General features: G+C 45.4%; 13 protein-coding genes and 1 long non-coding RNA gene across 36 annotated transcripts; 5 read left to right on the forward strand and 9 right to left on the reverse strand.

Moving 5' to 3' along the window:
* Positions 1-6,022: 6,022 nt before the first annotated feature.
* On the reverse strand, positions 6,023-10,430 carry LOC119718509 (carbonic anhydrase 15-like). Its single transcript, XM_038187315.2, has 8 exons — positions 10,214-10,430; positions 8,868-8,903; positions 8,082-8,252; positions 7,821-7,981; positions 7,401-7,493; positions 7,070-7,136; positions 6,746-6,912; positions 6,023-6,466 (listed from the first exon to the last, which is right to left on the reverse strand). The coding sequence occupies exons 1-8, from the start codon at positions 10,278-10,280 to the stop codon at positions 6,260-6,262; spliced, it is 969 nt and encodes a 322-aa protein (XP_038043243.2). The 5' UTR covers positions 10,281-10,430; the 3' UTR covers positions 6,023-6,259.
* Positions 10,431-14,002: 3,572 nt separating this feature from the next.
* On the reverse strand, positions 14,003-62,949 carry DGCR2 (DiGeorge syndrome critical region gene 2). 2 transcript variants are annotated; one of them, XM_027470252.3, is made up of 10 exons: positions 62,555-62,949; positions 43,236-43,358; positions 33,363-33,488; positions 30,977-31,187; positions 29,920-29,996; positions 27,127-27,303; positions 25,000-25,203; positions 20,849-21,001; positions 19,945-20,181; positions 14,003-19,179 (listed from the first exon to the last, which is right to left on the reverse strand). In XM_027470252.3, exons 1-10 carry the CDS (start codon positions 62,631-62,633, stop codon positions 18,938-18,940), a joined length of 1,629 nt encoding a protein of 542 aa, XP_027326053.1. In that variant the 5' UTR covers positions 62,634-62,949; the 3' UTR covers positions 14,003-18,937. The 2 variants fall into 2 exon arrangements, with proteins under 2 accessions (XP_027326053.1, XP_071880628.1); XM_072024527.1 differs by having other exon boundaries at positions 30,977-31,194; positions 33,361-33,488.
* A 1,402-nt stretch (positions 62,950-64,351) lies between these two features.
* On the reverse strand, positions 64,352-77,704 carry ESS2 (ess-2 splicing factor homolog). Of its 2 annotated transcripts, XM_027470253.3 has the most exons (10): positions 77,540-77,704; positions 77,195-77,363; positions 75,979-76,074; positions 75,222-75,388; positions 73,191-73,308; positions 72,441-72,574; positions 72,193-72,295; positions 70,736-70,845; positions 69,705-69,820; positions 64,352-69,162 (listed from the first exon to the last, which is right to left on the reverse strand). In XM_027470253.3, exons 1-10 carry the CDS (start codon positions 77,657-77,659, stop codon positions 68,877-68,879), a joined length of 1,419 nt encoding a protein of 472 aa, XP_027326054.1. In that variant the 5' UTR covers positions 77,660-77,704; the 3' UTR covers positions 64,352-68,876. The 2 variants fall into 2 exon arrangements, with proteins under 2 accessions (XP_027326054.1, XP_021129165.1); XM_021273490.4 differs by lacking the exon at positions 77,540-77,704 and having other exon boundaries at positions 75,222-75,410; positions 77,195-77,336.
* Positions 66,948-68,046, forward strand: TSSK2 (testis specific serine kinase 2). Its single transcript, XM_021273502.4, has one exon. It carries the CDS (start codon positions 66,948-66,950, stop codon positions 67,914-67,916), a length of 969 nt encoding a protein of 322 aa, XP_021129177.2. The 3' UTR covers positions 67,917-68,046.
* Positions 77,705-77,769: 65 nt separating the features above from the next.
* On the reverse strand, positions 77,770-84,479 carry GSC2 (goosecoid homeobox 2). Of its 3 annotated transcripts, XM_072024267.1 has the most exons (5): positions 84,306-84,444; positions 82,904-83,544; positions 79,452-82,818; positions 78,380-78,627; positions 77,770-77,964 (listed from the first exon to the last, which is right to left on the reverse strand). In XM_072024267.1, the coding sequence occupies exons 3-5, from the start codon at positions 79,747-79,749 to the stop codon at positions 77,770-77,772; spliced, it is 741 nt and encodes a 246-aa protein (XP_071880368.1). In that variant the 5' UTR covers positions 79,750-82,818; positions 82,904-83,544; positions 84,306-84,444. The 3 variants fall into 3 exon arrangements, with proteins under 3 accessions (XP_071880368.1, XP_071880367.1, XP_027326056.1); XM_072024266.1 differs by having other exon boundaries at positions 79,452-83,544; positions 84,345-84,479; XM_027470255.3 differs by having other exon boundaries at positions 79,452-83,544.
* On the forward strand, positions 83,840-95,411 carry LOC106017603 (tRNA (32-2'-O)-methyltransferase regulator THADA). Its single transcript, XM_038187685.2, has 31 exons — positions 83,840-83,978; positions 84,314-84,491; positions 84,606-84,692; positions 84,996-85,023; positions 85,104-85,252; positions 85,323-85,445; positions 85,644-85,764; positions 86,025-86,176; positions 86,448-86,532; positions 86,729-86,865; positions 87,185-87,382; positions 87,501-88,182; positions 88,265-88,417; positions 88,520-88,629; positions 88,707-88,867; positions 89,068-89,228; positions 89,375-89,551; positions 89,675-89,820; positions 90,375-90,518; positions 90,654-90,758; positions 90,915-91,115; positions 91,395-91,545; positions 91,818-92,043; positions 92,145-92,381; positions 92,463-92,688; positions 92,835-93,041; positions 93,272-93,507; positions 93,693-93,875; positions 93,994-94,260; positions 94,399-94,604; positions 94,730-95,411. The coding sequence occupies exons 1-31, from the start codon at positions 83,866-83,868 to the stop codon at positions 94,999-95,001; spliced, it is 5,622 nt and encodes a 1,873-aa protein (XP_038043613.2). The 5' UTR covers positions 83,840-83,865; the 3' UTR covers positions 95,002-95,411.
* A 281-nt stretch (positions 95,412-95,692) lies between these two features.
* Positions 95,693-97,847, forward strand: LOC113845326 (uncharacterized). The gene is made up of 2 exons (XM_027469929.3): positions 95,693-96,759; positions 97,377-97,847. Exons 1-2 carry the CDS (start codon positions 95,940-95,942, stop codon positions 97,583-97,585), a joined length of 1,029 nt encoding a protein of 342 aa, XP_027325730.3. The 5' UTR covers positions 95,693-95,939; the 3' UTR covers positions 97,586-97,847.
* A 316-nt stretch (positions 97,848-98,163) lies between these two features.
* LOC101801461 (somatomedin-B and thrombospondin type-1 domain-containing protein-like) lies at positions 98,164-100,478 on the reverse strand. Its single transcript, XM_072024265.1, has 6 exons — positions 100,280-100,478; positions 99,394-99,576; positions 99,206-99,296; positions 98,680-98,853; positions 98,445-98,564; positions 98,164-98,363 (listed from the first exon to the last, which is right to left on the reverse strand). The coding sequence occupies exons 1-5, from the start codon at positions 100,476-100,478 to the stop codon at positions 98,459-98,461; spliced, it is 753 nt and encodes a 250-aa protein (XP_071880366.1). The 3' UTR covers positions 98,164-98,363; positions 98,445-98,458.
* Positions 100,479-101,161: 683 nt separating this feature from the next.
* On the reverse strand, positions 101,162-117,431 carry SLC25A1 (solute carrier family 25 member 1). 2 transcript variants are annotated; one of them, XM_072024264.1, is made up of 9 exons: positions 117,313-117,431; positions 104,187-104,294; positions 103,973-104,072; positions 103,680-103,818; positions 103,498-103,582; positions 103,194-103,298; positions 102,867-102,982; positions 102,658-102,731; positions 101,162-102,467 (listed from the first exon to the last, which is right to left on the reverse strand). In XM_072024264.1, the coding sequence occupies exons 1-9, from the start codon at positions 117,338-117,340 to the stop codon at positions 102,353-102,355; spliced, it is 870 nt and encodes a 289-aa protein (XP_071880365.1). In that variant the 5' UTR covers positions 117,341-117,431; the 3' UTR covers positions 101,162-102,352. The 2 variants fall into 2 exon arrangements, with proteins under 2 accessions (XP_071880365.1, XP_038043617.2); XM_038187689.2 differs by lacking the exon at positions 117,313-117,431 and adding an exon at positions 112,298-112,456.
* A 1,893-nt stretch (positions 117,432-119,324) lies between these two features.
* CLTCL1 (clathrin heavy chain like 1) lies at positions 119,325-156,353 on the reverse strand. Of its 6 annotated transcripts, XM_027469928.3 has the most exons (34): positions 156,051-156,353; positions 147,866-148,073; positions 143,339-143,607; positions 142,929-143,090; positions 142,026-142,139; positions 140,466-140,639; positions 139,879-140,076; positions 139,282-139,482; positions 139,006-139,158; positions 138,237-138,359; positions 137,681-137,818; positions 137,280-137,444; positions 136,648-136,828; positions 136,114-136,277; positions 135,242-135,367; positions 134,781-134,923; positions 133,933-134,167; positions 131,940-132,062; positions 131,369-131,514; positions 130,792-130,975; positions 130,026-130,218; positions 129,376-129,533; positions 129,119-129,283; positions 128,614-128,721; positions 128,074-128,241; positions 127,843-127,992; positions 126,927-127,058; positions 126,436-126,546; positions 125,676-125,846; positions 124,652-124,873; positions 123,919-123,939; positions 121,687-121,762; positions 121,187-121,273; positions 119,325-120,656 (listed from the first exon to the last, which is right to left on the reverse strand). In XM_027469928.3, exons 1-34 carry the CDS (start codon positions 156,090-156,092, stop codon positions 120,541-120,543), a joined length of 5,127 nt encoding a protein of 1,708 aa, XP_027325729.1. In that variant the 5' UTR covers positions 156,093-156,353; the 3' UTR covers positions 119,325-120,540. The 6 variants fall into 6 exon arrangements, with proteins under 6 accessions (XP_027325729.1, XP_027325725.1, XP_027325727.1 ...); XM_027469924.3 differs by lacking the exon at positions 121,187-121,273; XM_072024255.1 differs by lacking the exon at positions 119,325-120,656 and having other exon boundaries at positions 120,696-121,319.
* LOC106017607 (uncharacterized) lies at positions 156,353-168,687 on the forward strand. 11 transcript variants are annotated; one of them, XR_011803733.1, is made up of 6 exons: positions 156,353-156,603; positions 157,036-160,276; positions 160,715-161,003; positions 161,425-161,495; positions 162,315-162,614; positions 163,513-168,687. It is a non-coding gene; the product is annotated as an uncharacterized lncRNA (long non-coding RNA). The 11 variants fall into 11 exon arrangements; XR_011803736.1 differs by having other exon boundaries at positions 157,036-161,495; positions 163,513-164,598; positions 164,892-168,687; XR_005269754.2 differs by having other exon boundaries at positions 157,036-161,003.
* An 880-nt stretch (positions 168,688-169,567) lies between these two features.
* SNAP29 (synaptosome associated protein 29) lies at positions 169,568-179,721 on the reverse strand. Its single transcript, XM_005021166.6, has 5 exons — positions 179,426-179,721; positions 178,155-178,351; positions 177,116-177,201; positions 175,940-176,044; positions 169,568-173,937 (listed from the first exon to the last, which is right to left on the reverse strand). The coding sequence occupies exons 1-5, from the start codon at positions 179,624-179,626 to the stop codon at positions 173,780-173,782; spliced, it is 747 nt and encodes a 248-aa protein (XP_005021223.2). The 5' UTR covers positions 179,627-179,721; the 3' UTR covers positions 169,568-173,779.
* Positions 179,722-179,907: 186 nt separating this feature from the next.
* PI4KA (phosphatidylinositol 4-kinase alpha) lies at positions 179,908-239,935 on the forward strand. 2 transcript variants are annotated; one of them, XM_027469922.3, is made up of 55 exons: positions 179,908-180,153; positions 181,731-181,847; positions 183,372-183,465; positions 184,112-184,200; positions 184,700-184,772; positions 185,122-185,381; positions 186,097-186,163; positions 187,946-188,094; positions 188,665-188,730; positions 189,576-189,672; positions 189,970-190,161; positions 190,938-191,038; positions 191,730-191,859; positions 193,333-193,465; positions 194,144-194,239; positions 194,702-194,885; positions 195,569-195,672; positions 196,375-196,543; positions 199,289-199,339; positions 212,100-212,208; positions 212,661-212,797; positions 213,391-213,524; positions 214,634-214,716; positions 214,984-215,054; positions 215,154-215,278; positions 215,720-215,801; positions 216,502-216,585; positions 217,009-217,098; positions 218,248-218,367; positions 219,254-219,346; positions 219,696-219,852; positions 220,097-220,224; positions 221,381-221,539; positions 221,790-221,941; positions 222,465-222,572; positions 223,318-223,445; positions 223,526-223,645; positions 224,267-224,346; positions 224,493-224,686; positions 225,422-225,512; positions 226,298-226,465; positions 227,012-227,065; positions 228,302-228,422; positions 228,731-228,860; positions 230,451-230,521; positions 231,317-231,389; positions 231,502-231,572; positions 232,147-232,256; positions 232,893-232,997; positions 233,438-233,563; positions 233,867-233,987; positions 234,632-234,791; positions 236,105-236,194; positions 237,036-237,119; positions 239,222-239,935. In XM_027469922.3, exons 1-55 carry the CDS (start codon positions 179,935-179,937, stop codon positions 239,271-239,273), a joined length of 6,372 nt encoding a protein of 2,123 aa, XP_027325723.1. In that variant the 5' UTR covers positions 179,908-179,934; the 3' UTR covers positions 239,274-239,935. The 2 variants fall into 2 exon arrangements, with proteins under 2 accessions (XP_027325723.1, XP_071880355.1); XM_072024254.1 differs by having other exon boundaries at positions 193,336-193,465.
* On the reverse strand, positions 201,094-210,627 carry SERPIND1 (serpin family D member 1). 2 transcript variants are annotated; one of them, XM_005021164.6, is made up of 5 exons: positions 210,470-210,627; positions 207,697-208,584; positions 204,092-204,365; positions 203,053-203,197; positions 201,094-202,657 (listed from the first exon to the last, which is right to left on the reverse strand). In XM_005021164.6, exons 2-5 carry the CDS (start codon positions 208,550-208,552, stop codon positions 202,466-202,468), a joined length of 1,467 nt encoding a protein of 488 aa, XP_005021221.1. In that variant the 5' UTR covers positions 208,553-208,584; positions 210,470-210,627; the 3' UTR covers positions 201,094-202,465. The 2 variants fall into 2 exon arrangements, with proteins under 2 accessions (XP_005021221.1, XP_005021222.1); XM_005021165.6 differs by having other exon boundaries at positions 207,697-208,568; positions 210,470-210,618.
* Positions 239,936-281,041: the final 41,106 nt, after the last annotated feature.

The following is a 281,041-nucleotide window of genomic DNA, read 5'->3' on the forward strand; positions in this document are numbered from 1 at the left end:
GGCTGTCGGCCCTGCGTGCTCCCACCAAGTCTGTCTTGATTGCCTCAATGTCTCCATCCATCCAGCCCACCCCAGCACATCTGCCCATCCACCCCATTTACACCACCATCTCCACCCCATTTACACTCCATCTCCAGTCCATGCAAACACCTCCATCTATCACGTCCACCACAACACCTCCACACATTCATCCGTTCATCCCTCTAGCCCATCTACACCAACACCTCCCTCTACTCACCCACCCACACCAACACCTCCATCTGTCCCACCACCCTGCCCTCCGCCCACCCCATGTCTCCATCCAGCTGGTGGTGGGTGCAGGAGCAGGGGCCGGCCACGCTCTCAGGACAGAGATTTTTGTATGGCCTTAAACCGATGCTGGAGGAGGGACACAGACACCTGCACTTGGTGCAGCACTGAAGCCATGTCTGGCTGTTTTCTTCACTGTGGAGTTGTGACATTTCAGTGATGTGGGGGAACTTTTCTCCAGTTTGGGAAGGGGCTGGGGTCTCCCAGCCCCATTGATGTGCACTCAATGGCACTGAGGACAGTGTTCGATGGATGGGATTGGGCTGAATTTCATTTTCTTCCTCCAGCAATTGAGTTTTGTCAGTGGAAGGTGAAATCCTGCTTTGTGCCCCGTGCCTCTTTGTTGGGATTTCCCCAGGGACCAGCAGTTCTCCCCCAGCATGTGCCGGACTTGTGGCCTGCAGTCACCGTGTCCCTGAGCTGAGAGCTGGGACCCGCCGAGGGGGTGCAGAGCTCCTACGTGAGGATTTCTCAGGAGATTAAGCCAAAACTACAGTACAAATACCCTGCCAAATACAAACTCTTACAAGATCCGAGGGGGAAATGCTTCTGCCCACTGCCCTGCTCCTTGCCTGGCCAAACCTCCAAGGGGTCAGTGCCTGCTGGAGCAGCAACCCCAGACGTGCCAGGAAAGGAAGGGCCTCAGACAGCCCCTCCGTGGCACCGGGGCTCTCTTGGGCAGCAGCTCCCGGCCACGCAGGTCCCTGCCAGCCCCATGTCCCTGCCCAAATCACTGCCCCCATGGTCACAAAGCCAAGCCCCAGGGGCAAACTGCTGCAGGCTGCCCTGCTGCAGTGGCACAAGTGCCAAGATGGGCTGAGGGAGGGTGGCTTTTCTTTTCCTTCCCCTCTCGGGAAGCTGGAGGCTCAGCGCTCCTGACAGATCTGGCAAATGGTGCCCTGAGGCTCTGGCTGGAAAATACCGTGCAGGGGCTCCCAGCTGTGAGCTGGGCTCTGGCTTCGGAATTCAGACTTTGGAGGGGGGAACTCACTAATTATTGATTAAAAGATTTTGCTAAACCATTTCCGTAAGCATCAGCCCACTGAGGAAAGCGTGCTGAATTATACATCACAGCGCCGTGCTGCCCTGCCTCCCGCAACAGGGCCGCTTTGCACCCAAAACAGGGCCTTGGCATGGGGTGAGGCAGTGCCACCCGTGGGGGCACGGCAGCGCCCTGGCTGACCCCCCCACGTTGACCCCCCTGCTGTGGTGGGACTTGCTAACGAGCAAACGTGCTGATGGAAAACAACCCCGGGGCTCCGCGCCCAGCTGCAGCTCTCGCTCTCGATCTGCGGTGTCCTTTGGTGAAATTTTAAACAGTCGCCTTTTTTTTCTTTTTCTTTTTTTTCCCCAGCTTGCCATTAATTTCAAATCGAGGGGGACCTAATTTAGTAAATGACATGCTTCAGGAAGGCTTTAATTAGCTGCAGACGGAGGCAGCTGGTGCTCCCACGGGGTCCGGATCGCACAGGGGGCTGCGCGCCCAGGCTGGGGGTCGTGGTGCTGGCTCAGCGAGGGCTGTGGGTGGGGGGGCTGATAAATGGGGGTAGTTTCTCTCTACCAAAAGGCCAAATCCCCTCCACATCTGTGCCCCCAACCAGCCGGGGCGTGCTCTCATTTCCCACCCATCACCCCAAATCTCACTGCCGGTGAGCCTGGGCATCCCCGCCAGCTCGTGGGAGCTCGGCGGGTCGGGGCGACGTGGCAGCAGCTCCTGCCATGCAGCAGCAGCGGGGCTGGGGCACAGCAGGGCGGGGGCGTCCCCGGCCCTGTCGGCAGCTGTGAGCCACGCAAATAGCCGAGTTTCCTGGAGGCAACAGGGCTGAAACTCGAAAGCAAGAGCCGGGCGCTCAGAATAGCCTCAGCTGGCCGGTGGGAGCAGGCAGAGGGGCAGCTCGGCTTGGGGTACAGGGTGAGTGTGAGGCCCTGGGGGCTGCCCGGCCCTCCCAGCTTTTCCAGGAAGGTGTGGGGCAGCATCTCCAGCTGCGGGGGGTCTCCAGCTGCGGGGACGCACAGTGCTGAGAGCCCCTGGCCCCACCAGCCCCACTGTGCAGCTGTGTGGGGTCGGGGCGTCCCCGAGCTAAATTTACTCCCCAGTCTCCAATCAAAACTTGCGCTGGGGGGCCCGAGCTGGCAGAAAAAAGGAACTGAAACGGTCTCCAGCAAGCGCTGACGTGTGAAGCAGAGCGAGCGCCGCGCCAAGCGAGCGCCGTGCCGCGCGCCTCGGGCTGGGCCGAGCTGGCCTGGGCTGGGTCGAGCTTGGCTTCTGCTTGGGGATGGCAGCACCATGCCAGGGTGGGTGCCCAGCCTGGGCGACCCAGCAGATGCACACACACACGTGCACACACAAACACGCACACACACACATGCACACACACACACACGCACACCCTGCCTCACCAAGCGCACAGGGCCCCCAGGATGTGGCACCGCCAACCCCACACACCCGGGGCTGGGCGCGCTGCTCTGCCCATGGCCCTGTCCCTGTGTCCCACCCCCTGCCCAAGCTGGGCCCCCTGTTCCCACTCCACCACTGGGTCACCCCGAATCCTTGCTGACAGACGGAATTACTCCAGTAATTCCTGCCTGCCTCCAGGCAGCGCCATGGCTGAGCTTGTCCACGACACTGCGACCTGCCATGAAATGCATGAGGCAGACTCAAGAATCCCAAAATACAGAGCAGATTTCCCAGAATGTGTGAAATAAAATACATTAGGAATGTTCCCCCTGCAGCAGAGCCCTGGCTGCAGGCAGCTCAGAGAGCGCAGCTTCCATTGCACCATGATTAAAGGTGAATTAAATGAAATTAATAAATGCTTCAGGCGGGCTCAGCTGCAAGTACCACCTGACCGAAATCGCCCGCTCACAGAGAAGAGAAAATTTGCATGGCAGTGGCAAAACAGCAACCGCCCGCTGTACAGCTGGGCAGCCCGAGCAGCCCTGCCACTGGGATGTTTTTTTCTGGAGCCACGCACTCAGCCCGCGCGGAGGTAAATAGCAACAAATAGAAACTGCATGGCTTGTCCAGGTCATAAACAAGCTGAGCCAACTCAAAAATAAACACCTCTGAGATGCTTAAAAATATTTGTCATTTCAAGTTTAGCGTGTTAATAAAGTAAAACTCCCAACAGAGCTATGCACCTGTTCTGGAAAGGAAGCAAACACTTGTTTTCTGCCGGCGTTTACTGTAAAAAGCCGCGTTTCCTGATGCAGGTGCGCCAACAAAGCCATCTCTTGATGTCCTGAAAACAGCTTGTCTGAAAAATGAACGTGAGTTGAGCTTCATCGCTGTTTAAGACTCCCATGAGCGGGTTTGTAGCTTTCTGTTGGGACACATCGGGAGCAGGCACGGTGCTGGGGTTGGGGAGGTGGCGGCGGGGAGGCAGGAGCGGGGCCGGGCCCAGCGGGTGTGCGATGTGTGCGGCGATGTGCTCCGCCAGCCACCACGTCCCTGCCCCAGGCCCCCGGGCATGAGCAAGGTGCTTGTTTCACTGAGCCGTTTGGGGAAGTTTTTAAGCCAAATGCTGATTTTTCTCCCCACTTTGACAGCCTGACAGGGCCAGAGCTGTGGCATGGGGGGGAACTCACGGGAGGTGATGGGGACACTGTATGCATCCCAGGGCTGGATCCTGCACCCCACAAAGTGCTGCCCCTGCCAGCACACCCCATCCCCGGACAGACAGACGGCCTTTCCCCAGCCCCCTGCAGCCTCCCTGGGCCAAGTGTTGTTTTTTAAGTGTTTCTGCCATGTTTTTCAGCATTTTTAGAAGGGCACCTCGGGCTGGCCATCGCATGTACGTGCAGCTGCACTTCACCAGCCCCACAGCTGGGCCCGCGCTCCCCCCTGGCCAGATGTGCTGACCGCAGCCACGGGGCTCAGGGGCAGCACTTTATCTTGCTAAAAATTGCATCCTGGCCGAAAACAAGTGGCCACTTTGGCCAAACACCAGCTGGCGGCCAGGAATAGCCGTGGCCACGGCACGCTCGGCTTCCTCGGAACAAACTTTCCAGCACGTGGCACCGCGAGCGCCGCTGCCTGGCATGGCAGCCAGCAGGGCCAGGAGCAGGAGAAGCTCATTTTGGGCTCCATTTTGGCAATGGCTCAGAGAGGGGGTTTGCAGGCAGCTCCCCAGTGATGGTGACTGGGGTTTGGGAAAATGGGGGGTGAAGAGTTTTTGCCCCCCGACTCCAGAGCAGGCTCTGGTCTCATTTCGCTGCAGGGCACTGGGGGCATGTCAGTGCAGCAGTTTGTAGAAACACCTCCAACACTGCAAATGCTGCAAAGTGCAGTGGTAAGACAAGGAGTAATGGCCTTAAATTAAAAGAGAGTAGGTTTAGGTTAGATACCAGGAAGGAATTGTTCACTCAGTGGCGGTGAGGCTCTGCACCAGGCTGCCCAGAGAAGCTGTGGCTGCCCCTTCCCTGAAGAGCCCAAGGCCAGGCTGGACGGGCCTTTGGGACACCCGGTGTGGTGGGAGGCGGTGTGCCCATGGCAGGGGGCTGGGGCCAGATGAGCGTTAAGGTCCCTTCCCACCCAAACCATGAGGTGATTCTAAAACTGGGCCATGAAAGTGCCCATCCTGCAGCCATGTTGAACACAGGCTGAACCATGGATGCAGTGAAATTGTGTGTGTGTGTCTGTGTGTGTGTGTGTGTGTCTGTGTGTGTGTGTGTGTGTGTGTGTGTCTGAGGGGGGCTCACATGGCCAGAGGGCTTTGTGCCGCACTCCCCAGAGCCACCCGGTGCCACTGTGGCCACAGAGGCTGGTCCCCTCCAGCCACAGGCCAGCAGTGCTCCTGCTGGGCCCAGGGCCGCTCTGTGCCACGCTGCTGCACAGTGCCCCACAGTTTCCTGGGGCCTCTGCTGTGCCCAGCCACACACAATGGGCTTCCTGCACTGCTCCTGGCCCTGTCCCCCTCCCCAGGCTCACCCACGGGCATGTTCAAAGCCCCTTAGTGTGGGGACACCACAGGGCACAGGGGACGCTGCCCTAGGGCAAGGTGGCAGGGACCAGCCTGCAGCCCCCACACCGGCCGTGGCTCGCCAAGGTCAGGCACACAGGGACGAGCGTGGCCCCACACATGCCGGCTGGCCCCGGCCCCAGCCGCCCTCTCACCCCCTGCACAGGGGTCTGTGGCTGCCAGGGGTCCCCTGGGCTCCCTGGATCTGCAGCGCACCCACACCCCAGCCCTGGCTGGCTCCGCGCAGGCCTGCAGCACCGTTTTCCCCCCAGAAATGAAGAAAAGCCCAGGCAGCCCCCCTCTGCTGCTAGCAGGGCCTGTGCTCTTACTCCCATAACTTCAAATGAGGCTGGAAGGGCCTGGAGCATCAGCAGGGTAAGGATGGGTCACCGCTCTGTGTGGCTCTGCCCCGAGGCGCAGGCAGGGCAGAGCAGGCACAGCTGCAGCAGTTTCTGCTGGCCTAAAATTAGCTTCTGGGAAAGGGCCACAAATTCCCCGTGCTGCACCCCGTGGGGCTGAGATGTGCCACGTCCCCATGACAGGGCCCGGGGGAAGGCAACGTGGCCACGTCTGCACATACAGCGACCACAGGGACACGTGCTGGGCCAGGATTCGGCCCCTGGGGCTCACGGTAGAGCCGTGCACCATCACAGAGCCAGCCTGGCCCCATCCTGCTGCCCCCAGCTCCCTGCAGCCCCCCGTGCCACGTACCCATCACCATCACCACTGAAGGGACACGGAGCCGGAGGCAGTGACGGGGCCGGGAGCTCGCCTTTATTCCAGCCCCAACAGGCCCCATAGCCCCGCAACAGGGTGGCTGAGCCCCACGTCCACACCAGCCAGGGCCGCAGCACCCTGGCCCAGCTGCTGCCCCGAAGTGCTTTTTTTTTTTTTTTTTCTTTTTTCCCCATTTCCTATGAATCAGATGTTGCCTTGCTTCTTTGCAAAGGTTTTGGGGGCCAGGAGGCGACGGGCGGGGGTGCCGGACCCTATGGGGATGGAGAGAGGGGGCTGAGCAGGGCCAGCAGGAGCAGCGGGGACAGGAGGTGGCCGGGGCAGCCGCGGCTGGAGGTGGCGTCCCTGGAGGCGAAGACCTTGCGGCTGTGGAGCGGCTGCGGCGGGCGGTAGTTGTTGGTCATCTTCAGGGGCACGGCGCCCGAGACTGGGAAGTAGACGGTGTTCACAAACGCCCGCAGCTGCCGGGGGGAGAGGCGTGGGGTTGGGAGCCGTGCCACTGCGTGTCCCAACCCTGGGGCACGCGTGGCTCAAACACGGGGCCAAGTGAATTCATCCACCCACCCCGCTCAGCTCCCCCAGCCCCACAGCCCAGCCCAGTGCCCCAGGAGCAGACACCCCCTTTACCTCCCCCATGCTATTGTTCAGGTGTAAGGAAACGCACAAGGAGCAGGTTGCTCACGGCACGGCTTTTGGCCACCTGAGGCTCTCCAGCCCCACGGCAGGGCCGCCCACGCTACCTGCGCCCAGCCGATGTCCACAGGCTCCTCGAACACGGTCCAGACGACGGCCTCGCTGCAGTCGGGGGTGGTGAGGGAGCCCTGGTAGCGGTAGTACCGGGAGAGCCGGCTGACGCGTGGCAGCAGCGTGCTCAGGCGGAAGGTGGAGGCCAGGTCCACAGATTGCCCTGCGTGGTGAGACGCGGGCACTCAGCCCACACCAGGACAGGGGACAGCAGGGCCACCCCCATCCGCTGCCCCACAACCCCCCCATTGCCACCAGCCCACCCCCAGGCCTCTCCCCTCCTGCTTGTGCCCCGGGGCAGGAGCACGAGGGTGCCTCACCAGCATGGGAGATGTTCCTCAGGCCGCTGACGATGGTGTTGTAGTTGGGGTTTGGGGCTTCAGAGACCTGCAATGCAAGAGCAAGCAGCTCAGGTGGGCAGAGCCCATCCCGCAGCCTGGCAGTGGGGTGGAGGAGTTTGCAGCGAGGCCCCTGCTTTATACGATGTCGGGGGGCTCTCAGGCAGGGATCGCCCAGAGCCGGCATTTCCCAAGGAGCCTTTGGGAACATATACGGGTCCTCTGGGGACATTTGCCCCCTGGTCGCAGCAGTGCTCTGCTTGAACCCACGGGTGCTGGAGGGCACCAACCCCATGAGCCACCACCAGCCTACCTGGAAGAAGCAGCCCAGGACGGCCAGCCCGCTCGGGTGCCCCTTGGCCTCCCCCAGGGTGCGGTACTTGGCGTTGATGTGGACGATGTGCAGCTGGGGAAAGACAGAGGGGCTGAGCGTGGGCACCCAGCCGAGCCCCTACCTCACCCTGACCTCGCCAGGCACTGGGTTGGGAGAGCAACATGCCAGGGGCAGAGGAGGGAAAGGGGATGCACAGCCCGTGTGCCCGAGCATCTGCTCCAGCCGCAGTGAGTCAGTTTTGCTCTACTCTGACAGACCATAAATACCTTACAGGCACAGAGGCTCGTTTGTCCAGGAGCATCCCAAGGTGTTTGGTGGAGCCGCGCTCACACCCGCCCTCCCTCCCTTCCCCGACTTGAGACACGATCCCTTCGGGCACCGGGGCTGCTCCCCGCCTACCTCCATGGGGAGCTGGTGCCCGTCCAGGGTGTGCTCGGAGCCGTTCCCGGCCGGGCTGCCCCAGTGGAAGTGGAGCTGCAGCGCGCGGTACCGGCCGGGGAGGCCCCCGCCGCTGATGGCGATGTGCTCGGAGGCCGGCTCACCCTCCAGGCTCAGCATCACTGCAAGGGACGGGATAGGGACAGGGCTGGCCCCGCGGGGACACCGGAGAGCTGCAGCACCAGCAGGGGGCTGAGCCCATCGCGGGGGCAGAGCACCCACCCGTGTGCCCGTTGTTCACCAGCCTCCACTTGCCCGGGGGGGCCTGGTCGTAGCCCTCGAAGACGATGTCCCCAAGGCCGCTGTCCCTCTGCAGCCGGCGCCTGTCGATGTTCACCGGGGACTGCTTGCTGCCGCCGCACGTGGCCTTCAGCTCCTTCCAGTGGCTGGGGCCTGCGGGGGGGCACGGCCGTGTGAGCCACCTCCACCCCCAGGGGGACACAAGGATGAGGGTGGCCAGGCCCCCAGCTGGCCCCGCAGTCTCCATCCCTTCTCTCATTACCCTGAGGAGGTTTTTGGCTGGAAATCTTGGGAGCTGCAGCCCCCCCGTGCTGCCCACCCCGCAGGTTCCCCATTACCCGCTGCCACCATTAAGGAGCAGTCCCCGCAGCCCTGCCGGGACATGTGGCCGGCTTTGTGCAGCCCTGGCTGCCCCCTGCCAGCCCCGCTCCTCAGCCAAAACCAGCCCTGGCCGCTGCCCGCCTTGGTTGAATTGTTGTGAAGTCAAATCTCTGCGGGGCAGCAACAAGCAGAGCCCGGCCGCTCGCACTCCTGGACACGGCTGACCTGCTGCGGTGGCCGGGCATGGTGCACGTGCACCCGAGGGCTATAAAGCAGCTGGGCTGTAACAGCTGATTAAATGCTCCTTGAGCCTTAATTAACCTTTTACAAGCTATTTGTGTGCTTCCAAACAATGTGCCCCCAGGCGTACCGAGGGCAGGTGCCTCTCAAGGCAGGGAGGGCACCAAAACAGAGCCGTGCCCTTGTGCCCGGGCTGTCCCCACTCACCACATTTGGGGTCCTGCGAGTCGTAGCACCACTGCCCTGCGGGAGAGAGCACGGGTCAGGGGGGCCACAGGGGCACCCCAAAACCCCTCTTGTTGCAGAGAAACCCCCCTCAGCCACCTGAGCCCCACCATTACTGCACGCTCACCCCCTCTCTGCCTTCCCAGGCAGCTCTGTGCGATTTGGGTCACCCCCTGGGGGTGGCCGGGCCCCATCTCCGCAGCCCCAGCCCGAGGGGGGAGGCAGTCACAGGGGGCTGCAGCACCCTCGGTGCCCCCGTGGCTGGTCAGGCAGCAGGAGGTGGCTGCAGCACGCAGGGGTGGCCGTGGGCAGGTCTGCACCCACGCCGCGGGGACAACGCTCGCCCCATCGCCTGGAGCATCCTCATCCAGAGCCGCTTCCCTCCCACCAGCGCTGCTGTCAGCGCTCGGAGGCAGGCGGCATGGGGACTCGCTCCACGCTGGGCTTCGGTGCGGCAGGGAAGCGGGAACACCGTGGAGCTGGAGCTCCCAGGGCTGCAGGCTCTGCTCCCATCACAGTCCCACCCACCGGCCCCAAATCCCTGCGTGACAGAACAGCCCCCCCGGCACCGCACGTCCCCGAGGGACTGGCTGCAGGGTGCGGATGCTGTGCCGGGGGAGCAGTGGCACAGCGCAGCCCCCGGCCTCGGCCCTTCGCAGCCACCCGTGGGGATGGGCCAGGCAAGCAGCCCCCGCTGAGCCCTTCCTGCACCACCTGTACTGCTGACAGCCCGGCCTGCGGCTCCGCGTCCACATCCCTGCTGCACAGCAGCCTCAGAGGGTTGGGAGCGGGATGGTGCCAGACTCGGACTGTCCCCAGGACAGGGATTTGGGGCTTTCCTCCCCATGCAGTGGGAGCTGAGCTCCTCGGGATCCCTCAGAGCCGCAGCATGCTGCCCTTGCCCCACCACAAGCATCCCCTGGCAGAAGCCAGATGAGCGCCTGCTGCTGCCGGTGTCATCCCAAAGCAGGGTGCCCGCATGCCCTAGCCCAGCACAGAAGCCCCAGGCTACTTGGAGGTTTCACCCACGGTGACATTCCCTGGGTTGCATCCCAAATCCCGAGTTCCTGAATGCCCACCCGACCCGATCAGCACCCACCCAGCCACCTCCTGCCAGGGCCAACACCTCCCCAACCCGGTGGCACAGCGGGGACAGGGATATCCTGCAGGGATGGGGCAGGACCAGGTCCCCCAGTCCCGAGCTTTCTGGACCCGTATCCACTCCCTGACAGGTGGAAGGGGAACAAACCGCTGGCACCCGCGCCCCACGCCCGTCCCTCCAGCCACCCCAGGCACCAGCAGCGCAGCGGGCAGGCAGCGCATCTCACCTCCCGCGGCTGCTCGGATGACAAGAGGCAAAGTCACAAAAGTTATCCCCAGCCCCTGCGGCCCCATGCCAGCAGCAGGGCCGTGCCGGCCACCCCGCCGTGATGCCCCGTCCTCCTCCGCAGTGCGCCCGGGCGGGCGGCAGGGCTGGGGCGGGATGCAGCGCTGCCAGCCCCGGAGAAATCCTCAGCTCCAGCCTGAGCACTGCTGTTAAATATTCATCACAAGGGCTGAGTTTTTAACTCCTCGCCTGCTAGGAGGGAGCAGGGAGCGCCCGGCCCCCAGCCAGCCCCTGCGCGCAGTGCCAGGCCCCTGCCCAGGCTGGCACGCGTGGGCAGCCAGGAGCAGCAGGGCAGCGGCAGCCTCCCAAAGCCCTGGGGCTGCACTGAGCTGCCCGGCCTGCTGCCCTCCTGGGGGCCAAGAGGGTGGCAGGGGTGTCACAGGCATCCCATCCCCTTAGGGATGCTCTCCATCCCTAAAGTGGGGGCTTGCAGCATCCCCACTGCACCCCCAGCCCTGTGCAGGGCCACAGACAGGCTCCTGCAGGACCATCGGTATTCAGGGAGGGTTGGGGCTGCCCCATCCTCTCCCCACTCCTTGCATGCACACACACACTTGTGCAAAGGAGCTTGTGACAGCCTCTACCCCCAGCATGGCTCTGGAACCCACCAGGAGCTGCCTGCGGTGCTGCCCCCCTGCTAGGGGGCTCACGGTAGGAGCTGGGGCCAGGCAGGGCCGTGGGAACCCACGGGCCAAACCCAGCTCACCCCTGTGATACCTCAGCCAGGGCTGGTTTGGGAAGTGGCCACTTTCCTGAGTGGGGCCGTAGAGGCAGCACCTCACAGCCTGTGCCCCCAGAGCCCCCATGGGGGGGGAGGTCACGTCCCAGGGGAGCTCTCATCCCAACGAAAGAGTTATTCTCCTGCAGAGGGTAGGTAGGAAGGGGAGTGAACGTGCAGGATTGTGGTGCTGTCACATTATCCTAAAATATCCCAGCTTTCTTCAGACAGCAGTGAAAAAGGAGGCCACAGGGCTCATCCCTCATCTCTTGCAGGTACTCACGTCCTGGCTCAGAGCTCGGCGGTGCTGCCAGGATAAATAAACCTCGGCACCGACACAAGGGCCGCAGAAACAAGTGTCCTGCTGGTGGCTTGGCCGGGGACTCACTGCAGCTCAGCTCTGCCACTTGCTGCAGGGACATCAAAGGCTGGGCTCACCTCTATGGGGCTCTTTGGGGCATGCTTGTCCCCCACCCCAGGCAGAGCCACTGCCCCACCATACCCAGTGTCACCCAGTGTCCCTCTTCCCCTGGCCATCACCGTGTCCGCAGCAGGGGGTGGCCGCCCTGCGCACTCCCTCCCCTCCATGCACCCACCCCGCCAATGGGCCTGGGGCTATTCCCCACCCTGGGGCATTCGCCAGGGCACAGTTTCTCTGGTGCTTATTTCTGGCAAGGCAGGCAGAAGCAGAGATGCTACCACAGAGGACACATGGCCAGGAGCACCATGCGGAGATGCCCAGCAGGGACGAGCCCCCTGTCCCATGATGGCCCCACAAGAAGAGGCCGTACCTGCTCCCACCCGTCCCAGTGCCCTCCCGCTGCACCAGGCTGGAGCAGCCTGCAGTTTCTATAGGAACCAGATCAAACCTTCCCGGAGCTGCTCTGTGCTTCCCAGCCTGCTGCTGCTGCTGCGATGGTGGCGGGGGGCTCACAGCTGAACCCTGCAGCTCCGCGCTGTCCTCACGGAGAGACCACGTCCATCTCCCTGCCGCGCAGGAGCCAGCAGGAGGTGAGCTCCCGCTGGCATGCGTGCGCACCAGCATGAAGGGAGAGAGCCATTATAGGAAAAAAAAAAAAAAAGGCTCTGAAAAATAAAAATAGTTTCTGAAGCTGCAGCCATCGATCAGACGTGGGCACGGTGCCACCCTGCTGGGAACCCCCGCCACAGGCATCATCAGCGAGCGTTGCACCAACACGCGGCAGTGCCAAGAGCAGCTCCCGGCGGTGAATCCTGCGCTGAGCCCGGCCCGGGGACGTGGGGTGAGCAGGACAGCGGCAAGACAAGGACTGGAGCAGGCAGAGCGGTGCTGCGTGGGTCAGGCAGCCCAGAGATGGGTGCTCAGAGCGTTGTGTGAGAGCAGCAGGGAGATGGAGCCCGAGCAGAATAAATACCCCGGTGGCTCCTGACTTTGCTCTGCTGTTGGCAGTGAGCTGGCGTGGCCAGAGAGCTGGGGCAGGGAGCGCAGCAGCACCCGGTGCCCGCACAAAGGCGGCAGTGTGGGCAGCAGCTGCGTGTGGCCCCATCGCCCCCCTGCACTGCCTGGCACCCCGGGGCCAAGCGCTGCATCTGCCTGTGGCACCGGCAGCGAATGCCACCTCGCCTCCTGTCACCCCAAAACTCTGCGGGCAGGGGATGGCGAGCGGTGGCACGGTGGCGGCAGTGACACCGTGTGCTGGCCGGTGTTCAGCAATGAGCGCATCCTGCGGCCACCGAGCCACCAGCAGAGCTCGGGCACAGCCCGGAGCATCCCGCAGACCCCTCGGCAGGCACCGAGCCCAGTGACCGAGCGTTTCCATGAGCTCAGCCCCAGCCCGGAGCCACATCACCGTCCCCTCGGCCAGGGCTGGACCATGCGCTAAGGGGCCACAGCTCCTTCCCCAGCCCCGAGAGCAGCTCCCTGGGGCCTTGCTGGGAGTGGGAGCTCCGTTCTTTGGTCACCTCCCCCAGCTAAAGGGGATTTGACCCCACACAGCCCTAGGAATGGAGCCCAGTTTGGGGCTGGGATTTTGTTTCCAGCCCTGAGGAGGCCAGAAGGCCGCAGAGCGCTGCCACAGGGATGGGGGCACGCGGGCACCGGGGGGGCTGCAGGGCTCAGGGGATGGCAGGGGAAATCCGTGCTGCAGCAGCAGGCTCGCATCCCTAAAGGCACACAACAGCTTAAAGGGACTTATTTTTCCACCAAGGCCTCTCGGGCACGGCCCTGCCGCCAGGCGGCCCCGTGAGGGCGGTGAGGGGCCTGCAGGGACAGGGACAGGGCCCGGGCCCTGCGGCTCGCTCCTGCCCCCTGCTGCCCACACGAAGCCCCCTGCCAAAGCCCCGCCGCTGCCCCAAGGCTGCTCCGGGCCCCCCGAGGCTCCCCCTGCACAGGATGAAGGCCGGAGCTCGCCCAGCAGCAGGGCCAGGCCCGGGGCACGGCCCCAACCTTCCCTTTGGAAGCTTCAGGACAAAGGGGCGCTTTAGAATAGCTCGAGGTTGGGACAGGGGAGCTCCCATCTGGCTTTTCTGTCAGTGACACACAACTTGTGACAAGAGATCAGTGCTGACAAGGGGCTCTGGCTGCCCTGGGTATGTAGCTGTGATCCCTGCTGGTTAAACACCAGTCCCCAGGCAGGATCAGGCACCGAATGCTGCCCGAGGGCCCGGCTGCTCCATGCAGGCCATGGCGAGCTGCAGGGCTCAGCTCCCTCCTGTCCCACCCACCGCTGCCTTGTGCCGCTCCTGCCTCGCTTCTGCTCCTTCCACAGGCTCCCAGCAGCTCCATGAGGGCAGCAGGAAGGGGCTGCACCTCACCTTAGAGGTTATCAACACCAGACTTTCTTCAAGTTACATTATTACAGGTAAACATCGCTGGTATTTGTACACAGACATGTCTACAGCCACCTTGTTTGAAACCAAACAAGTCTACTGATCTTCTGGCAAGGTCACGGTCTGGAAGTGCACCTAAGGCTTCCTTCACGCTGCTGAAGAACCACACCAGGGCAAGAAATCAGGAGACAGCGAAACGGACCGTTTGTCTTACAGAACACAATTTATTTGGCATTTGGATGAAATGTTTCTCACAGCATCTTGAGAAAAAGAAAGATTAGTGCCAACCCCAAAGAAAGAAGTTAAAACAAAAAAACAGTGTCACAGGGACTGAATTATCATAGTATCAAATTTAAATTCTACATGGTATTTCACAGAATATCAAAATCTTTTATACACTGCCACAGTTAAATCCAGTCACAAACCAACTACACAGGAGAAGCCTGCAAATGCAGCGTTGGCTAAAATTATTTTCCAAGAGAAGGTAAAAAGCAGTGTCTCATTCTCTCTCTCAGCCTCCCAGGCATACACAAGTCTGACATTCAGATTACAGTGCAGCATGGCCATGCACGCAGGCTGCAAGTGCAGCATCTCTGCTGGCATCAACTCCAACCCACTCAACGTTCAAGGTGCACAATACTGGAAAATTAAAGCTATGTCGTACCGTAGCAGGCAGCTAATGCAGAATATTGTTAGGGGAAGCAGATCCTCACCGCTGAATGCATCTATTCCAAAGAAACACAGATTTCGTTTGGAACTGGGTAACGGTGGAAGCAGAATGTATGAACTTTGATTGATTTGCCTCCTCTACACTGATTTGTTCTAATTTTAGGGTCCAGTTCCCAACTTGCAAGGGATATTTAAAAGAAATTTCTGTATATTTCATGTTCTTTAGCTAAGTAGAGAGGAAAAAATACATTTCAGCAACTGAAAAAAAAAAAAGAGATGTTATGGATCATATGAGAAAACATGAGAACTTCAGGGCTTTATCGCTGAAAAAAATGACTTCTGAAAGATAAAAACAGTTTTTAAAACAGCTTCAAATTCAATTAACAGATGGGAAAAGAACAGTAAGTTACTGGTCACAAAAACAATTTCTTCCCAGGTGAAACTTCAGAGATGCATGAATTGGGCAGCCCTGTGCCACCGGCTCAGGCAGAGCCCAGTGACTTCCAGGAATGCTGCCTGTGCACAGACCGTAAGATTAAGCCTTCAGGAAAAAAATTCACCTGCTTCTTTTTTCTTCTCGACCAGCGCCCTGTCACAAATGGATAAAGGAATCGTCTGAGACTCAGGACTAGACACAACCGAACATTACGCAGACAAGTTCTTTGTACATCTGAATGACAATTTTGATCTTCTAGCACAGAACTAAACCCACTGTCTTTCTAACATTACAATATTCTACAACTCACCTATTAAAAAAAGAGAGGCTGCTGTGAGACTGCGTACATGTATCACTGGTAACACCGATACAAGTGAATATCTATGACTGCCCGTGAAGGAACAGCAGAGACCTCAATATGGCACCACAGTACGTAGTAAGGAAGGGGAAACTGAGGAACGGTTTTGTTAGAGGCCACAATGGGATGCGTGAGCCCTGCACAGGACAGAGTACTGACACCTGACAAGATAGATTGTGGTCAGGAACATTCAAAGAGAAATGCCCTCTTTGCTCATTTGTGCTGCAAGGAACGATAAGGTAATGGAACCTCCCCTGCTGTATCTGCAGGAAGATTGGGGATGCACCAGTAGATAAGAAAAACATCCAGAGAAGTGAATGGTGATGGGGAGAAAAAAAAATAAAAATCAATGCACAAAATAACTCTAAAAGATCTCATCAATCTAATGGCAATCAAAACAGTAAGGTCTTCCTCAGGCAAGCATCAAGCTTCAAACCCCTTTAATTGGCGCTCAGAACAAAGTTACGTACCAGTCACCTTGCCAAGGGCAAGGAAGTTTTGCTGAGGAGTCAACTGCTGTCAGGAAAACTAACCCTTCCCCAGTTGGTCCAGAAGTCTTAGCAGTTGTGACGTTCTCTGCTCCAAGAGAGAATACTCAATGTGAAAAAGCTACGTTAAAATGGGAAATAAATGACATTTTTATTGCCAAATTAGAAGCTCACTGAGAGGTAAACAAGAGCTGTACTTAGTGAGCTGCTCCATTCAAGGCAAGATCTCCCTCGTTTACAGTTAAGATGAAGAAAGATAGGGAAAAAGAGAGAAAGTTGCAGCCTCTGTGCCAACATAGAAGCGGGAAAGGCTCAGAAGCTATAGGAAACATATTACACTGAGGCTTCTACAAAGAAGCCCGCATTTGGAACAACTATAGCCGGGAGCTATCATGAAGTTACGAATCGTAACAGAGCTTATTTTCAATAAATTCACCACAGAACCAAAAGTAAAATAAAAAAAATATATATTGAACAGATTCCTGCAGTGTTATGAGATGTGTGAGGTAAGGTATCTGTTCACCTCAACCACAAAACACAGCTTCAGAGACTAAACCAAGCCAAAAGGCTTTTTGTTATTGCGCTAGGATACTACAGAGAATGAATGTTCCATCTGGCTTCAAAAGGAATTAGAAATTTTCTAATTTGCACTGCTAACAAAATATTTTCAGGAACAGATTGTAGTAGCATAGACTTTGCATCCTACTTAAGTGTACACTATCACATCCTGTCCTACAACAGAGTGTAGCCAGCTTCAGAGAAGTATTAACCCTAAGAGCCTAGTTTATATCCCAGTGCTTAGCTTCACCTAGCTGGACGCAGCACAAAGGGTACCGTCTACAGTGTATATATATTTTTATATATATATCGCCACCCAGAGACACACGCACGCACGCACACGCATTCGTACCTATAAAACTAAAGAAAAATCAGTACATACAATGTATAAAACGTATGAATGTGCTCAAAAATGCACAAAACCCGCTTTATTTTCATACTTCAGAAATGCTCAATTTGTATGCATGGTTCTCACTACTGCTATCCATCCACTTCGTTAGACCAGGACTTGATCTCAGAGGAGGAGATGGCAACAGATCCCCCAGGGTGGAGAATTGCTCCTCTCGTTTCGTGCTGCTCACGTTAGAGCCAGTCAAACCAGAGAACAGGACGCGCCGTGGTGGTACGACTCCAGGCGAGAGGCTTCCTAACAGTGCTTCCTCCTACTCGCGCGGCAGCAGCGCACACGAGAACTGTGATTCACTCTCCAATGGATTCAAGATCGTTAGCAAGTGTCTGAACGTCAAGACTCCAGATATGATCTCAATAATGAAACTCACAGTTTTCTGTGCAAAAGGAGTTGAATTGTCAAGACCAATCCTCAAATACAGTATAAGCCTATAGGCAAGACACAGAATAGAAAGTAGCAGCATATTCAGTAGGGAAAAGTCAGCTGCACTGGGAAACCACAATAGTGGGTTAGGATTTGTCATACAAGTATGATTTCTCATCATTACTAGAAAAATAATTCACATATACACCCCCATGCAGTGTTTTCTTCCTGTCCCTCTAGGCTTGTACCCTTCATAAGGTAATAGGAGAACACTCACAAGGGGCATTCTTTACATATTCCTTATAATTTATCTCATCTGCTGACTGCTACAATAAGTCAAGGAGAAGCAGAGGCAAGAGGAGGTTGGAGGGTAGGGGCAAATTATTTGTTCACTAAAATCCCACTTAAATTTAAAACCACCTGTAAAGATTGTTTTGCACTCATTATCAAAACCAACAGTGCTTGACCTTGGGATTAGTGAGGGAGTGAATTAATCTCTTTTTGCAATGTTTAAATTAGCTTAAAGAATTCAATCTGAGGGAAAAATTGAAGATCACATATCAGAGTGAAGCAGACTGCTTTACTGATTTAAGTACACTAACCTCATTATAACCCCTTGTGGAACCTGGATAAATGTTTTGGGGTGTGGGTGGGGAGAATTCCGAGAATAGGGTTGGCATTTATAGGATTAAGATAAGAAACAAGTGTCCAATTAAACATTATGTACAGTGTGTTGATCAGTGTTTTTAAATGTTATTTGTAGAAACTGTAAAGAAGTGAAATGGAAGGGAGGGAACACACTTACATGCTAAATATAGCATGCAATAAGAAAAGCAAGAACAATGGTCTTTTATCCAGGCCAGTTTTGTGCAACTGTTCATTGTAAAGGAGTTAGACTACAAAGAAAAAACACTTCAACCTTCCTTATGGGATTACAACAAACAGGGGCTTTGTATAGTGAAGTTAGACTGTGTCAAAGTTAACTGCTCCCCGCCTCTTCCCTTAAGTACTACCTGACACACACGAGGATTCTACTGAAGGGATGCCAGCACTGCGCAGACCCCATTTTCTTTATAGCACAGAAGTTTATCTTACAGCATTAAATTTTGCAGCTACCAACAACAAATAACTGTAATTGCAAATCCTGGTTTTCTTGGTACCCACTTCCATCAACAGACAAAGTTGCACATTGCGTAGATCATTTATGCTCCAGTCCCTAGGGTGTTTTGAAACAGCAAGGCAGATCAAAACACAAATGTTTCATCCTGTGTAACTCTTACGTGGTAGCATGTTTTAGCTCCTCAGTGTTTCTGCTCTGTGTAACGGATGCCTAGCCCCTTCCCCTGCAGTTCAGTCTTCTCTGTCTTTTCCAAGTGTAGCACTGAAGCAAGAGAGAAAGCAACTGATTGAACAATGACTGCCCCTACCCTCCTTTTCCATTGTCTGTTCCCTGGGTCCAGTGGTATCCAGCCAAATCCAAGCAGCTTTTTCTGATGTGGATTTTGTTTCCTCTCAGTTAAAAAACAAACAAACAAAACAAAACAAAAAAGCAAAAACAAAAAGAAACACTACCCATACTTTTCCTCTCCTTGAAGTCAAAGGAATTCTCTGCATTCTTTTCCATAGCCAATGGAAAAAAAAAAAAAAGAGCAGTTATACAGTCCATATTTACAGGACAAACTGATTAGTGAACGAGTAACGACAGCCAAAAACAAGAGGCACGATCCTAATCTAGAACATAAAAGCAGTGTTCAAAACAAAGTGGAGATTCCTTCTGAAGTTCAAACCATGGATTAGTGTTTGTCTGTGCAAACAGTTGCTAAAACTATTTCTGACCGGCAGTCGGCTTTTTATTCCTTTATACAATGGTATTGAGAGAACAGTGGCTGTGACGGCTGCCCGTAAGAGTTTCTGCCGGTGTGTTTTCATTTAGCGGTGTGTCGGGAGGGACAAGAAAGGTGCTGCTGTCAGCAGAGTCTTCCAGCTCCACTGGAGAAGGACCAACTGAGGGAGGAAGCGATCCCTCTGTAAGCTGTGGGGATACATCACAGTTTCCTAGAGATGGAGGACTGCTCTGCACAGTCTGAGAAAGAACTCCATCTGGAAAAGATGAAGAAAGGCAGGATCAGGAGGTGAAGTATGTCATTTCACATTCTCAAATAGATTTACTATCTGTGGTTTCTGGAAGCTCTGAGCTTTTCCCGTCTTTGTATTAATGCACATGACACGGCAAAGGAGGAAAATTATGTAGCAAAAATATAACATTGATATATATAAATAAGACTGATTAGTGCAAGCATCTTACTTATCTTGTGAGATATGCTGCTATGAAATCCGAAATTGGAATCAGTTCTACAGTATGCTAATATCGCAGCTGCAAAACTGAAGAGCGCTGGGTGAATCATTAAAAAGTGGTATTTTTGGTCAAATTTTTTGGCTGTGGGTGGGGGGAGTGGGGAGTGGAGAAGAGGCTGGATATGTTTTGTTTAAAATCTCTTGTACTTGGCATTTATTCTACTCTTTAATACCAATTTCTGCAGACCTAGCTCCAAAAGACCAGAAAAGGTACCAGCATGATGGAAACTATGTACCCCACCCAAGGTAAGACTTTAAAATCAGTAAAGACTAAGAGTTAAGCTGCTCGCAGCATGGACTCCACTTTAATTTCAGTGACTTTTCCAGAAGACAAACAAAACCACACCACAACACCCAAGCTGAATGATACTTCTAACAAAAATCTTTTCCATATGGAAATAGATTTGTATTTTCTCACCACAATCACTAAAATACACGACTATAGTTTTTTGTTTGTTTGTTTTAAATAAAAAATAAAAACAAGGAAAAAAGAAGCTACTTCCTGCATACCTGGAGTGGAACAAAGGATGCTGTCAGGATTGACAGAAGCCTCATAAGGAGGAGGTGGGTCATCTGGATGTTGAATGTCTGGATACTTGTAAGCAGTATAGGGTGGAGGTGGATCATGGAAATGAAACGCTCCCCCTTCCCCGTCATCTGAAAGATGCAGTGGAGTAAGGCCAGTTCCAAAACCATCAGGACCATAATCAAAACCAGGCATCCTGCGGCCCAAGTTAAAGTGGTGCACTATGTCGAGATAAGAGAAAGAAAGGAGGAGTTTATACCACATTTTCTTTTTCAGGTTAAGGCAGATCTCAACACCTTCTTCCACTTTTCACAGCCAAGGAACTCACGTCTCCTGAACACCTAGAAAAGCCTAAATAACCTATACAGGTCAACTCGCTGCAGTTACACAACAAAACCCAAGGCCACCTGCTTCTAGCCTCTTTGTCCTGCACCACAGCTAAATTTGTATCTAAGCTCTTCAAACCAAAGACATCATTCACACACAAGATATTTCAGATTTGGACCACATACAAACAAGTATTCTTCCATTATTGGCTAAGAAGTTTGAAGAACATTCAGGTTTGAAGAAACTACACACAAAGAGGCAGAAATGAGCAAGACCATGATACTTCTCACTTCCACACATCAACAATAAGCATTAAGTGCAAGAGAAGTACGCACTTACTATTTTAAATGAGTGCTTCACAGAAAAAAACTTGTAGAAATCGTGACCCATTCAGGCAGCCAGTACATAGCTACATTTGGGTACAGTACTGACTAGAATTTATTACCAGACTTCCACTGATGTTCTCCACATAGATTTGTATCTCTTCTCTTTTCATCCTGGAGCCCATTTACACTACACACATTTACAGATCAAGACTCACTACAAATACAGGCTACTTACAATTTGCTCCGATCAAAGACTCTATGCGCTCTCTCCGTCTCTGGCGTAGCCGGTGGACCATGAAGAGCAGCAAAGAGAGGATGAGGAAGGATGAAATGCAGCTAACTATCAGACGCATTCCACCAGCCATTGAGTCAAACAAGCTGTTCCCATCTGTTACATAAAATATAGGAAAGAAGCCCGTTACTTATGTTCAAGACTCATTTTTCCTCGATGTTCTTTTGTCAGTAATGGAGAAAAATGCAGAGTCGAGATTCATTAGCCTGGTTTAATGGTTCTCCAGACTTCAGAAGTGTAGAAAAAATGAATCATTAGATGATTTATCTATTTACTGCAAGGAGACTTAAATGCTTCTAAATATGTTACTCAGCAAAAGGCACAAAATATTGAAGGCTTCAGGTCTCTGAAAAAGAGAAAAACAAAGGTTAAGAGTATTTTGTGCATCAACTTGTCTCCCTGGCATGGCTGATGGTCTTGTAGTAAAAGAGAACAGCAAGCCTGGAAGCTATGGGAAAGGTCTGAGAACTGGCATATCTACACAGTATTTCTACGTGACTTTGGGGCATCTTAACTTGTCTATTCCAAACAATAAAATTGCTAAACGTTTTCATTATCACCAAGATGCAGTCATCCAAATTCCATGTGTCATAGGTACCATGGTTATCAACGTTAAATGATAGGAAATAAAAATACCTTAATAAGCTGAATCAACATGATAACCATCTCTCAAAAAATTAAGAGAGATTAAGATAAGAGATGAAGATAAACAGGAATTACGTATTTTCCTAAACTCACTGAAAGCAAGTGGTGCGACACGGAACAGACCCAGGAGCTTAGGGCTTCTAGAGCTCTATGTCAGAGCTAACCAGATCCACATTGGAAGGCTGCTGAGAGCAAATTATCACTGTTCTGTCAGTGCCAGGCACAAGAGGTATTTTTCACAATTCAACTAATCGGGCTTAAAGTAGCCTGCAAACAGACAGACACTCCACAGAAAAACAGACAGAAGTGACTGTGCTGTTCTCTTTGCCCGAATTTCCTGTTAAAGAGCTCTGATCAAGAAAGGAACTGAGGTTAGATGTGGCTAAGCAGAAGAAGCAGCTGCACAACCTGGTTGTGACGGTTACACAACGCTAGAGAACACAAGCAGCACCAAGTATGAACCCCGTGCCCAGCCAGTACAGCACCACACCAACACACTTGGCAGAGCAGCCAGCCCCTGGCCCCTCTCCTTCCTTTCCTGCACCCACCACAGCTGCAAGAGCTCTCAGTACCTTCCCTTCCACTGAGCAGCAAAATCTGCACCAACGATTCCTTACAGAACACAAGAAGCCTCACAAAAACTGTAAATACCAATTTGCTACAAATGCTAGGAATAGAAAAAGCCACCTTATTTAGGCATTGCTAGAAGTACACGGCTAACACGGCTGATTTATTACCTAACCCATTCCCGAGTAATTCATTTAATAGTGCACTATGCATAGAACTCCAACGTAACACCCTCTCAAATCTGGCTGTGCAGTACAAAAGCCTCTGTGCTGTCAAATCTTTTAGCAGCTCTCCCTGTCAGAGCTCGAACTGATGCAGTCACACAGCAGCAGTACCCAACCAACACCCCCTCCAACAGCACGGACCTGCCGGCGTTCCTCCTCCATGTTATGGCAACGCTGACTTTGTGGCCACTAGAAATTAGTTCTAAGAGTTGCCTTAAATAAAAGGACTTCAGTAAAACACAGACACAGTGAAGCATGATGTAAACTTGTAGTCGGAATGCCTGGCACTGCCTCTTCCACATATTCTCTTCAGACCAGCTAAAAGTGCAAATTTTGGGCCTGCTGGGGAGGCTGGGCCGCTTTCGTACTGCTCCCAGCCTCTGACAGCTCCTACCACTCAACCTGCTCAGCTGGATAAACTATTGTAAAGCCCTAGATTAAAGTAAAAAGAAAAAAAAGAGACAGAGACCCAGCTTGTACAGAACAAGATGAGCCATCACAGATTTTCAACCTACATAAACAGGAATGGATTATTTCAGAAAGGCAGTTTTACACTCAGGGCAGCAGTAACATCCTGTAACTGTCCCAATTTAGTCACTAGAGAAGCTTCTCTATCACCAGCCCTTTCAAATATTTTATTTCTTTCAACTCCATTTCACAAGTGAGAGTTCCAGATCTGTACAAACAAGAACCCCACGAAACAACAGGAGTCCCACATCCTTGAAGAGGCAATTGACAAATGACTTCAGTTTCAGCATTAGTACACAAAAGATTTTCATGTGCTATTTATCTTCAACTAAATGAGAAGCATCTTTCAAGATAGTACAGCTGGGATTGCTCAGCTTACTCCTACCACTGAAAAATTCCCCTACTACCAAGTCCTTGAGTAATATTCTTTATCCACTTGTAATCGTTGCTCACCCACTCACACAACACGAGCTGATTACCTGCCAACCCAACAGCGGGATTTATTTCCCCCCAGTCTCTCCTTGGGTGATGAATTCACTTACCCTTGATTAGTAAAACAGTTTTCTTTCCTTTGCAACAAAGCTTAGAGGAGATATATGTAAGAATTGGACAAAGATAAATACATGCTGATTAAAGAAAGTAATTCATTAATTTTGTCAGCTGGAATTGTCATTTATCAACACCCAGAACAAAAACTGAAGTGTGTCATCTCAAAATGTCAGTGTTCATCGTTAGCTGAAGTAACTTTATTATGAAGTCAGGCAACTGCTTGATGATTCTGCTCTCAAAAACCAAGTTACTAAAAAACCAGAACACTTCAGACAAGAGTGTAATGAAACAGTCTTATATAGCATCAGTACAGGAAGAAGAGCTTAGGGATCAGAAAGGATGTGATAAAATACAGTCTTCAAATCAGTATTCATGAAATAGTTAAGACCCACAGTATAAGCAAGGATTAAAGAACATTGAGTGAGGTTATCCCAGGTCGTCTTATCCTGTCTGTTGGATGATGCCTTGCTGACACTGTTCCTGAAGATTAAAAAAAAAAAAAAAAAAAAGACAGCGAAAACAGTCTTAACTCTGCTGATAAGAGTAGGAGGAAGACTTCTGCTTTTTCACCCCTGACTCTCCCCAATCAACCTGCAACACCAGTTCCAAACATCTGTTAAGCTTAGCTGTCAGAATGGATGTAAGTGACAGCAAGGAGGGATCGGGGCCTTTAATCATTAACTCATGCAGATAAGACACAAAAAAGAACGATCACAAGTTTGGATGTCAATAAGCACCCCTTTTTTTAATAGGCTGAAATGGAAGCCTCTGATGGGAAGACTTGACCTGTGTTTTCCATATTGGAAGGATCTGAACAATAGTTTCTTGGTGCACTCAGATAAGATCAGTTTTTTTTAAAATATCAGGAAATCACAGAATGGTTGATGTTGGAAGGGACCTCTTGAGACCACCCAGTCCAAACCTTGCTCAAGCAGCATCAGTTTGAGCAGGCTGTTCAGGACTGTGTCCAGTCAGACTTCAAATATCCCCCCAGATGAAGACTCTACAACCTATCTGTTCCAGTATTTGACCACCCTCATGGCAAATGCTAAATAAATTTATTTTTGCAAGTCTCTTTACACAAGAAATAACATCCCCAAAAGGCCACTGACCAAACACTATACAGAAGACCCCTAAGACTTCACTGATCCAAAACAAGAGGCTGCACTAAGATGCCAAATTCAATATCAAGGTTGCATGCCCTGATGATTAAAATTCCATATAATTTGAAGACAGTGCTTTCTATCTGATCCCTGCATGCAAACTTCCACACATAAACGCTCATGTCCAGAAAAAGATACTTAATTAGTGCTCAAGAGAAATGTCTTTTCCTTTCTATGACAGCTAAACATCACAAAGAAACCACGCAAGATGCTCTATTAGAAATCAACGATGCTGTCAGCCTCCACAGAGGAGACAAGTTACTGCTCTTCACTAAGTAGCACCAAGGATGACTAATTATTTCCAGCAACAGACTGAAGTTTTTCATTTCCTGTGATGTGGGATTTTTCCCCAGATGGGGTTAGTACCCAGCAGTGTCAAGGCACTGAAAGGATGCACCACTTCAAACAAAGTTATACCCCAAAACAACCGAGCTTTGCAGTAATTTTGCTGCATAAAACCACAATAGTCAAGTCTTACCTGGGTCTAAACAAGTAAATTTGCAGCACTCCTTCGGATCTTTGCGGTACTGCTGACATCCCTGTGGCCGTTCACACAGAGCAGCCACACACATCTCAGGTTCACCGTTATGACACGTGCAGCTCAGACAGGGATCATCCCCTTTTGGAGTGAAATAGTAGCCTTCATCAACAATGTTGTCTTTGATATCGACGCAAGTCTGGCCTAGAACAGAAATGCACATCAATATCCAAGTGTCTATGAGCCTGCCAGACAAGCCTGGTTTGATCTATTACAAAACATGATTTGAAAACATAAGCAGATGATCAGTTAAAAGTCACGCTTCTACACGAAAATAGCTTTTAGAAGGGATCTCCAAGGAGCGGGGAAGATAAATGGATCGTCTGGAGATGTGCGGGGATGATATACTACTCAAACTTGACAAAGTGAATGTTAAGTATTTAATAGAATTGACGTGCTTCCAGGTGTCCTCTCCAGGACTCAGAGAAAAACAAGCAGTCTGAGGACAGCCTTCAGCATCACGCCTGCTGCACCTCCCCCTCTGCCTCCTGGCACTTAGGAAAAGCCGGGACTTCTCTGAACCAAGCTGCAGGGCACTCTCAACAGGTCAGGCCCAAAAAAGAGAGCCAGGCAATAGCAATACCACTGCCTTAGCTGCACCTTAATCCCTGCACAGTGGATGAAGCTTAGATGTCTTCAGCTCACCATCCTTTCCTCCCACAGACCTGAAAGGGAGGTACCAAACCAGAGAGGGCGCAGACAGCTGGGGGACCTACCAGCCTGCAGCGACTGCTTGGGGAGGGTGGTGAGTCCCCCCCACCCAAAGCAGAGCTCAGCTGCGAGGGTTTACAGGAAAAATCAGACTAGAAGAGACCTTAATAGGTCTCTAGTTCGATGCAGGATCACCTATGAGGGAAGTCCCACTTTGCTGATGAGTATTTTATCCAGTATGATCATTTTCCCTGACATCAGTTCAAGCCTTGTTTTAACTTTTGTTCCTCGTCTCCTGTCACACACCCATAGCCTGACTCTGTCTCCTTGATCACCTCCTTGTAGCTACTGGCTGGCTGCTGTCAGGTCCCCTCGGATCATTCCCTTCTGCAGGCTGGAGGTGCCTCATTTCCTCCACCTCAAAGCACTGGTGCACCAGAGCCCCCAGCACCATCTTGGTGGCCCTCACTGAACTCACCTCAATTTGGCAAGGTCTTGTCAGTGCCCTTCTCGTGCTGGGGGTCCCTGAAACTGTACACAGAATTCTTCTGCTCAACTTCTACATCTTATCTTTTTCCCCCTTACCCTTCAGTTAACGATCTGGCAGAGCTACTGCTTTCCTCACGACACCACTCTGAGGAGATGACCAAAAAGGTCATGTTTTGACTACATAAATGGCCTTCAATTCACATTCCAGAAGTTTATCACATCAAAGTAGACATCGCAATAGCCTGTCTTACTAATTTTCAATATTTCCAGTGAAAAAACAGGCAGAGAAGGGCTGAATTTTCCTCCCTTAACATTTTTGTAAATCTTTATCCTGCTTTCAAGAAAAAGCAAACACAAAACACTTTAAGAACCACAGTAAAAGTTCAACACTACATGTATTAATTTATATATATATATATTTTTTTTATTTTTTATTTTTTTACAAGGAATTATCATTTATATCAGGTATCTTGAATGTTACCTGAAAATACTGCTAAAAAGTATTTCCTTTCTCTTAGTTTAATGCCTTTTGGCATACGGGCATGCATGATACAGAATGGGAGCCATTTTTTCCACTTTAAGTCAGAAGCTACACTTGCTTTTTTCCCCATGCCCCACAGTTCTAAGAATTGGTTGGAGAGAATTTAATGGAAGTTGCTTTATTCAAAATAAACCACCAATAAAAATTTGCTTCATGTAAAATGAAGAAACAACTTGAGTGATATTTACTAATAAGGCTTAACTGTACTGTGGCTGATAACCACCCATTGCGATGCTCCTGTTTAAACAAAGCCAAACTCTCCCTTCTTTTTCCTCCTTTTTTAATTTACTGGGGAAAAGTAGAAAGATAGCCATCAGATTTCCAATATTTGTTATATGCTTATTTAAACTTGCAAGACAGTTAACACCGAACCAAATCCAACTTACTCCTTTTGCAGAGGAATGACGACTTCTCGTAGCAGTTTTCAGCATACCAGCTGTGTAAACCGTGGTGCCGAAGGGTAGGAAAATGGAAACACTGAAGCTGGGCACAAAGAACGTTTTCATTTTCAGACATAGCCGTACCAAAGATAGGGTCAGGGGGTAAAAATACTTCTGAAGAGCCTAGAACAAGATGCATTGGTGTAAGCAGCCTGCGGGTATGCAGAGCTTTAGAAAGGCTCTGTAATGTCACTCATTGCACGCACACCACATCTCCTACAAGGCTACTGTCCTCCAGCTTTAGCTTCCATTAGCAGCACTCCTCTGGGGGAAGGCGAGGAGTGGGGAGGGAAGGGGTGAGTCACAGAGAGGAGAGGCTGCTGTTGTCAGAGAACCGTGTAATTCTGACATTCTGCTACAGTAGGAGCGTGTTCTGCTATCTACAAATGCTTCTTTCCAGCGTCCCATGGGGTTTGCCTGCCAATTCTTATGCACCCCGTCAAACAGTGAAGGGTTTGAACATGCTAAGGAGAAATGAAGCAGTAACCAGTACACCTGAAGGTCTGGCCAAACACTAGTGTAGCAGGAACCTATACACATCTCACACCTGGTACTCCAAGCACCTACCGGTGCTTCCAGTCCCTCATCCACCTGCGCAGCACACTGCAGAGCTGCTCCCCCACAGCCCACATTGCTGGTTTGGAGCGCAGTGCAGAACAGGGCTGTGCTGCAGTGCCCCTCCTGCTGCTGCCGTGGGGATATAGGTACGCTTTGGTCCTCCACGCAACTGGTAACAGATTGCATGGCATGGGTTCCAACGAGTGGGGACTTAGCATCGAGTTATTTTTCCCATTGCAGGGCATGGAAAAAGTATTAAGGGTATTGTATAACTACAAATTTTGCTTCTGACCAGCACCTTAGTGTTAAATTAGTCAGTCTTCAAAATTGCAGAGATTAACAAGAAGCCAAAATACAGCAATTGTGAAAATTAGATTATTTGATACATCTTTAGAAGCCTGCTTTCTAACTCTGTGCTTAAACATTGACTTCAGCAGCTCCTGCAGTTAGCATATTAAGCAGCCTAGTCACACGATGGTCCTTTCAAACACATCAGACAAGTCTGATAATTAACACAATTAAGCTCTCCCATCATTTTCTGAGGGTTTAACTTCCACATCTCCCGATGATAGATTAAAATTTTCAAGCTATAGGACCTTAAATCACTTCTCAAACAGATACTAGGAATTCACAGTCTACCTCACTACAAGTCAGTGGAACTTTTATAAAATCTTTCAGAAGCTACTGAACGCTAATATGTACTTTGCTTCATAGAGGTATGTTTTTATTAAATAGAAGACTTGCAAGCAAAAAAAAGACTTGCAAATACAGTGTTGGAAAGGTTTACATTCATATAATGAATCAAGTTGAAGACAATTTATGATATAAAGACATCACGATTCCCTGTAATTTATGCCTCCCTAGTCATAACACTTGGTCAGCAGATGGCAGTGCAGTCAACCTTCTGAAGAGCAAAGAAAGGTCCTTTTAAGGAGAATTGTTTTTTTTTCCCCTTGGAGTTTATAGGAGAAGCCTACCTGTATAAACAGCTTTGTCCAGATGAGGAATAGCTAACCCTTATGAGACGAAGTTGGAACTTCCTCCCTGCCCTCTTCCTGTTGTCAGAAGGCATCTTTAGGTGCCTTACTTCAAGGAACTAATGGAAATGTTCCTGCCTCCACAAGAAGGAGCAATTTCTTCTGAATACCTAGCCAAATCTGCTTACTTAAATTACAAAATAAATCAATACTTTTGCACATGGCAGAAAGGTAAAACAAGTCCCATCACTGGAAACCTATGCAGGTTCAATCCCTTCTCATGCATCAAAAGTAGTATTTTGCAAGATCTAACTGTTCCACAAAATTCTGCTGTTAATTATCTATCTGGACATAATGGACAGTTATCCTTGTAAATTCTCTGTTACTGAAAATTGTATATGAGAAGAAAACTACTCTGGATTAGCTTTCAAACGCCCCCTGGAATTCACAGTGCTGATGTGTAAAAACCTGTTTGTTTTTTTTTCCCTTGACCTGTATCAGCACAGAATTTAGACATTCAATTCTACACATATGAGTTCGTATGACTGAGACAAATGAATCACTCACCTGAAATAGGTAAAAATAAAAAGAATAAAAACATGTCTTTGCATTTGCAGCAGAGGGAGCTGCTTCTTTTGCCATTGAAAATGTTCAGCCAGAGATGCCTATCAGATTAAAGCTTGATTCTCCATAAAAATAGTTACTAATTTTGGGCTAAGGTAAACTTTCTTATTGTTTTAAGTAAACTGCCTGCATTATTTCGGGGTGCAAAAAACTCTGGGTAATTCTGCAAAATAAGATAACTGAAAAGCATATAAAAACCTATTAAAGTTAAAAAACAAATCCTATACTAGTTTGCGCAAATACTAGAATCAGGAATCAGCAGTTAATCTAGACATTTACCAGAAGGAATGAGAAACTACAGAGTAGTTTCTTTTGCTCAGCTTAATCATGGGGAAAATCCAAACAAACTTAAAAAACACATTCCTTCCACAATAAATCACTGAAAAGTCATGAAATTTCTTACACTTGAAAATTAGGCATGTGTATTAAAATACTCCTGTTTTCATACTGTAAAGCAAAACAGTTCCTCTACAGCATTTCAACACCATCAGTGAAAGAAACGATGTTCTTGCAGATAATATCCATGCTTTAAGATAGTTAAAAGGACCACGGAAACCAAGTAATAATTTGAGAAGCCTACCTTTATAAGCTACTTCCCAGTGGCCTTCTAGGGAGTGATTTCGATTTGTGATCACATACTGATATCCAACCCAGAACCTGCAAAAAAATCTGTTAGATTCTAAAAACACAAACCCGAAAAATACCAAGATATTGAAATACGTTACAAATTAAAATACAAACCTTACAATATCTTGAAAATTAACTTTGAAAACATTCTGATGACCTTTTCCTTAAAATTTTAGCACATATGTTGGGCAAAGTAGAAAGAGAGACTACAGCTGAGGGATAAAGGAAAATACTTGATAGTTTTCTATGTTTACAAATTGCTCACTATGCCTTTTATTTCCATGCATAAGCAGCACCTTGTTCTGTTGTTATAACAGCACTACAGTATCGAACTCAAAAACCACACAAAAGCATCCAGAACTCAAATATTTTATAAACATACACAACTGATGTCAGACACGGTTCAGGATCAAAACATGTAAGTCTCCAGAGACAGAGATACATATTACCGAACCACTGCTGGTGGGTGATCTATCAGCATGGCAGCCCACGAGACTGACGAAAAACCCACAGGCAAAAAAACCCAAGGAATTATGTTTGCTGTGAACTCACAGAATGAAATATCTCAAGTCACCAAAACACAGTTCTTACAATTCATGTTTTTTTTCCACTTCGTTCTTGTCTCAAACTTGCAGTCTTTGTCAAAGCTACTGGTACTTAATGGAAACAAAAACTGTGTTGAAAAATTTAAAGAAATAATATTTCTATACAACGTAGTGCTGCAGTAAGTCAGTGTAAAATTCATCTTCCCTGTTGGAGTTCAAGAATACTACTATGCTGCTGAGACAACCTGAAAATAAAGACTACATTAAATTGTAGCCTGTTAATTTAGTAATGTTAATTAAAACAGAAAATACAGAGATGGCTGCTCTTAAACGCTTTCACAAGGTTATCAGCCTGTAGTCAATTTTACCACTAGATTTTATAGGCAAACTGAACTACCAGCAACTATACTGTGCAGAAACCATTCTCATGTAATGGGGGAGATCTGTCCTTTACTTCCTACTCACCTACGTTGGTCCTTCCTTACAAATGTCTTTTCTTCCAAGTCCCACTCCTGTGCCAGGATAAATCGTAGCTCCTGGTCTGCAGTGAAGGTTGCGAGGGATCCATTCACCCGCTGACATGTCTGCACGGCGTCCCAGTAGTTCTCCCCGTTTAAATACACTCTGTAACAGCTAGCTGTGCCCTCGTAGTGGTGCCACCCTGTTGGGCACTTTCCTAGGAAACATGAAGAATAGAAGGGAAACCATTCCCCCCAAATTAGGATCTTCCAGGTAACACGTCCTAATCAGCTTATGACAATGCAATGTGTAATCACTTGGATGCATGTACACAACACACCACGTGTAATTTACCTCACCAGTAGGAGATGCATGCATTACAGATCACAGGAGACTTCCTTTACTAGTGCTTTTGACAAAGGATTTTCTTTTAATGCACTGAAAAACTCTTAGTGATGTTTCCCTGCACTGTGACAGCCTTTAAATTCTTTAATTAAGACTGATGATCTACAGTGGAAGGTTTTCCCTGAACAGCTTTATAAATCCAATCAGTTGGATCAATGCTAGTCACAACAAGCTGCAAGAAGCAGGAAGGATAAACCAGAGGTGGCCAACATAACGATCACATCTTTCTATTAGGTGGTTAGCAGTATGCCCAACTTACTCTGAGGATTTCAACCTTATTTTACAAACAAGCTCAGTAGTATTCACATGGTGAGTGCATGGTCACTCACTAAAGGTGATGGGATGGGGGTTTTGGGGCAATGGTGGTTTGCTCTAGAAAAATGTCACTGCACAGAACATCCTTAGAAATTAGGCAGGTGATGGTATGAACTGTAGTCTCTGCTTTCTCAATTAACTAAATTGAAGAAATACACAAAAAAAATCCTCGAGGCATTTCTGGATGAAACAGACCCAAGGGCTTTTGATGACTGACATTCTTGGAGGTGATACGTAACTAATAGAAACAGACGTGAAATATGATTTTAACTCCTGCATTTGCAGAATTAATTTTGCATGACACCTAAGAAAGTAACTTTAAATTCATAAACTGTTTTATGTTTGTTGCAAGCATTCAAAGAGATCTTGTTCTCAAGACTAGGAACTCCCTTCAGAAACAGTGATCTTTACCATAAAATAGTGACACATTTACATTTGAATTCCTTTAGATATCTTCCTTAGGTCTACTGGTCACATCACTGGGATGGGACAGAATACAACATGAGTATTATAGATATTGCTGAATCAATTTCTAAGTTGTTTTATTGTCCTCTACAAATTTGTTTAACAAGTTAGCTACTGCAGTAAATACCGGAATCAAAGTACCTATTTTAATAAGCCCCCTCCCCCCTCCCAGAAAAGAGGTAATTTTTTACTTGTGCTAATCACTTGACTTTTTCAGACTCCTGCCATATCTTCTCTGCATGTCCCCTTCCTAGTGTGCCCCATCCCTCCCTCCAAGCATGATCAGTGCTGTCTCATTCCCAAATCACTGGATGATCCAAGGAGCAAAAAAGAAGAAGACCAGAAAGAGGCAGCAAGGGAGACTGATGCATTGGACCTAAAGAAATTCAAAGGCAGCAGTCACTATGAGCTACAATCAGTAAGAAGGACAGTTACGGAACATTTATAAATTTAGATAAGGCTTGTACCAGGATGCAGAAAGCATCGCCAGCAGTGATTCAGGTAAAAGGGCAGGATGATATTGGAGTGGTATTTTTGAAGGTTCCCAACTAACACTCGGAAGTAACAAGGAAAAAAACATTCAGGTCCTACACTCTTCCTTGATAGTTCCTTCATAGACTTTTTCCTTCAGAGAAGCAAGAAGGAAAGAATTTCCCTAAGTTCCCCACTTCCTAAAGAACATTATTCCTTCTTAAAAAGGGTACAAAACTCACAACATCAGATATGTACTTAGTTTACTAAGGATACTGCAACTTCTTCTAAGATCATCTTCTAAATGACTTAAATCAAAAGCAATCAATTTTGTTTTTCCCTACTTTCCAGGGGAAAACTGCAAACTCACATCAAGAGACAGATGACAGATTATCATGCCTGCTGAAGGATGAAACCATCACTTAACTCATCACAATTACAGAAAACCAGGCCCACAGTTCATAAATGAAAAACACAATTTCAGTTGCACAAAAGTAGTGTTACAAAGGAAGCTGGATTCTTCATATGTATCAGCCTGCTATATAAACTGTGCAACACCACAGCACACACATAAAGGAAGTGTGCAAAAACCTTCAGGAGTACTTCATTTAAGCAAAGACTGGTCTAAAAGCCACGCAAGAGAAAATCTATTAATTTCTCCTTAAGAGAACAATTAATCTAAATTGCTAAGCTAATTAGTAGAAAGATAGGCCAGATTTCCCAGGCTGCAACTTACTGCTAAATCGGACAGGCTGTGCCACATTGACAGTGTGAAAGCGGGTCGTCTCTCCTCCCCTCCCTCGATTATGCCTGGCGTCCACATTCTCCTTCCCATGGTAAGTTCGCTGGTCCCCTGTCAAGCCTGAAGAGAAGGAATAGTCAGTACCAGTGAAAAATGCAGGAAAAAGCAGATTTGATTTTACTAAACTGTCTACGGGCTTTAATTCAATACAAATATATGATACATAATACAGGCAGGTAAATTAAGACGGCCAGGCTGTTACTGCCAGGATCTACCATTTTACATGGCTCATAACAAAAATAATTGCAGTTGAAAAGAACCAACAAGCCATTACATGAATCTTGCAAAGTAAGATAAATATTTTGGCAGATTTTCAACAACTGCAGTTGTGCACAGAACCTGATACTTGTCATTTCAGTTGCTGCAGCAAATGCATCATTCCCAGTGCATTTTGTCTGTTCTTGTTTACAGAACTACCCACTCTCCAGCTGCTCAGTTTCTCAGTTGTGTGTTCAAAGATACAAGACAACTTCTCCAATATGTTTTCCAACGCATTCTCTGAGATCTAGGGCAAAATCAAAACCAGGAAAGAAAGTCCATCCTTGGCCAGAAGAATTGGGCTTTTCATTCCTTCTCAGGCTTTCTAAAGGAAACGTTTGCTCATTATTTCTGAAACAAAAAACACACACACCCTAATCTGGGTGTCGGGGCTTCTGAATGGATGCATGAGATAAATGGATTCAAGAGGTTATGAAAACACAATGCAGAATGTAATCCGCAAAAGGGGCACAGGTTAGGTGCAGACACTGCCAGCAAAACTATAAGCAGTAAGGCTAGAAGGATAGTGGGCAGAAACCCTTGAGAAAAGGCAGATGAATACCAGAGTTCCATCTGGAAACAAGGAATTAACCTAAAATCAGAAAAAAAGAACCCAACAATGCAAGCATTAGAAATACCTACTTGTATGTCATGTAATACCGCCAGCTGGTATTTGAGCTAATAGACTTGCACAGCACAAAGAGCTACATAGGCATATATTTCTGTATATAAAAAAAATCAGCTTATTTCCCTTTAAAGCTGATTAGCTCTATTTACACTAGCTAAACCAAATACACCAGCCATGGTCCAAAATAGAGAGCAGCTACATAGACTTCTTCAACAGCTTTAATTACATCTGTTTGAAATATATTCAAAATGATGTGAATCAAGCTTTCTCCACTAACTTGAAAAAAATCAAGACATCCAGAGCAATTTCACGATCATTTAAACCCTCAGCTGGAGGCTGCCTGGGGTGTTACCTGGGGGAAAGGCCTCCAGAAGACCCTCCATCAAACAAGGTGCTCCTTGGGACCAACTGCACCAATGACCAAAACCAAAAAATCTCAAGGAGCAGCCTAGGAACAGCAGAGTAGCTCTGCATTCAAGTGGCTCTAGCATACTGAGTTTGCCCCAAGTTAATGGAATGAGCAAGGATATTTAATTACCAGGTCACCCTAGGAATTACGTGCCTATAGAGATCACCCATTAAAAACTGGCTCTGTGTGATACACTCACATGGCCTCACAGGAACGAGGCAGTAATTCCAATATTCCAAATTAGAATGCGCTACGTATCACAGGAAAGAAGGTAGTGCCAAGAAATTCAGTGAGCGTACATTTCAAAGGACACAAAATGGTAAAATAATTTGACAATGAAGATCATGGATTATTTTCATTCCTTTAAAGGCCAAACTATTTTTAGTTTTAGAATTTGCCTGCAGTTAATCCTAATGTTGCAGTAGCATTATTTACACTATGATCATCAGAGTGATACTAATACATTAAAAAAGCAAATCTTTAATTAGTGTTATTTTTTAAAGTCTTAATATCATTAATGTAGAATACTTTATCAGAGATGAACTGAGTTCAGCACCGGGAAGCCCTATTTTCCCATGGCATTAAATGGTAACATCTAAAGAGAAAGAACCAGTTGGAACCAAACAGAAGAAGAATTAGTTCCCTTGGAGAAGTGAGAGCAGATGCAGCACCATATGGCTGACCCTCCACGGCTAAACAGAACGCCCACGAGTACTTAACAATTTAACTCCCCTGGGAATAAAAGAGAAGTTCGCGGGTTTTAATACGCAAGGGTTAAGAACGGGTTACTCACGCTAACATCAAATTGACAGAATTTATACCAAATGCTTTGAGAAAAAGCTACACGGATCGCACAAAGGCAGCTTGCCCAGTCACCACCCGAAGCAGGACATCCCCTCCTTCCTTCCCCGGCGTCAGCAGCCCTGCCACCAAAACACGCAGGACTCGAGAGGCAAAAAGCAGCCACCGCGAGTTCTCCTTCGAGCCCAATGCTGTCAGTCACTTAATAAATCGGAGCTCTTCAAATAGAAAATTGCTTCTATTTGACCTGAATTTTCTGTCTTTGAGAAAAGCAAAGATGACAAGTTTTTCCAGGGCAATAAAGAAAGAGCATGCTAACGAGCCTGTAAATTACTCGACTGTCATGAAAAGCAGTTGCAGATTCTAGTGGCAAAGGTGTAATTGGGCTGGTTTTCTATTGTGCCATTTCAATACTCTGCAGAAGAATTTTCTTTGTATGCTGCTGTTCTGCTTTATTAACAATATTTATATCTTTAAATACAAATTAATAGTGCCATGGACTGAGCTTAAGGATAACAACTTGAGCCAGAAGACCAAAACCTACGTTTCAGTATTTCAAAAAGGCAAAACAATGATTCTTAGTGCCTACGTGCACATTTAATACTCTGAAAGCTATCCAGTTGGGGAAGATGAGCTATTTCCCACATCCTTTATTTTCTAGATCCTACCACCACAAGAAATAACAGCAACAGCAGCATTCTTACTAGCCAAGACAAACAGCTTTAAATTTTCTTTGGTTCCATACAATTATGCTAGAAATGTGATTTGCTTGTTAGTTGGTGGGCAAAGGGGAAAAACAGGTTCAAGGGAAGATTCATGGGGTGCAATTTCTCTTTTCCCCTTGTAAACTGTAGCACGCCTGACAGGAACATCCTCCAAACTGCTTCCAAATGGATCAAGTCATGATTAGTATTCATGCAGCTCCTTCCAATTTACAAACAGTTGCTAATTCACTCTAGCATGTTTACAGACTGAGTAATAGTAGCACACATCAGGAAAGTCACCCAACACGTCTGATGACATGACTCTCTTCAGTTGTTTAAAACTTCAAGCTACCAATTTAGAATGAGAGTTTGCCAGGCTGGATGGCTCCTACTGCATCTTCTATGGGTAATCTTTTTCAGGTCTGAGTCAATACTGTTCGAAAATTTTTCAGAACAGAAGTGAAGAGTCTGGAAGGGGAAGATGCTTTGCTTCCACTTCTGAATACCTTTTAGTTGAACAAGCGTTGTCACTGCTGATGGTAAAACACAGCCCTGACAGCTCACAGGAAGTTTTCTTGTGCGCACAAGTTTTACTGTTCCTCATGGAGAGAGTGGGAAAAATTGAAGGGGACAAATGCTGTCAGGTTTAGGTCAGAAACAGATAAAACAAAATAATTTGCCCATTATTCATAGAAGCTGGAGATAATTCAGTTAAATTACCCACAGTCTTTACCATACATCCACGGAGACTGCTCTGCAGCATTACCCACAGGATCTCCTGTCAGTGCTTTGCCCGTGGTGCCTCGTTTGCAGAAGGAAGCACACAAGCAGCACAGAAAGCTCCTTTTCCGTACCCCTCGGTGCCTCCATCACTCAGGCCACGTGAAAGGAAGCGAAAAGCCGAGTGGTGCAAATGGCACGGGAGCCGAGGAGCTGAGAGCACACAAAAGCGAGAGCTGGCACCAGCTGAGACAGGAGCAGGCTCGACCATGGGCATGCTGAGCCGCGCTGCATGGGGGAACAAACATGACACCGAGTGGGAAACTGCTCCGAGGGGCTACAGGAGAAGCTGCAATCTGCCACACGGACCAGTCTGCTTTGCATCACAGAAACGGGCAGACGGCACAGGCTGACTGTCAGAGGCTGAAAGAGGCGCTTGCAGGGTCAGGACTCACACAGGGGGCGAACGCTGGGATTTGGGGAGTTGAATGTGTTCCCAGAGTTACCGTGCCACAGCAAACACGTCACTTGAGCCAAACACTTCACAGGGATGGATGCAGTGTGAAGACTGTCTGGTTTGTGGAAGTGCTAAGCTACGACACCTGCAATTAAATTCAACAGGAGCACCTGAAGCACAGGACATGCTACCTGGCACCGAGCACTCAGGAAGTCAGGCTCCTGACATCTCATTTGGGACACTCCAAACACTTGGCCTCAAATCTTTGCATTTCCGTCATAAATGGGGAACCCTCCCACATCTCTCCATTCAAATTATGTCCAAAAGAGATTGTTTATGAGACTACCAGGTCTTGTGATACCTTATTTGTTCTAAGATTTGAGTTACTCCTGTTTAAACACGGACTCTCAAAACATACATATGAATGCTGCCTTGTCCCCTAAGCCTCAAATTTTCTGTCTAGCGTATTACCCACTAAACCTTCAGAAAGCTTTTAATTTAATCTGGTAATTTGAGAGGTGATAGAGTTTCTGGATTAAATCCAACTTCATGTCTAAAGATTTGGAAACATAGTTCAGGCGTCTCCAGGGAGGGGTGATTGTTGTCAGGTCTGGCAGCTCCACGCTTTGCATTACCCCTTGTGTGAGGCTGGGAAATCGATGCTAACCAAGACCAGCATCCTGCTGAGCTGAGCACCAGTCAAACAAACAGATCGCCTGGCAGTGAGGAGCTCAGCACATAAACACCTCAAAGCAGGGTAAAAACAATGCATCTCCTTGGAGTTTGGTAAGGGTTCAGAAAAGATGTGTGCTTGATCACAGGCATTTTGTCATTTAGTTTTAAAAAATGGAAAAAAGGAGACGTACTAAAAAGTACACAAAGGTCAACAGTTTAAAGACTGCAAATCTCTGTACGTAGTAGTTCATGAAGTATGCACAAACAGTCAAATTAAAGGAAATGCAAGACTAATCAACGGAAATGCTTTTCCCAACATATCATTAGGCAAGGAAGAATAGGGTTGAAACCATTTTGAAAGGAATATTTAGCTTCCTGTCACACAAGGCAAAATGACAATTAGGTGATAGTGGAAGATGAACACATTATATCAACCACCTACGCTGAAGCCATCTGCGTTCCTCTAAAACTTTTGGTTGTAGATACTGCCCAGAACTGGAAGAATCTTGTCCTCATCCAGCCTAGAAGCTCTTGAGGGTAAAGTAAAAGAAAATGGTAAATAGGAAGAACAAGACAGAGGGTGAAGGTGGCGTATGGCTGGGGAAGTGATAGTTCAGTCACTTCACACCACTCACAAAATACCCTTGGCAAAATGAAACAGAAAGCTGATAATGATCACTGCCAGAGTGTGCCACAGCTGCTGCTTCTTCAGTTACTGGCCATACCTTCAGCTGGCTCCACAAAGGGGACTTTCCAGATCCAAAAATGATACAGCATGCAAGCACTAGCACAACCAACCTCCAAATCAACACATTCTTCCTAGTAGGGTGTCTGTAGAAGTCCTTCAGAACAGTATGAAAGATGACATTGCTTTACAGTTAAATTTCCTAAAAAGATTGGTTCTGTATGAAATCAGGCTCCCGATCTCAACCCCAAAACATGTAATATCTTACTGGTGAACATGGGACTGCAGAGCAGCTGCTCGTGCTACTTCCTCTAGCAACTACTGCCCCAGCCCCGCAGCCTGTCCAGATGGGTTTGTAGCCTCAGGCTCTGGGGAAAAGAAGAATTCAGCTCATTGAAACTTTGCTGCATTTGGGCCCCTGACCAAGCAGGTCCAGAAAACAGCACCAAGAAATACCTAATAAAGGAAGAATATGGCATGAGGCAAGGCTTTGTGCTACAGAGCTAGCTGAAAGGAAAAGCCTAAGGACAGCTGACAGCACAGTCTTATCACTTATTCCTGGGAACAGTTCTATTTAAAAATATGAAGGAAACAGAACAATCACCAATATAATTGCAAGATAAAAAATTGCTGTGGACGGGATTTGCAAAAAGCATGAGAATTTATGACATCAATTCTCTGTTCATACGCAACAGATACAAGCACCTAGCCTGTAGTATAAAAATAAAGCAGGTGAACAGCCAGAGCTACACTAAACCCTGCTCTACTTGGGCTGCTGACAGTGAGTTTTGTTTAACCAGAAAGCCTACAGAGAGGGCAGGATATTTAGAGAAGTTGGTCTGATATTTTGGCAGAAACAAAACTGGAAATCCAATGAGCAGTAAAAAGGCAAACTGCAGAGCCCTTCCTTCCTGTGGGTTCAAACATGAACTCCTGTAAAGGTAGAAGTTATGTTATTACTTCAATTTCTTGTGTAGAACGGTAAAGAGGAAATGAGTAGGAATAATAAATCCCTATTTGTAAGAAATGCCTGTTTCTACCATTTCACAGAATATACCACCTTGGGATACATTATTTTTAGGAACAATTACAGTTGATATGGAACAGTACACAGATTTCATGAGTCTCCACTGCTCAAGTAGAATAGAGTTACAGACACATGCAGCATAAATCCTCCCAACAATTTTTAGTACACTAACAAGAGTGAGCAGGAAAAAGTTTTAGTCTACCAGACAGATGAATCGAGGGTAATCACTGATGTAGATTCCACTAACAATTACATGCCTCTTGGGAAGGGCAGGGGGGACAGCACTTTACTCTTTGTAAGTTTGGAACTGAAAGGAATTCTGTGTTTAAAGGAAAAGGGTCATTCTGAAAAGAGACTATATGAACAGCTATGGTAACAGTCTTTTGTAAATATGTATATTTTGTATACACGTGGTCTGAAAAAAATATGTATTTGACACGCTTATTCAGACTGGCAATGAATGAATGCCTCACCTAATTGTGTTCTGAAAAAGATGCTAAAAGAAATGATCCTAATAGGAAAGTATTAAGTTTTGTGGGTGTTTCTTGTACTTTGGACAACACAATCACCAAACAATTTTATTACTAAATGATCCTCAACAGGAGTTAGTTCAATAGGAGGTTTGTTATTAACACAAATGAAATCAGGCTGAAAAAAAGGTGAACGGTGCCAAAGAACTTACAATGGCTTTGTATTAAGTCTTTGCAAACAGCAAAATGACAAAGCAGTCATTGAAACACACCTTCATCAACACCACAAAAACCTATTTCACCATCACTGATGTTTTCTGACTTGCTTATGTTACAGGGTGCCAATAGTAGCTCAAAGGCCGAAAAGTACAGGCTGCACAAGCAGACTCATAGCCCTTCCTTACAAGCTTTCTCTTAATGCTTCAGAGAGACTTCATCCCTTGTAATTTGAAGATATTTTAATGATCCAAGTTTCACAAGTCCAGGTGGCTTCACTAGCTAGCTCTTTAAGTGTTGTCTGCCTTTACTGAAATTAAGGACCTTAATTACAAAGTATTTAAAATTTAGCTGAATCATCTTACAATTACTCATCTAAATCTGAAGGTATTTTCTAAATTTAAAGCTGCATCATTTCTTGTTAATTCAGTGGCCAAAGAAGAAAGTTATCACTCTCGATTATGACCGTGTGCTACTATTATTAGTTGCCTTAGTTCCCTAGTCCATGTCTCAGCAGTCAGCCGGTCCTATGACTGCTCCCAGATTTAATACTTTCCCCAGCATAAGAAAACCATGCTCTTCCAAACTTACCATGGCCTCAGCAGAATTACTTTTATTCATGCCATCCCTATTCATACTCCAAGACACCATTCATACGCACACCAGCAGACCAACTCACCCTTATTCTTGGCAGTTCTGAATAAGGCATACCCTTCAACACCCATTTCAGGTCACAATGCTATCCCACCAAATTTTCGTTACAGGTATAATAGAGTTTTATGTCCTACACCAGAAGTTCTCGTTCCTCTGGTTTGCTGGCTACACTCCTTGCATTACTGTGCAAATATCTCAGTCCTTGCCACACCCAGCTTTCTAGCTCTTTTAGCTCCGTACAGCCTTTTCACCAATTACTTATCCGATTAATGTTCTCATCAAGTGGAGCACTTTCCTTCTCTATGCTATCCATCACTTCCCCCTCTAATATTCTCTGTTGTCCTGTTGTTCTCCTCTGCCCATATACAGACATGGGGATGAATCAAGGCTCTCCCACATACTTTTAATTCCTTGAAGTTCTCCTCATCATGTCAGGCCAAGCAGTCCAATGAGACCTATACCCCAAATGCAGGTGCAGAGCCTATCTACTGAGAAATGTTACATTTATAAACATCCTTCTCCTAGCCATATAACAAATATTCTTCAGAAATCCAGTCACTGAGTCGTCATCATCATCCTATTGAATCCTTCATGCAACACCTTAAGATTGCTGACTGGTATTATAGGTAAGAAGATAAAAACCTCGTTTTGCACTAATAGGATATTTCAATATCCCCACAAGTCAAGCCTTTGGGGCATTTTGAATAAATCCAAATATTAATGTGACTGTTTTTACCCACCTATTCACTTTCGTTAACCTCCAGAACTTTACTAGACCCCTCTAGTTCTTCACATTTGGTCAACACTAGCTCAAAAGGAAGAATAACAGCACAACTATAAAAGCAACTTTAAGGACATCCGCATCCCTAATAACAACTTTAAACAGAAGTTGCATCAATGACATGGCTTAATTTTTGGTGTCAGAAGAAACTACCAACAGATTTTTGCCCACCTTTCGAACTGCAAATATACAGTCACAGAAACTACCCAAAAGCCTCCTAAAAAGAGCACCAAACACATTCTTTCACTTGTCTGTGTGCAGCACAGTGGGGAGAGGGTTAACTAAAGCACAGTTTCAAAGTCTGAGTGTTAGATTTACTTTACCATCTCCATTTAAAAATATATTTAGAACAACTTGTTCCTGTAAAATACCGATGCTACTATTTTGTAGCATCTCTAAAATAGCTTAAAACTCAGAATGATGACAGACTTAACGCTGTGATGACAACGCTGCGAAGTTCACATGATTCTCTACAAAGCAAATTACGTGGCTCAATGGCAAAGAGTTTCTTAAAACAGTTTTTGGGCACAGCTTAGTCATGCCATAGAGATAGGAGTTTTGAACTATGCCATAGTTAAATTCTAACTCGTGCTTTCAGATTCTTGCTGCATTGTTGTTAGAAGAAAATACGGGTCCCTTGTCTTTTAAGGTACACAGAAGAAGAATTGCACTGACCAGGTTGTCAAGAACACAAATGTGAATGCTCAAATTGTGATTGTGTTCACAATAAATAAATAAATAAATAAATAAGACAGCTCAGTATCCAGCAGCTTTAGCAGAGAACCACTGCTGGTAGGTAATAGGCCCCCGAAAACATACATGAGCTTGTGAAGAGTAAATACACCAGCTTGCTTGGCAGATCAAAGTTCTCCACGTAAGCACATGCAGCATAATCAGAACAGGTAGCAATAAACCAAGCTCTCTACCTAGTCCAGCAGTGTCACCCAGCACAGTTTGAGTGATACACTCATACAACCAAAACTGTAATTCAGAATTTAACCTCAGGCCTATGTGTCATTTTGACTTAATTGCAACATGATTTTTCCCTGCCATGAAAGTCTCTTAGACGACAAACTCTCCTCACCTCCAGCATACCTACTCAGGATGTTATATTGAAGTGCAACTCTGACAGCTGAAAAAATATTCATAGCATTAGCCCCACAAAATGAAAAAGTTTATTAATAAAGGGGTACAGTTCTATGGAACAATTTCTACTTTCAAATAAAAATAAACAAATGATTTTAGGAAAAAAAAAAAAAAAGGAGTTAAAGTAGTGATGAAAAACAAGGAGACATTGGGATAAGTGGTCTTCTTAGCATTACCTGGACAGTCAACTTCATCACTCTCGTCCTCACAGGTGGGCCATCCATCACACTGCCAATTTGAAGGGATGCACTGGATGGTACCACTCCGACAAGCGAACTGCCCTGGGGTGCAGCGGAGCTCTAGGAAAGAAGAAAGTTGTGTTATTTATTCCTCTGAGTCCAAATACATATAACGTAATGGACAAAAGCTCTGGATAACTCAGCCTGCTAAAAACTGCTGAGCTTCAGATCACTTCCATATTTCAAACTGGACATTTACAGGCTTTAACAGACAGGAGGGCCTGTGTACAGCGTTTGTGAAAGAAGTCTATCAGACGTCTGTAGTAAAAACTTCCTCGTAAAAACACCACGCAAGATCTAGCTGGCAGATTTTTGGTTCACGCAGTCATACGCACTTTAGTTCAGCTTTCTCTATGGCAAATAGGGTTCTGGTCTGACCATGGCAGACTCTGCTCCTACATTATCATCATCTAGAAAGAATAAGGAAATCATTTAGCAGTAGGTTTCCCACTTACGAAATACTAACAGGAATACAGGTTGATAATGTGAGAACAAAACTGTTTTTCAGATTTCTAAATTGGATTTTCAAAACCAATTCCCAAAAAGTGACACCATAGTTTCTCTTAAGTCTGCTCCTTTCACATATCCAAAAATAAGTTGGTATCTTTAAGAGAAGAAGAGGAAGGGAAACCCATGTTTGCACAACGTTCCCAAGCCCAGGTCTAGCTGGAGAAGCTGCAAGCTCAGGGACCCAGTAGCAGCCATCACCACAGTGAGTGCTCCCCTTTTACTTCTTGCCATGCACTTCAGACAACTTGCTCACTTGCCTCAGAAGCAAAGTTTAACAACATGCTCTGGTAGCTTTTACATGCTGGATTATGCAATGAATTCAGAATGCAATTTCCACTGCAAGCAGTAGGTACGCCAGGCCCCACCCAGACTTGCACAACTGTCCAGCCCAACTTCGAGCCAGTTCACGTAACTATTTGTAAAACAATTTCCATATTGATGGACCTGTTTTCACTTTCTAGCTCACACTCTTTTGTAGAATTCCTGTGTATCAGCAAATCCTTCAAAAGAAACTGCCAGTATCTGCAAACTTGCAGTGCCTGCTGCTACAGCACTACTACCTACCTGCCGTCACCACACTGTCAGTCCTAATTAGCATTATAAAAAGTACAATTTTTGTCAATGCTTTTAAAGGTATCAATTCCATCCATCAAATGCCAGAAAGTAATAATTCCGCTTAATTTTGTGTTCCTCACTATATTTTGCAGGGAAAATCTGTCTATACAAGGGATGAACAACTCCAAGCTTGTTTGCAGACGGCAGGTCTGCGAGTGATGAGCATCGACGCGCTCACCTTTACACCAGACCATCACCGTGCAGCTTTCCTCATGACAGTGGTTCTCAGTATTGCACTGCTTTGGGTAACGGCAGTTCGGCTATGACTTGAGAACTAGCACCTCTTATTAAAAATAAAAATCAAACAAGGGTTTAGAAAGTAATGCACACTCAGCCCTGACTTTGAAAGAATGAAGCAGGTCGCTGTTTTTATTGATGGGGGAAAGGAAGCTCTAAGGAATTTACAATATAGATGCCCGTTCTCTCATCCACAGTTCACAGCTTAAGAGAAGAAGCTCTATTGCAATTGCCACCTTCCCAAAATGCATGTCTAAACTAAATCAAGGCAGAGGTTACGTTTAAATTTCTGGACAACACAGCCATGCAAAATAAGATAAGCGATCACCCACTGTCAACCAGAGCCATACCCACATACCTAATAATTAGTACAGGATATTGTTTGATAGGCTTATTGTTTGATCGTAGACTCAAACCCACTTCTTTTGAAGACACCCAGATATTAAAACAGCATTTAACAGCGCCTGTTTCTCTCCAAATCCCAGAGCTGCTCTGCTAGCAGAATGGAAGCGGACACATGCTCCTCGTACACCACCTACTCGGAGCAAACACCCCGGTCACCAAAGCACAAGGAGCTCACGCAGACCTGCCTGACTGCTCCCGGCAGCAGCACGCGACAGCAGGACGAGGAGCGCTCTGACCCAGTTAGAGTTTTATTCGATCCAAACCACTGACAGCAAAGAGCACAGTGGAAATATTACAAACAGGGAAACAAAAATAAAAAAATAAAACCAAGAAACCGCCACCACCCCACACACCTCGTAGCTTAGGTCACACATGATGACTTTTTTCCCCTGAACAAAACCTGAAGAAATTTATTCAGCCCAAAGAAGGGAAGAAAGTTTGTGATTATGGGAATAAAAGGTTAAGCTTCACTTGTCCAATGTAGCAAGAAAAAAAAAGATAAAGCTAAAGCTACAAAAAAATACAACTGAAGTTGAAAATTAAACTCAAATTTCAAGTTCACAGGAAAGCATCAACTCAATAAATCATCGCAGCCTGTTTTACCACGGTTTGCATGAAGCATAAAGTTTCTTAAGAAGTTCAGCCACTGCCTTTCCAAGTACTGAATTTACACCGGAGCCTCTGGAAGATGTTTTCAACACGAGAGGCTGCTTTCAGCCCAGCTACAGGTTTCCATTACAGCTTCCTCCAACAATGGCAAAACGCAATTCAATACTTCAAATGAATCCTTTCAACCTGCTTGTCGCCCGCTTTCAATGGAAGTCGCACACAGCTGAGAAGAGAGCTGCTCTGCAGCCCTGCCTTTCACAGACAGCACCCAGGAGAGCACGTGGGAAAGCCTGCGAAGTGTCCTTCGTGTCTCTCTTCAGTTCCATATGCACTATTTTAGGTACGATTACATACAACAGGTTCAAATAAGCAAACAGCCCCATCCCCACATTTCTGTCATTAAAACCTGCCAGTTACATGCCGTAATGTGGCTGCTCCCTGCATTACAGGCAATCCCCTATGAAGAAGGTGTATACACGAGGGGACACAAAACACATTCATTTAAACACGGCTCGGGTTAACCAGCAGGGCACTTGGTCCCGAGGGAAAGCACACCATGGCAGGTTCACTCGTTATTTCACAGCAAGGAGCAGGAGCTGCTGGGCGATTCTGCTGCAGGGAGAACAGTGACACTAAAGGGCATGGTTGCAAAACCCAGTCTCCAGACGCTGAAAACACCACCAGTAATGCTTCCTGAGCTACCCGAGCCCTGAGCCCACACCTCCCTGCATGACCGAACTGCTTTATTCATTGTGCAGCGTCTGGAAGAGCTTCAGCTTAATTGTTCTGCTTCTGGTTGCTGCCCATCGTGTTTTAGCATGAAAGACAAACAGCACGCAGCCACCTGAGGAAACCTGCCCACCTCTCCCACCTGGACTCCCCAGAGGGGGCTGTGCTCAGCTGGGACATCCCTGGTGACCTGCTTCTGTGCCAGCTCTGATGGTAACTTGCAGCAAGAGGATGAGGAAGAAAAGCATCTCAAACTACCAGCTCCTCTCCTCTCCCCCTGCTCCACAACAGCAGCAAAGCAGCACTGCACACACCTATTTGCTGCCAGCTGTTAAAGCAGAAAGATTTTTGGTACTGTTAGGAAATATGAAATGCAGTAAGTTTGGCACCTGTTGCAGCACAGGTACAAACACATCACGCAGTGGTCAACAACTGGCCACAGGTCAAAAACTGGAAACACAGCCACCTCCTGTACTCACATAGGACACGGAGAGTTAAATCAGCAGAATCAGGATCCACATAGGAGCTTCTAGTGTAAAAGGGTACTTTTTCTTGTAAGAATCAAACAGTCTTTTCTCTGGTGCAGCACAAAATTTAGTATACAAGTCTCACTTTCGAGCAAATGTATCTATTCATTGGGATGAAGGGAAGCAAGCAAACAATGGAAACAGCAACAGTTGTAGCTCTTTACAGGGCATAAATTTACAAACCATTACAAAGTTCAAGGGTGCGAGAATGTGAAAACACTTGAAGCAGCAAGGTGTTGTTATAAGTCGTCTTCAATTCGCCATCTCAAAGCACTTCTAGAATGTTAACCCTCAATCTTGCCAGCTACTGCATCCTTCTGTCAGTGCCTAAAATGAAGCGCAGGAAAATGGCACAGCTGGCCAAAGGCTGCCTCCGAAGAGACGAGCCTGAGAGCAGGGTTCAGCTCTCCTGGATGCAGCTCCCGTGCTCTCCCTCCAACACCCCGCACCTTGCCGGCCCACCAGCACGCTCCTACCTGAACTCATGTTTTCCTTTCAGAAGCATCATCCACTAACATACAGTCTCCAGCGACCTGTTCTCTCTAGCAGCACCTAAGAGCTACAAATTGGCCAACAGGAGCAAGAAACAAAGAACACCTTAGCTTTATAAAAAGAGAAAAAGAAAAATCAGTCAGACTTTGTATCAGTTCTACAAGCTTAACATATAGCACGATATTAAGCTTACTGTCAAGCAAAGGCCAAAAAAACAATATTGATTTCATGGGATGCATCATTAGGTAACATCATCCACCCTCGGGAGTCACTCACCTGAAAGCAGCTTTGCCAAAGCTAGCGGCAGATCTGTAGTTTGAAATTTAAAACAAAACTTACAACGCAGTTGGAAACTTAATCAAACACCAGAAATTCCAAGCGAGATTGTAAATAAATTTAAACAGTGCCATATAAACATAAACAAGTCTCCATCTCCTTCAGCTGCCAAGTATTTTTTTTTTTAAGTTAGGCACTAACAAAATCAACAAGATTTTTGACTAAAATAAGAATCCAGGTTTTATAGGGGGAAAAAAGTTTTCAAAGTGGTTGTTCGCACTGCCACAGAAAGCTTTTGTTCCATTTTCACAATGCCATGTCTAACGCCAGATGTTTCACTGCACCCATCACGTAGTTCAACACAGGGTTCAATGAGCTTCCTCCCCCCTGCTTTTATGGCACACTCATTTCCAGATTTTCTGCTAAGTGCTCAAAATGGTCATTTACACATTATCTTCAACCAGGAAGACCGCGTGACAGATGGATAAAACAGCCACCCGCACGTTTTAACTTCCAGCACAGTTTCGCAGGTTTCATAAAACAAACACCTTGTCTCCATTATAAAACGATGCAGGAAGCCCTCCTAGGTTTAATCATCTCATTTAATCTTTCTGAATAATTGAGGACGCTTCCCTTCTGGGGCCTGTACACGTGCAAGTCGCGGCGCAGTGATCCTGCAGCAGATGCACACGTGTGTTGGTAAGCGTGCTGCCCTGGGTGCTACACTAACTGCAACCTCTATTTCTTAGATATTTCATTATATTTCATTTCAAGCCTTTCAGAGCTGAGTTTGGACAAGGACAACACTTATTTTCTTCAAAACTGGAACTAATTTCCTGCTTATCTTTCCCCGTTTTCATGCAAAGGGCACAGGGATGATTAGTTCCTCAAAAGAAATGTTGTAATCGAAAGCAAGGCTGAGAGGATCCATATCCAGTACCTGTGACCAGTTCTCAGCACAGTAAATCTCATTTGGAGCTTCCAATATCAAATCAAGACTGTAACAGCCACAAGAAACAAAGTGTTGATTCAATACAAGTCCACCTTGCTAGTGCAGTTTTCTGAATTAATTTGATGAGCTCGCTCTGAAAGAGCAAGCTTCTGACCAAGTCAGACGTCTGCCCACGTTAACATAAAGCCAGACCAGCTACGGGTAGCTCCCCTGCAACCAGAAAAAAATAACAACAAAACATGTGCTCCAACAAATGCAGCAGAAATGCAGTGTCCAGCTCTAGCATCAGTTACCGTGGGGGTGTGTGCCCACCAAGCTCGTACACTCCAGTTACTTAGCTCCTGCAGAAGCCTCCTTCTGATCACACTTGGACTGCAGGTGCTTTTTTGGCAGCAGCAGAACTACTTTCAGCCCCGTGCTAGCAGAGGCTGCCCTGCAAACAGGGCCGGGACCCTCACCAGACTGAGGGAAGAAAAGCTTTCACCACCGAGCAGAATCGCAGCTCTGCCCCACCACGAGCTGCACCAGGGCACGGCGCGGAGATATCAGAACAGCAGAGGTGGCAGGACATCTCTGCGAGGGGCAAAGCCCACCAAGCTCTGAAAACTCCTGCCGAGTGACACAAGCCAGCTACCCACGGACCTTTCTGGTCTACAGGCACTATTTACCCATCAAAACACTTCTGAGAAAACAAGCTAGGGTGACAGAGCGTTCAATACTGTCTTACAGGTTTATTTAGTCTGCCTCAATTGAAGACCAAGACATAAAAGGAACTCAGCCCAGTGAAATTCTACATCCAATAAAAGTGCCAGAGGCTCCGTCTCAGGTGTATATATAATAAACATCTCCCATAAAGCACTATGTGAGCACATCAAGGTTCTCAAAATCCACATTTCAACCTTATATTTCCAAACCCCTGATGTTTACCATCTCCAAAATCCAGTGAAAAAAAAAAACAGAACACTTGAAAGCAGAATCTCCCAAGCCAGAAAGGTATCACTGACACATGGCCCTTACTTTTAGGCCACACATTGCTAACCCCGGTACATAAACCTGTGGTGAGACAGCAACCAGCGGTGTCAGTTCACAATTTAAGAAGTCAATATGTGCATGAAGCACACAGCTGGGGAGCTACAGCTCTGAACCAAAGCCTATAAAATACAAGCCCCACTTCAGGAGAGAGCTTTGATAGAGAGATTAAATTCAGGGACTGCAGTCACTGACGATGGAGGTCTGGTTCTTCTAGTCGCAATGACTTAATTTCTCTTTATTAAAAAGATTCATCAGTCAGTAAAGTCTGATACATTAAGATCCTCTTGGTAGCTAACATTACTGATGCGTGTTAGCTTTTAGTGTTTACACAGCTAGCCCTGATTTGAATCTATTTCAGTTTTTAAGACAAGTAAGTGGCACTTTTCATCTCCTATGTTAATTATTTGTTCTTGTCTACTGAGCTTCATTTGTATGGAAATTGAAATTTGATTAAATGCACAAAACCAGCATTTAATGTTATTTCAATTATAAACTATTACTGTAACTGAAATGCATGAAATGGAAAAGAAACTTCCGCGCAAAGCCACGTACTTCCAACTTTTAATGAACACTGCAAGTTGTGTGCGTACCTTGTTTACTTCACTTATTTCGTTCAGATTTCTCAAGACAGGATCTGGTAGATCCTCTGGCACAGCATTTATTTACAGACTGAAGGAAAACAAAAACAATTCCTGCTTTCGCAATGGAAGAGTTGCTCATTGTATCGAACCGGATGAATCAACCTGTAAGAGAATATTCTGATCACATGCAAAGAGGCAATTACTGTTATCAAAAGCTGATTGAGCATTAACAAAAACACCAAGTGCTTAGCCCAGTAACTCTTCTTATGCAGATGGTGTTTTGCCCATCAGGTCGTGCTTGTATTTTATCACAATAAACCTACACACTTAGGTTAAGACCTGTACCTGCACGTTCCACTATGGTTTCAATTCTAACACATTTAAGAATGAATGTATTGAAAGTTAAAAAGGCTTTTTTCTTAAATCACTGATCCTACATATCCTGACCCACGGTACACTGTACGAGCATGATTAGATCCTAGTATCTTCAGCAAAGAGCCTAACCCCCTGAGCCCTGAACCCCTGGCGATTTTACCCAGCACCAGTGCTCAACAAACGCCTGCAAACAAGCATGGGAAACAAACACAAGCACACTCCCTAAGCATCTTCATCACAACAACACACAGAGCCCCAGAGCTAATATTTATGCTCAGGAGGAAGCATAACATAACCCATACTTCTCTAGATTGGTATTTACTGAAGCAAGAGAAATTTAAAATATTCTCGACAATTCCAGCACAATACCACAACGCTTCTCTTCATTTAATCCTCACTGGAGACATGAAGCAAACAAAAAACCCCTCTCCTAAACCAGCCCGCTGCACTTTAAAAGCAGTTTTCTTGACTGAAGCTCCTCTTGGACCCACAGCTGAAGTTCACTGGAGCAGGTACCGAATCTGGTACAGAAGTGCTTGCTGAAAGCGTGCCAGCACGGAGAGAGCGATGGCTCGTGGCGGTGAGAAGTCACTCGCTGAAGGAGAGCTTTTAATGACAGAAGTGAGGCGAACTGCGCTTGAGGATGCTCCAACACACGATCCTTGAACAGGTTTGCTTGTTTTCTTAACCTGTCTTTGAGGTACCAAGCACCCACAATCCCACGCAGACCACTTGCAGAAAATGAAGTTGTACCTAAGTGGTATTTCCTCTCAGCTACAGATCAGATAAATTTTCCCTACCCATTCGTCCCATGGCAGGTTTCTTAATGTCACCTGGCAAATCTTACTGCCATTACTTGTCTTTAAATTCACCCTTACACTAACCCTCAGTGTGGCAGGGTACATACAGGACTTCATAACAAAGCTGCAGTGGGAAAAAACAGAGTATGAGAACAGAGCATGAGAACAGCACCTTATTTTCAGAGAAGAAAATTGTTTGTGAAGCTCACAAGTCACCATCAGACAATTATTCATGCCATAGATGAAATAATAGAACAGTTTCTCAGTTCTGTTGACTGTTTTTCAAATTAAAAACCTCCAGAAGCAGAGTGCTGCTCCTCTGTCAGCTCCACAGAAGACACAATGCTCACCCATGCTGCTGAAATTGTGCCTTGGCACGACCCTCGGGTCACCCAGCTTTGGTTGGTCATGGCCTGCGTGTGGTCAGGAGTACAAACACCCAGCAGGGCTCTGTGCTACACATACAGAGCCAAACACCGCCAGCACCTCCTCCCTGCCCTAGCACCCCAAAATTAGAGACTCTAACCTTATTTGTCCCTACAAAGCGGTATTATAAATTCAGAAATAAGTGTATGTTACAGGCATTTGATTTTTCTGCATGACCTCAGCATGTAGTTTCATGAACTAAAACTGTGACAGCACTCAGCTGAAAACCATAAAACCTAATGAATAACCCTAACGACCATTCTGTGCTACTCAGTGTTCTGTCACAGTAAGTTATGCTGAATGACCCTAAAGATCCATCAAAAGATTTTACATCGCGTTCAGGAACATTAGCAGGCTACTTCCCCTCGCCCCCCCCACTCTCATCGATAACATACCTACACCCTGCAGGAGCTTGGAACTGACCCAGTTTCTCCTTGCTCACAAGTGTCATTCACTCCGATTCATTGTCTGCTCTTTGTCTGCAGGGTAGATTCAATGCCAGAAAGGATTAAAAAAAAAAAAAAAAAAGAAAGAAAAAAGAAAACACACACACACAACACAACCTTAGGCAGTGCGAGAGACCCGGCACTCAGCCAAAGCAACAACGCCAGAGCTTCTTGAATGGGAACCCTGGCTGTGATTTCCTAGGTCTTAGAAAATACAGACTTTGTGTTTCATCACTGCAGCCACTTACTTATTCCTAAGATTGAAAAAGAAAAGGAAAAAAAATCTAGTTCCCAATTCCCCAGTACCGCTAAAACCAAACAGCAAAACCAAATTTGCTATTTGAACTGAGCTAAAAGACTGAACTATGCAATGCAGCACTATAGGCTGAAAAACATTTTATTTTCCTAACAGTGAGGGTAGCAGCTAAGCAACAGCTTGGCTTGCTGTTTTTCCCTAAAAAACTGCAATATTATGGTAATGACTAGATAGGCAGAAGGGAAGAGCAAAACACAGCACTGGCACAAGAAAGCATTCAATACAAAGCCACAGGTACTCAAGAAACCTTTCTCATGGCCCACAATTAAAGCCTACGTTTCCACTACACTAACAACCTTGCTCAGGACTTCTGATGTGCACGTAAAGCCTGAGGTGGGACTTTAGGTTTTAGCACAACAGAGACCTAAACCCGTGCAGCCCCAAATTTTTGCCCCTTCCCACTGCAGTGGCAGGCGAGCTTCCTACAGCAGAGAAAGTTTAGGGACATGGGAAATGAGCCCAATGGAGTCCAGCGTCCTTGAGCCCCCATTACTTAGGAACCATGCCCATGCACATTCAGAAACCAACCTCACACAAAATTTAAACACAGTCACATACGACACATTAACTTGCCCGACAAATGCAGCAACAGACAAAAAATCCATTAGAAAGATACCAGTAGTGAAATGCTCAGCAATTCATCAATTCTGTTGAAGAAAGAAGTACCATAAAAAACGGACTTTGCCCCTTACAGTCCACACCCTCAGGTCAGGACAGATTATCCCACGTACACCACGAATACTTAAACCGACGTGGCTATTTGGGTGCCTCGGCTTAGCTACGTCCTGGTTCCATCCCCAGTCCCCACACCTCAAAGCTTCACCTCCTGAAAACAGCTTTTATGCCAAGATCCTCATATTGCCACGTATCTAAATACTTTAAAATCTTTTATTAATGTACACGGACCCTTCTTGGACATTTTTTTTTTTTTTCCACAAAGCTGGGGCTATTCTGAACAAGGAAAAAGCATCATGTTCTCAGCTGTGCTTCAAAAGCTTGGCAGCATTACCCGCACCTCTTTCCTTGCAGAAGACATGCAGACTGCTCCCCATCCCGTACCACCTCCAGCATGCCCAGAGCCACCTGGGACTGCAAAAATCACCCAGCAGAGCCAGCAACCCCCGAAGGAGCAGGCTGGCCATCAGAGGTACTTGCATACAAGCACCATTCCTCCACAGTCTGTGCAGATGATGCTTGCTGGAATGCTGCTCAAAAGAGATCTAGGAAATCTCCTGCTAAAAACAATCCAGACAGCACTGATAGATCTTATAACCTGGTAGGTGCCTACCTAAAACTACCCCAAAAATTCTGAACATGTCAGAGTAGCTCCTCTCCTCCTCCAAACAATCATATCCTCAGGGTTAGAGAAGCACACGTGCTATCAGGCCAGTAAGAGCTAAGGCACAACATTTGTTCTTACGCAAAGCTTCGTTTCCACTTAAGAAGGATCACCAGGGGAAGAGTATTCCCCGTGACCAAATAAACTGTAGACGTAAAAAAAAAAATAGCAAGAAAACAGTTACTACAGAGACAAGAGAGGAAAACTTAAATCTGAAGTTTTACGTGAACTACACGAGTATTTTCTTTACGTCAGGTTTCAACAAGAAGAGTATTCAGATGAAACACGATAAGAGCAATTCAAGAACTATCAGAGCAATCAAGGCTAATTTGTAGCCACCATTAAACTGAAAGAAGGAATTGCCAGATTTCAGGAGTATTAGGAAGCTGTCCCATTTACTTCCAACAAGACAACACATGTTTCTACTTTGCAGCGAAACAGAAAAGTGAATGTCACAACATCTTTTTTCAGTACAGGATTCAGAAGCTTTTAAACATATCCTTCAACTTTCAATCCAAACAAATTCAATGAAAGTGCACAATTTAAGGTCAAGTGTGTACTAAGAGTACCTTGCTGGGATAGTCTTTAATGCCAAGCAAATAGGTAACAAAATTCTAAAATTCCATAAACTAACCCCATTTCTTAATTTTAAAAACAAATGATCATGGAAGAAGCTCTTCCCAGGGCCCTAAAGGTCACGGTCTTAAACAAGAATTTAAGAATTAAGGGAGATAGGAAACTGCCCAGCAGGGTGAGGGCACCACAGAAGCATTTGGGCAATGCTCTCAGACACACGGTCTGATTGTTGGGTGGTCCTGTATGGAGCCAGGAGTTGGACTCCATGACCCTCGAGGGTCCCTTCCAGCATGGGATATTCGATCATCCTGTGATCTATATGCACGAGCACTATTCAAACGCCACCCACACTAAAAAAGCTTTTGCTTCTGCTTTGTTTTTTCCCTTCACCTTGCACCAGACTTGAGGAGCAAGCGCCCAGAACACTTGAAAGGAAAAATTTGATACACAGAAACATTCTGACCTCGGATGCTGAAAACACATTTTATCCTTTGCAAAGTAGCTGGTGCAGAAGCTGTCATGTACCAGAGCAAATGGCTCGTGCCTTGAATAGCATTCCAGTGCTCCGGCGGAGCCGAACACGACAGGAATGCAGCCAGCGCTAGCCCCTGGTGCGTGTGTCCGCAGCGTGCGAGACCGCGTGCTGCCTTCCTCTGCAGTCAAACGAGTACCTGGAGAGGAGTTTCATATATCAAAACCCTCAGCTTCCACCACAAGTCAGCAAACAGAAGTGCAATGTGTTCACAAAGAGCCACCCGACCCACCCAGAGCAGCGGATCGCTCCCCGTGCTTTCCGCCTGCTCTCGCACTGCCAGCGCCCTGCAGCTCCTCGACCCCCTTCACATTATGTGAGCATGTCAGGTATCACAGCACAGAACTTTGGCTTTGCCATTTTTTAGCTGTCACATCAACAGAAAAATTACTCTCATCCCACCCTGTTGTGCTTAGAAAGCCACAGATGAGCACTTACACAACGCAGCATCCTTGGGCGATTTATCTCCACTCTTCCACCAGAACTGGGGGGTGCTTCTGAATAAGTCTTTGCACTTGGCTGCCACTGCTGCAAGACTCCCAATGTACCCAGCTTTTTTCATCATTCACTCCAAGATCTCAGTAACGCAGCACCTTTGTGTTAGCTGCATTTGTGTTTGTCACATTTTAGCCAATAAAGAGCAATTTAGGAGTAACAATTTTACGAATTCAGAAATAAAACAACCGCAGTTTTGACCATCCCTAGAATAGAAAAGTTGCAATGTATTTTACAAGTGTGGTATACACAAGGCAAAGTGCACAAACTCAAACCAAGCAGCCATCAGAAGATGGATAATTTGTTTTTTTCTGTTGTTTTTAAAGCCTATGGAACAAAACACGTCGCTCTTAAGGCAGAAGAAATCCTTTCTACTCAAATCACTAACAAAAAGTGAGCACAGACAAAGCAAATTCATAAATACAAACACTGCAGGACAACACTCATCCAGAGCAACATAAAATCCCTTCCTGCTGCCCGTGCCAAGGCCGTGCTCAACTCCAGCCCCCAGGCACAGACCCGAGCCCAAACTCAGCCCCGGGGACACTTGGGCACTTCAGTCACAGCACCAGGGCTGCCGCAGGAAAACACAGCTGCAGCCAGCACGGAGGCTGCTTGTCCTTCTGCAAGAAATGCCACCTCGTACCTTTTTTTCCACCAGCTTTGGTCTCCACAAAGCCTCACTGTGCACCCCAAGTAATTCAGCCCAAAGAGCAAGAGGTAAAGGGAAGCACAGCACAGGAAGAACATATAAAGGAGAGGATACAGCACAGGAAATAGAACTAATAAATTGAAGTACAACAAGAAGAAAATCAGTAAGTTAAAGGACAAAACTGAAGCGAAAGCCTAAGAGCAGTCGAAGAGTCACGTAACTCACGCAGCTGAACCCACCTTTCCGTGCTCAGAGCTGGCTGACGGCTGTGCAGCACCAGTCAATAAACAGTGGAACCTAAATTCACAGTTAGATCAACCAACTTTAATTTTAATTAACTAGGAAGCTGAATGTTATGTTGTTTAGCTCCTGTTAATGAGGCAACTATCAATTCCCATTAAGCTTAAGAAAATTTGTATTTCTCAATAATCTAATCAGGAGGCAAACGCTGGCAACCACCTCCCCAGGAGCTCTGTATAGCCACCATTGTTACGATGCTGTTAGCCAACGCAGCATCAGCAGGCTGACCCTATAACACAAGGGTAACACTACAAATTTCGTGGGAAACCACGCCGTGCCAGAGGGTTGGTCAGTTTGGGGAACGCGGATTAAAGGTTAATCCCGAACTCACGTTTTCCAATAACTCAGCCACTGAGCTGTTTGAGAATTCACTCGCCACAGCCCATCAGTGACTTCACCAAATGATGTAGATTTCTCCTCGATTCTCGGCAGGTTGTGTACAAACTGTGCTGCCAGCTGTGTCAGGGTGTGTCTGAGCCGTGAGGGTACCTAAACCCTCTGCAGAGGCAGGCAGCCTGGAGCACGGCCAGGAAGGACTGTCAGCGATTAAACACCGGTGGCCCTGGCACCAGGACGGGCTTGGGAAGCCGGCAAACTGTTCTTCAAAAGTGCCGCGCGTGAGAGATACGTGTGCAGTGCTGTATTTAGACAGGGATAATATGCTGCGACGGCAGGATGAGCAACAGATTGGCAAGTAGCTGTACCAAAGGAATCTGCTGCTCAGACTCTGTCACAGGAAATCATTAAAGACGTGCTAGACGGTGAGCTAGCCTTTGGGAACTGCCTGTGCCGAGGAGATTCGGTGCTGGGACAGGCCGGGGGGCTGCCTCATCCCTCAGCACCCCTCCTGGCCGCGGGGCAGCAGGACACAAAGCCAGGCGTGCGCTTATCGCACCCCCTCCCTTCCCGGCACTACTGCCTGACAGCCGGGAGCAGAACGGGAACTCCTGCGAGTCACAGCACAAGTTATTTCTGGGCACCCCACAGAGCGAAATGAAACCTCATAAAAGTTGCAAGAAATCAAATTTAAAAAAAAAAAACAGCAGAGACTTGAGTATTACCCAAAGAGATTGTAGAGACAGCTACCACTCTTGCATTACAATTCAACACCAAAACCAGCCCTAAATTAATTCCGGGAGATGGAATAGTTCGCTGAAGCCTCAGTGGGTTTTCTGACATTCACCAGGGGATTTCACATCTTTCCTTCTTAGTACCTGAAGCCTTAACTCTTGGATGGAGCTGTGCCGTTCCCCTGGCACTGGAGGCACTCGGGGCACTCTGACAACCCCGTGCTCTGCCACTCCTGTGCTCTGCCCTCATCTTAGTCCACTCCCAAATCCACCAGGGGGACACGGAGGCCGCATCTGTGCAAATTCCCCTTCTGCCCCTGAGAACCCAACCCACACACACAAACCACCTTCTGTCTACAAACTTTTCTCCTCCTTTACTGCAGCCACAGCGAGCAGCAAGCCCACTGGTGCCCCCAAGTTTGCTCGAGCATTAACACCGGGCATCAGCAGCCTCAGAGCATCAGAGCTGCTAACGAGGCCCAGCACTGCCTGCCTTGTGCCTTGCCACACTGGCAGCAGCTGCAAGGAAGAGTTTTCAAATCCATCACCCTCACTTTGCAGCTCGTAGCAACAGCAAACAGCAGAGCCCTGAAACACCAGGGAGAGAGAAGGCTGATATCTAACAGGAGAGGGGAAAAAAGAACTGGCAGGCTGACAAACAGGGGGCTCGGCGAGGGGGCAGGCCGACTTCCAGCAACACTGACTGAGGAGGAATTAAAAAAAAAAAAAAAAAAAAAAAAAAAAAAGCTGTCTGACATCACGGAGCCCTCACCTGGGAATCCGGCTGCACACAGACAGGGACTGCAAGAACCTGGAGCCGAATAAATACCACTCACCACGGCTTTCTCTAGGGTCGAGGCAGTGAACAGAAAGCACAATGAGGGTTCCCATTTGCTTGCTGACGAAACCTCTGCAGAGCACAGGAAGGCTGTGCCCAGGTCACGTTTAATGACTGAGTCCTCTGCCGAATTAACTAATGCAATATAATTAGTAAAAACCAGCCAAATTCCAGCAGAGCATGCCGGTTTTATTACAGGTGTGTCCAGACTTCTGTCCCCAGGAGCCACGCCGTGTTTCAGCCCCACACGGACGGAGCGAGGGGCAGCACCAAGGCACGGGGGTGGTGCCGGCTTCAAGCCGGGGCCGTGGGGCTGTGCCATGCGACGCCTCGCTCCGACAAATTGTTCTGAGCGCTGCCCATCAGATAAGTTGCGCCAAATTTTTTAGAAACAAAACTTAGGTCATGGAATTACTTCCCCTAGCCAGCTTTGAAGTGGAGGAAAAAAAAAAAGCTGCAAGAAGGAGAACTCAATTGGCTTTTAGCTGCCTGGTAAATGCTCTAACAAGAGAGCCCAATGACCTACATTCACAAGCCTCTGTACTAAACCACTATTACAAAATCCAATATAAAGCCTGACCACGTTTAAGTGTTTTCCATTAGCAAGCAGCAGTATCTTGTTAGAGAGACATGAAAACAAGTTATTGTCATTAGTGATGATGATCTTAATTAATCCTCTAAACACTACTCTGAAATGTGCCGTCTGGATCATCTCAGACTGTTTAAGCTCCTAACACTCCATAGAGACCCCCAAACCTTCGCTTTTCAGTTGTGTGATGGGATGTTGACAGGAACTTCTTATACATCCTCAAACCGTACTACAGAACTGAATTCTTAACGATTTCAACCTCTGATGCTTTTCAGACAACTGACAAAAACACACAGGTGTCTAAATCCAGTCTAGCACCAGTACAGGTTACTGCAATTCAGTGAAAACATCACCAAAATACTTCTTTACCTAAAAGCAACAGCTCTCAGTTCAACAACCTGAGGCAGATGTTTTGAGGTCTCCTGGAAAAGATATTAAGCCAAACCCTACCACAGTGAAGAGCTCAAACAAGTGTCTGTACAGCAGATACAGTCAATTTAGTCAGTGTTTAAACGAAACATTACGGCAGTCTTTCCCTGTACACCCATGTAGTTGCAAAGGTCTGACACATTCAGCTCCACATTAGCAGCCTCCAAAGATAATGAGTAACGCCAGCTAAGGAGAAATGCTCTGCTAACAAACAAAAAAGAACTTGCAACAACGCATTATAAAGCAGACCAGTAGCCAAAAGGAACAGTTGGTGGTCAAAACAGAAAGGGAAAGAAAAGGGAAAGAGATGCTGTGGGACAAACATGTCCAAGCTGAGATTCTCAAAGGCACAAAACTGGCATTAAAAGCCCACGAGCTCAGAAAAACGTAACTGCCCATGGTAGCTTTAGGAATCTGCATCTCCACAGCCAGTGCTGATGGATGTACCTGATGTCAGTGATGGCAACAGTGCAAAACTGACTTCTGTTCTGTAACCAAGACAGAAAAATCCACAAAGAAAGGAAATATAAATTAGCTTTTAATAAATGAGGAGAGAAACTATCTCACCCTAAACGCAGAAAAAATAGGTTCCTGTAAACTCACTGCCTTTCAGCTTGCCTGAAAAGATACTACAGTTGAGGAGGCTTAAAAGAAGGTTTTATTTATCTGAAGAGCACAGCAAGAACACGGATACAAAGCTAGTGTCAAATTAACATGGAAGTACAAAGAGGTGCCTGATTCGCCGGGACTGAATTGTGAAGGGACTACACATTCATCTCCGAGTACATAAAACCTCCCATCACTCTGCAGCACTCATTTGATAGCTCCAAGTAGAGATTTAAGTTCAGCAAGCTGCAGGCATCCTTTGTAAACCAGTACGACAGTTGCTACAATACCCAGGTTTAAAGAAGCAGGAAGAAAAACAAACACCACCAGGAAAAATAAATTCCAGGCACTATTCTAACTCTTTGTGAAGACATCCATGCACTTGCCCAGAAGAGACAAGGGAGACCTCACTACCATTACCGTTGTTTAAAATGGGAAATTTGGTTCTGCGCATCCCTGCATGAACCAGATTTTCCCTATTTGCACCTTTTATCTCAGGATAAACCCCAACACCATTTCATCTACTAAAGAGGTGATCTATTTGAGGTGGTATATGAAGCAAGTTGAAAGCAAACCTTGGCAGAGGGACACGAGGGTCACCCCAGAGAGACAACCTGAGCTCACGGTCGTCCCCGGGAGCAGGACAGGCATCACCATGGACAGCTCAAGCAGGGCGCTCCAGTAAACAGGATGGGCGAGGGCATCCCAGAAGGAATTCGGAAATTCCTCCAACAGCGCTGAGTCCCAGATGCCAGGCTGCACGTGGCTGCATGACTTCACGGGAAGGTGAACTGAGGTCCGTACCTGACATATGGTTCCACACACAGCCACGCGATACATATGGGACGACACATATGGCTCGCGCAAGGTTCAAGCGATGCGTATGGAGCTGCTGCGGAGGAATCCTAACGCTACAGGTTTCAAAGCCAGCATTGTACAACCCAAGACGATGACAGTTGGGGTATGTTTACAAGCAGGATGTTTCTGCCAGCGTGGCTACAAGACCACAGATCTCCAAAGCAGATACATTAGAGCAACTGTGAAAAAAAAAGCATTCACCTTAAAGGAGCAAAATTCAACGAAAAACTTGTCTTCTTCCATCAAGCATCAGCTGCTAACTGCCATTTGATACCATACTAGAGCAGCAACCGTTCCGGCACAGCATGGAAAGTACCAGTCCCTAGTTTTTAGGAGGCTACACTGCCGAGTTCCATACCTCAGGGTCAGGGCCAAACCCACCTGTAAAAGGACACAAAACCGTGAATCTCTGCTGAATGTTTCCAGCCAGCATTTCGGCTGCCCATAGCACTTAGTGGCAGCTATAAAGGAATTTGCCTGAAATCAGTTTCACGCAGTATCTTCTCCCACATACAAGCCTCTAGCTGTAACAATACTAGCTAGGTTGGCAACTCTTTTTTTTGGCTACTTAAGCGCACATCATAAGCCCTATATATACACACTGCGCTGCCAACGGTGCCAAAAAAACAAGATAAAACAAAGCAAGTCACACACGCAGCAGTTTCAACATCCAAATTAGTTATTTCAGCGAGGCTGCCTACACTGACCCAATTGTGTTTCAGCCGCACCGAGAACTTGCTGGCGCACACTTCACTAACCCGGTTACGTTTTATTGGTTTGGGTCATAAAAGTTATTTTGAAGAGGAAGGATGAGGGAATTTCGAAGCTGCCAGAGGAACGCTGCCGCTCTTACTTTCCTATTTACCAAGGGTGAGGATCACCCAGGAGCACCCTCCCTTTGCAACGGGAGGACAGCTTCCAAACCTGCGAAGCCGCCCCGTGCTCCGGCTATCGATCCTCTTTGGCAGGAGCAGCCGGAGACGGGCGAGAGCTCTGCCAAGCTCCGAGGGAGCTCAGCACCCAAAGAGAAACCTGAACCGGGCGGTGGAGTTGGAGGAGCGGGAGCCTTCAGCCAGCACGCACCAAGCGCTTGGGGAAAGTTGAAGCCGTAGCGCTCCTAAACCACCGCGCCGGCCGCACGGATTTCGCCATCACACTGCAAGGAGGAAAGAAGTGAGAAGAGCAGCGGGAAGGTGCCAGGAGCAGCGAGAGGCCACGAGGGTTTTCTTCTCGGAGTGGCTGGGGAAGGGGGCGGCGTGGGGGTGCTGCGGGTCCCCCCGGGAGCCTCACCCACCCACGGCGGGGGCTGGGGGCGCAGCACGGCGCCCGCTGAGCGCAGCCCCCGGTAACGAAGCGCGGGGCCACGCAGGGCCCCAGCGGGGCTCCCCGACCCCCAAACTCCCCCCAAATACTCCAGAAGCCGCCTTCAGCCGCCGCCCCCCGGGCATCCCCCCCCGGGCGCTTTTAGGGGCAGGGAGCTCGGCGGGAGCCCCGCTCGGGGCGCGACCCCCCCGGCTGCGGCCGAGCCCCCCGGGGCTGCTCCGGGGGCAGCGGAGGAAGAAGAGGAGGAGGAGGAGGAGGAGGAGGAGGAGGAGGAGGAGGAGGAGGAGGAGGGGGAGGAAGGCCCGGCCCCGCCGCCCCTACCTGGCCGCAGCGGCTCGGTGATGCTCAGCACCAGCAGGAAGAGCAGGAGGAAGGTGCCGCTGTCCGCTTTGGGCACCATTTATCCTCCGTTCATCCTCCCCCGGCGCAGCGCCACAAAGCCGCGGGGCCACGGGAGGCGGGAGGAAGGGCAGCGGCAGCAGGAGGAGGAGGAGGAGGAGGAGGAGGAGGAGCCGCCACCACCGCCGCCACCGCGGGTCCCCCCGGGCCGCACCGGGCTCTTCCCCGCCCCGTCCGCCGCCGCCCCGGGGCTGTGCGGGCGGCCCTGGCTGCGGCGGGGGGGAGCGCGGAGGTCGGGGCGGCGCCGCGCCGCGGGCCCCTCGCCTGGCTCCGGCGACGCACAAGATGGCGGCCGCGCCTCCCCGCCGCCCCCCCGCCTCCCCGCCACGGCCCCGCCGCCGCCACGCCCCCTCCCGGCCAATCGGCGGCGCGGGGAGGGGCGGGGCTGGAGGGAGGCCACGCCCACTGAGGGGCGGGGGGGTGGGGGGGCCAAAAGAGGGGGGTACGGGGGGGTACCTGGGGAGGTACCCGGGGGGGGGCACCTAAAACAAGGGGGGAGGGTGGGGATGGGGGCACCCAAACCTCTGATGGTGCCTGGGGGGGTGCAGCCAAAAGCAGGGCTAGCAGCTGAGGTGCTTTTTTAAAAATTATTTATTTTTTTAATTATTTATTTGTTTTTAATTAATATTTAATTAATATTTAGTTAATGAGGGGTGAGCGGCACCCCGCACACCGCCTGCAGCTTCTCGCCCTGCGCCCCTCAGGCTCCAAGCCCCAGCCCCGTGGGCTCCTTCCCCTTGATGCTGCGGGCAGACGCAGCTCCCAGCCCACCAGGTCGGGGTGTGCTGACCCCAAGGGCAGCCGGACCCCAAGCCCACCTCCCCTGGGGCCTGAGCGTGGGGTGGGAGCAGTGCCCCAAGCCCCAAGCCCCAAGCGGGGGCTGCTCCGCCCTGGCTTCGCACCCAGGGCCCCCCCCGCAGTGTCGCAGCAGGAGCGGGGCCCAGGCCCGATAACCGAAGGATGAGGAGTGCACCGAGGGGGAAGCAGGCACGGCACCATCTCCCCCTCCCCTGCCCGGCTGGATTCGTTTCCCTTATTTTTGCAGAGGAACAGCCCGGTCCTCCAAAATAACCCCAAAATAACCCAGTGTTTCCAACCGCAGCTTCCCATCCGTGCAAAACCTCCAGGGCAGGAGGAAGCAGCACAGGACCCCGAGCACAGCAGAGGCTGCCCGTGGCAGGGGCAGAGCTGCGGGGCCAGGCTGCAGCCCCCGCCAGCCCCCTGCCACCTCTCTGCTGCTTTCAGGCACGGGGCCTGCCTCCTGCCTCCAGCAACTCATCCCGATCCTCGCTGGCTCTTCAGTAACGGTTCTCGTAACTTTCTCTAACAATTACAGCCTGCCCTTGCCAAAACCAACACTGCTGAAGAGCCAGAATGCCCCAGTTTTTCTTCCCACTTACGCAAACAAGAAGCCCTTGTGCAGGGATCCCTCACCATCTCCTTTCCCCCACGGAGCTGAGCCCTGGGCTGCCCCTTCCCGCACAGACCCTGTAACGTGGGCACCGACATTACAACATCGCAGCCCCACCTCGGGCCACGGCCCCAGCTCCACGGGGGCCACCGCGATTCCTTGCAGGCCAGCGCTGGCCCCTTGCAGCGTCGCTCACTGCCGACAGCCTCCGTAGCTCCGCAAGTGCTCTGCCTCTTACTGCGGCCGAGGGAGGAAGCGTGCTTGGGCCTCGCTTGTAAAAAGAAAAATAATGCTCAGAAAGTAAGAAGTCATCAACAACAAGCTGGTTTTTTCGCTTTTGATTTGGCCATGTAAAGCACGTTATCTGCTAGTGCTACAGTACCAAAAAAATCTGGCAACAAAGAGCCCACTGATTCCTTAATTACAGATAACAGGGTGCTCAAGGCTGCAGCAGGAAGCGGAGACAAGGCATCAAAGCAAGTGTTACAGGAATAGCCCATCTGAAGAGCACTCCATAACCTTCAAGAGATCCAGTTTTATAGCATTTCACTGAAAATAAATTATAGTTCCAGCAAATACATGAAGGCCCTTCAATCTGGCAGAATCAAGACTAGGATGTTAGTGAGGTTGTGTAGGTTAATTCACTCCAGGGATGACAGAACCAACACTGTCCCGCAAGATATTTGCTGCAGTCTGCTTTTAAGCATGAATTGCACGATACGAAACCAACACTTCCCAGATTCCCCATTTGTCTACATGTTACTCTGTGAGCTGGCCACATCCTGGTATGAGCACAACTAGCCTGAAATACTAGGAAGCGTTCAGCCAAGGCCCTTCTGAGCAAAGAAATGCTTCTGTGTGTGAGCATCATCTGTTAACTAGGGACACTGATTGTCAGAACACTGTGAAATAAATGAATAGAAATGTTACCTAAAAACTTCATCATTATTTACCCAGTTCGGTCCTCAAGGGCCACTGAAAACATGGACACATTGGTAAACAGACGAACTTTGCGTTCATTTATGAACATCTGAGAATAGTTTTTGTTTGTTTACCTGAAGAACAACTCAGCCCTCAGTTATTTCCAAATTAAAGAAACCCAAAACTCTTCATTTCATGCAGCCACAAACCCAGAAATGCCGGATTGATCAGTTCCTTTTCACAAGGTGCACTATAAGAACTCTATTCACTTGGAAGAGTTTCCTGTTCAGGGACGTGAGTTTTGGAAGCGGCAGCGGAAACCACGCGAGAGGAAGCTCTCCACCAGGACAAGCAAGGCAAACATCCCGGGCCTTACACAGGTCTGCAGGCACCGCTCAAAGAGCTGCCTAAAAATTTCCACGGATGTTCCCTGGGTAAAGCGTCACCCGATTATGGCAAACGTCAAGACTGCCAAGTGTTACACAGGCTGCCCTGTACTCAGGCGTGGTGCAAGAAGGGCACACACGTGGCTACGCCTGCTTCCTGCTCAAAAGGTGCTCAGAGATCAGCTCTTACTGGAACACGCACAGCTCCGAATGGTTAAAACTGCTCTTCATCCTTCTGGTTAATTACAACGATTAGCCAGAAGTTTCAAAGAAAGGGAGGAAAAAGGTTTTAAAAAGCCCCAGTCTGCCTGTTGGAGTCACTGCTCCAGTTCTTCAGAATGCTGTTGGTGTCCATGCTGGGGGACCGCACGATTGTCCCTAGCCCTGTGCTGTTCCCATCGCCATCAAGTCTTTGAAGTCAGACACGTGGAAGCTGAAAAATCAAGTTCGAAAAAGCTGAAACCAACAGAAAACCCCAGAGGCTGATGACAGTGAAGCAATCAGCACGCAAAACAACAGGAATCCTCCGATGAGCTCTGAAGAAGGTGCTGTCCTGAACCTTTCTTGAGAATACCAGAAGCTGGAAGCCAGAACTTCCCAAAGAGTGAGGGTTTAAGAAAAAGCCAGATGCAAAGCCCACAAAAAGCAGCAAATCATGACCTGCGGAATGGAGGAGCTGAACGAAAACTAAGGAAATGAAGTTAAGGGATGGCACATCCCGCCCTTCCAAGCCCCAAGCAAACAAACAAAAACCCACCGCAATTCTTGAACGCAGCCATTGCAGACAAAAACCAATCCATTGTGGAATGAAAGTATTTAAGAAACTTAACAACAAGTCTTTTGTAAACTCAAGATAACCAAAAGAGTTGCTAAGACTAGATTTCACTCTGTTAAGTAAAAAATGAAACGTTCAGCAGTAGAAATATTTTAAAAGAGTTCTACTTCACTAAATTTAGTTACTTAAGACATTTTTCCAATAGCTTTATGCTTTTGGGAAGGAGCTTTTTCCTGAACATCATTATGAAAAATTCCTTCATATTACCCTGTGGAGGAGGGCAGGGAGGAGGAAGCTGGCAGACTCAAGACTGAAGAGGAGGATACCTCCCCCCCTCCCAAAATTCACCCCGTGTGATTACATTCATTTTCCTTCTAACATGCCACAGATAATTCCCCACACCAATCAAATGCGTCTACCAAATTATTTACTGCACAGCTGAGCTCCTGGTTAACACAATGTAAGATATAAAAGATTTAGGCACATTTCAGAAAAAAAAGAAAAACTTTTAAGCTGCTTCCACCCTATCAGCAAAACTAAACACAGTTTTATGAAGAAGGTGGAGCACGACCACCGTCCCTCAGACTTGCCACCACATTGTACCTCGGATGAGGTCACCCAGGGGCTGTGCAGGTCTGGAATTGCTGATCTGACCGCGGGAGCTGTCTGTGACATCACACAGCGCCCGGTGCCGGGCCGGCCGGCTGCTCGCCCGCGGTTCCAGCAGCTCGGGCAGCCACCATGGTGCGTGGCCATACCACCTGCCACCACGCATGATGCTCACCAGCACCAGCTCACACAGCTCCCCAAAGCTCTCCCACCATGGACGATGCTGCGGTGCTTGAAAGGAAAGGTTACAGCCTGAGTGCCACGTTGGGAGAGGGCTCGTACGGCAAGGTGAAGTCAGCCTACTGCAACAAGTTGAAATGCAACGTGGCCGTAAAGATAATCGACAAGAGGAAAACTCCCCAGGACTTCCTGGAGAGATTTCTGCCCAGGGAAATAGCTGCTCTGAAACGCCTGCACCACCCATCGATCATCAAAACCTATGAGATCTTTGAGACATCAAGTGGGAAAGTGTACATCATCATGGAGCTGGGGGTGAAGGGAGACCTCCTGGACTACATCAAGATCACGGGAGCCATGAAGGAGGACTTTGCTCGTTTAAAGTTCCAGCAGCTGGCTTCTGCCATCAAGCACTGCCATGACTCAGACCTTGCTCACAGGGACCTGAAATGTGAGAACATCCTTCTCGACAAAGACCTAAATGTCAAGTTGTCAGACTTCGGCTTTTCCAAACCCTTGTCTCGGGATGAAAATGGGAGAACTATTCTCAGTAAAACCTTCTGCGGGTCTGCTGCATACGCAGCCCCTGAAGTGCTGCAGGGCATTCCTTGCGACCCCAAGATTTCTGACATATGGAGCCTGGGCGTCATCCTCTATACAATGGTCTACGCATTAATGCCCTTTGATGATTCCAATGTTAGAAAAATGATCTATATTCAGAAACAACACAGGATTCCCTTCCCCAAGTCAAAATACCTGACTACAGAGTGCAAGGACCTTATTTACCACTTGCTCCAGCCCGATGTATCTCAGAGGCTGTGTATAGATGAAGTTCTGAAACACTCATGGTTGCAGACTCCAAAATCCCACATCCCAACCCCTCTGTCAGCTGCAGAAACTGGTGAGTGTTCCCAAAACCTGCATGACAAAAAGCCTGAGCACAAACAGGAAGCCAAAACCCACCCTGCAGAACAGGAAGGACAGAAGGAAAACGGGTCCTCTTAAAAATCGGTCCAACTTGTGAACTGCTGGTTTTCAACTTGAGCTTCTCTGAACCCTTTACGAAACACTCCTCGTCTTTTGCTTTACGAAGTATAGAAACACAAAATACAGTGCATCTGCTGAGCTGAACGAACACTGCTGTTTTAAAAGGCCTGTCTGATACGGTTTGCAGGGACCAGAAGTTACGGTCAAAAGCACATCAGAAAACTTTCAGGTCACAGTGCTGCTGACTGACACATTTCTCACACGTTTCTCAAGTTTCTGATTATACCAGCTGCAGAATTCAGTAAGTAACAGTGCAGGTTATTAGGATGTGTGAATTGATGTCTGGAACCGCATGCATACTTTTTTTCACAACATAACAATTCTCTTGACAGGTCCATTGAACACTCAGGAGCATCAGTCTGAACTCCACTTACATTAAACAGAAGCCCTCTAAAATTCTGGGTCATGTCTCAATATATACACGGTTATATCCTCTCTTCTGCAAAGCACAAGACCAAAGAAGTTTGACAAGCAGGAGGAAAGTCCAGTCCAACCTCTTAGGAAGGCTTACCACGTTTTATAAATAGATATATCTGTACAGAAATGTATTTAAACGCATGGCCATCTTAAAAAAAAAAAAAAGAGAAATATATCTTTAAAAAATTATCGCTGTTTTCTAAGAGACCAGACTCTTCTCTGCCACTGCAGGAAGCATCCTTACGATACAGCAGCCCTGTGTAACACATCCGTGCAGTTCAGAGGGAAGTTATACCACAGCAGGAGATATTTTGCCTCCAAAAGCACATCACAAAGCTACTTCAGCCACATAGTCTAGACCTGGTCCCAGATCTAGTAACTGCTGCTTTCTGCTCTGGCAGCTGTACCTAGATACCCCTCACTACTGATGGCTTGTGACATCCAGCTTGCAGCCAGCTAAGCACAGACAGTTCGCTGCTGCCTTGCTGATGACTGGAACATTTAGAAGAAATCAGATGCCTTCCTTCTTTTAGGAAGCTGCAGTAAATTGTCTGTGATCGATGTCGTGTCTTGAGACACTGGTGTCTGAGATACTGTCCTAGACTGTGGGGTGACTGTGGGTGTCTGAGGCCCGCTTGCAGGGGTCTTGTAACCCGGTGTTCCCGTGTGGGCTGGGGAAGGAGTATAGCTGGCTCGCAGGGCTTTGTCAGTGTATTTACTTGCAGTCCTGTTTACGAGTCGCTGCAAGGCTGGTGACATTGCTGGGCTTAGTCCTTTTGGAGTGAGGCTGGAATAGAAAAGACAGTTTTAACAGATTTTACAGTAAAAATTTGCTATTTATCAGGAATACTATTGATGCTTCCATACGAGAGCTTGGTATCCACTCCCTCCACTGACCAGACCCACTGGCTGCAGAGGTCCTTCTGCCTGCAGGTAAATGCAGCCTGTCTCTCTAGAGAGAGAAGTAATGGAGAAACATCCAACACCCCTCCTAAACGTGACCAGCTCAGCCTGCCTTTTTCCTTTGAGCCTGTTCTGTCCCTCCTGTGGCCCAGCCAAACGAACCATATCGCATCTCCTCTTACTGCAGTGAGGCGAGACAGCGGCCAGGTGCGCTGCCTGGGTGGCGTGGGGCAGAACAGGAGCGAGTACCACAAATCACCACCACACACCTTCCCTTGGGAATTGAGTTCCTTCTTAAAGCTGTTGGCTTAACTGTACCTCTTCTGCTCCCAGCACTCTTCTCATCCCTCCCTTTCTGTGTATGTTGATTTATACCTCATCAGAAAATACCCCTTCCCAATTCCGCCATCAGAACAGAAGTCTCACCTGGCCAAGTTTTCTGTGACTTTTCGAAGAGCCTCTTGCTTCTTTGCTCGGTTTTTAGCTGCCACTTCATTGGCCATCTTGAGTCCTAACCTCTCACGACGCCCAGGCTCCAGAATCTATAAATACATCACACAGTTTATTTGTCAAGGCACTAGCATGAGTGCTGCATAGTGAAACAAAGCACCTCCACGGTCGGATTGCAGCTGACAAGGGCCTAAACCGGGGAGGAGCGGGATCAGCCCACTCTTCTCTGCTGCTACATAAAAGCCAGAGAGGACACAGAGACCTTCATCCTGCCTTTGCAAGTAACAAAAATGGTAAAACCAGTTCAGTCAAGGAAGCAGCCATTACCTCTGGCATTTCCTCCCTCCTGCTGTCTCTGGTAGACAAACAATGTCACCTGTGTCTTGCCTAGCCTGGCCCGTAGCCAGCCGGCTCTCAGGCGAACACAGCCATAGCTAAACACAGCAGGAAAACCAGTCAAGGACTTTGACGTCTGACAAAACAGAGGCACACACAGAAAATTACACCTTCCTTAAACTAAGAATCTCAGACAACTCATATTCAATGACACCAGCAGGGGACAGGTGGCATACAGGGTCAGGTTCCTTTAGCAAAGCCAGAGTACCTTCCCTACCCTCAAATGATAGAGCTGCCTCAGACGGTGACAGACAGAAGATCAAGACAGAATAAAAGCTTATGATTTCTGCCTGTTCATACATTAAAATCAGAGAAACCAGGCACCTCCAAAAGCCCCTTCATCTGGGCCCATCATCGAACTCTGAGTCTCACTCTCTTGCCAGCTGTGTGTTCCACCTCAGGTACCTTCACTAACTAGCTTTCACGTGCACCCATGTCCACCTCCACCCTCCAAGCAGAACCTAGGTTATTAGTCTCAAGGACTGGAACGCAGCCCAGAGATGTGTCACACATCCCACAACAATGTTAATCTATTAGTTACTTGCTTGTCTTTCTCTTCTTAGTCCATCCCCACAAAAAAGAAGGACATCTTAACTCCTGACATGAAATACCTTGAAAGCTGGCCCAGGTGTTCGGTCCACATATGGCGTTTCCGACCCATCCAGACGCAAAGGGGTGGTTTCGATTTCACCCCACGTCATGAAAGGAGACTCATTCACACCTAAAAACAAATTTGTAAAGTCATATTCATGCAGGACATTTGACTATTTGGGCAGTACACACACACACGCAAAAAAAAAAACATCCGGAGAGCCAAATTATGAAATGTGGCAGATTTATCAAGACACAAAAGAGCCCTTCTACTGCAGAGGAAATCACAGCCCATTTGAACAGTGACATGTTGTTCCCATTAAGAAGGCATGACCTTAAACTCCCAGGACTGCTTGTGGCTGTGACACCCTCTAGGTTACAACACCCAAGCTGTTCCTTCCATGTGTTTATTTTTCTATCCGGTATGCTTTTGCTTAGTGAAACTTTTTTTTTTTTTATGGTCTGAAAGCTCCTTCAACACGGGGAACTATTTAAAAATAGGGAAATGAGTAATGTATGTAATAAGCCAGATGTACTCGCAATTCACCTTGAGGTTAGCCTGTGCCAACCAGTGACAACATCTTGCCTAACAGAACCTATTCTGTAGTTGTAGCTACGAGCCCAGCTAAGTCACCGGCTAGAAAATCCGGCTGTCCAGCATCTAGGAAAGGCATTTACACTGAGGAAAGGAAGCGCGTTCCACATGCCACCTACAGGCCTCTCAGATGAAAAGCCTCACTGTGCTCACCTTTTAGCACAGTGATAAAAGACAGGGAAACACACACTGGTGAAGAACAGCTCAGAATTTGGATACTGTATCTGAAGTAGAAGAAAACAACCAGTATATTCTAACTAAAAGTATCCCAAAGCTAATACAGCTGAACAAAATTGATCTGTTACACACAAGTGTATAAACAAGAAAAGAAGAAATAGGAAGGAGGAAAATACTATGTTACAGTGTGAAGCCAGTGAGATAAAATATATCCCTATGCGCTGGGCTGAACCATCACAAAACAAGCTACAGGACACATGATCAGGAACGCTCCCCACTTTGTAAAAGGACCAACTGAACTTGTTGGAAGGTTAATGTTTGAATTTCTGTCTTTAAGCACCAGAGAAGCCTCACCCAGAGATTAAAAGAAAATAATAGCAGCCACTGAACGCCAGGTGTAGGTTGCCTAGGATGGCTCACCCCTCTAGAGGATTCCTGTGCAATGGCAGAGCAGCTTGCTCAGAGCCTCTGGTACTGCGTGACTTTTAATCACTGCATCAAACTGGCACACACGGTACACAAGTCACCAGCACATGAGGCACATACAGCCTTGCCTCCTCATCTAAACCATAAACAACACTCCAATGCTGAACAAACAGTACATCAACAAGTGCAGCAGCAATCCTCTTATATCACGGGGAGAAAAAAAATAAATAAATAAAAACCCACCACCACCAAAGACCCAACAACAATAAAAATTCTTACCAGGGGCAGGAGAGGGGGTAGCCACAAATCCGTATCCGTTCACTTTTGGAGACTCCTGGGGTATCAGCTCTTTCCCATCCGGTCCCACTTTGCCCTGTTTGTACTAAAATAATAGAAGACAATGTCATTCATCTGCCTTTAGAGAAAGGTGCCAGTCAGCTGTATCAAGCACACACAGTTCTCCTGGCTGACAAACATCAGAGAGCAGTTTTAAAAGGCTTAGGTCAGAAGCAGTAAAATTATCCAACCTGAGCATTGAGGGCTGCAGCTTGCTGGAGCTGGGATTTGCTCACGGCTTGGCTAAAAGGGTCCTTCACAAAACGAGTGTTTCGATGGACAACTTCCCTGGGCTTCTTGAATGTATCCTCCTCATCAGGTACACCTGGAAAAGCAGAAGTCTTTTATGGAAGGGCTCAGGTACCACCAGGATACGATTTGTAACACAAAAAAAGGTAAGTTAAGATCAGGGTTTTTTTGTTTGTTTGGTTGTGGTGTTTTGTTTGTTTTGTTTTTATTAAAGAAAACAGTCAACTATATTTTCTTTTCTCTACTTCACTTTTTTTGCAGAAATTATCATTTGTTTATTTATAGCCAGAAAGGAAGCTACAAAATGATGTAGTTTTCTATAGTAACCAAGGGACCAAGAAACAAAAGGTGCTTTGAGAAGCAAGGAATGAATAAAGATGACAGAAAAATGCTTATAAATAAGATAAACCAAACTGGAAAGGTCTACGGCTCCTGTAAACAAGCACTTCTGTAATATGTTCAGTGATTGTGTTCAGTGACAGAACATGCTCAGGCTTTGCAATCAGAGGCAATGAAGCAAGATCCCAGGAACGGGGCGGGGTGCAGAAGACTGCACATCTCTGAGCTCCACAGAATAAATAGCGCAGTATCACCAGAAAGAGCTGCTCTGTCACCTACAGAAGTGCTGTAAGCACTGTTTGGAGTCAACCCACCTAAACCAGTGCATCTCCTGAGAGACTTGCATGCCTCACCTGTTGGGTAATACATGAGGGTGTTTCGAGCAGTGTACTCCCAGGTCTCCAGCCCAGCTTTCACATTCTCCAGGGCTTGCTGCTCCGCTGAAGGAAGTGCCAGGTTTTCATTTCGTCGCTGAAAGAATGTAAATAATAATAATAATAATAATAATAATAAATAAAAAACCAGGTATGAAACAGACTCCTGCTATCTTTTAATCAGGCATATACACCACTTGGAGAGCTCCATCACCAGCTCAGCTACGTGCCCCAACGCACTTCACACCCACATAGCATCAGCTCCCTCTCTCTAGCATCTGGCACTTGAGAAAACATCCTGTCCCCCAGGTGAGCTTCGCAAACAAAAACTCCGTATGAAATTCTGGTATAAAATCAAGTGAAGACTAAAGACTTCTCAGAAAGATTATGACAACTACATCTTGCAACAACACTTATAATGGTTCAACCTTTTTCTCTAGTAATCTAGTAATCAAAATTAAAATGAAGCCTTCGTCACTAAAAAAGGGAACAGCAAGACACGCGATGTGTCTGATATCAAGGCAGTCTACAAGACCAAAGAGAGTAACCCTGGGAGAATCTTTGTACCATCCCAGTCTCACGCAAAATGTATTAGCTGACATAAGAAGTAAGAAAAGAGCAGAAACTGCCTGAATACTCAGAGAACTGGCAAGCTTTTCCTTAGGAATACAGCTATGGAAGTACTTGCCATATCGACACCATCACCCGGCATGCCGGTACCAGCATAGTAGCATCACTGATACTTACAAGAAGCTAGCAGAATACAGTCAGCCATTGATAAGTTACTACACTTTTTATTTTTTCCACACTAAAATTCAACAATACTACCAGAACAGATTAACTGATATCATCCAGAGGTATCATCCACATACACTTATAAAGCAGCATCGTTGCTGAACACATCAAATGAGGCCAAGGCATCTGCTCTACAAGCAGGTGTGCTGTGCGAGGAAGAGCAAGGTCTGAACACACAGCACTGCCTGACAGGAAGACACGGAGCATCATTACCAGGCTGGCTCTGACAACCTTTCCTTGACCCAAAACAATCCCTTTGGGGATATTCTGCTGCCTGCCTTTTAATTCTGATTTAAAGCATTCTAGCCAAGAAGATGCACAAGGATACACAGAGGGTACTTTTATTGTAACAGGCTCTGAGGCTTCACATTAGCTGGGATTAAAAAAAAAAACAAAATACAATGGCAAGCTTCACTTATGTATTAGTGCCAAAATTCATTCAAAAGGCATTGCAGCTCAGATCCACACTGACACATCTGGCAACAGTGCGAGCTGCTCACGACTGATCTAGAAAGACTGACATGGCAGCCCCAGAACAGCTCCTGTATCTCCCATAAAGCTAGCTGAGGAAGACAGCACAGCCAGCCACAGTGTGCAGGATTTTACATCAGCAGTTGAACAGATTATTACTGATAATAGACACAGAAAACCGAAATAAGAAAAATGATCCAACTGCAAATTATAAGTGGCTGATGGACAAACACGGGGAACTGTACTTCAGCTGCTCGCTTTGATATTGTTGCCTCTGGAAGAGACTGCCAGGAACACTCACATGTGTACCTGGTGCTGTGCTTCCCAGGCTCAGAGCCCCAGGCAGAGAGAGATCTTCAGTGACTTACATCACTTTTATCACTGAAGACTATCCTTGTATTACAGATGGGAAAAACAGGATTTCAAAATGAAGCATTCAGCTAACACAGAAGCCAAAAAACTCAGGCTTAGCTCAGCTTTAGATGTGATCACTCCATGCACCTTCTATCAAGTTCTTTCTATATTCAATAATTCAATAATTCTATTCTTATTCAATAATTCAAAATTCAATAATTCAACAGCCCCATACTCAAAACCAATGAATTCTCCTCTGGATTTACAGCAGCTTTTGAAAACAGAAGGTAAGATAATATACTACTTAATCAAGCAAGAAACACAGCAAAAAGGTGTTTCTGTGTTGTGTCCTTTTGGAGAAGCAGAGCTACACTTGAGCCATTTCCTTACCTGGGTGTACTCCTCTTCTGCATTGTACAGCCAAGCATGCTTGACTTTCTCCTTCTCTTTGGCCACTTCCATGATCTGCTCAAACGAAGCATTATCTTCGCTCGTGTGTTTTGCTAAGAAGCTGTCCAAATTGGGAAGCGCATCTTTATCATCTTTTTCTGCTTCTCCTAACAAGAGGAGGAAAAAAGCCTGAGAAAGGTTAATACCTCCCTTTCTATAAAAGACCTACACGTAACTCCTTGTCCCTTCTGAGAGCTAGCCTTCTACTGACCCACTAATAATTAAATATAGTCAAAAAAGTACATACATGCAGAGTGGTAGAATATTATTTTTTTAGAAGACAACCAATTTTCACATAAAGGCTTCTACAGCATTTATAGGTACTTGCGTTAAAGGGAAAATGCACAAGCGGACAGCTGCTAGCAGACGTCTATAGTATACCATACAAACATCTCTACCCCTACTACCATTGCTTATTGACCCTAATTTCAGGTGACACAGGAAAAAATTACTGCTTTGAAAGAAATAAGCTGAATTAAGAATTTGCACAGCCCTAACTCATAACTGAGAATTCACACACCCGATATGAAACATTGCATCAAGCCCAACTTCCAAGTGATCATTTTCACTTACTTAGAAGGTTAAAAGAAACTGCTTAAACATTGGCTAAATACCCGAAACCTTCCCAGGAGACAGAGCTCACAAATATATTTTCCTGCTGCTGAAGAATTCAGCTACAGGAACATCATTCTCCTACCTTCCTCTGCAGCTTTGATGCCAGCTTTGGATTTATTTCCCAGTGGAAGACCACCTGGATGAACTTCTGGGGTTTCAAATGTAGCTGGAGTAACATCTGAGACATAAACAAGAAGGTTCACATGGTTACCAAAGCACAGAACAGGCCACTGTCCGTGGTATCTTGCATCGCAGTATGGGTCACGTACCAAATATGAGTCACAGAAGATGTATCACAAGAAGACTAATCTAATTTAAAAGTTGTGAAAAGACTACAAAATAGTCTTTTCAATACTGTGCTAATCACTGAACAAGATCTTGCTCTAAAACATTTTTTTCCTGCTGAGAAAAATACACAGGAGAACCAAGGCCCTGTGTATTTGCCATCCTATGTACAGCTTTAACCAACAGAAGCAGCAGCATGAGCGTGTTAACAATCTAACCCAGGTGAGTGTTAGCACCTATGGTAGGGAAGGAAAGGAAGCCACTTTGGTGTGTTCTTTTGCCATGAGAAGGCTAGTTACCTAAACTGCACAGCTAGAAGTCATCCAGGCACCAGGCTTTAGTGTAAAACACAGCTGAACTCAAAGTGAAAGCAAACATACAGTAAGGCATCAGATGCCTGCTACACAAACCTCTGACAGTCATGAACTTTCAACAACTTCCATCCTAAGTATATGAAAATCTTCTTTATTTACAGTTGCAACAAAACCCCCTGAAACTATAATAATGACTGAGAACATAGCCTAGAGCTTCTGATACTGTAGTATTGCAAGTCAGAACATGCAACTTTCCCTGGAGCACACAAGCTTGACAAAATGTGGCTCTGAGTTATGGTTACTCTGCAGCTGTTTCCGCCTCCACTCCCCCAACAGCACTCCTTCTAAATGGCATTATTAAACGCCATCAGGGAGAAATTCAGCATTAGTCATCAGATATGGCTACTGCTGACTGTGGTATATGAAAGAATCAGGACTGACATTACATTGGACTTAAGATAACCACCGCCAGCACAAAGTTAGGTAAAAGAGCCATAATTTTAAATATAAAACCTTCCACCTTAAATAAAGCTAATTAAAATAAAGTTCCAAACAGTTAAGGCAGCCTTTTTTCTTTCTTGCGTAGCCCACTGTATAAAAAGACAAAGCACAACTGTGTTTTATTTGTGTTTGTTTGTTTGTGGAAGCCACCTACGCTCTCAGCATAAGCACTAGGGCAGCCCGGTGAGCGGTTCTTACACGGCACAGGGGTGTCCCTCGAGGATTTGCCCAGCGAGGAGCCAAACTTAATGGCGATTTGCCTCATCTTCTCCAAGTCACCGTTTTCCTCCGCCTCCAGATACTCCTTCTGCGCTCGCAGCTTCTCCACGTCGGGGAAGAAGTCCCGCTGAATGATCTTCTCTAGACTCTAAACGAGGGGAGAAACAAACAACGCGTGAACGAACCGCGGGGACGCTGAGGGGGAGCTGAGGGGGAGCTGAGGGGGAGCTGAGGGGGAGCTGAGGGGGCCCCGGGGCCGGGCCCAGGCTAGGCCGCGAGCAGCCGTGCAGGCAGAGCGCGGGGCCGGCCGCGCCCGCCGCGCACCTCGATGTACGCGTCCTCGTCCAGGATCTTCTTGGGGCCCGGCCGCGCCGCCGCCGCCTCCCTCCGGGCCGCCACCGGCACCAAGGCCCCGGCGGAGGCCGCGGGAGCCGCCGCCATCATGGCGCCTCCTCAGCCGCCGTAGCCGCCGCGCGGTGACGTCACGGCGCCCCCTGGCGGCCCGTTGCCATGGCAACCGCGCGGCCCGGTCCCGCCCCGCCTCAGCCGCGGCCTTACCCGGGGCGCCCCCCCAGCGCCGTGCCCCGAGCCGGGGCCGGGCCGGGCCGCGCCGCCTCGCCGCCGTCCTCCCGGCTGCCCCGAGCGCAGGGGGCTCCGGCCGGGGGCTCCTTGGTGCCCTGCAGGCCCAGCGCCGCGGCGGACGCCCTCTTCTGGTGGCGCCACTTGGCCCGGCGGTTCTTAAACCAGACCTGGAAGTGCAAAACACGGAGTGAACGCGCGCTGCGATCAGTGCGGCTCCACACAGAGACCTCCCCCCACAATAAATGTAATAAGCACTATGGCACACATAAGGGACACAGGCTCAGGTGCAGGGCAGGAGCAGGACAGGGCACGGCCATGTGTGTACAGGTGGTTCTGTGACCGGCTGGCTCTGTGGCACCAGAAACCAGGACAAATAACCCAGCCAAGCACTTTTACGCTCTTCCATTACTTGCCAAACCTAAATTCAGGTCTTTTGTCAAATACCCGAGAAAGGTTTCACACTGAAGCCTCTGCAGCTCCCAACACAGACAGTGCAACCCCTCCGCCTGTGCTCCCCTGGGGTGACAGCACGCAGAAGGCACAACGCCCCCCCTGCCACCTCACAGGGCTGCAGGACCTCACCTCCACCCTCTCCTCCTTCAGGTGGATGCGGTTCGCCAGGTGCTCCCTGGTGATGACGTCCGGGTACTGGTTCTGGTGGAAAAGCGTTTCCAGGGCCTGCAGCTGGTCCTCGGTGAATATGGTGCGATGGCGGCGCGTGCGGCGCTGGATCTGCTGGAAAGCCTGCAGCTCGCTCGGGCTGCCCTGGGGACTCCTGCAGGCTCTGGCTGCCGAGTGAAGCAGCCGCATGGGCCAGGCGAACCTGGCGTCTGCAAGGAGAGGGACGGTCAGCGCCATGGGGACAAGGGGCTAAGACACAGCCCTGGCTCAAGGCAGGCAGGCACGGACTGCATCCACACCTGTGAGGTGGAAGGAGCACAGCTGGCCAGCTGGCATGGATGAAAAGCTGCATGATCATGATGCAAGTGTGAGAAGGGCTTAGGGCATCGCTCAGGGAAAAGTGTGCATGCAGGGAGCACTGGTGGTGTTTTCCTTGTTTAAGTGCCAGTTACACAGTGGCCAGCTCCAGAAAATGACTGGAAACTTACATAGCGGATAGAGGTTGTGACTCCATCATGACTTGGGGGATTTCTGAACATTCAGAATACTTTTGAACCACATGCTTGAGGTTTTTTACTTTTTTTTTTTTTTTTTTTTTCCCAGGTGCAGCAGTTTACTAGATGTAACCAAGAATATCTTTCCCTTAGAGGACAAGTGAGATTTCTGAGGGTGGTTTGCATCATGAAGCTCAGGCACAGCTCTGTGCACTGGCAGCATGACCATGGGCCCCCACACTCCCTGGAGAACTTCCACCCCTGGAAAGATCAGAGTCTGTGTGTTTTACAATAAAGTAGCCATATGTGGTGATAAATAGCACCTGTCGTTTTTAAAACCCTGGCAGCATTGCAGGTAAGGTGCCTGCTCTCCCCAGCCACACTGAGAACAGATCCAGCAATCTGAGGAAGCCAAGCTGGAGCTGTGGCAGGCCACATAGTGCCACATTGTCACACAATGCCCAGCATTTCCCCTCTACCCAGTGTCAGCACCAGCCCCTCCACAAGCCGCACGCAGTGCATCAACCCCAAGGACTCACCCAGCCAACTCGGAGAGTCCTGCAGGGGCCGGACACTCGTGTGGGAGCAGCAGCAGCAGTTGCAACCTGCACCTTCCAGCTCTTCCTCCTCCTCCTCTTCTTCCTGCAGGTTGCTGACCGTGATGGCCTCCAGCTGGTGCAGTCCCTTGGGCGTGCAGTCCAAGATGCCCCGCAGGCAGAGCGGGACCAGGACCTGGGAGCTCCTCTCCGCTGGGCTGGAGAGGATGTTCTCGATGCTGAACGAGCACTGCAGACCTCTTCTGCCCGAGCCAGTGTCTGGTGCTGGCTCTGCAGACATCCTCGGCCAGGAGCAGCGGCCGTGGGAACAGGAGCTCACGCTGAGTAGGGTCTGCTCTCTGTGCAGACTCTGGAATGGGGTCTTGCAAGGAAAAAAGGGAGCTTACATAGCCTTCAAAGCAGACCAGTGAGGCTATCCAGAATTGCTGCTTTGTCCCGGAGTTTCAAGTGACTGTCATTCTTGCAGCAGAGTTTTTATTTTATACACACGTGCACTTTTTCTCCCTCTAACCTAACTGCTTTATGACTGAAGCCACCCTAAATATATATGGAGAGATATAATCCTTTTGGAAAGAAAACCGTAAACCCCCTTGTGAATAAAATAAATTCTAACTAATCTTGGCGGCTTTGTGAAGGGTTAGTGTGGATCTAAGATTTAGCTAATCCCACAAAAATGACTCCAGAAGGAAATCTGATTTCTCCATCTCGGGTGTAGATTTGAGGCGGTTATGATCTCCATTGTGCCGGAGCCTCCAATTCAGGGCAGGGGGAGGACAGCCGTTCCCAGCCCGGAAATGGACCGGAGGATTAACTCCTTAAAAGAAGCAAATTATCCCTTTCTCTGGCCAAATGAAAGCTTTCCCATCAAAAGAGAGCTGTCATATCATACAATATGAGAGAGAATAGAGTTCAGCTTAATAAAAAGTCATTTTTAATGATAGCATAGCCTTGGCTGCACCAGAACTCTCTGCAAAAGTCGATTTATTTTCTGCTGAGAGCAGTGAAATCGTATTTTCCCTCCTTCTCCTTTCCCCCACCTCCACTGCCCTAATCAGAGTAATAATACAGATGCTTTGCATATATCTAACATGCTCTTTGTCAGGATTCAAATCCCGAAGAAATCAGATACGTGGCAGCTCGTGGCAGCTCAGTGGCATACAGCCACCTGTGAGGAGACAGGGGGGCCATGTCCCCACTCAGCATTTGGAGGGGACAGAAGGGAAGGGCGCTGCCTCTGCACGCATGTAGGCAGCCCTGCTGCAGCTCCTGGGGAAACATGGCTAAATACTTCTAAATCCTGGCAGCCCAGAATTTAACCACTGATTTTATGCCCGTTTTATGGGACAACCAGGCTTCTGCAAGGATTTGTTGGTTCGGTTACCAACTTCTGTCCAGAAACGGGACCTCTGGGGAGGTAATATCCAAGAGCAGTCACTAGTCCAGGACTTGTCTCGGGCACGGATGAGGTTCTCGCACTGGGCCTCATGAGAAAGACCAGGGCTGGTGGGCATGGTCTCTGCAGGAGAAGGGAGACCTTCTGTATCAGCCTAGTCTGAGACACTTCAGCACTAGAAATGCCCTGTTTCTTGCGAGGGCTCAGTCTCAGGCACAGCGTTTTTGTCACAGCCGCCATGGCATACATCACAGGGGAAGGAAGGGGCTTTGTGACCAGGAACAGCACAGGTATCTCCGGTTAAATTGGTGGTGATGACAAAGTGCTTGGGTTCATGACTAAAATAAGGAGCTGGAGCTAAAACAGGGATGTTGTGGTTGAGCTCAGGTTGCTTTGGAAAGTTTAAACCTGAATTTTCTTGCCCTCAGTGCACCTTAAGCTAGCGAGCTAGCAAGGCTTTGGGAACTTACTGGTGGAGCATTCCTGCTTGGTATTTCTTGGCAGGGGAGGTAAGGCACCAGCCACACTCCTGGTGCAATGAGGAGATACATGAGAGCTGTGAAACTCCCGCACAACAACATCCCTGTGGCACCTCGTGGAAATGGGAGCCTGTCCTCAGGGGGTCCCCATCTCTGGTCCTCTTCTTTTTTTTGGTCTTCCACCACCAGGAAGGGATGCCAAATTGCCTTTCTACCCTCAAATCTCTTTAAAATCTCACTTAAAACAGTATTTTTTCTTCCATCCCCCTATTTTGCTTCTCCTTCAGTGGCACAGGGGACGGCATGGGGACGGGTCCTGCTCCCCACACCGTGCCGCTGCGGGGCAGGCAAGCGTGGCGTGGGCAGGTGCAGGATGCGACCCGCCCTGCTCTCAGCTGTGATAATCATACAGCCGAAGCAGATTAATTCTCATTCCCCATCCTGTACAAAGGACGTCTTTCCCTGGCCTCCTCGGCCTGGCCCTGCCTTCCCACCACACATGCACTTAGCCTATTAGTATCTCCGCTGATTGCTTTCTTTCATTTCTCCCGTACCTTTCACTTCAGAAAATGGACTGGTAATACTTCTTTTATCAAAGAATTATGGGATTTAGGACCCAGATCTTACAAAGAGACTTTTGATAGCTGCTGGTAATCAAATCCCAATCGGCAGACACTTCTCTGCACCCTGTTACCGGAGAGGAATAAAGGAAAGGGATTACTGACGTTCTGTTTACTGAGCCTCTGAGAGATAGGATCGCTGGGCTATTTCATATTAGAAAAGGGAAGGAAAATAAAACAAGAAAGAAAAAAAATGCAGACAAGGGAGGACAATATAGATATAGATAAAAAGAAAAGAAACAGGCTCTTATCATTTTCTTATTGGTTAAGGAGATTCCAAAGCCATTATAGAGGATTAGCAAAAAGGTTAATCTGCTTTAGCCGTTTGCTTGTCAAAAGTGAATTTACAGGGGTTGAAAATCCTTCCTATGGCAAAACCTGAAAAATCCTCCTCTTCCTCCCCGACACCTGCCTTCTGCAGGCAGCACAAGGGGAAAGGGAACCACAGCCTCAGAGACCCTGAAATATGGGAGCCCCTTCCCTTGCCTGGGTGCAGGCACCATGGGCACGGGGGCTCTGCTTAGGCAGCGCACTCCCTGATTCCTCACCGCAGTGCTGGAGTGGGGAAGGAGTTGGTCTGCTCGTTCAAGCATCCTCCTGTGCCACCCTGATTTACTGGGTGGAAATCCAGGGATGTTTCCCTGGTTTATAATAGCAGCAGTGAGGGCAAACCTGGCCCCGTGGCTGGCTTTGGACTTCCAGGTTAATGTCTAAAGCAGAGCAGGGCTGGCAAACATTGTTGAAAACCATGGTCTGTTGGTTTCCAGATGCAGTGCTCTCCTGGGAGCCACGTCTTGGCGTCCTCCAAGCCGTGCTCTCCTGGGTGCCTGATGCAGCCATCACTCTCCTTAGTTCCTCTGCAGGAAGCAAAGCAGGAAAAATCACTCCTGCAGGGTCAAAACCAGCAAAGAGCATCCCTGGGAAGCACGCAGATGAGCTCACCCCATTCCCTGTGACAGAAGGTCCCATTGCTGGTGACAAGAGGGCGGCGGGGGGACCAGGTTAAAGCTGGCACGCGTATCTGCTAGTGATTTGGGAACCGTGGTGAGCAGGCAGGAGGCAAAATCTACAGATGATGTTGAATGACACGGTTATGCTCTGAGAACCTGCTGCCACTGACACAATGTCCTGTGTCAATCTGGTGCAGAGTGGTGTGATGGGAGAGGCGGCTGTGCCAAGCAGAAGTGTTGGGCTCGCTGTGCAGGACACCTCAATGTCCCCTCTGCCAGCACCTCAGCCTTGCCCAGCTCCCCTCCAGTCCTTCCAGGGCTCTCTCCTCTGCCGACGATGGAAACCGCTCCAGATGTCGTTGTTTTAAGGCGGAAAACTTGTAGGCAGGTGAAGTGAGATGACACTCACCCTTCTGTCCCACCTCTACTTTTAAAGCAAACACACCACTTTTGGCATGAGGAAGGTGTGGCTGTGGCTAAGGGACAGAGCAGGTGAGAAGGCGGATTTTGGGGGGAATCGCTCCGGGAAAGCCCGGGACTGGCAGCAGGGGTCTGGGAGCAGCTCCAGCACCGGCCCCGCTTGGTGCTCACCCGTGGGACAACCCCAGGGCTTGTGGGCACCAAGCTCCCGACCTGGGGAAAAATAAATAAATAAATAAAGAAAGAAAGAAAGAAACAAACAAACAAAGGGAAAGCCACAAACATCCCAAAGGAAACAAACTGGAAGTGACACCCAACAAAGAACAAACCCAGCAGAGGAGAAGCACGGGGCAAACACCGCACCGAAGCGCCCAACTTGTGCAACCCCAAACCCCCCAACCCCAAATCCCCAACCCCAAACCCCCCAACCCCAAACTCCCCAACCCCAAACCCCAACCCCCCCCCGCAGCCCGGGGAAGCCGCGGGCCCGCAGGCGGGCGCTAGGGGGGGCTGCAGCGGGGCCGGGGCCGCGCCATGGGGGCCGAGCGGGAGGCGCGGGCCTGCGCCGCCTTCTACGGGGCGCTGGGGCCCGGCGGGCCGGGCAGGGCCGCGCTCCGCTGCCTGCACAGCCTGCGGCTCTTCGCAGGGTAAGGGGCTCCGGGGGGACACGGGGGGACACGGGGGGACACGGGGAACCGGGGGCGGTTCGGGCAGCGCGGTTGGGACGCGCAGTGCGGAGCGCGCCGCTCCACATCAAAGCCACCCCCAGCCAAATGGGGCACCCCCACCCCAACCTCCCACAGCATCAGGGCGTCCCCACCCAACCCCCACCACACCAGGGTACCCCCACCACACCCCCCATGCACCAGCCCTGACCCCCATCAAGCCGGGGTGCCCCCCACACTCCCCTCCCATTGCACCCCCAGCCCCAGCTGAGCCCCCCTGGGGCACCCCAATTCATCCCATCCCGGTACCATGGCAGGAGCACCACGAGAAGATGCCGGGAGCAGCACCTGGAGGAGGCCCTGCAGCTGGCACGGGCGCTGAGCGAGGAGCTGCGGGCGCTGGGCGAGGCGGAGGCACGGCCGCTGCTGCGCTGCGTGCTGGCCTTCCAGCTGGAGGCGAGCGGCAGCTCCAGCGCCTTCCACAAACTGCAGCAGGTCTGTAGCACACCACCAGGCAGAGAAACGCAGCCGAAGCTGCCCTAAAAGCACGACACAGCTCGTGTTTCTCGGGGGTCTGCATGGGTGGCTGACCCGGGGGTCTGTCCGCAGATCGTCACCCAGCTGGCGGTGGGCCAGGAGGCTCTGCTGGCCCGGGAGGTGGACGCGCTGCTGGCTGGCCTGGCACTGCACCGAGAGGTGAGAGCACCCGGCACGTGGGGTGGCGACACCCCAGATTTGGGAGCGTCACACGTGGGGACCGGCTACAGGAGGTTTTGGGGTGTGAGGCAGCCGGGCAGGGAGTGCCTGTGGCTGGGGATCAGCCGTGCTGCCTCGGGGTTCAGCGCCAGAGCCCGCTGCTGACCAGTCTCCTGCACGGGAGGGACTGGGAGCTGTGGGGGGGCTTTGCTTGGAGGCTTCTCCCCAAAACACCCACACCGCGTAGCATGGCTGCTGCCATTGTGCTGGGTGTGAAGGGTGCCTGTCCTTCTGCCCCCACAGGTGCTGTCTCCTGAGGACCTTCAGGCAGGTCAGTCTCTGCTCCTCGTCCCCAGGGGCTTCCCTGGGTGCCAGGAGGGACAGGGACCGATGCTGTGCCCTCACCCACAGTGTGCATGTTCATCGAGGAGAGCAGCCTGGGCCGGGACCACTGGCGGCAGAACCTGGCCCCGCTGCTGCAGCGCCTGGCTGCCACCTTGCGCTGGGTGCTGCAGAGCCAGCCGGCAGCGAGCAGCACCTGGGGCCACCTGGCCGTCAAGGTAGGAGCCGTGTCGGGGGGAGAAGGAGCAGTCACACGGGATGCAGACCCTCTCTCTTCTGGTCCTCCAGGCCTGCCTCCAGCTCTTCCAGGCGCTGCCGAAGGACGTGGCCCCTCTGGCATGGAGTGCAGCAGCAAAGAGCGAGACCCTGCAGAGCATCCTGGGGCTGCTGCTGGAGGTGGTGGCAGGGAAGGTGCGTGTGTGCCTGGTGGCACTGGAGGACAGCGCTGTACTCCCGTGGTTCTTTCCCTGTACCTGAGAAGACACTGCAGCATCTGGGGATGCTCTGTAGTTGGCCATAAGTGTCACAGGGGCATGGAGACAGTTTATGCATGTTTTTTTTTTCTTGTGGTGTTTTGAGCTGTGCCTTTCCCTCCCGTTCTGAGCCCAGGCCCCGAGCAAGGACACGCAGCTGCTGGCGGGCACCGCGCTGAGCATGCTGCTGAACACGGCCCCGCAGCCCCAGAGCAGGGCCGGTGCTGCACAGGCCCTCTTCCAACTCACTGACCAAGGTGTGTGCTCCTCCCTGAGCTGGGAACCACCTCATTGGGTGGGCAGCAGGGACAGGCGTGCTGGGCGAGAGGGGATGGAGGGGACAGTGCCACTCACTGGCAGTCAAAGCCAGACTGCTGCTGCGTCCCCCTCCTGCGGTGCAGGAGCCCCATGTGCCACAGTCACTCTGGGACGAGGCAAGCCAGTCTGGGCAGTTTGGTCATGGATAAATAGTTGGGTTTGGGTCTTTCCCCCAGTTAACACAGCCGTTTTCAACCAGGTGTAAGGGAGCTGAGGTTCGGAGAGCTGGTGGTAGAAAACCCCAGAGTCTTGGATCCAGCCGGGCTGGAGAGGCTGGTGCTGAGCAGAGGCCTGCTGACGTGCTGCAAGGGGGACATCCTCAGCTGCCGGCTGGACAGCCCCACGCAACAGGTAGGAGAGTTCATACCCAGGGGTTTGGAGCCCCTCGCCCAGCTCTGCTTTGGCAGCCACCAGTGGGGGTTTGGGATAAACCTCCTGATGTAGCCAGCCCACACCCCCTCACACAGCCTGAACCTGGGGCTGATCTCCCAAAGCAGCACAGAAAGCTCACCCTGAGCTGCTGGAACAGCAGAGCAGTGCTGCGGTCTTCTGTCCTGTGATGGGGTTTTCTTACCCCAAAAGCCTGCACCTCCCCACTCACTGACGGGCTGTGTTCCTGCAGGCCTGCCTGCTGCTGGATGTGCTCTTCCCCGCTGTACGTGCCCTGAACAAGGAGCAGAAGGACTGCCACTACTACTGCTTCCAAGGTAAGGGACAGTGACCCCACCATGGCAGAAGACTGCTGCTAAGGCTGTTAACACCTGCTCCAACCCACCAAATACAAACCTCCCTGGCTGCTGTACATCTGTGTGGGAAGTGCTCCCCTTGTGCCCTGCTCCCCAGCCTGGGTGGGCTTTGCCACACGTGGTGGCTGCATCGCTGTGTCTGCTTTTCTGGTTTCAGTCCTGGCGCTGTGGCTGCAGCGCCTGCAGGAGAACCTGCCTGAGCTCTGGCGCCTGCGGGGGGGCCGCATACTGGCAGAGGACACCGAGCTGCTCCAGCAGCTCACCCAGCTGGTGTGGGACAACGCTGAGACCCCGGTAAGGCTGGAGTGTGCTCCCCCAGCACCACCATGACCAGAAACAGCCCTTACCTTGACCAGCTCAGCTTGTCCTGCTGCACATACACAGCCCTACCCTGTAGGGCAGGGATGGAGGTACCCCCACTGCAGCAGAGCTTTGACCCTGCTCCCCATGCAGCAGGGCAGCCCCAGCTGACCAAAGAGCCCTGGGCCACATCTGCTGGCACATCCTTAGTACTGAAAGTCTGTGGCCACAGGAGAGCAAGGAGTCTTCTAAAGCAGAAAGACAGAAGGTGGGAACCACACTGACCTCTCTTGGTTGCCGTCCTTCCCCCCAGGTGGAGGGGGTGTCCGAGTTCATCCAGAGCTCCTTTCGACTGCTCCTGGAGATCTATGACCTCGAGTGCCAGCACTTCAAGGACCAGGAGAGACCCCTCTACCGACAGATGCTGCAGAGGGCGGTCTCGATGCCGTGGCAGATCAAGGCCAGATACGTGCCCCTGTGTGCCATCGTCCCCTATGTGGGCAGCCAGCAGGTAGGGAAGGTGGAGTCCCTGCTGTACAGAGCCTTTAGGCTGGCAGGGCAGCATGCGGAGGTGGCAGACGGGACATCCCTCAGGTGCTCCTCACAGCCATCGCCGGCCTTTCCCCCAGGTGCTGGACACGTACCCGGAGCTGCCGCAGCACCTCCTGAGCTGCCTGGCCACCAACCACCTGTGCCCTGCAGCCACCGAGCTCTACAGGGTGCTGGTGCGGCAGCAGCGCTCCGAGGGACCAGGGGGCACAGAGGAGGCCCTGGCTGAGCGGTGGGCATGGCGCTGGCTGCCCCTGCTGTGCCAGGCACTGCGCTCGCCCCTGCCCATCCTACAGAGCAACGCCGCCAACCACCTCCTTGTCTGGACACTCCGGCAGCTCCCAGCCACCCACGCACTGCTGGCTGCCCAATTTGATAGCCAGGATGCTGCCGCGCTCCGGGCCTGGGTGTCACTGCTGCGGGCACAAAAAAGCATCGTGGGGACCCTGCCCCTGCAGGGCGAGGCGCTGGCACGGCTCCGCACCTGCCTGCGGGCCCGTGAGGAGGGCGTGCGGCTGGCAGCGCTGGGCCTCCTGTGCTGCAGCCCCAGCAGCGGGCAGGCCCTGTCAGGCACCGAGGAGCAGCTGCTGCGGGAGTTCCTGCCCCTCAACCTCACTGGAGACTCCTCTGCCTTCCGGCAGCTGCTGCAGGCGGCCGTGAGGAAGGCGCTGGTGCGGCTGCGGGACAGCGCGCTGGCCCGGCTGCGAGGGAAGGCACCCGTGGAGCCAGGCGAGGAAGTGGGGCAGCCCGACCAGGCTGTAGGTGAGGAAGCTGCTGCAGCACCTCTCAGTGGCCCCCAGGGCTTTGCAGGTGGCTGCCACAGTGCTGTGCGCTCTCCCTGCAGGCTTTGTGGAGTGGCTGCTGCAGCTCAGCGTCTCCTCACTCACCCCTGGGGCCAACTACCAGAGGAAGAAGACGGCTCTGCTCCTCCTGGCTGCCATTCTGGAGACCTGCACGGACACCTGGAGCCCCGAGAGGAAGAAGGGCCAACCCCCACGTGAGTAGGGGCAGCCTGCCCAGAGCATCTCTGCAGGTCCTGGGGCGCTCCTGGTGGTCCCCATCCTATCCCATCCCATCCCACCACCCGCTGTCCCTGCAGGGACCATGGCTGCGCTGCTGAGCCACGCCAGGCAGAGCGGCTGCTGGGACTTCTTCTCTCGGCCCAACTTGCTGGCGCTGCTGAGCTGCTTGCAGGACAGCACCAATGAGGTGGGTGTCAGCAGCCCCCTCTCCTGCCCTGCGTCTGCCACCTGTGTCCCTACTCCCTTTCTCTTCTGCCTCGGCAGATCAGAGATCTGGCCTCGGAGCTGCTCGTCCGCTACTTCCCCACGGCGTTCCCCTCCTCTCTCACCCCAGCACTGCTCCAGCTGGCCCAGGATGCCCTCAGCAGCCCCCGCGTGCAAGAGGCTGAAGCTGGAGCCGTGCTGATGAAGACAATCCTACAGAAGTATGAGCTCAGGGTGGGCAATGGCATGGCAGCCCCGTGGCAGCACCAGGGTCTCCTTGGTGCTGACCACAGCCAGCAGTGGCTTGGGTTTGAGTTAGCCTTGCAGTGGTGGAGCTGGGGAGGGTTGGGGTCTGCACAGCACAAGTTGGGCAGAAAACTCTTGTACTCACAGCACCAGCAGCACGTGCCTCTTCCTGCAGGTCAGATGGCAGCACCATGAAGATCCTGGAGATTGAAGCAGCCCAGACACCACCAAACCATGGCCTGTGCTTCGCCCAGCACCTCCTGCGGATGCTGCAGGCCCAGCACGCTGTGGCTCAGCAGGACCTGCTGCAGGCAGCAGCCGTGGCACCAATGCATGGTGCGTGCCCGGGCTGCTGGAGGAGAGAGGCCACAGCTCGGTGTGTGCCCTCCATCCACGCGTCCCATTTTGGGGAGATATTTCAGCGGGGGGGTGGGCAGGATGGTGCTGAGCACTGCTGTAACGTGGGTTGGGCATTTGTGCAGGTGTGATCGCAGCCCTGCGCAGGTGCCTGCTGCAGGTGCCAGAGGTGGCTGCCTCCATGCGGGCGGCAGAGTCGGTGCAGAGCTGGCAGGAATTCCTCACCAGCCTTGTGACCACTGCGAGGGAAATCACCTCCCTCCTGCTGAGTGCTCTGCAGAGCCCTGGTGCCAACGAGCAAGGTAAGCAGGTCCCCAGGGGAAGCAGCTCTGGGAGCCACCCACACCTTCACCACAGCAGCCTTGGTCCAGCCGTGAGCTCCAGAGGCTCTCCCTCACACTGCTCGCTGCTTCTCCTCTTCGCAGCGGCCGCCCCATCGTTTGCAGACATGGGGAATGCGATCGGCTCCCTCATCACGCTGGGGAAGGGGCAGCAGGAGGAGGAGGAGGACTCAGTCCTGCTGTCAGAGGAGCACAGCTTGATCCTGACCTGCTGCTGGGTGTCGGTGAAGGTAGGAGCACCTCTGCGTGGCAGCACCCACTGCACGTGGCAGCACTCACTGCACAGCCTGACCCAGGAGCTGGGCACATCCCTCCCTGGGGGCAGGCAGGGCAAGCACTGCCCTTACCTGGGGGCTGCTGCAGCCCCCCAGTCCAAAAGCAGCCTCCTCCCTGCCTGCCCTTATGTAGCCCAGCTGCTTTCCCAGCGCTGATGGACCCCAGCTGTGCTGGAGCTGGGCTGCCCCTGCTCGCAGCTGGGCTGCTCTGACAGCTGCCCATCACAGCTCCTTTCCGACAGCCGCCCGTCACAGCCTCTCCCCCAGAGCCTGCCCGGTGGCTGGCTGCAAAAAGGACATCTCAGCCACGCTGGGCTTGCAGCAGGCTGAGGAAACGCCGTGCTGCAGATGCTGCGTGCTCAAAGTCAGCTCAGGAGTCATGGGCTGAGCTGCTGGCACTGTGTGCTCTGGGGTGACAGCAGCGCTTACCAGGCACAGCGAATGTAGGGCAGGACAGCCGTGCTGGGCAGCACCACTGCCTTTCCTCTAACCTCTCGCCTCTTCCCCAGGAAATTGGGCTGCTGCTGGGAGGCCTGGCTGAGCTGCTGCTGTCGCCGGTGCTGCCTGATGCAGCAGGGCCACTCCTGACACTTGACAACTTACAGACGGCCGCGAGGGTCTTCCAGGAGATCCTGCTGAGGTGCCGGCACTGGGTAAGAGCGTGTCCCACCTGGGGGGGCTCGGCCCCTCTCCTGCCCCTCCAAACCCATCCATCAGCCCCGAGCAGAGGTTTCAGGGGGCTGTGGGAGGGTGGGAGCACAGGGAGCCCTAACACCGCTCTGCCCTAGGGAGCGGTGGAGGGCTGCAGCATGGGCTTCACCAAGTTCTGTGCTGCTCTGCTGAACCACCCCGACACGGAGCTGCAGGCGATCCCACAGACCATGCTGGACCAGGTGCTGTGCTTGTTCTTCCCCGTGTTCCCTCGTCCCCAGGGCTGTGTCTGTGTCCCTGCGGTCCCGGTGTCGGCTGCTGGTCCCCTCCCCTGCGGGGCAGCTGCAGGCTCCAGCTTGCAGGTTTCCAGCGGGGTCTGGATGGGTTTTGTTTCTCAGGGGTTGGAAGCACTGAGCGGGCCCCGGAGCAGCTCGATAACGCGCCGTGCTGCTGGCTTCCCCATGCTCTTCCTCTGCATCGTCAGTGGGGAAAACCCAGCCCAGGCCCGGCCGCTGCTGACCCGCTGCATCCAGACCCTGCTGGCCTTGGCCTCCACGGCCCTGCCCCAGGACTGGGACCAGACCCTCGACCTCCCCCAGGTGAGCACAGCGGGCACCGAGCCTCTTGCAGTTACATCTGGCTTGGGGACAGGGTGATCTGCAGGAGGCTCCCCAAAAGGATCTGCGCTGGGTACCTCAGTGTGAGGCTGCATTAGCACAGAGACCTTGGGGTGAACCACAGCCACAGCCCTGGCTGTGCTGCGCATCCCAGGAGCCCAGGAGCTGCTGGCCCCTTGGCTCCCTGCTCTCTTCCGAGCATCTTTGGTTTGCATCCTGGTGCTCAGTGCAGCACAGCTGAGCTCTGCGTGCTCTCCACAGGTGTGTGCCCTGCACGTGCTGCAGACGCTGGTCCGTGGAGCAGGGCTGGGCAGCGCACTGCTGCGGCACGCCACGCCGATGGTGGCCCTGGCACTGCAGGGCCTGGGTTCGCCTTGCTGGGCCATGAGGAACGCGGCCATCCAGCTCTTCAGTGAGTACCTGAGCCTGTGCTCTGCACCTGCTGTCCCTGCTAACAAAAAGGGCAGCGCCAGCAGCAGGGGTTGATGCCTGCAGCAATGCCCATGGGGGAACAGGGACCAGATTTGCACCCTACAGCGCCGTGGGGACATGCTGGTGCCCAGCGGGTCCCAGAGCTGTAGCTTGGCACTGCCTTTCAGGGATGTTTAATCAGCCCTCGGGGTCCAGTGCCGAGGGCAGGCAGGGGGACGGGGCCTGACTCTGCTTTCTGCCCTGTTCCCGCAGGCGCTCTCACCAGCCGGCTGCTGGGCCAGAAGCGGAGCCGCGCCGAGGGCAGCCCCGTGGAGGGGCTGAGCCTGCCCGCCTTCCTGGGGCAGCACCCGCAGCTGGGCGCCGTGCTGCTGGCCGAGCTGGGGGCAGCCACAACGGGGGGGCCCCGCCTGCGCCCCGCGCTCCACGCTGTCCTCACGCTCCTGGCGCAGCTCCAGCCCGGCCCCGATGGCCCCGACAGGTAGGACAGAGCGGACAGGGGTGGCAGTGGGGATGCTCTGCCCCAAAGCGAGGGCTCGCTGTGAGGGTGCGTCACCACGCTGTGCCCTTTTTGCTCCGCAGCCCCTCCGCTCGCTTCCTGGAGCCGCTGCTGGGGCTGGCAGCGAGCCCCATCTACGCCGTGCGAGCCATGGCTGCCAAGGCACTGGTGCCCGTCGTCCTGCCGCCCCAGCGCCCTGCACTCCTCCTGCGGCTGGCCCGGCAGCTCCCTGCACATGGAGGGGTCCGCTCGCACAACGCCCTGCACGGGCACCTGCTGCAGATGCAGGCGCTGCTGGCCCCAGCCCCAGGATCCGATGGGTGAGTGGCCCTGCACCCTCCCTGCGGCCCCAGCACCTTTTTGGTGTGGCCCTGTGTTGAGGCACGCTCATCCCCCCGCAGGCTGCCGGCCGAGGCGCTGCGCCCCGTGGCTCTGCAGCTGGAGGCCCGGGGCTGGCTGCTCACCCCTGCCCAGCGCTGCCCGCTCGTCCGCGCTGCCTTCCTGCAGGTCCTCGCCCTTCTGCCCGCCTCCCTCAGCCCTGGCTTGGTGCAGAGCATCCGAGAAGCCATCAGCACTGAGCTGGGCAGCTTCACGCTGGGGAAGGAGCCGGGATGTGCTGAGCTGCAGGTACTGCTCCCTGCCGGGGACATCACGGCTGCGCCCTTCTGTGAAGCTGGGGCGTGGGGAGTGGGGACCTGTCCTGCTCACTCCATGCCCACAAACGCACCTCACTCGAGGCTGAGTGCTGGAAGTGGATCCTGGTTTCCCTCCAGGTGGGCTCAGCTGTCCTCCACCAAACCATGGCCCGTTTCACATGCAGCGAGGCTGCACGGCTGGCCGACAGCGAGAGGATCGGTGCTGTTTGCTCGCTTCTCCAGCAGCCAAATCCTGATGTCCAGCTTGCCATCCTCAGCTGGGTGATCGAAGGGGAGGGAGACAAGTGCGAAGAGCTGGAGAAGGCTCTTCGGCTGACGCTGCTGGTAAGATGAGGCTCAGAAGTGGGGCACTGACACACAGCAGCACACAGATGGGTGCTCACTGAGTGGTCCCTGGTGCTCCTGTATCCTGGTGCCATCTCTGGGAAGAGGCACAGGTCCAGAGCATGTTACTCAGGCTGACGTGCAGCCTTTCTGATGGATTTGCTGATGGCTGCATGGTCCCATGCTCCCAGGGGCACTAACCATGTACCTTCTTTCCCGTTGTTGACTAGGAGAACTTACAGTCCGTGCTGCGAGACAAAAGGAACAAAGAGTTCCTGAAATTGTACCTTGAGGCTTTGATGCATCTTTGCAGAAACCCCTCATCTTGGTCCCAGGAAGCTTCCCCTAAGCTCCAGGGCTCCTCAGCATGCGTGGAAATGCTGCTCCTCATGATGGAGACGGAGCATCCTGGCCCAGACCTCCTCTTCCAGGCTCTGTGTGCCACCAGCCTGCTGCTCGCCTTCGGGTACGTCTGTGCCGCATCCGGGGCTGAACCTTTGAGGACGTTTTTCTTAGCCCTTGGTGGAAACAGAGCCACGGCTCATGACTGCTTTGTGCCTGGATCCTACGATCTCGGGGCAGTCAGCAGCCTTTGGTGCCCCCGATGGAGCTGGGAGGTGTGCTTGACCTGGATCTCCTGCCCTTGGACAGGTTTGGGGACGAGGACAGCCCGCTGGTGTGGCGGTGGGTCGCGGTGCTGGAGGCGTGCAGCCGGTCGCTGTCAGCCGAGGTGCTGCGGCTGGCGGCCGCACGCTCCCTGCAGACGGCGGGCATGGAAGTGCTGCGGCAGTCCCTGGGGGCTGCCCACCCCTGGCTCGTCCCCGCGGCGCTGCGGTAGGTCCTGAGCTGCGCTGGGTGGCCAGGCTCACGGGAATGCCACTGCCTGCAGGCGCTGTGCCTTCCCTGCAGCGTGGGCTGGTTGTGCAGGGACATTTATTTCCCTCCCTCCCAGGGTGATAAACGTGGGTGTTCACCTCCTGCAAGATGAGGAGCAGGAAGTCCGGCACGAGGCCGCGGGTTTCGCCAGCCTCGTGGAGCACAGCGTGGGGGAGCCAGGTGGAGGCGGCTGTGTCCTCGTGCAGGGCAACGTGGGGCTGCTGGGCCTCCTGCAGCTCCTCCCACGGGAGTTTGGGCATCACCCGGAGACCTTCAGCTCCCTACTGCAGCACCTGCCTGTCCTCGACCTCAGGGGCATCGTGGAGGAGCTGGAGGCCAACAAGTGAGTGCACAGATGAAGGGCCAAAAGGGTGGTGGGCAGAGCCACCCTGAGGGTCAGGGAGAGGGATCTCAGATGCCTGGGCATCGGGGAGCATTAGGTAGCCCCCAGGGCTTCCCTTGTGCTTCGGTTCCCTCCCAGAGCCCCCAGCCTGTACAAGGAGGACGAACCCAACGTTTTTGCGGAGCCGGCCGTCCTGGCACAGCAGCTGCTCCCCTTCCTGCTGCAGCTCCTGGAGAAGGTGCCCGATGCCAGCCCACTCCATGCCTCAGCCCTGCGCTGGCTGGAGGCCACAGGCCCTGGAGTCCTGCGAGACCTGCGGTACTGCAAGCACCTCTGGAGCCAAGGTACGGTGAGCTGGGGAGCGTTGGGATGCCCTTGGGATAGGAAACCCGGTGTCCTCACCCCTAGGGTCACCCTGCCTGGGGGAGCCCAGCTGTGCTCACCACATCTTTACCCTCTCTCTCCGCAGAGGCCGTCGCACGCTGGTGGATGAAGGCTCTGGGCTGTGCCAAGCTGCGGGTGGCCCTGGCTGTGCTGCTGGTGAGGGCCAGGCTGGCGGCCCACACGCTGCGAGTGCTGGGTGAGAGCCACGGGGCTGTGCCGGGGCTGGGCTGTGGCGTCCAGGAGCTGGAGCAGGAGCTGGTGCTGGTGCAGGGGCTGCTGGCACAGCACGGGCTGGCCCCTGTGCCCAGCCAGGGCGATGCACCGAGGGAACCGGGATCACTGCCTGGGAACGACTGATGGCTCCGGGCGCTGAGTGGTGTCACACTGAGCTTCTGGCTCTTGCTGCTGTGTTCCTGCGTTTTTTTGGGTGCTCGCTGCAGCCTTGCAGCAGGTTCGGCAGTGGAACTCGGGGAACCCCACTCGCCGTGTGGGACGTGCTCACTTTGGATGCAGCAGTGCTGGTGGTGGGAGCGAGCAGCGCTTTGCTCTTCGGTTCACACGGGGTGGTCACTCTGCATCCCAGTGGCACCAGCACAGCATCACCTCCCTGTGCCTGCTCCCTGCAGCACTCCCTGCCCCCGGGTCCAGCTGGGAGGACAGGACACGCAGCCCTGTCCCCTGCTGGGACACCCGCTGACCGTTTTCAACCAGGATTTTGGCTCTTTTTGCGGGAGCCTTTTATCCCAAATAAAGAACCCCGAAACCACCCCGCTGTCAAAGCCTTTCCGTGGCCTTTCTCGGGGGGAGATCAGAGGGGAGCCGGGTGGGGCCGGGGACCACCGGAGGGCAGCAGCCACCGGGGGAACAGCGGCGGGGACCCGGGGGTGCGGCCCGAGGAGGGAGCGGAGGGGCCGGGGCCAGGGCCCAGCCGTGCGCCCCCGGGGGCTGCGCGCAGCGGGGGCGGCCCCGGGCGCTGCGGGGCTCTGCGGGGCTCCCGCTGCCGCCGCTCCGCCCCGGTCCCGGCCCCGCCCCGGCGCGGAACAGGATGCGGCCACATCCGCTTCCCGCAGCGCTCGGCGCGGCCCCGGAGGAAGGTGAGCGGCGGGGGCGGCCGGGGGCGGCCCCGGGCACGGGCACGGCCCCGGGCGCGGCTCCGGCCGGGTGACGGCGCGGCCCCGCTGGGTGCCCCCCGGCGGCTGCCGGCAGCGGGGGGGCCGGGGTCGGGGTCGGAGGGGCCCCCCCGAGCCCCCCGGAGCCCCCCGAGCCGCCCCCTGCTCGGCCGGCGCGGGGGCAGCATGAGCGCGGCCAAGCCCAAGCGCATCAAGTTCTCCGAGGAGGAGAAATTCCTCATCCTGGAGGAGTTCAGCCTGCGCAAGGACATCCTCATCCCCAAGAGCGGCCGCTACAAGAACACACTGGACCGGCAGCGGGCCTGGGAGGAGATCGCGGCCGCCGTCAACTCGCTGAGCCCCCTGGTGCAGCGCACGCCCGACGAGATCCGCAAGAAGTGGCACAACATGGTCATCGACGCCCGCAAGGAGCTGGCCATGGAGAAGCACCCGCTGCTCCGCCAGCGGCCCCAGGAGAAGCTCTTCCACAACATCTTCGCCCTCTTCAACAAGCCCAGCCCGCAGCTGCCCGACCCGCTGCTCTCGGGGTCGTCCTTCAGGGTGACGGCGGCCGGGGTCCCGCCGGGGCCACCCGCGCCCCTCTGCGTGGCCGGGGGGATGCTGGAGGTCGCCCCGGACTTGCTGCTGCACGGCCAGAGCGGTGCCGCTGCCCCGGCCCGCGGGATGCTCTGTGCCACCGGCACCCCCGGCCCCGCTCCCGATGGCTTCCTCGGTGCCCCCGGTGCGGAGCCCGACTCCAAGCAGAGCTTGCTGCCGGCAGGCCCACAGCCCGGCGTGGAGAAGAGACTGCTGCCCCCCGGCACGGCAGCCCCCAGTCCCGCCTCACTGCAGGGCACGGCCCCGGTGCTGCCATCCAGCTCCCCTGAGCCCCCCCGGATCAAGTGCCCGCTGAGCCCGGCGCTGGCGTGGCCGTGCCTCGGTGTGACGGCGAGCCCCACGGCGCAGAGCGGGGACAGCCCTGGCCCCCCGGCGTCCCAGGAGAATGGTGAGGTGCCCGCCTTTCTGCCTAACCTTCTGCCTCTTCCCCCGTGCCCACCCGACCCTACCTGGGGTCAGGCAGCCCCGCACTGAGGCTCCCAGCCCCGTTTCCGAAGTCTCCAGGATGCTCAGCCCCGGCGGGGTGAGCTCCCCAAACCCACGCAGTGCTGCAGCCAGGCTGGCTGCCAGCTCCAGTCCAGGCAGGTCTGTGCTGGTGAGCGATGCTCCAGCTGTTGGGGCATCCTCTGCCACGGCCCATCTGCCCAAAACGTGCCTTTTCCCAAGAGAGGAGCCCGGCCTCTCCCCCTGGCAGTGCCACGTCTGTGCCGCACAGGGGTCGCATCCTGCCCTGCTCCCCCCCCGGACCCATCACTGCAGCATGCGGAGGTAGCTCAGGGGCAGGCTGAATCCTGCAGGTTTGAGCTTTTGGAGGCTCACAGGGGCTGCACACAGCACCCCCAGCCTGTCCCCAGGACACAGCTGTGCCTCCATCCCCATCACAGACAGCCCGGCTCACCTCAGCGATGGCAAGGGCACTGCAGGAGGGAGAGAAAGCACAGGAGGTGGCGATTGCCCTGGCTCTGCCTCCTCTCCTGCTCTAACTCCTTCCTTTGCTCCGTGCAGGCAGCCCGACGGCACCGGCCGAGCCCCTGCTGGGGCCGCGGGGCTGCGGCCACACAGCCCGGGAGGTGTCGGAGAAGCAGAGCCGGCTGCACACGGAGATCCTGGAGCTGCAGAAGGAGACCCTGCAGCTGCAGAAGGAGAAGATCCTGCTGGAGAAGGAGAAGCTCCTCCTGGAAATCATCAAACTCCGCCGGGAGCTGGGCACGTGAGGGTGCTGCAGGCAGCGGGGCGGCGCGGGGCAGCTGCCCCCATGGTGGGAATGGGGACGGGGATGGGGACAGGGACAAGCTGCTCGCCCGGCGATGGGCACCGTGATACCTTCAGCCCCTGCCTGCTACAGGGTGGGGATGGTTCCTCTGGGAGCCCTGTCCCATGGCCACGATCCACCAGCCCGTTCTCCCGGGGGGTACGGGACATTTCAGAGCACCCTGGGCGCTGGCACTTGGCTGAATAAAGGTGAGCTCTGCAGTACCAGCGCCCAGTGTGTAGGGCAGGGACGGGGTGGGGGTCCCGCAGGTACGGGAACGGGACAGGGGGCGGCTGTAGGCTGACACGTGGCAGGCGGTGAGCATGGGCAGCCCCACGGGGACAGCGTCCTGCACAAACAGCATGGCCAGAGCCTCGCCTTGCTTTCCACGCCGAGCTTTAATCTCGCTCCACAAACCACACGCAGCAGCCGAGGTGCCCTTGACGTTTCGCTGCAGTCACGGTAACGACGCCCCAAAACCACGCTGGTCGGGGTGGAAGCACGCTGCCTGCCGCCCTGCGTGCTCCCCAACGCCTGCTCGGGGGCTCGTTGCTGCTGCTGGTGTGGCAGCGGAGCAGGACAGCGCTGCCGTGTCCTCCCACCTCCTGCTGGAGTCAGCCTCCGCTCCTCCCGTGTTAGTCACTGGGCTGCGGGCTGAGCAGTTCCCTCGTTTTTTAGCAGTGGCAATGGCAGAGGAGCTGCCTCCCCTCACCGCAGGCAGGCAGCAAGCGTGCGGAGGGCTGAAATTAAAGCAGGGCGGGGACGTTCCCATTTCATTTCCCCGCTTTTTCAAGTCAGAAGGGAGGGGAGTTTCGGCTCACCTTCCCGGGGGGGGCTACACAAAGACGAGTGCTGGCGAGGGGCAGGTGCAGCTGTCCTGCAGCGCCTCCCGCACCCAGGAGCCCTGACACCCCGACACGGAGGCGGCCACCCAGAATGTCCTGGAAGGGAAATCGGGCACAGGTTGCTGCTGTGAGAATCAAAGCGAGGTGCTGCGGGAGCTGCTCTCGGGTTTTTAGGGGGGGACACCCCTCGGGGAGGCGTAGTGCCACCTACCTGGCTCCTTGCAGCCCGTGCCCATCGCAGCGGGGGTGCCCGTGGTTTGTGTCCCCCCAGCACTGGACGCACACGCGCCGGTCCCGCTGCAGCCGGCGGCTCCAGGGCTGCCCCCGGCAGGCGGCCGCCACCTGCGTCAGGCGGAAAAAGCCGCAGGAGCTGGGGAGGGGGGAGCTGGCGGGGAGGGGGGAGATGGGAGAAATAACGTTGGTTGGATGGCCGGGGGGATGCTGGTGGGGTGTGCTCGTTGGGCAGGTTGGGGGTGTCTAGGGGTCGGGGTTGTGCAGGGGGTGGGAAGGGCAGTGGGGTTTGGGGGGGGCGGTGCAAAGGGGCGATCGGTTTTGGGGGGCTGCAAATGGGTCATGGGGTTTGGGGCTGTGAAGGGGCCAAGTTTTGGGTGCAGGGAGCGTGCACAGAGGCCACAGCTCCCAGCAGGATGCACGGGGTCCATAGCTTTGGAGGGGCTGTGCAAAGGGGCCACAGTTTGGGGTGCCAAGGGGCCACCAGGATGCTGCCCTGCACCTACCTGGGAGCCTCCTCCGGCCTCTGCAGCCCGGCTCTTCTCCAGGGATCCCTGAAGTCCCGGCTGAAGGAGTCGGGGAGCACCTTGGCCACCCCTGGCACAGAAGCAGCGGGGTCACAGCTGCCCCGGTGTGGGCAGTGGGGACAAACAACATGGTGTGTGGGTCCGGAAGGGGGTATGGTACGCCTTACCTTTGGCGGCCCCGCAGGCTGGGTCATCCCCCAGGCACCCGCGGCGCTGCTTGAGGTCGGGGCAGGGCTCCCCACCGTGCCGGGGTGGGACAGTGACCTGGCGGCTGCGGCCCCTGCTGCCGACCCCACATGGGGAGCTGCAGCTGCTCCAGGGCCCCCAGGGTCCCACCACGCAGCCCACCGCTGTGGGGCAGGGTGGAGGAGCAGAGGAGAGGGAAAAGAGGGGAAAAAAGAGCTTAAATAGTGTAAAGGACAAAGGGGAGAAGCTGCAAACGGGAAAGTGGGACCCCCCCGTGGCTCATCCCCCAACCCAGCAGCATTGTGTGCCGCTTCCGGAGGCTTTTATTCTCGTGCTGCTGCATCGAGCTGAGCTGGGACCCCGCTAATCTCCGCGGAGATTAGGGAGGGCTGACGGCTGTGATTGTCCCAGGGCCGTGTCCCTCGGCTCTGTGCATCCCAGCACAGCCCCAGCCCTGGGTCCCGTGTCCCCACGCAGCGGTGGCAGGCGTGCTGCTGGCCCAAAGGATCGCTGCGGGCATTGTGGGGGCAGCATCACCCCGTTATTTTCAGCTGCAGGCTCCATCACTGCACAGGGAGCAGCCAGAATGCCCCAGTGGGGAAAAAGTGGAGAACAGGATGCAAAAACCTGCCAGCACGCACAGCCACCCGGGCCGGGGGCTCCTTGCCGCTGTCCCCACTAGGAGCTACCTGCTGGTAACCACTCTGCTGTCACCCATCGTTACCGGCTGCGCTAACGAGAGGCATCGCCCATCCCCTGCCAGCCTGGGGCCAGCCCGAGCTGCACCCCAGAATCCCGAGGGGTCAGCCCCACAAGCCTGCAGCCGAGGGGCCGAGCCTGACCCCCTCTCCCCATCCCCACACTCACCGGCGCGGCGGCACGAGGCCTGGTAGTCCTGGCAGCAGTCGCCCGTCCTCTCGCAGTAGGAGTCGCAGTAGCAGCGAGCCCGGTGGGTGCCTGGGGCCCAGCAGGCGTTGTTCCTGCCTGGGCAGCAGCGATGCCGGCAGCCGCCCAGCACGTAGCTGGCAGCCAGCAGCCACCCCCCGCACAGCAGCAGCCCTCGCATGCTGCCCCGCAGCGTCCCTGTCCCCGCGGGTCCCGCTGGGGCCGGCTGTCCCCCCGGGGGGGGAGCTGGGCTGCGCCGCCCCTCGGCTGGACGCGGGGATCAAGCACGTCTCGTTCTGCTCCAGCGCCCCGGCTCTGGGCTGCGCGGGTGGGTGTGAGGATGCCACGGCACAAGCCCCAGCCCCAACGGGGGTGATGCAAAGCAGAGGGAAGGAAGGGCTTGCTACGGCCCTGCTCCCCTCCCGCAGCCCCCATCCTGGCACTGATGAAGCCCCCAGCCATGCTGAGGTGGTGGCACAGCCCTGTGACCATCACGCTGCCATCTCGCCAGGCTCCCTGCCACCCCTAGGACCTCGGGCACCTGCACACGATGGGCAAAAGTGGTACTGGCATCCCCAGGCATCGCCCCCACGCTTGCAGAAAGCCCACAGCGGGGTTCAGGGCTCTCCTTGGCTGGGGGAGGCAGAGCAGCGATGCCCTGGGGAATTATCTCAGCCCAGCGCAAGACCCAGGAGATTCGGGGTGCAGCACCCGCTCCACCCAGCGCCCCGGGTACCCCCAGTGAGGCTGGGACCCAAACAACGCCGCAGCAGCAGCAGCCCCCATGACCGCAGCACCACGGGGCGCACCCTGCACTCACCCCGCCAGGGCCACCCTGCACAGCACTGCCCGCACACCACCGCAGCCGCTAAAGCCAGACCGATTTTATTCAAATTGCGAATGTAAAACAGAATAATAATAATAACAATAAAAAAAAAACAAACCTCACTGGCTTCAAAGCAGAAAGCCCCAGGGGAATCGCTCCCAGGCTTTCCTCTTTCCTCCTTGGCCCTCCCGCGCTAGTGTTAAGGCTGTGCTCGGGGCTGACAACACGACGAGGGGAGGGCAGCTCGAGCCCCGCGCCCGCTCCCCCGGGGAAAGTTTTGGCACGAACGCGGAGGGGCCGAGCCCCGGCGCGGGGCAGGGCAAGGCTGCGGCGCGGGTGTTAGTGACGGGTCGGGGTGAAGCTCCGAAAGCTACGGGGTCACCTATGGGGCCGCCTCGGGGAGCGGAACAGGAGGCGGCGGGAGGGCAGGGGGGGGAATGTGGAAGAAGGGTTTTGCATCGGAGGTTGCCCCCGGCCGAGGGGATGTGCCAAGGGGCCAAGTCTCAGACGGGGGCTGCGCCTCCCCGCCCCGTCTCTCGCACGCGTCTCAACTGTAAACCGCAAGTGGAGGGGGCACCCGGCTCACCCCGGTCCTGTCCCCCGGGTAAGGGGGATCAAGGGCCTGGGCGACTCTGGGTGGTGCCTGCTCAGCACCACGGGGTGAGGGGTACCTGGGGTGAGGTGCTGCACCCCAAGCAGCCTGGGAGCCTGGCGCATCCCAAGGGTGGCGCTGGGGCATTGCACCGGCACGGCTCGCAGGTGGCTCTCAGCAGCCCCAAAAAGAGCTGGTCCCAAGCAGCCGGCAGCTTGAGGGGCTGCAGCTGCTGGCTGCTGGGGTGCTGCAGGGTGCAGAACCAGGGGCCACGAGGAGGTGGCACTGGGTTCATCCCAGCCGGGGAATGGGGCTGGCGCATCCCGCTGGGACACAAAGCCACCGTGCTCCGGGCAGGCACAGCCTGGGGCATTGGGGTACAGCTTCCCCCGCCTCCCCGGCCATGTTCACGCACAACCAATAATTTAAACGGCTCCACGGCTTGTTCCTATAAATAAAGGCTGCTGGGTTGGCGGAGGGAGGGGGGACGGGAAGGCCGGGTGGTGATCCCGGCCCGCAGACACGTGCAGGAGACTTGGGCCCTTGGCGGCGGCGGCAGCTCCGGCCTTGGTCATCGCTCTCCAGCTGCGGCCTCGCGGTGGTGGCGGAGGCGTGCGGCCACCCTGGCCCGCGCCGCTCAGTCTGTTTTCCACACCTTGTTGAGGAACTTGACCACCTCGTCGTAGATGACAAAGACGATGGCCACGTCGAGGCAGACGCGGCCCAGGCGAGGCACCGTGCCCTTGTAGAACCTGCCGGGGACAGAGAGGGCGGTGGGTGCGGGTGGGAGCCAAGGGGATGCCCCACAAGTGCCCTCATTGCCCTTGTCCTCCTGCAGCTGGGTCAAACCTCACCCCCCTCAGCCAGGCCTGTCCCCCAGCTCGGGCTGACCCCGCTCCCACCCATCTCCAGCCCCAATCCCACACCCGCAGGAGGGCTTACGCCAGGGGTCCCTCGTATTTCATGATCTGGTAGGCGCAGTCCCAGGTGCTCTTGTACTTGTGCGCTTCTAGCCCCTGCGGGGAGGAAAAAGAAGGGTCAGATACTGGAGTAGGGTACCTGGGAGGGATTTAGGGGCGATGCAGAGCTGGAGTGAGTCAGGAGGAACTGACAGGTGGGAACAGTGAGCACGGGGTATCTTTGTGCCATACCTGCATCCTGGTCTTCACTACGTCCAAGGGGGTGTTGCCGAAGACGCTCGCAGCTCCTGCGAGGGCTCCAAACACCCCTGTGACGAAGGGGTTGATGACTTTGTTGGGATCATCCCCTGGAGAGGAGGAGAGGTTAAGAAGTGGTGACCAAGCTCAGCTCACAGAGAAGGCCACCAGGTTTGGCTGACAGTGGGCAGGTGAGGAGATGCTTCAGCACCAGGGCCCTTCAGCCCCCGACAGCCAGGACGCCCTTCCCCTGGCTTTTATCGTGCCCCATCACAAGGGGCTGAGCCGGGGTGGCACTGGGGGGGCACAGGGACACGGTACCTTTGTACCAGTTCTTGAGGGACGTCATGACGAAGAAGCGGATGGCCTGGTTGGATCCTTGCTTGAGGACGGTCGCGGTTAAGCCCTGGTAGGTCCCCTTCAGCCCTGCGGTGAGGGAAGGTGTTAGAGAGGAGCACCAGCCTCATCCCAAATCCACCCCGAGGGGGCCCCATGCAGCTCCACAGCCTTGGGTACAGACCAGGCCTTGCCGCTGGCCTCCTCCAAGCCACAGGTCCCAGCCTCTGCCCGTCCCCACAGTGCGGGGGTGGCCAGGCCCCCCTGTGACTGCTTCCCCGTGACTCACCCTGTTCCCGAACGATCTCCCTGACGCCGTGGAAGAAGCCGCGGTATTTCGGCTTGGGGGAGCACTGGTCGTGGATAAACTTCACCTGCGGGGAGACGGCGCGTTGGTGCCGGCCGAGGCCAGGAGGCCAGGGGCTCCTCCGGGGAGGAGACAAGAGCCAGGGCCCGCTGCGTGCCCCCCACCTTGACGGTCTCCATGGGGCACACCACCACCACCGCCTCGGCCACGCCGGCGCCCAGCCCGCAGATGAGGCCCCGCGTGCTGTCCAGCCGGCCCTTCTCGTCTCTCATCTGGTTGCTGAGGAACTCGAACATGCCGAACCTGCGGAGAGGCCGCGGTGACAACCCCGGGGGTGCCCCACACACCCCGCCAAGGGACAGGGGGATGCCGAGCCCAAAGCCACCCCCTGCTTTGCTGCTGTGAAAACGCCACTGAGCACAGCCCAGGGACCCCCCGTGGCGCAGGGGACACCTACCTCACGGCGGCCTTGGGGATGGAGCCGTACACCAGCGAGCTGAGGCCCCGGTACAGCCCCCGGATGCCATGGTCACGGACGGTCTGCTTCACACAGTCCCCTGGGGCAGAGCACAGCGGTGTCACCGCCACCCGACGTGCCAAGGGTCCCCGTGCTCATTCTCCCCCCAGACCTGCTCGCTGCCCCCCCCGAGCCTCCAGGCCCGGCCCCTCACCAATGCCCTTGTAGCGGGGCGGGTTGGCCTTCTCGTCCAGCTGCAGCTGCGTCTTCACATACTCGGTGGGGAATGTAATGCAGATCTCGATCCCTCCGGCGAGGCCACCTGGAAGAGAGGAGGGGAAATTTGGGCTGCAGCAGCGCCGTGCCGGCCCCAGACCCCGTGGACATGGTGGCTGTCTGTCCAGGAAGGGCCAAGTTACCAGAAACATGCAGCTAGTGAGCATTTTGCTTTGGAAACCGCCTGTTTTGGTGCTCTGTGAAACCACTGCTCCCTCACCAACCGGCTGCAGCCTGGAGGCGAGGAGGTGCCATTTACAAACCCAACACAGCCAAACGGCACCACGCATGCCCCATCCAAACCCCTGCTCCTATTGCGAGGCACAGAGCTCACCCCACAGCCTCCTCACGTCCCTCTCCAGCAGTTCAGCAGCAGCGGGAGCCCACTCGCAGACGGCGCGGTGCCGGCACAGAGGCACAATTATAATCAACCCCCTCCGGCTGCCCTGCCAGGGCCCATGCGGAGGAAGCTGCCGCGTGCTGATTACAGGGGCTGAGGACGTGCCTGCTGCACAGCGCTGCCCAAGGCCACGCCAGCACCCCGGGCACCATCACCATCCTGTGCACCCAGAGCTTTGGGAGCAGCAGCACCAAGCCTGGGGGATTCGCACCGCCTGAGGGGGTTTAATCGCAGTTTCGGTGCATGCTGGTGCCCGCTCCTGGCAAACAGCTCTTGCATCTCGCCTCCTCCAGCAGCACTTGGGCTCCCCAGCACGCAGCCTCACCAGCATGGCCCTGGTTGGTGCCACAGGGTGTCCCCAGCAGGGACTGGCCCCCCGGGGCAGGAGCAGGGTGAGGCAGGCAGTGGGTTATTCTGGTCTGCAGCAAAACATGCGGCCCCCGTGCTGCACAGCAGAGCACGGCTCGACTTATCAGCACTCCAACGTGCCCAGCAAGGCGACACTGATAGGGGACAGAGGCTGCTCCTTGGCTGCAGCAGCGCCTGGGGGTGCTGGGAAGCCCGAGCTGGCAGGATGGGAGCTCGGCACCAGCACCGGGAGGGTGCCAAAGCGCTGGGTACATGCTGGTCATGCTGTGCCAGCTCCCAGCGTGGGTGCCAAAGCAGAGCACATTTCCAAAAGCAGTGTCTCAATTCCTCTCCCAGCAGACAGGCACTGAAGCCAGCAGCTGCCACCACTGCAGGGCGAAACCTGCGGGGCCCTGGCACCCACAGCCCCCTCTCACCCAGCACAAACCCCACTTGTCAGCCCCTGGCATCCCAGCTGGCAGCACCTGCAGCAGCGCTGCCCTATCTCAGACTCAGCCTTCTGAAAGCAGAGGGCAACGGCCCCACTGGGGGCCATCCCAAAGGACTTTTCAGAGTGATGCAGGGGGCCAAGAGCATCGTCCCTCACAGGGGACACAGGGCCAGCCCCAGCACACTCAGGGGCCTCTTGTTCTCCTCCTGAGCTGCCCCTGGCTCTCTGAGAGCAGCAGCCCCAGCACGCTGAGCACCACGCTGCTCCCCAGCGCTGCCACACTGCGGATGTTTCACGAGCTGTCAATATTTGCTCCTGCTCGTTCCCCCGGTGCCAGCTGCTGCCCTGGCAGCTCCCAGAGCAGGGAAGCACCCGAAACAAACCACAGCCCAGGGAACAGCAGCGCCCGCGGGCAGGGCAGACAAAGCAAGCAGAGGCAGCAGGGAGGGATGCTGCTGGGGGGGCCATGCCCAGGCACCACAGAGCCTCTGCAGCACCCCGGCTGTTTTGGGACAGGACACACAGCTCTGGCGTGCCAGGACAGCGTGGGAACTCTGAGCTTTGGGCAGCTTTTTCCTCCTTTCCTCTGCCTGCAGAGCAACATGAGCCAGCCAGGCAGGCAAGCCAAGCAGAGGTCCTGCCCTGCTGCCTCAGCTTTGTCTCCCCACGCTGTTTTATTCCAGCAGAAACCTTATTCTATGCAAATAAATCACCCCATCCCCTGCAAGCCAGCCCGGCACTGGGTCCTTCCAACACGCCCTCCCTCGCCGGGGGTGCAGAGGGCCCTGCAACCTGTTTACCCGGACTTTAACCGGCCGCTGTAGCTCTTGCAACACTGCGGAGTCAGCACCAGCAGCAGCGACCGCTCAGGAGGTGAAAGAGCAAGCGGGCCAGCGACAGCCAAGGTTCTCATCCATTAGCTAGATGAGATGGAGAGAGGACAAGGACATCCTTCAGGGATGCATCGAGGGGGGCTCTGCCGGTGCCAGGGCTCGCTCCCTGCCTGCACCGAGCCCGCAGGCGCTGCCAGCACACCCAGACCCGGTGGAAAGGCAGAGGAGGGCACCCGCTGTCAAAAACACGCTTGGCATTACTTCCCCAGAATAAATATAATTCACTTTTTGGATGGGTGAGGCCAGTGTTGGGCCACAGCTCTTGGACACTGCCACGGGGACTTGGCAGGAAGGAGAAAAGGGTTTTTGGGGACAGCAGAAGGGCACTGCCCTGTGGCTCGGGCATGAGCACGCACAGCTCATGACAATGCTGGGGTCCCTGTGCACCATGAGCAAGCAGCTCCTCGGGGGCCCTGGGGACACCAGCAGCACTGTCACCAGCCTGTCCCACAGGATGGGTGCTGGGGGCAGGAGGACGCAGCTGGCTGTGTCCTGGGGCCTTGAGGGAAGCCCCCAGCACTGTCAGACCCCACCAAGCCCCAGTTGGCATCCGTCGCCCTCTCCGGGAGCCAGGCAGGCACTGGGGGCTGTGGTGACTTGCTTTGCTCCTTGGTCCTGCAGCACCAGCACCAGCTGCTGCCTGCATGGCTCTGATGAGAAGTAGGCACCTGGAGAGCAATCCCAGCCTCTCCATTTTAAGGGCAGTTTCCCACGAAGACACACAAGCACCTGATTTCCATACAAAAAGCTCCTCCTGCCTTCAGCTTTCACAAGATCCTTTCAGGATGTTACCCCTGAGGGCCTGGCAGCACAGGGCTGACCCACACCTGGTGCAGTGTGTGGGGAACAGAGGGACTTCATGCACAGGCCCTGGTACCCCAGGGGAAGCCGAGCCCCACGTTCCCCCCGTGGGAGGCTCACTCAGGTCTATGCCGCGAGCCGAGGGTCACGGCCCAGGCCGCACGCCTGGTGCATGCCGTGCCCGTGGCTCCTTCCCTCATGAGGGGACTTTGTGCCCTTCCCCTTGAGCCTGGTTAGCCTTCAGAGATGGGGGAAAAAAAAATAAATTCAAAGTCCAGCAGGGCTCCAAGTCAGGAATCACAACCACGGCCTGGCAGCCCGTTGCGGCTCCCCGTAATGGCAGCAGCGAATCCCCCTGCCATGCCCCGCGGCACCGGCCCCTCTGCGCCATCTGATTTACACAACCGGGCTAAACCGGGCGGTGGAGAAACCCTCGGTGTGTGCAGCAGGGAAACTGGTTCAGCGGGCTCCACCCCCTGCTCTGAGCCTCCTTGTGCAACCCGCTTGGGAAAGCTGGGCCCCGAGCACCAGGCCCCAAAACCTGGGCCCCAAAAGCAAGGCCTGGGCCAGCTCCCCCCAAGGAGAGGGCTTCGGCTGGGGTGGCACCAGCACCTTGCGGGCCTCACGGGCCATGCTTGGCCACCTCCTTTGCAGCACACCCCGTTCAGCACACCTCCACATCCTCCCCTTGGGAGCCCCGTCCTCGGGGAAGGCCGAGGCTGGGCTGCTGTGGGTTTCAGCGGCGGCGACAAAAGGCAGGACTGCTCTCAGCACGGCTGCTTCCTCGAAACCAGGTTACCCAAGGACTACCCATGATGTTGTCTGAATGGGGAAAGTGTCCTGCAACAGGTCAGCCCTTCTCAGAAAACATCTCTGCTGCCCCGGGTGCTGGGGCCCTGGAAGGTCTCCCATCTGATATGGGCAAGGCCAGTGGGGCGCGCTGGGTTTCATCATCTGCATTGGTAAACACACACGTGGGCACTTTCGTCACCGTGACAGGCTATGGACAGGCTGGTGAAAGCCTTACAGCCCCGGGGGCACGCACAGCAGCACAAACACGCAGTGCCTCTGTACCCCGTGTGGGCAAACATCCCCGCGCCAACAGCGCTGGAGGCAGTCCTGGGGACGGGGAGGGGGGAACCTGTCCCCAGTCTCACTGGAGCTGTCATGTTTCAACAGGCCGGCCTCTCACAACTTGCTCATTCAACTCAGTTGCTTTGAATGGGCCAATATTGTAATAAAACATTTTATAGTGTATTCTAAATGCCTCGGCTGTGAGCGTAATGGCAGAAGCTGTTTCCCCCTGCTTACAGTCACAGCATTACCTGACTTGGCCCCTGGCTCAACCAGCCCTCACGCCATCCCCCTGTGCAGCCCGAGGTCCCAGCTCCACACTGGTGTCACCAGCTGTGAGCAGAGGGGTGACAGCAGCACAGGGCACATGCTAGCTCCCTGCTCCACCACCTCTCTCCAGACGCTACCTTTAAACATCCAAAATCTTTCTGAAGACAGGCAGCAGGGAGCTGATATCAGAGCTGGGGGCTGTTGGATGCTTCCCCCCACGATCTCCAGCTGGGCACGGATGACGGAGCACTGCTGGGACCTGGGGACAGCCCCTGCTCCCCAGCTGCCAGCACAGAGGAGCTGTGCCATACCAGGCAAGACAACAGACAGCAAAATATCAGCTCCTGCTGACAGGGGGGCAACACAGAGACTCCAGATGCTGAGTACGGGGTCACCGCTCCCTGGCTGGGCAGGAGCAGAGGCCTCCCATTGGCATGCAACGCACGAGGCCGCCAGTGACGGGAGACACTGCAACATCCCCGAGCTGTCAGCTCGCGCTGCTGAGTGCCGCCAGGAAGACGGACGGCTCTTTCCCACCATTTACGTCAGCCCAGAGAAAATGGTGCCCTGCAGAACGGCAAGCAGAGCGTCGGGCAGGCGGACAGCTCGGTGATGCGTGCTCCAAAGACCTAGGCTGACCCCCAGCTCGCACACAGCTCGCTCTGACCACAGCCTCTGAGTACCTTGATGCAGTTTTGCAGCCCGGGGGGCTGTCAGCCTCCTCCCCTGCTCCCTCAGCAGCCACACACGCAAGCAGAGGGGCTGGAACAAGCAGGACCTGGGCAGGATGACTGCTGCCCTCCAGGAGTGCCCTGGTGGACTGGGGACACTCAGGAAGGAGCCTCCTGTAAGGAGCGGCTTTCACACCCAGTCCTGGACTCCTCTTCAGCAGGTATAGCACTTCCTAAGAAAGATTGTATCAAGAGATAAACAAAGAAGAGGAAACTAAAGCTCTGGTTGCTACTTTGCTCTTTACCTGCCCCCGGACTCCCTGCTGAAGGTGCAGCTTCGTGCCCTTCCCTTCCTGCCCACAGGAGCCCCTCTCCCTCCTGCCCCGCTCCAAAGACACATCGCTGCCATTCCCAGCAGCACTCGATGTTCGCAGCAAACAACAGAGCAGCAGCCGCGACCACTGCCAGCTCCTTCCAAATCAAGCGCCGCGTAGGACAGCATCCAGCAGCGCTGCTCCCTGGCGAGGCAGGATTACACGGAGGCAGGGGCGGCGAGCAGAGGCACGGTGCAGGCAGCAGGCGGCTTCTCCGGGGGAGGGAACAGACCCCAGGCTTCAAAGCCAGCTAAAAACGGAGTCAGTCTGTACTTAACTCTGGGCAGGGCAGGCAAAGCCTTTCATCAGGCAGCCGCTGCTAACCAGGAGCAAAGTTCTCACGGGCAGTGCAGGGGTGCGGGGCTTTGCCTGCTACCTGGGGGCTCTGACAAACCCCTGAGGGCTGGCCTCGAGCACTGCGGTACCCAAAAAATGAGCTTGGAGAGCTCTGGGTCTGGCTCCTGCCGGCTCTGCAGCCAGCTCTCAGTGAGAGGAACGGCAGCGCCTGGCGCCACGGGAGGAGCAAGCAGCCCCATGGGCTAAGGCTTTGCTTGGAAGCTGGCAGCGAGGAAAACAAAAGCTTGCTGTGAGGAGGGAGACCCGGCTGCATTCCCTGCTAGCAGTTCACCCAGCAGTACAGCACAAGCTGGCCATCGGACCAGCCACAGCCCATGGGAAAACCATGCCAGCTTCACACCAGATAACAGCCAGCGTGTGAGTTAGAAAGGAACAGATCATGCCCGCTCAGCACAAAGCCTGCGCAGTTACCTACAGTTACCCATCTTTTAACCAAGTTTCAGTGAGACACAGTCACACCAAAGCTGTACGTGACGCTGCTGACCCGGTTCCAGGACCCCAGAACAGCCCTGCAGTATGGGCTCGGGGCCAGGAGGCGAGGCAGCAGCAGGGACCCGCACCCACTTGGCGTGCCCCTCGCTGACTGCACGTGCTGGTGCCCGCAGCACCTCTGAGGCCAGCCCCAGGCAGTGCCTCGCAGGACAGGCAGGCTGCCTTCGTGCGTCCCGGCCACGCGGCACCAGCAGCGCTCTCAGCAGAGGCGCAGGCGCTGTGGCTGCAGCGAGGTGAACGGCTGCCCTGGCACACAGCAACTGCTTGGACACAGGAGGGCCCATTTGTAAAATTAATTTTTAACTTTTTGTTTGTCTGCGGTGACAATGAAGAAGAACTCTTGGCAGCGAGAGCTTCACTGGCATCCTTTAAGAAGTGCCAGACCCACGCTGCTTGGGTCTGGGAGGTGCAAGGGAGCAGAGGGACCCATGGCAGAGGGTCTGGGCTGCGCAGGGTGCGGTAGCAGACGTGCACCCGGAGCAGGATAGGAGCAGGATACTTAACGCAGGCAGCGCAAGGCAGATGAAGCACAGCACAGTGGGAATGGTCTTGCCTGAGCGCCTCCAGCTCTCCAAAAAGCAGAGCTCTGGAGCACGGGCACGCATGGTGCTGGCAGGGGTCAGTGAACGCCCCCGGGTCAGCGCGGGCACCCCCTGACTGCACCACACCCCCGAGCAGCCCGGGGCACAGCGAGTTAACGGCGGCGCCCCGCCACTGCTGCGCTTCTGTAACACAATTAGATGCCACAGAGGCAAGGCTGGACTTCTGCCCATTAACCAATTACTCTGATTTGCTGCCTGCAAGGAGAGGACTAGCATCTCAATGGGGCCCTTCTTCCACCTCCGCAGCCTCACGTGGACCCATGAGGGCTCCTCCACGAGCAGAGCTGCTTGCAGGAGTCCTGGCCAGCGAGGGAAGGGCAGGCCTGCAGCCTGCACTCGCTGCTAAGCCACCTACAGCTGATGATCCCCGATTAGGGACCCACACAGGAGCTGCCGAAGCCTCCTGACGCACGGGTCCTGGCAGCAGTAACCCGACACAGTGTGTGGGCAGCGAGCTGGGAGAGACTGGGGTTTTTGGGTGGGAGCAAGCAGCCCGTCCTTCCCCATCCTAAACTTGGGTTAAGCTGTCTTTTAAGGGCCTCCGAATAAAGGGTGTAAGAGCAAGGCTGAGCTAACTCCCTGCTTCGAGGGGGTGGCAGCACAGATCCGGAGCTCGAGCCGGCAGCTTGTACCCTCACTGTTTTTTTTTTTTTGCTGGACGAGGCTCCTTTGGCCGCGGTTGCCCCCTGCTTGCACCCCAGTCCTCCGGCAGGGCAGGACGTGACCCGGGGAGGTTTCGGTGCCCTTTGCACACCCCAGCGCCCGCATCCACCTGGGGCAGGGGGCGGCAGGAGGGGAGCAGCCGGGGCTGGGCTCCCGGCACCCAGCCGTGAGGGCAGCCACAGCCCCTGCTGCGGGAGGCCGGGGCTCGGCGGGGAGCTGGCAGCTGGGCAGAGGAACAAAGGCAGGACCGCAGGGAGCAGGGAACCAGCTGGGAAACACAAAAGCCTTGGGCGTGAGGATCGGGCGAAGGCGGCGAGGGCTCGTTTCAGAGCGAAGCCGCTCGCCCGCTCTCTGGGCACCGTCCCGCAAGAAGACGCCTGGCAGGGGAAGGAGGCAGCACCCGGGGCAGCACACCCAGCACACCCAGCCTGCCGCCACCCGCCCGGACCCCCGGGGACGGGCAGGAGAGCGGGGAGCAGCGCCGGGGGCAGCCGCACACCGGGGGGCTCCCGGGGGCTGCCGCCAGACCCCGGCCCCGCTGCGGGGCGCGGATGCCCACGCTGGCAGCGGCGGCTCCGGGCACGCCCCCGGCCTCTTCCCACCGCCCTTTTCCTTCCAGCTGCGGCCACCGGGCCCCCCCCTCGCCCCCTTACCCGCCAGGATGGCCTTGCCGGGGTGCGTGAGCTTGGCCTTGCCGGCGGGGGCGGCGGCGGCCAGGCTGCGGGGCGCGGCGGGGGCGGGCATGGCCGCGCTGCTCCGCGGCTCCTGCGCTGCCCGGCGGCGGCCGGGGCCGGGTTTTAGGGCCTCGCCCGCCGAGGGGGCGGCCCCGGCGGCGTCACATCCTCACGGGGCGGGCCGGGCCGAGCCGAGCCGAGCCGGGGCCGGGCCAGCCCCGCAGCTCGGGGGTGAGGCGCTGGGGCGCAGCCTCGCCTCCCCCCCCCCCGGTGCCGCAGACGCCTCCCCCGGGGGCGTTTAGGACGGGGCTGGGTGTAATAAGCAGCCTGGGCTGTGAGTGCTGGGGGCTGGCAGCGGTGCAAGGTGGGTGTGGGTCCTGCTGGCCCCGGGGGGGCTGCTCCGCACCCCGCTTTGCCCCCCCCGGGCGGGCAGCAGGACGCCAGCCCCGGGGCAGTGAGCGCAGGAACGCCCAGCGCTCGGAGGCGGAAGAGGAACCAAACCCCACAGGCTGCTGGGGGGGGGGTTCCCCATAAATCCCCGAAGTGAAAAGCTAAAACCACTCCTCAGGCAGCAGCTCGCATGAGTGAGATTGGGCTGCAGGCCCGGGCAGCCGGCCTTGCCCCCTCCGTAGCTGGGGCGTGCTGCAGGGAGGCTGCAGGCAGGGAAAGCGCTGTCCTGCTCCACAGAGGGAACATTTTGTGTAAGAAACCTCCCCCGGCCATGCAAAGTGCAAGCTCCTGTCGAGACTTGCTGCCTGTGCGCTCTGTGAAAGGAGTTTTGCCTCAGCAAGGCTCCACAATCCGGTGGCAGGACCCTGGGCGAAGGCTAAGGGCACATCTCCTGAGCGCTGCGGCCGTGGCCTTGTGGGCAAACCGCCTGCAGAAAGGCTGCTCGGGAAACTGAAGCACCTTTATTCTGCTAGGGCTCAGGCATGCACATGAATGCATGCTGGCACTGCAGGACTCCTTCCCAGACGTGGCCAGAGGTGTGTGGGGCTTCAGAACAGCTCCGGCAGTCAGAGGCAAGTCCCGTGGGGCGGCCTCGTGGCGATGGCCGTGGTGCAGGCTCTGCCCCGCTGGTTTGTAGGACAGCAGCGGGCAGGGCCACCCTCCCATACACACCTGCAGTATTGCAGACCGGAGAGAGGCTGCTCCCTGGGGCACAAAACCCCTCCCCAGGAAGGCCCTTAGCTCCAAACTGTAATGCACCTGACTGTTTCCTTTGCCACGTGTGCTACTAAATTTCAAAACCCCTGTCAGAAAGACCTTTGCTCTCTTTCATCAGTACAAGCCCTGCACCTGCCCCACAGCCTCATTCTCTACGTGAGTACTGACCGCTAGGCCCTGTGCAAGCACAGAGCTGGGGGGGCTTAACACCACCATGAGGCTCACATCCATGTCCATCTGCCTTCAGCTCAGCTATGTGGATACAGTCACCCTCACTTCAAATCCAGCACTAGGGAAATAAAGGCAAAAAATTAACGTGAAGAAAGAGTGTGCAGAAGAAACAAACACCAACAGTCCCAGTCAGATGCAGAGCAGCTTACTCAGTGCTCTGGCTAGCAGCACTGGAATGGCAAAAATAAGATTAAACCTTTCAAAGATGGTGATCAAATTGAAATGCATTCAGATTTCTGATCAATCTCTGCAACACCTCACTAGCTTTCCATCAATTACCATAACATTCACGTATGCCAGTAGACACGTGTACCTACTGTTGCGGGGACATGATTACCTTCAGAACAAAACACTGGCTGCTACAGATTCCCAAGGCTTCAAGGCTGGTGCACAATCCCATCCTGTCCAAGAAAATACTTCACCACATGCTTAATAGTAAGCAACCTCAATGGGATTCGCAGAGGTGCTTACTTTGCTGAACAGAGAAAGGCTTATTCATACTTAATCACACGGATTGCAAGCCATCTCAGCTTGACCTCCAAGAAGCTGCTAACAACACTTGTCAGCAGAAAGCCTGAAGCATCTAATGAAGATAAGCAACCTCTAAAATACTAGAAGCTGCAAAAAGCATGTTTTAAATCCTGTGACTTACATGAAAGTAAAGATGACCAGACTCATATGGTCAAGAACATCTCCTAAGAGTTGGGTGGTCAAAGCACAAAAGAGCAGCTTCTACTACTGACAGGGTACTGAGTCCTCTTTTTTACTGCTCTCAAACCAGGAATTTTCACGGAAACAACCACCTGGCAATCTGAACCCATTTCCACTGCTGGTGGCTGGCACTTGTTTCTGCTGTCATAGAAACAGATAGGAGAACTGTTAAATACACAGACAGGTGCTATAGTAGTTCATAGACCTCAGAGCACTCCTTTCAGGACCTAACAATCAGAATTGAAAAGAACTGCTGAAGATGAAAGCAATGTTCACAATTTTTTTTGAACACACAAACGCTGATTGCAGACAGAGCATTCTAGATTCCAAAAAGCACGTAAACAATGACCACACTTGATCAGCTCCAACTTATCCCTCCCTTGCTCTCATTCACCCTCCCCCAAATTATTTATTTATCACTGGCATAACTTTTATGCACACCATGGTTTTAGAGACCATAAGTGACCAATAACTTTCTATTAAACATCTTTGAATCAGAAAATTTCTTCATCTCACTGAATAAACAGCTCTATCATCAGAATTATTACAACTCAAACTACTACAAGTTTTTCCATGCATTATTAATCCACATCACTTGGGGTCTTATGGTACACTAAGAAACCTTAGTTCCTCTCAGGGTTCCTGACAGAGCAAACAATTCTTTCAGGCAGAACAGATCTTACACATAACAGACTTCAAGGAGAAGCAATCGTGTCAGACATTTCTGAGTCAGTGTTTCACCAGCTTTTAGGTGTATGCAGAGGGAACCTATGACTATAAAATAAAGCTCTTCCAAAACAACTTGCATGATTCCCACTTGAGTATACCATACAAAAAGAGCTCCTGTTGATACTCAAGAATATTTACTGAGATCACCAGGACTGATTTTCCAGAGATCCCAGCAGAAATCCCTGTGACATTTAACATTTTGAGTGGCCCTGACTCAGAAGATGAGTGAAATCCACGTAGTGCACAAAGCATTTACATGTTCTCATTCTCCTACCAGACTATAGTAACACTTCCCTCTCAGCACAATATATTACTGAAAAAACTACTCTAGCTGATGAGCAGTTTGCTGTTTACTGTAGATGAGACCATTTTCCCTTCCCACCAAAACACCTCCTAACTTCCTGGCTGGATAACCAGCACTTTGGGAAGTTGGGCTCTGCATAATATTGTAGACCTCGCTACTGCGGAAAAGAACGTATCAGATGACTTGGCAATTCTTTCCTTTTATAACCGTTAGGGGGAGGAAAAGGAGAAATACATTTTTTTAGACAAAGTGTTGTTTTTTTTTTTAAGTCTTGATTATAACCACAGCAGACAGAGAAAAAAAAAAAAAGATGTTTTTCCTTGACTCACTGAACCATGCAGGATGTATGACTGAATAAACTCCAATTTTGACTCAGGATTTTTAAATTCTGACACATAAGAGGAAGACAAGACTTACCCTTTACTGACTGTATTTCAAGTTCATAAGAACTTAATACTTAAAAGCTGGCAACATTATAGTATCTATTCTAGTTCAGAAGAAAACTGATGTTTTTTGCTACCTTCCTGAAAGACCTAAAAGTCTCCACGCTAAAAGACCTAGACTGAAATATATGTATGCTAACAATTTTGCAGCATTTTATTAGTAAAATGTGAGTCAGGATCTATCATTACCTTTGGAAATATGCCCACAGAAAATACATAGTAATGAAAAACAAGAAAACTATACTAGCAACAAATTCTTTGAAAGCTGAATGCTTGTTGAAGTAGAAGATGTAACAGAATAAAAAGACCCCAAGACCATTAAGCTAGACTGGTACACCTGCAGGTTGCTATAGCAAGTACTAATTCACTCTGCAAACCACAACGTAATTACACACCAGTGTTACAAAGCACTCTGGTGTCGTTAAGCATTTTTCAGCTCTGGGTTCCATTATATTTTATCACAGATTCAAGACGTCCCAGTTTGACCTGGTGGAAACAAATGAGATTGAAGCACTCTTGGTGTATGCTGTAAAACAACAACAAAAAAATATACTCAGGTTGGAAACAGTGACAAGCCAAACCACTTACAACAGAACACGAAGGACCAAGAAAAATGGGAATAAGTTCTACAGTTAAGTAATATGCCCTGTCACAAAGTTTTATGCATGTTTTCCAAACTGCTTATTATGGGAACCTGGTACATATAGTGCTTACTTGTTCTAAGATTTGCAAGTTGTATAGCCTCATTTTTTTTTCAGTGCAAATTTGATCCACTGGCATGCTGCTTTAATCACGCTAAAAGTTTCTCAGTGGCCTGGCAGGTTCTAGCCTGCCAATTAAAATGTCACACACACAAGCATTATCTAACTACGCAGCAGTTTAACAATCAGCTTTGCCTAAATATATCTATTATATGTGCCCAAGTACAAAAGGTGTCCACACATCTAAGCCAGTGGACATCAGACAACAAAAAATGTACTTGTCAGTTTCATAGTTGAAGGAACAGAAGCTTTTTATGCTTCCTTAGCAAAACCAGCAACTATTACTCAGAAAAAAAAATGTTTTATGCAACCTTACTAAGGGATCCATGTCATTCTAAGTGCCAGTTTTCAGCATTGCAGTTGCTAAAATAAATACATAAATAAAAATCAAAAACAACAACAAAAAAAGCTGTCAAATCAAAATCAAGTTTTGGACCTTATAGTCACTATTTGTTCTATTACCCCCCCAAATCAGTACCTACTTGAACAGGCTTTATCCACTCATAATTTTTATTTTTCAAGCAACAAAACTACTTAGGAACTTTTTCTTCTGCTATGCTACCATTTAATTGTATATCCCTAGAAAGAGGGGTGATGAATAGAAGTCTTGTAAAACACAACTTAATGTAGATAAGAAGCAGCACTTACCCCAGCAACACATTCCTCCTGAGCTCATCTGGCCCAACAGAGCAGACAGCAGCAGCTACACGAGAATTCTCCTTCCAACAGCAGCTCTTAGGCATTCTTCCTTCCCTCCCCTTTCACTTGGTGTTTATACCAAAAGAAACCAACAACATTTGAAGATGTGAGGGAGCAAACAATAGTGGCAAGGAGCTCAAGTGCTAGCTCAGAGTGAGCGGCTGAATGCAGGCCAGAATTTGATGCCAAGATCAGCACGTGCCCCTGCACACATTTGTTGCAAGGTTCATTTCCACCTAGCTCACAAGACATTAAAGTGGCTGCACGGCAGTGCTTGTCATCTCTGATGCCAGACCTGTAGTCGCCCAGAGTTTGACAGATGGGGCAAAATCCCCCTGAAGTCTGACAAATAGCAAAAACTATTACAAAGGAAATCCATACTTGGTTTCTTACAGGAAAATCACGAGTGTGTAAGACACGCTATGCAGGTCCTTAAGCAAGTTACCGTTTGACAGTATCTCAAGCCCAGAAGCTGGTCTCCAGATACTGCTCTGTGCAGTGAGTTCTGCATGAACAGTCCATTCTGCATGACAGCACTAGCCCAGTCTCACTGAAGCAGTGGGAATTAGTGAGAAGCTTAGTTTCAAAGGAGGTTTTGTGCAAACAATTTTATCCGAGTTTTTCAAACTTGGATTAACACTACGACTTCATAAACTGTATTAAGTCTTCCACGTAACCCACTAAAAGAGGGGCTATTTCCTGCTGAGAAAGGCTTAACCATTAAAGAAACAGTTAAATAATCTGGTGTGCAAGCATTTGTTCCACAGTTTAGGTACAGCCACACCGTAACAGCAGGGAGTATACTTCTGGATACATTTTAGAGTGTAAGAAGATCACAGAATTTATAAAAGCCATTACACTTAGCAAGAGCTTAAGATTCCAGGAGACCAACTAAAGCACAACTATTTATCAGAGCTGACAGCCTTGCCTTCCTTGAGAACTCAGTCATTCCTGTAATTAGATTTCTCGACTGAAACAAATTAAGATCCCCAGGCTAGCTCAATTCTCTACAGGTCACGAGCTGTTCTACTATTTAATCCAGCGGTTTACTGTATTTCACCATCAGCTTGTAATTGTTGCTATCAAGTCACAGTAAATTCTCAATTTGAGGGGAAGGAAACTCCCAGTCATATTAATTGTCAAGCTTGTCTTCATTTCTAGCTGCCTCACCCAAGTTCCTGTTGACCCACAAAGAACTGGTTACAAAATGGAAGTATTATTTGCCTGGAAAATAGCACGCTACCTGGCTAATTCCTGCTAGGAATAAGTCTAGACGGAGTGCAGATTTGCTTGAACTCGTTAGCTGCTCAGTATTTCAAGCTGAGCCATTGAGTGCTGATCAGTACAAAACCAAGGTTAGTGTGTTACATCAGCACTCGGAGCGCTCTGGCCTTTATTAGAAAAGTAGATAGCACATCTCTTTGCCACTGCTATCACGCAGTACAGCAAGCAAGGGAGACAATGTACCAGTTAGAATCACGCTAAAACAGTCTACTGTTACAGATTTCACAGCACTGTTAAGTCTCTACCAGTTGGCACATAAAGATGTTTTGCCCCATTCAAGTAGAACTCGATATGAAAGGTGTAGCTTACCAATACTGCTGCTGTATTAACGTATTTCAGTGGAGCTGACTTAGAAGACTACCTGCAGCATCTCCCCCAGCACAAGACTGAGCTTACACTCCTCCGGTCCTGTGAATGAAGTCACGTAAGCATGTGACTGCCTCCTGCAGCATGACCCCTGCACATGACAACGTGTGCTGTCTTCATTGAAGAGACCACAACCCCCTTTTACGTTACTTGCTAAGCCCTCTACGGTATGTGCTTTGGCACAATTATCCCTTGTCCTGTCTGGCATCCTTAGCTGTCACAGATTAAGAAAGCTGATGCTTTAAGTGGTAGTGCATTACTACTAACCAGTCCCCACCCCCAAGATAGGAAGACTAGAACCACACAGTGGATACTGCAGTTTTACATTTATAGTTGGACTTTTATAATATTCAAGATTAGCACAAGATTCATAACCATAAATTATACATTGTTATCTAAGTACATAAAACGTTAATGATACATGTATTTGAAGAGTGGCACAAAGTGATAATACATCCCTGTTGGCATTCTCAAAGAAAGAGGTGGGTGGTAGACACACCATTGATACTACTGCAGCATAGCAGAACTGAGTCACTGCATCTTGTTAATTCAGATGGTGCTGACTCTGCCCACCAGACAGGGTCAGAACATGGTGTGGCAAGAAGCCAATGCCAGAATCAATTAAAGGTGCAAATAAAAAAAGTCAGGATTATGGCCCTCCCTACCGCCTCATTATTTTAGCAGTATGCCCCCCTCCCCAGCCCTGACGCTGTGCTCTTGCATCTTTAGTACTTTGGCAGGCCATGCACACTCCCATGTTCACTTGCCACACATAGCTGAGGTTTCCTTTAGTACCATTTAACGTCAACAAGTAACATGCTCTCCTCTTGATAAACAAAAAGGATCTGGGAAATGTTTGCTCTCTGGCATGAGAAGATTTATTTTCTTTAAGTCTCAGATCTACTCCAGAAAATATAGAACAGACTCCAACAGCATTGAACCCCAACAGCATTATTGTCCAGAAAAGGAAGCTTTCCCAATATTCCTCTAAACATTCAGAGCACAAATATCAGAAAGCCCAATTTCTTTTGCACGTAAGACTGCAAACAAAATGGGGTAGTCAGATGTACATAAGCTTTCAACAATTCATTATTAAGGAGATGCTTCACTGAATTGTTAACAACCCTGCTACTTCAGTAGCTTCAGCTAAAGCTTTAACAACTTGGTGCCAGGCAATTTCCCAGCTGCCTTCAATGGGCTTTGCAAAAGAAAAAAATATGCTCTTCTCCCTGGCCTCAAGCAGTTATTGCTATATGAGTTAGTGAAATAGTGCCTTAACTTCAGACAAGAGTCTCACAATGTCATTAACAAAAGCTGCCTTTCAGAGGTTGAAATGTAACCGGACAATAATCAATAAATAACAGTAACAGGCATCCCGTTGAAGTCTCCTCACTGAGCAGGGCAGCAAGTGTGTTCAGCCAACAGAAAGTCATCTGTGCCTTTAGGACCATTGTACACTTCTTGGAGAAGTTAAAAAGGGACGGGAAGGAAGAGAACAGAGACAGCGAAGGTCTGTCAGAGAGCTAGTTACATATTGAAACCATAAACAGGTGGCTGGGTGAATCCCGGTGCTGAGTATCCGTATGGGAAGTTTGCCTGGGGAGGTACTGCACTGGGGCCTGCTGTTAACATCAACTGCTGGCCTGGAAAAGCATGAGGAAAAAAAAAAAAAAAGAGTTAGTTTCAGTACCCAAGGTCCCCAGATGCTAGCTGTACTATGGGACAGAATTATTAGGCTTTTAGCTAAAAATCAGCCACTGTGCAAGCACACACTAGCAAGTTACACTATTACTCAACATGCACCACACAGAGTGGGCACTTAGGCCATCTGCTCTCGCTACCAGAAAACTAAGAAAGCAAGGCAAGACTCAGATGGGAAGAGGAATATCAGCTGTTCTTGATGGCAAGATAAACGTGGCTTGTTTTGAAAAGACCACACTAAAAGCCAAACTGAATCTGTTTAAACACCATGCATGGTCAGAACTCAAAAGTAAAACAATTCAAGCAATTAGTTAGGTCAGTTAGGTCTCAGTCTGGAAAGTGCTGCAAAAGGCCTGAATGTACCTTGATAGAAGACTTGTTTTCATCACTAGGAGCACACATGCCTCATGCATATATTAAATTTAAGTTAACATTTACATTAGACAGTGAACCAGTCACATCCTTCCCTTACCAGTCACTTCTAGGTGCTTGTTAGCAGAATGCCTCTTCATAGGGGCTTCTAAAATAGCAGCACACTTGGACAGCCATGGTTTTTTGGCTGCATTTGTCTTAAAATGGATGAACTAGAAAGCCAGTCTGCCTTTCTACTTGGAAGAGCAGAAAGCAGACACATTCCTCTTAGAAAGGAACAACAGGAGGAATTAGCATGCTCTTTAAGTTATTTCTGGGGTTGTGCACACCTTGGTATCCCCTCTCCTGTTACCATACTAAAAGGCTATTCCTAAACTAGGGTTCTGAGCCACGTAAGAGGAGTAATACATTAGCTGAAGAGTAGAAGTACTGTAAGAGTGAGATGTCACTTCAACAACTTGTGCAGTCCATCTAGCAGAGACGACCATTTTACTAGCTACTGGAAACCAGCTTACTTTGAAGACAGTCATTCAAGTAACCTCCATAAAGAGAGACCGCAGTGGCAATAGGTAATCAATTAAAACCAAGTCTTTCACCTACCAAATACTATTGGAGTGGGTTCAGTTACTTGTTCCTCTTCTTTTCTTAGGCTTTCAGAAGCATCAAGTTTATCCACCTACATTGAAGTGAACAGGAGATGTATGAAGGCCTTGCCCAGGAATTGCACTATCACATGAGGCTTTCAATGCATGGTACCTTAGCTATCAAGGGTTCCTTACTGTAGTACATTTTGGAGACTATGGCTGGGAACATGTAGACTGAAACTCGGTAATCCTGCCTTCCCAATTGCTTTTTATTGCAATAGCTGTCAAATGTAGCTGAGAAAGACCACTATTACCTTCAAGCACAGCATTTTCGGGAGCCCTGCTCTTGTTATTGTTATCTTTATGATAAAGAAAACAAGTCAGCTCACTGTACTTCCGAGGATCATCTCAAATGAGCCTAACCTAGTTGTCTACCTAGTTGTCTATTAACCTGCAAGCCCTCTCCCCTTCATTAAGGGCACCTAGATATTTGCAAATATTACAGACCATGAAGTTTAATCTTATCTACAACTACAGCCTAACTCTGGTTACAGAGTACTGGTTTAAATGTATTAATATCCACATAGACTCCTTTTAGAGGAAATTCTAGAACCATCACAGGAAGTGGTCTAGTTGTATCAGCTTTATATAGAGCCCAGTGTTGTGCGAAATAAAGCTTTGTTCATGCTAAATCACTTGTCAGAGTGCTATAGTAGTGCAGGAGCTCTGAACACAGCTTTAAATTGGGGGTGGGAGGGTGAGAGGTGAGGGCAGAGAAGGCAACGGTACCTTCCTTCTTTCACGTTTTAAGTTACATCTTCCGTAAGTGAACCATTGAGACTGAAGGCTGCAAAGGCATAAAATCACACAGCTTCATATCCAGATACAGATAGTACTAACATTTGGAAATCCTTCTTTTAGGCCAATGCTGTATTTCAGCTGTTCCTCAGCCTCCTTTCCCACTAAAATGATCATATCCAATTTGATGAATGCTGCAAAAGGGGTCTCTATTATATTTTAGAGAGGTTATCTGGATCTGTTGCCTAACAGTTTCCTGATTTTTATTTTTAAGTTTGCTGCTCAAATTAATAACTTGAGTGGCAGTATGTCTTAACTCATTCCCTCAGAGCTGTTAACCTAACAGGTTTTCAGGATAGCACTCAGTATTGGTGTTACAAATGTTGTCCCTATTACTGCGGGTGAAAGCAATTGAACGCTACCGCTTTCAAACTAGTTGTATTGCTGTATTTATGGCCTGGGATTCCCACTCTCTCCTGAATTAGAATTTACTCTTTACTGGCCCTAAAGCATTAAGGAATTTGGAACAGAAGTGCAGTTACTCCCTCTGTTGGAGAAACAGCAAGCATGCTGAGAGCAGATACCCTACAGAAGGGACAAAAACAGCAATTCCAGCAAAGGCTGAACTTTCTGATTTGATGCCTAGAAGTGAAGTTGTTCGAAAGGTTTCCAAATTAATGTTACCATACTTTTTGTACCCAGCCCCTTCTGGGACATAGGCTATTCTATGCTTTCACACTTTTGGTTTAATGCATAAGAGAAAGATAAATTCTGGAGGACTTACAGACTCAGCTGATAAACCAATCTATTCTTCTGTATTCTTTTGAAGTTAGTCACATGACAGAATTTCAGACACAGTACAACATTTATAAAACCCATTCTCTAATTTTATGTTTGTAGTTAATTCAGACTAAATTAGTTCCACTGTAAACCATTTTCATCATGCAGATTTTCCTTCTGGCAAGTTATCTGGTACTTAGTAAGAGATCACTTGTAAATCCAACCAGCAATTTAAAAACCGTGATCTTGAAGGTAAACTTCACATGGAAGAGTAACAAGTGATCTTGTGTGGCAAGTTTCACCTCAGTAGAGTTTGAGGAGGAAGATTTTAAGATCAGTGCAAGTACTTTCATTATACTAATGGGCAAGACTTACAGGTATCTGTAAAAGATACCTGCCACAAGTTTTCTGTAATTTAGTAATTAGGAGCCCAGACAGTCAAGTCCTCAATTACTTGCTTCCATTTCTCATGAAAAAAGAGCAGAGTCTGGTTGGATTTTCAAGTTGCTTGTGAATAGTTATCCTTTTAGCATTAGAAGTGAACAGAAAATGAGTTAGAGCTAAATTATACTGCTTTTCTGGCAGAAGCTACAGCTAGATTCCTGTAAAAGAATCCTAGGGTATTGAGGGACACAAATGAACACAAAAGAGTTTGAAATCAGAGTGTCACCTTATAGAACAGCCCATCAACCTGCAAGAAAATTCAGAGGGGAATACTTAACATGACTGATGAGAGACAACCTGAAGCAGTCACTTCTAGATTACTGATTTCAACAGAATTCTCCACTGTGATGTCCTACACAACACTAGAGCCTTTTAAGGAAGGATCTTAGTTTAATATCCTGGGGGCTGCTTGAGACAAGCATTTCAGGACCACACATGATCAGAATCTCTCCCTTCTCAGTTCAAGACTAGCTACTAGTTTCAGTACCGTACAGCCAGACTATGCATCTGAAGTTCTGTCTTCCATAAACACCTTATTTTCAGCAATTTAGTAATACAGCTGATGTAGGAACAGTGTGTACTGTTACCAAGAGTAGTTTTTGAATAATTAACAAGAAAACATACAGAGTACTTTCACAGTTATACCAAGTAAAAAATGATGCAAGTTCTCTTCAACAAGTCCTCAAATTCATCAACTATGCAGCTGCTCTAAGAAGCATACAGTTGCTCACCCCCATTGTTAAAAGCAAAAGTTAACTACACCTCTTTCAAGTCCTATGCTTTCTATTTAGAAGTTTAGCTATCTAGCCTGAAGTGACTAAACCCAGAGAAATTCCCAGAGGACTTAGTGTGAGGAATAATAATATTCTAAATACATGCAAAGAGCTTTACCTGGTTTGCATAACACTAATTGCCCAGCAGATTAAAACACTCAACTTCTTAGCCTATGCAATACTCACTTTGGTAAGGTACTCTCTCATCACTTGGATGAAATAAGGCATTGCAAAGTCCATGATGTTATGCCTCCATGCCAACTCAAGGACTACATCTGGGTGCAGCAAGTCATAACACGTGAAAAGGCAGGCTGCAAAACACTCCTGCTTGCCTTCTTCCAGGAACCACTGAAGCAGCTTCTCAGCTAGTTCTGCATCTTTGGACTCTGCAGCATACTGCATAGCATCCTAGAGAAAAGGACAACAGTTAAGCTTGACCCTTGTCTGTGAGTTTGTTGTTTTACACTTTATGTATATGAAACTGCTAGCTAGACGAGCCATGTATTTTGCATACCATGAAGTTAGTCTTTCACATCACCACATATGTTGTGTAGGAGCTAAGTTACAGTATACACACTCAGTTAAGTCCTCTTATTCCCAGGCAACCCTGGTGCTCATTTTAAGGAAAGCCTGTTGTATATTCAGTTAAGTACTTGAAGTGGCCCAATGAGATTTTGCTTAGTTTTGTAGCAGCAAAGATAAACTTTCTGGTATCCCACCTACTTCACAATTAGACATTAAGGATAACCTACAGCAGAAGGAACTACTGCATCAACTGCTTGGTATTTGGTGAGACTGAAGACTGTTTGTCAGCTTTCCTACAGAACACTCAAGAACTGGCTCATGTGAAATCACTACAGGCTTAAGTGCTATACCACTCTACTCATGTTTCATCTCTACCCTATATGGACAAAGTCTTTAGGACTACATGGAATGTTCTGCACTGATAGAGAAAATTGTACAGATGCCTTTGATGGATATAGAGAAATCTCTGAGTACAAGACAGCATTATCAAATTAGATTTAAGGTCTACATTTGAAATTGCAAGCTGTTCTGCTCTAAGATTCTTCTTTCCTTAAACTTCAAGGGAAGGGCTAAGACTCACTGGAACCCCGGATTTGAAACTAACAGAATGCATTCAGTTTCCAGGAGCCTATGCTTCAGAGATCAGACTCTTTGACAGTCAGGGAGAAAAGCTGTGTTAACTCACCTTATACAGATGGTCTTTCTTGCATAGCTCCACACTCTGTTTCCAGCGGTTGTTGCCCTTATACAAGTATGCTGCAATACGCCTAAATTCAATTAGTTCATGCTTTTCCAGACGCTGAGCCAGTGTTATGTTATCAAAGTTGTCATAGGCATCAATGGAAGCTCTCAAACCCTGTTTGAAATAAAATTGTTACCCATGCTTCCAGATGATAGTAGGTGAGAGCTACAGGAGAAAAGCATCCAAGGATGCTTCACAAGTGCTTAGGTTATACCAGACAGATGTTGATGCTATGGCTGGCTACAGCTTCTTTGCCCTGCATATTTCGGGCAAGTTTGAAACAGTTTTTCACAACAACTTTCTCCTCCCAAAGACTATTTTTAATAAAGAAAGATTTTAACTCTGTTGTACAAACTTCACTTTGCAGACTAAATAGAATAGAAAATCTTATCTTACAAATTGCAGTCAATGGGGCCAGAAGCAAATTTGTTTACAGAAGTGTTGTCTACTGACGTACATACCCAATGCGGACCTTTGAGAAGTCTTTTTCTGAGAAAAGTAACTGTGGTATCTGCTTTGTTTGCAGGTTATCAGATTGTGACCAAAGCACCCCATGGTCCAAAGGGTCTGGTTCTATTCCCTACTACTGTTACACTGCAGAAGTTTCCTTCTGCTCAAGGGAATTACACCTCATCAGCTGGGAAAGAACTAAACCATGACTATTTTTTTGATCAGGCCTACTGGTCTCTTTTTTGGGGCTCACCTGGTAGTCTTCCTCCTCTGTTAAAAGGTTATTTAGAGCTTCATTAACTCCTTTGTTGTTGTGGTTCTGGACTGAACGCAAGTAAGGCTTTACTAGAAGTAGCTGATTAACCTGGAATTAAGATATTTTCAATACAAAATTAATTATACTAGTTCTGGCGCTTGATACTCCTGAAACAAGTTCCCATTTCTTATAGCAAGTTTATGCTTACTGTCAGGACTGTGTATGCTTACTATCAGAACTACAGAAAAATCACATTGCATTGTTGCTGCAAGTAAAATGAAACAGCCTCCTAGGCCAGTTATGCTAACTCTTATAGTGCTTTCCATATTAACCAGGATCGGACTGCTTCTTAGTCCTTCATACTGCAGGGAAAGCCACCTGACAGATGCCAGCCCTTTTTTTCTCCTCTTCAGACAGAGAGTAGAGTGTCAGACAGAGAGTAGAGTGCATGGGGGGTTTTCTGTTCACCCACTATATCCCAAACTCACCTTTGAGAAAAAATTGACTGTCCTTGTATGATCCAGTCGTGGAGATAATACAAGGAGAAGATCATTGATCAGCAGAGGTTTGTAGTCCAAGTAGAATTGCAAGGCTTTGTAATACAGCTCCACATTGGCCACCTGCATGGTTACATATTAGTTAGTATTTCAAATGCAAGTAAATCTAAGGTGCTTAGTTTGGATCACTTAACTCAGCAGAGAGTTTATCTGACTCTTAAATAAAAGCTTAAATTTTCTTCTACCGGACAGTAGCATTACACTTACATGCAGAATTCCTGTTGAATCTCATGACTGCTTCTAGTGTCAGCTGCTTCCAGATGGTGAAGTTACAACGTAGCAGGAGCAGTTCAAACCAATTCTAACCCATCCACGGTTAAGAGATCCCAGCACTGGCAGCCCACTAAACTTAATGTGATCATGTGTTTAACTCCTAAAGGCTGTAAACTTAACCACTCTTAAGTTGTTGCTTTGACTAAACTATTCATTAATCCCCCTATTCTCCACTGCATTCATAGGACTGCCCAGCCAAATTCTCCCACTGAAATAGCTGGAAACATCTGCAAAGATTTCTCAAGAAATGTTACAACCTCAGACTGAGGCAACAGTCAGGTCAAAGATATTGAGGAGGTTGTGCCCTTGCTTGTGACCTATGATCCTGAACAGTCCCTGAAAACATTCTGTGCTATAGGCTGCCACTCAGCAGAACATGCTACACAACAGAAAACAAAGGGTACAAGCTTAGATTAATTCTTGTGCTAAACTGTTTGGATGATTTGTTTTAAATACAGCATGAAAACTGGATAGTAGTAGCTCAAGCAAACTTAAGTGGGGATTCTGTTGTGCCTTTTTGCCTCAGCTCTGAAAGAATCTTTCAGCACCTTTATTCAGTCAACTATCAACTTGCCTTGGCAATTATGTCTTTAAACTGCCCTTCTTTCCAGGCATCGGTGGGATGATTCATCATCGTAATTATTGCATTGTCATACTCCTCATATTTGTCATAAAGGAATACGAGTTCTGCCCAGAGATGAGCCTGTTCTGCAGCTCTGAGCACCTGATAAAACAAGAAGACAGTCAGTTTGATTCATTAACAGCTTCCCTACTTCACTTGCAGTGTAGTTACTTTGCTGCATACCTTTGGAATATTAACTCGAGACCAAAAGAGCTCCAGATGTTCCCTCATTTTCTGAGGCTTGAATTTAGAGTATAAGATGGCAAGTTCAGTAAACATTCCCATGTGAGCACGCTCTAGACCCAAAGCAGCTTCCAAAAGAGCAATCAGTTCTTCAAAGTAGCCACGATCCTGGATATTAGAAAAATAAGGATTAATTGAAAATTCATAACCAACTAGCACTTAAAACTTGCTAAAAATAAAAAGCTTATTTATTTAAATTCAACAAACTTTTCTCTCTAAATTAGAGTGCTTAGTTTTATAAGACACTATTCGAATAAGGCAACAGAACTGTAAAAGAAGGGACAGTGAAAGCTATTACCCATCCATTTACTATAAAAAGTTTGCATGCAACTATTAGGAAATAGAGGAAGAATAAATTCAATTCACTTCTGCAGTCATTAAAAATTAGTCCCACAGGGTGTCAGGTTTTAGCTGGGACCACTTCATTAGCAGATACAAGTATGCTGTATAAATTTTCTAGGACATGAACAGTGATCTAACCTGATAGTAACTAATCAGCTCTTCAAGTTCATCAGCATGAATGACTATGTGTAAGCCACATATCTGTGCCAAGCGGAATTCTTTTCCATCCACACACGCAAAGCATACCTGTAATGAGAGGCAGCAGTCAGTTCACAGGAGAATACTGCAATGCTTATATAGACCCCATATATTAAAGGAGAAAATTAATTTGCAAAGCTTTAACAAATTCATGGCTCCAAATAGCTATTACTGTAATACTTGCTCTAGAATTAAAATCTCTGCCATTCATTTTACACTATTCTGAAAATAACCTTTATTATCTTGGGAAAGACGACAGTTTATGAAGATACACATGTGCTCTGTAGCCAGAAACAGCAAGTCACTATCAGAGATCATCACAGATGATTATGAATCAACTGTTCTTTAATTCCCACATTACTGACAAAGAAAGGAGTCCAATTATGCTCAAAAGCAACAACAGAGCGTTTTCTGCAGATTATTAAAAACCACAAGTTTTAGTTACCTCCTTCCAAGTCCTTGTGCTGTTGGCTTTGCGGCCACTGTCCACTGCTGCCTGATACTCTCCGAGGTGTACCAAGGTAGATGCCAGGCGAGCGAAGTTAGACACGTTGTTATAGAGTAGTTTTGCTGCTTCATACATCCCTTCTTCGTAACAGCGATCACCAACCTGGATTAGGAGTCCAAGGTAAACAAGGGTAACAGCAAGAATCAAGTCAGCCAAGTAGCAAGTCAGACATAGGAACTGTGATCAAGACATACCTGCTGTATATGGGCATTATTAGGGCCACTAATAAACTCCTCCAGTTCTGAGAGACGATTAGTTTTTGCCAAGGCAAAAATAAGTTCCGTCTCTACATAAGACTCTCTAGCCTTCTTCCTGGCCATCTGTAAGAACTTGACTAGGTCCTCCCAGTTATCTTGAAGAGAGAAGAGATATTTCAGATCCTCTATTTAGTTATTTTGTCTTGCTCTCCTTGCTCACATCAGGTAAACAGTTGTCACCAGTATGCTCAATAGCAGTAAGTCATCTGCATCTGAGTTAACGTATACTCTGCTAAACAGAGTCACCTTCATATAAGGTTGAACTTCTTGCAACTATCCTAGAATTCAATTGGAAAGCAATTCTGCCACATACAGCTAAAATCAATTCACTATACTCAGTTGTATTTAGACCATAACAGTACAAACTATCTTCACGGGAAGGTCTATTGCTGTTGTAGCAAAACAGACAAGTTTGTTGACAGGACTCTCACTAAACTGACTCATCCACTCCATAGACCAGCTGGTCCAATTTATTCTGAAACAGAATTTGCAAATCTCCAAATCTCAAGAATCTTTGCTGCTCAAGGTAAATGAAATAACCCAACTCTTACCCAAGCAATCTTAAGTTTGAAGATAATTTGGCTTACCGTTTCTATTAGCTGCTTGAACAACTTCCATGTAGGCAGATGGATCATCTGCCTTTATGTAGGAGTCAATGGCTTCTTTCACCAAGTCCTTCTGCAGCTGTGCTCTGGCTAGCTGGCTCCATACTGCTGGTTCATTACATCTCTCTGCAAATTCATAAGCACGGTCTAAATTGCCAATGTGTTCAATCAGTACCTGTTTGAAATTGAAATTGCAAGATAAAAAATAAAATAAAAATCAAAGCCTTGTAACATCATCCTTTCCACAAAACTCTTCCTTCAAACACATAGGTTGTTCTAAGTAAGCAATACAAAGCTAACTGCTTTTAGAAAAGCCCTTTCTGTCCAGTGAAATAGAGCAGCCAGAATAAAACTCCTGTTGCTATCATTTAACCTCTACCCTGAAGAAGTCAGTATTCTGGCCTGAAGACAACGCCTAGTAGCATTTGATTCTCCTGCCCCTTTCAGGTGTAACTCTCCAAGGCAGTCATTCAGAGTCAAACGCAGCATGCACACAAGCATGTAGCACAACACTCAAAAATCTTGTTATTACTTTGAACAGATCTGCATCTGAACTCATCACTTTGAATCTGTTTTGTTATTCTTTGCACGTATTCCCACTTTTTGCTACAAACTGATATAATTTAGGAACCATACTGTTAATTGATTTAAGTTACAACCGTTCCAGGAGAATCAATGTAACATCACACTTTTTTCCATTTTCTCTATTACTAGCATTCTATATGTTCATGTAGGAACCACACCTCACCTGGATTGCTGAAGTATTAACATCAAATTTTCTGAATATAGCAAAGGCTTCTTCATATAGTTCATTACTGATGGCAATGTTTGCAATATCTGGGGCATCATAGTTATCCAGTCGATTAATGTACTCCATCACGCGGGTGCGGTCAGCCTTGATGGCAGTCAGGATCAGCAGATTCTGGAGATTCCTTTGGTTAACAAAAGGTATAGGTTATAAGCAGGTGTTGTGCACTGCTGAAGTGACACATATTGTACATGCAACAACAGCTGCATACACCTTCTTGCTATTGATAGCAACAACCTCTAATTCCCAGACTGAGGAATATTGATATTTGCCTTCCATATGAAATTGCTTACCGGTGTTGGTGTTTTCTTTCAACGCATCACTGCAAATTGAATAGCATGAACTAGCTCTGTATTCAAATCACAAAGAACCTTAAGTTCTCCTTGTTGGCCTGCCTATTCACGTATAGAAGCGCTTAGGTCTTAGAACCAAGAAGCCCACAAAGAAGTTGGGTCACTTCACAACCTAAAGAGATGAACTGATGAGGCTAAATTTGTGAACAAAGCTCTCTTCTTACCTGTGTTCGCTGAATACAGAATTATCCAAGACAATTTTTTCCAATAACTCAATTAATTCATTAGGCAGGTCTGCAGTCATGAAAGCTTTCACAGTGACAGAAACCTCCTCTGGATCCTGCGTCTCTGATAAAGCTGTTTGGACAACCTGGATTTGAACGTGGGAGAATATTAAGCATTTTTCCCAGATGAGATATTTACCAACCCATTACAGTGAGCTACAAATTAAGGCTTCAGAACTTTGAAAGTATTGTCATACCCAGCAAGAAAGAACTACTTCTGTACTAGACGTACATATTAAAAGTCACACCTTGGGACTGCACAGGGAGCAAACTCACTAGAGACCCATTCTGTCCCGCGGGTTGCTCCATGGGACAGAACAATATCATCTTACTGATCATTAACGTTTTCCAACCATGAAGCTCTGAGCTAATACTTGCCACTCAAACTCTTACAAACTTTTGTACAACTGAGATGAGGCCTCAGAGAACCTTGTGGGGAAGACAGCTACTTCAGTGTTACACAATGGTTCTGAGTTTTCCTTATAGTGACAATTTACTCTTTGTGCTGTACCTGGTCAATAAGCTGCCGCCTGAATGGGTTGTTTTCTTCTAAAACATTTGCCCAGAGTTCAGGGTCCTTCCTGCGTACTAGATAGCGAGCCTCACTCTTAAACAGTGAGTTCTCATTGCAGACCTGAAGGAGAAGTTGCAAAAATCAGAATTAACATCAAGAGTTAGTACCACAAGACAGGTTTAACTAGCTGAGTCAGACAGTCTAAAAAACTGACTAGAACTAATTGCTGACCAATGCTAATGCCACAGACAAAGTTCTTACCCAACCTCTGATCTGGAAGGCTCATGGAGAAGGTCTCCAGCAGAATTCCTATAGCTTCTCTTGGTTTTGCCCGACAAAAGTACTGTGACAGTGGCTTCACAGTAACTATTTGCTTCTGTTTGAAGTGAAGACCTGCAGAAGCCTGAAGAACTTAAATTTTAAATCTAAGAAAGGGAGCCACTTGCTTGAGCGGTGTTAAGCAGTGAATTGAGGAATGGTGTTGGTGATTAAAGCCAGAAATAGGTTACCTATTTGGTATCATTAACTTTATGCTAGAAATGTTCAGAGTAGCAGGTGGCTTGGTTTCCCCTGTTAAAACGTTAAGGGTACAGAATAAATATTGGATTTCCTATAGAAGAGCAACAAGTTGTTATGAGTTATGACCCTATTAGTGCCACTAATTTAAATGTCCAACTGGAAAAGTAGAAACCTGAAGGCCTATTCGGTCTTCTACCAATAGGTCATGTTCTGTTAGTATCAGAATTAGCTCTTGAAATCTCAAGTACTTCGCTGTAAGCAAATTAGTAGTAGCACAATTTTCCTTTACATTATACATCTATTAGTTGCCTAGTTTCAGGAGTTGAGCCCTTTCCCAGGAAGGAGCAATGCCTCCAGAATAGTTCTCACAGGAGGAAAAGCTTTCATTTATGACCTGAAGCACCCATTCAGAACATTAGCTCAAGGAAGAAACTGGTACTGACAGGTTTTTATGATTAATTGGAAAGTTAAAGCCTATCCTAACAAAGTCTCCTATGGAAACAATTCAGAGCCACTTTCATATTCTGAAGCAAGAAACAAGCTGAATATAGCCAGCTACAAAGGAGGTATTGCTTCAAAAATAGTTGCTTCAGGCTGAAAAGTCATCCACGTTTAGTGGCAATTCTAGATTACACCTTCCTTCTAACAACTCCAGTGGGGGTCTTGTCAGGAAACAGCATTTACTTCCTTTTACACAGCGCAAAACAAGCCAGTTCTTACCCCTACACTGCTGACATTCTTTGCACATACTATATATGGCAGAAGTGCAGGTAGGAGAATGTTTTCTTTAACAGCAGTCACAAGCACTGCAATCTGACATTAAGCTTTGGTGTTCAGTATCAGACACTAGAACATATTTGAAAAACACTGTGAACTTCACTTGTCCTTGAAATTCTAAGGGAGGTTCGAGGAATCAACAAGCTTAAGATAGGAAAAGAATGCTATCTGAACAAGTCCTTGCAGTTTGATTGTCAACATTTATTTTCCTCATTTCTAGTTGTGCATCAGAACAGTTCTTCAAGGGTCAACCACAGCAAGGGAAAATCACATCCCCCTTTCTAGTTTCAACCCAAAGTTTCAGGGAGGATTTTCTTCCTCCTACTGAGTTAAACTAGGTGACAACCTCTCCTTTCTGTTGATCAAATGCTCAATGTTCAAAGAAACTCAAGTTAACCGAGGTTTAACATTGGTATATTTGTCAGATGGGCCAAGTAAACCTGATATAATTTTGAGCAGTCTGTGGATGAAAGATATGAATGGCACCTTAAATCTGCAGATCTGCATTACTTTAGTTTTGACATAAAGCATGAGAGCTCCTTGTTATAAAAATTTCTGTCTCCACGTAGAAGAATCCTGTCTACCTCAACTCCTGAGTGAGACTGTAAGACAGGATTCTACAAATGTTATTCAAATAGCAAGCTAAGTTTCTGCTTCAGGCAGCAAGTATGTTTATAAATGTAATTTTGCCAACCTTTATGAGTTCCAGATCACATTGCCCCCTCTCATATGCAACGCAGGCCAGATGAGGGTCCCTCTTTTCACAATATTTGCCAACTACACGGCTGTCATAGTAAGGATTCTCGCGAAGGAACCGCTCTGGATTATTATTACTATCAATGTAGATTTTGGCCAAGGCATTATGAGTCGCAGGTTCTTCACAGCCTTCATGAATCCTTGATTCAAGCCATGGTAACAGCAACTTAAGCCTTTGAAGAAGAAAACATTTTAGGTTTATAAGTTAGACCAAGGTATGCATGACAGATACTATTTAACACCTGGCCTTCCCTTCAAGCAAGTTCTTCTGGTCAAACTCAAAAGGAGATGGAAAACAGCCACCTATTTTTAAATAAGGTCTTAAATGAATGGAGGCCAGGTCTGCAGTTTAACATCAGGGAAGCTGGCAGGTGGCATTAGTTTTGTAATTTTTCTTTTTAACTTCTGTTTTAAGTGGCTCTTCACACTTAAACCCATTTGTACATTTTACAGGTGGCTACAAACTAATCACACAAGCTGCCATGTGCCTACAATGAGACTGTTAAGACAATTTTATCCAGATTTACTCCAAAGGCACATCCCATGGGAAGATGTTCAGGAACCTAGAGTTCATATGCCATATTATCCATCATGTAGTGCTGTCAGGCATCTTATATTGCCCATGTAATTCAGAGACTCGCTAGCAAATCTGAACTGCTTTTCTATAAAGAAACATAAAACAATATTAATGTTGTGTCATTCAATAGAACCGTGTCCAATTAAATTTGGGTGTATACTAGGGTCAGGAAAGCCTGACACTGATGTTTACAGATCAATTTTCATTACCGATTTCTTTTTTCCACTTCAGCCACCAACTCATCTGTTGAGAACTGCCCTCTAACCACCATGATCAAGTTCTTAATTACATCTTCAGAACAATCCACATCAAGAAGCCCTCCAACCACTGCTGGTATACGGCTGGGATTCACCTAGAATAAGCCACAATCATTAAAATCAGTTATTAGCATTATTAATAACCCAACCCCAGTCTTCCACATGAAGAAAGTAATAGTTAACAGTTTAAACTATGTTTTAAGAGCATTGATTTTTAAGTTACTAACACATCTGTATATGACTTCCAGGAAAAATTGCACTTGTAGGTTTGTGATAGAGGAGGGCTCAGTGAAGAGCCTCTGCATGAGAAGTGTGAGCATAGAAGATGTAGCCAAACCTGCTTTAGTCAACTGAAAGATTAAGTTCCTTAGAAGGAAGGAAAGAACAAGAGTTTAAAAGTGCATTCTTCTTACCTTCTGTACATAGATCTCTATATACTTCTGCAGGTTATTGCGATATAAGTAGAGCACCAGGTCATGAACAAAGTCGAATCGATCACAGACAATGATCAGAGGAAGTTGGTCTGTCAGCTTTGCCTCCTGTATTTTGTGCAACAAAAAATGTAAGAAAGTTACCATCCTTTGTCAAAGCATTTTCAAAGCAGTAAAGTCTGACCAAGTTGTCCCAACACTAGAAATCACGATGCATTCAAAAATTTAAGACTGCCAGCAGACAATTGACTTCAAAAGCAAGTTTGCCACTATGAGTGCCACATGGCCAGTCAGGCAATTGAGTTTTAAGTTTAGGCTCTTCAACAAGTGCCGTATTAGGCCCACATCCCTAGCTTCAACATGACTATCAATTCACATATCAATTCAGAAGACCATCACTGGGCCAACATCTTACTGCAAAATTAAATGGCATTAAAATGCCATTTTACCAGTTAAAAAGCATGCAAAGTGTTGTGCATGATAAGTCCTGTTTTAATAAGCTTTGTCTAGCCAATACCCTTGATAAACCTTTGACTGATACTTCAGCATAGTATTTCCTTCTGCCAACCTGGATTCACCTACCATTAGGTGAAAACACAACTTGTACCAAATTCATGAATATCATACCGGCTAGTTTCATAGGAATGGTGAACTTGTTTTTTTCCAAACAGAGCACAGAAGGACCTATTATATTCCTGCAAAAGGACTAGATTCCTATCTGGTTACACAGTAAACTATTCATGGCCATGCCAGATAATACTTGAGTTGCTATTTCCCTCCATTTAGAAGGCTGTAGTTCTGCTGCTAAGCAAAACATACAGAGGATTGCTTGATTTGTTAGACAGAATATTTACCTTCAGAAAGTTCTTCACCCGTTCTGGGTTATAGCAGTTACTTTCACGGCAGATTCTTTCTACTTCCTTTATCTGACCTGTCTTGCAAGCTGCCTGGATGTACTTGAAGTGAACATCTGGATCCTGGCTGAAGTTTACAATGGAACCCAAGAAATAGAACAGTCCTAGAAAGAGTCACATGTTTTTAATATAGTTAAAAGGTGAGTGAAGCAAGTCTACTTATGGGCTTCATCTTTTAACTTTGTTCAGCACTGCTGAGAGTTTTCCTTCAACTGCAGGAAAAGCAGAAGTTTGTTCCCCCCCCCGCTCCAGCTTTCAGGTTTTGTCTCTCTCTGAGACTTACTCAAGAGGGTTAAGAAAGTTTCTAGACAAAGTTACCCCCAAAAGTTATTCACTGTGATGAGCTCAGCACTTGATCAATGCATTCCAAGATTCAGCCATGTGAAGGTATCTTTCCCATAAAAGCTACAATCCTTACTATAAGCTTCAGTTGAGTAGTGCTTCCAAGGAAGCTGCTTCCTTTTAATACTATACCTTCATAGCTTTTAAAAGATTCAAAAAGCTCCACAAGAGACTGGGTGCCAAGCTGTTCATGGTACTTAGAGGCAACCTGCACACAAAGCTGTAGATTTTGCCTAATGTTGGCTGACAGCATAGCACGCAAGCACTCCACCGAGTCTTCAACAGAGAGAGAGCCAAAGAAATTCACAAGCCACTGCAAAGAGAAATTTTACTGAGTAACTTATACAGGATTCATCTGACTTCTCAAAACAGGACAACTAGTCAAAGTTTCTACCCCAGGCAAGTCTTTCATGTGTTAAGACCAAAGACATGAAAAGAAACAGACTCATCATCTTTACAACTGCAACAAAAATGCAGGTTGGAAATAAGATCTGAAATGCCCACCTGAGAAACTGAAGGCAGACAAGCTATCAAAAGTATAGCTAAGGTTTAATCATTAACTATTAACATTAATATTATTAACATTAATAAATCATTAACTGGATAAATGTTCTTGAATCACAGTTACATGTGCTGCTTAGGTACTTGTAAAACATCTTCTAGCTGCTTCTGGGATTTTAGCAGTTACAGAAGTGCTAAGGAGAGGTCACTTCACCCACTGAAGCTCAGGCTTTCAATTTTTTTCCTGTGCTCAATAAACTTACCTCGGGATTCAAGAGATGAGTATGAACAACAGCACGTTTAATATCATAGAGATCGGTGTAGTGTTCCAAAGCTCGCTGGAGCAAGCCTGCCTTTTCACACAGCTGGGCAATATGAGCACGATCATAGTGTGTAAACATTTGGTTTCCAAGGATGGCATCTGCAACCTGGGAGATTACATTTCATTTCATACTCAGACTGTTAGAGAATCACAGCAGCTCAAACTGTAGTTTGTTGAAAAGACATAGCAGTGACTTGTTAGTAGTCTTTGATGTCGGTAAACTGTATACAGATATCAGTACCAGACATTAGACTATTGTAAGAACTTTAGATGTAAAAAATCAGTATAAGCCTACTAATGTCTTTCCTTCACTTTCTGGAGGAACTAGGTTAAGAGTCTTACCTGTGGGGCATGAATTAAATTCATTTCCAGCAGCCGAGTCTGAAGGTGGCCTTCTGCAGGGCGGTTATTTTTCAAAGCATCCAACAGGAAGGATGTGCATTGCTGAATGAGGCTGTTCTCCATGAACACATCCACAATCTGTTGAGATTGTTAGAAAAGAGGGGTCTGTACATAAACGTGCATGTTTATTTGTGTATACTAATGGCCTGGCTAGAAAGGCAGCTCATCACAGCGCTTAACATGCTACATTTCCTTTGTTTACTACCATAGTAACAGAGACAAGTTTCACGCTTTTTTTTTTTCCTCTAGAATGCAAGGAGTGCATTACTTTAATCTGTTATGCTAGATTTTGCCACCCACTATTCAGTTTTCACAAGGTAAGCAAATTCCATCCCTTGTCCTTTTTTGGGACAGTTTCTTTTTTCTAAGCAGCTTCAGTTATTTAATAATGCAAGTTGTTAACTAGAGACCTGAACTGGCCTTACCAGTCCCCAGAATGGTACTATGCTATTACCTCTGTCTAGAAAGAGACCAGTACTCTTGTTGTAGGCATCACCTGGTTAATGTTAGCCAGTGGCTCCTCATCCTGTACCAGCATCTGAGAGAACTGCAGGCCTTGATCAGGGCTGATTCTCATCACACTTCTCAGCAAGAAGATCCAGTCTGGGGTATAGCCAACCTAGAGATTTCAGAAAGAATCATGCATGTCTGGGAGGCTTTAAATCACTTTTAAACCTTCAAAATCTTTAGCATAAGCACTGTGAACTGTTCTGAGGCTTGCCATGCCCATCCCCCACGTTCCAGGAATTCACAGACAAAAGTATTATCCGTATGTTGACACAAAAATTCAGTATTCACCTACTTAGTAAGTAGCTGAACTTACACTAGGGTATGTTTTTTATTGGGTAAGAAAACTTCTAGAAACAGCTTTTTACAAGCATCTTAACGCATTATCAATCAAGGTCCTAAACTTGCAAGTGGACATCAGGTAAATTGTTTTGTAATTCTATACAAAAAAAAACAAACAACAACAACAAAAAAACACCTGCCTTATAGATTTACAAAGAATCTTATCTTTATTTTCTAGAATAAACTTGAACCAATTCACAATTTGATAGTTCATATAATTGAGGAAGTTCTGATTTTAACTTTTGTGGATTGCTTTTTTGAACCTTAGCCATACACCATGAATTCCACTATTTCTCAATCTTCGCTACTTATTAGTTTTGAGTAAGAAAAATTAAACTTATCTCATGGAAGATAATTTGAGAATGTACACATTAAACATAAAATAGAGTCTAACAGTTTGTGACAAGCAGATTTACCTTTTTAGCATACAGCACTATTTTCTGGAATTGACCAGTTTCAGCGAAGCACTGTATCACTTTGTTTGGCACGTTGGCACGAAGATAGACACTGAGCGCAAGGGTAGGGTCAGCTGTCTTCACCAAGTCTCCCAACTCCTCTGAGCACTCCAGCTGAATACAGAAGTGGTATTTTGTCAAGCACAAGAACTCAGAGATGTAGTACCAACAAAAGAATTGTTCACACTCAACTGCTACAAGGCAACAGAATTAAGCTAGTGTAATGATCAAGCCTACCTTGTCTTCCTTCAGCCACTTCTCCAGAAGCTGCTTGCGGCCTTGCTGCAGAACAGGGCGACAGAGCTCTAGAGACTCAAACTTGTTCAGCTGTCCCTGGTCAAGCAATATCCCAAAGTACTGGAGCAGGGGAGAAGCCTGCCCAGGCTGAGCTGGTACACTCTGGAACTTCCTGATTGTATCACTGGTACGTAGAATTCCCTGCAGAGGCACAATATACAGAAGAGAAATGTTTAATTTTTGACGGCTGAATAGTGTTAGACAAAAACCAGATGTTAAGTTCAGCTATGTACTGAGGCATCTATTCTTAACCCTTCAGGGTGGGGAATCTTCAAACCCAAGCCAATAATGTTCTAGCTAGAAGTCAGTGCCCACAGCAAGTCAAGCCCGTGGTTGGAAAAGTATGGCAGATGCTCCTTGATCAGATACAGGAGAATGTATTACACAGAACAAGCAAGTGAACGGCAGAAAACTAAGGCTAGTAGTGCAGCACTTTAGCTCTTGAATGTCAAGTGCTGAAATGTAGGTGACCTAAGCAAGTCAACTAAGCTAAGGCAATCCTGATGGCTTCTAACCTTTGCCTTTGGAGTTACTTACCTTTGGTGCAGATGCAGCTACTTTAGCAGCATCTGCATAGCTTCCTTGAGCAAACAATGTGTTGAACTTTCTGGCAAATAATTCCTCTGCGCCAGCTAGATTACTACGTATAGCCATGCGCAGACCCAGATCAGGATTCTGGAGAACGTTTGTAGCGTAGTTCACTATGTTGTCTTCCTCAACACATACAGAAAGCACCTGGAAAGGACAAAAGGCATAATTGAGAACTACTGTTCCTTTCCACAACTACCACAAAATACAGCAACCAAATGGCTATGCAGACTATCAGTGAAGTGGTATGTTATTAAAAAATAACTATATGTGTGTGTATGTATATATATATATATATATATATATATATATATATATATGTATATGTATATATGTGTGTGTGTGTGTGTATAAAATCAAAACCCACAAACAAGTTTCTCCCTCTCAAGCACCCTGTGCTAGGAGAGGTTAAGACACGATTGAAATCAAGTAGTAACTTGATCCCTTCCATGATGTTTGTTGCATCAAATTACTCATTAGGTTTGTTATGCATCTGAGCTTTAGAAGACTCAAAAACAGATTGATGGATTTGTTACCTGTCCTTTTTTGTTGACACCAATAATGCCTGAGGTAGGTTCATGAGAAGCTGTGACAAAAATAGTGTCAGCACTAATACGGTTCATGTAGATGCAAACTCCAGACTCCAAGTCATACATGTGAATATAACCATACTTCGTGATCAGGTAGATAACGCCATGCTTAATTCCAATCTGCCAAAAGATGAGTTTTCATTAGTTAAGAGTAAGATCACAACAGTTAAGACAGCTGCCTTTAGCCTAGTTACAAGACAGTATTGCAGTGACGTGCCTTTGCACTGATGCTAGGAACAAATATAGCTTCAGGCTTCTTCATTACAGACTCAAAGCAATGAATAGCTTTGCTTGCCATTTGGAGCCAGAGCTCCACTGAACACTGAGGCTGAAGGGAAATTAAGATTCATCTGCAGCAAAGGACTTACTACTCCTCATCCTAATGAGCCAGGATAAGGAATAAAGATTGGACATAACTAGCATTCTAGTCAGATATGTCAGTACAAGTTTCTGTTCAAAAATATTAGCAAGATAATTTCGCTCCTTTCCATCAAGGCCTACCCAAAGCACCAGCAGAACCTAAACCAAGCTCAGCTGCTGAGGACTCCAGTTTAGCTGTCAAGTCACAAAAACAAGGAGACTTTTAAACCAAGATGGTATTTAGAAGTATTTTTCACTTTGGACCAAGTCTTCAAAAGTTTTATTAATGAGATCCATGAGTCCTCCCATGAAGACAGCTTGCTTTGTTTCCTTTAGTTTATTATGGCTTCTCTTGGATTATTTATGGAGCTGGTCTATTAGACTGCTCAGCAGTTGCACGCTCTGAGACAGTTTGTTTTTCAAGTAAAATGTGTAGTCCTGTAGACACCCGAAGTGAAGTTTTGTCTTTCAAAGCAACTAGTCATATTATTTCCCTAAAAAACCTCCTAGTAATGTCCTAAGGTACCTTTTCTGTGCTGCTAGTACAGGAGGTAGGCTAATATAGGAAACTCCACTCGATTTGCCTTATGACATCTACTGTAGATGAAATGCCACTTTCATGCCCAGTTACATCAGGGGCTGTACCACTCATATCTAGAACTCTGATCATTAGTAGACAGTTCAATAGCCTGAAAATGCAGAATTATCTGCTATTAACAAGAATTATCAGTATAGACAAGAACCCATGAGTTACAGTACTTCTTATTTGACTGACTGTCCAATACTTGGTGTCTTGTTACTTTTAGATTGCTGTCAATAAGACAGAAGCTAGTCATACTTGATAGCTGTTCAACAAGAAGGTTGACTGATAATAGAGACATTCTACCAGAAGACACTATTGGTTTTGTGTGTGTGTATTTTGTTTTTAATACAACCTTAAGTTGACATGTCCAGACAAATACTGGAACAGCCTATGTATTTGTGTGTGAGTTTCTGTTTTAATGTGCAGTCTGCTTCCCATAAATCCATTAACAGTCCTTCCAGAGTTAGGAGGAATAACAGTGAAGCCACAATAGAAAACATTATTTATGACAGGCACCAGCTACATGCCAGGCTATAAAGTTGGTTTTTGTTTTGGTCAATTACCTGCATTGCCACAGGAAAGTCTGTCTGTGCCTCAGGTGGGAAAAACACATCAACAGCTTTCTTAACAAATGGCTGATTCCCAGTAGCTGGCTGACCCACTTCAATTATGTGAAGCTAGGAAGTAAAGGAGTACATGTCACAAGACTGCCTGCAAGACCAACCACATTAAAGAAGTTCCTCTATTCAGATAAGCTACTGAAGTCGTCTGCTACAGCTGGCTGCTAAATATCTGCCCAATCCTGAAGCAATATAATCTGGGCAGCTGTGTTCCAGACACTTATCCGAAGGACAAGTTCCCTAGAACTTGATAATACAAAACAAAACAAAAAATCATAAAAAGCTAAAGGACATGTTTTCTATGAAAGCAGACGGTGTATTTCTATTTCAAGAAGCTTTGAGTGAGACTTCTTGTCAATTTATCAACAATTTGTGCAGTAAAAGACTAGAAAGCATAAGAATTTGTAATGCTCTTTACAGACCACTCAGAAATTGTAATACATTCAGCTGCTGCTCAGACCCACTACCAGCTAGATGCAAACAACCTACCTACAGCACTAAGGCTTATCAAATCTCTTCTGTACTGGATTCTAGACATAAGTGGCTGCTTGATGACTTCCCTTCATACACAAAGCATAACTTGGGCATAAATTGATGCTCTAATACCTTGGGCTCAGTTCTTACTGCATCTATGCTTGTTCTTATGCTTAAGTTTCATGAAAGCAACTCACACTTTCAGCAGTTTCTATCCCATTAAAATAAAATATTTTCATACTGACCAAATATGCTGTATACAAGGTCCACAAGCTGTTCTTCAGACAGCATACAGTGAACTGTGAGATCACTTAAATTCTACTGGTACTGAGTTCTGCTATACCAAAACAAGCAAATTGTTGCAAACTTTACCTTGCCCCCTGCAGGACTCCTCACAGCAAAACAAAAGAGGGTGGAAGGTTTGGCATTTCCCTCTATTTTGAATTCTGCAAAAGCTGCTGCATGGCCCTCAATAGGTTGGGAGACTTTTCTATCAACTGAGTACAGCTGCATTGCACCAACCACACGATTTTGCTGGGGGAGAAAAAAGGTCAGCTTTTAGAGGTAGGATTTCAAATGCAATACCACTAGGACAGTTAACTAAAAAGAGACAAGTGTCTCTCTCATCCCCTCTTCCAATGCTTTAATCACATTAAAGGTCAGGTTATTCCTCCACAAAGGGCATTTTTGAAGAAACCAAACTTAAGAAACCACGGCAGCTATTGAGTAAGGCCAAGGCTCTCCTGATCATTTTCATAGTGTGATATTTACAGGTAACTTACCTGTGCTGAAATTCCTATCAGCAACAGCCATTTTTGGTGTTCATCAGTTCTGTAATTGATGATTTGGCAGCCCGCAAGACTAGCATGCCTGTCAAACATCTTTTGGGGTTGAGATTCTCCCTCCATGCTCCAGTGGTAGACTGCTGTCTCTGTTACCAAGGCAACTGTATTCACAGATATCCATTTCCAGAAGATCACCTCCTCCGCCATGGTGTGGGCTTTCATTTTACTTTTCATCTCAATGTTAAAGATCTGTAGTGTTTTCCCAGCTAGTATGACAAAACCCAAGAAACATCATAGATCAATTACTACGACAGCCATCCTGTAGTCTGCCTACCTACAAGCATCCTTCAGCCCACTATTTCAGTGATGTTACAGACAGGGTCAGTGTCCTGTCACACCAGAGTGTCCTTTGATACTTGACTAGTACCAAACAAAATCTCCTCCCAACCCACAACCTCCTCCAGCCCTGATGCAAAAAAACTTGTTATGGACACTTACACGGCATTCCAACCAATGACTGACAGGCATAGATATTTTCACTTACTATAAAGTGTAGTTAAAAAAACAACAACAACAAAACAATATAAGACAGAGCTTGAGTAAACTAGTTTATGTAGCAGCACTAGTGTATCAACTTATAGCTGTCTAGCTGATGTCATTCAGTATAATTAATAGAAAGAGAGGCTCCAGTTTGTGCCAATTCAGTAGCTGCTGTAGATCACCTGAACTGAATCCAACAGCAAGAGACTTGCAACAGCTCTTGAAATAGCTAGCCAAGGACCATAGCTTCCACTCTGTCCTTCTGTTGGAGCAGAACAGGCTCTGCACTTAACTTGGAAATGGATGGGCTATGTAAAACAGTAGTACAACAACTGCCTATTGAAGAGGTCAGTAAAAAGGTCAGAAAGTTTACAGAAAGGCTTGGAGCTTTAGTTCCAGTTAAGAGTGCTGCTTCATGATTTGGGTGACTATATTGCAGGTTTAAGCTTGACTTTAGCATCTGTTTGAACCACCAGAAAGCAAGTAGGGGTAGACTATTAAAAATAATGTAATTGAACCAATGAGCTGACTAGTCAAAGAATAAGGGATTCCATCCCCTTCAGGAAGTCAGTAATATTTTGCTTGACTGCAACTAAGACTATTCATATTCAGCTCTAGGAATATTGTTTTCTGTTCACAAGACACCCACTCAGACTGCTAGAGTATTGGCTTGTAATGCCTTTATTTCTATCCACATTTCTGAAGTGTTTTCCCTGCTAGTAACACTTCTGATTGTCACACTGGTCGATGTTGCTTCTACTGGGAAGTCTTGATACATGAAGGCTGCTGGCCACTGTGGAATCATTTCCAAGAGACAATAAACCCAAGTTAACATGCAACTCAGGCTGCTCTGTAAGGCTTTAGCATAACAAACTAATACAATCAATTTACTGTATAACAGTGCCAAGAGACAAAGCAAGACACTTCAGAATTCCCACATGCAGCATTTATGTTCCCTGTATTAACAGCGTAAATATCTGTTATCCTGATCAGCTAGTTCCTTGGACAGCTTGCTAGTTTTCCTGAGACTGAAAGAAGCCTGTTTCTGATCATCTTGCCACCTCTGCAGTTGCAGTTACTGTATTACACAAATGCAACAAACCCAGGCCTAACATCAGCTGTAAACTGGTAGTTGGAAATAATGTATTTACTATGTTGGACATTTTGTCCAGCAGTAGACTGGTGTTATCGAAGGACTGATGTGGGAATAGTGCCTGGTGTCCAGAAGGCAGACAAGTAGTTCTGGGAGGGCTCTAGTTCACCACCTAAACAGGAACACCAGTGTGCGCACACAGAAACTGCTCTTAATCTTCCTAAAAACAAAGCAAGATGCCCCTAGTTTTAAGAACATAGAAAGAACCAAAAAACTAACAAAATGAGCTAAAAGCTCATGCTTGTCTATTGTCTAGAATAAACTGAACTGCTGTGTTACAGCTGGAAATGGCTTAAGAAGCTTCATCAACTGGCTAGCTCTTGATGGTGGGTGGGGACCACAAGCTCCAAAGCTATATTATTTAAGTATGACTACATGAGTTTAAGGTTCAGAGCTCTAAACTGCAATTAAACTACAATAATTCAGTTACCTGGATTAAGAGAGAGTGGAACATACTATGAAGTCACAAACAGCAAGGTTGAGTGAGTTTGAATCTTACGTGTACTTGAGTGCTTTCTTAGGCCAAGATCTGAGACAAAAAGCCAGACTCTTATATAGGTTTTCCTGGCCAAGATACAAGACTCATCAGTATATTTAAGACTATTCTCTGCAAGTGTAGTTAGGCAAGCACGTTTTATTGGTTTTTTTTTTTTTTGTTTTTTTTTTTTGATTTGTTTTTATAAAACCAGCACAAGAGTTTACATTTCAGTTCACTGGAGCATGAAGTTTCTCCATTCCACAAGGAATGGAAGCATCCCTTGAGTGCTGCATTCTCCGCTGACACCAACTGGGGAGTACTCTCGGTACAGAGCAAAGCAAGAGAATCACGGACACAAGGACAATGCATAAAGCTCGGTACACCAGGAGAATGCCACATGCAATCCAGAAATGAAATTGTGCACTCTTTGACTTTAACTCAAGAACCATTTCATTTCTTCTTTGGGAGTGGGATTGTATATTTATTGCTCAATAATCCACAGATTATGAGCAACTCCCAATCACGGCACACTCAGTCACAATACGCAACAGTTTTAACTACTAATACCTCAGTCAATCAGCAGGGAAAGTCTGGTGCAACAGACTGACTTAAAACCGTATCTTCAGTGCAGTTTACTGTAGTTACACTGGTTATCTTGGGTAGCAACAGCGTGTGGGTTAGGTAGCTCTATTTATTCTCTTCTCTCCCAAAACCTTTGGCCATTACACTATTGATACAAGAAAAGCTCTAAGTTTGGAATACCTGACTACACAACTTTGCATGTCAATGTGAAATCATACACTTAGCCTTGTCTGTTCAGAGGACAAGCTTATTCACTCTGCATGGACAGAACAATACTCCTTTAGAGCAAGTCTAACACTGGCAAGAATAAAAATATATTCTTAGAAACTGATGATAATCTGTTTAGTAAGTGTTAGGTAAATTTTAAAAACAGATGCTACTGTTTCCTTTTAAGAGTTAGATGAAGTTCTCCTAGTATAGGAAAGGCACTTTCCTTGCCAATAAGGTTTGTTAAAAAGGGGTCCAAGATTAAGGACAGTGAATGCTAACAGATCTGCAATAGATCTTTTCATTGTTACCTTTAACCACACGCCAGGTAAGGCAGTCCTTTGCAGGAGGTATTAGCACCCCAGGTGCACCACGATTACAGCTGAAGTCAAATGTTAACACATTAGTTTTCACCTCATGTCAGTGTAAGTCAGATATTGTAGACAGCAAGTTATATGCTTTGTACCAGTTCTGAGGACAGTTATTTCTTGGACCCCTAAGCAACGTTGTCACACATTTTCACACCGAATACCACACTTAGGCAGAAATGAATAGCACACAGGACATGCTAGCAGAGGTCTCTCATAAAAGTATTGCAACTTGGTTTTGTCTATCAACTGTACTTCCATCATATATATACACACACACGAACTAAGAACACACTTCTCCACTGGGTACAGTCAATAGTCAAAGCAGCCAAATGGTTAGCAACAAGCCAATGGAGAACGCTTTCACTGTAATACCAGTTGAGGATTAAGATCCCCTCTACATGGCTATGAAGTGAACTGTCAAATGGCTACCTCAAAGTTCAGTACTTTTTATGAGATTAGACCATTCTGTACTACTGAACATGAAATGTCATGACAAAGTTCACTCACCATCTGTTTAGATAAGATGCAGAAAGAAAAGTACATAGTCAGAAACAAACAGTTATTGAGCGTAAATACTAGAAGTTACCCATTTAAGAAAAGAGATATACTAAAAATGATTTCTTTCAGCTCAGTGTTATTTAAAGCCAGCTCAGTGTTATTTAAAGCCAAGATCAATGCCACAGGTACTGATAAACAGATGTCTTCTATCTGCAGGTTCTCAGTTATCAAACTTAACATGATTGTACGTTCATGCTTTTGTATGTTCAGACTCACATAGTTACTGGCCAGCCTTATAACAATTTGTTGGCATCTAGTAAGCTCTACAGAACTACAAGAAAGGGTCGGCAGAGAGAAAGAGTGGCTTTACTCTCCTCCCATTATGTCTATAAGTGTCCATTATGCTTAGAACATCTGCTTTAAGGGAAAGTATACCATACGTTCACCTGGTCCTCAGTGAAAATAGTAGGCTGCAGTGCCAAGCCCAAGCATCTCACACCTACTTGGAGGCAAATCATCCAAAGATTACTGAAAAATCCACTACCAAAATACGGCATGCAAGTTCAGGCAAGACTTGTTATTCTAATAGACATTCTTCTTAGAAAGCTTACACAGCCCTTACGCTTAAGAGCATACATAAGCAGTAACACAGCTAAACAGTAGGTTTCATGTTACAAGAATGAAGGGTTACTCACCTTTCAGCGCAATTACTTTAGAGGCTGGATTCATGATGGCACTTTCAGCAGAAATTGGACGTCTAATGGGTGTTGTTGGGTCGCTCATGTCAATTATCACTACTTGCGCCTGCTCTCCCACTTTCTCCCTGATGCAGATGAATTTGTCAGATTCCATTGTTAGGGTGCTGAATCCAATGTTTGCTGGGTTAATGCCCAAATTTTGGAGCTAAAAAGAGGAAACAGTGTGCTTTACTATTCTTCTCTTGAGGACGTGTCTAACTTAAGCCTCTACATATTGTAGTATTCCCATAGCATTTAAGGAAGTGTCAGTGTTCTGACCACTATAGTCTAATGTGGACTATTGCATTGACAAGAATAAGTTCAGGAATTGTTAAGTATCACTTATCTTTACAGGTTTTATGCCAGCTTCTCCACTAAAACAGATATTCTAACAAGCATACCAAGGTTGCAATGTTAAGTACGAGTTCCTTTCCAAGGAAGGGCCTTAAGATGTCAGAAATATTCAACTGAAACATCTATAGTATTTATAGCACAATTAATGAAGCAGCCTTAACTCCTTTATCTTTACATCCTCCCAAGCTTCTACTCCCTATCATCTCATTAGGAAAAAGAAAGCTGAGGGAGCAACAGACAGATGAAGAACATACATCACTCCAGGGCCTGTCTTAATCGCAGAGACCTCATCACGTCTACCTTGGCAAAGCTGGAACGCCATGTTCCAGCTTTACAGTACTGCTGGAACTAAAAAACAGGATAAGCCAACTAAGATAAAATTCCATCCCATTTTCACCTGGAAACAAGCTACATGACTGGCGGGTCCAGGAGTTCTCATTCAGTTTTGGAATATCTCAGATACCTCTTTCCTCTGAGATCACTCTGGCACCAACTACTTCCCTGGAAGCACACATTAACCTCGAATGCACTGGATTACAGTTATAGCTTGTGTTTAGACAGTCTTTTCTTATTAGCTAATAGCTATCATGGTTTGGTAAAATCTACCTTCTGTCACACCAACCAAAATACTATACAAAGGAAAAATCTGAATTCTGCTGCCAAACGATGGGTATCGTGGTGGTATTTGCTTCCTCCCCCAGACGACCTCAGATTTCTTTCAGATAAACCTCTAGATATAGCCCCTATGAAGTTGTCCCAAGATGACAGAAACTCTTAAGTTACAGCGGTACCAAATTTAATCTGCTTTTTTTGAATTGCAGCTACTTCCTGCTGTCCAGCCTCTCACTTCTGCCATAGCCTCCTAGGAACACTGGCATTAAAGCTTCCAGGTTATTTCAAAGCTTTAGTGGAAATGCTGTGCAACCATTCACACAAATAGCTCGGTGCAGTTTTCAATGGCCTATTTTTATAAATGGACTTGTTCGTCTGCTTCTTGGAATGTAATCCTTACTAGTGCAAGCTAAGAAAAATATGTTAAAATAATCAATTATTCCATCTTCCCTTGCCCAGCATGCCACAGCACTTGGCTTAACAGCAAAGGCAGGGATTTCAGTGCAGACCTTGCCTCTGAGTCCAGCTCAGGCTAACCTGGGCTCAGACACATGACCATACAAAGTAGCTATGTTAATGCAACTTTAAATCATTCTGTGTCAATGCCCTGGAAGAGGAATATTTCTTACTTTCATCCCTCTATGTTAACTTTGTTTCCAGCCACTTCCAATTTCAGATTAACAAGAAGAGGTGCCAGAGAAGGAGGATCTGCTTCAGTTGGTCTGGAGTAAATCAGATTTACCTGTGCAGCGCGCCCCAGCTGGGCATGGATGTAAGCTGCATTTTGTGCCACGGAAAGTGTGACAAGCCCAAGCACCTGCTTCATGCCCCACAGCAATGATTTCCAAGCAAATGAACAGAGGCTTCAGCTTCACTGAAGCTTCTTAAGGGATTAACCTACTCTGCTTTTCAGTGCACTGTGAGTGAGAAAGGACTGCCCTCAGGCAGAGAGGATAGAAATCCCATCAGCATCACCCAGTCATTAGGCTCCTTCCATGCACACCCTCAGTACCTCGCACAATAGAGTAAAACCGCTTGGGCAGCGAGGGGCACGCAGCTCACAGACTGCTTAGTGTGTTCTGATCTGGCTGATCATGGCTTGTCACAGCTCCTGCAGAGCCACTCACCAAACCATGAACTGGGTACCTAAGTGAGATAGCGAGCAGTGAGGCGGTGTCAGAGCTGTGCCCAGGATGCCTCAGGAGCTGTTTTCTGTTCAGTTTTCTGCTCTTCAGCTCAGTAACCGCTCATCTTGACATCCTGAAGTTTCAGTAACACAACACAAGCCAAATGTATGCACATATAAAAAGATGTTTGCTCATCCCCAGAGGTCTGCCAGAACAGTGCATTGGGCATGCAGCTGTTACAGGCTTCTGTGTCAGGAAGGAAAAACATTTACATGTGAGGAATGAAGAAAGTTTTGGTGCCCAGTAAACACAGGAGTTGTAACTGCATCATCTGAGCTTGATCAAGAGGAATAAGTGATCGTCCCTTTGCTACAGGGCTCTTGCTCCCATGCCCGAGCCTGGACAATGTCCACTTACTGACAAATTACATGTTCACATAAGCAGACACTTGAACACTTTAATGCTGGACATGATCCAAGCCCATCTACCAAAGTATAGCCCATTATAAAACACTGATAAAGTGAAGTGTTGTAAGAGATTTAACTGCAGCATAGGCAAGTTTCTAACTCGATTTAATTAATCCAAGCTCAGAGTACTGGAGTAGAAGTGCAGGCTCTCCAATGTCCCCTCTCAGTTACTGTCTTTGGCTCAACATCCTCTCCAAGAAAGCTGCTTGACACTCAGCCTGTGAGAACCTGGAGACATGAGCCCACTTCACGTTCAGCTTTAAGCCCAAGTTTATTCACTTCAAAACCTGATCTACGTTGGCTATGTTGGAGAATCATAATCCTTTAGGTACCTTCACTAAGAGAAATAAGATTTTGCATCAAATTCCGGTATTGTGACTTCCAGATTTAACTGGCATAACATCTAGCAAAGGTCTCAGAAAGTGCCAGTACTACCGCATGACTGCTGCTGCTGGCATTATTATGGAAGTCTGTCACCTAAAGGCAAGATGGCAGTACTTCCTAAAGGATGGCCATGCAAATACTGCAGGCTCCAGTGAATAGCAGCTTCCTACATTAGCAGTGTGGAAACACTGAAGACTCCTCCTTCCATCAGGGCAGGATGAAGCATCCTCCTCAGAGGACACGCACTCCACAGAAGCGGTGCAAGATGCGTGTTCCTTATGACTACACCTAAGAGCAGATTCCCTTTCCAACCAAGTAAAGGAACATTAGGCAGCACTGCTTGCAGCCTGGGTGGGACTGCCTGCTGGGCCAGTCTGGACTTCATTATCCTAAAACACCGTCTCCCTTTCCTCAGGTACAGAGCTAAGAACACTTTATTACAGTAGTAGCATGTATTTAGCTCTACATCTTAAACCCTGAAGTAAAGGCACCACATGTCAGTACTGAAGCTTACATACATTAGAGATTTTTGCAGTTTTTGTGAAGGAGTAAGCAGGCCTCTACTTGCTACTGAATTTCCATTTTTTATTATACTGCTTACGCAAGCAGTACTCCCAGACCAGTTTTGCTTTCTTCTGAAAAGTAGGACTTGATATTACAGAGTTGTTCCAGAGGCATTTATTATGGAGAGCACCTCCTTGATGATTTTACCTCCCACTTTTTGCTAATCCAGCTGAGAACTCCACTAAGCACACCCATGTAGGTCTCACTCCAGAGGAAGGGACAGCACTCTGTTCTGAAGTAACAGCCTGATTCCTCCTCCCCTACCCTTCTCATTCCCTAATGCATGTTATCTACATGTACAAAAAACTCTTCACTGTCAGGCTGAATGAACCAGATAAGGATTTTTGCTTTGCAGATATCTAGTATTACTGCAGGCTGGATTAGATCACTGCCTACCAAATGTATTTTTAAGCATCTTAGATACTGAGAACTTCTGACATGGTAAAAATTAACCTGAGGTGTATTATTTAAATCCTACACTTAGGATGAAATCACTATTAATCTGAAATTTAGTAATCTTTCCTCATCCCTATTTACTGATGCTTTTACATGAGTTCTAAATGTTGGGCTTTCTAATACAGTTCTTTTTGTAGAAGTGCAGACATTCAGACTGAGCAGAGACCAACGCAGACACCGGTACAGAGTCTTCAAACAAAGCCCATTTCTCTGATGGGAAATACAACCGACACCCAAATATTTAGGTTGTATCATCAGTTAAGTCCTGGAGTTTAAATGACTTGGGGAATTTAAGATTGGACAGAAGCTATAGATATCTAAATATTAAACACTGCCTGCTAGAACAGTAAGAACGTGCATCATTTAAAACATTATACAAACCAGGAACACAGTAATAGTTTCTCAGAACACTTTATTTCACTTGTGTAGCTGTATAAAGTTATAATCACATGCCCAGTAAGAATCACACGCACAGTTGTTGGACATCCCCTCCCCACTCTGGCTCCTGCTACAGTTGTTCCAATCTTGACAGGCAAGGGACATTAAGGACACGCAAGAACTGAAATATGCAAGACCACCGGATCACAGGTTTTAGTTTTAGTTCCAATTACACTTCCATTTTAAATGTTGGTTACTCCCAACACAAAACCCTGTTCCTGTGTGTCAGTGATGACAACTAGATCCATTCAGTAAGCCTCTCCACAACATGTAGGGCACTTTTCAACCCAAATATGAACAAATGTGGTGTCTTCTACACTAAACAGCCGAATCAAGTCATGATATTTAGCCCTACCTTTTGAATACAAGTCCAAAAAAGTCATTTGCAGCTTGAAAACATCCTGAGTGCTTTTACACCCACATGCCTAGCCAAAGCAAACTTCTGAAATCCATTACAGTTCAGCTCAGTCATGCCTATTGCACAACAGATAGTAATTCTTAAGATGACATCTCAGGCTATTCAAAAAAAAGTGGTTTTGTCCATAAGTCTACATCCTTTTATGTTTAAGACCCAGATACTTTTAACTTCTCAGTGCTGCACCAAGATGCATAAAACTTATGCATCAAAGGCATAAATCATGCACAATTTTTTCTTTTTTAGTTGCTTGTGTTTAAAAGCCTTTATGAGTTACTCAGCAGAAAGCAGAAGCCTGCCTACAGGTCCATATATCCGTAAAACTGTGGGACAAAGCTCCCAACCTAGAAACCTCAGAGTTGTCATAACCAATGTCTTCTGCACAGGCTAGCAGAGATTTCTGCTAGTGAGAACTGAAAGAAGCTCACAAGGGGATGAAGGCAAGCTTTTAAGAACAAACCTATGACTACGGAAAGAAAAAGGTTGTAAACTACAATCCCACTGGAAGAGTTCAATCTGGTAAATTTATAATTCACTGCTCCAACAGAAGCTGCAGCTGAACAAGCCCTTTGTTTATTCCCATCCCTTGCTGTATTACTTAAGTTAATTATGATAACCTCTGTGGGAAGGATGAGCAAAATGCTGGTTCTTCATGGATTTGTGAAGAGTTCACAAATAAAAACTATATAGTTTGATTGCATTAAGTGGACCTAAAGAAAGAGTAAAACAGATGAGCTCATTCTCAGCTTGAGTATTGCCCCACCAGTACCTGGGTATCTTTAACTGTAGCTGCTCTCCCTCTTACAGCTCATATGCTCATACCAGAGGTGAATGTACAAGCTCTAGCAATTTGGGATTTAATGTGCACTGTGACTGACAGTCATTTTCCCTGCACAAGCTGGAAGCTACAGTTCAGTCAGAAGAATGATCAACATAAAGCAAAGTGAGCTTCACAAGGAATGTAAACAGTCTGATTCCTAGCACTCCTCCAATTTTACGTGGACCAAGATCACTGCTTCAGTTCACATCATCATTTATCCACTTCCAACTAGAGAGTAGGAGAGAAGAATTCCGTATTCAGCACTACAACTTATGTTTAGCTTCCCTGAAGAATGCTTTCTGCATCCATCATTTCTCCATCCAGTGAAGTACAGGGGAGACTTTAAGGATAAGTGAAATACTGTTCCATCAGCAACAGGCTGAATTTGAAATTGAGTTAAAAGCTATTCTTCTTAAAGCCATATTTAATTAAAATAGATACAAACAGTACGCAGTTTGACTTAAGGTTAGAAAGACTCGATACAGGACCACTGACACACAGCACAATTATAAAAAATCTTTTTATTTAACATCATAGATCAGTGCAATAGATCTGTCATACTACTCCTTTTAAATATAGCAATTTAACTGCTTCCAAGGAAGTGGCTTGGCTACAAGCTGGAAAAAAAGAAAGATTAAGCTGATAAAGGCAAACATGGATTATAATAAAACATTATGAACAGGAGTGAAGGCCTAGCCCTTTCATAAGAAAATTCCCTACCAGCCAACAATAAGCAGCAAGTCGAGATGTTTACAACATAATAAGAAGTTAGAGCTGATAAAACCATACTTCAGATATCCAGCCAGAGCAAACACTACCAGTTCCCACATTCCTTCTGATCTCCCTCCCCATTTCTCCTGCCATGTAGAGACAAATGCAGAAGCAACACCAAGAAGGCTGACTGCATTCCTGTTCCCAGCTACTAATCTCAGTTCCCCATCCGCAGAGCACTGCTTTGGAGCTACTGCTCTCCGGGGGGGGCAGCAGGGGGAATGAGGAAGAGTGAATCCTGAAGAACAATTTGGTCCCAAACGCTGGTGGCAGGGGTCCTCACACAGCTTCCATGCTGGGGGAAAAGTCCCTTAAGCAGAGGTCTCATCCGTCCAGTAAGATCAAATTCTTTAGGAGCAAAAGCAGGTGGCAGCAAAAAATAGAATGTGACTTCAGTACAGCTCCCTTGGGATGTTGCTAGCCCCCCACCCAAAACAGAAGTATTACAGCGCTAATATTGGCAGTGTTGCAAGACGCAGAACTAACCCTCACAGAAACATTCATTTAATATGCAAAGCAGCACACTTATTAGGTATGATATTAGGCTCTCCCATCATTACTGTACAGGCCAAACACAACCAGCAGGACGGGTTACATTTGTGAGCTTCAAGTTGTGAGAACGAGATGCTTCTTCCCTAAGGAGAGCCTGACACCAGAAATGCTTTGATCCCAACTTTCTCACTCAGACTGCTGCACAGTCGCTCTCATGAATTAATCTTGTGTTACTACAATCGCTGCTATTCCATGGATGCTGCTGGGGGAAGGGGAAGATACAGCCTAGCTCTCCCCTATGTGAAACTCCCTTGGCTTGGGGAGCTCTGGGGAGACAGGTGTGCGCTCCCTCTGGCACAGATTAGATATTTCTGGAACTCACTCGCCCTATCATTGTTTTCCCAGGCTCGGTCTCATTACAGAAAGGCCAGGACAGCTCCCACATTCAACCAAAACCCCTTCCCCAGAGGGGCTGGACCTGGCCGTAGCCATCCCCCCGTGCTGCGGTGGCACCGAGCCCCCCGTGCCCGCGTGGAAATGGATGCCTGATTTGACAGCCAGGGGCGGTGCGGAGACAGCAGGGGATGACTTGCCAAGTCCACTTCCTGTGCTCTCATTCATTTAGCGAATTCCTTTAATTCCTGCCTCCGACTGCACGTTCGGCTGGGGGGCTGCCGGCCCCCCCCGGCCCTCCCTCGCCACGGGGACCCGCGGACAGCTCCGGCTGCATCCTCCCCCCCGGGCACTGCGCTTCCCAGCGGCTGCCCCCAGCACGGCCGCGTCCTTTCCAGCCACTTTCCCTCTCCATTTCCCCTCAGCAGGCTGCGGGGAGGCCGAGCGGCTGCTACCCCAGGCGGTTCCTCGCAGCCCCCCCCCTCACCGCCCCCCTTCTCCTCCTCCTCCTCGCAGCCACCCAGGGGGTCCCCGGCACCCCCCGGCCCGGCGGCCGCTGGGGAGCGCAGCGCGGCCCCGAGCTGGATGCGGCCCCCCCCGGGGCTGAGGAGCCCCCCCGAGGCCCTGCTCCCCCCCAGCTCCGTCCCCCAGTGACTCTGCACAAATCGCGGCCGCCCCGCACGCCGCAGCCGGCGCTGAGGGGAGGCGGCAGAGCCCCGCAGCCCCCCCCCGGGGCTCCCCTCAGCACCGCCCGGCCCCTCACAGCGCCCCCCCCCCCCCCTCACTTCTGAGGGGCAGGGCGGGACCCAGCCGGGTGGGGTGGGGGGGGGAGCCCCCTCCCCGCGCTCACCTGGAAATGCTCCTGGAAGCGAATGGGCAGGATCTGGGCCATGGCTGGGGGCGAGCTCCCCGCCGGGGCAGGGGGTGAGGGGCGCAGGGGGTGAGGGGCGCGGGGGGTGAGGGGCCGGTGGTGGCGGCAGGGCGGGCGGGCGCCGCGGCACCCCTCACAGGGCGGCGGGGAGGGGAGAAGGGAGAGGGAGGAGAGGGGAGGGGGAGGCGGCGCAGGCGCAGTGCCCTGGCGGGGCCGGCAGCCCGGCGGGCTCGCCTCCCTTTTCTGCCTCAGCTCGGGGCCGCTCACCGCGGCCCGGGATCACTCCGCCCCTCACCAGCCTGCCAGGGGCTCCTCGAGTAAATAGTCCCTTCTCGCAGCGCCGCCTCCTCTTTCTCTCTCTCTCGCCCCCTCGACCTGCTCGCCCGCCCAGCCCTCAGCCCACCCCCGCGTCCTCGACGCCTCGCCGCTCTCCGCTACCACCGGGCTCCCGCCGGGTGGCGGAGCCGCTGAGGCAGCTCCTAGGGGAGGGGGCTTCCCCCTCACCCCCCCCCATTCGGCTCTCCGCGGCCAGGTATCCTTCCGCAGCTGCCACACGCAGCCACGTGACGCGCCCCCCCCTCCGCTCCCCACAGCGGGTGGGCGCCGCGGCCGCCTCACGCTCCCCTCACGCTCCCTTCACACTCCCCTCACGGACCCCCCCCGGCCCCTTTTTTCCACCCCTCAGCCGCACGGAGCCCCTCCGAGGGGGGGTTTCCCAGGCTACGGCCCCCAAAGCTGCCCCGCGGTCTCTGGGGGTGCCGGCCGTGGGTCCCCGGGGGCGAGGATGCTCGCAGGTGGGTTGGCAAAGGCAAAGCCCCCCCGGTCCTGTGGGGCTTCCGAAGGGAAATGGGGAGCCCTCCCCCGACAGTCGGCGTCGCAGATGGGAAAGGGATCGAGTAACGACGCGAAGGGTCCAACACTGAGGTGTTTCAGCACATTTTCTTTTTTCTTTTTTTTTTTTTAGAGCCTCGCTCCCAGTTAGCCCACTGGCGTCAGGTGGGGGCGATGCAGGTAACGTTCCTGGTGTTGTGCTCCTCTGAAATTACAGAAATTGGGTTTTATCCTTCGAGATGAAAACTGATTGCTACTGTGTTGCTAGCATTCACCCTGAGCATCGTGTTATTTACATTTTCCCAGAGAGCCCAGCTCTGCGAAACATGAAATTACGGGACAATCTCTGGTTTATTTTTTTATAAATGAGTTTCTCATGCTGTGGGTTGCAAAGAAAAACTGAACAAGGGACCCCTGAAGACTCGAAACCAGAAGGCAGATTAAAACAATTCCAAAGATATTGCAATTTAAAACCTCATTCATTTTATTTTAACCTCATTCATTTCAGTGCACGGAGCTGGGAATTACCAAAACTGGGTTAGGTTTCCAAAGGAATCATAGGCATGGCAGTGCCGAGACACGTTGGTTTCTCCTGAAGCGCACAATTGCTGGCTGCAGCCATGGGGAGCCTTTTGCCATGTGTGGGAGACCTGAAGGTCTCCAAATGGACCAAGGAAATCCCTTGGATGGTGGCAGAAGGTGCTGAGACCGAGGTGCTGCTACTGCTACATCCCTCGGGAAATCTGGGGTCTGTATCCCCTTAGGCACCAAGGGCTGCGCTTTCAAAAGCAAGGAAAAATGGAGCCAGGGTAGAGAAGGCGTTTTTTCTCTACGTGGTCTCAGGAGGGGGTTGAGTCGCATCTACTCCATTGGTTTGTTGATAGCAGTTTATTTACAGTGCATTAGCTCTATCAGTTCCTAAACAAAGGCAAGCCAAATGCGCTGTAGAAACAAGACCATCAGTGCGACATCAGGACATGATCTGTCACCAATCCATTTTGGTACAGTAAACATGTTCTGTATTTGCCTCCATCCAACTGCACTCCCTCACAATCACTTTATGGAGGCTAATTATTTTTATCTAGAGCTCCAGTCATACCTTTTGCTCTCAAACTTTATAGCTAACTAGCTCTGTTCAAAACAAACAAACAAACAAAAAAAAAAAACAAAAAAAACTGAGCCATAGGCTTTCGTCATCTATTTCATAAATGAAGTACGACCTCTAAGTAGTGTACATAGTTATAGGATGTACATTTTTATGTTACATTTGTATTTTAAAGAAGACTGTGACAAAGGACGGCAGCATCAGTTTTTTTCTGAGATACTGTTATTAGCAAGGATTACAAAATCACTGTTTCCTGTGTGCAGTCACTCTTAATAATTTGATGCTGAACTGCGGACATGTACGAGAGGAATCACTGGCTAAGGGAGTCAAGGCTCTTTCAAAGTATAGTTAGAATGAAGGGTCTGCTCTATTTCTTCAATCCAGTCCTAATAAAACAATGCTTCCTGACCACACCTAGCTTGCCAAAGCCTGCTAATAGCAACACCCCCTCCTTTCTGTAGTAGAATAGGCATCTTACTTTGTATACATGGTTTAGGCACACTGATGTCTTCCTCTTCATTTGTACCTTCTTTATACTGTTGTGTTTAAATATCTGTTTTTTGTAATACCTTGCTTTGCTGATCACAGGGGCTAGATTATTTGCAGCCTGATCAGCTCCAAAGAATTATTTGTTTGAAAGTTTTAAATTTTGACACAAATCAAAACATAGGGAAAGTATTTTGCCATTTTTTCTCCACTTTGCAGCTAGCTGAACTTCCATAGTTAAGTATCTTGACCTTTGTACAGCTGGTTGGGTGTGTGGATGATTTAGCTGAGTCTTCTAACCTTGTTTTCTGTTTCTAGTTTGGGATCTCTCAACTGAAAGGCACTACTTGCCTCATTTAGGCATTTCGTCTACAGTTTATAGTCTATAAAAAGGAAATATAAAGGGTCTCAAGCCTCTACGTGTTTGCTCTAGTAGTACCCCTCAGACTAAGTAACTCCTTACTTGCTCCTTCGTAATGGCAGAACCACAGCACTTAAGAGCTGATGAGGGTGTAATCCCCAGCAATCCTTTAACAGCACAAATGGAAAAGCTTCTAGTAAATGTTTCTGGTTTTTTTCAGAGCTTGCTCTCCTCCAGAGGTTTGGTTTTCTGGCTCCTCCTATGGATGGCAGACTGATGCTCCCTTTCAGTCTTTGGGAACAGCCCTGAGAAGAGCTACATTTTTGACTTGGAAGGGCTGTTATTTAAATGGCAAAATGTTCCACGTATAGTGCATGTTCCTAGTCTTCTTCCCACAGAATCAGCCAAAGAAGTGTCACTGGAAAAGCAGTATGCATTTCTCTTAAGTGTTTGCTTCAGAGTCTTGCTCCACAACATCAGTTCAAATCACAGTTAAATTACAGCAGTGCTCAATTTGCAAAAGCTTGGCCACTCTACTGTTTTGAGTAAAGAAATAAAACGGCACTTGCACATATTCTGGCCTAGATGAGAAGGTGCCTGCTTGTTGACAGCAGAGCCTATGAGCTGTGAACAAATAAAGCCTCAAGCAACAGGGAGTCTGCGGGTTGGACCTGCATGTCCATTCTGCTGACCAGCCATGAACTGCTGGAGAACTGAGGCACATGGCACAGCAATGAATGTAGAAAGTTTGATCCACATCTGTTTCCAGCCACAAGCTGGCTGGAGCAGCCTGGGTGTCAATGCTGACCTTAGGCACACAGCACGAAGGTGTGGTGGTGTGGCAAAGACAGAGCATCACTGCAGCTCCAAAAGTTCTGACTTGGTTCTCGCAAAGAAAATCTACATTTCATGCATCTCAAGCTCCTTACTGACTGCCCTATTTGCTTCAGGATCCAGTTTGAAACCGTATTCCTTGTTTTTCAAACCACACCCTCACTCCTTGGACTTTTTTCCAGTTTGTCTCCTGGAGACCGTGGAGCCCTCCCCTTTCCTTCCGTCTGTCTCTTCTCTCCTTCTAGCAGGCTCCTTGCTGCTGAGTTCAGAGCTGTCTCCTCTCATCTTCTCCTCCCCAGAACTGACTCCCTGTGTGTGTCCTGGAGTCATTCTCCATTTTAGTACAAAATTCCATTCCAGTAATGTCCTTTTCCCTTGAAATTCAATTCTTGCCCCATCTGTTGTTCTGATTGAATGCATTGAGCCTTGGATCATATCAAGCACTTTGTGGCTCTGGATGGGGTTCTTCTGTGGTTTTTGTAAGACATTGTGCAAATTCCTGACAGCAGGCTGGTAAAAATTGTGTGTGGAATGTTTTGGAAAAAGCAACTGGAAATGTAAAGATTCTGCAGCAGCATTGTTCAGTAGGTAAGTGCTTCATGTTTAAATTCCCTCTAGTTCATTCTCTGGTGGGGAAATGTCGCTGTACACACTTAGCATTTAAAGGAAATCCCCTTTTATGGTGGATTTAACTCCCGACATGCTCTCAATAAAGGTCACTTCATGAATTTATAGCTTGGTATGTGAAGCCCCATCCTGTGATCCCTGCTCATGGAAAGCTCAGCTGGAGATGATAAATTCTGATGGTATTTAATGTCAAAATGAACAGAAGTGTCTAGAGGCAGTAGCAGTGCAGGCTGGAGGTCTCCAGATCCCCCACAGAGCTGATGCCATGATGATACATAATTTACTTGTAACTTGTAAGCAATACAGCCGTCTTTCCTCCCAGAAGCTCTTCCATTTAAAGAAGCCGTGTCTGTCTTTGTGTAGTGCGCTGACATTCATGCTCTCTCTGCATTCTTACAGGAGTTTGGTTCTTCTTTGGACACCTGCATTCTCCAGAGTGTGCAGCCCAGATGCTGAATAACTTGCATGGCAATGGATAAGGCAGCTGAAAATGCAACTCTTTCAGCCTAACCTTGTAAAAACAGTTCTACTGGTCAGTGACGCAGAGCAGAATAAAGGGCATGGGAGTCAACGTCTGTCTTCAAAATCGTGACAGTTGGGTCAGGGCTGCCTGCTACGTCAACATTTTTAGAAGCTGAATTCCTTCAGAGTGTTTTCTCTGGCAATATATCCATTAAATGGATAGGGGGTGAGCATGTTCTTTGAAAATATAACTAATGAAATGCGGCAGCTAATATAGATCAAGTTTGCATCTATTGCTAATTTCACTAGTTCTGGAATGACAGAAACCTAGCTCTAATTATAAACAGACAAAATCTTAGCCTAAATTGGCTGAGTGGTTAAATACCATTCAGGGGAATAACCAGTAAGTGAGCGTGAATAGGCTATGAACATACGAGGATGGAAACAACCTGAAAGCGTCTTCTGGTTATTACCTCTGCCCTACAGTGAGACTGAATAAGTCAATATTTTCTAATCACAGATTGATAGGGTGATTTGGGAAACACTGAATATACTGGCTGTTAGGGCCTTTTAGCTCTTTCCTTTGAAACAGACCCTTGACAAGGAAACCCCAGTGTTCATTTTCTTAACATTCTTCTATTTTCCAGGAAACAGAATAAAGCCAAGAAAAGCAGAAACCCCATTACATTTTAGAGGACAGTAGTAAAACATGCAGATGGTAAACAGACTTCTAATTTTCTGTAGGGCCTTTACAATGTATTTTCTCTTCTATTAATCCTGGAAAGAAACACTTGCTAAATTCATCAGCTGCAAATTCCCCCCATCCCCAGAAGGAAACAAGACTTTTACGACTATGCTTTCATTATGTTTTCCTGTTTCTTTTTCCCCACCACAGTAAATTTTAAGACCACTGGCCAAATTCAGCCATGTGATAGAGAGGAATAGGCTCACAGACATTGTATTTCTGTGAGTTTCATGAAAATAGGCAGCAAGAATGTGGATAGAGACTTTTATTTAGACAGAATGGCTGAAGAGAGAGTTCAATCCTTACTGGAAAATCCATGAAACAACGAACCCAAATCTTGGAAAAAATAAAATCTTTGACAAAGGTTTGCATTTTCTTGCATTAGATTGGTTATTCATGAAATACTTCTGCTCACTTTACGCCCAAATTCCCGTTTTTGTAGGAATCCGCACCTTTGTCTGCATTAACCTTAAAGATAGATTGGTTCAGAAATGTGCTCCTGAAAACACCATTCTGAACTTTGTTCTCCCCTTCACAAATGGGTTCTCATTGTACTATGTAGTGCTAATCTATGTAACACAGAGGTTTATATATATATATAAACCTCTTGTAACTTGTAAGCAATACAGCCTTCTTTCCTCCCAGAAGCTCTTCCATTTAAAGAAGCCGTGTCTGTCTTTGTGTAGTGCGCTGACATTCATGCTCATATATATTTTATATATTCATATATATTCATATATATTCATATATATTTTATATATATATATATTTTTTTCTTCTATTGTCTTGTAGGATTTCAGGAAGCTCAAGACAGAAGTCATCCTAATTTTCTTACTCCCAGCTTTCTCAGTCTTGAATTGTTTGTGGAACAGGTTTTATTGGAAGTTCATTACATTTTATAGTTCCTAGTGACGTATATAACCTAAGTAAAATAGACTGGCTTTTCTGGAACTTCAGTCTGAACTGAAATTTTTGAGACACAAACACAACGCAAAGGCATTTCCCAGGGAGGTTCAATGGCTGTACATTTGCTGCCTTTTAGATTTTTTCAGAAAATAACAAACAAGACTGCTAAGTTTGAATAAAATTTAGGTAAGTACAGATTTGTGTGGTTGAAGTCCTCATAATGAAAAGTCTGAACAAAAAATTTGCCTTTAAAAATACTCCTACCAGTGCTACCAGAAGCAATATAATAGCAGTTTTGCTACCTGTCACTAGAATAAATTTAGATGAGACAACGATTAAAGCAGCTGTGCCCCTTTATGCCAGTGCTTGCTGTGTAACTGATACTGCTCGTTTGGGGGATGTTAAACAAAGAGAAAAAAATGGTGCAGAGGCAGCCTTTACAAACACAAGAGGGAATTTGCAATCCGGTCTTTTTAGAAATGTGTATCTTTTAGAAAGATCTTCCTGAATTTAAGAAGTATTCAGTACTTCCTGCTTTTCTAAAGGCCTAAAAGGTGCCTGCAACATAAAAAAAGCAGTATCATTTTTTGGCAAACTATGCCATTCCGAATATACAAAGTGTCTTTAGCAAATGCAAAAATAAAGGGGGGAAGCATACAAAGTGCTAGTTAAAATATTTATTTAGCATATTGTGGTCGTACTTTGCAGATGTTTGGTCTTAATCATGGAATATTGTGATCTAATAGAGTATTGATTTCAAAAAGAACATGTAGAGGTCCAGTTATGCAGTGGCTTTTTGTTGCCTCCCTCTTTCTGCATCATGTAATACTGCATCCAGGAAGCAAAGAGATGATTTCTAGTCCCAGTGTCAGAGTTCTGTCTTCCTTCCTGGCTATCCATAAATCACTTGCTCAAACTCAACTAGAGCCTAGTGTAGGCGTATTTAAAATGCTGGATCAAGTACGGCTATGCTGCCAGAACACATCAGAAGTTGTCTGTGTGTTTCTATCCACTTACATTTTATGAGGACTGAAACATAACTGTTAAGAATAATAAGCAGCTCTTCTTTTGTTTCTTTGGATAGGCTGGAAGAGGAGAGCTAAGTAGTTGAAAGAACCACATTTCGCATTAAGAAACACCGCTTTTGTGAGTCCTCCCAAAGATCCTTAAATATCTGCATGTTTCTCTTCTAGCTGAGAATGTGACTGAGGCAGCACATGATGTGTTGCCTGATGCAAGAACTATGCTCAGTTAGTGCATATTGCCAAGTTCGTGTCTGCAGACGGGAGCTTGGTTTGCTGTGTCTGCGCTGTGACTGATCGTACTCATTCACAGAGCAGGAGAACAAATGGATGTATAGACATTTGCTAGCATACAGGAAACTCCATGTTGAGCTGTTTGATCAATGATACCAAACCAGGCCGTGGGATTAAAATACAGCTTGAATCCATCCTCATTTGTAATACAAAGTTAAACATTTTTGAATGGTCCGTCCCCTCTCAGTCTAACCACTCTTGTCAAAAATGATGCAGTTGTGTTCGCTGGTGATACCAAGATTCTGGTAAGCTTTTGGCATGGCCCTGCTGTGCTCAGGCAGGGCTTTCTGATTCTGTTTGATCAGTATGTCACCTCCTCAGCTGTTGGGTTACAAAGCAATGAGCTAGCATTTATTACACTGCTTATCTCAGATATCACTTCCTCTCTATTCATTTCCATTCATAGTTACATATGACATGTAGTATTATTTTCAGCTATATTTGGCTTGCACTTTATCCAACCTTCCAGCTCCTTTCTCTTATGTAAATACAACAGCAGGGAAAAGAAGCCTTTTGTCCCCTTGTGCCAGGAGGATATGCTGAACATCAACATGGACATGTTCCTGAAGACCAAGCTGTTTTCTGGAAGTCTGCTCGCAGATTTCATAATCCATCTGTTTTCTGTAGAATGCAGTTATTTAAAGCCACGAAGTTCACTTCAGAGACTTTGTACAGTAGCTGTTGTTTATGTTGGTATTTCTGATGAGGCTCAATATTGTCTATTTTCCATTATATCTCAACACTGCCTTTAATTGCCTTTTTCCACCAGATTTACATATTATCCCTCCCGGCTGTTCACACACAGACTTCCTTTTTACTTGGCAACCTTCCAGTCACTCCGTACTACAACAGAGGTACTAAAATGGCAGAGCAGTTGACGAGAGTCAAAACTAAATTATATATTTATACTACGTGGCCTATGAATAATTGAACAATTAAATAACAGAACATCTGAGACCGTCATCAGAAGTTCTCTTCCTTTTCCTGAAAGACAGTTCAAGTAGTTTTGGGTGGGTATATAACAAGGTGGTAGAGGCTTAAGAAATCTCTCCAAATGTTATCAATTCCATTATTTACCACTATTCTGAGGAAGGATAAACTGGAATTAATGGTTCTCTCAAACACCAAATTAAAATTGTTCTTACAGGACTTGGCTTTGAAATCCTGATGCTTGAGAGAGCAAAGACACTCCCTGTGGATTCACGCAGATCATGAACACCATCAGACTGACTCAGCAAGTATGTCTATATACGCCTACCATAGAGGTGTAAGGAAGTTTAGTGGTTTTAACGTGACTCTCAACATGCTTAAGAAATATGCACAAATTTAAGCACACACTTTTTAATTTAGGACATAGCTTCTTGCCTTCTAATGCACCCAGGCCCCACTGCTCTGTTATTGCCACTGGCTTCTGGCATCTAATGATACAAGGAAACCAGTAATGTCCTGCTGTACCCCATAGTGAATAGCTGCTTTGGTTGTGCTGTTCATCTTACCTCTCTTGGGCACTGTTGAAATCCTCAGGCTTCTGGCAGGTTGCTGCTGTAAACCCAGCATAGCACATGTTACATTGAGAGAGGAATAAGGCCTCAATACTGTGTTTCAAACACCCGATAGTAAAGCAATTAAAAAAAAAAAAAAAAAGTCTTTAGCTTGTGGAGATTGCAGGAATGAAAACAGCTCCAGAAATTTGAAGCTGGAAATGTTAGAGCAGTCAGGTGCATCAGATGCCTAAGAACAAGCTTCTTCTCCACCACTTTCAGCTGCAAGGATGACAATCTGACCATGCACTTTCATGCACTGAGCTGGACAAGGAGTAGAAACAGCTCAACAATGAGCTATTCAAAAGGGTCAAGAGCAGGGATGTAGTCCATAACAAATAAACACCTGGAGATGGAAAAAAAAAAAATCAGGCTCTATTTTCCCTTCCACATGTTTTGGGATCATCGTGCCAGGAAATTATTAAATCATACAAATTTTGGTAATGAATGCATTGCTTGGATGACGCATGAAGTTGCTGATGGTTATGGCTATGGAAAAATAACACACTTTTCAGTGTCAGTAGTGATGTAAAATCAGACAGAGGAGTTGGGCTACAACTTACATGAATTTCTGAAAATAGTACTGATACAGGAGGAGACTTCCCTAAGTGATGCAAGTAAGCATTAAGAGGAAGTACATACATACAAAGCAAAGTTGCATCTGCTGCGATTCAGCACAACTGTTTCCCTTGATGTTTTTCCTTGATTGGGAAGACACTGCCACCTAATTAAGAGAGGGAGGAAGCACCACTACTAAAGCACTGTATGTATCTAGAAAGCCATTTTTAAATATCGAGAACAAGGCTACTTTGGCTGTGCCATAAATGCCAGTTTGTAGCATGTTTGATTATTTGATTTGTTCTGTGCTTTATTAAGGGTTGATGCACTGGTAACAGGACTCTGGCAGTTTTCCCACCTGTACTTTGCTTACTGTTGCAGTCCAGTTTTGGTGCATCAGTTCTTGCTAAATGCGTACCAACAAAAACTAACACATCACTGAATTAGTGCAACTGTGTCCCTTAGAGAACATCCTTCTCTCCATCTCGTACCACAGTATTTTCCAATTAACATCTTCTCTGTATCTCTGTGAGTCACAACTGAACACAGAGCCTGTGGACCGGAGGTGGGAGGCCACAGCCGGCAGCCTGGCCAGAGCAGAGCAGAGCAGGCTGCAGCATCATTACTGTGCCTCTGCTGCCATTTGGAGCACATCGGGTGAGGCAGGGATAATGCCAAAGGCGAGGATTGAGGATCAGCGCCCACAAATACTGCTAGCTCCTATCTGTACTGTATTACTTCATGCCACTTTAGGAATAAAAATAAAAGCCAGAAATGTCAACAGCCTGTAACACAGTAAATGTACAATGAAGCAGATGAAATGACTCACAGGTCTCCCCTGCAGTGTTGAGTGAGCAGCTCAAGTATTTTCAGGGCAGAAGGCTGCAGAACTTTGAATCTGGGATTGTCTCACAGTCTCCATCAAATTCCCACCTTTAAGAATTCCTGGCTTTCCACAAGAGTCAGATTACTACTGACAAGTCCTTGGACATTCAGTCCAGGTCATTCTGTATACATTGTTCCAGGGTGATGCTGTCCCTCCCTTGCAAAGCTCTTTCCATGGGCAGGTGGATGCACTCAGGTTTTAACTTTTTTTTTTTTTTTTTTTTTTTTTGTGTAGCCTCAGTATTTATATGTGCTGGATTTCCTGGCTGCCTTTCTGCCTAGTCATCACTTGAAAAGGGAAGGAACATCCTGTCATCATCCAAGTGGACCAGTAGGCAGAGACATAAATAGATTGGCCAATCCACACATAAGGCAACAGTGAAAATAAGCCAGTAAAGACCGACTTTATGAGTGTTAGTATGCAGTAACTTTGTAGTCATTACTGTGGATCCTACTGGAAGCCAAGAACAGACTGACTGCATTACCACCCTTCTCAGTTACCTCTCACAAGGGAATTCCTGCAGGAATTTGTCTTCAAAGGCACTCAAACGTACTACCCAGTAAACCCCACTGAGCAGATGAATATTAGATGCAAACAAACACTGGTATTACACAGAAATTCCAAGAGAAATCTAGGGCTCAAATCCTAGGACAAGAAGGTCAAATTTTAGTACCCGCATAATTGAGCTCGATGTAATATTAGACTGGCAGAATTGGTATACCAATGAGACTGTACTGAATACAAGCACCTTCAGTTAGCTCTTTCATCCCCGTAAGATGGATGGTGGATAGAATCTAAAGAATTAAAGAACAAGGAAGAAGTTGGAAAAGACATAGGAAACAATCAGCTAGAAGAAGCAAAATGTTACGTTAATAACTTGATTGAATGCAGGGAGAGGTTAAAAAATGGAGTAAATAGCTTACATTTTATCAATTTTACAAAATATGTAATGTCAGTAAGAAATGTTGTTGAATAAAGCCAGAGGAAGACAAATTCTGATTTTTCCTCACAAGTCTTAACATACCTTTTCTTAGATTATAAATTTAGGGGCAGGGTTTCCCACTTTCTAGGGCAGATGTGCACCTGGTTAATTAACAAACGCATTCCAAACTGTATCATTATCTTTCTGTGTTGAAGGGTTAATGAATACAGCATGGCCTCAGTGGCACTCTTCATCCTCTTGCTCCCCTGGCTGCCTTGGAAGGTTGTGAGACACACTGAGGCCAGGCAAAGGTTTCTTCTAAGCAATACAAAATGTAGCAGTTTCTCGGAGTACTGATCTACAGGCAGAGCTTGTCTTTGGCAAATGACTGCTATCCGTTAACAGAAAGAACAGATTTATTAATATAGAGGAAAATGAAGAATCAACTAGAATACAGATGCCAAGGAAGACAGTTATTTTCCCAAAAACATTCACAGAGAGAGCTGGAATGCCATTTTCTAGAAGGTTCTGCCTCGCTAACAACAAAGTCACAATCCATCTAGACTTTTTATAGCAGAGGCAGGGCTCCAGGGTCACTTTATTTAGAAAACCCTGCCTGGCCCCCCTCCAGGGGTCTTCCCAATTTGGCCAACTGTTTATTGTGGGGGTACCTCCCTGCTTTCTTCCAAGTAAGCCTTATCAGCCCATCAGTTCTGGATCCACGGATCCCTGGATCTCAAATATACATATTTATTTGGAAGCAATGTACAATATATGATGTACAAAACCAAAATGCAAATTGTAGGACTCCCTCCTTTAAAATCAAACCAAACCAAGCTGCTTTTCAGATGCAGGGGAAAAAGAGACATGCTGAAGCACAGCACCTGCTCTTCCCATTTTTTCATACTTGTATGAGCATCTTTTTTACCACCCCATTTCCCAGAAAGGCAGGGACTGCATTGTAAGAAAGGAAGTCCTTGAGGAAGCACAAAAGGATTGAAATGCCAGACTAGCCATAAACTAATCAGTATGAAATACTCTTCTCTTCTGACTGTCTGATTCTCCATGCAAGTAGAGCAAGCTAAGAATATTTCTAGCAGAGACTCAGAATTCACTGCACCACTCCATTGTCTACAATCTTCCACTGTACTCTTGGCATTGTTTTGATTTTTCTATATGCAACAATAAGGTGCAGAGATGGAAGAGCTCTCAGATCCCGTCTGTTGGAGAACTCTCAGCACAAGGGCAGGAAAACAGTTCTTTGAATCTTAAAAACCGGTCACTCTCTCTAGCATTCAGACTTTCCCTTTTCAGAGCTTCTATAGTAGCACTTCTGTGGCTTTATGGTATCAAAGAAAATTACATCTCTGTTATGAAGAAGAAAAAGGAAATTCAGAAGCCAAGTTCCTCTTCTCACATACAGATAAGAACCTAGCTAAAGGTCAAGACATTCTGAGGACTTAATCAGCAAATTTGGGACCACGCAGGAATATTACATACCTGTTGCTTTTAAATTTTCAAGATTGTACAATTGTTTTAGCCTTATTCCTATCTTGCCTGCCTTCTTCATGTATATATATCCAGTTTATGATACTCCAGATGAAAACAAGCACTATGGCAAGATCACTTTTCAAGCAACATCTCGGATTATTTTGTCTGCACAAGTTAAGGTTTTGCATAAATGAATGCTTGTTTGCATTCCACTTTCAGGATCTAAGAAAACGTACTCAAGAGCCACCCAGTAGGGTAATACCCTTCTTTTATTCCAAGAAAACAAAACCCACCAGCTGCAAACTAATTTCCATTTTGACACAAAATTAACAGAATATGCCCAGCACATTAACAGATCTTATTATGGGACAGAAGTATCAATGAAATTGTAATGAAAGAATTATGGAAAATAAATGCAAAAACTCTCCATTAACAATAAGCACCTTTATTGACCATCTTACCATTCAACACTTATTTAATTCAGTTTCCTAAACTGATGAAGTACAGTCCAGTTTAGCATTTAAATAAAAGAAAAAGCAAGTGTTATACCTGGGTGGTATAGAACTAAAGTACTGTTAAAATAAAAAAAAAGCTGTAGACACAATTAATACTACCTGTGATTCAAGAAATTAATACCCAGATTTCAGAGTCAAACTTAATACGTCTCCTCCACATGACATTATGCCTCAAAAAATGCCTGTGAAAGTCTGTCTGTTTAGAAGGCAGAGTGGTTAGTAGGTATTTTCTATTTCACCATTTAACAAGTGACATCACAAAAAATACTAGGCAGCCAAATATTTCAGGTAAGTTTAACAAATTAAAAAACAAAACAGAACGACAGCTGTAAAACCTTCTTCAGGGAAAGGCCAGCTGATTTCAGACAGCATTTGTATATAAACCAAATAAAGGCAGTAGTTTTCATTAGAAATTTTAGATTGAAGTCTTGCTATGTCCTCATAGGACATAATATAGTGTCCCAGTGATTTCAGTAAGACAAAAGAGTTCAGCACAGCAACAAATCTTTGCAGTACAGACGAAAATCCAGACACATATCATTTGTTACAGTATTTAATTCAACACTCAAGCAATTTAAAATCATATGCACTGAGGAAACTAGTAACCAAGTATCTGGTTATTCCCACTTCCTTTCCTTCCTGTTTTTAAAACGTATCTTACTATGTTTCCAGTATTTAACACTTTTTCAAAATTTATTAGCAAATTTTTAGAAGCAAGAAAATACCCTTTTATAAAGAAGATTGAAAAAAGTTTTTTGATCTCTTATGCTGACCATAGTATTAAACTTCTACTCAAGCCAGTAAGTGTAAAATTAATCAGAGCTATGTGGCTGCAAGGACACCCATTTCTACGCCAACATGAATATTTAGGCAAAACAATTTATATAGCTTATCAGGTTAGCACTGGTGTCTTCTGAAAGTCCTAAACCCAATGTAAGTATCCAAGAAGAAATAGAACTGTATGTCATATCAGGAAATAGTAAGAAAAGTTGCAGAAAGTCCTTCATAACATATATAAAGTGACATTTCCTGGAAAGGCAAAACTTGCGTCTTTTTTTTTTTTTCTCTCCTTTAAATTTCCCTTTCCTGCAGGATAGAAAGTTACTCTAATGAGGAAAAAAAATCACTATTACAAAATAGAGTTGTCTCTTCACATCAGTTAAACTTCTTTATCAGCAGAAAGAATAAAGCACCTTTGTGTAAGTTGTGAAAGCAAATTCATTTTGTCGCAGATACTCATTTATATCCTTGCACAATCTTTTTTTTCCCCCAACAATGAAAGCTCAATGTGGGAAGTAGACCTTTAAAACAAGGCTATTAAGCAAAACAAAAATACATAGAGCAGGAAAGCCTAACCAGCAAGAAAACAAACAAACATGTTTTCTCAAACAAATAAATAGCACAGGAAAGCCTACATAGCAAGAGAACAAAGACATATGTTACTGAGACTGTGAATGGAATTGTTAGAAGAGATGAAATGTTAGGCCTCTAACTTCCACATGGCTGAGATCTTGGTTTTCTAGTCTGCTCAGATCATAAAGTTCTCAAAGCAGAAATAGGGATTTATTTATTTTATTCCTCTTTTTTTGCCTTTGTTTTCAAAGGCATCAAGAGATATCCAGAATGCAGGAAACATTTAGTAAGGCTGATACAAATAAACTGTTGACCAAAAAAATTGAGCCCGTTCCATGAAACAATTCAGAATGAAAAAAGGAAGAGCTTACATCAGAAAGACAACATACTTTTAAATCAGTCGAAATTTTTGCTTGGATTCAAGCTTCACATTTCTTATTACATGTAGCATAACTAGATCTTCCAGATGCATTTTTCCTTCATTAACCATAACTTAGTGGAGAAAACCTCAGCCTACAACCTAGTTACCAAAGTCTAACTTTGGAAAAAATGTAATTGTTAAATAGCTGCATATAGATAAAGGCAGATTTCAAATTAAAATGAATGTTTTTAATTACTGTGCTTTTTTTTTTTTTAACATCCTCTATTCTCGACAGGCTTGATTTATCATTTTTAAGATGCAAATGCTACTATTTAATTACTTTTAATAAAAAGGGGAGAGTCAAATACAAAATTAAAACAGGTACACTCAATTCCAATATTCCTTCACTGAGGTACTTAAAGATTTTGAAAACTAATGATTGGCACAATTTCCTAAATAAATCTATTGACCTTCTTGAGACATTAAATCATATAATTCATGAATATTCTAAGAGTAAAAGAAATTTGATTATGATATACACTCACAAAAGTAGATAAGTTGTCATTAATAAGGTTTTCCAAGCTTCCACATGAATATAAGTGACATGTAAAGTGAAAGTTGAAAAACTAATAAAGATGCTAATAGCTCAAAGTTTTAAGTCTCCACGAGGCACATTTCTTTTAGGGACCAAAACCAATGACAACAGTAAGGTAAGGAGAAACCGAGGCTCACTTTCAATCTAAATCACAATTGTACTGTGCTGGTAAGTGCAGGAATATATGCCTGTTTTTTCATAATACTATGCTCAAGAAATGTAGCTTTTTTTTTTAGTGATTTATTTTTCTAAAAGTGAACTCTCAGGAGACACTGTAGAACAAGAAAGGCTTCAGTTTTCCTGTGCTTCCTTAAACTTGGTACACTTTATAGCAAGTCAGCTCAAGGTGACAGTTCCTTTTACTAAAGAAAGGAGAAACTCTGAATGTGATATTCATGAAGGATGCAAGCTTGACAGTCCTGAACATCAATGTTTTAATTTAATTTATAAGGTAACACAATACAAGCTCAAAGAAGTTATGTCGTCTTAGTCACTCATTGTCATTTGTGATATTTAAGAGTTGCAATGCTGACAGGGGTCTTCTCCAAACTGAAATAGCTTATTTGTTTTCAAGACAGACATCTAGTTCTCCCTGTCATGTCTTCAGGTTGGAGTAGAGCTGTAACTATTTTATTCTACAGTGATACTTAGTGTAATAAAGAATAAAACAAACTGGAAGGCTGAACATTTATCTGGAAGACTCAAACTTTTTAAAACCTTTCTTAATCTGCGGAAGCTTTTTATACCTGCTAAGCCTATGTAGAAGTATGCCAATCATAGCTGTGCGTCTTAAAACCAGTCACATTACCAAGGAGGACACAGCACCTACTCGCTCCCTAATCACCTTTATTTGAAGTAAATGTTAAATTAAGGAATGATCTATGATCTGTTCGCACAGTATCAGTCCAATTCTTCACTTGGAGAAAATGGAAACTACTAAAATGGAAACTACTTTCAAATAACCACGTACCTGAATAAGCTGAGAAAGGGCAGAAAAATAAAAACTAGACGATGACAATGTTACCCAAACCTTTTGGGTTTCTGTCAGTCAATCAAGATTTTGTGTAAACCATAATATACCCCTGTAGATCTTTACTGATAATAACATAAAGGTGATAGCATTCACTGACAGTCATAACAACCACTGTTCTTCCACCTCTTGGGAAAAGAGGTCTTTGGAAAGTAAAAAAGCAGAGGATTTTATCATTCTTGCATGACACCCTTGATAGTTAACAATTTACAACTTCCATAGAACAGTTTGTTCCTTAAGCTCCAGAAATGCCAGAGGACAGTCACTTACAATTATTTTTACAGCTGGAAATCGGCATTTTTTTCAGAATTTTAAATAGCTGTAGGTAAACAGAATTAGCAACATTTGCTCTGAACAAAGAAGTACATTCTGTTCCCCCTGACCCCTCCCCAAAACAGAGGGGAAATGTAGTTACTTTTCTCATCACAACTTTCAGGCCAAGGACACTGAAGCTTTGTAGACTCAGAATTCCTTCACGCACACAACACACAGTTATGCAATTTTGAATTAATTCAAAATGTAATGCAATTGAGAAAGGTATCCAGCACAAAAGAATTAACAGAGTGCTGAGAGATTTTACTCAGCGTGCACTTTTCCTATGTACATTATGAAGAAACTTAAGGTATTATGCTGCACTTAAGATTATGCAATTTTAATGGCAACAAAATCAGTAACATACCAGAAAAAAAATTAATAGATATTGTCCAAGTTTTTTTTAAAGAGATCTGTTGAGATAAGATATCCAAGAAGAACTAATGCTGGACAAAAATTTCTATAAGCTCTTTAAAGTTGTCGGATTTTTTTATCAGTGCTTTTAATATTGACATCCAGTGTCTCTACTTTTTTGGTTAGCCGATCCAGCATATCATCTTGCTCCTCTATTTCTGTCTGCAGACCAAGAGCTAGGTTTTTCAGACGACTCAACCCAGAAGACATCTCATCTGTCAACAGAGATTGACCGTAAGGATTCAAAGCAGTATAAAGCATCCGTTTAAACAGTGTGGTATCAGAACTCCCTCTTCTCCAAAACCTGGATTTAGGAAATGTTAGTTAAGACTGCTCAAGTCCAAGCCTTCTCTAATAGTGGAAGCAGCAATCTTTTGACATGGCTACTGAATTTCTGTCAGAAAGTAACCACTTCCTTCTTCCTTCCCATTAAAAGTTAAATGCTTAAAACCAAATTGTATCCCTATAAAATGAGGTATTCTGCAATATAGTTTCTACTTCTAAAAATACTTTATAGAAGGCTGGGATACATCTTTTCTCAGGTCGATATGCACAATGTGCTCACTAACTTTTCTTTTTCCCCCGCTTTAAAACGTTCTTCATGCAGAGATATCATCAATACACTGAAAATTTAAAATTTAATCAGTTAATTATTTATCAGATGTAAAAAAATCAATTTCCACATTTCCTAATTTGGCTACAAGGAAACTTTTATTGCATGATTGATTGGTACAAATGCTTCTGAGGCTAGTAAGTTTTTGCATGGCTTGGGGGTAGAATAAATGTGCTTCCGCTAACTCTTATACTTGATTATTTCTCTTTGATCTGTTCCTTTCTGATTTCCTTCAAATCTCTTCTTTCTAGGTTAGCTAAACAGCAACACATGTAAGCAAAGAGGCACTTTGTATATATACACTACAAAACAAGAGAAAATCAGCTGAATATTTTTTGAAGTTAAAAAAAACATATGCAGCAAATTCATATGTGAAATATTTAGTGCCTTTTCATTCTTCAATTTTCTGCATTTTTTTTTTCCAAAGTTGCACACAGTTGCAGATTCTTTGGGTTTAAACTGATGTACAATTTAATATCTCGGTTTTAACTGTCAGTGAGATAAGTTGTATGCATCTTTCAACACAGGTGGCAAGCTTTATATAATGAGTTAATAAGTATCCATACTGGTCTAATCTGGCTGTCAATATGAGGCATTATTTCCTTCTTAATATTACTACTATCTGTTTAATAATTTATTTTTTTCAGAATGGAAGAATTAGGCTGCCTGTCCCAGTGACGTTCCACTTACAGGATGATTCAAAGAAATATTTTCATATCCTGAGTACAGATGTTATAGGATACATCAGCACCATTTTCTCATTCAAATAACAGAAACTTGCTAGCATATTCACATTTAGTGAGATTGTTTTTCTTATGGTCAATCTATGATCCAAGAGGACTTATGCTTTGGGTGTAGTTTTTTTCTCCCAGTTTCTTTGTTCAGGGGCAGTTCAAAATCTAATAGTTATAAAGCACAAGCATGTAGAAGAGTTAAAATAATGATCATAGAATCATAGAATATCCTGAGTTGGAAGGGACCCGTGAGGATCATCAAGTCCAACTCTTGACACCGCACAGGTCTACCCAAAAGTTCAGACCATGTGACTAAGTGCACAGTCCAATCTCTTCTTAAATTCAGACAGGCTCGGTGCAGTGACCACTTCCCTGGGGAGCCTGTTCCAGTGTGCAACCACTCTCTCTGTGAAGAACCCCCTCCTGATGTCAAGCCTAAATTTCCCCTGCCTCAGCTTGACCCCATTCCCGCGGGTCCTGTCACTGGTGTTAATGGAGAAATAGGGTATTTGTTTCCATAAGAGATTTATACTATTGCAGGCATCCTACCCAGTTTGTTTCTAGCTGGTTTCACATGAAAGGTATTTCTAATTCAGATTTGTTATTAATATGTGCAGGTAGTTGACCCACAGACATCCCACAGCATAGAACTATTCAAATAACGCGTGCCTCAATGAAATGTTGGATTCTGTCATGGTTATAGTTCTGAAAGAGTCTACAAGTAAATGTTGTTATTCTCAAAGCTTGTATGTGAGCTATAAAAAAAAAAAGTGCTTCTTGAGAACACATTGCTTAGAAATTCTCTCCCTGGCTTGAGAACCAAAAATTAAAAATTGTATTATGTCAAACAGTTTCAATTTTTTCACTTACCTAAGTTGTTATCAATTTTCTGGTGGTAAGCTCGCAGATGTTGATTCTTTGGATAGGCATCCCGTTGCACTGAAGTAACTAAATCTATGTTGCTGAAATCACTGTCTGCCAAGAGCATAAAGTACAGAGTATTATATAATAAAAAGACAGAAAGAAAAAATCAAGTTTTAGAAGGGCTATTAAAAATTAGTCTGGCTACAGATGCCATGAAATCTTATCACCTATTAGTCAGTATATCAAAAGCAGTCCAACTTCTCTATCTATAGGACATGCTCAAAATTAACAGTTATTAAGCTATAACTACTCTGCTGAATTGCGTTTTGTAGTTCTGCTGAGTAGTCGAGAGATGAAAAAAAAAAAAAACAACCAAAAAAACAGGCTTACCTGCTTTCTATCTGCATTTAGCAGTCCCTCAGGTAAACCCACCAGAGAGTTAGTTCTGCCCTCTGTTGGTCAGACTTTTAATATTATAGGGAGTGGAATGGAGATTGATGTTACCAAAAAGTATTTTGTGCCTTACAGAGCTACAACTATAAACTGCAGCTTTCTCAATCTCACTAAACTAAATAATTAAAACTTCAATTTAAGAAGTAACAGTTACTTTGTACATAAAAGTAATCCAAAGTTAGCTCCTAAGAATGGGAACAAGACCAAACCCTGAATTGTTCCTTGTGCAAACAAAGTAAGGACTTCATTGTGAAGGGTTATAGTTCACATTGCAAATAACAAGGAAAACACATACAAAAACTACTGCAAACCATGGTTAAAAAGAAGAACCTCAAAGTACAAGTCAATATTTTGGCAATGTAGGACAAGGCTGGCTGTACATTATGTGGATTCTTGGCCAGAATCTCCTCCGTGCAAATATAAGCACTAGATGTCTTTACATCTGTAGATGCACTACAGTCCTTACTACATATAGCTTAAATCCCCTGCAGGAAGGGCTAGATAAAATCCAAGTGCAAGTAAGAATTTTCAAGTCTTCAGGATGGGTATAAGAGGTTTAGGGGCAGACAATTCCCTAGAGTTGAAAGTCACAAACACTGGGATACAATCTCCAGAAGTTGGGTAGCAATCCAAGTCAGCAGTTGGGCAGGCTAAAGGGTCTCCTTCACCACTGTGCAAGTTCCCTCCACTTTGATGACAGACATTCAGTATAAAATAAAGTTAACAAACCAGAATTATCTAGCCGCCTTAAGTTCGGATGACTTTCCTGGTATTTTGACTCTTGCTCCTTACTAGACATCATTGCTTCTTTTAATCTGGTAATAAAGAGAGTAAAATTAAAATACTATTATGGACCACAGGCTTCAGTCTAGATCTATTAAACAAGAATGAGCATCAAAATTATCCAAGAAAAATATTTTTTTAGACTTAATCCAACAAGTCCCTTTACAATAATTTATTGTATTCAGTGAAAGCAGAATTGGTTGCTTTAGTGCTGAAAATAGTGTAAGCTTTGATGTCAAGAACAAAATCATATCTTCAGTGTTGGAGGCAATCTATTCATTATCTCTAATGGAAGATGAGGCCAGGAAAGAAAATAGTAACAATTAAAAAAAAAAAATCAATCCATGGTTCCATGTGTACAGCCTGGTAATGCTGTACACAAATTTCTCAGTTGAAGAGAGACAAGTACTGTAAGAGATGGTACTTTCACAGCAATTCATTTTCGTTTACAGCTTTTAATAAAAACTAGTGAAACATACATAGTATTTAACTAGAAGCACTACAAATATAAAGGGATACAAAAATATTTTTCTCAGAGTTAAAGAAAAAGGGAATCAGACACCATCTCAGGAGTTTACAGAATCAACAAATTTGTAATTGATTTTCTGGTGACATTTCAGAGATGATGTGAGAAATGTCTCAAAAAAAAGTTAAAAAGGTAGATGGACAAGGTGAGGAGTTTAGGGGAAAGATACACAAGTGAAACTGGCGACATTGTGAGGAAACCCTCTCTCTCCCCAGGAGTCTGGTACTTGAAGGGACCAAGTAACGTAAGTGTGCATGCACACAGGAGACAGCCAGGACTCTGACAACAGAATAAGCTAATTACAGATTACTGGGGAGAAAAAGGTTCCACTTTAAAAATTACTTCAGAAAAACTGTTCTAGATCCAGAATCTCTCATAACATTTCTGATGACAGACAGGTCTCCTGTTTGAGCCCAAGAAAGTACTATCATTCCCAAGTGAAACGTTTATTTTCCTTACCTACTATTACCATAATATTCAGGAGTTCCATTCTGCTCTGGCTTGCTCTCTGGAGGTTTGGGTTTGAAGTAGTTAACCAGCCCCCCAAAAACACTCTTAATGCTATTTATGTGTCTTTGACTGGTCTTCAAGTCCTGGTCCATTTTATCTACCATCTGTTCTGTGCGCTTCAGCGACTCTCCTTGACGTACGAGCTCCTAATAGATATTGACAGACAAAAGGAAGCTAGTAAAGCCAAGATAAACTGAAACATCAAGTATTTTTAACAGACATTCTGAAGAAAAATAGAGCATTCCTTCCATCTATGTAGATGATTTCTAAGGGAGTGCAGCCTTTTCACTCACTCCTGTTTCTCCAGGGCATTTCAATCGAGCTGCTAGTCAGCTGTAGCACTAACCAGCTATAAAACCCTCATCAGTGCGATGCCTGCTTCCTGACAGGTACCACAAAGGGGAGCCAGGAATTTTCTGTATTGGCCGCTTGTCAGGTTGATGTTTGTATCTGTCCTCTGTGGGCAAAGTAGTGGAAACGCAAAGGTTTATGGCAGGGAAATGAGAACTATTTCTAGTTGTGAATGACACTTTAGTTAACAAGGGATGCTATTTTCATGTTACTGGGGTGTTTCAGATAATTTATGAACCGAATAACTGAAGAAAATAAACACAACTAGATTTTTTCACACTGCAGGAATATTTTTTTGGCTAACACTGCAAGATTTAGAAGTTCTGATATACACAGCTGTGTTATTTTCTATTTCAGTGTCACAAATACTATTCTAAAGTAATCCAAAGCTTAATTTTGAGATTAATTTTGGCAGAAGAGTTGCCCACAGCCAACACTAGTGCACAGCAAAGGGCTTGTCCTCAAACTCTCACCAGAGCTTGGGGAATTACTGTTAAAGGCGGTTGTTTTCTCCCTCAAGCAGCAAGCCCACACCATTTGTTTTACCATTACCCCTGCGTCAAGACTGAGTTCTTAATTCCTCATTTAGGCTGTTTTTAACACACGAATCACGAGGCAGGAAGCTCCCCGAGGCCGCCCTGGCAGGCCCGGCCCCGGGCAGGTGACTCCAGGGGCAGGACCCGCGTTAGCAGCAACCGGGCCCGGCCTGGCCCCCGGTGAGCACGAAGGAAGTGATTAATCGGCGTGACACCGAGCGCCTGGCAAACAAAACAACCCGGCCGGCAGGCGCCTCGATTAGCGAGGGAAGAGCTGGCAGCCTCCCGGTCAGACAGGCACAAACCCAACCGCTACAGACCCCCGGGACCCACCTCGGAGGCGGCCACGCCGATGCGCTCCGACTCGTAGAGGAGCGACAGGGAGCGGGCGGTGCTGTCGGCGGTGGCGGCGGAGCGCCGCAGGACCTCCCGCTGCAGGTAGCGCTGCCGCTCGGCGCCGCCCGCCTCCTCCCCCCCCACAACCTCCTCATCCTCCTCGGCGAAGGGGTTGTAGCTCCTCGGGGGGCCCGACATGGCGCTGCCTGCCGGCCTCAGGCACCGCCGCTCCTTCCCCACACAAGCACCGGGCGGCCCCGCCCGCTCCGCCCCGCCCCGCCCCTCCCCGTCCCGCCCCGGGCGCTGCGCTGAGGCGGGCGGCGGCTGGGACCGCCCACCGCCGGGAACAGGGGGAGCCGGGCGAGCCCATCGCTGAGAGATCGGGTGCGCGGGGGGGTGACTGGCAGCGAAGCCGCAGCGGGCGCCGCCATTTTGTTGACGCGCGGGGCGGGCCGGGGGAACGCCGTCCCGCGAGACGGGCCCCGCCCGCGGGGCTCCCTCCCAACATGGCGGCCGCGGCGGTAGCGGCGGCGGCGGCGGCCGCAGCAACGGCGGCGGCGGCGGCCGCGCCGGGGAGCTCCGCCACAGCAACGGCGGCTGCCGCGGCTCCCTCGGCCGGCACGGGGCGGGGAAGCAGCGCGGGCACCGCGCGGGGCTTCTACTTCAACACGGTGCTGTCACTGGCGCGCTCGTTGGCGGTGCAGAACCCGGCGCCGCTGGAGAAGGTGAGCGAGGGGCTCGCCCTGAGGGGAGGCTGCTCCGAGGGGCCCCGTGGGGGGGTCGTGAGGGGGTGTCCGGGCGCCCCGCGGGGCCCTGTCACGCGTGGCTCGGCCGTGTCCCCTGCGGGGGGTGCTGAGGGGAGCAGGGGGCTGGGGTCCGGCCCTGAAGCTTGTGAGGTGTAATTAGCGCCAGCCTAATGAGGGCCGGTTGGGTTATCCCGTGTATCTGGTGAAAGCGAAGCGAAGGAATCAGCTCAAGGTTAAAAAAAAGCAGAACGGAAAAAATAGGAATTTGGGTTCAGGTAAACGTCTAGTGACTGCGTAATGAAATAAGGGAATTTTCGCCTCACGAGGGTTCTCTCTGTGGGTCCTGCTGCCGGTGCGAGCTCCCGTGGCTGCGCTGAGACACCCCGGGGGTCAGTGCCTAGCTGGAAGGGGCCGAGCCTTCACAGTGCTTCGGGCCCTAATGAGAAGTGGCTAAATTGGTGAAAATTACAGCTCTGCCTCGGCGAAAATCATAGCGCGTGACTTATTCTTGGCCAGCTGTTGCAGGTGTCTCTGCGTAGTTCTTATTCCTGAAATCTGTCAGTGCTCTGACAGCCACCTGTAAGCGCTTCCTTTAACGTCTTGCTGTTGGTTCACTCTTATCTGGTGTTTATTTTTTTTACTTGAGAGAGTACACGTAGGAGTTAAACGATATCAACAGGTCATATCTAGCTACAGTTACGTTATACCACATACTAATCTGACGTGGAATACAGGTATTAAAAGTTATTTTGAAGTTCATATTTTCCTCTGCTGCATTTTACGCTAATCAAGAGGATTACCTGCGTTGTATTACAGGTCTTGTTACATTGGGCATCCACTAAGTTGTTTTAATCCTCTAGGAAAACAGTTTCTTAGTTTACAAATTTCAAGATGGAATGTTTAAAGTTTACTGTGTAAATGGGAAGTAGCTTGACATTGAAACATAGGTCTTGTCCCTTTCTGTTACTACTTATTAGCATCAATCAGATTTTTAGAAAGTCCATCTGCTTGTTGCATTTCCTTTTTTTTTTTTTTATAACGGTTCCATAGGCAAACTGAGCATTTTAGAGATTTGAAATATTCTTTAGTTGTGTGTTTGCTGGGTATGCAGTGAATTGATAGGTAAGTTGTGGGGAAAATAAGGTCTGGAAACTTAATGTGTTAAAAGGATCAGAGCAAAAGTCAAACTCAGCTATGCAGCAGCGTTTATTCATGGCTGTATATGAGGAAGGCACTGGTGCAGTTGTAACACCACTTCAGACACTGGAGGTCTGAACGAATCTTGAAAACCACAGCCTGTCAGTTTGTTTCTCTGTTATGAAAATATTTACAACGGTCTTAGTACTACCCAGGTCTATTGCTTGGCATGCTCTAGGGTGTGGACATGATGACTAAATCTATTGCTTATACAAAAAGCTGGGAGATATTTGCATTGCTTTCCTTACCAAATGTCTATTGGTAGATTTTTGAAAGACAGTTTTAATACTGTTGTTCCTTTGGATTGTTTTGACGCTTTTGCTCTTGTTCTCCCATCCTTTCCCATCGCTGTTTTTCAGGTACAAAAGCTGCTCTGTATGTGTCCAGTGGATTTCCATGGAATTTTCCAGTTAGATGAACGTCGAAGAGATGCTGTAATTGCTTTGGGAATCTTTCTAATTGAATCTGACCTTCAGGTATTTTTCCTCCCTTGGGATATTTAACTTGAAAGATGTTGAAATAGTTGTTCAATGAATCAAAACTTGGTATTTAATATTCATTTGAATTACTGTAATGTGGGGAAAATGAAAGTTGTGAATGCCTTAGACATATGGTACAATATTCATGTCCTTGCTATAAAGAGCTGACTAGATAAAAGATCAGACATAACAGATGGATGCAGGCAGGGGAGCACAAGGAAACAAGGACAGTACTGATGACAGAAGTTGTGGTACTGCCACAGCCAAACTGCTCTCATGTTTCTTGGTCGTCACAGCTTAAGGAGGGACAGGAAAGCTTAAATCATTTTGCAGAGTTTTTTTTGGGCGTGGTAACCAACACAAAGGCACTTGTTTGTAGATTTTTAAAAGGTAGCTGATGAATTGGCCCCGTGGTATTGAATTTGAGGTAGTAAAGGAGGGAAGTGGTTTTTAAGAGGAAGCGTGAAGCGTATAAGTTTTCATTGTTAGAGTATATGTTGGATGAATGTGGAAGTGCAAGAAGTTTTTATAGGTGTGGGCAAACTGTTCGGCGCAATTTACTCAGTGTGTCGTTGCTTGTCCTGCCCTCACCAGCTTCTAAACAACAGGTATGTTTCAGGAGCAAACATGCTCCTGTATGTCAGGTTTGTAACAGCCTTTTTATGCCTGGGCATTAGCTAGGGTAAAAAGACAAACAGTGCGGATAGGTTGCATTGTATACAAGTATCCATTTTGTATCTGTCAGCTTGTTTCTGACAAGCTGGTTCTCTTCTCTTCAAATGCTGGGGATGGTATTGTTTCTTGGAGAAGAAAGAAAGGATGTATGGAATCCTGGTTTCAAAGACATTCACCTCACTTCAAGTCTTTTAATGATGCTGGGGTTTGGATTGATACTGAATTTCCTCCTCTTTGGTGCCTGGTTACTAAGATACAGCTTGCGTACATAGTATTAACAACTTTGTCCTGTTTGTATTTTGTTAGTATGAAATTTAAAGCAATTGTATTCGTTTTTTTTAGCATTTTTTGATGGTTTTGAAAATATCAGTTTTAATTAATCCAGCTTTGTGGGGAAAGAAATTATTATTCTTGGATTTGCAGATTTAACTGAGGTGTTAAGTGGGTGTGCTAAGTGATTTGCTTATGGCTAAGGGATGGATTTCCAATATTGAATTGGGACTGGCATTTCTAAATATCTAGACATCTTAAAATTATCTTGTGACTTTGGTGCAAATTGATGAACGAATTGGAGAGAAAATTAATTAATTCAATTAATCCCAACTTTTATGGAGAACGAATGGTTGCCCAGAACAAAATGCTTGGGTTTATAGAACTGAGTTAGTTGACTTTCCTTTGCCTGTGTTGAAATAAATTTTGCAATATTCAAGAAGCCTGTGGAGTAATCATTAGAAAAAGCGTGTTCTGTGTTTGTTTAATGTAGTGTTTCCATGCCTCTAAAATATCTTTAGCAGAATTTGTTCAGCTTTTTGTTTCCATTTTAAATAGAGTATTTTCCATCTTTAGCACAAAGATAATGTGGTTCCATACCTCCTCCGACTTCTGAAGGGACTTCCCAAAGTCCAGTGGATAGAAGAAAGCAATGCACGGAAAGGCAGAGGTGATGTTTGTTGTTGTGTGTTCTTATCACTCTCATAGAACAGTAGACAAGAAATAGAAAGAACAAAGCCTATTCAGGACATGGTAAAAAGAGAAACTAGGTCCTCAGCTCTTGACTTGACAGTGTTTAATACTGGTTGTTCTTTAGAAGCAAAGAGAAAGCTGAATACCTCCCAGCTTTCTTCTTGACTGTTTTATGAGAATTTGCGCTTCCAAATAAATCTGTGCTCAATATATTTTGGGACTAAATTGGAGAAGTTTGCATGGCAGTTGGGTCAGGAGAATGGAACCTGAGATTTTTATGATCTGCTTTTAGTTAGATACTTAGTTGCTGTGAAACCACTTAATTTCTTCCTCCCTTAATACCACTTAAAATATAATATAAGAATACTTCTGTTTCACAAAGTATATTATATTATATTTATTTATTTATTTGAAAACCGGGAAGGGTTTTTACAAATTTAAAAATAGGTTTTTAACGCTTCACACTGAAATTATGATGGTTAGAAAGTACTTGTACGTCATGTATGTAGGACTCTACCCACAGGCTGTCTCAGAACTGTACAGCATGTGAATCTGTTGTGTTGTCTTTATTATTATTTTTTCTGATATGCCATCTCTAACAGTACTTATCTCTTACTTTGCAGGGTTGCTTCCAGTAGCAGAAAACTTCAGCTTCTGCTTGGTAACTTTGTTATCAGATGTTGCTTACAGGGACGCCTCTCTCAGAGAGCAGGTAGAGTTTAAGTTTGTGCTTACCTCATACACGATTCTCCAGTGGTGTAACTGACAAATGTCTAGGCAAGAGTGCATCACAGCTGCCTTCCTTCTTCCTTGCCAAGGGATTGGTTGCTTTGACATGTATGCTGCTGCGTTACTTTGCTTCAGTCAATGAAGTCAGGTACACAGAAGAAATTCTTAAATCTGTTTTTGCTTCTGGATGTCAAAGTATGACAATCACTGAGTCCAGAGTACTAGAATTCAAGCTTGGTACTAAGATCAGGGCTGCTGCAATTTTATTCTGTTGTACACACCAGTTGGCTGAAGGCTTTACAAAGGAAGCTCTGTAAGCTGAATGAGACCAATATACTTTTGTAGTCACACAGCATTAAAAACATCTTGTTTACAGAGATGCTCACATTCGTAAGTGTTGTATGTGTTGTAGTGATCTCATATATGATGATAAAACCTCTTTACCAACATCTGTTTTTGTATGTCTGTCATGATTACTTTAGATTTTGGATGCAATTCTACAAGTAATGCAGTTCCTGTTGGGAATGTGCCAGACCCCACAGATGCATGATAAAGGTACTTTTAAAATAACTCTTTATATTGTTACTGTATCTGAACTTGTCCTCTGAAATTCTTGTATTTTCAAACTATTAGGATTGCTCCTGAGAAATGAGAAGCTTTTCTCATTAGCTTTTCTCTTAGCATGTATTTACTCTGTTGCAGTAAATGAAATACAGAAGCTAGAGATGTATATTAATTTAAGATAACTTTGTAATTTTTCCTCTGCTTTTGAACAAATCTTTGTAAAGCACTTCAGGCTGAAGCAGTTTTGTGAACCGATAGAACTACCTCTCCTCAGTTTTGCTAAGTTACTGTTAATATATTCTTATATCTTTTTTTTTGTTTCTTTCCCCTCCCTCTCCAGAATATTTATGCAAGTATGCAGTGCCCTGCCTCATAGGAATTTCTCGAGCCTTTGGTCGCTACAGCAATTCAGAGGAGGCTCTCCTTTCAAAGCTTTTCCCAAAAATTCCCCCACATTCCCTGAGAGTTCCAGAAGAGCTTGAAGGAATTCGCCGGCGATCCTTTAATGATTTCAGATCCATTCTTCCCAGTTCTCTGCTCACTGTTTGCCAAGAAGGAACACTAAAGAGAAAAGCTAGCAGTGTATCTAGCATCTCACAGGTCTGTATGACTCGCCATGTGGTGGAATTGGTGCTACAATGACATTGTGGTCTTGATGTGATTAAGGCAGCCTTAAGCCTGGATACATAGACTGTCTCTTATCATGTTATTTGACCACGTTCAGAAACCTTTATTTTGGTTCTATGGCTGACTTTCAGAATGATTTTTGTAGCTTCTAAGCTACAAAATAATTAGTGACAGTTAAACTAATGACTGTAGCAATAAATCCTGATAATAAGTGGATGCCCACTTCTATTCCTGATTTTATATTATATTTCATATTATCCTCATGTTAAAAATATATATATATGTAATGTTTATTAAAAAATTCGGGAAACTGTCAGTTGATGGCTAGAGTTTTCAGAAGTGCTGAGATTATAGAAGCTCTTGCTGGCTTTACTGGCAGCTGTGCATATTCATTATCATAGGGGGAAAATGGATTCAGGTGCCTGTTTGGAAACCATGGATTGTTATTAGCATAGTTATGTGCAGTACAAGAGTTGTCATTCTGATCTGTTTCCTTTAATCAAAACTACTGAACTAGCCTTTTTTAACTTCCCATTTTTTGGTTGTAATTGAGCTGTTAGGCCTGTCCATACATTGTTCTGGTAGTTTCACCTGAAGCTGTGTTTCACTATAAAGCGTGTGAACACACTGATGAGTATTTCTCCATAGTTTTTAAAAGCATGGTTTTAAAAAGTGTGTGATGTTTCAGGTTAGTCCTGAACGTGGAATTCCCCCACCCAGCTCTCCTGGAGGATCTGCAATTCATTACTTTGAAGGTAAATTATTTTGCAAATGAATAATGTGTGATTCCTTTATTTTTATTTCTCTTTACAGAAAATTGAGAACCAAAATCCTTTTGACCTCTTTCTCTACATTCTCGGATTCTTACAGTAATTCTAAGGCACATGCCTGCTAGATTTCTGAAAAACTGCAGTGTGAAGATGGCAGGAAGTAGTCGTCATTAATACTACTGATCTCCAGGGTCAGTTGTTTCTGGCAGGCTTCTGAGAGACATGATTTCCCCGTGCTAGGCAGTGCCTCATACTGAAGAGCTTAATTTGACTAAGCCAAAAATATTTGGGCAGATTAGACTGAGTAACTTTCAGAAACAAGTGTTAATGCCATTCTTCACTAAACAAGGAAATTGATGGACTAGTGTCTAGAATGTACCACAAAGGTCTCAAAATTCTGGGATTCTAAAACAACAGCTCCATTTGAAGTAAATTTGGTACGGGTCACTGTTTAAGGACCTAGTAATTTGCTGAAGTGAAAAATACTAAAGGAGACACAGAAGTTGTCTCTTAACCACTGGGTTTTGGTACAGCTCCAGCTTTGAGTTTTTGTGCTGTGACACGTAGAAGCAGTGCTTGAAAATAAACCATATTTGCACAAGTTCAGTGGCAAACTGATTCTGCATCTGAGGTGTCTTTGGTTTTGTCTGGACCTCTGAAGTCTTTAATAGTTTGGATGTTCTTGGTTTCTGTGTTCATTCTGTCTCTGAAACCCTGGTTTAAGATGATTTCTCCCACACTACATCTTCTGTCTTCTTCATGTTACTATTTGTAGAGGAATCTGTCTTCCTTCCTCGTATCATGGGATGCAGGGTAATTCATCATAAGTGGATAAGTAAGAAAAATAAGCTATCCTCTGTCTACTCTTTTGAACCAACCTGTTCACATCTTCAGCTTTAGGTTCTTGAAGTTTTGAGTGTTAAAAAACAACCAAACAAAAAAAAACAAACATCAGGTTAAAGAGGCAATAGCAAAATGCAAAGCATAATTAAAGCCTGGAGGCAAGCCTTATATTTTTCTTTGTAGTATAGTCTGTGATAATCATCATATTTAGAAAATAAGGCTAATGGTCTTGTTTTTTTTTTCTGGCTAAGTGTTTAGGGGAAAAAAAAAAAGACTGATTTTTTATTGTTGGTAGTAAACAGTGCTGCTTGAAAGTCTACTAGTTGCAAGAACACTACTTTAGCACAGGCAGCTAAGTACTTTAAAAAGGCAAAGTTGTAAGTTCTAAATAGCAAGCAGTACCCAAAGCAGTACGATTTACAAGTTATTTGCGTAATATTTGAATCTGAAAAAATTATTTTGTCTTTATCTTCAAACTCCAATAATGAATTGGCGCTTCTAAAATTAAAGCTATACTCCATGTTCATTCGCTCTAAGATAAGGAAAAATCTCACAAGAGAGCCTGTTTTTTGTATCTCTGCTCAATACTAAAATGGCATTTACAGAAATAATTTCAGGTAAAGGGACATCAGTAGTATGGTAAGAGTTGTTGTCAGCAGTGCCTGTGACATGAACACAGGCTAAAATCAATTCCTCACACAGGATTGTTGCTATTTGATGAAGAAATATGTTTTTCATTGTAGTTTTGTCTTGATTTGCCAGTAGATTAGCTGAATTGAGCCTCTTGATAACTTGTCAGTTAAAGACTGCGCCCATGTTGGAAATAACTCTTTACTGATGATTAAACATTGCCATTAAACAAAATCTATGTATCCTTTCTCTCCCCCAATTTTTTTTCTCATACTTCTTTATTTTTTTGATCAGGTTCATATCTTCCTGATGGGAGTGCACTGGATCCTGATTATTACTTCACGACGATCAGCTCCAGCTTTTCAGTTTCTCCTCTCTTTAATGGCATTAACAATAAAGAGTTTAACATCCCACTGGAAATGCTTCGCCAGCTTTTGAACATGGTATGTGATAGATTACTATGAAGGTTGCAGCAATTTCCATACTAGAGAAAGATGCAGTTTATTTAAGCTTTTATAAGTGCAAACAAAAAGATTGTGTTTATCGTTCAAGCTTTTTGTAATGTTATTTTATGGCATTTAACATCACGTTTCAATAGTATTCCTGAAATGCAAAGTTGAGATGTGAAGTTGGAATACCAAATAAGTTTGTCAGGTTCTTTCTTCTGGTGTGTCTCAGACCATGTGGTACTTGTGTACTGACAGTTGCTGAAGTAGATTGTTTTTTTGCTGTGCGAATAAGACCCTCTTCCAGAAGAGTGTTGTTGCTGTGAATTCATGCTGAGTGGTAGAGGCTACTGGCCCTGGCTGCTTCATGCACCAGCTATTTTGGAATATTGCACAGAGGCTGAAAAATATTATATCTTGTTGCAACTAAAAATTCTTGTAGCATTAATTTCGTCTGACGCTTTGCAGTAGTGATGGGCGTTTGTCTTTGCACATGCAAAATGGTATCATCTTTCTATCTAGAGTCATGAATATAAAATGTTCTTTTTTCTTTTTTCCCCTCTGTAGGTAAAACAGATTGTTGGGGATTCTCTGCTAAAGACTTTAGATGCAGTTGTAGCTGAAGTTGCAGAGGTACGTTCTTAAAATCTCTTTCTCTTGAATGTTTTGTCTTAATACTTTTAAATTAGCTTTCTTTCATTTTTTTAAAGCTAGCCCTGGGCTGTGTTAAAATGAGGAGAGAGAATATTTTTCACTAACAAAAAAGGAAATCATTATTTTCTTTTAATTATTCAGCTAACTGAGCTCTGTTACCCTACTAAATTACAGCATTGGTTGCCCAAACTGGTTTGCTGTAGGCTCAGAATGTAGAATTGTTGCTTATTTCATTACACTATTGTCTTTTTTCATGTAGTTAAAATGTGGTGTGTGTTTGTTTTGTCTTTTCTCTCCTTTTTATGGCTTGGAAATCACTGCTGCTCTTGTAGGTATCATTTCAAGAAATGTCATAGCATTACAGTTCTTGGACCTTCAGTTTTAGAGGTGGCATACGTGTTCCTGTACCACATATTATGGAGTTAGTCCCATTTTGTTGGAGGTGTAAAGCTGTCATAAAAGGAGTTCAGTTGTGTGGGAGTACAAGTGCTGTTCTCTCCAGCCATCTTTCAAATTCTGCCATATTTGAAATGCAGGCCTAAGTGGAGACAGCTTCAGTTACTCCTTTGCTGTCTCAGTAAAATGATCAATTTGTTTTTTATGTATTATTATTAGAATACTGAGAACATGTATGAGCTTTTCAAATCAAAAGACTGACTGAATTGTATTTAATGGTGGTTGTAAAGTTGTTAAAGTGCTTGTACTTGTCTTTCTGTTCACATTGTGGGGTAAAACAATTGTGACTTGAATGAGAAGATTTATTTATCCATGTTATGGGAAACGTTGCACTTTTAATCTGGATGGTTGTTTGTTTTCTCTTGCAGACGGGTGCTAATACAGATCTCTATTATAAAACATTCAGTGATCCTCTTTATCTTGCGCAGTTTAAAATGCTGAGAGACACATTATACTATATGAAAGGTATAGAATTTATTTATTTATTTTGCCATGTAATTTCTGATGTATTTTGAGATGTTTCCATGTAAAGGTGCTATGGAAATAGAGAAAAAAAAATTTATGACACCACTGAAATGATTAACAGATGGCATTTTAATTGTCTGATTACTGGTGAACTTTGCTACAATATTTATCTTTTTAGGTAGGGCATAAACTTCATGAAATTATTCATGACATGGCAATTAATTTCACATGTGCTTTCGTTCTGATACACTATCTCCCTTTCTTCTATTATAATGCTATTTCTTTTTATTTCTTTAGATCTTCCCACTTCATTTGTGAAGGAAATCCATGATTTTGTGCTTGAACAATTCAATACCAGTCAAGCAGAACTTCAGAAAATCCTTCATGATGTTGACCGACTGCACAATGAGCTGAGTCCTCTAAAACTGCGTTGTCAGGCTAATGCTGCCTGTGTGGATCTCATGGTGTGGGCTGTGAAAGATGAGCAAGGTGAAAAATGCTTTTCTGTCTCTGGAATGTCTGATTTATATTTAACTCGTAGGAATACTTACAAGCTGTTTGAAAGCTCAGAGAAATATAAATAAATTTTAGTTGAATACTTTTAGTTATTAGAATACACAACTTAAACTTCATCCAAGAAGTTAAACTTAAACTTCATCCAAGAAGTTAATGAATAAGTTGGCCAGGTAGACATCTCTTTATAGAACTGAAATCAGAAACTTCCTATTGGCTCATTTAGAAGGGACAGTACAATTGCTGAGTTTTGCTCTTTATTTTCTAGTTTGTTTTATGTTTTCAATTACTGCTTTTCATGTCTTAAAAGTTTCTTAGTGATTCATTAAAGGAAATGTTTTTCTTCATTGCTATCAGTATTGGTAAACTCTTTCCTCACTTTTTCTCTGTTTTCTTTCTGTGTTACTCTTAAACATCTTCTGAGTAAATGTAGCATTTTTTTCCTTTGACCCTTGCAAAAATTCCTCTGTCAGATGTGAAGTACCCTCAAAATCAATTTTAAGTACTGCCATTCTTTCCATCATAGTGTTTGACAGGGCTGGTTAGTGCAGATGCTAAGATTTTATGTTAACACCAACATAACCTTTTTCTTTTTTAGAAAAAGTATTAAATCTCTTTGAGGAATTGTAGTACAAAGGGAGTGAAGCTGATAAATTTTCTTAATGCTTTAGGCATTCCAATGACATTGAGTTGTGTGTGGCCTAATAAATCTGACAAGCTTACTTTGTTGTTGTTGTGTTTTTGGTATTAAGGTGCAGAAAACCTGTGCATCAAGTTATCAGAGAAGCTGCAGTCAAAAACTTCCAGCAAAGTCATCATTGCTCATTTGCCACTGCTAATTTGCTGTTTGCAGGTCTGTCTTTACTATATTTGACATGACTGTATTGGGGAGGGAGTTGCAGGTTGCTGGAAGAGCATTTTATATCTCCTGTTTGTATTACTTTACATCAATGTGTTCTTCTTTGGATTTTAAAGATTTGGTCTTGAAAGTAGATCTGCATAAGAGTAATGCTATCAAAATGTACTTAGCTCAGCTTGTTCTTGAAGAATTATATTGATGAATGTTTTTAACCTGTATTTCATTTCTGAAATACTTAGTTTTATAGCTTATTACATAAACAGCTAAGCTGGGACTGGCAGATCACTGGCATTGAAGACTAAAACTTGGTTATTCTAATTTTCGTCGTCTTGTTGGACGCAGTCTTACAGATGTGGTACTTTGTGAAATTAGGATAGTAAGTTATCAGGATTCTGTACACATTGGAACTTGTCCAGTAACTTTATTTTTAGATTGTGAAATTCATTTAATATATTTCCTGTGAAATTAACTGTGAAGAAAACAGCAAGGCTTGAGTAGCATGCCAAATGCTAGGATAATCTAAAAGAATTAGAGGCTTAAATGTCTTCAGTCTTATACTAAATATTGAATCCCTCAGGACTATCTTTGTTTTTGGTGCAAAGCTTACAGTTGAATATAGCAGCACAGTTTTTATTTCAAATGATATATGCTATATAATGATTTTTTTTTCCTGTTTTGCTTTTAGGGTCTAGGTCGTTTATGTGAGAGGTTCCCTGTTGTGGTTCATTCTGTCAATCCATCTTTGAGAGACTTCCTTGTGATACCTTCCCCAGTGCTTGTGAAGCTTTACAAGTATCATAGCCAGTATCACACAGGTAACTGAGGGATGGTGTTGTGTTCCAAAGGATATGATAATGATCATTTCACAACTTTTGTGGCTTTTTGATGCTTTTAGATGTTCTGTGATGATGGATCTGTAGGGGAAGAATGGAGATGAATTTGATTTTTAGAGTGGAGAGGAGGAATAATGCAAATCAAGGTAGAAGTATATCTGTGTGCTGGCAGTGTACGTAGAGCTATGTTTCATTCTAGGAGCAATATTGCTGTGCTTGTATGCTGAAACTGTGATAGGAGAAAAGTGCTTGAGATAAGACTAAGTGAGATCACCAGCAATTGTGGTGTGATGCTGCGTTATCAAAGGTTGTATTATGTGTGTCTTACGACAAATTTACTGGCAATGTCAGCTTATTTAGCTTTAAGTAGAACTAACCTATGCTTTTCTAGTTCCAGAAAAGCATGTGCTTTTTCCAGCAGGGAGTTGAAATAGTATCCCATTGTGTAGACTGTGCAGCATGTGTTGATAAGCAGAGAATGGTTACTTTCAGTTTGCAGGTTGAATATTAGATCTGTATTAGCATGATTCCAGGATAGAGTGGATGAAAAAGTTCGCTTTTTTGGTTTCTTTGCTTTATAAGGCAAATCCGAAGTGGGTGAGGAAACGGGTGGCTGCACTTTGGTACCTTTTGGCCACTCTTAGTGGGTCAGCATCTGTGTGTAGAAGGGTGTGCTTACATGCACAATGGGGTGAGCAAGTGTTATGAATCAACTTCGTAATCTTTAAAAATGCAAGCCTTTTAAGGCTTGCTTTCTGTCCAAAGTTAATCTTGGAAAAAGTGGCTATCAATATACTGTTCTGTTTTTATTTTGTGACTGCAGTTTGCCATGGAAAATGTTGGTTTTCCTGACTCGACAGCCTTGTAGAATCTTCTTGCTCAGGACAGCAAAGACAGAAGGGTGGCATTAAAATTCTGCAAGAAAATTTTGTTAATGATGACCAACATAGAGTAGAATTTTCTGCGCAATATGAATGAAAGATAATGAGTAGATAGGATATGTGTGATTCAATGTGTTTAGGAGAGGCTTCATAATTTTAAACTATTCAATCTCTATTATAGTTATGGCTCAAATTTTAAAACAGAGTTCTTCAGCCCTCTGCCTGTTTTGGTGGCACCCAGTGATTCTTTTGTTATTGTTTTTGAATTTTATTATTGAGCTGTGATTTCCCAAAAGAAAGTGTTCCATGTAAATCACTTCCTAATGCAAAAACAATATCATAATGCTAAGGCAGAATAGATAAAAATGAAAACCGGAGGTGACTAAATTTAGGAATTATGGTATTAAGTGTTACCTCACAAAAGTACTGACAACATAAGCAATTTCAAAGTTCTTCAGCTCAACTGTAAAGTATCCTCTTTTGCATTTGCCAGATATAGCTCTGCCTGTGTACTCTCAACTTGGGGGGGGGGGAACCTTTTGAAGGTGCTCATTTCTGTACTCTGTATTCTTAGTAGGTGGTAATGACATCAAGATTAGTGTAACCAATGAACATTCGGAGTCCACTCTAAACGTAATGCCTGGCAAGAAAAGTCAACCATCCATGTATGAACAGCTCCGGGACATTGCCATAGACAATATCTGCAGGTAAGAGGTGTGTGGTAACAGAGGAGGCTTGCACCATTTTGGAATATATGTTCTGTTTCTCTAGCAGAAAAGTGTTGTGACCATTTAGAAGGTGCTGCTCTGTGTTATAAAGGCTTTTTGCCCTTTTCGTTTTGTGACCTTGTTTTTCTTCAGATGATCCCTTGGTTTTATGTCCTAGTCTTAAAATACTCATTTAGTTAAATTGTTTTGTTTAATTGTTTTGCTTCCCACATAGGCAATTCATGCTAGTCACATTTTGGTACACAGCAGGTTGGTTTTTTTTTTGTAATGATTATTCTTCCCTTCTAGACAGCTGCACAGAGCTATAGGGAAGACAAATAGTTGGTGACTAGAGGCAAGGAGTTAAGGCTGCTAAAGGAATGGATTCTAAACTTGACTTACTGCATATTTACTATTTACTACATATTTTACTATTTACTACTTACTGCATCTTTACTGTTGCTGGAAGAAGCAGCAGTAGAAACTTCAGTGATCTTTTTAAATACATCTGTGATGTTCTAGGCAATTGGTTCTTAGACTTCAGTGTAAATTCTTTTTCCTTATACTTGGTGTGCATTTACAGTTGTACAACGTGAAGTGTTTAATTGATGTGATTCTATTGTGTTGTTTTTTTTCCTTTGGCTGTTTTAGCGTGTTCTCTGTTCATTGTTATTCCAGGTGCTTGAAAGCTGGCTTGACGATAGATTCAGTGATTGTTGAGGCATTTCTTGCCAGTTTGTCTAACCGTCTGTACATCTCACAGGAGAGTGATAAGTAAGTTGTTAATTGTGAAAACTCATTTTCCTTCACTCTGAACATGAAGCTTATTCTAAAACTTAATTACTGACAGCATTATTTCAGAATTAAATATCACTGAGATCGGTGAGGGGAAGTCCTACCGTAGCTGGCCAGACTGTGTCTTAATATTTTGCAGATCACATATACTTCTTTCCACTGTTGTTTACAGAGCAGTTTGCATGCAGATTAGTGTGAGTTTCTTAGGCAGTGCGCTTGTGGGTTCTGGTTTCTATTTTGTTTTGCTTTTTTCTTTTTGCCTATGCATGTACCTCTCTAATTCTAAGTAGATGGGTGTGTAGAGGGGTAATAGCAAAGTTCAGTGATGCTTAAATTTAGTTCATGAACTGTTTCTTACATGAAATGTACTGTACTTCGAGGTCCTGTTAACTGTTGTACAGATAAATGTGTTGCTTTGGGTTTTTTGTTTGTTTTTAACAGGGAAGCTCATTTGATTCCTGACCATACAATTCGTGCTCTAGGGCACATTGCAGTGGCACTGAGGGACACCCCTAAAATGATGGAACCCATCCTACAGATCTTACAGCAGAAGTTCTGCCAGCCGCCTTCTAACCTTGATGTACTTATCATTGACCAGCTGGGCTGCTTGGTCATCACTGGAAATGTAAGGAAAGAACTGTCCAAGAGATTTCCAATTCATGACTTTTTTCCCTTTAGTTAAAAAGGAAGTCTGTATTTGCGTATCTTTTTGTTCACACTCATACAATCCTTGTCTCAGTGACATCAGAAAATAAAAGCTAATTAATAATGTGTAAAATCTGTCCCCCGTGAAGAAGATTAGTCCCCACAGAAAATAATAAAAGTTTAGAAAACCAACCCCATGTTTTCAAAAGTTAAATAATTCCTAAACCTGGTCTGTATGTCCAAAAGATGCACGTTATTTTTTTTTTTTTTGTATCAGTAATCAGCTTAGAAGTCTTCTAGGTCCATATATTTAAAAGTAGAAGTTGCCTTGAATAATGCAAACATTGACTCTTCCTTTTCCAAATGTAATTTGTTTTTCTGAGCAAGCAATTAAGAATTGCCAGAACTCAGAAACCTGGAGAAAAAAATGGGTGGGGAAAAAAAAAAAGGAGTTAAAGAAATGAATAAACCTTGTAAAATCCAAGCAGCTGAAAGCACTAATGAAAGCACTTCCACTGCATGGTCTTTGGAAGCTGAAAATCAAGCTCAGGGTATGAATAGATAGCTAAAGAACTTCGTAACAATTTATTTACAGGGTCATTCTTCAGTGAAATAGTATTCAATAAACTCTACTTAGCGTGTGTTTGTTTTTTTTTTTCACAGCAATATATTTACCAGGAGGTGTGGAATCTATTTCAGCAAATCAGCGTTAAAGCAAGCTCAGTTGTGTACTCTGCCACAAAGGATTATAAGGATCATGGATACAGGTAAGATTTATCCATACACTTAAGGGGCACAGCTATTATACTGAATATTCTTTATTCTACATCATGGATTTTTCAGTCTCTTCCTTCAGTGCAGGTTTTCAAATGATGTTGTCAATAATGCTGTTCTTTACTTAGTAAGTGAAGTATAATTTTAACAGGGACTGAAGCATAAAGATAATCACTGACTTCATTGGTAGTTGGGCTAAACTGGGTATATTTTAATACAGTATTTGAGTAATTATTAGGACTATTCCTGTCACTGTTTTTGCATACTCTGACCCAGTGTGATCCCAGCTTTAATAACTACTGATACTAGTTCTGAATCTTCTGCTCAAGACCTTTCCCATTCCAGAAACACAGCCATTTGCTGTTCTTCTGTCTGTATCCATACCTGATACAGGAAGGTAATTTCCTCTTGGCAATGACAACATCATTCACAGGCAAAGTTGACAACTAATTTTTTACTTAAATATTGATTGCAGTAAAAATTCAGTTATTGATAAAAATGATTTACCAGTACTCATAGAAACAAAAAAGTTCAGAGAGGAATTAAAAAAAAAAAAAAAAAAAAAAAAAAAAAAAAAAAACTGATGTCAGCAGCCCTGCTAAAAGCATTGCTGATCAGCATTACTAAGAAAGGACTGAAGGTAGGAATGCTTCTGTTGAGGAGTTGCTTGATCATCGTTTTGTTTTCTTTCTCAGGCACTGTTCCTTAGCTGTCATTAATGCCCTAGCCAACATCGCCGCTAACATTCAAGGAGAACACCTTGTGGATGAACTGCTGATGAATTTGCTGGAACTCTTCGTTCAGCTTGGGCTAGAAGGAAAGAGAGCTAGTGAGAGAGCAAGTGAAAAAGGACCAGCTCTGAAAGTAAGATATTAACTGTTTTTTGGTTTTAATTGCATGCAGCTTTATGTTTACATACATGGTATTACTAAGCATAGTCTATATCCTTTTTTGAATCAAAACCAAATGTTTGTACACTTTTCAAAAAAACCTTATATACTTAATGGAAATCTCCCCTGACTTGTAAGGGTGCTTTATTTAGGGAGCAAGTTTATTCAAAAAGCTTGCCTAAGAATGACAAGACTTGTCTCTTTGATGAATTTGTATGATAGGAATACTTTGCAGAAGGTTACATTTATGCACCTTTGCTTTAAGGTAGAGTTCTTTCTGAATGTGTTTTTTTTAATTGTCATTTGTAAAATTTAACATGTACTGGCCTGTAAAAGTCAATGAGAAGGTCAGAAAGAGAAATGTATTTAAATGCCAGTTGAATTTTTACAAGAGCAGTTTTTATGCAGTTGCTTTATGCAGTTAGAGTTCTGCTTTTTTATTATTGAAGACTTTCACCTCACTTCATACTAGTTTTTATTCCTATTTCAGTACAGTATCTGGAATTCTTGATACGCTTCTTCTATTTAAGAAGCGTATAACAGTCTCAGCATTTCCCACAGTACTTTCCTCTCTTATTTACTCTAAAATATGCTCATAAACATGCTGCTAACCTTGACTTCTGCAGTTGAGTTCTACCTTATCATTTGAAAAGCAAAATGTGGTTGATTCCTACTCATCGAAAATGAGATCTTTCCTCCCTAGCATTCAAATACAGTAACTTCTTGGCATTCTACGCTGTTCCTTATCATAGCTTTAAAAATCTCATGGTGTTTGATAGTGCTTTTTTTTTTTTTTTTTTTTTTTTGAGATGTGCTTTGAGAGCAGTTCCCTGCTATGATGTCTGCCTTTTGGTTAAGGCAGACAGGTAACATTTCCTTTTGAAACACACACATTGTCCTAGCAGTAAAAGGAATCTAAGATCTATGTGTTTGCTTTTTGTTTTTCCTCCTACATGTTGTTTGTATCAGTGCTCTCATCTTTGCAAGATGAGGAATGGGCTGTCTATACATCCAAACTCTAGTGATTCATGAGTTTTCAGTAAAGGAAAAATTACACATCATCATGTGGAATCAATGCTTTAGAAAGCTGTGCAGGTCTTGATTGCTTTTCTTCTTTTGACTGTTATCTAGCAAGACAGTATTTGAGCTTTATGATTAGTTTCGAAGGTCTTAAATGGAGTTTTTTCGATAAACACTTGAAAGTAAATGCCACTTGTCTGTGCAGTCTATTACTGTAGTACTCTGTATTTAGTTGCATTCACTGCTGGTATTTTTGAGAATATCCCACAGACAAAGTGCGAATTAATTGGCGTACTTGAGACCTGCTCCTGACTTATGCCACTAAATGTGCATTCTCTTTGTTTTAATGGAACGTATTTATGGTCATTCATATCTGTGGGATCTCAAAATACACATTTCTCACCTGTGAGTTGCATTGACCTGCATTTTAGTTCCCCTTTTTTCCCTGTGAAGGTCAGGGAAGAGATGAATTCCACTTGAGTTTATTGATGCTTTTACTTGAGTCTCAAAAACAAGCACAGTGGGCCAAATGTTTTTCTGTTCAAATAATTGTTCCTTACATTTATATGGCTATTTATGGACTCAATATATTTCAAGTGTTAAAAGATAGTACTGACTTAAGTTGGAAATTATTATTTAAAGTGATGTTAGTATTATCTACATACTCCACTTAAGTATAATATTTGCTCATAAAATTTCACCAATAACAAATTTGAAACACTTTTTTTTAAATTTTTGACCTCTTCCACACTCCCTTCTGTGCATGCTACACTGTAATAGTATTAAGTTCTTTCTTTTATCCCTTTATGGAATGGGTGAACTGTTGGTGAATCCCTCAGAAAAGAATGTTTGCTTTAAAGGTAGACTGCATTTAATCAGGGATGCCGACTCTGCTTTTACAAAGGAACTAAGATATGTACAGAATTTGCTTTCCATGAAGTTTATGTTGGAAAACATCTCTGCACAGCTGTTACAGATTCTTTTACTACAGATAAGCAAGCTAAAATGGTGAAACGGATTGTAAATATTACACTAAAATGATACTTTTAAATTAGGTTCCACCCTCTCCCTTTACAGGGATGTTGTCATACTGTTATCATTTTAAATTGCTATGGGAGACAAACTGCTGCTCTGACTTAAGGTTATCTGCAAATGGAAAAATGTCACTGATTTAGCCTGAATTTTGAGCTAGGAGGCAGTGTTTCTTTATTTTGAAGATACTGAGAGTAGTTTTTACTAGAACACTCTTTATTCGATGTAGAGTAAAAGTTATGAAAGAAATTCTGAGGACTAGATTACTTATTTTTTGGGAAGAATTGAAGTTGGTAAGATATTGTACATGCTGTGCTCCAAAACAAAGGCTTTTTTTTTTCTTTGTTGGTTGTCAGTTTTCCCATGTCCTCTGCCACTTTCATATGGAATTAAATTGGCTTGCCAGCAATTAAAATGCTTCAGTGGCATTCCATATATTTGTTTTAAACCAGATCTTCCAGCCATGTGGAAGTGGCTTTTATGAGGGAAAGGATTTTTTTTCTATTGCTAGCAGTTAACATAAATGTCTATTGAGTAGCCCAGGCATGGAAGAAATTGCATCCATTTGCAGACAGTAGGAATTTTTAATGCTTGAAATGTTACCTACCAAGTAATTTAGAAATGCTTTTGTAGATATATTGATGATAACTTCCCTTTTCTTTTCCAGGCCTCCAGTAGTGCAGGGAATCTTGGTGTGCTTATTCCTGTCATTGCTGTGGTGAGTATCCAATGGTTGGTAGTTACAAACAGAATAGTTTTGTTGTTGTGTATCGAATACGAGTGCTACTGCAGAGTCAAATGGTTTGATTAACAAATAGTGTAGAAGTAAGCGTTCAAGATATAGTAGTGTAGTAGTACTGTTTATCTTTCATGATTCACAGTTAAATTGTTGCTTGTCCTGAATTCAGGAGATTAATGAACTAAATAATACCACAAGGCATATTTCTTTGAATAATCTTCAGTGTGCAGTGCATAATAAATGGCACATACCTGAAGAAAAAGTGGCCTAAGAACAATGAAAAACAAAACTTAATAGAAACAGAGTTAAAAATAAAACTTAGTTTGGCAGCACAGAGAATTCTGCTTCTTAAAAAAATGATTGAGAAAGGAAGAAGAAGAGTGAAAAGTATTGTGTATCTCCTGAAACTTGAACTGGCTATCATGCTAAAGGCTTTTAAGGAAATGTGGAAGGACGCTGGCCATTCTATGGTCATTTGTTCTGATGTTTATCTGCTTTTGGTCTTGGATGATGACTTCTTCTGTGGTCTACACATTTTTTATTATTTTAAATAAAATGTAACTACTAATCCAGTCAAAAATGATGTGTGACCTTTATACATTGCCCAGCTGAAAACTTGATTATGTCCAAGTTTGGGTTCCCAAGTCAGTAGGACTAGTCATCTAACTCTAACAGTTTCTACAGAACAATCATGTCTAGAAGATCCATAGACAAACTCACTGGAGGAGAAAAAACATCAGATCACTTTGTCCCCTTCTGAAGCTTTATTCTTCTGTGGCTTTTTTTTCTGCACAGCTAGTGGGACAAGAAGGGACAATATATTACATACTTGCAGTAAGCATGCCTATTTGTAGCTTGCTCGACATCCATTAGCAAGAATAAAAAAACATTAATTTCATACTCTTCGCTCACAAACCTCATTACTGAAGCTTTTCAAAGAGCAGAGCCTTAAATTAGCACTGAAGACTGCAGAACCATTCCTTTCCTTCCCACATCTTTCATCTGTTTCCAACATAAGCTCTTGGCAAATTCACCAACACTCATAAGGATCCAGGAGTATATTTATAAGTGTCTCAGATTACTGTTATTCAGTAGCTGCCCAGTTTTTGAATAAACTAGCTGATCCTGTGTTGAGAGATATTCTAGCGGTGGTATTTTTGAGTTGCAGTGAAGCTAGTGGTAATATCCCTGATTAGAGTGCAAGATCGTTCCTTGTGTATTTAAAAAAAATATTAAATGTTAGAGACATTAACATAAAAGTTATGGAAATAGTTTTCTGTTTCAAATTTTTATTGATGATGCATCTGTTCTGAATAGCTGGTGATAACTATTTTTCTTAACCGATGTGACCTTTAAATAGTCAGATAGTGCCAGAATCTGAAGCAAGAGTTAATGGTTACATTATGGTTGTTGAGGCAAATATTTGACTTTCTTGCACAATATATGAAGATCATGAGTTTCGAGCAGTAGCTGATTTGCTTTTCTGCTTGACCTCTTTACCTTGAATAGTTCTGGTTACTTGGGTCCCCCCCAAAAAAATCCATCTCATTTAATCTTTGATATACTAATTAAATTTGCAACATGAAAATGTCATCTTTTGAATATCCTGTTCTTTTTTTAATTTAGATAAAACAATGAGTACATGAATGATAATGATTTTTCTTGTGAAACTTCAATATTGAAAATTATGTCTGCCATATGGACTTATGAGTAAGAATAGTATAAGCTAGGAATAGAGAAGGATTTGAACTTTTTATTAGATGTTAACTCTTCGTCATTGTGTCATTTAATACCAATCTTTCTTTGGCTGTCATGTTTAAATGGCTTTGTGTATGGGACAAATAATTGTAGTACATGCAAAATTACAAGTAGAAGTAAAATCAGTAAGTTGAATTTAATATTGAAAAATACCTTTTTAAGAGAATTCTTACTCCTTTAACTGTTGGTTGATAGCGTTTTGTATTTTTGCTAACACAAGACTTTTATAATACAAATATATTTAGAGTGATACAGTATTTGACACTGCAAATAAAAAAGTCACTGGTTTATGAGGCACATCTTTTAGAAGTTATGATACAATGGAAGATATAAGAGGTGAGTATGTTCATGGACTTCAATAACTCACATGTGAAGTCTAACTCTGTCCCTTGCACCACATTGGTAGTAATACACTATGGAATGCAGTGGAATTTTTGAAATGGAATTTTTGCTTTTTCAGACGTGAAACAAGCTTGTATACAGCATGCATATTGCTACCAGCATGAGTCAGAAAGTTTACAGTCTTAGTGCAGGCCTTGCAAGGATTTGTCCATTGAATGGCGTGTGGAGAGTGCATTTGAATTCTTAACAAACATTGAAATTGCTGGAAATCACTTTTTGTAGAGAGGATTAGGTTTCCCTAGCTGCTTTCAATATATAAGGTATTCTAAGGTATTACCTGGTTGGCCTAACCCTGAAATTGCTTCTACTGATGAGTGCTGGAGAACTGTATCAAAATCATTGAAGTTAGGATAGGGAAAAGTAGAGGATCCATTATTATTTAATTCTTCCAATACATTTTTATCTCCTCTTAATTGATACATTGGTCCATAAAGTTTATGTTCTATGGCAGTCTGCTGATTGTTAAATGATGCAAGCAAAAGCAAAAATGCAGGCACCTACTCTAAATAGCGTTAGGTTATATAAAATACCCAGGAGAGACAGGTTTCTAATGTCAGTTGGGTATTTAGGATTTCTCTATTCCTATTTATTATAAACAGGTGCCCTAGCACAAATTTAGAGCTGAACTTCAAAAACCCAGTTAGTCTAAAATTTTATTGATTACATTTTATACAGTGAAGTAGAACACAAAGTATAAGTGACTTTGTGGTAATTTTTTAACACACTTGTTTTATATATGGCACTAACCACTGCAGACAAATCATCTACTATTATGAGTCCATTCATGTGAAACTATTTCTAGGCACTTATATATATATATATTTGTATACCAATGTTTTTTGTATCAACTAATATGACAAAGAAAATTGCCTTTTATGATACTGCTATATTAATGCATAATTATACAGCCTGTGTATGAAAGCATGTTGGAGGTCTTCTCTGCTTTTAAGACTTGGCAGGGTTGGCAACTCTACCCATGAACAGGAGGCAACTGGTACGATGTTCATAGATGAGAAACAAAAAGGGGCGATCAACGATAAAGCGAATCTGAGTAGACAGAGGCATGAAACCAACGTTGGTTATTGCTCCAGCCTCTGTGCCTTCCTCATTCACAGTTATTGTGCCTTGGTGATTGAACTGTGAAAAATAAAATAAAGCAAGATTTATTCAGTATTCTCAAATGTTCTCACAGCCTTCCCCCTGCCCGCCAACCCATGTCCAGCATGTGGCTCCCTTGTGACAATCCTGCTGGCAGCCCCTGGGGGCAGTAATCCTTTGGTTTTGGGTTCTAGGTAGACTGACTGACCAACCACAACATTGCCAGTAATTTAACATGTAATCAAACATATTCCTCTTTTTGTAAACAGACAATAAGGGCATGCAGAGAAACCCACATCCCTCCAATATCCTCCAGGAAAGACTATAAAACAGTATTTTAGCTTATTAATCTGAATAACTTTTACTGCATTGCTTTGTTTTTGGATGATAAAGCTTAATCATAAAGGAAATGAAAACAGGAGAGGAATAAATACCCTGTCAATGGTGACTTTCTCATCTGATATACCAGAGTAGTCGCCTTTTTCATCGAATAGTTCTTCTATTCCCATGGATTTCAGAAAACCAATCAAGTTGTAGCTCTTCTCCAGCTTAAATTTAGGCAGAACCACTTCTCTTGTTCTAATAAAAAAGAAAATTAAAAAAATAATTAAGGAGATGTGTATCTGTATATCTCCTCTGCTTTACTTTTTTAAACTTTCCAGCAAGTAGGGCACAAATATACAGGAACTTGTACTATACTTTTACTATCAAAACTTGGGAATCACTAATTTTAAGCTGTGTTCTTTAAATTAATTCCTGTCCCCAAACTGTTAATTTGTCAATGCATTATTTAATTTATGATGCTTTACTTTGGTTGTGTGCATAGTACATGATTGGGTGTGCTTGAACTGACAAATTTTCTGTAGTACTCAGGTGGGGATTTGTCATTTCTGTACAACAGAAATAGGTTGACCAATTGCATAACACATCAGAACGGCTCTTATCTTTTTCTCAAGACAGAGGAGAGACTACTGTCTAGTCTGTCCTACAGCCTGCCTTGGGCAAGATAATTTTTTACCGGAGAGAGAATTGTAGTCTGCATAGTTGACTACTGAATGTGTGACTTCACATGACTTGTTGAAATGAATACTGCTGAAGCGAGTGCAGGCTGTTTTCCATATAATCCAGATTATCCTCCATGAATAATCTTATTATTAGACCCTATTTCCTCATTTTCTGTGTAAACTTTAAAGAAAACAAAGTTCTTACTGATAAATCTATAAGATTAAATGCTTAGAAGCAAGAATGTCAGAGCTCCATTAGAATTTCTTTACCACCACTGCCCTTGATTTCTGAACAGCCTTTTTTGAGGCTTGATTTTTTTTTTTTTATTCAGTAAATCCATCTTTTTTTCTGGAAGCTCAGTGTTTTTAATCAAAATATCATGTGTTATCTTCTATGCTAATTACCATTCCCAATATGATCAAGAAAGTATATTAAGACTTTAAACACGGTGTAATTTTCAGCAGATACCTGTTTGTCATGCTTTTCTGCCATTTTTCCACCACTTGAGGGGTTATCTGTTTTTCTAGGGCTTTCATGCCAGAGAGCTTGTGAGGAAGTACGATCAGCATACTGATATTACCCACAAACGGGAGCTGGATCACACCACAATCTAGGTCAGGGTCTGCAGCAGCCAGGAAGTTCCCTTTAGTCTGCATCATAGGAACCTTTATTGTTTGCTTATCATTCAGTCGGAAACTTCTTTTGGTTGTCATTTCCACTGGAAACTTATTCTCCCATGTTCCTGTTAATACAGTGCAGAAGACAGATAAACAAAAAGCCCCAGGACCTTATTTAGAAAAATATTCCCAGAATAACAACATATATTAAACTTCCTTTCATGTGAATTTGGATTCGCTGAAAGAGATTAATTTTAATTAAGCTGGAATAAGAAGACAAGTTTTAAAACAGCTTTAAAGTTTCTGACTTTTTAACTTACTTGTCTTATTTGAATGGTCTGAATTACAAAAGGAGGTAAACACAAACTGGAGATCCTAAATGGCTTCATGTGTTCTCCTTTTCCTTACAACAAATCTAGAAATTACAAAATATAAACATGCAAAATAGTTGACAGGGCTCACACCTAGCAGAGCAACAGCCACAGCTCTGTGTTCTGAGAGATCTGCTACTTGAAAGCAGTACTGCAGTGGACTGCCTCAAGCATGGTCTTGGTGCATCAGAGCTAGGTAATAGCCAATTTCAGCATTATGCTGAAGGTATTACTTGGACTTAACTTCATCTATGCTAATCAATGTACCATGTTAAGACCTCCTGAAGAGTTTAGGTGTTGATTGCCCAGTTCTGTGCTGGAGTTTGATTTGATTTTAGCACATTTGCATGTTATCTGGCAGGTTTATTCCCAAAGAATGCGATTCACCATGTTTTGCAGCTGAGAAAGAGTGATTCAAACCCTGATGGTAAAGATACATGAAGATTCTTTAGGCATCTCCAGTTATTTATTGACTGTGAAAACTGAATGGGAGAAGAAAACACAACACTTCTTCAAAGCAAATTGCTATTGATCTTTTCAGAACAGTATCTCTGGAACAACATCCCTCTTTCTTAATGGGCAAAACTAGAATTTCACAGAGGAAATAAGGCTGTTGGTATTTCCTATTTAAACTCTAGACCATAGGTCACCATTGGCAAGTAAATGGGTGAGGAGTGTGGCTGCTGCAATGTGGAGAGACTACAAATTTAACTTCAATCTAACCTTCTAAAAAGTTGCATGTGATTCTGAGGCCTTTAATCTGACTAATCTAAACTGACTGTGAAGTAACAAAATTAAAAACAACAAAAATCCACATAAATCCAACTTTCATTATATTTTCTTGATGTGTCTAGTCTATGAGAAGCAATAGAAGAAAATGCAGAGAAACAAAAGAAGCAAATGCTTCTTTCTCAGAGAAGCAGTTTAGAACCTGTTAAAATTTTTCAGTTATCAAAAGCTTTTTCAGCGATCAAAAGCTTTAGCCATGGTCTGTCATGGCTAAAATAACCAGCTTCTACTTAATAGGAAGCTCATTTAAGTCCTTGCAAACTGGAGAATAGATCTCAGGTAGATGTGGGATGGATATCAACGCAGGCTAAAGCTTACTTCTAACCAAGACTAAATACCCTCCAATGAATTCTTGTTTGTATTTAGCATAAAAGGAGCCTAAGACTTGATGGTGTCTGCCAACTATACTGTTACTCAATATTTCATGTGTTGAACATCTCTCTGTACCTGAGAATACTCACAGGTTTCTTAGCTCTGAGGGCTCATCACAGGTTCTCTGTAGTGACACTATCAGTGTAAATGTTGTAAATGGAAAGATATGGACAAAAATTAGTATGTCTTTAAGGAGTGGTGGGGACACTAAGAACACCAGGAGCAGAACCTGCTTTTGAAAAGTTGTTTGAATTAAAGTGGAATTACCGGGAGATGTAAGAATGGGAGATACCGATATAGAATACATGTTTTCTGATTTTGAGGGTTAGAAATGATAGCCTTCAGCAGCAGACACTTAGGTAGTTTGGAGTAACAGGACTTCATAAAGGAAAGAAAAAGCCAAAAGTCTTTTTGGTCTTGATGACTTGAGAGTTTAAATTCTAAAGCTGTTTAACTTTTTTTTTTTTTTTTTTTTGAGATAGTGCAAGCATTTATTGATTTCAAAGTATGTATTCTAAAATAGGAAGTATTTTAAATATGACCAAATCAGGAAAAAATAATTCATCTGTTGCACATTGTGTAATGGTCTAATTGACAGTAAAGACACGCCTTTATTATGACAAGGTATTATCGTTGGAGATGTACTTAAGGATACAAATATGTTGATTTTGGATGGCGCTTCAAAATAGGGTATCATTGGATCTTGAGCTAATGACAGCTCCAGAACTTTTAATGAGAGAAGTAGCATTGCTCAAGGAAGTCACGCCTTGCAAGTGAGTGAAAAAGGTAATGTTTTGTAAACTTGGAGGAACACTGTTGCAAAATCAAATGCTGACAATGCAGATCGCAAGAATGACCTTAAGCATCTGTTTCCTGGAAGCAGGGACATAAATAGGAGAAGGAAGCTCCCTTTATAAGTTATGGAAAGCAGTATGTTGTACTTCCAAACACTGCTATCTGATTATGGTGATCTCTCTTTTCTTACTGATGTCTTGCTTTATCTGATTTTATTTTATACAGGCAGTAACAGATTTTGGTTTTGTCCTCAGTTCTTTCACTTGCACTTCCCAGATTTTGCTCATTTCATACTGTTTAAAAAATGTTAAAAAACAAAACAAAACAAACAACAAAAAAACTTTCAACCTGAGGGAGATAACCAATGTTAAAAACCTCACTTCAGACTGCAAAATAAAATGAAAAGAGATTGAAAGTAAGAATTTTTAGTAACAATATATTTATAGTACAAGTATTTCAAGCCTATTTAACTGTTCAGCCTACAGTGGAACATGTAGGAGCCTATAGCTGCAAGCTGCAGGCAGTCCATGCGGAATTACTGAAGTAGTGAATGTAGTTTTAATTTTAGAAGAATAATGTTTTGATTATTGTCTTCAGTCCCCTGCATTGACTTGTTGACAAGGATCACACCTTGATCATATAAAAATACATAAAGCTGAAATTCTATAGTTATTGCTGTGAATCCTGAATACTTCATAAACATTGTGTGTTATAATTGAAATCACCCTTTACAATTTCAGCGAAGCCAGCAGGACTGAATCTGACCATTAACTTGCACATAAAGTACTGCTTCACCATCTGAGACTCCCATGAAGTCCATGCTTTCTGAGGTCGTTACACATTCATGCTATTTTTTAGTCTCAGTTTTAGACTATAAGCTTTTAGGAGTAATAAGTGTTTTTGTCCCTGTACAATACCCACTAACTTCAGGGCATGACTAGAACATCAGAGTACTACGGAAACATGCAAATTTTGGGTTAATAATAGAGATTCTTCTTAATGAGGGAATCAATAGGCTATTTTGAACTGTAGAGTAGATTGAAGTTTAGTCTGGAGTTTCTATTAAAGTATACAGTGAAGTGCAAAGTAAGAAAATCCACAGCTAAAAACTGAAATATCAGATACTTACCTTTAAAGTAAAGACAGTTAAGAATCATCATCAGTGTTGTAGGGTTTACATTCACAAGAGCTTCCTTTATTAATCCTTTGGTCAGCTTCAGGATGCGTTCATTGGTTTTAGTTATGAAGGTAGGATCTGAAAAATCAGCTGGTTGGGCATCAGCAAAGTAGTATGTTTTCATATCATTTCTGAAATCATTCAGAATAGAAAAGTCCTTCTGAATATAAAGATCATTGACAGACCTCAGAGTATAACCAAAATTGCGCCTGAAGAGCCGATGAGTGAGTTTGCGGAAGAGATTATGAACAGTCATGAGCTCGTATTTGGTGCTTGCATTAATGAAGTCTTCAAAACCAAGAACTGATAATACTTCCTGCTGAGTTTGACCCTTCAGACCCAGGGAAATCATAGCCATTGCAGTAGAAATACCAACAGGAGCCATGAGAATATTATCTGAAGAGTTGGCTTTGTCTGCCATACTCCGATAAAGGTTGAAGCCAAAGTTTGCGTTAAGGATATTAAGGCGCTGGATTCTGGTTTTGCCATGGAAAAGTTCAAGGATATTTCCTTGCTGAATTTCAGAAACAATGTACGGAGCAGCGTCAATAATGTCACTGTAGTCATCTTCACCCAGTATCTTGTCAAGATCTAGATAGTCCTCTTCCTCCTCTTCTTCAGGAATCAAGTCATTAGTGATGGTGTTTTCTCTGTGGAACTCCAGTGGTAAGTTTGGCATATCGTAGCTCACGTTTTCATTTGGATGTGCATCTTTGAGGCTTTCAAAATGCTCACTGAAGTCCTTGATTCCACAAAATGTGGAGGTTATGATGACAGCAAAGGCAAGCAAATGAAACAGGAACTTCATTCTGGCAGGTCACAATCTGAAAGACAACAGAGCTGAGAAAGCATAGGGTAATTGAATTTTCATTGTCTCTTCACTAATTTTAGGTCTACAATGAATTCGGTTAGAGCGGAAAGTCTGTAGTTACTTTATTCAGCAGCAATTTTTTTAGTGGGACAGAGCGTAATTAGATGGATAAATCGGTTTTACTGGTAATCATTTTTGCTTGCATAATGCCTCCACCCTGCCAAATGAATGGTTGAACTTCTCCCACAGAAGCAGTTGTTATTGACATATTTCAGTGGTAACAAACTCATTGCCTAAAATGCACTGGACTTTTTATATATAAACCACTAACACTTAAAGTATTTACTAACTGTGTTACTAATGTGTGCTAAAAATATGAGGTGAAGATAAGCTGAAAGATTTGAGCTTGGCAGGAGGAGGGACTAGGCATCCACTGAAGGAGCATACCAAAAGGCTGAGATGTGTTGAAGAATTTGCAAAACAGACGTTGCATAGCTACAGCAAAAAAAAATGAGAATTTTATGGGAGTATTTTTGGATGAGTGAAGCTGAAATTTGATGGAATAAAGGAGATCAGGGGATGTAGCAGCAAATCTGGGAAAAGGCATTTATTTGTACTAAATATTGTTAGTGGGGCTGTGCTGTGTGAAGTGTTAGGCATAAATGTACATACTGGCGTGCTCATCATCTTACTCAGGTTTTACTCCATGGTCACGTACACTTTCTGCAGCTGTGATATATGCATCTGTCACTTTTGTTTGGATTATCTTGATTCTGCTTTTTATTTAGTTTCAGTTTACTTTTTGTGTAGCACTGCAAAATACATAGTGCTGTTTTCTTTATGAAAAGCACTTCACTGCTTCTTCCAAAGGGAAACTTGATCTCTTCTTCATCTATTATCGGAATGCTTTTTTTCTTTGTGATTTTAAGATCAAAATCTAGTCTTAGATACATAAAATTTGAAGAGAATTCATAAGCCTTACTCATCTGTCAAACACTAAAAAGAGGTGGGTCTGAGAGACTTTTCACCATAATACTGGCTTGCAATAACTATAGTGATCTCAGATATGAAAAAGTGCAATTTCTTTCTGTGCCTGTCAAAAGACTAAAATAAAAATGTTTAATAACTATGTCAACTGAGACTGTAAAATGGGTGAGCGAATACTAGGATCTTGATTTTTGATCGCACTTTAGAAGGTTGGTGACTGTATAAAGTTTATCTCTTTTGATAGTACTTGTTCTGAGTTGTGTGGTTTTTTTTTGTTTTTTTTTTTAAGTATTTTGATCTAGGGAAAAAAAACACTCAATACGATAAAAACAAAAAATTACTAATATGTTTAAGATGTTTTGTGAATTAGCAAATAGTCCAAAGAGCTATTCTGTGGAAGTAAAATACATAGATAGACATCTGGAAATCACTGCTTGTGTCAAATATTTTCAAACATGTTGTAGGAGGACTGAAGTAACTGAGCTAAAACTTTAATAAGCTCTCCCCTCAAGCTAATAAGCCTGAAATCTTAAAACTATTCAAGATGATTATCCCATATCAAAAATGAATTGTTTTACAATGATGAAGAATCACTGGAAGGTACATTTGAAAAGGTTTTATGTTGTGGCTGAAGGTCTCAACTCAATAGCACTCGTTTCTTCATAAATTCATTAATTTTTTTTCCCCGCCCCCAGAAGTCAGGCCCTTTGGGCTGAGATTCTCTGTCCAGTAACCACTGGTAAATGTTTTCTGCTTTTGTCATGTAAGAGTTTGCTGTCTGTAGTTCCCAACATTACATTCTAATCTTCACCAAAATTTAATTATCCTTCAGCTCCACAACGCAGGCAAAGCATTCCCGCTCTCTGCAATATTTATATATTTGTGTTAGATCTACCGAAAATAACAGAAGATGTAAATGAAGCTTACCTTTAAGCCACTGTACGGAAAGGATGTGTTGAATAGCTCAAGTGAGGGGAATAGCAGGGTTTAAATCTGAACTTTGACGCTAGTTTTTTTGTCTATCTCCCAAAGTAAACATTCTCTAAACCAAACACTGCTAAACTTACTTCGTCAGCCAAAATCCCTCCCTTGCTTAGTGATCTCTGCTGGATCGTTTGGTTTGTTGTTTGTTAAACTGTTTTTATGGCTTTGCAGGTACTTGTTCACTTTTGAGGAAAATCTTTGAGTAAAAATTGGTGTGTATGTAAAGTTTCAAAGTCAAGCACGCGCATAAACTTGGCTGTTTATGACTAGTAGAAACCATATCGCTGCTGTTTTGTGCTGAGTTGGGGATATATTGCTATTTGTCACTTCAAATGTATTTGAGGCTGCTGGGGTTGTGATGGTCAGGCTACTTTAGTCAGTCTGGATATGTGCAGACATTTGCTGACAGCTCCCCAGGGCTTATTCTCAATTTTACTGTCGTAAAGGATTTCTTAATAAACAAACTGGTTCATGATTTACAAATACGTCCCAAATTGGCTTTATATAACATTTTATTAAGTACTGTTGGTTTTCATACCACAAGAGAATTATTGTACAATTAGAGTACAATACTATTTTGTACAATTTGTACAAAATATCTTCAAGCTCAATTAGAATCCAAATTTGTTTTTTTTTTTCCTAATAAAGTTTGCAGTAATAATATCTGGTTATACTGGATACAGCTGACAGTTTAATGAATCTTTAAGTTTTTAAACACAGTATGTGCTTGTAACAATTTCAGGGTAGCAGACTCTTAGATTTGTTTTAAAAATGTATCTAAAATTATGTATCATGTTGTCTGAGAGTATAAACTGTGCTCCAGCAGTAGCAGCTGTTTGTGAAAAAAGTATCAGAGAACTTTAATAGATGTGTTGAAAATAATGCTCTTCTACTTGCTTGTTTAGATAGTAAATTCCCCAGGCCTGATGTCATTATGTGCGTGGGTGCAAACAATGAAAGATCCCCAACTGGAGCCTCAATGTATTTCCACAAAGCCAATAAACAATAGCAACCAGAAGTATGTTTAACTAATATTTGTTTGGTTTTGAGTTCCTTTGTACTGAAGCAAAGCTGCATGGCACTGTCTTCAACACGCAGTTTAAAGGACCATGTGATCTCTTTGCTGCAATTGATGTACAATAATATTACTTATTCTCTTCAAAAATTACTGTATCAGTACGGTGGTATGTGTGTGAAACCAAGAAAATTTACTTCAAGCATCTTGAATGTTAATATTAAAGCTATTCTAACAAAATCTATTTTTCCCTAGTGTAACAATAGCAATGTAGTATTAGTTTCCAGAAGTGACAAAATATTATGTTTCTAAATCAGAGTAGATGAGTTGATTCCTGTGCTGCCCAGGGAAGTTGTGGAGTCGCCATCCCTGGAGGTGTGTGAATGTGGCACTTGAAGATGGAGTTTACTGGTGGGCTTGGTAGTGTTATATCATGATTGGGCTTGATCTTAGGAGTCTTTTCCAACCCAAATGATTCTGTGAGTCTATGATTCTACGTGGAATTAGGTTATTGTAACTGCCACTGATTCCTGATTTTAATATTTATTTCTTTGTTAGCTTACTAGACGCTTACCACCCATCAAGGAGGCCAAGCCAAGGTTGCAAAAGTTGTTCCGTGACTTCTGGTTGTATTCAGTTCTTATGGGTTTTGCTGTGGAAGGATCAGGTAGTGTAAATTTTAAAAGTATAACATTGCTTCTTGCATTTAAACTCTTGATGAACCGGAGTATAACCGATCTGTTTTACTATGAGGCTCAGCACAATACAACTTATTATTAGACTCTTGTTTGTTTGTTTGTTTTTCTTAAGAAAAGATGGAACTTAGCCATGACTTCAGTATGAATTTTGATAGGCAAGTTCCTGAAATGGAAGATCAGACTAGTGGTACAATGGAAAAAAAAATAGAAACTTTTTACCATTGAGAAGCTGCTCTCAGAATTACCTGAAAATGAGTGTTACTTTTGGAACATGAACCACTTGTGCTGAGTGTTTGTGCTTAAGTGCGTGAGAAACTGGGTTTAGGAAGTGGTACAAAGCTTGATGATGCTGATTGACTTTGTGAATCTTAATATTGTTTTTGTCCTCTGCCCCACTGTCCTCTTTACACTTGTGCTTCAGGTCTCTGGCCAGAGGAATGGTATGAAGGTGTATGTGAAATTGCCACCAAGTCTCCATTACTCACGTTTCCAAGCAAAGAACCACTTCGATCTGTTCTTCAGTATAATTCTGCCATGAAGAATGATACTGTGACTTCTGTAAGAATTAATTTCTTCAATTACCTTCTTCCATAATGTCTGTCAGGTGTTACATGATGTACCAACAAAGAAATATTGCATATTTCATAGCACAATACTCTTTCAACCTTCCTCCTATTAGTGAAAAACAGCTCTTTTACACAACTCTTATGTTAGCAGTGTACATAAATGGCTTGGATTTGGTTTTATTGTGTTTTAATACAAGAATTTAGGGTAAAACATTTTTTTGATTAGCTGTGGAAACAAAATCTTTCTGGAGATGGAAGCTATAAATAGTCAGATTCATCTATTTTTTTATCAGACAGACAAAACTTGAACTATGAAAAAGAATTTCCAAAATGTATTTGCATAGAAACTAGTAGTTACTTCAACAGAGAGCTTGATTCCAATGTTTAATTCTGTTTAATTCTGTATTTTAAGAATCTAACTTGCTAAGTTAGAGCAAGTTGGTCCTAGTCTGCATTCAGAGGGGGTCTAGTATATTGTTCGTGAACATTAAAAAGTCAAAAGACTAATATCTGAAAGCAAAAGTTTTCAGAACACAAACTAATATAGTCCTCCCACTTCAGATAACTGCATGTATTCATCTCTAGGCTGAATTAAATGAACTGCGGAGTACCATAATAAATCTCTTGGATCCTCCTCCGGAGGTGTCAGCGTTGATCAATAAGTTGGACTTTGCCATGTCTACTTACCTCCTTTCCGTTTACCGCCTGGAGTATATGAGGTACACACACACACACACACACTCACACCTTTTTCCCTGTTTGATTTTGTTGTTGTTGTTTTGTTTGGTTTTAAGTTGTATATGTAAAAGACAGAATTTCCAGGCACTATGATAAACGGGGATCAGTATTTTGAGTCAAAATACTCCACTGAAGATTCTGAGACTGAGTATTCAACTGTACAGAAATGGGGATGGGTAAAACGATGGAATAATATAGCAGGGCCCAAAAAATGGGAGCTCCTCTCTGTAGGGTCTAATAACAGATGGGCAAAAGGGTTCTTCAGGGCATTGTCTTGCAAGTGTAATATATCTTCTGCGCAGAATTGAAGTCTTGTGCTTGCTCTTCAGAAGGATAAAATATCTGAAAGATAATCTCTTCCATGAGATTAGTGTAATGTAGTAGCTGTGAAAACATTTTTTATGGTGTTTTTCCCTCTCAGTAGTGTGTGTTAGGTTGTACTGTTCTAATTTACTGAATTCACATATTTTTTTTCTTTAGAAGTATATTCATTACTGCTATGCAAAGAAGTGTGTAGCTGAAAGCTGAGGTGAAAGTCTAGCAGTAAGGAAAGTAGGTAGAAACTTCCCCCATCACGTTTTTACTTTGTCAATGGCTAACTTGTACAACAGTTTCCAGAAACATACTGGCTGTATTTTAGGAACAATTTTCTGATAAGTGATACTTGCATTAGTGCAAATTCAATAGAAGCAAAGCCTACAGAAATGCCAAAGATTCTATGTTTGTGATGTTTATGCATTTGTGGTGATTGATCCAAAGCTTTTAGAAATGCCAAGGATTGTATTGTATTTATATGTTTGTGGTGATTGTATAAGTGCATCATCGTCAGGTTTCCTGCTTCTGGCATGTGAAAGTTACTCTCTGTGACAAATTGATGTTTTATCATCTGAGCCTAGTTAGCTGAATGCAGAAACATAGCAATATCACACTTAGTACAACTTAAAATTACCATGAAGTGAATTGTTACTGTAAGTGTGGGGTTTGCAATACGGGGTTAAAATACATAGATTTGTGTTGAAGGTGTTTAGATAAAAGGGAAAAAAAACACACCACCAACAAAAAAACAACAGCAGAACTCTTCTTCTCCTAGGGTATTGCGTTCAACTGACCAAGATCGCTTCCAAGTCATGTTTTGCTATTTTGAAGATAAAGCAATTCAGAAAGACAAATCTGGTAAGTTTACTTATTTATGTTATCTTGCAACTTGAAATACAATGAAGTTATTTCCAATCATGCCAAACTAGAACAAATCAGGCAACTAAATAATATAATGAGTCTCATTCATTAGATTGCTGTTGTCTTATTCTTGCCAAGAGTGCTGTTTTCGTTTTGAAACTAGTTTTTCAATGCTGTCTTGGTAAACATAAAGAATTTTGTAACTGTTAAGCATAAAGAAAACACAGTTCTTATGAAAACCTTTGTCTTCTCTCAATTCTTCAGGAATGATGCAGTGTGTGATAGCTGTTGCTGATAAGGTGTTTGAAGCTTTCCTGACAATGATGGCTGATAAAGTAGGTTACATGACAACTAAAATTTAAAATTAATATACAAGTTCTCATTCATTTTATGAAAGTACGCTTGGATTTATACTACTATAATATGTTTTTTAGCCTAAAACCAAGGAGAACGAAGAAGAGCTGGAGAGACATGCTCAGTTCTTACTGGTGAATTTTAACCACATTCACAAGAGGATCAGGAGGGTTGCAGACAAGTACTTATCTGGTCTGGTAGACAAGTAAGTATAGATTTCACTTTTCTTTTTTTCATGTTGACTGCTTAGTGAATATTCATGCAACTAAGGAAAACAGTCATGTGGATTTGGTGGCTGGTACTTCTGAAACATGGTCTTGTAAAATGACATCCAACAGTATTTTTAATGCAGGCTCTGAAATCACTGCTTAAAATGTCTGTGTCCACCAGCATTCCCACGGATTGAACAAAGGAAAGCACCCACTGGAGTTGACATTGCCTTTATTTAATGGAATAGCTCTACTTAGCTTGCTTTTTAGAGAGCTTTCAAATGTTTATTGAGCCAGTCTGTTGTGAATCAAGGCAGACTTTATGATTTCTGTGCAGTATGAAATAGTTTTCTTTGAGCAGCTCCATTTCTTGATAAAATAATTTCCTTCCTCAGTTCTCCAAGGTTACTGTGTTTCTGAATGCTGTCTTGCTCTAGATTTCCTCACTTGCTGTGGAGTGGAACGGTGCTGAAGACTATGCTAGATATTCTGCAGACACTCTCACTGTCGCTTAGTGCAGTAAGTGTATTTTTTACTGATGCTATATTTCCTTTTTTTTTTTTTTCCCCCTTTCATAGAACTGATTTTTTTGCTTTTTATCTGCATTTGATAATTCCTTTTTTGGAGTTCTTCATTTACTTCTGCTTTCATCATTAAGATTGCATCAATTTTAAGCAGTAGACTTCCATGACATAAGGAGTAAATTTGCACTTCTGTTTCATAGACAGTAAAATAGTGCTTGAAAGTTGTCAGATGTTCAGAAAATCAAATTTAGCATTAAGAAAACATAGGATTACCCATTCTGGATTGTAATTACTGAATTCTTTTATTGATTCGTTTTTATTTTTTGAATGATAATGGGTGTCAGATTATATTCTTTCCAGTCTGTGTATGTAATCTCTTGGATTTAGCATATATTATTAATCTGTAATACTACAAATATGACATGTTAGTATTTTTGAATGTGGAAATGCTTTATCAAGATCTAGTTTTGTACTAAACATAGAGGAGAAGTCTCTGGATTTTAGAACTACACAGAAAACCAAACTGGAATAAACCCCATCTCTTAGAGTTATTCAGACTGACACTTTGAAAACAAATACGAAAAAAATGTTGTGTTAAATCATACATTTTATTCGGGGGGTGTGCTATCTGTATTGTTCAAGTTAAGTGCTGATGAATTTTATTTTATTGAAACTTGATAATTGTTTTTGTTTAGGACATTCACAAGGACCAACCGTACTATGACATTCCTGATGCTCCATATAGAATAACTGTCCCTGACACACATGAAGCCAGAGAGGTAGGCAGTCCTTCTTAATATATCATATAGTAAATTAATGCCTGAATTTTCTTCTTCTTCTTCTTTTTTTTTTTTTTTTGTCTCAGTAAGTAACTCTGAGCTACTCTAAATGGTTGTTTTTGAAAAAAACAACCGAACAAAAAAACCCCAACTTTTTAAAAAAATGCTTACTTGTAGGTAAGGTTTTTTTAATACCATCTGACACTTGGCATCTATATTTTTGGGTCTTATTATTTCACTTGACTTGAAGTGTGACAGTTCTTTTCTTACCCAAATGAACTGTTCATTATTAGAGAAAATATTAACTGTATCATGTTGCTACAACCTTTCTTAATCCCTGTACTGCTTATTACACCATTAAAACCCATGCCTCCTGTTAAATATCCTGTATTTTACTGATGTATTGGTGCTTTGTTGTTTTAGAGTATAGTCAAGGATTTTGCTGCACGCTGTGGGATGATTCTGCAAGAAGCAATGAAGTGGGCTCCCTCTGTTACAAAATCTCATCTACAGGTGATGAGCCTGTTTCTGTGAAATAATTTAATCCTTGTACATCTTCAAAATCAGAATTAAATTGTGTTGCTTTTTATTTTTTCAACTGTTCAAGCTTCATTTTTACTTTTTTTTTTTTTGTCACTCTAAGATTCCCTTTATATCATTACCAGAGAATAAAATGTTGCTTTGATGTAGTCTAAATCTGAATATATTTAATACGACTTGTTTGTAAACAGTTGATCAGCCTGGACTTAATTCAGAAATCAGAATTCAGTATAACAGAAAGCTCTGCCTAGCAAAGTTTAATTATAGCTAGCTTAAAATACCAGGTGGACTGAAAAATGTAATTAGGTTGTAAAACTTGTTTCTTGTTTCCCTCTTGGGAGGATGTTTTTTTCCAATCTATGCAGTTCATTTTTCAAATACAGAGAAATACTGTTATATATGAGACCACTGTAAACTACAGACTTTAATTATTAGAGCATGAATGTAGAAAATGCTCACATGTGGCAGAGTTCAGCAGAAAGTGGTAAAAGGACTTAGCAAAGACTACAGAAGACTCTTTATGATGTTCTAATAAAATAAATACTATATGTACACAAGCAGTCTCACTACAATAAAATAGAGGTCTCTTTTTGTTAACCCTTTCAGTAGTTGAAGAAAGCATGTAGTTCTGGTTAGACCAGCGTTCTGTATTCTTGAAGCTGATAACAGAATTTCTGTGTAGGCTCAAGAACTCTCTTGGACACTGAAAATCTACTTAGTCTTTCCTTTCCTAAAAACAGAGTCCCAAGGGATTCTATCCTTATATAAAATAATAAATATATTCTCATCTTCCATGGAGCCCAGAGCACTTTGTTTTTTAAGGTTCTTCTTGTGAAAAGTCTTTTTAAAGGACTTCGGCCTTAAAGCATTACCTTATTCACTTAATCCCTTTACAAAATGGACCAAGGCTTACTCTTTATGTATTTTAGATGGTGTTCAAAGTTTCTTACTGCTGGGGAGCAATGCCTAAAAGGGGTGAATAGAGATGGTCTACTTGTTGTCAGATGCATATGTAATTAAGCTTTCTGGTAGTTTGTAATGTTGCAACACTTGCTTATGAGCTGTCTTGTTTTAAAAAACATAGTAATTTTTCAACAAATACATTTTTTTTGTGTACATCAGGAATACCTAAACAAACATCAGAACTGGGTATCAGGTTTGTCCCAGCACACAGGACTGGCTATGGCTACAGAAAGTGTTCTGCACTTTGCTGGCTACAACAGACAGAACACCACTTTGGGCGTGAGTATTTGCTTGTGTAGCTGTCATGCTAATTTTGTAACAAAATTAATTAACTAAATAATACAGATTTCCTAAAGTGTGGTAACAAGCAAGGAATCAAATACGTATTTAATGTCTTTTAAGAGTTGTTTAGAGATGATTGTTAGTGGTTTGAAAGTAGTATCTTTGTACAAGGCTGAAACAAGCAGCTTTCTAGAATAGTAAGGTGAGCCACATCCATTTGCTCTAATTTTACATAGGTATACTCAAAATATATTGTTGCATTGCATGTTTCATACAGTTATATGTAGTTTGTTACATTTCCTCTTTTCTCATATGTGGTTGTAATTTCTGACTTCCTGAAGAAACACCCAGTAGAATATGTTGCATTGTCAGCCAGCTTGTTTTCTAAAGAGGCAAGGTGAGAAATGAGAAAAATAGAGACTGTGCTGGAAGAAACTTTAAAACTGGAAAGTAAATAAGAGAAACAACTTTCTCATTTTCCTAATGTGTTCACAGTACTTGTTTTTATTAGGGCCCTCCTGCATGCTAGGAGCTGTACTGAAAGAAATATGGCAGGGAAGTAACCAATCAAGCGACAAAAGCATTTTTAGAAAGCTGTCAAATTCTAGAATTTTACTACCTTTTTAATGCTTTTTTTGGTCTTTCAAAAGTGTGTGTTTGTATAAACCTTAAAAAATTTAAAACTGTATACATGGAACTAAGGCGCATTTTCCTTATTTCATTTTTATCGGTCCTGCGACTGTCGTATCTAGTAGACCTGATACTATTCTGATTATAAGCACAAAGAAAACTAAGCTTAAAGCGTAGGTAAAGGTATAAAAAGAAAAAGAGATAAGCGGTTGGATATGAACAGTATAAACAGCTATATGTGTTCTGGTCACAGGCAACCCAGCTAACTGAAAGACCTACTTGTGTGAAGAAGGACTACTCCAACTTCATGGCTTCTCTAAATTTGCGCAACCGCTATGCAGGAGAGGTAGGTACATACTTTTTTGAGCGTGTGGAGTGTTCACCATCTCTAGCATAGCTTTTTAGGGGATGTTGTCCATTCCAAACTAAACTGTTCTGTGATTCTATGTTCTTTTAAAAAAGGACTCTACATTTCTACAGGATAAAGGGTATAATTTTCCTGTGTTATTAAGGAGCTCATTTTACTCTTGGTCTTGTGCAGAATTCTTAGACTGCAGACAAACCTATGTAGTGTTAGCAATGTAGAAAGAAGAGATATCTGTTTGTTGTGAATATCCTTACTCAGCACGTGACCAATACCAAAGTAGACTTGTAAAAATACTGTTCTTTGTTGAAAAATTCATTATATTTTACAGGTTTCTGGAATGATTCAGTTCTCAAATGCTACAGGACGAACATCTGACCTGAATAAACTGATGGTCAAAGAGCTGAATGATGCTCTTGAGTTGGGTCAGACTGAATTCTACACCCAGGCAATGTTTAAGTTGACTGCACTGCTAATAAGCAGCAAAGGTAATGAAAACCAAATGGAGTTCTGCTTTGTGGATGTGAATGCCAAGATTAATAAACTACAAAAGCTACCTATATACAAACCCCATACACATCAACTTGATGCAAAGCTGCATTTGGAGATTTTTCAGTCAGGCTTATATTAAGGAAAGGGTGCTTAAGCTAGAAGCTATTTATTATCTGTTTTCTTGTCGATGATGCATTTATTTATTCTGCTGAAGAAATCTGTGTGAATGTTTGTTTTCAGATAGTGATCCCCAGCTACTTCATCATCTGTGTTGGGGTCCTCTGCGAATGTTCAATGAACATGGCATGGAAACAGCAATTGCTTGCTGGGAGTGGCTGCTTGCTGCCAAGAATGGAATAGAAGTGCCGGTAGGAAGCTATCTCTACTCTTTCTCTGCCACCGCAAGAGGGGGGGGGAAGAGAGATAGGGAGAGATTCACAGCTGTTGTCAATCTGTGTCAAACAAGGATATTAAATGCATTGCTAATCACTTTAACCTGCCAGGAAGTTTCTGCTGATGTATTGTTGGAAGTCTGAACGCCCTCACTCACTACGTGAAGTGTGGGAAATGGATCTTTCTCATTAGCAGGGAAAGCTGTTGGGTTCTCAGCTGCACTTTGCTGCTGAGATACTTGAGCTGCTCATGAATCGGGTCCCGAACTACTATGATTTATAGAATGCTGTTTTAAAGCAAATAGTAATTAATGTCTCTGCTCACCATTCAGAGCCTCTGGTATCTGGCATTGCTCCCTTGCAGAAAAAATAGGCTTGCAAAAGTACTAATCCTGTAGCAGGCTAGCATTGTAGCTGTATTTCTCATGTAAGGATGAATCTAATGGTAATAAACCAACTCAGCATGGTCAAGTGACAATCCACACATGGCTGAGAAAGCTGCCTGGGGTAATTGCTGCAGTTAGTGAGCACTAAATATTTAATTTGCTGGATATAATCGTTTATCTAAAAATTTAGATATGTCAGTTCTGTGCATGTTTCAGTGTTTAGCTTTCTAAAGCAATATTTAAATTTCTTCTCTTAGGCTTCTGGGAAATTTCTTTGTATCTTGTTGAGGAGATCAGATAACCACCAACAGTTTCTTGGCCTCCTTTCTATTAGATAGTCCCACTTCCTAGAGAAGGTTCAGCAAAAGTGAATTTGTGTCATCTTTCTGTTGAGAGTCTACCCAGTGTTAAAGGTGGTAACCTTTAGCAGAGGGAGAGAAAGGCCAGCACTAGGTGATCTAACAGTTGGGCCTCTTCAACAAAATACAGCACTTGTCTGCTCTTCCCTCTGGTCCTTCTGTTACTAGCTGAACTTCCGAAGGAGTCTTTCTTCCCTTTGTGATTTAGCATATGAAAGACATTTTACTTCAGGTGGAGTTTATACACCTGTCTTTGCCTCTCCATCAGTGCTGCAGTGAATTTTAATTGAAGTAGTAGGTCATGGTATGCCCTGTGGAGAAATAGTATGCTTCCCATACAAGAAGATGCTCTTGAAACAGGAAATGCTGTAACCTTTGTTTTTGCAGTTCATGCGGGAAATGGCAGGAGCCTGGCAAATGACAGTGGAGCAGAAAGTTGGCCTGTTTTCTGCTGAGCAGAAAGAAGCAGATCCATTAGCAGCCTCAGAAGAGAGCCAGCCAAGGCCTTGTCCGCCAGAGGTCACCCCACATTACATATGGATAGAGGTGTGTATTTCATCTGGAATGTCCCACCTATGATGGTGTTGCAGTGATGTTGCGATTAAGTGGAGTCATGATGGTAGTCCCTCTGTCACAAAACCTCAGGGACACACTATTTTTAGAGGAGTATAATAATTGGGAGGGAGAAAGGTGTTTGAAACGGAAGAGACTGGTTTATTCATGTGTTTTTTGTTTGTTTGTTTGTTTTGAGTTGAAAAAACATCAAAGAAAGCATAGCATGTCTGTCTCCTTCCAGTTTTTGGTGCAGAGATTTGAAATAGCCAAGTACTGCAGTTCTGACCAAATAGAGATCTTCTCCAGCCTGCTCCAGCGGTCACTTTCGTTGAACATTGGAGGGGCGAAGGGCAGTTTGAATCGGCATGTGGCAGCAATTGGACCCCGTTTCAAGTGAGCAGGGTTTTCTTCCTTGTTGAAAACAGTAACAGTATATGGGAGAAAAGAACTAAACACTAAATAAATATATATCTTGCCCTTGGCTTAAAGTGGTGAAAATTCTTTTAAAAGACTGGAATTATAAAGAGATTAAGCTCTGTTTTCAAAGTAGAAGTAGATAACTTTAGTTTGAAAGTCATTTTGGTGCTTCAGAAAATTTCATGGTATAATTTTGTATAGTGCATTGTCCAGATCATCAATCTAGTCAGTGCATCATTTGGGAATAATTTTGCTCCACCAATTGTTTTCACATTTGTGGCTTGAGGGCTTTAACTTTCTATGGTTTGGTCATCACAGCCTTAGGAACAGACTGATGACAAAACAGTTGCCAAGAACTCAGAAACAGACAATTTTCAGTGACCTAGCTGGGATTATAGTATTATTGTAGTATAGCTGTAACTGTGGTTTCTATGGTATTGCATTGGTCACCATTTCAAGAATGCCAAAATTTTCATTCTGTAAATATTTTGTATGTTAGGTTGCTGACTCTGGGGTTGTCTTTGCTGCATGCTGATGTGGTTCCAAATGCAACTATTCGAAATGTTTTGAGGGAGAAGATTTATTCCACTGCCTTTGATTATTTCAGGTACCTTTTGTTTTACTTGCAACTATTCACTAAAAGTATGTGTGTGTGCGTCTGACTTCCTAAACCTTCCATGATAGTTCAAAGCACCAGTTGTCTTTCTGTTCTAGTGATTTCACTTCGTTTCATGTTTTTGCCCATTTTAACAAAGGCTTTTATTTTCCTTGTGCTTCGGTGTAGTTCATGAACCATCTTGATGAGACTTAGGTGTAAGTTCCGTTTTTTTTATGTGTGGTCTATAAGGTAGTATCTTCAGGAATGTTTGTTCTTTTCTTCCCTACCTTATCCTGGTAACTTAATGCTCAAAACTGTACCTAGATTTATAAGACGTAAAAGGCTGTTATTACAGAATGTATGGCTGAAATGCAGTTTTATCATTTTAAAATACACCCACATTGAATTTGATTTCATGATTTGATGTGGACACAGCAGACAATAGTGTAGTTAATAGGAATGTCTGACAATGTAAGGAGGTTAGTCAGTCATAACATTAAATGTCGAATCCAAGATGCTGACAGGCTGCCATGTTAATTTTCAGTTATAATAGGAAACTTCTGTTATAATAGGAAACTGAGATATAATAAGAAGCTTCAGTCAGACAGAATGAAGCAATGAGGATAAAATATAGTGATGTGTAGTCTCATCCTTGAAGACTGTGGTCAGAAGGAAAAAAAGTTGTCATTAATTTGTGGCCCTCTTTTTTAATATAATATGTTCGACTTCATATTATTTGTATGATTTCTTTAAGTTGCCCTTCAAAGTTTCCTACACAAGGGGAAAAGAGGCTTCGTGAGGATATCAGCATATTGATAAAGTTTTGGACAGCAATGTTCTCAGACAAAAAGTATCTGACAGCAAGCCAACTTGTGCCACCTGGTAAGTTCTTTTATTTGCAGTTTCAAAAGTCTGTTGTTTCTTTGGTTGCATTCTACATCAGATCTGTGTTCCGTTATTAGATAATCAAGACACCAGGAGCAACCTCGATATCAATGTTGGTTCTCGGCAGCAGGCTACACAAGGATGGATAAATACCTACCCTTTGTCTAGTGGCATGTCGACCATATCTAAAAAATCAGGTATCTTTTCAATTCTAACCAGCCAACTTTACAGAATATTTTGTATGCAGATGTTGCTTAAGGTCAGTATTTAACATTGGGCTCATATTCTCCTCCTGGAGGGAGGAGAACATACCAATGCCAACTCTGGAGAGGAGAAAAAAAGTAGTCTTACTGACAACAAGCAGCAAATTTTTGAAATTACCTGTTTTATTTGATAGAATGTTAAATTCTCTAGTACAGAAGATATAAGAATAGAGGTCAGGATTTATTGAAATCCATAAAGAAATTGCTTTCCACAGGCATGCCCCTAGTGCTTTTCTGGGGACATCAGAGTGGCATTAAACTGTGAAGTGTGTTTTGTACCTTTACAAACTGTACTCTATAATATGCTGTTGTGTTTCTAAAGTGAATGCAACATTGGCTAAACTAGTATCCCTGTAACCTGTTGTACTCCATATATCCAGAGAACAACTGCACAATGAGTAGTGCTGACTTTGAGGTCACTCCAGTGTAAATTTACAGGTGTCCTATGGTGATTCAGTTCTTATGTGTTGATGTTGCCGGCTGTAGACAGATTGAAAGCAGAATTTAACATACAGAATGAAAGCTACTAAAAACTTTTTTTATCCTTTTCTCAAGGAATGTCTAAGAAGACTAACAGAGGTACACAGCTACACAAGTACTACATGAAGCGAAGGACGTTATTGCTCTCATTGCTGGTGAGTGTTTAGAAGAATGTGGAAACCGTATGAATTTATAAATGTGTTGTCTTTGCGGGATGCACAGACTAAAGTATCTTGTGAGGGTGAAATGGGAGTATTTTATCTTCTTCCAGAAAACATGTATTTTGTTCGGTTTCCCTCAGGCTACTGAGATTGAACGCTTAATCACATGGTACAATCCACTCTCCTCCCCTGAATTAGAGTTGGATCAAACTGGAGAGAGCAGTGTTGCAAACTGGAGGTCTAAGTATATCAGTCTTAGCGAGAAGCAATGGAAGGATAATGTGAATCTGGCTTGGAGCATTTCTCCTCATCTTGCCGTACAGCTCCCTACCAGGTGAGAAATTTCAAAAGAAAAATCTGATGTAATTCCTGCTGCCTTTCTTAGAAGTTGAGTGAATACTGACACTGTAAGTATTGATGCTGCTTGCTCCCATTTACAGCTTACTTACGTGCTTTCACAGCTGGCTGAGACCTTTCAAATATAAAGAAGTGGATTACTTTAAAGGATAGTGATTTGGCTTAAGCTCTAGTGGCATCTGGTTTCCATTCTTTCCATCCATTCTATGCTAATACTTAGTGTTTTGTTCAGCAAGAATTATGCTTGTTTTTTAATAGTGTTTAACCCATTAGCAGGCATAGCATTTAAACAGTTCTAAAATAACTTTGAATGAAATGTACTAGCTATATATTGGCTTGCACTTTAATAAGTATGCTAGGAGAATTAACATAGTTTGCTTTGGAAGGGAAAGGAAATTCTTTCCCTATTACAACAGTGATACTTTTTGCCAAATAGAATTCTGTGTGCAGGTTTCTGTAGAATCCCAGACATTATATTTCAGTCAAGAATTCAATAATGGGGTAAAATGCTAGTGGTTTGTACAAAGCACTGGATGAGGACCAGTTGTTCCTGAATCCCTTTTTGACAGCATATTGTTCCTTCAGTATGCATTATTTCATAGTTGGACTATTTGTTAAGCATATGCATTTATGCCTTTTGTAGTTCACAGCATAATTAGAAGAGGCTTTCACAATTTTCTAATAAGAATATTATATTCCTGGTTATATGTAGATTTAAGAACACTGAAGCTATTGGAACAGAAGTGACTCGTCTGGTTCGGTTGGACCCAGGAGCTGTTAGTGATGTTCCTGAAGCAATAAAGGTATTTGTGAATATTTATGCTGTCACAGGGCCCCATAATTCATTCAGTTACATTGGAGAATACAGTCTTTACTTAGCACAGTGCATGCTCTAGTGCTAAGCATATTTCCATAGGAGAAAATGACAGAACAGCTTTGGAAATAAGATGCTGAGGCAAGAATCACAGGAATAAGAATAGATGGCTAGTTAGCTCTTGCTATCAGGCTTATTGTCACCATACACAGAATGTCTGAAAACTCATTGCTTGCAGTACATCCACCATTTCTGTTCATTTTGCATAATGTGTAAAAAGACCCCAGGACCAAGTCACGGTGAGCACTGCTGCTGAAGCTATCTCAAGCTTAACCCATTCTCTATGTCAAGAGGCCAAGCCTCCTAAAATGGAGAAGACTCATCATGTTTATCTGCAGTAAAGCATTCTAGTCATGTGAGGGACAGTCTTGTCACTTGCAAAATAAACAAGAAAACTTCACCTTCTTTGACTGTTGCAAAAGGGCTTATTTTTTCTTCTTTCTCCCCATGCTAGAACTCCTCTGTTGTGCTTGTAGTAATTTGACTCACTAATTTCATCTAGTGATCTGGGAGGTGAGGTGATTCCACTAGTTAGATTTCCATGGGAAAAATGCTTTAGATAAAATAGCTATGATGTTGTGAATTAGAACGTAGGCTATTTCTATTGGCTTGCGATAATAAGCTAGATAATAGCATCACTGTCTGCTCTGCTGTGTATTACCCAGACATTACTGGGTGCTGTAAACTTCTAATGTGTTTGACCTGCTTTTCCAGTACCTGGTTACCTGGCATACAATTGATGCTGATGCACCTGAGCTCAGCCACGTTCTGTGCTGGGCACCAACGGATCCACCAACTGGCCTTTCCTATTTTTCAAGCATGTACCCACCTCATCCTCTAACAGCTCAGTATGGGGTTAAAGTCCTGCGATCTTTTCCTCCGGTAAGATGAGTTCCAAGACAGCCTTAATGCTTCAAGTGTGGTTATGATCTTAGTCATTGTGGCAGTTGGTTCTCAGTTTTTAATACAGTGGAGAGACATGTATGTGGAATGGGCACACCACATTGGGGAGAGTGAATAGATTGGGATGAAAATGTAAAGTCAAGCGTCCCAAATAATACTGGCTTGTGTACTTCCAATTTTATTGTCATAAATCACACCAAGTTGAATTCTTCAGAGTGTTCCTCTCAAATAGTTCCTTTCAGATCTTTTCCTTTCTCTGGATAATTTTTATTCCTTGTTAAACTTGTATTAGGACTATAAAATATGTGATTGTTAATGATATTTTTGAAGTCAGAAAGGGCAGAAAAAATCCTTTGATTTGAGAAGATAATGCGTGTGTATAGAGTTTAAAATGAAGAGGCAGTGGTATTTGAAATTTTATTCCATCATGTAACTGAAAGAAGCTTTTCTGTGCGTGTGACCTGTCTTCCATTCTTGAGTGCTAAAACAATAACAATAAAAACCCTGATGTCTTTTCTTTTCCAGGATGCCATTTTATTCTACATTCCACAGATTGTTCAGGCACTACGGTATGATAAGGTGAGGATATAAAACAGCTGTATATGAACCAAGCAAACTTCTAGAACAGCTTTCAGACTTAAAACTGCAAATTAGTCAAACTCTAAGGTTAAACTACTGCTGCTTATTATTATGTTATATCTAATATATAAAAGACAAATGTCTGTGGAGGCTAACTTGCTTTGGATACACCTCTTTTATGAACAAGTAAACTTAAGAAACCAGAGGCTCATCTGTCAGGAGCAAAATTTTGGTATGGGAACCCTCGGCTGAGGACTCTGAATACGGCTTCTGAAGGTCTGCATGAGACAAGAAGTAATGAAATTAATTTTAAATCACTATCCTTAAGCATTTTCCTGTGGAGTTATTCAGAAAAACATCTAGGGGTGTCTCACTGTTCCATCACCAACGTGAAATCAGATCTTAGCTTTATCTTGCAGAAGTAAGGAGCAAAGCTTGAGGACCATGTTCACAGTTCATTAATATGAGGTCATTGTTATATGCCAATAAGATGTGTGAACTTTGGCTGGTGCATTATTTTCACCTTAAGACATCCACAGACAGTAAAGTAGGTGGCTGTATATAGTTATTTTTTAAGAACTTTTTATAAATAAATAAACTCTGTGATGCAGATCATGAGCATCAGATGTTTGACTTGTCAGTCAAACAGAGAAACCTCCACAGACTGAAGTAGCAGCTGCAAGTAGAGGAAAAGGAATGCTGTCCCTGGAATGAGTAGAATTCCCTTATACATTTCAAATTCCCTTATACATTTCAAATTCTAGAATTTCTGTGGAACTGTGCCAAGATGTGTTGCTCTTGACACCAAAATGTGCAGTCTGTATAATTCTGTCTCCATTTCTGATATTACAGGAGCATTTAGTGATGCCAAGCAAGACCAATGCCTCTATGGCAGTTCCTGTGCATTGTACACATACTAGGAGATGCCCAGATCTCAAGGAGATTTGAAATCCAAATAGAACATATAGTAAATGGCACAGAGGTGGGAAGATAGAGTAGTGGAATATGTCAGTAATAAAGCTGAAAACAGTTTAGGTCAATTCCCTGCCTGTTAGAATACACCATCAGTCTTTAAATGTGTTTTGTTTTTTTTTTAACAATATGAATTTAATTGCAGTGGTCTTCCTTTCACCCTTTAAATATTTTTGTGTTTTGAAGAATTGCTGATAGAAACAGTAAAATTCAATCTGTTTGAGTTATAATGATCTTTGCTTACTGAACTGGATATGATTGCAGATGGGTTACGTTAGAGAATACATCCTGTGGGCAGCTGCCAAATCCCAGCTCTTGGCTCACCAATTCATCTGGAACATGAAAACTAATATCTACCTGGATGAAGAAGGACACCAAAAGGATCGTGAGTGATGTAAAATATAATATAGTTTTTAACTCCTTGCCTTAGTTCAGAATAAATCTCCCTCCTGCTTTCGCTCTTGGCAGGAGGAATCCTTTTAACTGGGAATTTCTTTCATTTTTAGAGATGGGGTCCATGCCCATTCTATAGAAGTGTCCTGCCTAACAGAATGTATCAAAAAAGATGCAGCAATGTTTGCGTCAATACTTTTTTCTTTTGAATACTACCCGTAGCTGGCTATTCCCGTCACCCATGATATTTAGCTTTTAAAAATACGCTTCTTATGCAGATGCTTCCTTTTTCACATGCAGCTGACATTGGGGAACTCCTGGAGCAACTAGTAGAGGAGATAACTGGCTCATTATCTGGCCCAGCCAAGGAGTTCTATCAGCGGGAATTTGATTTCTTTAATAAAATCACCAATGTTTCAGCCATTATCAAGTAAGTGTTATACTGCAGAGATTGTGCTCTTCTGGGACTCGTAGTTCTGGAAATTCCCAGCATCATGGTTAAAAGGCTAAAGTGCTTTTAGTGTTTTTGAAGATAGTATTTTCAAGAAAAAAAAAAAAAAGAATTAATCACTCATATGATAAGAAATTGATTTTGTTTTTAATGTAACTTAAGAGTCATAGTAGGATGTAAAGGCTCATTTTACATTGATATTTTATATTTGGTCTGATCTGTGTGCTTTGGACCAGAGTTCTTCGGTCTGAAACATCTATAACAGTTTTATAAGTATTTTTCCTTCCTTCCTAAATGGAAGGAAGAGAATTCCTGTGGTTACGGAGAAAGATGTGGTTTCACAAGCACTGGACTGTATGTCTTTAAAACTGAAAGTCTTGCTCACAGATTCTCACTGCTGATTGCAGCAAGGTATTTAATTTAACTTTATAAAGCTTGCCAGTGGATGGCAGCAGCTCAGCACACAAGTTGCAAGTCTGTAAGTGTGGTTTTATTGCATATTTTTAAAACATTCTCTGGTGTGTTCAAGTATTTGAAAGGCATTTAAAATGTATTTCCTGGAACGTACCTCTTTTAAAATGAAGCTTTGCAAACCACCAGTATAAGGGCATTGGGCTAAAGGACACTTGTTTTGCAAAAACTATCAAATATTAAGTGTCTTTTATGCGTGTGTCAAAATGTTTTCATCCAATAGGATGAGTTAAATTGAGTCTCTAGGGTCTGAATATCTAGATATTTAAGATGAATTTGTTAGTCATAATTAAGCAACTGTTTATAATTGTGCATTGCAAGCATTTTTTTGCACCCCAGACTTAAAACACATCTGTTTTTTTATGCATCTCTCACGTAAAGACAACACAGAGGAGATACTATTTGCTTTGTAGATGGCATAAATGAACAAATGTATCATCTGTGATTATTTCATTAGCTTAAGTGTTATGGTACTGCCTCAGTAATCTGCTGTACCTCTTAAACCAGAGCATAAGGAATGCCTTTCAGTTACATGCTGCTACTCCAGGTGAGTGTGCAATTTGCAATTACATGACTAATTTCAATAGATGGTTAACACAAGTGCCTGTGCAAATTGGGTAATTGCACATGCTAATCGTTAACCATGTTACCAATTATCCAGTTGACACCTGCAGTCATGCTAAGTATGTGAGCAAATTAGGCGTGTAATTGCATAGGCATTTTACTGGCTTGTCCTTTTCCAGTTAGCTTGTACTACTTCCAAGGCAATGTTCTTACTCTGGAGTAAGGTCCACAAAGGAAAATTGTATCAATATAACTGTAGCAATGCTTGCATGATTATGCTTGAATTTCTCTACGAGGAAGAGTCTTCATTTCATTTACTGTTTGATTTTGTCAGCAACCTGTATATCAAGTCAGTGTTAGATCTGCAAAGCAAAGACTAAGTCTACAAAGTGAAGACTCATTAAGAAGAGGTGCAGCAAGAGATCTTTGTCATTACAGACGGAAATGTATTTTGTGAAGTTTTGTATAAATCTGAAACAAACTTCAGGGTAGTATATAGTATGTAGGTAGATAAAATATCGTTTATCTTTCTAGGCCATTTCCTAAAGGAGATGAAAGAAAAAAAGCTTGCTTGAGTGCCCTGTCTGAGGTGAAAGTGCAACCTGGTAAGAAGTGATTTAATAATGTAGTGGACTTTTTGCGTTCGGTATGAGTACTGTATTTTCTGCAAGCAAACACTGAAATGTCTGGCAAGTGGATACTCACTGTTTTGATGCTTGTGACTAGGTGACTGCTCTTCTGTTACAGTTGGATTTATTTCTCTCTTGAAACAACTCAAATATTTTTACGCTGCCAATAATTTCTACGTGGTGCATCAAAACTTGCCCAAAAGTGCTTGCAGTTAAATTAGGTAACACAGAGATAAAAATAGCAATGTATATATGAAAAGGGACAATAAATAAGCCTTCATTCTCCTTTTTCTCCCATCAGACACGCCCTTTTAACATCATTGTCTCAAGGTCCTTATATTTTTAAACATATTTTCCCTATCTGAATCTTCCTTTTAAAATGGACTTTGATGAAAGCTTGTCCTGACCTCTGTGTAACAAGTCTCAATTCTTGTACCATGTTTTTGTTGCTAAGGGCCCTCCCTAGTACACTGGGAAATGCTGCCATATCTTATTAAAGGCTATTATAAGAGAAGCCTTACCTTTACATTTCTGTGATAAAGATTCTACAGTATTAGTTTAAAACTGTTATTGTAGTTTTGCAGTTGCTGACTAGGGGAAAAGGTACTGCACCCTTCTTGGCTTGCAGACTGTACTCTCCAGTTTATCTGTAACATTTATTTAATTCAGAAGCATGTACTGAAGCTAGAGATGCTAATAGCAGTTATTCTCTGACTGTCACTGTCACACTGGCCAATGAGTTTGTTCTCAGCTGTCTGTTCTATTTTGCAGGCTGCTACTTGCCCAGCAATCCTGAAGCTATTGTTCTGGACATTGATTACAAATCAGGAACTCCTATGCAGAGGTAACATGCTCTTGTTGTATTCTTCCTTTAAGTTAATTCATTATATTTTTTCTGTAAGTTCTTGTTTGGCTAACTTGTGCTCATCTTCATCTTTGTGTTTATCACAATTTAGTGCAGCAAAAGCACCCTACTTGGCCAAATTTAAAGTGAAGCGATGTGGAGTTAGTGAGCTTGAAAAAGAAGGTTAGTATATGGGTCTTAATCATTGATGCTACTAATGAAGAGTCAGCAATTCCTCTAAAACTGTCTGCTTTTAGTGACCTGTGCTGCTGCAGTAAAAATATTTCCATATTGAACTTTATCTGCAGTGGTTCAGATTAGAAACAAAACTGCATAAAATGGAGATTTTTTTTTTTTTTTAAGTCTCTGGAAGGAAGCCACTATACGTGTCCTGAAGAAATGCGAACAGTTACTTTAGACTAACATAAATTAATTGCCTTTCTCTGGTCTTTAGTGTGTAACAAACTCCATGTTTTGGCACCTTTTTCTTGTAATAAATTTTGTGGGATACTCTAGCTGACTAGCTTAATGTAATTCAGGCATTTATCAAGTAAATCACAAAGATTATTTTAATGTATATGTTCCAATTCCAATATAGAATGGGAACTGCCTTGCAGAATTCACCTTGCAAAGCAGAAAATTCTGTAGTGGAACCTGCAGTGTGAAATGTTACTGTTTTGAGTGCTAAGGTTTTGTCATGATAGAAAGTTACTAACCAAAGTCTACATCTGGGTTTTGCTTTGTGCTCTTCTTGCAGGTCTGCGATGTCGTTCTGATTCCATAGACGAAAGTGCAGAAGAAGGGGTAGACAGTAAGAAAATCTGTTGGCAGGCAGCTATCTTTAAAGTGGGCGATGACTGCAGACAGGTACAAAGCTAACTAGGCTTTGCAGTTGTAGAAGACAGATTTGTAAGTGACAGTATGTAAGAAGGAAATAATCTTAGTGTGGAAATGTGTTGGGTTTTTTTGGAATTTTGAGAATCCCCATTAGCTGTGGACTGAGGGAACAGAACTGTGTTGTACAACTGTAGAAAAATCTGGTTTGGAAACAAAGGTCATTCTTTCAAAATATTTCATCTAATGCAATGACTTACATTTTGTTCTTTTTTAGAATATATTATTTCAGCTGAATTATTGGTAACATAAAGTACTTTCCAAGATGATACCTTGTATGTTGAAGCTTGATTGTTTTTGGTTAAAGAGGAATGCTTGCTATTATTTCTGGAGTTATTAGTAGTCCTCTTAATCAAAGAATGATGGAAAAGTTTGTTCTTCATAGTTTGTCAGCAGTTAAATCTTCTGTGTTGCTTGTTACCCATTTAAAAACATTTATTTTTTCCTTTTTTGATTTCCCCCAGAGTCTCCGTGTATGCACAAGCACACATCTGCAGACCTTCTGGGGGAACTTAATGTTCACTTCAGAGTTCTTCAGAGCTTTTTTGTAATCTGACTTACTATCCGTAACCCCTGTAATGTTCATGCAATTTTTTTCTTGTATAACAGGACATGTTAGCTTTACAAATCATCGATCTCTTCAAGAACATATTTCAGCTGGTAGGCCTGGATCTTTTTGTGTTTCCATACAGAGTGGTCGCCACAGCTCCTGGGGTAAGTGGACCTTTAACTGTACTGCTGTAGAAAATAGTTCCTAATTAAAAAAAAAAAAAAAAAAAGCACACACAAATTTCCATACTGCAAGGAAATACTGACAACATTGCTTATGCCAAATGTTTGGATTACCATTGACATGGAGAGTCTTTCCTCTCCTGCTTCCTGTGTTTCTAAAATTTTTGGCTCTGAAATTTTGCTGTTTGATTTTGGGGACTACATTGTGCAAGTCTATGGAAAGTAGCAGATATTGTCTTATGCTGAATGGAAATTCTTGAAGTTTGGATATACTTTCTTTAAGAATTAACTAGAAATTCTGTATTCGGTGATCTGTAGGCTTTCCCGCATTTCCTGGGGGACCTGCATGACTGGCAAGAGCCATGAACAAAATGTATGTTGGGAGTGTGCTTTACAGACCTGTTTCTCTTCTCCCCCTTCAGTGTGGTGTTATTGAATGCATTCCTGACTGTACATCCCGTGACCAGCTGGGCAGGCAGACAGACTTTGGGATGTATGATTACTTTACAAGGCAATATGGAGATGAGTCTACTCTTGCATTCCAGAAGGTAAAATATCAGTTGGCAGGCACAGCAAAATCTCAACTGAGAAACATTCTAGCTATAAGAAATAATGACAAATATTAGATAATGACTACCATAATGCTGTATCTGGCTTCTGATGCAGATAATTCATTTTAGCTATGAGTAAGTTAGAAGTTATTGCAGCTGTAGATATATGGAAAATATCATTGGACACTGCTTCAAACTAATCATAAAAAAGAATGAAATGTTCAGCTGTATCTGCTTCTAGTATGGAGAGTTATTAAATTCTGTGTTCTTACGATTTGTTTCAACTTCTTATTTGTACAGGCTCGCTATAATTTTATCCGCAGTATGGCTGCATATAGCCTTCTCCTGTTTCTGCTCCAGATTAAAGACAGGCATAATGGCAACATCATGTTGGACAAAAAGGGACACATCATTCACATTGGTCAGTTGTAGTCATCTTTCCTTCTGCTGTAAAGTATTGCTCACAGAAGTTAATAAGCCATTTCCATTTGAGATTAATTTGGTTTCATGGTTTGTAAATATACATAGGACATTTTTCATGCCTGTTTAGTAGTATTTTGTGTATATTTGCGTTGGCTGCTTCTGTGTAAATTTGGCTTTACAAGGTTTAACCAGCTTCAGGAAAGTATAAACACACGTGTATGGGTTATGTGTGTATACATAAATATACATGTATTCATATATATACAACTATATATTTATAGATACATAAATGTATCTTTGGATTTCTTTCATTAGTGTATGGGTCTGAACTAAATTTGACAAGTAAATTTATGTAATTACATGAGGCCGTAACTTCTGCTTTAGCTTTGCTTTTCTGGAACTGTACAGACACTTCAGCACAAAATTTATTTGATGTCATCATCCTTGAGTATAGTCTAGTGTTACAGTGATGATTCTTTCCTTGGTGTTTTTACACTTCATCAAAGCTTTTTCCCATTTGGATTTGAAATGCTAGTAGGAAAATAGATATCATGCAAAATCCACCTCTCCTTTATTCTGTCAGCTTTGACAGTGCACAACTAGCCAACAAAGTTTCTGAAGCAACTTATCTTTTGTGCACAGATTTTGGATTCATGTTTGAAAGCTCACCTGGTGGAAATCTGGGATGGGAGCCTGACATTAAGCTGACTGATGAGATGGTGATGATAATGGGAGGAAAAATGGAGGCAACTCCTTTCAAATGGTTTATGGAGATGTGTGTCAGAGGCTATCTGGCAGTCAGGTAAGGCATTCTTAACTGCTCAAAGGCGGATGCTCTTGCATGCCTAAAAACAGATAGGAAGATAAATAATAAACACTAGTCTGTAGGGGGGCTGAATTTGTCAGACTTTTCTGTTACATCTTGCAATCTTTGAAACAACTTAAGAATCCTGCAATTTTACAGCCTAACTTCATGGTTTTGTTTTTGTTTTTCTGTTTTTGTACGATGTATTTGAGAAGTTTATGTATTATATTCAATTTATAGATGTGATGGTCTCTTTTCCTCACTCAGTTTAGTATGCTGATAAAACTTTGCATTAAGAAGCTCCAGGAGAATCATTATCTTTCTTGTTTTCCCAAGTAGGACAATCATATTAATCGCTATTTCAGCTAGAGATAATTATGTAGGTAAAAGTGCTACGATTTCTGTTGTAAAATATGCAGAGGTTTTGTTAGCTCTGCTTTTCAGCTATGATTGCCAGCCAGTCACAGTAGAGACTTGCAGCTTTACCAAGCTCCACACCAAGCAAACAAGGTTTGCTTTAACATGCATGAGTACTACTAAATTTATATGGAGCAGATGTTGTATGTGGTTAGGAGGACAGTATGAGAGTCAGATAAGGGATTGCTCTATTGTAAGTGTGAAGTATTGATGTTACCTTACAGAGTTTCTTCAGCTAATAGCCCCAGAAGGAACTGTCTGGAAGTCAGGCAAAATTTGCTTTCTTGAAGGGGAACAATCTGGAGAAAGTTCTGTGTCAAACCAGAAATACTAGCAGAATAATACTACAGTAATGTTATAAAATACTACTAGAGTGATACTAGAGTAAAATGCCACTATATTAATATTGCTCTGCAACCAAGTAGTGGAGTAATAGTAGGTAATGTTCTAAGTGGGAGCAGAGGAGGGAGTAGGGAAGCCTGGCTGTTGTAGCGAAGAATTACATAGAGTAATTAGGAAGTAGCAGGTAATCTGTTACTGTGCTATTGCTGGTTTCAGCCATCTGTACTGCTTTGATGCACTGATTTACTTTACTGTTGCCAAAGAAGTGTTATTTCTAAAAGTATTGCTTTGTATAATTTCCCTTGAGGCTGTTCATCTTGCAGCATTCTGAGTATCTGGTAGTCCAACATAAAGGAGTGAGATTTAATTGAAGTGAGAGATTGCAAGCAATGGTGTAGCTCCACCAGCAAATGTAGAGAGGTTTACATGTGTTGATTTAATTACAGAAAAAGGTGTGATTCAGCTCGTTGAACTCCTCAACTTGTCTGCTTTGCCTACTAAGGCTGCAGAAGTTTGAGTGCTGTAACCTTTTTGTCCCCTTTTTCCTCTAGGCCTTATATGGATGCTGTAGTCTCACTGGTTACATTAATGTTGGATACAGGGCTGCCCTGTTTCCGAGGGCAGACAATCAAGCTGCTAAAGTAAGTCAGCATTTATATGAACTGGAAAGTGTTCATATGTTCTTTGTAGTATGTGCACTGTCACAGCTTGTGCAGTGAGTATTGTCATGCTAACCAAATATCTTAAATTTCTTACTGTTGTAAAAATAGTAACATTTTGTTTATAGAATATCTCCAAGTAGGAATTTCAAAGGCCTTTTCATATAATTAAGTTCAAACTGTGCAGTGACTGTGTGAGCGCATGATTTCAGTTCTTAGCACTATGAAGGAAGCACTACTTAAAGGAAAGGTCTGCTTTAATGAGAGGTAACGTGTTGCAGAGTTTAATGTCCTCTGAAATGGTGTTGCAATCCAAGGAATAGCAACTGGAATTTGTTCTGTGGATAATGCAGTAATGAATGTAACGTTGTTTATGCAAACACAAATTATGATGTGATTTTTTAAACAGCCCTTCAGGCTTATGCCTCCAGAGTTAAATCAGTATTTCCTACACGTAACTTCCTACAATTTCCTAAACGTGAGCGCAGTTTCATGAAGTATGATGGGTTGGAGCTCAAGGTTATTGCTAGGCACAAAGATATTTTAAAAGCATCAGCTGTCTAGAAAGAGGGATCTGCTGTTCCTATAGTTACCACTAAACTGATTAAAAGTTCATAGCCTCTGTCTCCACTGTAAAAATAGAGGCAAGTGCTTTTAAAATATTACACAGTTTGTACAAGGTAGTCTTACAGGAAGTAGGTACTTGCAGCAAGTGAAACTGACAGCAGGCTGAGCTTTTGCAAAGACACATTTGTATCACGCTCAAAAGCAAGTACACTAATTTGTACTCTCACTTTTTGTGATGTTTTTTTTTTGCATATAGACACAGGTTCAGCCCCAACATGACAGAACGGGAGGCTGCAACTTTCATCATCAAGATCATCCAGAATTGTTTCCTCAGCAACAGGTTTGCCATCTATGTATGTCTTGTCTCTACAACCAAAATAAGCCGGTGAATCTAAGCAGAGCTAAAAACTACAGTTTTTATCACTCAGACACCAAACGTTTAGTTGATCTTGCAGTACTAAGAGGTATGAGCTTTGCTTCTGAACACATTGTGTCTCCTCCCTTTTATGTTGGAAAGGAAGGCTTAAGTCCAGGCTGGTCAAACAACAAGGCAGGCTAGTCTAAAGAATAGATTTTCTGTTAGGGTGAATCTTTGGTCTAAAAGTAAATTCTTTTGTCTTCTGTGTTGGGGTATGCCCAACTGTACTGTTGTGGGGATATGTCTACTTGTGCATCCCCTTTTGCGTAGGGTAGGTTCACCTGTGAAGGGATAAATAGTAAAGAACAGTACCAGATGGCAACAGGAATAGCATGCTTTCTGGTCAGAATAAAGAGGAATTATCTTGAAGTTTGTTGTCCTTTATTTTGTAAGGAGAAGGTTTCTTAAAAAGAAGTGTGCATGGCCCATTATTCTGAGTATGAATGAAGCTGCAACAGTACTGCAGTGCCTTTACAGAGTCTTTTCTATAGTAGCTTGCAGGTGTTAAGTTGCTTGAATATACTTCTGAAATTCAAAGCTAGTATTCTTCACAAAAATGTATTCAACTCTTCTTTATGAATGAGTTCCAATCTTCCCGCTAACTTTCTTGTGATTTGATATTAACGTTAATCTGCTAATAATTTTGCTAGACCATATGTTACTTACTGTATAATGTTGGATAGGAAAAAAATTCTCAAGTAGAGAGCACTGGCAATGCAGTGTTTTAATATCTGTGTAGCTGGGCCACGTTCATTTGTGATCTGCTATTCAATATGCTGAATGGGATAATCAATTCTATCTAGATAATTAGCAATTTAAAAAATAATCATAATGACAAGCTAGTCAATCAACTGTAGTTTTTTTCCCTTCAAGTATCTTACAGTTTAGTATAGCATCTACATAAGTAGTTTAGTATCTTGTACAAAAAACATGAAAGGAAATTACACATAAACTGGAATTTTAATGTAGTTAATATGTACAATAAATTTAATATTTAAATATCCTAAGTACATGTTTTATCATCTTTGATAAGGGTTGCTGTTGACATTTCTCCATCTGTAGCTTTTGCTTCTACTCCATCAGTGATATGAACCATATCTAACCGTTTATTAGTACAAAATACAACAGTCACTTTTGTCACCTGACCTATATATATGTGTGTGTGTGTGTGTATCCCAGTTAATGCAAATTTTGTGGGATATGCTGGAGAATCTAATACAAACTCTTACATAGCTGTGCATGTGTTCATCTTGGGAATAGTAAGGTTCATTGGCTCAGATACAGCCCTGTTAGAGCTCAATTGGATCAAGTGCCTGCTGGTGCATCTGCTATAAAACTCTAATATTGGGACTTGTGAACTCAGTCACACTGTTGTGTTCATCAGAGACAGCTTAGTTGTGGCAAGGTTGAGCTTCTCGTGACACAGTCAGTCTGCGTCCTGAGCAAACTCTGTCCATGGATTAATTGAGTTGTCTGTAACAAGGCTTAGATATGATTATTCAGTCACTGATCAGAGATGATGCTATTAATGCGGCTATTTCTCCTGCATTTTTTAATTATTATTAGCATTCTCCTTCCCTGAGGTTACTTTGATATCCACATGATCCTGGATCTGTACAGACCTGTGTTGTTCATTATGCATTTCTTTCTCCTAAAACAAATGGCTGATGCAACATGAGGTGCTTCTGGTTTATCCAAACAGGTTCCACACTGCAATTGCAGCACGAATACGTTGTGTTCAGAACTGCACCATCTTATGTCTTGCTGTTCTTTCCACAGTGAGAAGCACAGAAGTAATTTTTTAGCTAATTTAAACAAGAGCAGGACATTTTGTGCTGTCCATAACAATAAATGGGCCTTCACAGTGCCCTCAAAGTGTGTAAGACTGGTTTTGATTATAAGCTAATTTGCTCCACCTATGTTTTATTTCTGTGGGATCTTGATGTTTGTTTTCGTGACAATGGATATAGTGTTCTGTTTTTTTTCTAACTTTCATTTACCCTGGCTTTGCTTTTCTCCTCTAGGAGTAGAACATACGACATGATCCAGTACTACCAGAATGACATCCCATACTGAGAGTCTGAAGATTCACTGCTGAAGTGAAACAGGTGGCCCAGAGCCCTTGCTCCAGACTTGTAATAAATAGGAGATACTCAGTCGCACCTTGCTATCTTCCACCTTTTGTGTATGTATGTGTACATGTGGGTACATGTTTCCTAGACATTGCAACAATCAATCTGGTTCATTCCTTTCTCTTTATCAGGTTATATATATTTATTTTTGTCCCTGGATTTTTGGAGTTGGGCTGCAATCACAATAAAAATTGTACTACGATTATGAATGTGTGAAAGAGGTAAAGCTTGGGGAGTTTGATAATTTTTCATGCAATGCAAGGATTTTATAATGCCTTTAAAAAGTAAAACAAACAAAAAAACACTTTCCTGCATGATTCCACAAAATGCTATGGAAGTGATGTGTATGGATTTCTCTTTGGAAGTGGAAATGTTGCATTGTTCAATTTTTACTTTAAAAAAAAAAAAAAAAAAAAGATAATCGTCCAAGGTGGTGATATCTTGTGTAGCTATGTTCATACTTTGCACTGTACATGGTCCCTGCTACGTGGTCAGTATTTCATATGTACATGAAGAATGTATTTTTTCCTTTTGTGTGTTTTAAAAAAGAGACTCTACTGAAGATATATTTAATCTATAAAATGTAATAAAAGACCTTAGACTTTGTGTCTGTTGCAAATCTTTTGGCGTGCACTGAGTTTTAGTTTATACACTACATCATTCTGCACATTTGTGTACTGGCCACTGTTCATTATATTGTGACCTTTCTGCTGGAGAAATGTGATATTTTTTTTCTTCAGCTTCTCATCCATCTCTAATGACAGTTTTTATTCACGAAATAAATGTTTTGTCCAAGACTCGCAGCTGAAGGAGCTGAAATGTAGGAACAAATGCTTTCCAAATGCTTCTTGCTGGGTTGGACCAGAAAGTAAAATCTACTTTTTTAGCCGTTCTTTTTTTCATATGTTTTCTTGTGCAGTTTAGATGCCAGTTGTGGCTTTCTGGGGAAAAAGAAGCCCCTCATGGTTACTTGGGAGCCGCCTCAGCGGTCACCTCACGGCCCCGCCGCGCCCTGAGGCAGCCTCGTGCCGCGAAGGCGGGAAACGGCGGGGCCGGGCGGGCCGCGCGCGCCGCCCCTGTGGCGAACTGAGGCGGGCGCCTGAGGGCAGCAGCCGGGAGGGGCCCGGCGGGGCCGCGCCTCCCCTCAGCCCCGGGGAGCCGCCCTGGTGTGAGGGGGCTTCGCCGGGCAGCGGGGCCGTGAGGTGAGGAGCGGCGGGGCCGTGAGGGGGAACCGGGCCTGAGGCGGGTGGGGGGGGGCTTCGTGAGGTGGGTCCGGCCCTGAGGGGGTGGACGCGTGGGGAGCCTGAGGCCGCTGTGTGCCGCAGGAGGAGGTTGCAGCCGTTCACGCCGAGGCCCTCGTCTCCTGTGTAAGCTTCCCCTCGAGGAAAATGGCTCTGGGGTGTCGTCGCCCAGCCCCGGGCCCCGGAGCTCCCCCCTCAGGGGCCGGGGGAGGTGCTGCGGGTGGGGCAGCCGGGCCCGTGTCAGGGTCCCCTTTGGAGCACCTTCGAGTGTCCCCCCAATAAATTTCCTGCTCCCTGGGGAGAAGTAGCGTGTAAGTCTGTGGTACGTGCTTATTTAGCTCAGTTTTAATAACGAGCAGCTGGGATGTGGAGTAGTTCTTGTGCTCCAAGCTTGAAGCTAGTTGTAACCACTTAGGCTTTGTAGGAAAAGGAGCTGAACAACATTACAAATGCAGGGTGCTTACTCAGACTGTTCCTGAAACGGAGAGCATGTGAGGGTGTGAAGGTCTCTTCTTGTTTCAGGGGAGGAGTTGAGGAGTTCTGGTATTTAGCTAACTAAAGCTAACGCATGTATTTTCCCTTTTTGCACCTAAAGACAAGCACACCGTGTAAGCTGAAAACCCAGATTAACGCCTTAAGCAGCCTTATGATGAGGTCAGTTAATAGCTAGCAGTAAATGGAGGTGGCATGAGAAGCTGCCATCTTGAATGAGTCCAGGATAAATGAAGACTAACAGTAGTAAACGTCCTCACTAAAGCTGTAGCAAAAACTTGCAGTACTATTGTTAGGAAGATCTGGTTCCAGAAATATCAGCTAGTGATTAATAACATTAGGTATAATAATATTAATATTATGTGGAGCTATGCACGTGCTGGGATTGGGCTACAGAAAGTCACTCCCAGTTGCAGATCTCAGATCATGTATGCTAGAACGCAATTAAAGCCATCTAGGGGTTTGTATCACAAATTGAAGGAGTTTGAGAGCTCTTCAAAGTATTTGCTTATTTTATGTACTTCAGTCAGGCTGCTTAGAGATCTGACATGATCTTGGTTTCTTTAATCAAGTTTCTGAAAAAAAAAAAAAGGCTACTGGAGCCAAATGAATGTACAGGTCAACTGGAATCATCACAAGAACAAGTTAGTTCAGTTATACTTGCAGTGCACTCTTAAAAAACTAAAAGATGACTGTATTTGAGATCTCTTGGTTGTGTTGTTTCTTCTGGTACGGAGCCAGCAGAAATGTAAACGTGTTTAAAAAAAATGTTAGTAGGAAAGATGAGCTCTTGGTTTCTTTCCATGGTTTCTAGTGATGGCATGCACCAAAGCTCACCTGCAGACACCTGCAGTTTCCATTTTCACAAGTTGACTGTGCATCCTTTCATGCTCCTCAAGGTTCTTGCACGTGGCACAGGGAAAAACCTCCCTTATAACTGAGCATCTGCTGGAATACAGAGAGGATTAGCTAGTGTACATTTAATCATGCAAAGCAGTACCCTAAAGCTGATTCTTCCTAAATGGATGTATTCTGAATCTTCCTCTAGGGAGATTGAGGAGGGGAGGTGAGAAGAAATGGTTAAGGTGCTCCAATATATTGCATGCACTTTGGAGATACTGAAGCGAGACAGTTGGAGATGACAGGCTTATTTCAGCTTCATCCTCCCACCCAGGAAGGATGCGAGTCCTCTGTGCAAGAAGTCCGGCAGGCTTTCAGAAGTCACTGAGGTAATTAGGACCAGATAAAATAAAGACCTACATAAAGGCGTTCTGAATGTTTATGTCCCTAAATGTTATATCAGCATATGCTGTAATGCCTCCACAGCCCTGGCAGAAAGGAAGCATCAAAAAGAGGGAGGGAAAAATGCTTGCACTCTGTCAAAAAATATCTTTCAGCAACGATGCTCCCGTCACTTCTCCACTGTCAGAAATCCAGGTCACAGTGAGAGACAGATTTCCCTGTCCATACCTACTGCAGTTCTTTCTGCATTGGCTGTGAATATAAAGAGCCCTTAAGAAAGGAGCAAAATTTATAGTGGCTCATTTGCATCTGATGGACCCCAGGTTCAATGCTACTGGTAACTTGATCAGCACTATTCAAATGCTAATCTCATTATGTGCGTTAGAGACTGAAGCACAGCAATCCAGCTCCATTAGTGCGATGTGTCTGTGATGTTCTGGCTGGTGCTCAGGGTCGTGGGACCCCCTGCGGACATCTAGCACATGCTGCATTGCGCTGGCGCTGATGTGGGCAGAGAACGGGAACAACTCAGTGGAGGAGCCAATGGAATGGTCAAACATGGGAAGAGAAGCTAGATTCCTCTGTGGGATGGGCTGGGAGGAGAGAGGGTGGGAAGGGAATGAAGGTTTGTTGCTGACAAAGCAGTTTAGTTAACACTGTTTTTCCTTTTTACCTTAAATATGCCCATTGGTTCCCTTTGGTTCCAAATGAACACTGTGGAAAAAGAACAGTAAGTAAAATGATTTGTCTTGGATGCAGATACAATTTAAAGGCATGATTAATAACTGTCTGACCTTATGAAAAAGATCACCCTGTGCTGCCCAGTGTTACAACGCGGCATTTCTGCTTGTCATGTACCAGGACTAAAATAGGTTGGGCAGCATGTGGCATGCTCAAGGAAAAAACGTGGGATTGTTTCTAGATAAAGGCTCTCTGCCAACCTTGTTAGTGAAAGCAGATTGAAATCAAGTTTGGGGGTGCTGCGTTAGTTTCCGAGCCTTGTGGGAAGGAGACCTACCCCAAGCTGTTACCTACCCCGTGTCAGTGGTGGGCTCATTTGTTGTGTCTGGTTTATTTGTTTGTTTTTGTGTCTGCTTTTGTCATAGTTCTGCATTTGGGTGGTCATGGGGTTTGCAATAGTAAAGAAGCAAAATTTGTAACATGACAAAGTATATTTATTAGGTAAGCTACTTAGCTGGCAAAAGCAGATGAGCTGTGATATATGCAGTACTGGCATCAACTGGTTTATTAAATAACATGACCTCCCCAAAGGGACTGTTTCTGATGGGCTACTGCAACTGCAGCAGCCTTATTGCTAGAGCTTTGTAGTTCTAGGTGATGCTTTTGTGCTTTTTTGTTTTGTTTTGTTTTGTTTTGTTTTTCATGCAGTATCAGTGGTAGTGTTTCTGTTAGTCTTGTTATTCTAACATATCAACTCAAGGTCAGTGCTGCTGTGGTTATCCTTGGTACTTGTTACAGAAGCAGCAAAGTGAGAACACGCTCGTGTTAAGGTTTATGAACACTGTGTAGCTGTGTTTGCTTGTTGTCTTCCTGGCTGTACGTCCCTGGCAGGAAGGAGCAGAACAGGGCTGTTGCAGAGCACAAGGAGGATGACACAGTGACACAGAGAAGTAATCTCAGTAGTCATGCATGCTGGCAGTGTGCATGGCAACGACGGCTGGCAGCTCTCTGAAGGAGAGTTACCTACCTGACTGCGTTCAGGTATCTCTTCCCAAGGGAAGCCAGGGAACCAAAAGGGAATTGGGAATCTGGGTATAAGTGCCCATACCTTCTGTTATACACTCTGACCACCTTTCGTACCCCTTTGTGAATGAAAAATCCCTCACTGGTGACAGGTGAACATCGAGGGATGCACCCTCTTCTGTTCTTAAGCAAGTTGTCTCATCATTGCCATGGCAAGCCTGGCCAAATTGTGCTTTTGCCATGGGGTAAAAATGTCTAAACTTAGCAAATCTAGGAGACAGTCCCAGTTGCATGTACTGCTTAGGAGTGGATGCATGGGGTGGTAACCATGATCCTGACATGAGAAGGGTGAGTCTATAGCTCTCTGAGGAATTTCATCCTTGTCGTGGTATCAGAGTGATGCCTCAGAAATCTGTCTCTGGATAACAGAAGAGACAAAATCCTGTATTGGTATCATGAAGTTCCCTTTCTCTGTGTGAGACTTGCTTACAATTATTACACCCAAGCTTTTTAAGATGCTTGTTGCTGAAAACTGTGTGTTTTCGCATGCCCACATGTGAACTCTTTTCCTTTACAGAGAGCATTGCATTACTCTTAGGCACACAGATTTAACTGCTTCACAACACCTGACTTGCACAGTGAATCCTGTACGTATTGCAGGGCTGTTCCTCGCGCAGTGCAGTGCATGTGTGGTAGCCAAGTGTGCACGAGTGAGCGATCTAACAGAGTGACCTATGGGTGTGGGGCTTGAAAGAACTTTGATAACTTAGGTAAGTAACAGATTTGCAGGAACATCTTTATTCTGAATGCTTTATATTCTGGCACTGAGGGTCAGAAACTAATCTTAGTGTCAGGCCTGGCTGCCTGTACCAGCTTGGACATGTTGCTCCCCATACACAGGGCAGAAAAATTATTGGTAAGGGTGGGGATTCTTGGAGCTATTAGGATACCTGACTGACTAAACAGCTTTGCCAAGCAGTAGAGGTGGTATGCCAGTAGAAACCTGGAATATCTGATCTCTTACCACCTAGACAGAAACTTCCAGTGAAGTTTCCAGAGGACCCCCACGACCAAAAGGAATCCTGGTTCCAGGTTTTGTGCCAGGTCAGGATGAAAGTCAGCTTTCCTGTTTTCCCTGGCAGATGGGAGTTACTCTTTACTCAGATGACATGGGCTGAGTAGCAGTGAAGAGTAAAGCTGCCAGCTGTGGCTGCAAAGGAGGGGTCTCAGCAGTGCTAGTACAAGGGGTGTCTGCTGTCTGTTCTATCGCAGATAGGAGCAATCAGAACAGGGCAAGGGCTTTGGGAGGTGTGGGTTGTGAGCTGAAATACAGTTCCTCCAGAAGCTGAACACAGACCTGAAAATCAATCAGCTGTGCATCCCTGGCATGTGGCAGTGCTTTCTGAGCCCGCCGCACTTAGAGCTCTGGCAGGGACCAGATGCTGAACTCAGATCTCAGCACTAGCACGGGGCCTCTGAGCTGACACGAAGCTGTGTGGTGCTGAGTGCTGTCTGTCCCCACAAAGATCCTACTGATTTCTCGGCACATTACCTATAGCCTCACAGCCGTGTGGGCTGGGCAGTAGAGGGCACTGTGAAACAAGCGATAGTACCTGGGACACACGAACCAAACAATTGAATAGAGAAACAAATCTGCCTTTCCTGTAAGGTGAGGAACACTGGCGGGGAAAACCTTGCCGTGACCTTTAGTGGTGACATATCTGTCACGGCAGGCACCGAGTGGTAGAGCTAGTGAGGTACCTGAATATCAGATACGAAATTGCTCAAGAGCCTGGCAGTTTGTATTCGGGCATATTCAGCTGCGGACGTTTTTGACCTTCCAAGGGACATACAGGAAATGCATTCTGCTGACTCTGCATTGTTGTCGCAGGTGAAGTCTTTAAATATATGAGTCTCCTTCCGTATAGCAAGCATGCAGAAACCCATGGTGCATTTACCAAAAACCAGAGGTTTGCTGTGGATAACGTCATGGTCCATGTCACTATCGTGCTGTGTTGGATAAGCAGCAGCTGTATTCAGCTCCAGAGGTGGCTGCATTTCTGTTGGTCTGTGCACGTACATTTTTGGAAAGCTGCTTTTTTCCCATTTTTTGAAAGATACTCAGTCTGCAGGCTCAGATGGAAGTTGTGCCATAGTTTGGTTAAGATTCATGAGTACATATATATACAAATAAAACCTTCCTTAGATAACACTATTTTAACTTCATCTCTTACTTCGAGTAATTCACCTTGCGCTTCACCTTCACAGTAGACACAGACATAGGCTAAACACTTCACAGGGGCAAGTCTCAGAGTAAACCACACAAGTGGTAGGATGGGGAAATAAACCAGGTGCAAGAGAAGAAAACACAGAAACAGTTCAGCAATAAAGAACTCAGTGAGTATGAATAATTCCTGTGGTCATTTGGAATCCAGGCAAGTACTCGTTAATAGTCTTCCCCTTGCTGTTTGTGCCAAAGGTGGAATCCTGTGCCATGAAGATAGCCCTGGCCTGTGCTGTTAAAAGGCTTTTAAAAAAAAATGCTGTCTAGGTATGGATCCCAAATGAAACCTTGGCTCTAAAAAGTTCTTTCTCCCTTTTATCCCACATGGAAACAGATTTGAATTTCAGCATCAAGCCTCGCCTTTAGGCTGCAACCCGTCAGTGAAGAGAGAAATAACTCCAGCTACAGCTGCGGCTGTGTCACAGATCAGAGCTCAGAGAGGGGCAAACAAGTGTGTAGTAATTTCAAGCTCATTAGTTTGCAGACAGGCCGACTAGATCAGAGTAAGGGATTAATTCTTGGTAAGAAGACAAACCTGCTAAGGAAACACCTGAGCTTGATCTATGGTGAAGCTTTGCAAAGACCTCAGAAACCTGAAAACCCAGTTGGTTACCAGGACAATGCTGAAATTATTTCCCCCACACACACTTCTTTGCTGATACTGTGATCCTTCTTCCAATGTGAAGAGTTGTCTTTCCCTCGAGATGTTCACTCTTATCAGGTTGTGGGAAAAGTGACTCAGCGCAGTGCCCGAGGCTATGGGAACAGGTCTGATGGTGACTGAGTTCCTACACATCAGCTGAGCCTGGATAACCAATCATGTTTGTGTTCCTCTTTTGTCTCAGGTGAGAGGTAAAACTCTTGAACTTAAATCTCACTGAAAGTTCCTTAAAACCAGAGCAGCCTTTACAGCAGCTACATCAGTTCACGACTTCACTGAGGAGCAGGAATTCCTGTTGCCGTAGCCCCATGACGTGGGATGTATGATGAGCTAAATCCCTTTAGAAATGCTGCAAGTGAGACACGAGGAGCTCAATTTTTCACAAGCATTGTGCATTAAATTTGGAAGCTCCTTTGGCTGCTCAGTACTTAGGAAAATTGAAGCCAATGGGATATCCGTTGGGGATCCAAAAATCAGCAACTGCTTCTCGAGAACTGAGTGCATTTGTATGGCTGTGCAAAGGGAGCTCAAAGTATGAAGTGAAATCTGAGTCCTCCTTCCTCTAGTGTCTTGTCACTGGGATGTTTCAGCAGTAGTGGTAACAGCAGAGTAAAAGTGATATTTCAGCTGATGCAAGTTTTATGCTGAGAATGACTTGAGTTTGAAACTGGTTCGTGGCTGAGCCTGCAGCTTGCTGTCCCTCAGAGTTACTGTGGTTTGCCCTTTTCCCAGGAGCTCATTTGCTTGTTGTGTAGAAGTGACAGGATAAGCAGAGCTTGTTTTTCCCTTTATTTGGGACCCTTTGCAAAAAAAAATCTCTTCTAAATGTGAATGGCTTTTGCTGAAATAGCGTGGCTGGTTTGCCTCTCAAAGAATTGATGCAAAGCAAGTTAATCCCTGGACCTGGAATTACACTGCACTGCTCGGAGGATGTTTGGGAAGTAGAGGTGGGTACTGTGCGCGCTCATACAAGCTGCCACCACTAGGTGACACCATGACTCTGGCAACAAGGTCCAGATCAACCTTAAGACCAAGGGCATTTGGTGTGCTTTAGTGGTTTTGCTACAAACCCAGAACATGGGCTGGATTCACAAACTTTCCATGAACCAGGTTCAGGTTTCCCCCCAAACGCAGGTTGGAGCAGAACGGGCTTGGCTCCAGGTGACAGGGTGGGATTTATGGCTAGGGGTGGAAGCCATGTGAATATCTGTCTTGCAACGAGGCTGATCTTGGCTGTTGGTTATGCGTGGAGGGTCTACATGTATTTGAAACAAAATCTCACCCAGATTCAGGAAATGTGAACCTGCCTGAGCTAGAGCCAGAAGGGGTTTGTGTGACCCTACCGTGAACCACTGTAAGGAGGTTTCATGTGCCTTCATTGCTTACCCGAGGTGGGCCCAGGTGTGAACCCAAACACGGTATCCAGACACGGTCAGCTCTAGCTCCACTTCCCTCTAAAGCTGCTGTCACTGTGGGCGGTCGGTAACTGGATGCTAGCTGCTAGCACCTTGCCATGCCACGGCCAGTCACCATAGCATCGTGGTGGCTCAGTGAGGGGTATGGAGGCAGCCTGGTCTCCAGGAGCACTTTGTTTTCTGATGGACTGCCTGGCTCCTTGCATACCAGCAGGAGGTATCTACTTCTCCTGGGGTGTCTTTCTGGGCACTCATTCTTTAAATTACACAGAGCATAGCAGTTACAACTGCGTAACTATTCCTTGAGCAGTGGCTATTGTGTGCTATTTCTTTTTTTTTTTTTTTTTTTTTTTGGTAGAGGAAATGCTTAGCTATTGCCTACCCTGAAAAAGCTTCTTTCTCCTGTAGTTACTGTATATGTACACCTACTAAAGCCACTCTTCCATTATTTTTTTTCCTCTTGCTTTTTTTTCCATCCCTTTCAATGAGACTCAGAGGATGTTTGCATGAAACATGTTCCTAAACCAACCTGCGTGTCTTTGACTCTTGCAAAGGGTATTTCTGTTTAGCAGAGTGTGGCAACTATCATGTAATTACGTGGCTCCAAGGATAGATTCAGGGAGCTGATAATCTAAGAGATGTTTATACAGTGCTCTGTCATCTTTGAAATTCATGTCTTTCCACTACCACCTCAGCAACAATCCTCACATGCAAACTGGTTAAATGTCTTTTAGCAAGGAGTCAGCAGGAGTGAGGTAGGCATTCCCCTAATGAGCACATTGTGTGTGAGCAACCCCAAACACCCGATGCCCTAGTGTCTGCCACGCTAGTCATGGCCTAGAGGGATCCTGGCAATTCGAGAGACAGGTCTTTTCAGAAATACTGTGGCTCTCAAAAGTGCACGGATATCTGGTTTTTATTTTGGAAACCTTGTAGTGCATGGGAGTTTCCCAAGTTACTGACTTCACAAATTTATATTTTCATATGATACTCAGATGACCAGCAAAACCAAACTAACCATATTAATACAGTTTTGTTATTCTGTGTGTAGAAGTAATTTTCAAAATAACATTCATAAAAGCTTCATTACTATTGTAAATTTAAGCATCACAGAAATCCCCACTACAAATATTTTGGTTTATTGTTTGTTTCTGTAGACGAAACAGCACAGTGTTTACCTTGGATCATCACAAAAGTGTTGTTCTGGTTGGAATGTTTTTATGGAAGCTGGCTTTTAATGTAAGGCTGTTGCTTCGTGACACTGTCTTTTGTTTATTGTATTCACTGAAGCAGTCAGAGAACTCTAATGGATTAGTAAAATGGGATTTTCCTTTACAGAAACTCTGTTCATGCCCATCATGGAAAAACAGTATCATTACTTCTATTTTTAATTAACAACTAAATGAATTTACCAGCATACAGCCTTTGAGTCTGCAGCTCTCCAGAGAACCCTAAGGGGCTTTTTGAAATACAGGTACCACACTTGTTACTGTGCGGGGCTGCAGCACAGGAGCCGCTTTTAATGAGATTGCATATTTTCATTCCCAGTTTAAACACTTTGTTCTTCTGACACTTTATGTCATTAGACATTGGGAGAGTCAGGACTATAGGAAGGAGAAATAAGAGGCAAACTCTTTCCTTTCTACACTGTGGTAGCTAAGCCCAATGTACTCTACTATGGGTTTTGCATAAAACTGACACCATGACAGATCAGAGGAGGCAACAGATATGGGTCAGTAGTAGATGTAACACAGATGGGTCCTGATGGCCTAGACACCAAGTGTAGTATGCACGTGTTGGGCTGCACCAGGTTGTTCCAGTCCCATGGTTCTTCAGCTGCTTTGGCCAGACCATCAAATGGGAAAGCAAAAAGGAGCCCGGTCAGTTAGTCTCACTCCTGGCAGTGTCAGGTGACTCTCATCCCTGATAAGCCTTCCAAAATCTGTTGCAATTTTTTTCCTCCCCCCACTCCCCACAGCCTTTATTGCTTAAATAAAATTACTGCTTTCTGGGCAGTGTGTCATCTTGCAGAGATTTCTGGCTGTGTTGGAAGACAAAAGATACAGCTACATCTAGCAACCAGTGCTGTGTAGTGTACACTTATGCTGCCGGTAGTGTTCTCCTCAAGTCCTGTGTGAACTTTTGTTCCAGAGGGCCAACATACTAGAGAAACAACTGCTTTCCTTCTCCTGTGAAGCACCTCTGGATCAGATGCCTGAGGGAGCTGAGTGGAGCTGTCAGGCTCCCTCCAGGGCTCTGTGCAGCTCTGACTACTCCAGAATTAATGGGCCGAGGTCTCTGAATGCTAAGACCATTCTTAGCAGCTGTTCATTCTCACCTTTAACCCTTCTCTACTTTCATATACAGGGCAGGCATAGGGAAAAGAATAATGCCTGTATCTTTTTCCCTCCTTGCCACACACTCTGCCAGGCTTATAGTATTCAAGGTGGCTTCCTCCAGTGGTAGAGGATTGATGGCCTCTGGCACAGAAACTGGAGTGAGGAAACTCCAAACCTCTGTGCTGGGAGCACCGTACACCTTGAGCTATGAAAGACCTTACGCCTTGCAGGAAAGAGCAACGTTACTGAAACCTCAGTGCTTGTAAGTGTGGATTTCTCATTTATTCTGTGACTGACTTCTGCTTAAGGGGCTGGACTCCTGAAAGGCTGACTGTCATGCAGAATGTCTGTGAGGCTGAATGGAACTCTTTAACAGGATGAAATGGCACTGCAGCAAGCCTCTTTGGTGCGGATTCCTATAATGCTTGTAGCTTTCTGCTTGGCTGGGGGTGGGGAATCTCTTGCCTGAGAACTGACACTCTGCAAGTTAGTGCTTGCTGCCTGCTCACTTTCTGCATGCTGATGTGAAAGAAGCAACCCAGCAAGCTGATGTACAGTCAGAGAAATGTAGTTTGGAGAAGAGGGCAGGCGCTTGGGAGAATCAGCACAGGCTTCCCTCTGTTCTGCTGCCTGTCCTGGTCATTTGTTGCCACATTTACACACAGGATAGCAAAGTGGATAACAGCTTGGTCTAGTGCTGGGTCCTTCAGATAAAACCTGAAGTTGGAAGCGTTGTCTTTGCTAGCCAGATTTCACTGCTTCTGTTTAACGCTGTGCTGCATCCACTCTCCAACAAGCTTCTGCAAAGCTACCTTCCTGTGTGGATGTGAGAGTCCCGCAAAGTTGCTTATGCAGGTAACCAAAAGGGTGTGAGTGGTGCACAGAGCTGACAAAATGAGGAGCCCTGCTTGGTGGGCTGTGCTGTTCTGGGAAGGTCAGCCAAATGGCCTGGGTCTGTTTGCCTGTCTGTAATGCTGGACAATGTGAAGAACCTGCTATCGAAAGTGCTCTGTGACCCCTGGACTGAAAGTGCCAAGGCTTGGTGCTTCATCAGAACTGTCAGGCCCCTAGAGTTGCTCCTATTTGTAGGGTCTGCTGAGACTCTGGGGGGGAAGGATTTAATTTTCTTCTTTACAGCTGGGAAAACAGAGGAAAACAGGCTTGAGTCACTGATAGACTCCCACATACCCAGCTTTAGCCAAGAGCTGCTGTTGCCCATTACGGAGAGCTCTCAGAAGGGAAGAGCTGAAGCAGTACACCAAAGCCCTCCCTACAAGCTAAGCAAAAGGCAGAGGGCTCCATTTGGCGGGGCCCCAACCAGTGAGCCGACAGCAGGTCACAGCAGTAGACTCCCTGCTTCTGTAGGGGATAAGAGTGTGACTGCAGGGAATGAAGAAGAGCGTGCTGCTTCTTGCTTGAAGTCTTGCCTGCAGAAAAGGAGCTCCGGCAAAGGCTATCGCTCTCCCATTTGCACCCTCTTGGTCTCTCATTCTCCCATCTCCCTTTCTGGCCATTTGTGCTGCCTGCCAGTTTGTTTGTTGGCTGAGTGCCTGCTGAATTATTTACCAGGCTGGCTGAATTAAGCAGCAGCAAAAGCAGGCGAGTGAATCCCACCTGAGACTCTTCCAGGGAGGAGGAGGGTGAAGAAGTAGCATTTGTGTGCGTGTGGCTGGGGGGAGCTGATACACAGTGTTTAATTAAATGCAGTAGTCCCTTCTAGGCAAAACATTGTGGGAAGAGGAACTCCTTTCTTGCCCTGCGAATGCACTGAAGGAAGCTGAGTGCATGGCTGACACCTGCCCAGGTGGCAGCACGCCCCATCTCCAAGGGAGAGGGGGTCCTGCTGCTGGGAGTTACCTTCAGGTCAGCACACTGGGAGTATGCCACATAGGTGCTCAACACACCGTTGTTTGTGATGGTTGTTGTGCTGGGTAGGGTTAATTAGGTTAATGAGTGCATTGTTCATTATTAGAGGCTGAATCAGCCAATTATGCTAATTATTTTGTCTCCCAAAATGCAACAGTTAGTGAGGATGTTTAAAAGTACAGGGGCTCTCCCACCACCCAGTAGATCAGAGCTGAGTATCTGGGCAGAAGCGGACCTGTGCAAATCATGGTGCACCAGGTGTCCGAGGTACAGCAACTCTTCTTGTTGAAAAGAAAGCTCAAGCTTAGCACGCAGTCTTAAGCTCGTGCAGGTCCTATCTGCTCTGCATTTCCCAGCTGTAAAATCTTACAGATGGATAAACTAAGACTTAGGTCATTCTGTGATATATCTGGTTTGCTTTCCTTGTGCAATTCCTCCCTACCTTGTGGTTGTCACAGCCTTGTGACTCTGCCATGTGCCTTCATCGCAGTCCTTCAGACTAGCAACTGGTTCAAATGCCAAACATCTTCCCAAGACTCTGTCCTCCTTCCCAGTGTGTTTTGTCAGTAAGTGCTCTGCCTGTTCTGAAAAGTGCCTGTGGTCAAACAGGTCACTGTTTGCCAAGGTACAGAAGCAGATTCTGATTTGTAGATGTCAGCTGGGGCTGCTCTGAAGGTCGCATTGCTTTGTCAGGTAGGTATTCTTGTCCTGCCACTGTAACCAATCCTGGCTCTTTGAGTAAGTAGGTCTCCCAGTAAAAAGTAACCTAAGGAAGCCTTTGTCACCTGAAACTAGCCTTTGAACATTGTTTCTGGATTTTTGTCACCTGAAACTAGCCTTTGAACATTGTTTCTGGATTTTTAACAGTTGCAAACTATAAAGCAGTAAATGGTTTTAGAAAAGTTATCTTCCCTGTTTCCATGGGCTCATGGTGCAGTGCTTACTGGGATGGCTGCTGGCTTCAGGGAGAGCAGAACTGAGGCAGATAACTGGGGAATGCTGCACTGAGCTCCAGTTCGTTTTCAGTGCTGGTCTGAAAGGTGCCCGTTCAAAGGGTCTGTCCCACTACTCCTTAGGTCTAGCCATGCTCATGCAGTATAGCTATAGACTCGGGGTGAATTCAGACTACAGAATTTGTGACGGCTGGGGCCTGGCACAGAAGGTGATGCACCTTTTAAATCTGTGTTTTCCCTCATGCTGCCTTTTCCATGAAAGAATTTTCCTCTTACCCGATTTATCAGGGAACACCATCCTTTCAGCAAGGTATGTGTGAGCCTGGGAGTGCTGTAGTTACACACATACTGTACAGAAATCTTTGTTTTAGGCCAGCTGATTGAGAACTGGTCACTGCCAGTTCTTCCCTCTGACACACACTGAGTGTGTTAGCAGAGACTTAACCCCCTCAGTCAGCCTGCTTGCACTAACATCTCCCAGACTTCTGACTTGCGGCATCTTTTCCCTTCCGGAGCACAGCATGTCAGAAGAGGCAACTGTTGCAGGCTGGTCCTTATTATCCGTAGTACCCATTTAGCATGTGAGATAGAAAACTGCCTCTGGAAGCCGGGTAAAGAGGGAGCTGAAAACGACAAGACATGAGAAGAGCACTGTGCGATCAAAAGCACATGCCTCATGAATTTATCATGAACTAACTCTGTGGGACTCTTGCTACATAAATCAACTGATAACACACCATGTAAAAGATCATATACAGCAATTCACCATTTCCTTCCCATTTCTATTTCTATATTCCCATTTCTGAAATTCTCTGTGCAATTGTTGTGAATGTGCTCACACACTGCTCTGTTGCAGCTGTGTGGATGTAGCACGTCAAGGTAATGGATTTTTCCTGAATAACCTATGCAAGTACTGTCATGTTTTGCATCAACAGTAAGTGATTTCATATTGCATAAAGCAAAGAGTTTAAAAGAGTTGATGACCCCTTCTGGCTTTATTCCATATGGGGGTCATGTGTCTGGGTTACTGCCCAACCTTTTCCAATAAGTTAATTCCCCTTCTTAGAATTGTAATGGCTGCATTGAGCTGTGCTCCCCTCTGTAATGATTACTTAAAGAGAAGATAAAGTGCTTTTTCACCAGACTTCAGAATTCTTCATCATGCCTTGCCAGGGTTTTGTGCAAGTGCTTCGCTTTCCACTGCTGTGAAAACAGAGGCAGCAGGTGTGAAAATGCTGCTGGTGTGAGCACGTGTGGCATCCCAGGGCTATGCAGGAACACTCAAGTCAACCAGTTCTGTTCAGTCTTCATGTGTTCAACTAATTTCATGTGTTTCTGTAGTAAGGAAACTCGATTGTCATGGATCATCATCAGACGTGATCTGGATAGATTTAATTAAAGCACTATATAAGGAATGTTTTCTAAGGCAGAGAAAAGAGGAATTAGCACATGGCTTGTGTGGTAGAAGAAGGCCTCGTGTCAGGAGACTGCACAGAAAGGAAAAGTCATAAAGGGTGGAATTCTATCAGCACAAGGTTGATGCATTTATGAACTTTAGTTCAACTGCTTATGTATAGATTGCTGAACAACATTAGGATTCCCCAGAAGCATCTGTATAAACAAATGTGTCAGAGGAGCTGAGGTCCTCTTCCTTTGGCTCTGTACCCGTTGAACAGCTCTTCCTCATGCTAGTTCCTGCCAGAGGAAATGACCCTTTCTGGTGCTACCATCCCCTGCTGTGTTTTGTGGAGACTTAGGGCTCTCTACTCACTGACTGCAGCAGGAAGACTTGTATAACAGTAAGTACTTCAGGGACGCATGTCAGCAAAACTTGGTCTCCCTGATCACTGAAGTTAGTCCGGCATGGGCTTTCTGTCAAAGAAAGGATTTTAAGTCTGGATCTGCTCTCCTCATGCTAGGACAGTTTCCCCCTACATCTGCTCCTGTCTGCTTGTCTGAGCTTGGACGGAGAAAGGGACAGTCGTACTTAGGGTGTCGAAGGTGTCCTGGCTGGTGCCAATACCAGTGTCCAGGAGAGGTGCTCCTTCTGGCGTCTGTAACCAAGCAGATAGCTGCGCGTGAGCATCAGGGTCACTGCCTCGCACTCATAACACTCTGTACAGCTGCTGCTGCTGTACGATGGCAACGTAAAGGTCATTTACCTTCTTGGCAGACTTGTCAGGGAGATGATGGAAGAGATGCACCTAGGGGAGATGAAACAACTGAGGGAGCCCCAGACAGAACAAGAGGAAGAGATTCAGAAATGATGAGTGAGACATGAGGAAGGAAGAGAATAAAGAAGAAGATGAAAACAGGATGTGGAGAAGTATTGTGGGAGGATACAGACAGGGACTAACCTCAGCAGCAGTCTTGAAGAGGATGCTTTTCTTCTCTTCCCTCTCTTCTCTTTCTCTTTCCCAGCCTCTAACCTTTCTCCCTTTCTCATCTTTCTCACTTACATATCTTAACCTACTTCCACCACGATGGCAGGCCAGTCCAGTCCAGAGCACGTTCTACACTGCTGTGCTATCAACTAGATGCTGTTCTGCATGCTTTTGTGTGTTCTGCGTTTTTCTGTGTGCTTTTTTTTTTTTTCTTTTTGTGCCAATTTGATGCCAAGAGCAAACCTTTAGATCTGCTGCACAGGAGGTGACGTGTTAACATGAGGAAGGGAAGGATGGCATCAGTGCCTAGGACTTGGGAGCCCTTTCCTCTCCCATTCACAAATACTCACTAATGACGTGTTTTGGTGTAACTGTAGCTTATTGGATTATATGACCATGAGATTTGAATTCTTTATTAGATCTTTTCTATTTTGGTCTCTAGGGTAGAGAGGGACTTGTTTTCTGGCCTTTGATGTGCTTGAAAAGTCAGGCTATCTCTATCACTGTTCCTTTGCTTTGATTCTTTGACTCCTCCTCTGGGGAGCATTTTCATGGTCAGAGCTCAGCATTGTGTGCGTCTACTGTACCGGATGTCTTTGTGGTTTGCTTTTGCTATGGTCACAAGTCACCCCTCCTGCTTGCTTCTTCGCAAGTTGTCTTGAAAGCAGACTGTTGCTGACTGGTTCTGTTGGAAAGCTTGTATTTGCTGAAATCTGTACAGAAAATTTGGTATTTCATGGGGGGAACAAGGGATGGGTGGCATTGCAGCAAACTGGAATTGCACTGTACATTTCCAAAGTGTGGGCTTGATCTAGGCCCCTGGTCGACAAGCTACCTACAGTAATACAGCACTACAGCAGAGTTCTGATTTTCCCTCGTCCCCTTTCTTCTGTGTCTAATCTGATTGTAAAATCTGATTGTTCTAGTTTGGGTATCAAAAGAACATTCCCCCACATTCTGCAAAGTTTGCTCTCTCCTGATGATTTTGAGTGATGTGCCAGGAGAGGACTCCTAAACCCCCAGTCGGAAGCGAGAAGCTTCTACTCCAGTGCTTAGCCACAAAGCAGCACCCCGTGAGCAGAATATCAGAGGAGGGAAATTTGCTTAGCCTGCAAGAAAAGGTCAGTCCCAGCCCGGTAAACCCTGCCAAGAAGGGTCAGCGTGGTGAACCAACTTACGCTTCATTTGTCACCTGTCAGGGCTGAGCGTGCTACACTTAATAGCATGGTAGTGCAAAGGACAAAGGGGATTTCTGATGGGGAGAAGTGAGGTAAGCCATAATTAACTAGAACACGGAAGGAAAAACTCCATCTTGGAGCTGCTGGGTTTCTCTTGTGAGCTCAGAGGTTTTTTACATGCGCTCAGCCACACCCACGTGTCCCTCACACCCACCCAGGGTCACGTTCTCTGAGTGTGACAGATCAGCAAATGAGACAGAAAATAAAGGGATGACTGAGCCTTTGTGGGCATCGCTAATGAATGTAGTATGAAGATCCATGACGCTGAGCATCCCTGCCAGTGCACAGCACAGGCTCGGTCTGAAGCGCTGCCTGTGGCAGCAAAGAGGAGCCTCCCGTGCTTCTGCTAATTGTGGAGTTAACCTCCTCACCCAGCATCAGTGAAAAGGGGGCTCACGGGCCTCTGAGGAGGATAGAGTTGATGTTAACAGTCACCTCTGGCAAGAAGAAACAAGAGGTTTCCTCTAATACTTCCTTTTTCTGTAGCTTGAGCTTAATGCCAGTATCTGTAGTGGCTGGTTTGTGTCTAATGCCGTCTTTGCTGCATGAGCGGTTACTGCTGCATTCCTGCTCTTCCCGAGATGTAAAACATACCTGTGTTCTTTTCTTCCTGAGTAGCTTCTAGCCGGTGCCACATCCCCATGAATGTACCTCAGTGTATGTGTACTGCATGACACAGGCTGCTTGGATCTCAAAGCACATGCTAGTTGGAAACGAACAGATCGGTGACCTCTTTTTCTTCCAAGGCATGTTTTGGAAATAGCTCTGCAAGGACTGCTGGTGCCCAAGCAGTGATTTGGTTCCCACATCCTGCTCATCGTATGTGGGAGCTGCTCATGTTTTGTGTGCAGGCAGCTGGCACAGCAGGCTGTGAAGGCTGGACACAGGTTCTGCCTCACCCCCCAGTATTGTAATTTAAATGGCACTGAACTATTTTTAAAGGAATCCTTTCAAGAGTTGGTAATAACAAAGACATAATGGCAGCCTCTGATGCAGATCTTTTCCAGCTGCAAACACTTGGAACAGGTACCAGGTTGATGAGACTAATGTTGTATCAGACTGCTCATGGGGATAAACAGCCCTAGCTGATGGGGTTAGCAAGGTTCGGAAGTGTTATTTATGTGTGTTTGGTTTGGAAGCGTTATGTGTTCGGGAAATGTTGGTAAACCCCAGCGCCTCCTTGCTTCTCGAGGGTGTCGGGATGTAGAATACCAAACAAATGTAATTTACCTTACAAATGTAGCCCTGCTCCTTATATGGATTTTTCTTCTTGCATTTTCTCATTAGTCAAAATTTGTCAGATTTCTGTGGCATTTTGGAGTGTGGAGAGTAGGCATTTTGGATTGTTGTAGGCTTTCTTTTAAACAGCTGCCTGCACTTGGTAACTGTGGCTGTCAGTGGTTAAATGACTAATGTTTTACATTCCCTAACCTTAAAAATAGCTGTAGTGAAGACTTTGCTGAGATTAGTTCTGTTAATCTGTTTCTGTAAAGACTTACGCAAGTGGCTTCCAAAGATGCTTTCCGTGATTGTCTGCATCAGCAGAAGTTATTCACACAAATTATGGCATGAACGCAGCAGTGGTTAAAAGAGTGATTCATATGTCCAAATGAATATTCATTAGGATTTTTATTTTATTATATTTTATTTTGCATGTTTGCTCTGAGGAGTGTCTGGATGGTCAGGATGCCATAATTTTTATGTTTCTGATACTCTAGCTTGAGAGGGAAACTCTAAGCTCTCTATCTCTCCCTATCACTTGATAGGGAGACTCTAAGTGATAACCACACCACATGGTGAATACAGCAAAAAGACAGTGTTGTGTTCTGTGTCCTCTCCACCTCCCACCCAAGCTTTACCATTGTCTCAAGAACAGTTTAATATTTTTTATCATTTTAATAGAAATGCCAGGTGAAATAGATATTGGAGATCGAGGTCTTTTTCTGTTCATTGTGGAGCCATTAAACAACACTGTTGCCTCCCCGTACATGAGAGTATTTTTGATGTCACAAAAGCCACTGAAGATCTTTTTTCTCCTTTACTAATAAGATGCGCTTCTCCCTTGAAGGAGGCACAATCAGCAGGGCAAACCTCCTAAATACAAAAAAAAGACAGAGCTTTGGTATCGCAGCTACAGCACACAGTGTTGGCTGGACCTCTGTGATGCTGTTTGGCAGAACAGTTCCAGCTGCTGCTAGGTAAGAGGTCTGATAGAGAAGCTCTGGCTTTATGGGGCTCTCAATTTTCTGAGGTAATGTTTATGCAGAGTAAGTAACGTCAAAAGACCTTACTGGAAACACCATGACACTCAGCACATGTGGGAGACACTGTTGTTGAGTCAAAGTTTACCAAGAGACTTTTCAGTGTTTGCAGAGGGAGAAGGTTTGAGTTTTTAAACTTAGTTAAAGGGAAAAATTCAGTTTAAATATTTTCTTCGAGTTTCAAATCTGATTCAGGATTACCTAAGAGAGCAATAAACTTTGTCTTCCCTACCATACCCTTTTTTAGGCTTACTGTAAGTACCTGGTAATACTCTAAGTAGCCACTTTGTTCTCACCATATATATCATCCTGGATTAATCCACAAGGAGGCTGGTCTGTGGGATGTCCAAGCAACCTCATTTTGAGTGTTTTGGGGAGTGGAGCAATGAGGCATGTGTCTCCCATTGAAATAGGGTCTTCAAAACTTGATCTATGCACCTCTTTTGTATCTGCATACGTTCTGTTGGTAAGGAGTAGGGTTCTTTGGCTAATTAGGGTTCTATTGGTAAGGAGCAGTGTCACAAGCACTGGGGCAGCCTCTAGGCTATATAAAATTATGCAGATATAAGGACACATGAACAAACACAGGTGCAAATTCGTTAACGTTATTCTTTTCCCCTAACGAAAACACTTGCATTGCAGTCAGATTAGTGGCAAAGGGGTCTTGCGGCCTCAGCAGTGCTAGTGAAAGATGCTACCATCACCAACCAATATTACTCCACTGATCACTGCAAGAGCCCCTGGCAAAGCTGAGTGTCTTAAGCACACTCTGTGCACTTAAACTGCCCAGAGCAAGCCTGTTGGCTCCGCCTGAATAAAATTAGGGAGTGCTTACTGAAAGTGTGCCTTTGGCAAATCATTGGAAACACAACCTCTGTAGGGAGGATGAAAGAGATGGGAGAAGTAGGCAAGCAGCTGGAGGAGGTAGGCTCTGGTTCTGGGTGGTGATGGCTGATCGTGTCCTTAAACATCTTTGGACCACTGGAGTGATAGCAGAAAACTGTCTGAGTGTAGACACACATTTGTTTGTTTCAGCAGATCTGAGACAACTTCTTTACCTGTCATAAAAAAGCAGAGTATTGTTGCTACTATTTTTACATAATTTTTAAGGTACTTCTGCAGGGTTATGTTCAGTAAGTGACAGTGACAGACCTAGAAACAAAAGCCAGGACTCCAGAGTTCGTAGCTATCTTCACTAACCATTAGATGATACTTCCTCCAGATGTTTCTGTAAGGGCTGCTATAAAAAGTTCTTGACATTGCTGTTCCAATTCCTCATTTCCAAAGGGCTGCCTGCCTTTATGGTTTTAATATCATTGCTTTGAAGCACCATAGCTAGAAGTGACAGTGCCAGAAATAATAATAACAATAATAATCTGCATAGCACAACAAGCATTTTACCAGCATGTAGGAAGACAAAGGTCTCTGTGTGTTTCATATTAGCACACTGGAAAAGTCTCATTGAGTCTATCAGGAATTCATAGGTGGGAACCTTAACCCCTCGTATGCTGAGGAGAAGATTGTATGCAGACCTGAGGGCTGAATTAAGTGAACAAAAGGGCACATGAGCTTCATTCCTTTGGCAGTGGGAGGTCTTTCTGGACCATATGGCTTGACAGCCTCGTTCAGCCTTATATATCTAATATCCATGTGACACCAGGGTAGTTAATTTACAAGTATTTTTCCAGTTTCTTCAGTCATATTTAATTATTCTTTACCATACACCAGAAAAGAGAGGAAAGGGAAAAGCTAACCCAAACGTTAAAATCTGCGTTTTTTCCTCTGCGAATTCCATCCTTATTTCAACCATGGCCCATGTTCAAAACCAAACAATAAAGCATACAGCTGTGACATAGGGGAATTGTCCAAAAAGGACGATGTCTGAAGGTTTATGATTAGGTTTTATATTCCCTCTGTCTATAGAGCAGCACTTCCTGAATGTTTCTGTGGTGGGAAAAGCATCCCAGCCATTTCCCCTTATGGATGATGGTGTAATTAGAGCTGTAAAGAAAGAACCCATGACACTAAAAGGCTATAAGTGCTGCAGATTTAGGACAACAGGTTACTATGGAAACTGAAGTGAAAATAGGACCTTAAATGGGTGAATAACAATAATATAGAGTTCTCAGTTTGGATCAGTCTGTAAGTTGCGCTAAAATACAGACTGCTTTTCTGGCAGTTATTTGCATAACCTTTTCCATGGTGCTCTCAAGGAAACCTTGCTACTCCCCACATCAACTCTTCCTTTCTATACAGAAACATTTCCTTTCAAAAAGAAAGAAAGATGCTCAATTTGCAATGGATACGCATATAATATCAAAATACATTGAACTTAATATAGAGAATGTTCAGTGTACTAAGTTCTGACATCTGTTCTCATCGCTAGTGCTACTGCAATGGAGTCCTTGGTAGTAGCTACAAATTCCTGCGCATCACATTAAGTCCTCTCATATTCGGGTTTCGTACTGGTGCACTGGAAAGCTGGGGCAATGCCAGTGATGCTTTTGTGTCCATCACTGTGTGCTGTTTTTGTCAGTACTTGGTAACTAATTGTCTCCTGGAGCCTGCCGGAACACACATTTGGTGTGCTGAAACTAGTTCTCGTGGCTGCAGTGCAAGATCCTGTCCTTTGGTGCTCCAGTTTCTGAGGAAATTCTCTACCAGTAAAGACGGTTCTCAATCCTTCAAGGATTTTCAGTAGAATAATGGTGTCTTGCATTGGTTGTGCCGTGCTTTAAGCAACATCTAAGAAATAGCAGTACTATAAATGTTCCGGGAAAGAACAAAGAAGGGGTCGGCATTCTTCGCACCATGATTTTTCTTTTGAGGATTTAACAGAAGTGGAAGAAAGGAAACTGTGGGGAGGGAAAGATTGAATTGCTAGTGTCAGAAACACCCATATGGTCCTGTTTGTTTCTGTAGAAGCAGCTGTGCAAACTTTGTAGTAATAAATATAACAACTCAGGGATATTTAGAAAAAAATACTTTAGATGATGGACTTGGCTGCAACTAACTCGGATAGGCTAAGTATATAGACAAATGTATGTGGAATTGTCACTGAAATCAGTGGCAACTGAACTGGGACACATCTGTGCAATAATGACCCTAAAAGCTTATTGTCATCCTGGCACTCCGAATGGTTCGTGTTCTCTACAGCCTGAAACATGAATTAATTTTGCAAGCAGTGGGCTAAAAGTAACGTAAGTCACAGCTTAACTCTTTGAAAGCCATCCCTGTAGAAGAGCCAGCCTCATAGTGCGGGGTTTCTTCCTCTGCCTGCACTGGCATAGTTCCCAGAAAACCACCACTCCAAGTGGGAACCGCTTAAACCAGTCAGTTCCCAGTCATCAAGAATGAGTCAGGGTCCCAGTTTGTGAGAATGGGGTTTGCACCAACACACCGCGCCCAAATGCCAGTGACTTCTGGTCTGAAGCTGGTGTCCCGTGGTTTTAGTGTAGTAATATGGGCTTCCCTGACTCTCCAGCTTTATGTTGCCATAAATGAGAGAGAAACAGTTTCTTTGTGTGTCCAGAAGCTCTCATTACATGGCAAGCCAGGCAAATTCATGACTCCTGGCTGCTCTGCTTGTGTAGGCTGAGGGCAGCATCCAGATGCTGATGTGCTGGCTCCAGACAGCCTCCCCACAGAATAAATGCTGTTAAATTCTTGATCTGATTGGCAGCCTTGGGAATTCAATTCAGGTCCCTGGGGAGAGGCAGGAGACTGTTTCTTTTCTCTGTGGCTATTGTCATGAAAATGAATAAATCTTCCTCCCTTCCCCCCATCCTCAGGTTGTAATTGGCCTAGATTAATTTTGTGTACGTTTTTCATATTCCTACCTTTCATCTTGAGGAGGGAATTGCCCAGTTCACTGAGTGCAAAGCAAGGCCAGGCAACTTGGCAGGTTGGGAGGTAAGAGAAGGCTGAAGCCACCGTGCCTGAGTGCTCTGTGAGCACCTGCTGCTGTGTCCTGGTACCCCAGGAAAGGGACAGGCTCACCCTGCTGCTGGCAGCGGGACTGGGCACGCTCCTGCCTTTGGCACAGCTCATGTCATTCTCTCCTTAAGATAATACTCGATGATTTGCCCATGGCTTTACCCATTCTTCTAGACGAATGTAAGTTATTCAAGGCTGTGCTGGCCCTAGTTTGCTCCCGTTGCCTGCCCTCTATTCATCTGTGACATCTAACGTGGGGTAGTGGCTCAGCGCTCACCAGTGAGGAGAGCAGCGCAGCGCCACTCGGGGCAGGCACAAATGAACTGGAGGTGAGCAGCAGCTGGGACCCAGCACCGGGGCTGGGCTGTGGCACTGGGCTGTCACCGAGTGCCTTGGGCACGGGCTGCTGGAGGCACCAGGGTCAGGAGCAGAAGCTGCGGGGCCCAGCCCTAACCTGCCTGTCTGAGGGCGCCCTCTCAGGCCTTTGTTTCAGCAGAGTATTCAGGTAGAGGTAAACCTCAGGTTCATGGAAGAGCTCGCAGAGGAAAAAAATGGAAAAATAGATTTTTGCACTGAATTTTAATACACAGACAACTTCACTGTCTCCTCCCTTTTGAAGGGAAATGAAATTTTTTTTTTGGGAAGAAATTTTTCAGTTTTGAAAATGTATGGTTAGGGAAACAAAATATTTTAATGGAAATGAAAAACTCTTCCAGAATTTTCTTTAGAGAAGTAACAAGTATTTCTTAACCGGCTGTATTTATGTGTTTTAAATTATATGCTCAAGAATCTTGTTGGGTTAGAATTTTAAAAGGAAAATCTTATCCTATCTCAGCTTCGGCATCCATTTTAACTTACGTAGGGCATTAAGTATGGTAGTTCTATGCTCTCTCTTTTATCTCTTAATTGCAGGTCTTTAAACAACGTTTTTTCTTTTGAAGTGTCTGTACTTATTACATATAGGTTGGAGATTTTACCTTTAAATGTCAGGTATTTGCATGAAAATTTACATATATTAATGCTAAGCAGGGCCATAGGAAAGGAAACAATTTCTCTAAACTCCCTGCTCCAAAACAGGACTCCAGAGTCAGAGGGCAGGCTGAAAACACAGACCGTTCCAGCTGTGCTCCCAAAATCTTTTGGTAACTGCAAAATGGTTTGGTGTTCCCGTGGGTGATGGTTCTGTCAGGCTGGTGCTGATGTGCGTGTTGCTGCACTGTGGTTCTAACGCCTTGGTGAGCTGCACGAGGAGCTCACACCTCTTTTTAAGGCCATTGATTTAGTGATTTATGATCTGTGCTCTGGAGGCTCTTCGAAGTGCAACTAAGGAAAGTGAGCCTGTTGTCAGCGTGCTTAGAGTTAGTAGACAAAGCATGGGACAATCGCTGGAAAATATTTAGAATCTGGGGTGTGGAAAAGGTTGCCAACTTGATTTTAGACCGTCAGCAGTCTCAGCAGCTGGAGCAGCTCCTGGTTAAGATGGGGAACGTTTCCTCTCCAGCATCAGATGCAGTGTACGTGCAGTGTACCTTCTCACCTGGGAGCCTGGGTCTTTTCTCAGTCACTCTGAGTGCATAAATGCATTACCGAAATAGAAAGTGTTCAGGAGTAAGTGATTATTCCTAGAAATGTGAGGTAGCTTCCACACAAAAAGTTTATTTGCTTTGCAGAGTGAGGGAATGATGGAGAGTTGTCCTAGAAGCAGGTGAAACAAAGACTAACGTGACGATGGTAAGGAACTCCCCTTTCTGAATGTTTTAGTAGAAGAGGAAGGAGATGTTTGGTAACTTTGAAAGGAAAAAAAAAATAATGTCTAAAGAAAACGATCTGTTACCTGCTTCAGGACATCCCACCAAATGTAGCACTGGGCCAGGAGTTTAGCAGAATCTGGAGAAGAATTGAGAAGAATTTTCCAAGGCAGAAGAAACAGGCTGGGCATCTGACTCGCTGTGGGAATTAAATGAATGCTGAACCTGCAGTCATGAGCTTGAGATCCCCTCCTTGTCTCTGTGGTGAGAACTTCAACAGTTGCCTTAAAGAGGGTGAAGTGAAATAAAACAATAAATCTACAAGAACCCCGTATGCCGAGGCAAAAACTCTGATTTGTGCCAGTTAGGAAGGAACTTTCCCTCTGGGCAGATTGTTCTGTAATTCACCTGCTGTGAAGCTCCTCACATTGAGATCTCTGCTAGGGATTGCTTAACAAAAAGGAAAACAAACAAAAAGAAAACATAGATTTTGAAGCACTGAAATGCCAAAGTGCACCAAGTCCTGAGCTGCTGAACAGAGTTTCTATCACTCTACACCAGGGAGAAACTGCTGCTGCTTGTGCAGGTGGAGCGGTGCTCAGCTGGCCGCCTGCCTGCAGCCATCCCACCCGGTGCTTGGCTGGGCTGAATTTGGAATGGGAAGGAAAACCGACTGTGCTTTAAGGGGAAGTTATTTTTTTCAACTTGCTTGAATGTTTATGTTAATTTGTCAGGTTTTATAATAAATACCTAAGTAGCTGGAAGCCTTTATCCAATCGTTAGTGCAACAAACCTGCACTAGCACAGAGCAGCCTTCCCCAACACTTAAATCTATAGAAGGATTGGTTTCCACATGCAGGCCTCTCACATACAAGCTAAATGAGCATCATCTTGTTTAAGAAGTAATTCACTTATGGCGAGCAAGGGCTGAAAAGGAGACAGTTACAAAGAAGGTACTAGAGCCACGCAGTATCAGCGTTTAGGTACACTTTTTAGAGATATAGATACAGAACGATGCTACGATGTTATCATTATGCTTGTCCATGTAAAACGAGAATGACACACATAGGCTAGCATGTGGAAGGAAACCATGCTATTTTCTTTGAGACTTGTCTTTGTGCTATTTTAAGATGGCATCATTTTCTAATAGTGTCAGAGGCAAGCTTGCTGTGGTCTGTAAGCCTTTAACTCAGCAGCGGTCCAGGATGGAAAAAGAGCCCACCTACCTGCAAAAAAGTCATCCCCCTGCATCGTGCTTGCAGTTTGAATACCAGAAAGGCAGAGCTTTTAAAGCCGAATTAATATGTAAAAGCTTAGCTATATCCAGTTGTGAGACATCTAAGGCAATTTTAGTGTCAGTCTTTGGGATTATGATTTACACCACGTGTGCCTTTTGACTGGGGCAGAGAATAGCTTTAAAGTGTGTTCTGATTGAACACGTGCTGCTGCTGTCTTTGGACTGGTGTGGGCATAGTCAGAATCCACAGGTATCTAGAGCAGAGCTTAGTGTCTTTAGAAGAATGTACTTTAAAAAAAAAAAACACTTTATGGCTTTGATATACTTCTTTTTTTTTTTTTAAAGTCATGATGCAAAGAAGGACACCAGTTTTTGAGAAATTATTTTTTTGTGGAAAAAGGCAAGAAAGTGTTGTCTGTAGTGATTGTAAAAAATAAATTGTTTTTGTACAGATGAGGCCTATATATATTAAAAGAACATTCCAGAAAGCTCATCATTTAACATTAGTAGAAATAGGGCTAAAATGTAGAAGACTATTTTGTACAACATTCATTCATATTAGCAAATCAGGTTCTGCAGTCATGGGCATGAGTATAATCCAGAAGGGCTCTCAGCAAGGGAGAAGTGAGCGTGCCATCATGCTTATACTGAGATGAGAAGAACAGAGTTGGGTCCAGTGAATATTGAGTCAGGCAGGGTAAAGCTGGTAGTATCTTGCAGGGAGGCTATCTGGAGCTTGCAGCTTCAGTTGACACAAACAGCTAATTCGTGCAATATACTGCAGCATTTTTGTGCATGTTGTATTTTACAGAGTAGTGCTTGCCTTGGATATAAGCATTAATTACTCTGTTTGATTGTAATACTCGTGGGCTAGATGTGGAGGAGTTACAGCAGACTACACCAGTGGCACCTGAACAGATTACTAGGACCTGTGTTTTGCTGCAGGGCAGCAACCCATGTGATAGGGATTAGAGGTCAAATTCTGCTCTGCTGTATACTGTTGTAAATATCAATAATCCAATCGATTTTATCAGAGTGACTCTGGGTTTAAACTGGTGTGATTAACGGCATCTGACCTTGTTTTGTGGAGTTTGTTAATGCCTCCAGTACGCTCTAGCAGCTATTGTTGGACAGGAGAGGAATCCATAGATTCCCGTAGGTTGCTGAGATTTTTGAAGGAGTCTAAACAACTGTAATGTGAGCCTTTCACTAACTGCAGTGGTCTGGTATTTCAGTGTTAAAAATCTCAGCCATGAAGTAGAACATAGAAATTATAGTGCAGTTTTGTGCAACATCCTCTGAAGTGAATGCCCTCATTTCAGTCTGAGCTGTTAGGAAGAGCAGTGTGCTGCAAGATGTTGCAGTGACAGCCTGGTCACGAGATATGTAATGCTGGTTATATGACATGAACAGGAAGGTGGATGCAAACAACGTAAGTGGTTACTTATGGATTTAGTACTTGATCTTATTACCACCAAAGACTGTAACAAAACTTCCTTCAGCTCGAGGAAGAAAAATGAAACCCTGCTGTTACTCCAGTCCAGCACAGCCTCCTCGTACGTGCTGTAGAGAGGAGTGCATCGTGATGTGAGATAGTATTGGTTTGCTGCAGCATCAGGGAATCTTCTGGTGGGGTGTTCTGTAATAGAAATGTGACATAGCCTGCCTGCTTTTATAAATTAGCATAGTTATTTTGACATTGCTCTTGTTAAATTCAAAGCTGCTAAAACAGCTGAGTGGCAGGGGTGAGCCAGCTTCATCTGCAGCCACCCTGGCGCAGGCCATAGGATTCTGTTGCTTGCTCCTCCAAGGAAGAACAGCGGTTTTGTTCCCACACCTCCCATCTGACCTTGCTGTGCCTTCCAGAGCAAATGTTGCACAGAGCCTCGTGAGTGGGGTGTGGGACTGATGGATTTTGCAAGGGGGAATAATTTTTGCCTATGTTGCAACTCTGCCACTTGTTTTGCCTCCGTGAGTGGAGGGAGCCAAGGGCTGGTGCCTCTCTTGACCTCTCAGGTTTCTTCCAGGCTTGGAAATGGTCACCACCGATAGAAGTGCGAGTGGCTGCATGGGAGGCTGGGGGTCACAGAACAGAAAGCAAAGCTGCCTACTAAACCTGGGCCCAGGATCCTGTCACCTTCCCAGGGTGACGCGTGGGCTTTGTGACACATGTGCATCCTGTCTGGGGACTGTTTGCACTGTGGGTAGGCCTGGGTGGCCAGCAGCCACTGACTTACTAATGATCCCATAAATAATGCATATGCTAGAGTTTAATTGGATGGATACTGGGCCCTGTGTGTGACCTCCAACAGAAAGTCTTTCTTCGAGCCTTTTGATTGTTTGCTCTTTTGATTTCAGGGTCACATCAGCTGCCGATTCTTCCTCGGAGTTTGGTTCTTCTGTAAGTGACCAGCTATGGAAAAGCTAAACACAGGCCTGAAAAGTGATACTTATTTTTTCCTGGTGCTTCATACAGGAGATGACTTGCTCCCTTTTCTGCTTTGCTAGAGGCACTCACTGACAAAACACAGTCTGGACTGACTGAAGGAAGCACTGACAATACAGTCTTAACTTTGTGCTCTTCAAGACAAAACGTGGGCAAGGCAGTGGTAGTGTGCTGTCTTGGTGAAACCTGGAGCTAGTGCACAAGAGACCTGAGGTCTTTCCAAGGTCCTTTCCTAGTCTGTTCTATTGCCTTTAGCACCTGCCTTGTTCCCTACCTGTCTGGTGAAATTTTAAGATTTCAGAGCCCAGAAGCACAGTACTTCAGTGTGACATCTACAGGCGGTAGGGCCTTGGTCTCTGGCTGCAGTTCCAGGTGGAAACGTGGTTAGTGTCTGGTGCCCTATCTAGTGTGTTTTAAAACACTGTAGCCTGTCTGGGTATGAGTCCAAATCTCTTGCAGTGCCAAGCATCACAGCAGGTGGTTCTCTAAGGTGGCTGTAGAAGTTGTCAAACAAACAACAAATAGGTCCCATGGATGAACTCTGCAGAAGGACTGCAGAAAGGGTCCCTGTCAATCTGAGGGCGTAGAGAAATGGGATAACTGCTTAAAATGCAAAATGCTCTCGTTTTATTCATTGCCTTGTCTCCTTTTCTGTCTCCTTCTGTTCCACCTACCTGTTGCGCCTGTCATTAACTCAGACTGTAATCAGTTCAGGGCAGGGTCACGGTCCTGTGGTAACGTAGACCAAGAGATCTTTTATTAACGGGAGTGATGCACCAGTAGTTGAGCCAGAGCTGAACACGTGGCTGCATTTGCATCACCGACTGTTCGTGTTCTTGGACTAAAAACCAAGTGGTTTTGCACTCAGGTTTGTGTATGACAGCTATATGGAGCCCTGTGCTGTTGATTTTAACTAACTGAATAGCACCAGCCTCCAAAGGAAGTTCTGAGGTTTGAACTTCATTGAAAGGAATGCTGTTCTGTGTGCAGTGCAAGGGATGAGTACGCCAAGTCTGACTTAGTCTGTAGATCTGAGAAGTTTCTCTGTTACAAGTGCATCCATTCATGAAAACAAAATCCCATTTCTTTTTTTTCTTTTTTTTTTTAATTGAGTTCTAACCCTCTGTGTGTTAGAGGGAATTTAACCCATGGCATTCACAATAGGAATTTTGAAGCAGTCACACAGATTTGCTTCCCTGACTGCCCCATCATGTCACCCCAACTAGCAGCGATGCATTGACCTACCTAGGACTGTTAGCCCTTTGTGCATTGGTTTATTTCCCTGTTTTCTGCCCCCAAAAGTTAGACAAGGGAGGTTAGAAAATCTGTGCAAGTTTTAAAGGAATTTATGCAGCTTTGACACAGCCAGAGTCACTGGTACTCAGCCCTGTCATTATTACTGTAACAGCTTAATTATTTGATTTCCAGTTGCTGTTGTATTGTTGCTGTAGGCACTGTGTAAACATACAAAAAATGATGGCCTCTGCCTTGAAGCAATTGCAATTTTGAGTACACAATGAGAGACAGCAGCCTGATGCAACAAACGCATTACCAGCCAATTAAAAGTATAAAGCAACAGTTGGGTTTTACCCTTAGGTCCTCATGGCTGTCAGGTGCTGGTCTTGTGGTTAGGTTTAAGTCTGCTGTTGCCAGGATGGAATGGGGCAGGCTTGCTTGTGTATTGGTTTATGTGAGGTTGTCTTTAAACAGTGTAAATCATCATTTTAGCACACAGCTTCAATGAGACAAGAAGCCTGAGTTAACTAGTGGGAGGACTGCCATGTACCAGATTGAGCGCAACGGCTGCTGACAAAGGCCACTGGTGGATAATTGATGGTTTTTGCTGCTCTGTCTCAGTTTCAGTGCAGAATTCAGCATAAGCTATCAGGACGTCATCCCCATGATATCTCTGACTTCCTCTGCTGGCTTTCCCCAGGTGCTCTGACACAGTTTAATTTATAGAGGTGTTGGGGAAAAGGGACCCCTGTAAATAATTGGGTTAACTTTGGACATAGGCAAGTATTAACATTGAAACAGCAGCTACTTTGAAGGCTGATTTTTATTTGAGGAGGCATCTAGGCAAGCAGCAAAGATAGAAATATGATTTAGACAATTAGTCACACCAGTGTTCCAATACAGAATGCTCAAAGTCAACAGTTGCAGCAAGTTGTTTGCAAATATTCCAGATAAGTAAGGTATTCCTGGAAGTATTGGAGCTCTGCTGGTGCGTAGTATGTTTGCATAAAGCATCAGATAAGGATATGTTACGCTGTTATAACACTGATTGTGGAAGGATCTATTTCTGGGTTTCTTTTAAATAGTTTGATTTACACCTGGCTTGAAACTTTAATAATTCATCTAAAAATGGTTAGACTATGACATTCTTGCGTGGTTGCAGGGGTAAAAGTTTCAGTATAATGGTAGGTACGGTGATAGGTAGGTTGTCGGTAGGCAGTTTTCCAAGCTGGGCAGGAGGAGGTGAGGATGCTGTCTGAGCTCAGGAGAGCCGGGGGGATTGTCTTGCAGGAGGCAAGCTTCAGCCATCGGCTGCTGCAGTGAGCAGCCACTCTCAGCTCCTGCCTCCAGGCACTGACCCACAGCTGCTGGGTGCTGTTCTGCTTCTGTGCGAGCCAGCAGCCCCTGCAAACTCCTTCCAGGTATTTGGCGTGCGGCTCTGGCTGAAAAGGCAAGGGGAGGGGCAGCATGGTGTTGCAAAGTAGGGAAAAAGCATAATATGCCTCTGCGTATCAGCGCCTCTGGGCAGTGCTGCCAGAGGTGACCGTCCTGTTTTACCCTACAAGCATAAGAAAATCTGCACAGAATGCATTTAAAGACAAGGTCTGCCTGGCTGGGGAAGCTTGTAGGTGCCTTGCTCTAGCAAAGTAGCCAAGCTTTCTAGTGCAGACTGAGCCCTGGGCAAAGCTCGGGACAAGAGCAGTAGAGTTACTGCTTGATGTTGGGTGACTTGCTTTTAGAGATGTGGGGAACCACAAGCCGTGTGGGCATTTACTTCCTTCACAAACCCTAATGTGCTCCGTGTGACACCAATGAATAGGGCTAATTGTTCCTGGGAGGTGGCTGTGCATCTGTCAGTACCTCAGGGCACTGAAATCTGGTGAGAAGTTGCTCTGATCGTTGTCTTTTAGTGTCACTGCTGGAGTCTTACAGGTCATAGGTTTGTAAAACTGATCGGAACAGGAATTGCCTTCCTAAGCTTGTTTTCAGCTCTTCTTGAAAATCAGGTTGGTTTTGTTTGTTTGTTTGTTTGTTTGTTTTTCCGTTTGTTTCATTACTGGTCAAAACAGGGTGTCTCCAAATGCGTCATCCTGCATTGGCATCCAGTCTTCTTGGCTGCTCTGGATTTTGCAGAAGTTAATTTTTATTGCTGGTTTGCAGGAGCTGACTTGTCGTCATCCATATGTCACTAGTAACTGATAAATTCAGGTTCTCCCCATGTAAGCATGTAGAATCTCATCATCTTCAGAAGTTGAGGTCTACTGACAGGCTTCTGTCGTGAGCACTATTTCATGGGAGACTTTGGTGAGGCGCATGTTGGTTTAGGGTAATTCTTACCGTTAGGGTCAGGGTTTGGAGAGAATGAAAGCACAGAGTGCTGTTGCGAGTAGTATTGCAGCACAGCTTAGGCTCATTTCAGTGTTTTCCACACTACGCTGGGGTTTCTTGAGCATCTCTAGGGTACACTGGGCACCCCTAGGTATCGCTAAAGTACGCTGGGAGTCCCTGGTTTGTCTGTACAGTATGCCATAGCAATCTGGGTCGTGCTGAGAGGAGTTTGGAAGTATTAGAGGGCACTGGCAGGCCCTGCGAGGCATCCAGGGGACACTAGAGTGCACTGCAAGATCTCAGGATGCTTGTAGGCTGCACTGGGAGGCCTCTAGTGGATGCTAGACTACACTAGGGGCCATTTTGAGTCTTTTGGGGGTGCTGGAGCGGGCTGGAGGCCCTCATAGACACACACAGTCTTTAGGTCAGATCGGAGATTCGTGGGAGGCATGCAGTGAGCGCTGGAAGGCCTTTAGGACGCTCTGGAGGACACTGCAGAGCCTTGCAAGGCCTCCAGCTGGTGTTAGACCACACGGCTGGGCCCTGGGAGTCCTGGAGTGTGCCCTAGAGTGCACTGGGGAGCGCTGGGAGGTCTCGGCTGCAGGTGGAGGCTCCTAGGGCATCCGAGAGTGCGCTGGGTGGCCCTGCAGAGGATCTAGGGTGGAGCGGAGGGCGACTGGCGGCCTCTAGTGTGAACTGGGAGGCATTTACGGCACCCTAGAGGGCAGTGGAGAGCCCGGTGAGGCATCCAGCTGGTGCTTGAGTGCTCTGGGAGCCCTCGTGTGCCCTCGAGCACACTGAGAGCTCTTTGAGGTCTCCAGGTGGCACTGGAGTACACCTGGGGGCACTGGGAGACTTTCAGGTTCTGCTAAACTCCACCAGGAGGCCCTGGAAGACTCTAGGTTGCACTGGGAGCCCTCCAGTGCTCTCTAGAGTGCACTGGGGCTCCTGGGAAGCCTGCAGGGGTTACCAGAGGCACTGCGGAGCCTGGGCGGCCTCTACAGAGCCTTGGAGAGTTTCTTCGGGGCACTGTGAGGTCTCCACGGGGACACTAAATTACAGGGGAAGCCCTTGGAGCCTGTAGGGTGCACTGGGAGGCCTCTGGTGCCCCCTAGAGTGCACTGGGGGGCAGCTGCTTGAAATGGGGTGCGGAGGCACAGACCTGGTGAAGGAGCAAGACCACCGAGCGGAGTTAAGGGGACAGGGAATTCTAGAGAGAGGCAGATTCGCTCTTCCATAAAACAGCCATCTTTCTACATCAGCGAACCTCGCTGAAAGGCAACATGCAATTTTCTTACCAAAAGGAGAACACCTGCAATACTGCTCACCCTCCAGGGCTCCACAGCAGCACGTTGCTGCAGCCCTTGTGGGGCTGCTCTTGGCAGACTTGCGGTGTGCCTGTAGTAAGGCAATCTCATCCCGCTGCTCGGTGCAGGGCTGTAACAGACTTGTCAAATCTGATACCCTAAGCGAAAGATTTGCACCACTGATTCTTCCCTCTTTTCCCCTGCAGCTAGGACACAGCTCCGTATTTACATTATATTGCCGTGGTCGCCCTCCTGCCCTGTGATCTGTGCCCCAGACGGTTGTCACCAGGGTGCTCCCACCATCAGGTAACTGGGTGCTGTTTCACATGTTAATGAGGACACTTCAAAGGTTTCCAGACATGGTTCCTATGCCTCCGTGGAGTGGCACAGGGGTGAAAGTAAGAGATGGAGTCATCCTCCTGCCTTTTGCCAGAGGTGTGGTGTTGGTGAAATAGCAAGAAGGATCTCAGATACCATGATGTTAACAACTACATAAATACGTAACCAGAGCTTGACTGTTTTTACAGTGCCTTGAACTGGGCACAGCTGTAAGTGTTCTGTATTAACCTTACTGCTGCCTACAAGCACCTTTCAGTGTGGTAACTATGTAAAAATACAGCTCTGAATATCTGCAGAGGCTGGGGAATGCTGATCTCAAGGCACGGGGCTGGGCAGCTCTGCAGGAGCCAGGCTTTAAGTGCCAACATCCCATTCCCATGAAATTCTGCATCCTTCCAGAAGTGGGCTTCAACTCCGTGGCCCTTCCACAGAATGTTTTCAGTCAGTTTTCCTTTGCCAGTTTCAGAATGCTGTTATTCCCCCTGCGGGGCTGTACCAGGCTCCCTGTGGTTGGTAATTAAACATGCTGGAAATTCTTGTGCTTTCATTTTTGACCAAAGACCGTAGGCTGAGTGGCACAAAGGGATAAGGTTTGCTGACTTTGGTGTAGGAAGCCCTGAGTTCAGATTCTCTTCCCTTTCTCAGCACTTTTCTCTTTCTAATGAAAACAATAAAAAGAAGAGATATGTGATCACAAAGCACTTAACAAGTACAAAAATATTGGAAATGGGATGTTTGCTGCAAAGATGGGATGAAGTTAGTACAAGCAGAGCCTCGGAATGGGCCAAGTTAAATAAGCAGCAAGTCTTGATAACTTGGCCCCTTTTTTCTAAGGTTCATACGCCCACATATGGGATCTCAAAAGGGTGAGCCAATGTAACCCTAATTGTGTCTTATTTATCTTGGCTGTTTAAACAGCTCACCATGCTGTAACTTGGCCCCTTCTACAGTGATTGCATCTTTATACAGTTGACCTTTTCTTCCCCCTCCATTTTTTTTTTTTGTATGTGCTACAAGTTTTCATGTCAGATATAATTATCTGAACCCCTGTAGGCTATAAGGATAAGGTTTCAGCCATTTTTGGCAATGGGGTTCTTTCCCAGGGCTGCAGATGGGTTAGGTGAACCAGATGTACTCAGATAAGTTTGTTGCAATTTCTGTGGGTTTTTGGGTTGTGCTTCAAAGGATGGCCCTTGTGCTTAGGGGTTAGTTGCCTTATAAATTCTAACTTACATTTTTGCCTCTGTGATGAGTGCATTTTTCATTTCGTTGAAACCTGGCATAAACTATCCTGTTCTTGCACGTTCGTTTCTAGGACTAGGGATGTGACAGTTGTGTGTGTTTGCTTGTAGGCAAGTGCTTGGGCTAAAGTTGAAAAATAAAGTATTAAAAGATGTTTGGGAACCCAGAGGTAGCTCTGCTGCTGCAGTACCCTATCACCTGCAGCAAGCTCCGCGCAGGGGCCCGTGCTGTGCTGGCACCAGCTTTACCCAGGAGGTGAAGACACTGCCCGGGTATCAAAGCTGTGCAGGCAGCCCTCCCCATCACCACCTGGCTTCTCTTGCAGTTGCATCTGAGTCTGATTCTTACAGATTATTGATGGACTGAAAAGTAGACAGATTGGTGAGCTGATTAATTAATTGTTTGATTATTACTGTTTATACTGAGAGACTACAAAGAGCTCAAAGAGCTGTCTGAGGTCAGGCACCCCCCACCCCCCCTCCACTAAGCACTTGAAAAGCGTGTGGGCAGGACACTTTCTACTTTGATTTGGTTTCTATCTCACTAGAAAAGGGTGGGGAAAAATGACGTGTTGTGACCCTTGTTTTGTGCAGGGCTAAGTGGGAAAGGGGAGAGGCTAAGAGACGTGGCCAGGGCTGTACAGAGACCCCGGCTAAGCCAGAAAGTATTGTCATCTCTCCCAGACTCCTGTGCAGGGCCCTTATCAGAAGGCGTCCTTGGTTTTTGCTGAAGCCTTCTATTTTTAAATTTCTCCATCTTATTATTTCCATAAGTTACAACATCCTTTCTTTGCTCCCTGTCTCTCATTCTGTCACCCCATCTCTGTGGTCTCAGAGCCACAATACCTCCATCCACCAGGAACAGCATTATTTTGGAAGCGGAACACGATGTGTTTCAAAGACAGCCCTGCTCAGCTAAACCACTTGTAAGGAGCAGAAAGGAAATGTGAAGAGCTCACCGGCTTCTTTTTATTAGTGAGTTGCTGTTTTTTCTGTTTGCTGCAGATGCCACTGAGGAGCACCCCCCAGTTTCTGTTAAAAGCCCGTTCCCTGACAGACCACGAGCCACACGCTGCACTGGTGAGCCCCAGCTGCACTGAATGAAGGCGGTCAGAGCCCAGACCCCTCAGGAATTGGCTCTTTTTTTTAACTCCAATTTCATGTTTTTGTCTATTTGGGAGGTGACCAGTGGCACTTAATGTGGGTCAAGCCTGGCAAACTGATCTCCATGGCAACCCTTAATGAATGCCATTGGCTCAGTGGTTCCATCCCTGCATCTCATTAAATTTCAATGACTTTCATGGGGCTCGGACATGTAATTAATATCAAACACATGGTATTCAGCAGGGTAAGGTTTAACAGCAGGCAACGTGTGCACGAGCAGGAGACTGACGTGGGGGGGCAGGGGGAATGTTTGGGCTCTGTCCCCAAACGCCGCAGGAACAAACAGCCCATGAAAAAGAAGCAGAAGGCAGAGCCTGGCGGTTGCTGCTCGCAGCCTGGCAGAGACGGAGCTGGGCTCTTTATCCCCGTTCGCTTTGGAGAAGATTGGGAAGCAGTTCTGTGACAGGGGCTGATGCCCGCATGTCAGAGTGGCTCTCATTGCTTTGTGACCAGTAGCCATCTTGCTGAAGTAGTTCCATTGTTGTAAGAAATCAGGAATTGTGGCACATGTGCTGGCTAAAGGGAACTCCCCAAAGGCCCGGAAGGGTGGAGGAGGCTGCACGAGGCAGGAAGAAACATTCAATTGCGTGCTTCGATTTATTTTGGTCATGTACAGGTACAGCCTCGTCTGTGGCTTCTGTGGCACAAAGGGAACCCTCCCCAACCCCTGCGCAGCAGCACCACAGAGCAGCTTCCAAAGTCCTCGCGAGAAACCACTGTGGACTTGGGAGCATCTTGTGCTTATCATGAGGCTGGAGTGAATCACAGCTCTTCAGAAGTGGGCAGTGCAGCCCAAGCATAGGGCTGCTGAGATGGTGGCGCAGGGACCGCCTGACCCTCACACCATCCAGCTGCACAGGAGGCCCGGGGGAGGCTCCTTCTCTAGGGGAAGGGACAGATGCCAAAATGCAGGGGGGAGTGGCTTCTGTTGTTTGCCAAATTGAATTTGGATTTCCTAGGGTTTGCCTGCCTCTAGTGAAGATCCCAATCATTTCAGCTGTATTAAAATCTTACAGCGTCTTATCTCCCATGGACTAATGTTATCAGACATGAAATGAAGCAAAAAGGGGGGAAGGAGGGGGAAGGAAATAACCTCTGCTAATTACTAATGCAAAATGAGTAATGAGATGAAGAAATGATGTGCTATCAGATACAATCCTGGGGTTTTTAAAACGAATTATTTCATCTTCAGCTGCATTGCTGCTATTCCCCAGGGAATAATATACAATTCCCACAAGGATATGAGGGTATAATTCAGTGGCAGCTCTGGTGAAGTTATATTCAGTTTAATGAACGTTGGTGGGAAGCTAAGATTGAATTATTGCCTGAGTGCTCTGTCAGGTTGCCTCATGTTGTTATGCAGGATATAAAGAAAATTATTATTGACAATACTAAGGAGATTCATTTTGTCTGAGTGAAGGAGGTAAAGGAGGTGTATTGAATATGTGACGTAGCAGGAGAAGGTTAATCATGACTGTAATGTGGGATGGGGAGATCGATCATGCGTGGATCATGGGGATGGCTATTTAATGTGTATGTGACACCGCGAGGGAAGTTTTACTGACTAGGATGCGTGGAAGGGACAGGGCTGGAGGCAATAACAGTGACTTACTGCATGAATAGTAAACAGTGGTGTGGGGAGGATGGTATTCAGGGATCCACGATGCACTTGAAGGTGCATCAATGGGTAGAGGGTGAATGGGATTTCTTACGGAGTTGAGCTAAATTCAAGGCTTCTCCAGGTCTGCAAAGAAAACCCAGACCTTTGCAAGCGTTGCAAATGGTCATTGGCATTTTACCCAACTGCTGCTCGTCCTCTTTTGCCATTAGGTGGCAGCATCTTGATGTTGAAAAAAATGCTCCTGGAGCGTTTACAGGTCCCTTTCACTCCAGGAGTCCCAAAGGCATCTCCAGAGGCTTTTGAGTTTGGGCTCACATCTGTAACTCCAAGCAGGACGCGCTGTGCCTGGTGGGGAGTCTGGAGGGCAGAGTGTTACAGGATTACAGCACGGAGCTGGGAGCAGGGTGTGGTGGAACTGGCACCTATAACTGTCTCCGTTGGTCCCAAGCTGCATCTCCTTATTCTGCTTGTTACAGCTGGAGACTCCAGTTGCTTGCCAGGAGGCCACCTCTGAAGCTGGGAAGGGTGGGTGGTGTTGGGACACAGTGACGGGTGTCAGACAAAGGATGACAGAGGCTCGCAAGGTTTCCCAATGTTGTACAGACAGATGGAAAGCTTTCTGGCACAAAAAGGGGACAGCAACAAACACCCTGGCCTTGCACTTGCTCTGCACTTCACATTCTGCACTGAAATAAGCTCTCTGGCCAGCAGCTGTGGTTGCACATAGCATGAGGGAGTGCTTTTATTCGGTTACCTCTCTGAACACCTTGGCTGTTCTATTTCCCCCTTTCTGCTCTTTCTTTCTTTCCTTTGCCCAACCCACTTTACTTCCTACAGAAGTACAGACAAATTGAGCTGGAAGGGATCTCAAAAGGTAAAGTTATTCTCCTCAGTCAGGGCGGGCTCTTCTGTCCTGGTGTCTGCTCCTGGGAGACGTCCAGCCTGTCCTTAAGGAACTCCAGTGACAGAGCTTCTGCACCCTCCCAGACAGCTGCTTCGTTATTCCTTGCCATAAGAAGTGGCCCTTACCTGGACCGTCCTGGGTTCTTTTTGCAACTGTTTTTATTACATCTGCCATGGACATAGAGAATAAATTACCTCCTCCCACTGCCACGTCCTTTTCTGTGTTTGAGGACTTCTGTTATACTTCTTCATGGAGTTTTCTTACTCCTCAAGAGTCTAAACTAAACAGAACATTTGCAGAACATTTTTTAAGCTCTTATCATTCTCAGTGCTCTCTTCTGAGCTCATTAGTAGAGGACGGTGGACATCAAATTTTCAGTAAGTTACATTTGCATCACAAGTTAGCTAGCCTCCTTGTCTCGACGAAGAGCAGTGGACTGTCAGTCCCACCAGTTGTAGGTATTTCTTGGACAGTCTCGACTTGAATGAGAAAAAAGATCTTTGCAAAAAGAGCAATTCTGTGCAAAACAATGCAGAATTAGCAAAGCTAGTTCTTGCTAAAACCAGATCTGAGTACCTCTGAGATCTTTAGATGTCAAATTTGGTTGACTTTGGCCAATGAGTTACAACTGGTAGACAGTCTGTAGTACAGGGGTATTAATAAATGGCCCAGTTATTAATGGGGAGACTTGCTCAAGCATGCAATAGAGCAGGATTGCACAAGACTTGTTTTCTCAGGAAACCAGCCTGTAAGTAACGGATGGTTTGGAAAAAAGTATCTGAACTTTTTCAGACTTCCAACAAATGTTTGCTCAAAAATAAACATTAAAATGCTTTTTAAAAAACTCCTATCAAATATCTTTTTTATCTTGGCCATTTGTACACAGGAAGTTCGTGATTTATTTTTAAGGATTCTAACCAAGATCTCAGTTGCACGCACTCAGAAGGTAGAGGTCACTGACTTGAGGGTTTTCTTTGATTCTTCATACTTTCCATGCTGAGAAATGTACCCTCCAATTTGTAGTACCATTAGGGTAAAGGGATGTTTGGATCTGCAGCACTGGCTGAGGTCCATCTTTAGCATGGAATAGTCAGTAGCTATTAGAAGGAAATGAACGTATTGGAACCCAGTGCAAAATACTATAAGCAAGCAGCTGGTGGTCTTGTTTCAGCAAATTCCACTAGTTTGCAAAGTAGGAGATCTGTCCAGAAATTATTTTCACATTTATTTTTGCCATCCACAAACAACTTCAAAAGCAGATTAATTTCAGTCTCCTTGGACCTGTCCACCACATATCACTTTCATATTTTCTTGGAGAAAAAAATCATACAACAAAATATGGAGATGATTGTTTCATTTTCTTAACCTGTCACTCACAGTGTTTGATCTGTCTGTTCAAAGTGCAGTCACTCGCAGGCAGCATGTTTCCATTAGAGGCAGGAGGAGTGCCTGGTCCAGACTATCTAGCACTTCTCCAGCGGCGGGATTGAGAGCAACATGGAATATTTTATTGGTTTCTGTTCTGGTGAGATGGGAAGAGTGGTAAGAGGAGAACTAGACAAATTTGTTAGTGGTCAAAATATGAGATACTCTCATAAATCATAAAATAATGTGGGTTGGAAGAGACCATCTTGTCCAATCTTCTGCTCAAATTCCTCATCAAATATTGAATTTTGATATTGTAGACCTCAGTGTCACATTTATACACTGCCTCTTCTAAAAAGTCCCATGAATTACTTCCTCTTAAGTGCATTTCTGCGTGGAGCATCTTTTATTCTTGATATTTCTATTGTAAATAGCAGTAGGCAGTCCTCAGATGCAAAATTTGGATCTGCATTCAGAATCCCAGTCCCAGGGAAAGTCTGTGTTAAAATGGAGCTGAAGCTAAGAATACCTGTTAGTGACTGAGGGGTAAAACATTGCAAGGGTCTGTTGTATGTAGGATCCCAGTGGGCACTACATGACCAGGGAATTCAGAACTGAGGTAAAACTTTAAAAGAATCTGAATAAAATAAGGAATGGAAAATCATCCAAAAATAGCTAACTGTTCTTTTCAGTGATACGAATTTGTTATAGGATAGAAATGTCATAGTGCTGGTGGTGAAAATTAAACAGATTTTAAGGT

Source organism: Anas platyrhynchos, chromosome 16 (genome assembly GCF_047663525.1).
Source record: "Anas platyrhynchos isolate ZD024472 breed Pekin duck chromosome 16, IASCAAS_PekinDuck_T2T, whole genome shotgun sequence".
Taxonomy (NCBI): domain Eukaryota; kingdom Metazoa; phylum Chordata; class Aves; order Anseriformes; family Anatidae; genus Anas; species Anas platyrhynchos.

What these genes read in the sequence shown, in the direction of transcription:
- SNAP29 (XM_005021166.6), bottom strand. Translation starts at nt 179,626, where the DNA reads ATGTCGGGCCCCCCGAGGAGCTACAACCCCTTCGCCGAGGAGGATGAG. An exon ending in AAGGCGGCTAGATAATTCTG is followed by an intron (nt 176,045 to 177,115) that starts GTTTGTTAACTT and finishes TGCTCTTGGCAG; the next exon opens with ACAGTGATTTCAGCAACATA. An exon ending in GAAAATTGATAACAACTTAG is followed by an intron (nt 173,938 to 175,939) that starts GTAAGTGAAAAA and finishes CTCTGTTGACAG; the next exon opens with ATGAGATGTCTTCTGGGTTG.
- SLC25A1 (XM_038187689.2), bottom strand. Translation starts at nt 112,388, where the DNA reads ATGCCCGCCCCCGCCGCGCCCCGCAGCCTGGCCGCCGCCGCCCCCGCC. An exon ending in GCCCCATGGAGACCGTCAAG is followed by an intron (nt 103,583 to 103,679) that starts GTGGGGGGCACG and finishes GTCTCCCCGCAG; the next exon opens with GTGAAGTTTATCCACGACCA. An exon ending in AAATACGAGGGACCCCTGGC is followed by an intron (nt 102,468 to 102,657) that starts GTAAGCCCTCCT and finishes TGTCCCCGGCAG; the next exon opens with GTTCTACAAGGGCACGGTGC.
- CLTCL1 (XM_027469928.3), bottom strand. Translation starts at nt 156,092, where the DNA reads ATGGCCCAGATCCTGCCCATTCGCTTCCAGGAGCATTTCCAG. An exon ending in TGATAGGAATTTCAGCACAG is followed by an intron (nt 143,091 to 143,338) that starts GTAAGTTACCTG and finishes TTTCTCCCCCAG; the next exon opens with CAAAATCGTGTGGTTGGTGC. An exon ending in TTGATGGGCTGTTCTATAAG is followed by an intron (nt 121,763 to 123,918) that starts GTGACACTCTGA and finishes ACTTCAATGTAG; the next exon opens with GTGGATAAACTTGATGCTTC.
- PI4KA (XM_027469922.3), top strand. Translation starts at nt 179,935, where the DNA reads ATGGCGGCCGCGGCGGTAGCGGCGGCGGCGGCGGCCGCAGCAACGGCG. An exon ending in TTCGCCAGCTTTTGAACATG is followed by an intron (nt 188,095 to 188,664) that starts GTATGTGATAGA and finishes TCCCCTCTGTAG; the next exon opens with GTAAAACAGATTGTTGGGGA. An exon ending in ACTGCTAATAAGCAGCAAAG is followed by an intron (nt 219,853 to 220,096) that starts GTAATGAAAACC and finishes GTTTGTTTTCAG; the next exon opens with ATAGTGATCCCCAGCTACTT.
- TSSK2 (XM_021273502.4), top strand. Translation starts at nt 66,948, where the DNA reads ATGGACGATGCTGCGGTGCTTGAAAGGAAAGGTTACAGCCTGAGTGCC.
- DGCR2 (XM_072024527.1), bottom strand. Translation starts at nt 62,633, where the DNA reads ATGGTGCCCAAAGCGGACAGCGGCACCTTCCTCCTGCTCTTCCTGCTG. An exon ending in AGCCTGTCCGATTTAGCAGT is followed by an intron (nt 31,195 to 33,360) that starts AAGTTGCAGCCT and finishes TATTCTTCATGT; the next exon opens with TTCCTAGGAAAGTGCCCAAC. An exon ending in ATTTACTTGTTTAGACCCAG is followed by an intron (nt 21,002 to 24,999) that starts GTAAGACTTGAC and finishes TTTATGTAACAG; the next exon opens with ATGGGAACAGCTTGTTTGAC.
- GSC2 (XM_072024266.1), bottom strand. Translation starts at nt 79,749, where the DNA reads ATGTCTGCAGAGCCAGCACCAGACACTGGCTCGGGCAGAAGAGGTCTG. An exon ending in GGACTCTCCGAGTTGGCTGG is followed by an intron (nt 78,628 to 79,451) that starts GTGAGTCCTTGG and finishes CTCTCCTTGCAG; the next exon opens with ACGCCAGGTTCGCCTGGCCC. An exon ending in TGAAGGAGGAGAGGGTGGAG is followed by an intron (nt 77,965 to 78,379) that starts GTGAGGTCCTGC and finishes TTGCACTTCCAG; the next exon opens with GTCTGGTTTAAGAACCGCCG.
- ESS2 (XM_027470253.3), bottom strand. Translation starts at nt 77,659, where the DNA reads ATGATGGCGGCGGCTCCCGCGGCCTCCGCCGGGGCCTTGGTGCCGGTG. An exon ending in CCTCATGTATTACCCAACAG is followed by an intron (nt 72,575 to 73,190) that starts GTGAGGCATGCA and finishes CTGCTTTTCCAG; the next exon opens with GTGTACCTGATGAGGAGGAT. An exon ending in GTCACAGAAAACTTGGCCAG is followed by an intron (nt 69,163 to 69,704) that starts GTGAGACTTCTG and finishes TTTCTATTCCAG; the next exon opens with CCTCACTCCAAAAGGACTAA.
- LOC119718509 (XM_038187315.2), bottom strand. Translation starts at nt 10,280, where the DNA reads ATGGGGCCGCAGGGGCTGGGGATAACTTTTGTGACTTTGCCTCTTGTC. An exon ending in TCCTGGGCTGCTTCTTCCAG is followed by an intron (nt 7,137 to 7,400) that starts GTAGGCTGGTGG and finishes CTTGCATTGCAG; the next exon opens with GTCTCTGAAGCCCCAAACCC. An exon ending in GAGGAACATCTCCCATGCTG is followed by an intron (nt 6,913 to 7,069) that starts GTGAGGCACCCT and finishes CTCACCACGCAG; the next exon opens with GGCAATCTGTGGACCTGGCC.
- LOC113845326 (XM_027469929.3), top strand. Translation starts at nt 95,940, where the DNA reads ATGAGCGCGGCCAAGCCCAAGCGCATCAAGTTCTCCGAGGAGGAGAAA. An exon ending in CCCGGCGTCCCAGGAGAATG is followed by an intron (nt 96,760 to 97,376) that starts GTGAGGTGCCCG and finishes TGCTCCGTGCAG; the next exon opens with GCAGCCCGACGGCACCGGCC.
- LOC101801461 (XM_072024265.1), bottom strand. Translation starts at nt 100,478, where the DNA reads ATGCGAGGGCTGCTGCTGTGCGGGGGGTGGCTGCTGGCTGCCAGCTAC. An exon ending in AGCCTGCGGGGCCGCCAAAG is followed by an intron (nt 99,297 to 99,393) that starts GTAAGGCGTACC and finishes CTTCTGTGCCAG; the next exon opens with GGGTGGCCAAGGTGCTCCCC. An exon ending in CACGGGCTGCAAGGAGCCAG is followed by an intron (nt 98,565 to 98,679) that starts GTAGGTGGCACT and finishes TTTCCCTTCCAG; the next exon opens with GACATTCTGGGTGGCCGCCT.
- SERPIND1 (XM_005021164.6), bottom strand. Translation starts at nt 208,552, where the DNA reads ATGAAGTTCCTGTTTCATTTGCTTGCCTTTGCTGTCATCATAACCTCC. An exon ending in TAACTGTCTTTACTTTAAAG is followed by an intron (nt 204,366 to 207,696) that starts GTAAGTATCTGA and finishes CTGTATTAACAG; the next exon opens with GAACATGGGAGAATAAGTTT. An exon ending in AGAAAGTCACCATTGACAGG is followed by an intron (nt 202,658 to 203,052) that starts GTATTTATTCCT and finishes TATTTTTCACAG; the next exon opens with TTCAATCACCAAGGCACAAT.
- LOC106017603 (XM_038187685.2), top strand. Translation starts at nt 83,866, where the DNA reads ATGGGGGCCGAGCGGGAGGCGCGGGCCTGCGCCGCCTTCTACGGGGCG. An exon ending in GGGACAACGCTGAGACCCCG is followed by an intron (nt 86,866 to 87,184) that starts GTAAGGCTGGAG and finishes CCTTCCCCCCAG; the next exon opens with GTGGAGGGGGTGTCCGAGTT. An exon ending in GCTGCTGGGTGTCGGTGAAG is followed by an intron (nt 89,821 to 90,374) that starts GTAGGAGCACCT and finishes CCTCTTCCCCAG; the next exon opens with GAAATTGGGCTGCTGCTGGG.